General features: G+C 41.8%; 2 protein-coding genes and 1 pseudogene across 2 annotated transcripts; 2 read left to right on the top strand and 1 right to left on the bottom strand.

The window, feature by feature from the left end:
* The first annotated feature begins 102,883 nt into the window (after positions 1 to 102,883).
* Positions 102,884 to 182,576, top strand: POU2F1 (POU class 2 homeobox 1). The gene is made up of 16 exons (XM_068964561.1): positions 102,884 to 102,911; positions 106,038 to 106,103; positions 133,239 to 133,339; positions 136,962 to 137,015; positions 138,874 to 138,993; positions 141,796 to 141,984; positions 143,385 to 143,511; positions 144,650 to 144,744; positions 149,828 to 150,001; positions 156,654 to 156,795; positions 158,547 to 158,692; positions 159,159 to 159,338; positions 160,723 to 160,828; positions 179,196 to 179,541; positions 180,429 to 180,517; positions 182,266 to 182,576. The coding sequence occupies exons 1-16, from the start codon at positions 102,884 to 102,886 to the stop codon at positions 182,574 to 182,576; spliced, it is 2,274 nt and encodes a 757-aa protein (XP_068820662.1).
* LOC138073508 (large ribosomal subunit protein uL11-like) lies at positions 113,488 to 121,029 on the top strand (annotated as a pseudogene).
* A 14,359-nt stretch (positions 182,577 to 196,935) lies between the features above and the next one.
* On the bottom strand, positions 196,936 to 281,402 carry CD247 (CD247 molecule). Its single transcript, XM_068965783.1, has 8 exons — positions 281,345 to 281,402; positions 202,686 to 202,789; positions 201,537 to 201,593; positions 200,910 to 200,990; positions 200,327 to 200,362; positions 199,532 to 199,588; positions 197,915 to 197,956; positions 196,936 to 197,209 (listed from the first exon to the last, which is right to left on the bottom strand). Exons 1-8 carry the CDS (start codon positions 281,400 to 281,402, stop codon positions 197,144 to 197,146), a joined length of 501 nt encoding a protein of 166 aa, XP_068821884.1. The 3' UTR covers positions 196,936 to 197,143.
* Positions 281,403 to 288,358: the final 6,956 nt, after the last annotated feature.

Below are 288,358 nucleotides of genomic sequence, written 5' to 3'. Positions count from 1 at the left end.
ATAAGAGACAGGTTATAAGAACAGTCCGTTTGTTTTTCCCTTTTGGTCATTTTATCAAGTAATTTTTATGTTTTCTTTGTCAATTATGACTTTTGTTTTTACTGTTTTGAGTGATACCTGTGAAATAATATTTCTAAATATTATAAATTAACTTTATATTTACAATAAGTTCAAGTTTACACAACCATTTTTAACTACCATTGTTCTAATTTGCATAAATAAAAATCTAAAAAATTACTGGCGATATTCTCTGATCTTTCTTCTGCTCCCCTTCTTAATTTCCCTTTTCTGATTTCCCCAGTTAACTGAGCGTTGTCTGGTTTTTATTTTCTTAATCTGTGTCTCATACTCTTGAGATCCTTCTACTCCCTTTACTTCTCATGTGATTTTGTTTTCTCTTGCACTAAATTTAAAAAGAACATTTTCCATATGATGCATTCATTACTGCAAGCTTCCTCCATTTGTTGCTTTTTTGTTCACCCCAAAATTTAGGGTGGTTTGTAGAGGTTTATGAACTGTAGCAAGAAATGCAAAACAAAAATATAAAATAAAAATCTAATATTTGCTTTCACCGATATTTCTCTAAGCTTCATTGTAGATGGTGCAAAAAAAAAAAAAAAAAAAACCCAAACAAACTTTTGGTTTAAAAAAGTGGTTTCTGACACTTAAGATCAGAAGGAAGTTGCTCCTCACAGGCCTTGTAAACAGGACCCCATGTAATAAAATGAGCAGTGTCCTCACAGTAGTCCTACTGTGCACGCACCAAGAAACTTCACAAGGCCCCTCTATAGGCCAAGATGCATGATCGTTTGTGGTGGGCAGATGAAGATGATTCCAAACAGTGTGGCAGAGGTTTTATAATAATTAGAAGGATGGAAATGTTGCATATCCTTTAGGCAATCTTCCACAAGTATGCTTTCTCTCAGTTTTGTATAGAGTATAAGCTCTGTGAGGACAGGAGATCTGTTTTGTTCACATTAGTACAGTTATGGGCACAGTGTCGGTTATTGAGTCTTTTCAGAATACATATGCACTGAGTTTGAAATTGAAGGTAGAGTTTTGTTCAGGGAGACCTTGGCTGCTCAGGCAGCACCTCAAAGGTTAATACCATATGGCAGGCTCGTTGGAGGGCTGGTTCTCAGAAACGTGATTTCGTTACCATTCTTATGGGTAATTGAGTTCAAAACAACTGATTCTTGATGAGCAAATACAGGATAGACAGAAATAGAAGCAATGCCTGTTTGTGTTAACCTATGAACCTGTTAATGAGAAATACAATTGCAGAGTGTACCAGAACTCTTGATCATTCAGCAGTACATTGCCTAACTTTACCAGAAGCCAAGTTGCAGTCAGAAGAGAGTTGCCTAATGACTTTTTTTTTTGTCAAGGCTAAGAAAATAATTACGCTAATGGTTAGGACGTACTTTCTCTCCTGGTAAGGATGTATTTTGCCCTGAACAGTGCTGGGCACATCCTGAAAATTTTTGTTCTCTAGGCTTCCCATTCCTGTTTTTAATTGTTTGCCACTGATAGAAAGAGGCACTAGGTTAAATGGTCTATTTAAAAGCTGTTTTTAAATAAGGAAGAAAGTTGAAGTTTGATATTTGTATTGTTTGTGGATCTCAACTCCCTATGGTATTCTTGTTTACCATGCTGTTAAGGCATAGTTAACTCTCAGTTGCAATAAATGACGTTTATCTTACATAGTTTCCATTGCTTTGACCAAATAAACGCATGCATGTTCAGTCACTCAGTTTTGTCCCACTGTGTGACCTCACGGACGGTAGCCTGCCAGGCTCCTCTGTCCATGGACTTTTCCTGGCAGGAATACTGAAGTGGATTGGCATTTCCTCCTCCAGGGGGCCTTTCTCACCCAGGGACTGAACCCACATCTCCTGCATTGGTAGGCGGACTCTTTACCGCTGAGCCACCTGGGAAGCCAGACTAAACGAGATGATCTAATAAAGTGCCGTCCATAGACGGCAGTCCAGGTGTAACGTATGTGTGCAGTTGTGCATAGACAGAGAAGGGTGAGGTGCCTTTATGCCGATACATTGGTGTTGTAGTCACAGTTGAGACTCTCATCTCTGCATACCCCCTTGAATGCTCAAAGCAGAATACATAGCCCCTTGAACAACAATAAGCTTTGAAAAGTGATCACTTTAATGCAGATATGAAAGTTTCCTGCCAGTTTATTTAATTTTAGGCATGGAAAAGGTTTTTGACATGACACAACTCAGATGTCATACAAGGAAAAGATTGGTAAGTTTAACTATGTAAAATATTCTAAGTTTCTTCCTGCCAAAAGACTCTGTAAAAAGTTATGTTTACATAACTTAATATACAAATATTTGTAGCATATAGGAATGACAGTTGATTTTTCTTAATGTATTAAGTATTGTTGAAAAGTGAGAGTGAAAGTCACTCAGTCGTGTCCGACTCTGTGTGACCCCATGGACTGTACACTCCCTGGAATTCTCCAGGTCAGAATACTGGAGTGGGTAGCCGTTCCCTTCTCCAGGGGATCTTCCCAACCCAGGGATGGAACCCAGGTCTCCCGCACTGCAGGCGGATGCTTTACCAGCTGAGCCCCCAGGGAGACCCATTGAGTACTATTAGATGTCAACAATAAACGGCAGACATCAAACAGAAAAGCGGTCAAAGACTGAGAGCCGGCTGTTGGCTTGAGAATAAGAGTATAAACATATGAACCCTGATTAAGAGCCTCAGCTATAAAGACAGGACATTCCTCAAGGCGGAAATAGAAAGCATGGAAGGATGAATTAGAAAAGCTGTGCTTTAGGTAGAATAGTGGAGAAATTAATGTGTTAGGGAAAGGGGTCGAGTTGAATACTGGCCATCGTTTAGAAGAAACATAGGAGTGTTTGTATACATATATACTAAAGAGCTTCTTGATGAAGGTGAGAGAGGAGAGTGAAAAAACCGGCTTAAAATTCAACATTCAAAAAACTACACGCAGTCCCATCACTTCATGGCAAATAGATGGGGAGACAATGAAAACCGTAAGCAGATTTTATTTTTGGGGGCTCCAGAATCACTGCGGGCAACGACTGCAGCTGTGAAATAAAAAGACGCTTGCTCCTTGGAAGGAAAAATATGACAAACCTAGACAGTGTATTAAAAAGCAGAGACATCACTTAACCAACCAGGGTCCACATAGTCAAAGGTACGGTTTTTCCAGTAAATGTACAGATGTGAGAGTTGGACCAGAATTGATGCCTTCAAATTGGGGTGTGGTGAAGACTTTTGAGAGTCCCTGGGCTGCAAGGAAATCAAACCAATCAACCCTAAAAGAAAATCAACCCTGAATATTCTTTGAAACAACTGATGCTGAAGCTCCAATACTTTGGCCACCTGATGTGAAGAGCTGACTCACTGGAAAGACCCGGATGCTGACGAAGATTGAGGGCAGGAGGAGAAGGGGCAACAGGGTGAGATGGTTGGATGGCATCACTGATTCAGTGGATATGAGTCTGAGCAAACTTAGGGAGATTGCGAAGGACAGGGAACCGTGGTGTGCTGCGGTCTGTGGGGTTGTGAAGAGTCAGACACAACTTAGTGACTGAACAACAGAAACAGTACACACACACATATGTATATTGGGCTGACGGAAAAATTCATTCAGGTTTTTCATTACGTGGTTCGAAAAACCCAAATGATTTTTTTGGCCAACCCAATATGTATATATGCCATTTCCTCCTTAAAGCAATAAAATTACCAAATAGTCTATATTGGGTTGGCCAAAAAGTTTGTTTGGATTTTTGAAAACTGTAATAAAAACCCTGAATGAACTTTTTTTGTCAACCCAATATATATGTGTATGTGTGTATTGCTTCCAATATATATGCTATTTAGTAATTTTATTGCTTTAAAGGAGGAAGGGGCTTCTCTGGTAGCTCAGATGGTAAAGAATACACCTGCAGTGTGGGAGACCTGGGTTCGATCTCTGGGTTGGGAAGATCCGATGGAGGAGGGCACTGCCACCCACTCTTGTATTTTTCCCTGGAGAATCCCCATGGACAGAGAGAGGGTCCTAGTGGGCTACACTCCATGGGGCCGTAAAGAGGCGAGTACGACTGAGCGACTAAGCATACATCAAGGAGGAACATCTATTTAAAATCTGAACTAGTTAAGTAGAGGAGGGACTCCTGCCATTCCTGATTTAATACACAAGACAGCAGATCAATGATTTGTTTATGCCTCGCCTAAGCTTGTGTTCATGTGTGTGCATAGATGCTCAGCTGTGTCCAACTGTTTGCAACCCTATGAACTGTAGTGATTGTTAATTTGTTTCTAGATAAATGTCTCATAGATAATTGAAAGTCAACTATTAACTCACTTTTTCTTGTACTCCTGCACAAACATCTTTAATACATGCTCCCACCGTCCTGATGAAGGTCCTTTTTGCAACAGTTTGAAGCCCTTCCCCCAGAATTCTTCAGCTTTACGTTTATGGGAATATCCATTCTGATTCAGAACTCAACTTCTGGAACTTTTGCATTAGGGGTTCCTTGTTTTGTAATGAAATTGTCACCCAGGAGATAACAGTTAATCTCTCCTCCTCCTTTCCTGTTTTAATCATTTACCTTGTTGGCCACTGTAAAGCAATAACCTTAGCAGAACTGTCTCTTCCATTATAACTCACTTTTCTTATAGGTGTGTCTCCAAGTGCTCTACAGATGCCTCCTTCTAGTGCCAAGTGAAATAATTATTTTACTTTAAAAGAAGGAATCAGAAATCTAGCTACTGCTGGGTAGTACATATATTACTGCTGCTGCTGCAGCTGCTAAGTCACTTCAGTCGTGTCTGACTCTGCGACCCCATAGATGGCAGCCCACCAGGCTCCCCCATCCCTGGGATTCTCCAAGCAAGAACACAAGTGGGTTGCCAGTTCCTTCTCCAATGCATGAAAGTGAAAAGTGAAAGTGAAGTCGCTCAGTCGAGTCTGACTCTTAGCGACCCCGTGGACTGCAACCCACCAGGCTCCCCCGTCCCTGGGATTCTCCAGGCAAGAGACTGGAGTGGGTTGCCGTTTCCTTCTCCAGAGCATGCATGCATGCTAAGTTGCTTCAGTCGTGTCCAACTCTGTGCGACCCCATGGACAGCAGCCCACCAGGCTCCTCCGTCCACGGAATTCTCTAGGAAAGATTACTGGAGTGGGTTGCCGTAGTGAGGTCAGCAAAAAGTTACTTCAGCATATGAAGTGATGCTGTTACAAGAATTTGAAAGCATGGACAAATAAGTGGACAGCTAATTTTTTTGGTGTGAGCTGAAAAATTAATAGACAACCTCAGCTGTCAGTATTAGCTTAAGATGGAATGGTTCTGGGTAGTATAAAATAACAAGTTATCAAGTTTGTTTTTGGCCCATCTGCCAGGTACTATGCTAAGTGTTCTACATGAATTATCTCATTTAATCCTCATATCAGCTATGATACTATGATATAGATTCTGTTATACCTCTGTTTTGTAGATGTGGAAACGAAGGTATAAGAAAGTCATAATTTTCCAAAGTTAACACCTAGAAAGTGGTAGACATAGTTTATAATAATTTTAAGGTATTGATTCCAGTTTTTAGCTAACATTAGTTGACTTCTCTATTTGACTGATTAACGATGGTATTTTTTAGCAAAAATTCTTCATTGTCAGTCACTTTTTTTTTTCATGTTTTTACAAACAAGTTATCTGTTGGGTGGCAAAGTAACTTTAGAGATAATTACACGTTTAAGTGTTGCTTCTGTCGTACAGTATTATAGATATTAATTTTGGATCAATTGAGAAGCTTAGATTTAATGCTTTTTGAAGTTGAGGTATCAGTTTTGAGTTGTTCAGCCTTCTAGCAACAGTCAACATAAAGTCCATGGATGAAACTTCCAGCACTATGAACAGTGATACAAAAGAAAAATAGAATGTGGAGACCTTTGGAAGGTGTGTGTTTGTGTGTATGTCTGTCTGCCTGTCTGTGGCCAGTTTTCTGTCCTGGACTTCACAGAAGAGCTACTTGCCCTTTTGATGGTGCTGAAAGACTGCTAAAGCTGGTATTTGCAAAAGAGATGAAAAGTTGCTGGCTTAAGAACTCAAATCACAGAAGACTCCCAAGACCAGCTTTCTTACAATGGTGACATGTTGAAGCAGAAAATGAGCATGTCTCATAAGATGGTCTAGCTATAGAATTTGCTAGGTTTTGTCTTGAGAGAGAAGCAAATATATACTTTTTTCCATAGCTTAACTTTTACTTAGTTGTTTAGTTACCCTGTATGTAAAATCAACCCAAACCAGAAGCCACAACTTAATTTATATGGACCCAAGTTTTCATATTTGCAATTGTTACTTGTTTTTACTAGCAAAGTATTGGGTTGGCTAAAAAGTTTGTTTGAGGAGCTTCCCTAGTGGCTCAGTGGTAAAGAATCCACGTGCCAACGCAGGAGACACAGGTGTGATCGCTGATCTGGGAAGATGTCACGTGCCTCGGGGCAGCTGAGCCGTACGCCGTGACTGTGGAGCCTGTGCTGTGGAGGTGGAGAGTCAGAAGCACTGAGCCCCGTGCTGCGGCCCCTGCGGCCCGAGCACTTGGAGCCCAGGGTCCGCAGCCTCAACTAGGGAAAGCACTGAGCCCCGTGCTGCGGCCCCTGCGGCCCGAGCACTTGGAGCCCAGGGTCCGCAGCCTCAACTAGGGAAAGCACTGAGCCCCGTGCTGCGGCCCCTGCGGCCCGAGCACTTGGAGCCCAGGCTCTGCAGCAAGAGAAGCCGCCTCACCTAGGGAAGGCCCGTGCAACAGCAGAGACCCAGCACAGCCAACAGTAAACACAGTAACTAAAATTGCTTATTTTTATTTTTGAGTTTTTCTGTAAGATAAGTATGAAAAACTCGAACGAACTTTTTGGCCAATCCAGTAACAAAAAGTTCAAAACTTTTGGGAGTTTGTGCTAGCTGTAATTGTTTTGCTGTAAAACAGTACTTCACATGTAGTAATATATTTATGGTGCCTGCTTTTGCATAGGATAAATATTATATCTGTACATAATAGACAAGATTCAGAAAACTGTATCAATTACACATATTCATATGCAAACATATGAGCACATTCTCTTCTTTTCTCTTACTCCTTCATCTCTCAAAATGAATTCTATGTTTATTTGACTCAGAATTTTGAGGACGTGTCACTTAGTTGAAGCCGGATCTCTGCTCTTTAGTGCCGCTGTGTAACTGATGTTTACCTGTATCTATTTCCAGCTCTGTTTTACATTTTAACTGGATCGCTAGCACATGGTGATTAAGAATAGTAGCCCAGAAATCTGGCAAATTGGTCTGAATACATGACCAATAACTTTCTTCCTTCTGCAGATTTCATTGCTTAACTATATTCGAGGCATTGTTTTAGGCACTGAAGAAAACCTAGATTCTGAGAAATTATCTGTAAATATTCTTCCTTAAATAGCTGTGTTTAGAATTAAATGAGATAATGTACATAGACTGCTGAGCGCCTTGCCTGGAAAATGAAACCCATAGTTTTTTTTCTTATCTTGGAATCTGTAAAAATGTATATGTTATTTAAATCTTTTGATGACTTTGAACTCTCAGAGTAGAAAAGCAAGTATGAATGAGTGCTAACATTTTTAATGCGTCATGCAAAATTACAAATACAGAAAGCGAATTGATTATCCACATTTTAAGACTCCTTTAATTTTTGAAATATTGTCAGTAGATATGCCATAAATTGTGGAAGACTAATTTATTCATATTAAAGAAAACAGTAAAGTGAACATGATGTTCACTGTTACATGTAATTTTTATTCTTTGCAAAGTAGATTTTTGCTTAATTTTTCTCTTGGTAATCCTTAGACTGTGGGCTCCTTGAGGGTTTTGAAAGATTCCAAGTTTTGTTAATTTTAGTACCTCATTTTAGCACAGTATTTAGCTCATAGCAGACACTGAGTATATATTTATTGAAGTGTTTTTGTAAATTTAATTCAGAATTGGCAGTTTTCATTTTAATGTGTCCCATGTAATTAGCATCTTGCTCACTACCACAGGCATACTAGTAGGCCTAATAAAAGATAAAGATCTGAGCAGCTGTCATGTAGAAACATTTCTTCTTTTGCTCTCTGCTGTATCTGTCCTTAATAACTGATCCAGAGTAGAGTCTTTCTGTGTCTGCCCATGTTCTGCTCATCCTGGCTCTGAGAATCCTAAGCACTGGACACTGTGAGGCTTGCTGAATTGAAGAGCTGGGCCAGTGTGAGAATTTGGGCTCTGGAGATTTGGGATTGGGAACACATCTTAGGTTAGACGATAGCATGTAAAGGAAAAGGAAGAATTTTTGTGAATCAGAAATTTGAGTGTGGCTTAGCTGGATCCTCTGCTTCAGTCTCTCAAAAGGTCAAGGTTTTGGTCAGAGCTGTGATCTCATCTGAAGGCCCAGTGGGGGGATGAGCCGCTTCCAGGATCACACACAGGGCGGTTGGCTAGACTCAGGTCCTTACTGTCAGGCAGATGAGCCGAGGGCCTTGGTTCCTTCTAGGCTGGAGGCTCCCCTCAGTTGTTACCATGCGAGCTTCTCCGCTTGCTTCATCGGCTCAAAAACACAAGAAGGGCTAGAGTGCTAGCAGGACAGCAGCTGTTAGACAGAACTCACGGCCTTTGTGACCTAATCACAGAAGCAGTCTCATCCTTTTGTAATACTCTGTTTGTTACAAGCAAGTCACTTGGTTCAGCCCACATGCAAGAGGAGGAAGGAGTCTACATAGGCATGAATACCAAGAGTTGGGAATTCTTGGGGGCCATCTCAAAAGTGTGACCACAGGATCTTCAGTAGTTTTTAAGTATATAAAGGGGCCCTGAGACTTAAAAAAAAAAAGAGAAAACTCCTAATCTACACACCTGTTAAATCGGTGGCATAGGCGTGTGGGAAGTAATAGCATCCTTTGAAAAGGCTTTCTTTAGCGTAATACCTTGGGCCTGGGAAGTGAAAATGAAATGAGGAAGAGCTTCTCCTTTCTGTGGACCTCATTTTTTGAAGAGGGTCTTAATATTATTTATTACATAGCTGTTTGGGTTTTTTTAGCAACATCTTTTAGGAAGTAGCACAAACATGGTAGAATGAAACAGCAGATTTTAGAAAAATTAGAAAGTCTCTGGAGCATGTCATAGCTGTCGTGAGAGCACAGAGCATTGTCATGTCATGGTGATTGCAGCTCCGTGAGTAGAAAGAGAGAATGCACTCGGCATCAGATACATGGGGCACTTGCTCGACTGAGAGATGTAAGAGTTCAGTTCAGTCGCTCAGTCGTGTCCGACTCTTTGCGACCCCATGAATTGCAGCACACCAGGCCCCCCTGTCCATCAGCAACTCCCAGAGTTCACTCAGACTCGTGTCCATCGAGTCCGTGATGCCATCCAGCCATCTCATCCTCGGTCGTCCCCTTCTCCTTCTGCCCCCAATCCCTCCCAGCATCAGAGTCTTTTCCAATGAGTCAACTCTTCGCATGAGGTGGCCAACGTACTGGAGTTTCAGCTTCAGCATCATTCCTTCCAAAGAAATCCCAGGGTTGATCTCCTTCAGAATGGACTGGCTGGATCTGCTTGTACTCCAAAGGACTCTCAAGAGTCTTCTCCAACACCACAGTTCAAAAGCATCAATTCTTCGACGCTCAGCCTTCTTCACAGTCCAACTCTCCCATCTATACATGACCACAGGAAAAACCATAGCCTTGACTAGACGGACGTTAGTCGGCAAAGTAATGTCTCTGCTTTTGAATATTCTTTTTTTTTATTTTTTATTTTTTATTTTTTTTATTTTTTAATATATTTTTTATTTATTTATTTTTTTAATTCTTACATGTGTTCCCAAACATGAAACCCCCTCCCACCTCCCTCCCCATAACATCTCTGTGGGTCATCCCCATGCACCAGCCCCAAGCATGCTGTATCCTGCGTCAGACATGGACTGGTGATTCAATTCTTACATGATAGTATACATGATAGAATGCCATTCTCCCAAATCATCCCACCCTCTCCCTCTCTCTCTGAGTCCAAAAGTCCATTATACACCTCTGTGTCTTTTTTCCTGTCTTGCATACAGGGTCGTCATTGCCATCTTTCTAAATTCCATATATATGTGTTAGTATACTGTATTGGTGTTTTTCTTTCTGGCTTACTTCACTCTGTATAATCGGCTCCAGTTTCATCCATCTCATCAGAACTGATTCAAATGAATTCTTTTTAACGGCTGAGTAATACTCCATTGTGTACATGTACCAAAGCTTTCTTATCCATTCATCTGCTGATGGACATCTAGGTTGTTTCCATGTCCTGGCTATTATAAACAGTGCTGCGATGAACATTGGGGTACATGTGTCTCTTTCAATTCCGGTTTCCTCGGTGTGTATGCCCAGCAGTGGGATTGCTGGGTCATAAGGTAGTTCTATTTGCAATTTTTTAAGGAATCTCCACACTGTTCTCCATAGTGGCTGTACTAGTTTGCATTCCCACCAACAGTGTAGGAGGATTCCCTTTTCTCCACATCCTCTCCAGCATTTATTGCTTGCAGATTTTTGGATCGCAGCCATTCTGACTGGTGTGAAGTGGTACCTCATTGTGGTTTTGATTTGCATTTCTCTGATAATGAGTGATGTTGAGCATCTTTTCATGTGTTTGTTAGCCATCCGTATGTCTTCTTTGGAGAAATGTCTATTTAGTTCTTTGGCCCATTTTTTGATTGGGTCGTTTATTTTTCTGGAATTGAGCTGCATAAGTTGCTTGTATATTTTTGAGATTAGTTGTTTGTCAGTTGCTTCATTTGCTATTATTTTCTCCCATTCAGAAGGCTGTCTTTTCACCTTGCGTATATTTTCCTTTGTTGTGCAGAAGCTTTTAATTTTAATTAGATCCCATTTGTTTATTTTTGCTTTTATTTCCAGAATTCTGGGAGGTGGATCATAGAGGATCCTGCTGTGATTTATGTCGGAGAGTGTTTTGCCTATGTTCTCCTCTAGGAGTTTTATAGTTTCTGGTCTTACATTTAGATCTTTAATCCATTTTGAGTTTATTTTCGTGTGCGGTGTTAGAAAGTGATCTAGTTTCATTCTTTTACAAGTGGTTGACCAGTTTTCCCAGCACCACTTGTTAAAGAGATTGTCTTTACTCCATTGTATATTCTTGCCTCCTTTGTCAAAGATAAGGTGTCCATATGTGTGTGGATTTATCTCTGGGCTTTCTATTTTGTTCCATTGATCTATATGTCTGTCTTTGTGCCAGTACCATACTGTTTTGATGACTGTGGCTTTGTAGTAGAGCCTGAAGTCAGGCAAGTTGATTCCTCCCATTCCATTCTTCTTTCTCAAGATTGCTTTGGCTATTCGAGGTTTTTTGTATTTCCATACAAATCTTGAAATTATTTGTTCTAGTTCTGTGAAAAATATGGCTGGTAGCTTGATAGGGATTGCGTTGAATTTGTAAATTGCTTTGGGTAGTATACTCATTTTCACTATATTGATTCTTCCGACCCATGAACATGGTATATTTCTCCATCTATTAGTGTCCTCTTTGATTTCTTTCATCAGTGTTTTATAGTTTTCTATATATAGGTCTTTAGTTTCTTTGGGTAGATATATTCCTAAGTATTTTATTCTTTTCGTTGCAATGGTGAATGGAATTGTTTCCTTAATTTCTTTTTCTACTTTCTCATTATTAGTGTATAGGAATGCAAGGGATTTCTGTGTGTTGATTTTATATCCTGCAACTTTACTATATTCATTGATGAGCTCTAGTAATTTTCTGGTGGAGTCTTTAGGGTTTTCCATGTAGAGGATCATGTCATCTGCAAACAGTGAGAGTTTTACTTCTTTTCCAATTTGGATTCCTTTGATTTCTTTTTCTGCTCTGATTGCTGTGGCCAAAACTTCCAGAACTATGTTGAATAGTAGCAGTGAAAGTGGACACCCTTGTCTTGTTCCTGACTTTAGGGGAAATGCTTTCAATTTTTCACCATTGAGGATAATGTTTGCTGTGGGTTTGTCATATATAGCTTTTATTATGTTGAGGTATGTTCCTTCTATTCCTGCTTTCTGGAGAGTTTTTTATCATAAATGGATGTTGAATTTTGTCAAAGGCCTTCTCTGCATCTATTGAGATAACCATATGGTTTTTACTTTTCAATTTGTTAATGTGGTGAATTACATTGATTGATTTGCGGATATTGAAGAATCCTTGCATCCCTGGGATAAAGCCCACTTGGTCATGGTGTATGATCTTTTTAATGTGTTGTTGGATTCTGATTGCTAGAATTTTGTTGAGGATTTTTGCATCTATGTTCATCAGTGATATTGGCCTGTAGTTTTCTTTTTTTGTGACATCTTTGTCAGGTTTTGGTATTAGGGTGATGGTGGCCTCATAGAATGAGTTTGGAAGTTTACCTTCCTCTGCAATTTTCTGGAAGAGTTTGAGTAGGATAGGTGTTAGCTCTTCTCGAAATTTTTGGTAGAATTCAGCTGTGAAGCCGTCTGGACCTGGGCTTTTGTTTGCTGGAAGATTTCTGATTACAGTTTCAATTTCCGTGCTGGTGATAGGTCTGTTAAGATTTTCTATTTCTTCCTGGTTCAGTTTTGGAAAATTGTACTTTTCTAAGAATTTGTCCATTTCTTCCACATTGTCCATTTTATTGGCATACAACTGCTGATAGTAGTCTCTTATGATCCTTTGTATTTCTGTGTTGTCTGTTGTGATCTCTCCATTTTCATTTCTAATTTTATTGATTTGATTTTTCTCTCTTTGCTTCTTGATGAGTCTGGCTAGTGGTTTGTCAATTTTATTTATCCTTTCAAAGAACCAGCTTTTGGCCTTGTTGATTTTTGCTATGGTCTCTTTTGTTTCTTTAGCATTTATTTCTGCCCTAATTTTTAAGATTTCTTTCCTTCTAACTCTGGGGTTCTCCAATTCTTCCTTTTCTAGTTGCTTTAGTTGTAGAGTTAGGTTATTTATTTGACTTTTTTCTTGTTTCTTGAGGTATGCCTGTATTGCTATGAACTTTCCTCTTAGCACTGCTTTTATAGTGTCCCACAGGTTTTGGGTTGTTGTGTTTTCATTTTCATTAGTTTCTATGCATATTTTGATTTCTTTTTTGATTCCTTCTGTGATTTGTTGGTTATTCAGAAGTGTGTTGTTCAACCTCCATATATTGGAATTTTTAGTAGTTTTTCTCCTGTAATTGAGATCTAATCTTAATGCATTATGGTCAGAAAAGATGCTTGGAATGATTTCGATTTTTTTGAATTTGTCAAGTTTAGATTTATGGCCCAGGATGTGATCTATCCTGGAGAAGGTTCCATGAGCACTTGAAAAAAAGGTGAAATTCATTGTTTTGGGGTGAAATGTCCTATAGATATCAATTAGGTCTAATTGATCTAATGTATCATTTAAAGTTTGCGTTTCTTTGTTAATTTTCTGTTTAGTTGATCTGTCCATAGGTGTGAGTGGGGTATTAAAGTCTCCCACTATTATTGTGTTATTGTTGATTTCCCCTTTCATACTTGTTAGCATTTGTCTTACATATTGCGGTGCTCCTATATTGGGTGCATATATATTTATAATTGTTATATCTTCTTCTTGGATTGATCCTTTGATCATTATGTAGTGGCCTTCTTTGTCTCTTTTCACAGCCTTTGTTTTAAAGTCTATTTTATCAGATATGAGTATTGCCACTCCTGCTTTCTTTTGGTCTCTATTTGCGTGGTATATCTTTTTCCAGCCCTTCACTTTCAGTCTGTATGTGTCCCTTGTTTTGAGGTGGGTCTCTTGTAAGCAGCATATAGAGGGGTCTTGTTTTTGTATCCATTCGGCCAGTCTTTGCCTTTTGGTTGGGGCGTTCAACCCATTTACGTTTAAGGTAATTATTGATAAGTATGATCCCGTTACCATTTACTTTATTGTTTTGGGTTCGGGTTTATACACCCTTTTCGGTTTCCTGTCTAGAGAATATCCTTTAGAATTTGTTGGAGAGCTGGTTTGATGGTGCTGAATTCTCTCAGCTTTTGCTTGTCTGTAAAGCTTTTGATTTCTCCTTCGTATTTGAATGAGATCCTTGCTGGGTACAGTAATCTGGGCTGTAGGTTATTGTTTTTCATCACTTTAAGTATGTCTTGCCATTCCCTCCTGGCCTGAAGAGTTTCTATTGAAAGATCAGCTGTTATTCTTATGGGAATCCCCTTGTGTGTTATTTGTTGTTTTTCCCTTGCTGCTTTTAATATTTGTTCTTTGTGTTTGACCTTTGTTAATTTAATTAATATGTGTCTTGGGGTGTTTCGCCTTGGGTTTATCCTATTTGGATGCAGATGTCTGCGAATGAAATGGGACCCATATGTCAAACCACATAAAAATATATCTTCCCTCAACATACATATAACACAATCAGGCCTTCATATGCATCGATTCGCCAACTATCAACTCATACAAATATGGATGTAAAATATCACAATACATTCCAAAGTTGAAAAGTGATGGATATTGACTTTCGCCCGCTGGTGCTTCTTTTTATGTCATCTCCATTATATTAGCTATGACAATGAAGCATGTGCTGTGCTAAGTCACTTACGTTGTGTCCAACTCTTTGGGATCATATGGACTAGGCCCCACCAGGCTCCTCTCTCCATGAGATTCTCTAGGCAAGGATACTGGAGTGGGTTGCCATGCTCTCCCTCAGGAGATCTTCCTGCCCCAGGGACCGAATCCATATCTCCTATGTCTCCTGCATGGGTATGTTCTGCATGTTCTTTACCACTAGAACCACCTGGGAAGCCCCAAGACACATGAACATCAGTGGATTTGGGGATCCACGGGGCATATACAGAACCATTCTTCCAACAAAACTGAAGAATGACTTTAAAATCTCAAACAAAACATGAGTGTATGTGTTCACAAACTTCACGGAGCAAGGGTTTCTTCGATCTGAAAACTGGCATCGATGAAGGACTGTGTGAAGAATGCTTCCAAGTCTATTTGGCAAACACAGCGTAAGTTGGCTATATTTAGTCCTCAGATGAATGGAATGTCATGAGTACTGGTCGTTTCAAATAAGTAGCATGTGAAGCTGTTTACACTTATTGGGATGCGTGGTAGGCCACATTCACACATTTCAGTAGCATTGGTGCCAAAACGGTACATTTCTCAGGGGAAGCTTCTACATGGACTCTTGGGATCAGAGCTCTAACTCATACACACATGCTTTTCCTTTTAAAATGATCCTGCATGATACGCAAACAAAACACTGGATGAACACCTAGACGGTGAGCTCTGTACTAAATGATTTTAAAGCCAGTAGATGGAATGAGCTCATGAGGAAGACTACAAACGAGTCATCTTCTTCAACTTGGTCAAACTGCTCATAGTCATACAAGTGAATGAAAAGTTGAGCCTGTTGTCATTCAATCCAGACGAAGTTCAAGGGAAGCTGCGATGCTCACTGCCCTTGAAGGAGTCCACGTGGAATGAAGAAGTACTGTGGGAAGTCTATTAGCAACCACCATGTCTTGGGTCCTCTGGATGACCTCCCAGGATCCACTTCGCTGGAATCCATCTCGGCTGAGTGGTGGGTGTGCCCCCAAGAAGGATCCCAATTCAGAATGCCGATGCAGGGAACACGGGTTCAATCCCTGTGTAGAAGATTCCCCACGCCCACGGACAACGAAGCCTTTGAACAACTCTTGAAGTTTGCATGCTCCAGAGCCCAAGTTCTGTGGTCCACAGCCCTCCGCTCTGCTCGCTGGCTGCCGATCGACGGGGACCCAGGAGCCCACGAAACGAGCATTCCCAGCTGCGATGGCGAGCCCTGAGAGCACAACCGGGAACCCCTGGCCCCGACGCGCCGCCATGGTCATCCCGCCCCAGTGCTTTTGAATATTCTATCTAGGTTGATCATAACTTTTCTTCCAAGGAGTAAGCATCTTTTAATTTCATGGCTGCAGTCACCATCTGCAGTGATTTGGGAGCCCAAAAAATCCTGATGTTCAAGCTGGTTTTAGAAAAGGCAGAAGAACCAGAGATCAAATTGCCAACATCTGCTGGATCATGGAAAAAGCAAGAGAGTTCCAGAAAAACATCTATTTCTGCTTTATTGACTATGCCACAGCCTTTGACTGTGTGGATCACAATAAACTGTGGAAAATTCTGAGAGAGATGTAAGAGTAGCATCTGACTAAATATTTGCACTATTCTTTGTGATATGAGAAGCCAGGATGCTTGATTTCTTGGTGAGAATTTTGAAGTTTCCACTACACTTTTGCCACTGTCCACTTCTGTGATGTTACTCTTTTGGAGCTAAAATTTCTTCATCTGTAGAGTGGAGCCATGGATTAGGTGAAGATTCTATTTGTTTTCAGTTTTTTAAGATGGTCTGGGTTCGGGTGAGAAGAAAATGAATGACCAGATCTGTGATTAGTGATGACTTATAGGCAGAATTTCAGAAGTAAGTATATAAGGTTTCTTAATGTCTTTTCTTGAGGTTATTAACTTTACTACAGTATTTAGTTAAGCATTTTATATTGTAACATAGGATTATCAGATGTTGATCACAGGTCCTTGTGTCCAGATATCTTTAGCTTTAATGTTTATAGTTTAGAGAGGTCTGGGAAAGAAGAAAAATAGGAACATATTCTTACAAAGCAGAACTTTTCTTGGGGAATCTTTGTATATATGTTACCCTTTAGGAAGCTCTGAGAACTTGACTGTAAAAGTGAAAGAATTTGCAGTGATAATTTTGTTTTTAATGGTTGTTAAAATGTTTCAGATCAATTCCAGTATTTCTTAAAGGCCATTAAATGACCCAAATATTTTCTGAAGAAATGATGATTTTATTGTAAAATTGTTTATATCACATCGTTTGATCCGAACAAAAAGTTTTCTCTTTCAAACTCATTTAGGGAAAGACAAAATAATTTTTGTGAGTCTAATTTTATTTCTTCTTGCAAGTATAAAAGCATACAAGGTGACTGAGAAGAATGTTGATGTCAAATAAGCCATTATTGATATCAGAGTAGCCTGAATATTGTTACTATCCCAAGATTCATGTATAAGTATAAAGGAAGCTGAAAAATTGTAAATAAGCTTGTCTCAGTTTGGTCAAGCCTTCAGTGCTAGGAATTTGTCAAGATGAAAATGGATGGCTAGAAGAAGCAGGAATTGCAGATCCCAGGATAGTAGTAACTTGGGAAATGACTGTAATACTAAGTGTCATGTGCCAAAACTATGTTTAGTGAATTATTCTGTTTCCTTATATTTTTGAAATTTAAGGTAAGAAACACAATTGCAGCAAAGAAGTCCTTCTGTCAGATTTATTGTTGATGAGATTGTTGTCCTTCAGTCAATTTGTGTCCTTTTTATGAAGATCCATCTAAGAAATAACTTTTAGATATTAACTATTTGAAAAAGTTTTGCTTTTCTTGAGGAATTGAATGCTGCTGTCCCCTTGCCTCTACTCTCCCAAAGCAAAGTTCAGAACATTCTCTTCTTTGCTTTTAGCAGCTAGGAATTTTAGTGCCAAATTATTCCTCAGTTTAAGAACTTTATATATTTACATTCTAAATTTATGCTTGTTTTATTCTTTTCTTCTTAATTTCATTTTTTTCTGTGTCTTGTACTTTTTTCTTCCTCAGAAAAAACTTAGAGATTGTTCTTATAAAATTTTTAATAATAATAAACTGAAAAAATTCTCAGCTTTACTAGTTATCAAAGAAATGCAAATCATAGCAACATTGAGAAATATTTTAAATCAAACTATAAGAAATGAAAATATGGTTTTCAGTGCTGATTGACATTGTTGTTGAGTCATATCTGACTCTTTTGGGACCCACTAGGGTCCTCTGTGGATTTCCCAGGCAAGGATGCTGGAGTAGGTTGTCATTTCCTTCTCCAGGGGATCTTCCTGACCCAGGGATTGAACTCATGCCTCTTTAGTCTTCTGCATTGGAGAATTCTTTACCACTGTGCCACCTGGAAGCCCACAGATCGACATGGGTGCAGTGAATAGGGTATTATCATACCTATTCAGTTCAGTTCAGTGCAGCTCAGTCGTGTCTGACTCCTTGTAGCCCCGTTGTGTGCTACGGGGAGGCCTGCAGCACACCAGGCCTCCCTGTCCATCACCAACTCCCAGAGTTCACTCAAACTCAAGTCCATTGAGTCGGTGATGCCATCCAGCCATCTCATCCTCTGTTGTCCCCTTCTCCTCCTGCCCTCAATCTTTCACAGCATCAGGGTCTTTTCCAATGAGTCAGCTCTTTGCATCAGGTGGCCAAAGTGTTGGAGTTTCAGCTTCAACATCAGTCCTTCCAATGAACACCCAGGACCTATTTCCTTTAGGATGGACTGGTTGGATCTCCTTGCAGTCCAAGGGACTCTCAAGAGTCTTCTCCAACACCACAGTTCAAAAGCATCAATTCTTCCGCACTCAGCTTTCTTTATAGTCCAGCTCTTACATCCATATGTGACTGCTGGAAAAACCAAGCTTTGAGTAGATGGACCTTTGTTGGCAAAGTAATGTCTCTGCTTTTTAATATGCTATCTAGGTTGGTCATAACTTTTCTTCCAAGGAGCAGCATCTTTTTATTTCATGGCTGCAATCACCATCTGCAGTGATTTTAGAGCCCACAAAAATGCAGTCTGCTACTGTTTCCCCATCTGTTTGCTGTGAAGTGATGGGACCGGATACCATGACCTTAGTTTTCTGAATGTTGAATTTTAAGCCAACTTTTTCACTCTCTTCTTTCACTTTCATCAAGAGGCTTTTTAGTTCTTCTTCACTTTCTGCCATAAGTGTGGTGTCATCTGCATATCTGAGGTTATTGATATTTCTCCCAGCAATCTTGATTCCAGCTTGTGCTTCCTCCAGCCCAGCATTTCTCATGATGGACTCTGTTGGTGGAAGTATAAATCTATACTGCCTTTCTGGAGAGCCCTAAAACATCCATGTCTTTTGATCTAATGATTTAAGTTCTTGAATATCTCCTAAGGAAATTCCCTAAATTTGGAAAACGCTTAATGCCCAAGATGTTTATATCCCCTATTTTTAAAAAGGTAAAATTTAAAAACAACCTAAATAGGTTGTTTGAGTGAGCATGCAAACTGTTGTGTATCTGTCCATGTGATGGAAGGAGTGATAACATTTCTAAAAGTCTTCAACATAAAATAAAAATGTAGCTAGCTTTAATTGAATGTCTTACCTATGTGCCAGGACTGTACTAAGCGCTTTCTCTTTTAATCTTCACAACAACTTTTTGAGGGTAGATATGTGTATTAACTACTGCTTTATAGACAAGGAAACAGGCTTGGGGAGCTGAAATATCTTGTTGGAAATCGTCCAACTCCTAAGTAAGTGGTAGAGCCTGGGTACAAACCCTAGTCTGACTTTTGTAACCTGGCACTTAGAACCACTTCCTGTGCTACCTCTTTAATGAGAAAAGCTGTGGGGGAAACGTTGGAGTGCATGTGTCTTTTTGAATTATGGTTTGCTGAAAACGTAGAATGTGTGTGATGAACAGTGAAAGAAGCATAGAAGATAATTTCTATGATTGTTAAGATCTGGAAGGGATTTAAAATCCTGAGAGCCTCCTTCAATAACTTAAAGTGGAGTTAAGTTATTTGACCCAAGGTCTTACAATTGAAAAAAGACTCCATACTTTAGATTTCCAAGTAAATTGTGTTTGCTTTTGTATGGTGGTTTTTTAAAAATTAAAATGTAATGATATCTGTATCTCCTAGCAGTATATGGAACACAGGAAGACCATATCTTTAATTTTTCCTTTGCTTTTTTTGTTGGTAATTTCTTCTGTCAGTTTTTTTTCTGTTTCTCATAGGCTAATAAAAAGGTGTTATAGATTTAATTTAATTAGTTTATAGCTATATAAGGAAATGATGACTGTGTGAGCAAATGATACTTCAGTTTAATGCTAAATGTAATTTTGTAAGTAAATCAGGTTATGTACATTCAATTTTCATTTCTCCCAGTTCATTAAAAAAAATTTGTTGCAATTAAAAACGAATTACCGAGGTATAATTGACTTACAGAGTTGTGTCAGTTTCAGGTATACAACAGTGAATCTGTTGTGCACGTATCCTTGCTTTTTTAATGTCTTTTTTCATATAGGTCTTTACAGAGGACTGAGTAGAGTTCCCTGTGCTCTATAGTAGGTCCTTACTAGTTTCTTATATATGTGTCAATCCCAGTCTTCCAATTTATCTCCTTCCCTTACGTGCCGGTAACCATAAGTTTACTTTTTTACCATCTGTAACTCTATTTCTGTTTGGTAGATGAGTTAATTTATAGCCTTTGTTTTTAAGGTTCCACGTGTAAGCAATATCATGTGCTTGTCTCTTCTGTCTGACTCACTTCACTCAGTATGACAGTCTCTTGGCTCATTCATGTTGCTGCAAATGGCATTATAGTATTTTGGGGGCCAAGTAACATTCCATTGTGTATTTTTAGCATATCCTTACATGTTCTTCTGTTGATGGACGTTTAGGCTGCTTCCATGTCCTGGCTATTGTAAATAGTGCTACAGTGAACATTCGGGTGTATCATGTTGAATTATGGTTTTCTCCAGGTATATGCTCAGGAGTGGCATTTCTGGATCATATGGTGGCCCTATTTTCAGTTTTTTAAGGAACCTCCTTACTCTTCTCCGTAGTGCTGTACCGATCTACATTCCCATCAACAGTGTGGAAGGGTTCTCTCTTCTCCACATCCTCTCTAGCATTTGTTTGTAGATTTTTTTGATGATGGCCATTCTGGCCATAGTAAGGTGATATCTTTTTGTAGTTTTTGATTTGTATTTCTCTAATAATCAGTGATGTAGAGAACCTTTTCATGTGCTTTTTGCCATCTGTATGTTGCTGGAGAAATGTCTGTTTAGATCTCCCACCCATATTTTGATTGGGTTGTTTGTTTCTTTTTAATTGAGCTGTATGAGCTGTTTGTATTATTTTTGAGGTTAATCCCTTGTCAGTTTGCAGATGTTTTTTCCCATTCTGAGGGTTGTCTTCATTTTGTGTATGGTTTCTTTTAATTTTTCCCCAATTTTAAGACGAGTTTAAATTGGTAAAGGACTGTTAAAAACAGTGCATGTATTTTAATCTTTACCCAAATTTCCTCTCCGCCCCTCCCACCGCCAACTTTCCTCTCTACCAGATCTCTTCCTTTTTCCTTTTTGTTTAAAAATTTCTGAAAATCTTTCATCTCCAGTTGAATTTCAATTTTGAGCTATCTAATACATATTAGCTTATATCTTCTTAGCAGTTGGAACATTAAATTGTTTATAAGTTCTTTTTTTGGCTTTGATACATGTTTTATATACATATAGTTCAAAAGATGTGCTTCAGAAAGTTAACTTAAACAAAAAATACAGGTAGAATAATCACCAGTAAGGGGGAAGTATCAATTTCTGGTAATAGAATGACCTGTGGTTTATGGAAAGACCTGTAGTTGAGTCAACATATTTTGCTTTACAGAATATATAACAAACAATTTTACTTCTTTTAACCCATTATCAGGTTTCTTTTGGAAAGGCATAGTTGTATAATGTGTGCATATACTGAATTTAGAAAACATTGCAAGAAATTGTGTGTGATAATTTCTTTGCTGTGTGGTGATTCCTTTGTGTGCAGTGCTTTTTAAGAACTCAGGGTAGGGTAGTTAGGTTTTTTAACTTAAGTATTTAACTGCAGCAGGTTTATAAATGATAGGCTTTTAGTAGATGAACTTGTATGAAACAGTCATTGAAGGCTAATGTTAAATGTTATTTAACATTTATTCTCTCATATACATCAGGCACCATGTCTTATTGATTTACATATATCGCTTTTTCTTTACTCTGAACTTCAGTCAGGAAAGATAGCCACCCTCCTGCAAGAATTCACACTTCAGTGGAAGTTGTGGGGGGAGGGCAGTATGGGGATAGATGATGAATCCGTTGAAAATGGTAATATCCTGTGATAAATCTGTGAAGGATGTAAACCACCTGGTATGCAGTAGAGAAGAGATTCACTTAAACTCATTGTTTAGGGAGAGTGCGTGTGTGTTTGTCGCTCAGTCGTGTCCAGCTTTGCAACCCCATGAACTGTAGCCCACCAGGCTCCTCTGTCCAAGAAATTCTCCAGGCATGAATACTGGAATGGGTTGCCATTCCCTTCTCCAGGGGATCTTCCCAACCCAGGGATTGAACCCTGGTCTCTTGCATTGCAACAGATTCTTTACTGTCTGAGCCACCAGGGAGAGGGAGAGAAAGTCAGGGAAGACTACCAAAAGAAGACCAGAGCTGAAAGATAAGGAGTTAAGCTGAGGATATGGGGGTGGGCAAGGGGAGTCTAGCATGAACACAAGAGCATCTAAGTAGCATTTTAAGTTTTTAGCCAAAATAATAGCTGATATTTAGTACATGCTTGTATATGTGCCAGTCACTCCAAGAGCTTTGTGTATTCTGTGTATTAAGTCCTTTAATTCTCACACCCTATTATGTAGGTATTGTGATTATTCCCATTTTACAGATGAGGCACAGGAAGATGAAATAACTTACCTGGAAAATATCATAACTAGGAAGTGTAAGAGCTTGAATATAAACCCAAGCTGACTAACTTCAGAGTCTGGGCTTTTATTAGTACAAGAAGTTAAACTCTGGGTTGTTTTGAAGGTAAACCCTTTTAACATATCAGCCTTTTCTTTCACCTTGCCCCAAGCTTCTTTGAACATGATGTAAACTGCTGAACTCCCTTCCTTTGCTATGCACCTTTAACTCCCTCCTCAACCCATTGAAATCTGGGTTCTAAAGAGATACTCATAAGGAAACTTACTGGGTTGTGGAGGACTAGCCTGTAGGGTTGTGCCTCCTATGGCTTTTATTTTTCCAATAGTGCTTGGCAGCCCAGGGTGTATGAGTGGAGAAGGCAGTCAGATGTAATCCTCCAGGACTGGGGGCTTTGTGGGGATGTACAGTGGAGGAACAAGGAAGCAAGGCAGTGGAGAGTATTGACAAAAAAGTCAATAATGGAACCCATGGTCTCAGTGGAATTAAGAGAAGATAGAAGTGAATTGATGGCCTAGGGGAAAATGGACACAAGGGTCTGAATAAGGGGTCTGACAGAGTGCCTGAAGAACTATGGATGGAAGTTTGTGACTGCACAGGAGGCAGTGGTCAAGAAAATCCCCAAGAAAAAAAATGCAAAAAGGCAAAATGGTTGTCTGAGGAGGCCTTAAAATAGCTGCAAAAAGAAGAAAAGATAAAGGCAAAGGAGAAAAGGAAAGATATACCCATTTGAATGCAGTGTTCCAAAGAATAGCAAGAAGAGATAAGAAAGCCTTCCTCAGCGATCAATGCAGAGAAATAGAGGGAAACAATAGAACAGGAAAGACTAGAGATCTCTTCAAGAAAATTAGAGATACCAGGGGAACATTTCATGCAAAGATGGGCACAATAAAGGACAGAAATGGTATGGACCTAACAGAAGCAGAAGGTATTAAGAAGAGGTGGCAAGAATACACAGAAGACCTGTACAAAAAAAAAGACCTTCATGACCCAGATAACCATGATGGTGTGATCACTCACCTAGAGCCAGACATCCTGGAATGTGAAATCAAATGGGCCTTAGAAAGCATCACTACGATCAAAGCTAGTGGAGGTGATGGAATTCCAGTTGAGCTATTTCAAATCCTGAAAGATGATGCCGTGAAAGTGTGGCACTCAATATACTAGCAAAATTGGAAAACTCATCAGTGGCCACAGGACTGGAAAAGGTCAGATTTCATTCCAATCCCAAAGAAAGGCAATGCAAAAGAATGCTCAAATTACCGCACAATTGCACTCATCTCACATGCTAGCAAGGTTATATTCAAATCCTTCAAGCTAGGCTTCAACAGTACATGAACTGAGAACTTCCAGATGTACAAGCTGAATTTAGAAAAGGCTGAGGAACCAGAGATCAAGTTGTCAACGTCCGTTGGATCATCGAAAAAGCAAGAGCATTCAGAAAAACAACCCTTTTTGCTTTATTGACTATGCCAAAGCCTTTGACTGTGTGGATCACAACAAACTGTGGAAAATTCTTCATGAGATGGAAATACCAGACCACCTTACCTGTCTTCTGAGAAATCTGGATGCAGGTCAAGAAGCAATAGTTAGAACCGGACATGGAACAACAGACTGGTTCCAAATTGGGAAAGGAATGTGTCAAGGCTGTGTATTGTCATCTTGCTTATTTAACTTATATGCAGAGTACATCATGCAAAATGCCAGGCTGGATGAAGCACAAGCTGGGATCAAGATTGCCAGGAAAAATATCAATAACCTCAGATATGCAGATGACACCACCCTTATGGCAGAAAGTGAAGAACTAAAGAGCTTCTTGATGAAAGTGAAAGAGGAGAGTGAAAAACTTGGCTTAAAACTCAACATTTAGAAAATGAAGATCATGGCATCCAGTCCCATCAATTGATGGCAAATAGATGGGGAAATAATGAAAACAGTGAGAGACTTTATTTTGGGGGCTCCAAAATCACTGCAGATGATGAATGCAGCCATGAAATTAAAAGATGTCTGCTCCTTGGAAGAAAAGCTATGACCAACCTAGACAGCATAATAAAAAGCAAAGACATTATTTTGCTGACAGAGGTCCGTCTAGTCAAAGCTATGGTCTTTCCAGTGGTCACGTATGGATGTGGGAGTTGGACTATAAAGAAAGCTGAATGCAGAAAAATTGATGCTTTTGAACTGTGGTGTTGGAGAAGACTCCTGAGAGTCCCTTGAGATCCAATGCATCAATCCTAAAGGAAATCAACCTCGAATATTCATTGGAAGGACTGATGCTGAAGCAGAAACTCCAATAAATACTTTGTCAACCTGATGCGAAGAGCTGACTCTCTGGAAAAGACGCTGATGCTGGGAAAGACTGAAGGCAGGAGAATAAGGGGATGAGAGAGGACGAGATGGTGGAAGGCATCACCAACTTGATGGACATGAGTTTGAGCTAGCTCCGGGAGTTGGTGATGGACAGGGAGGCCTGGTGTGCTGCAGTCCATGAGGTTGCAAAAAGTCAGACAGGACTGAGCGACTGAATTGAACTAAAGGGATCTGAATGAGTTGGAGAAAATAGGTCTTTAATGAGAGTAAGGGAGTGAGCGAACCCGAAAGAGTGGGGTTGTGTTGAGAAAGTTTGAAATGTTAGAGGAGTCGTCGTTCTGGGTGATGATGGGATTCCAGATATGACCTTTGGTGTGAGCGACTGAAAAGCGAAAGTGTTAGTCTCTCAGTTGTGTCCAACTCTTTGCGACCCCATGGGCTATAGACCACCAGGCTCACTGAAATAAGGATCATTTTATTAATGTTGGGGAAGCCGATTAATCCAGGGTGAGGTATAATTGACTCAGGGTGAGGATGGGCCTGTGTATTCAGTGGAGCAATGTGGTGAGCTGTGAGACAGAATGAAAGCCTAATTTGTAAGGTGCTCTTTGTTATCGTCTTTTCCCCTCGCTGCCAAATATTCATTAAGCACTGGGAGGGTATGTTTACCCTTGTAATTGACTTATGATTCTTGTTTGCGTAGAATAATGCAAAGGCTTATGTGAAAAGAAGCATTGTTTGTATGATCAGATTCTTGTATGTGTCCTCTTTTTGTCCATTTGCAGATGAATGGATAAGGAAGCTATGGTACATACACACAGTGGAATAGTACTCAGTATTTTATTCTTGAAGCTGTTACCACAGGAACATAAGGGGAAGAAATGTCATGTAATCTTATTTGAGAGAATTAGTTTTTGTTGGCATTGCCCTGAGCAGATGCTTCTTTGGGGCTGAACATTGATGCATACAAATAACAAAGGTACAGTCTGCTGGTTTTCTATGAATTTAGATGTAGCTATTTACTTAGTGGACTCTGGAAGCCTTCTTTGTATCAACAGAGTGGCTCACTGACTCTAAAAATTGGTCTCCAGTAATCTCATCTATGTGCTTCCCAGGTGACCCAGTGGTAAAGAATCCGCCTGCCAGTGCAGGAGACACAAGAGACATGGGTTCGATACCTGGGTCAGGAAGATACCCTGGAGAAGGAAGCGATTCCAGTATTTTTGCCTGGGAAATCCCATGGATAGAGGGGTCTGGTGGGCTACAGCGCATGGGGTCGCAAGTAGTCTGACATGACTTTGCCAGTGAACAACAACAACAACAAATCTCATCAACAGGGGAAATTTAAGGGCCTAGATCTGTGTACTGCATCACTCAGTATTGTGGAATAGACAGTAGTGCAGTATTTTTAAAATGTGTCATAATATCACTGTGTCTTCATTGCAAGTTATTTTATTTCTTCAAATTTTCCTGATTATGTTCAGTTTAGGCTAGATTGAAAACGAATACACATACACAAACTTTATTTTGCTAAGGTTCTAAAAGCAAATTATTGTGTTATTTTAGTAATTTCCAGATTGTGGTCCTCAAGAAATCAGTGAAAATTTAACAACATTTCAGGTAATAATAAGTTTGTGTGTGTGCATATTTTAGAGGTATTATAAGAAAATCTCATGAGCAGACTATGAGGTTTTTAGTTTTAAAACTAATCTCGGTAAAAACAAAAAACTAATCTTGAGTTCATTTGTACCTAAGTAAATTGGGGCCAGTATTTATCAATATTTTGCTAAGTATGGAGAGAAATAGAGTTTGGAGACATAGTTTACAATATATTAGTAGAGAATTCTTGTTTTGATTTGCTTTCATGTTTTCTCTATATTGGATATTAGGAAAATGGTATTTTTCCACTGAAAGTTTGTACTTCTTGGAAATTCTCCTGGTTTGACATCCAGAGCTTATTGATCAAACCTTAGGGTATATTTCCTGCCTGACACAGTAGGTTTTGCAGGATGGATAAAAACACCACATAATTTTTATCCTTACTCAGTATATTGGTGTTGTAGACTTAACAGTGGATAATGTAAACAGTACCCAGCTGTGGATGTGACTGGTGATAGAAGCAAGATCCGATGCTGTAAAGAGCAATATTGCATAGGAACCTGGAATGTCAGGTCCATGAATCAAGGCAAATTGGAAGTGGTCAAACAAGAGATGGTAAGAGTGAATGTCAACATTCTAGGAGTCAGCGAACTAAAATGGACTGGAACGGGTGAATTTAACTCAGATGACCATTATATCTACTACTGCAGGCAGGAATCCGAAATGCAGAGTCCGAAATGCAGTCCTGGGATGCAATCTCAAAAACGACAGAATGATCTCTTTTCATCTCCAAGGCAAACCATTCAATATCACAGTTATCCAAGTCTATGCCCCAACCAGTAACGCTGAAGAAACTGAAGTTGAACGGTTTTATGAAGACCTACAAGACCTTTTAGAACTAACACTCCCAAAAGATGTTCTTTTCATTATAGGGGACTGGAATGCAAAAGTAGGAAGAAACACCTGGAGTAACAGGCAAAATTGGCCTTGGAATGCAGAATAAAGCAGGGCAAAGACTGATACAGTTTGCCAAAACAATGCACTGGTCATAGCAAACACCCTCTTCCAACAACACAAGAGAAGACTCTACACATGAACATCACCAGATGGTCAACACCGAAATCAGATTGATTATATTCTTTCCAGCCAAAGATAGAGAAGCTCTATACAGTCAGCAAAAACAAGACCAGGAGCTGACTGTGGCTCAGATCATGAACTCCTTATTACCAAATTCAGACTCAAATTGAAGACAGTAGGGAAAACCGATAGACCATTCAAGTATGACCTAAATCAAATCCCTTATGATTATACACTGGAAGTGAGAAATAGATTTAAGGGCCTAGATCTGATAGAGTACCTGAAGAACTATGGAATGAAGTTCGTGACATTGTACAGGAGACAGGGATCAAGACCATCCCCATGGAAAAGAAATGCAAAAAAGCAAAATGGCTGTCTGGGGAGGCCTTACAAGTAGCTGTGAAAAGAAGAGAGGTGAAAAACAAAGGAGAAAAGGAAAGATATAAGTATCTGAATGCAGAGTTCCAAAGAATAGCAAGAAGAGATAAGAAAGCCTTCCTCAGTGATCAATGCAAAGAAATAGAGGAAAAGAACAGAATGGGAAAGACTAGAGATCTCTTCAAGAAAATTAGAGATACCAAGGGAACATTTCATGCAAAGATGGGCTCGATAAAGAACAGAAATGGTCTGGACCTAACAGAAGCAGAAGATATTAAGAAGAGGTGGCAAGAATACACAGAAGAACTGTACAAAAAAGATCTTCACGACCCAGATAATCATGATGGTGTGATCACTAATCTAGAGCCAGACATCTTGGAATGTGAAGTCAAGTGGGCCTTGGGAAGCATCACTATGAACAAAGCTAGTGGAGGTGATGGAATTCCAGTTGAGCTATTTCAAATCCTGAAAGATGATGCTGTGAAAGTGCTGCACTCAATATGCCAGCACATTTGGAAAACTCAGCAGTGGCCACAGGACTGGAAAAGGTCAGTTTTCATTCCAATCCCAAAGAAAGGCAATGCTGAAGAATGCTCAAACTACCACACAATTGCACTCATCTCACACGCTAGTAAAGTAATGCTCAAAATTCTCCAAGCCAGGCTTCAGCAATACATGAACCATGAACTCCCTGATGTTCAAGCTGGTTTTAGAAAAGGCAGAGGAACCAGAGATCAAATTGCCAACATCCGCTGGATCATGGAAAAAAGCAAGAGAGTTCCAGAAAAACATCTATTTCTGCTTTATTGACTATGCCAAGGCCTTTGACTGTGTGGATCACAATAAACTGTGGAAAAGTTTGAGAGAGATGGGAATACCAGACCACCTAACCTTCCTCTTGAAAAATCTGTCAGGAAGCAACAGTTAGAACTGGACATGGAACAATACATCATGGGAAACGCTGGACTGGAAGAAACACAAGCTGGAATCAAGATTACCGGGAGAAATATCAATAACCTCAGATATGCAAATAACACCACCCTTATGGCAGAAAGTGAAGAGGAACTAAAAACCCTCTTGATGAAAGTGAAAGAGGAGAGTGAAAAAGTTGGCTTAAAGCTCAACATCCAGAAAACGAAGATCATGGCATCCGGTCCCATCACTTCATGGGAAATAGATGGGGAAACAGTGGAAACAGTGTCAGACTTTATTTTGGGGGCTCCAAAATCACTGCAGATGGTGACTGCAGCCATGAAATTAAAAGACGCTTACTCCTTGGAGGAAAGGTTATAATCAACCTAGATAGTATATTCAAAAGCATAGACATTACTTTGCCAACTAAGGTCCATCTAGTCAAGGCTATGGTTTTTCCAGTAGTCATGTATGGATGTGAGAGTTGGACTGTGAAGAAGGCTGAGCGCCGAAGAATTGATGCTTTTGAACTGTGGTGTTGGAGGAGACTCTTGAGAGTCCCTTGGACTGCAAGGAGATCCAAGCAGTCCATTCTGAAGGAGATCAGCCCTGGGATTTCTTTGGAGGGAATGATGCTGAAGCTGAAGCTCCAGTACTTTGGCCACCTCGTGCAAAGAGTTGACTCATTGGAAAAGACTCTGATGCTGGGAGGGATTGGGGGCAGGAGGAGAAGGGGACGACAGAGGACGAGATGGCTGGATGGCATCACGGACTCGATGGACATGAGTCTGAGTGAACTCCGGGAGCTGGTGATGGACAGGGAGGCCTGGCGTGCTGCGATTCATGGGGTCGCAGAGAGTCGGACACGCCTGAGCAACTGAACTGAACTGAATGTAAACTAAATTATCTATTTCATTAGGAATTATGAGAAAATAGACGTGGTATTTGTTATTCAGTCGCTTAGTCATGTCCGACTCTTTGGGACCCCATGCACTGCAGCATGCCAGGCTTCCCTGTCCTTTACCATCTCCTCGAGCTTGCTCAAACTCTTGCCCATTGAGTCACAGATGCCATCCAGCCATCTCATCCTCTGTCGTCCCCTTCTCCTCTTGCCCTCATTTTTTCCCATCATCAGGGTCTTTTCCAGTGAGTCAGCTCTTTGCATCAGGTTGACAAAGTATTGGAGCTTCAGTTTCAACAACAGTCCTTCCAATGAATATTCAGGGTTGGTTTCCTTTAGAATCAACTGGTTTGTTCTCATTGCTATCCAAGGGACTCGCTAGAGTCTTCTCCAGCACCACGGTTCGAAAGCATAAGTTCTTGGCGCTCAGCCTTCTTTATGGTTCAACTCTCACATCTGTACATGACTACTGGGAAAACCAAGGCTTTGAGTGTACAGACTTTTGTTGGCTAGGTTTGTCATAGCTTTTCTTTCAAGAAGCAAGTGTCTTTTATTTTCATAGCTACAGTCACCATCTGCAGTGATTTTGGAGCCTAATAAAATAAAGTGTGTCACTGTTTCCATTGTTTTTCCCTCTATTTGCCATGAAGTGTTGGGACAGGGTACCATGATCTTTGTTCTTTGAATGTTTGACCTTCATCAAGAGGCTTTTTAGTTCTTTCCTTTCTGCCATAAGGGTGGTGTCTCCTGCATATCTGAGGTTATTGATATTTTCCCCGGCAATCTTGATTCCAACTTGTGCTTCATCCACCCAGCGTTTCTCATGATGTACTCTGCATATAAGTTAAATAAGCAGGGTGACAACATACAGCCATGGTGTGCTCCTTTCCCAATTTGGAAGCAGTCTGTTGTTCCATGCCCAGTTCTAACTGTTGCTTCTTGACCTGCATACAGATTTCTCAGGAGGCAGGTCAGGTGGTCTGGTGTAGTCAAACAGAAGTAGATGTTTTTCTGAACTCTCTTGCTTTTTTGATGATCCAACAGATGTTGACAATCTGATCTCTAGTTCCTCTGCCTTTTCTAAATCCTTGTACATCTGGAAGTTCTTGTACATCTTGAAAATCGTTGTAAATTTTCTAACTCCAGCTTGTACACCTGGAAGTTCTCGGTTCACGTACTGTTGAAGCCTAGCTTGACAGATTTGAATATCACCTTGCTAGTGTGCGAAATGAGTGGAGTTGTGTGGTACTTTGAGCATTCTTTGGCATTGCCTTTCTTTGGGATTGGAATGAAAACTGACCTTTTCCAGTCCTGTGGCCACTGCTGAGTTTTCCAAATTTGCTGGCATATTGAGTGCAGCACTTTCACAGCATCATCTTTCAGGATTTGAAACAGCTCAACTGGAATTCCATCACCTCCACTAGCTTTGTTCGTAGTGATGCTTCCTAAGGCCCACTTGACTTCGCATTCCAGGATGTCTGGCTCTGGGTGAGAGATGATACCATCATGGTTGTCCAGGTCATTAAGACCTTTTTGTGTAGTTCTTCTGTGTATTCTTGCCATGTCTTCTTAATCTTTTCTTCTGTTAGGTCCATACCATTTCTGTCCTTTATTGAGCCCATCTTTGCATGAAATGTTCCCTTAATATCTCTAATTTTCTTGAGCAGATGTCTAGTCTTTCTCATTCTATCCTTTTTTCTGTTTCTTCTTTATGTGTTAATTATTTGAACCAAATTTATTTCTTTTCTTAGGGTTGGCAGTTTTCTCTGTGTTTTTGAACGCTTCCTTATCTTTCATCTCATAAGACATGATGCTTCTCCAAATGAACGCCATCCTATTTACTGTTAGGATGATCTGAAGAGATCTCTGTAGAGAGTATATTTAGAACCAACAATCTAGGGTTCATTTCCTATATCTTTGCAGATGAAACACAGATGTTTGCAGTTTCTTTGTCGACTACATCTGCTAAACAATATGCATACGTGTTCAGTTGCTAAGTCATGTCTGACTCTTTGCTGCCCCATGGACTGTAGCCTGCCAGCCCCCTTACATCCATGGGGTTTCCTGGGTGAGAATATGGGAGTGACTTGCCAGTACCCTTTCCAGAGAATCTTCCCCACCCAGGGGTCGAACTGGAGTCTCCTACATCGGAGGTGGATTCTTTACCCCTGAGCCAGCAGGGAAGCCCTGCAAATCAGCAGTCCTGACTGATCCCCCTGGAGAGACTTGTTTGGGGGATTCAAGTGTGCTTTTCTAAAGTGGTGTTTAAAGTTATTCCTGCATAGTCTTCTGTGTAGAAGCTCATGCAAGAATCACTAATATGAAGTGTTTAGGGGGCCATAAGTTTCCAAAGTCTGTTTTCAGTGTTGATTAATTTTTGCTGTGAAGGGAAATCAGCACCATAATGAAATCCATAGTTGATCATTTGAGAGGACAAACCAGATGATTATCTATATTCTGTATAATTGTGTAATTAAGTTACAGCTTTTATTAAATGTGGGTTTTTACTTTTTCACAAATTCCAAACCAAAAGATGTTCATAAGTGAGCCACAAGTGGCAAAATTAAAATATTTCTGCCTATTAGAAAAGCTTTTAAAAATTCTTTTAAAATATAACTATATTTGATAGTTTTGCTTATAGAAGAGTTAACTTGGATGATTAGTTTGTAGCTTTTCATGTGATACATTATGTATCTGTCAAGGATGTCATTTCTAATATTTCACAGCCCAAGACTGCTGGCTGGCATTTTGCTGGGATCTTTGGGTATTGGCTGATTTATGTATACATTTAATTCAAATTTTCATAATCTTTTTGAGCCTTTGGGTTAGTAAAAATGGCCTTGTTTTATTACAGTACAGTGTTCTTTACAATGCATATTTTAAAATAGGATGGCCCAAAGTGCATGTTATGATGAATTTATTAATAAAATACTTCTGAAACTTGAACAGACTCTGTTATCAAGGGACAAGTTCAGTTAATGAGGCCAAAAGAACTTCACTTCAAAGAAAAGCCCACAGTCCTTTAAGCCGTTTGAGTTACTGTTTTTCTTTTTTCAGCCCAAGAGGTTGTACTTAAAGGTCAGAAACAAAACTTTTACCCTCTGTGAATTCTATGATAATTTACTAACTCTGTTGTACAACAGGATGTCATTTTTTTCCATCATTATGTTTCATCTTTTATTTTTCTAGAGTTTCTTCTTAAGAGTGAAACTGGGAACTAGATTTGGTTAAGGGTTTTTTAAATTTTAAATAAATAGTGTTCTTTCTCTTAGATTTTTTTTTCTCCTTTTAAAGTTTGTGCTAGATTTGTCTGTCTGAGTGTGGAAAAGAATAGAAAATGTTCACTGAGGGAAAGTTTTTGTCTTTTCTGTATTATTTAATTTTTTCTGTTTGCTCCTTTTATAATACAAGTAAGAAAAAAAAAAGGCAACTTTAGTGACACTTATACTGTAGTTGGCATATAGTAAGTTTTATTAGTTTGAGTTTTGATGAGAATGAATGGACTCTGTTCTTGCTTGGTTGAGTCCTGTGGCAAAATATTTCAGATTCCTTTATAATATGATGAGTTAAATTGCTTCAGTGGGATTTCCAATTTTTTTTAACAAGCCTGTTCACACATTGTTCAGGTTTTGAACAGGAAACCTTTTTTATAATTCTGCACAAATCTAGAAGACGTCTTGGTATTCTTTTTGTAAAATCTTGTAAGAGTATTGGTCTGACTTTAAGGTTATGATGACATACAAATAAACATTTGGCAGCCTCAATTTTATTTACTGTGAATTTGAGCAATATTACTAATGTGCTTTCAGTGAGGTCAACCACTGTGCCTCCTTTTCACCTCACTAGTACAAATGAACTAGCAAGTGGCCCTGCAAGGAGGCAGAAAATATTTTGTAAGTGGGATTTGATGCACACGGGTAATTCTTTTTCTGTTGCCTAACTTTAATTCATACCAGAGCTATGTTCCACGTGTACATTGTTTCTTGCTGCATAGGAAGCTATGAAGAAGGCAGTATTAGTTTTATTCATTGTTAAAAAGCAGCAAGTACTAGCTAGAGGCTCACTTACAACCGTAGAGAACCTTGAACCTCATTTATCCTTTGATTCAGCAATTGAATGTATGGGATAATGTTTCATTCTTGATTATCAGAGAAGATGTTGGTTTGGGTAATATCTTCATCTGTTTCTTTCCCCATTCCCCCCCCTCCACCCCCCGTGTGTAAAACATTATTTAATTGGAATGCCCCGAAATGATACTATGATTAATTTTCTCCCATTGGGTGGTTTTTGGTGACTAATTCACAGCAAAGTATAAGACTAAACTTACATTCCATAGCATTTACTGCTTCCCTACTGCCAGCAATTTGAAGAACTGGATGTATTTAATAAGAATTGTTTTCCTTAAGCAGATTTTCAGCAGTCAGTGGCTTTTTTAACGCTAGAGGTAGGGGCAGGTAACATTACTCACCTTGAAGCTTTTTCACAGTATGCATGCCTGGGCCCTAATTTATTAATAGGTTTAGTAGGCTCAGGCATCTTTGTTTTTACAGTCTTTTAAAGGCTCCTAAGTCATGTTTGCTTTTAAAATGTATAAGGAATGAGACAAGTCTGTGAATAGGTAAGTGCAATGAAATGCTGTAGGTATTGTGAGAGAGACCTGCATTTGGTATGTTGAGGGCTCCAAGAAGTCCTAATGGGGACCTAAAAGAAAGGTTTTGTGCTAGAACAAACACCTCAGCTGAATCTTGTCCACCCAGGTTTTAGAGTAGGGAGACCACTTGAATCCATGGAGTAGCACCGGAAAATTCCAGCTGAGAGCGGCGTCAACAAGTGAGAGTCACTCAATCGAGTCCAACTCCTTGCAACCCCATGGACTATAGTCCAGGGAATTCTCTAGACCAGGGTACTGGAGTGGGTAGCCTTTCCCTTCTCCAGGGGATCTTCCCAGCCCAGGGATTGAACCCAGGTCTCCTGCATTGCAGGGGGATTCTTTACCAGCTGAGCCCCCAGGGAAGCCCAGTGTGAACAAAGGACAAATGAAAAACAGCTTACTAAATTTTGGAGATTGTAAGAGCGTGATTATGTGGTGAAGATGGTCAGAATTAAGATGGCTTTTATGCTGTAGGAAACAAGGAGATATTAAAAAGTATGATGAAAGAAAAATACGATTAGACTTGAACTTTAGAAAGATCATAGGTGACAGTATGGAATATGGATTGGAGTGGTATGAAACTGGACGCAGGGAGGCCAGTTGGATACAGTCTCAGTAATCCGGCAGGAGTGATGAAGAGGCCTAGACTAAGGGAGTTATACACAGCTGGGGAGGGAAGAGGATCAGGAAACAGCTAGGGAGGTGAAATCTTTGAGAACTGGTGACTGATTGGGTTTCGAAAATGAAGAAGAGAAAATGATACCTCGTTTGTATTAAGAGTTTGGATAATGTGCCAAACATCGCAGTAAAGGTTTTCAGGACATAATTTGGTTTTTGAAGAAGATAATGGGGGTGGAGGCTATAGCTGGTGGGAGAGGGAAATGGGAATGAGCCTCAGTGTAAGAATTTACTTTGGGTGAGAAGGAGTAAAGAACATCTGTGTTTTTCCTTGGGGGGCTCACTCCTTTGCCACTCTGAGTCCATGCGTAATGAGTGATTGCGCTGACATTCCCCAGGCAAGTGGTTTGTTCAAGGTGGGCAGTTTCTTGGGTGAAGCCAGTCGCAGCTTCTGCCTTAGAACTAGGAGGAATCCTCCTGCCACTTAAACCCAGGCTAATGAAATGCAGGAGTGGCTGCACTTCTTGGCCCATCAAGTGAAGCCTAAGAAGGATGTCTGAGAGAGACAGAGAAGAGAGAAAAGTCAGGGCTTGAAGATTTTGGTTAAGTGTCTGTAATGTGTTCTACTTCTGGCTATTCCAGTTATTTGAGCCTGTTAACTACACCCCCCACCACCACTTTTCTTTTAATTTATATCAATTTGTATTAGGTTTCCTGTCCCTCAGAATAGATATAGTCTTGAAAGGGAAATTTGAAAAAAAGAAAAAAAAACTTTTTTTTTTTTTTTGCTGAGTCAGTAGAACAGATGGCAGACAGAACATGAATTTTTAGATGAAGAATCGGTCAGGATATTCACCCAGATAACCTTGAGTTCCTTGTTGTTGTTGTCCAGTCACTAAGTCATGTCCAACTTTTTGCGACCCCGTAGACTGCAGTATGCCAGGCCCCCACGTCCTTCACAGTCTCCCAGAGTTTGCTCAGATTCATGTCCATTGAGTCAGTGATGCTATCTAACCATCTCATCCTCTGTTGCCCCATCTCCTTTTGCCTCAGTCTTTCCTAGCATCAGGATCTTTTCCAGTGAGTCAGGTCTTTGCATCAGGTGGCCAAAGTATTGGAGCTTTAACTTCAGCATCAGTCCTTCGAATGAATATTCAGGACTGATCTTTAGGGTGGACTGGTTGGATCTCCTTGCAGTCCAAGGGACTCTCAAGAGTCTTCTCCAGCACCACAGTTAGAAAGCACTAATTCTTTGCCACTCAGCCTTCTTTTTGGTCCAACTCTCACATCTGTACACGACTACTGGAAAAACCATAGCTTTGACTATATGGACCTTTTGGCAAAGTGATGTCTCTGGTGGCTCAAATGGTAAATAAAGCATCTGCCTACAGTGCTGGAGACCTCTGTTCCATCCCTGGGATGGGAAGATCCCCTGGAGAAGAAGATGGCAACCCATTCCAGATTCTTGCCTGAAGAATTCCATGGACAGAGGAGCCTGTGGGCTACAGTCCACGGGTCCCTAAGAGTTGAACACAACTGAGCAACTACCACACATAGCGAGGTCTGTCTTAGCTTTCCTTCCAAGGAGCAAGTGTCTTCTAATTTCATGGCTTCAGTCACTGTCCACAGTGGTTTTGGAGCCCACGAAAATAAAATCTGTCTCTGCTTCCACTTTTTCCTCTCCTGTTTGCCATACCATGATTGGACTGGATTCCATGTTCTTAGATTTTTGAATGTTGAGTTTTCAGTCAGCTTTTTCACACTCCTCTTTCACCCTCATCAAGAGGCTCTTTAGTTCCTCTTGACTTTTTGTCATTAAAATGGTATCATCTACATATCTGAAGTTGTTGGTATTTCTTTGGCAATCTTGATTCCACTTTGTAATTCATCCAGCCTAGCATTTCCGATGATGTACTCTGCATTGACTTCCTAACTAAGTTGAAAACAGCAGAATTAAGTGACTTACTGAAGGTGAGCATCTGATAAGTGAGAGCTGAGATTAAAATTTCGGTAGTGTACTTCTAGTTCAGTGCTTTTAATACCATATTATCTGACTTACGCAGACAGAAGAGAAATGGTGGTCTCTGGTTGACCTGTTGTTGTTTAGTCTTGCGATCCTATGGACTGCAGCTCGCCAGGCTCCTGTCTCCATGGGATTTCCCAGGCAAGAAGTAGATTGTTATTTACTTTTCCAGGGGATCTTCCTGACTCAGGAATCAAACCTATGTCTCTTGCATCTCCTGTATTGGCATATGGATTCTTTACCATTGAGCCACGAGGGAAACCCTCTTGGTTGAGCTGCCTGTGGATAAAAAGAAAGATGATTTTTATCTATCTTTTTGCTGTATTTGAAGAACTCTTTGGGATAGAACAGTACAGTGACTCTTTCCTGAAGACCCACAGTGAATATCTATTGATAAATAGAGTTTGGGTATCGCTGCAGATGGTGACTGCAGCCATGAAATTAAAAGATGCTTACTCCTTGGAAGAAATTTAGGACCAACCTAGATAGCATATTCAAAAGCAGAGACATTACTTTCCCGACTAAGGTCTGTCTAGTCAAGGCTATGGTTTTTCCTGTGGTCATGTATGGATGTGAGAGTTGGACTGTGAAGAAGGCTGAGTGCCGAAGAATTGATGCTTTTGAACTGTGGTGTTGGAGAAGACTCTTGAGAGTCCCTTGGACTGCAAGGAGATCGAAGCAGTCCATTCTGAAGGAGATCAGCCCTGGGATTTCTTTGGAGGGAATAATGCTGAAGCTGAAACTCCAGTACCTTGGCTACCTCATGCGAAAAGTTGACTCATTGGAAAAGACTCTGATGCTGAGAGGGATTGGGGGCAGGAGGAGAAGGGGACGACCGAGGATGAGATGGCCGGATGGCATCACTGACTCGATGGCCGCGAGTCTGAGTGAACTTCGGGAGATGGTGATGGACAGGGAGGCTTGGCATGCTGCGATTCATGGGGTTGCAAAGAGTCGGACACGACTGAGCGACTGAACTGACTGATGCTGGTTACGGCTACAGGACCTTTATTTGAAGGCAGTCGTAATTTTGAGTCCTTAAGGCAGAGAGATGCCTATTGAGCAGAAAAATCCTATTTGAATGTGTCAGTCCCTTTTCACTGTCTGGATGTGTGTGGCAGGAAGGGGGACCCCTTCCAGGGTCCGAAACTGGGCTCTTGTGTAAAACTCGGAAATGAATTGTCCAAGGAGATGCATATGCTGACAAAGCAAGAGGTTTTAGTGGGAAAGGGCACCTGGGTAGAGAACAGTAGGGTAAGGGAACCCAAGAGAACTTCTCTGCCATGTGGCTCACAGTCTTGGGTTTTATGGTGATGGGATTAGTTTCACCTAATGGGTTGTCTTTGGCCAGTCGTTCTGACCCAGGGATCGAACCCCAGTCTCCGGCACTGGCAGGCAGAGTCCTCCCCACTGCACCACCTGGAAGGCCGGCTGACTGCAGTGCAGGGGCTCACGCATGCTTCTTTCTTTCAGTGCTGCCTCAATGAGTAAGACCTGAGTAATAAGGACAAATTTTATATTCAACCTAAAATGTATGAGAGTATTTTATTCAGCAAAGTTTTTTTAAGTACAACCTTTGCTCAAAAGAATTACAGAAAACAAAACGTGAATCAGAAACAGTTCCTGCCCTCAAAAGGCTCTTAGAACAGTTTTTACGAATTATAAATACAGTTGTTTTTATGTGCAAATGTATCCATCTTAACTTCACAAAAGGAGGGGGTAGAAGTTGTTTATAATTTAATTGGGCAGATCAAACACACAAGGAGAAAGTCATCAAGATAGTATAGAGTAAGTTACAGAGCCCTGGAAGTATGGGTGGCTGTAGAAGTGGAGGAAAGAGTTTTGTACTCGAGGTATGCTGGGGACCTAGAGTGGTGCTAACGTGAGCTGGGTCCTGCACAAGGAAGGCAGGACTGAGACAGGTGGATTAGGAGCGGAGGGTGGAATTGCGTTTCAGAAAGACAGAACTATGTGAACCAAAATCTGGTGGAGACAGAAAAAAACTCGTGTTTGGAGCAAAAGTAGTTCAATTTGGCTAGAATACAGAGAAGTAAAAGTAAATAAGCTTGCCAGTTAGTGTAGGGTCTTAAATATCAGGCTAAGGTGTTTGAACTTAATTCAGTAGACAGTAAGGAGCCACTAAAGTTTTTTGAGTAATATGATCTAGGCCATGGTTTTGAAAGATTAATTGTGACTAATGAATGAATGGGGAAATGAAGGTATTTTCCATTGTTCGCTCACTTCTTTTTCCTTTCTATCTAAACATAACTAAAACCAAGCATGAGCTTAATTTAGTTATTAAATAATACTGCTAAGAATCTTTTGTAATACATATATTTGTGTTTTCATATTCAACTACCTTTTAAAACTAGTTGAGGCCTTATTCACCTGATGGATTCTAATTACATTTTTGCGTTTAGACTCTTCTTCAGGCAGTTACATACCACAGATAGATTAACCTTCCAATATATTGTTCTGATTGTACCATTGTACTCCTCAAGAAGCCTTCACCACTTGGCTGCTGAAGAGAGTCTGAAAGTCATAACCCAGTAATCAAGGCCCTCCCTCCTTTCTCTCTCCCACTCCCACCATTACCTGGCTGCTTCAGAAAAAGTGTTCTTACGACTACTTGTGATTTCCTGTTTCTTTGTCTCAGTTGCTCTAGTTTCTGTGATCTTCTTAGAGTCATAACATTAAGAAAGGGGAAAGGACATTGTGGTCCTGAGAACTGAAGTGACTAGATCATATCTGGCAGAGCTGGGATGAAAGCTCTATCATTTGTTCAAAAAGTATTCTTTGTCCTTGTCAGGTACCACGTATTGTGCCATACCCTGAGGATATGACGGGAAGTGGAACAAAAGTGGTTCCTACTCTTCATAGCCTGCAGTCTCAAGAGACAAACATTATTAGGTACAATTAAGCCGATATTATAATCACTGATTGAGGGGAGTCCTATCGAGGACAAGTTCTTTTTTGGGGTACTTTGAGAGAATATAATGAGGGAAGGCCATGAAGCTAATTCAGACTGGCATGTCAGGGAAGGTCTCTTTAAGGAAGTGAATTTTAAGCTAAGAACTGAAATGTGAGCGTGAGAGCGAAGAGCAAAGCAAAAGGTGAGAAGGGCGTTTCTTCCAAGCAGAGAGAACAGCCTGCCCCAATCTCCCACCCCCAGCGAGTGGAGAGGAATTTGGGGTCACAGAGGAGCTGAAAGGTCAGTGTGGCCAGGACATTTTGGTTGCTGAGGGGTAAGGTGAGGCCAGAGCTAGACCATATAGAGCCTTTGGGGCCATGCTTAGGATTTTTCATTTTATATCCAATACAGTGGGAAGAAAGTGGTCATTGAAAGGCTTTTGAAGATGGTACAATTCAGTTTTTGTTTTTACAAATCCCTGTAACTAATAATATATCCTAAATCTAGCCTCTTCTTTTCTCTACTTACCCTGCCCTGGTCTAAAACTCATATGAATTACCTGGTCTCTGCTTCCACTCTTGCAGTCCTACAGCCTATTCTTGACATAGTTGCTAGTGTTTTCCTCTAAAATGGTACAAGCATGGCTCTCCTCTGCTCCAGCTCGTCTAGTGTTTTCCTGTTTCATACGGAGTAAAAGGCAGAGGCCAGCTCCCACCTCAGAACCTTTATCTTTGTTCTCTTTGCCTGGGTACGTTTCCAGATATAGCCTTGTGGTTCACTTCCTAACCTTTAGGTCTTTGTACAGTTGGTGAATCCGTCCCTGGCTGCATATATTTAATACTAGACTGCACCCTGTCTGTCCTTTCCTACTTTCCTTTTCTCCAGAGCACTTAACTGCCTTCAGATGGGTTTTATTCAAGAATTTAAGTTTCTTAGATAAAGGATTTTGTAGGAGAGTTTTGTGCATGGTACTCAATACTCATTACTTAATCTGCCTGGCAGATAGCAGACATTTAGTAATTATTAGTTGAAGGATGAATGAATGGATAGAGATTGAATTGGAGGAGTCTAGAGTAGAAGCTGAGGGAACAGTTATCCTTGTCTAGATGAGAGATGATCTCGGCCTAGTTGAAGATTGTGGAAGATGCAAAAAATGATGGGTTTAAGATATGGTTTGGAAGAGACTTCCCTGGTGGTTCAGTGGCCATGACTCTCTGCTCCCAGGGCAGGGGGGCCTGGGTTCAGTCCTCGGTCAGGGAACTCCCTCACGCCACAGCTAAGACCCAGTGCAGCTGAATAAATTTTTTTTTTTTTTAAGCTATATCTTGGAGATAAAAATCAGCAGGATAGTTCACATGATTAAAAAAACTTAAGCCATTACCTTACAAATTTAATGTTTTTTTTTTCATTAAATCACCATGAAGCATAATTGTTAGCTAGTAATATGTTAGTAATTAGATTTTTTTAAAGTCTCTGTCTACTGATGCTGCCATAGTCACTGCTAGTAGCAGAGTGTGGTGAAGAGTAATTGAATTTTATAAGTATTTTAAATATTCAAAATATTAATTCTTAGTTATTTTAAATATTTTTAGACTTTCAAAATCAAACTGGTGGGACAATGCATGCAGAAGTGGTATATATGGGATAGTTCTTTTAGTTAGCCTAGGGTGGTGGTTCTTAACTTGGGATGATTTTGCTCTCCAGGGAACATTTGGCAGTGTCTGGAGACATTTTTGGTTGTAGGTGCCACTAGCAACTTGTAGGATATTGCTAGTAGCACTAGTTATTAGAGGCCAGGTTTTGCTGCAAAACTCTCTGCAGTACCCAAGTCAGCCCTCCTCCCCCGGTGAAATTTGGTCCAAGATGTCAGTAATGCTGGGGATGAGAAACCCTGCCTCAGGGATTGAAACTCAGATTTCACCTTATTTTAGTGGTCAGTCTACAGTTACGCTGTAACATCCACAGACCTGTATAATTTCTTGTCTATGCAAGGTGTGACTAGAGTGGTTCTTACTTTTAAACAGATATACAATAAGCAACATATATATATATGCTCAGGTACATGAATCCAGTTGAAAGCTCTATCTTCAAAGTAGTTCCGTTGAAAAGATTATTCGTTTATGTGATCCTGCCTTATTCGTTTATGTGATCCTGCCTTTTTTTACAGTTGCCTTTGAGCCTGCAGCAAATTCTTGAAATCTCCTTATTGGTACCACATTTTCTTCTGAGGGGAGTTAGGAAATATCCAGTGCTTTCTGAATGTACTGTGATGAGTAACGAGGTTGGGGAGTAGTTCTGTTGAAAGATGAAATTGAGATATGACTTATAAAGTAATAATTGGCTCTGAAGATAGTTTAAAAGAGTTATGCTTCTTATGCAGATATTTTCATCAGTAAATATTGGGAATAAATTACTGAATTCTCAACTTGAAGGAGCATGTTTATGTGTGAAAGTTCTAAAATGATTTAAAACAAATGCAGTGTTTCTCAGAATGTCAAAATATTAAAAAGATTGTTGTTGTCTAGGATCAGGGGAAATAGGCACTCTCAAACAATTTGGGGAAACTTTGGCACAACTTTTGGAGAGCAATTTCATAATATTAAAATTTTAAATATTTGAAATTCTACTTCTAGTCATTAATTTAGAGAGATATTTATACCGGTAAGCAAAGGCACATATAAATTCTCTATTTCATAGTCTGTATACATACAAGCTGTTTCTTAAAGCATGGTCTGTAAAGTGGAAAAAACGGAACAATCCAAATACCTATCAACAGCATCTCGGTCACTAATCTTTAGTACTTCTCTGTGGTGGATTATTGTACACCACCAAAAAGAATTGATATGTGGACTGAAAGGAGATATAAAATATATTAACTTGGAGAGGGAATTGCAAAAACAAAGCAAAACCCGAACAAGCACATATGGCGTACTATAGAAAATTATACGTGTAGGAGCTGGAAGAAAAAATACTAAATCTAACAATTGGGACTAGGTAAGTGAAAATCACTCAGTCATATCCAACTCTTTGTGACCCCATGGACTGTAACCTGCCAGGCTCCTCTGTCCATGGAATTCTCTGGGCAAGAATACTGAAGTGAGTAGCCGTTCTCTTCTCCAGGGGATCTCCCTAACCCAGGAATTGAACCCAGGTCTCCTGCATTGCAGGTGAATTCTTTACTGACTGAGCCAGCAGCGAAGCCCAAGAATACTGGAGTGGGTAACCTGTCCGTTCTCCGGGGGATCTTCCCGGCCCAGGAATCGAACTGGGATCTCCCGCATTGCAGGTGGATTCTTTACCAGCTGAGCCAGCAGGGAAGCCCTGCTCAGATAGCTTTCTGTATTTCAGACACGTTTGATAGTTTTATAATGAATATATGTTTTACAGTCGGAAAGAAGAATAGTAAATATTTTAAAGTGAAGAACAGTCATCGTACTTTATAGCCAGATGTTTTACTGTTTTGAAGTAGCCTTTTGTTTTGATATGAAACTTTTTAGTAGTTTTGTATTTATATTCACGAATACCTAAAATTGGCTAAAGGTTCATAAGGGTCTTGCTCTTCATCTGAAGTTATTCACTGCTTTTTAAAAATTTTTAAATTATTTACTTGAAAGTGAAAATGTCAGAGGATTAGTTATGGAATGGTTTGTTTTAAAAAATCTTAGGCCTTAAAATATATTATAGAAGTCTCATCTGTATTTATCCTGCAGGTGGCGCTGGTGGTTTTGTGTTCTTTCGTTGTGTTGATTACTTAAGTATAATTCACCTAAACTTCAAAATCGTTTAATTACTAGTCCTGTTTGAGGAATGCTGTCTTTCATGTAACTGTTGAAAATCAGATGTTTTTCAAACTATTATTTCAAGGAATACAGCATAGCAGAAGTTCTTTAGAAACTTCATTTTGTTCTGTATCCACTTTATTACTCATGACAGTCTCTGGGAAAATTGTTTATTTTAATGCCGGTGATACTCTCTAACACCTTTAAAGTTCCAAAACTTCATGAAAACTGGCAGTAGAACTAATTTTTTCAAATGAATTCTCTTTGAAGTCCTCCCTTTTCCCCCTCTCTTTGTGTGTCTGACTCCCCCTCTCTTTTCCCTTTCTTTCTCTCAGTCTGTCAAGTTCAAGAGCAGCTCAGATGCCATGAATTAAATGAAGCACAAAAGGGGGAAAGGAGACCCTTTTGAAGAACAAAGGCCTCCCATTAGGCTGCCATGTTCTTTTCTGACAAAACGTGCACCCTACACAGTCCCTATTGTTGTCCCCATGCCCCGCACATAAGGTAAATACAGGAGAGCCTCATTACCTCACGTTTCCTTCTCTTCCTCCAGTGCCACACGCAGCCAGTGAAGCTTTAGGTCTTTGAGGCCTTTAAGCATTCTTATACAGTTGCTTTATCTCCTTTTAAAAAACTACGTTGGTAGAAAAGGAAGTGGAGAGAGATGCACATCAAAACCCTGCAAGGGGAGAAGCTTGGCTGGTAAAGAAGCTGCAGCTCCAGAATCCAGGGCGGGTGGCAGGAGCGGAAGTCTCTGCTGCTTCCACTCCGTGCCTTTGCATGCCCTGCATTGTAAAAATAACTGTGATTCACATTCAGTATAGGCTGCTGAGCTAGTTTCTCCTCTCTTTGGCTAACATAACAAAACAGGCAAATAGGAATAAATTTAATTGCTGAGAACAGATCTTGTAGTACTGAGAAACTTACTAATTTGCTGCTGGTTTTCCTTAGATGTTTGCTTTTTGGTGTTGTGTAGATAGCTTAACCATAGGCTTGTTGTCTTCTATTACTTTTTGTAGAGATGGAACTGAGGAATGATGACAACAAACAGCTTACAGTGGCAAGTAATAAAGGGAATTACTTATGTACAAACAGACTTAAAATTTCAGAGGAAAAATATTGAAATTTCAAATTTTACACACTTGAAACTTAGCTTGAAATTTAGCTTGCTTTACTGTTGCTGACAAAGGTCCGTTGCTTTTGTAGAGGAATGTGTGATTAATTCAAGATATTTGCCTACTTGTTCATCATTGAGAAAAATACCAGATTAGCAAGTCTAGTGAAATAGCCAGAGACCTCCTTAGTTCACTGCAAAGATGCAATATCTGATAATTGGAGGTTTGAACTATGGTTTTATTTATTCTTTCAAAGAAATTGGCAAGTCACTCTGATTTGTGGTAGGGTTTGGGGACGTGGTGAAAGAGATGGAAGAAGGAAGAATCTGGTGGACAATTTGTGACTTGACATATAGAGAGTGAATCTACCCTTTTAGGTTTACAGAAGTCATTCAGTGGGGTTAAAAAGAACCTTTGTAAGAATTAAAGAAATGTATCCTTTGTAGGAACAGTAGTAACATGTTATTTTGAAAATTTCATTAGATTTTTAGTATTTCTATTTTTTCTCCCATACAACATTCAAATAAAAGTCCATAGTGTACCCCGCTTTTTGATCCTAAGCATTTCTTTTAATACTAAAACCTGGCTAGTGCACTTGAAGTAAAAAATACTAATAAATGTGTTAACTACGTGAGGAGGTGTTGTGACCTTTAGTGGACCCTTGTTATTGCTTTTCAGGAACCATATTGCTTGGTTTCTTGTTTTTTGGGGTTACAGGAGTTTGCAGGAAATCCTTTGGTTTATATATTTGGCAGCAAAAGAAAAGGCAAAGAGCTTGCTTTGTATTGTGTAGGAAATTACCATTTCGGTTGTCTGTGCAGGATGTTCTAAAGATGTAGCAAAGGAGTTGGTGGCGGGGAGGGGGAGGGAAGAGGCTTGCAGTTCTAATCTTTTCTTGCTTTTGCCTCTGGTCATACATTGGATTGTTTTTCTGCTTTGGTTCCTTGGGGTGGCATCTGTCTTCAGGAAAAATCACTTCACAGTCAAATACAAACTGCTGAACTGTGGCAATTTTTATTTCTACGTTGATGGAAACAGGGATAGGCATAAGGTTGGGCTTTCCTGGTGGCTCAGACGGTAAAGAATTCACCTGCAATGCGGGAGACCTGAGGTTGATCCTTGGGTTGGGAAGATCCCCTAGATGAGGGCATGGCAACCCACTCCAGTATTCTTGTCTGGAGAATCCCCATGGAGCCTGGCAGGCTACAGTCCATGGGGTCACGAAGAGTCGGACACGACTGAGCGACTAAGCACAGCACAGCACAGCACAGGTTGTCCTCTGGCCAAATCCAGCGTGCTTTCAGTTTTTGTATGGCCCATGGGCTAAGATTGGAGAAGGAAATGGCAATCCAGTACTCTTGCCTAGAAAACCCCATGGACGGAGGAGCCTGGTGTCCATGGGGTCGCAAAGAGTCGGACACGACTGAGCGACTTCACTTTGACTTTGACTTTGATGAGCTAAGATGAAATTTTTTATTTTTAAATAGAAAAACACTAAAAGCATAGTATTTCATGACACATGAAAATTAAATGGGAATTTCTGTATCCATAAAGAAAGTTCTGCTGGGACCCCACCACACCCATTTGTTCTTACATTATTTGTGTAGAATCTGTGGCTGCACTTGTGCTGCGGCAGTCAGTTGAGTGGCTGGGGCAGGACAGAATGGTTCATAAAGACGAAAATGTTTACCTTCTGGCCCTTCGCAGAACAAGTTTGTAATAAAGGGTTGCCTGCAGTTTGTTAGAATGAACAGTATAGAGTTTTTCTAAGACTAGACGTGTTTGCCATTAATATGTTTGTTTTCTGTGTTCTTGTATTTGTTCATCAGGAAGACTTTTTCCAGTCCTTTCTTGTCTTTCCTCCTCCTCCTCTTCTCTTTCTTTTGTTCGTTTGAGATTGCTCTTTTTAGGGGGTGGGGAAGGGCTGGGGGGAGATGCTCTTACTCTGGCTCCTTAAGTATATCTTCTACTCACTAAGATTTCGAAAAAATCAAACTGTATTCAGAACTCAGTCTAATTTCCAAGTCTGCTGAGAGCTGTGTTGCTTTTTCTTCTTTAAAGCATGGGAGATTACATTGCTTGACCATCAGAGAGCTGTATACTGTTGTTTAGGAAAATTTGAGAACTTAGATTCACACAGGCAAATATTGCCCCATTTTAGCCAGACATTGAAATGGGCAGTTAATCTTTCTTGAAAGCATTAGACTTTCCAGAATTTGTAAATCAGTCATTTTAAGCTGCATTAAGGATTGCATTTAGACTTGTTCTTTAAAACATTGATTTTTCTTTCTCTTGGCTTCCGGGTTGGTAGCTTCTGTCCTTCCCTTCTATCCGGTGAAGTGTGGCAGTTGTTGGCAAAGTAATTGGGAGCCCTCATAGGCTTTGTAGAAAAAGCTAGGGTGACCCATATTATAGTTTACTGGATGGAGATTTGCCTGGGTGGAGAATTTGAATTTGTAGACTGTATTCTGTGATTCTTCCTGTTTTTTTCTCTCCTGTCAGTCACATGCTTAGGACAGTAAAATTAGGGATTTAGAAATATCATCATAGAATAAATTGTTGGGTTTGACAAAGGTATAAAAGTCATAGTTAAAAATAGGTAGTTAATTTTTAGTCTTACTAACATCTCTTAACAGAATCAGAAGCAGATTGTTCATGACTTATCTCTGTATAAAATAAGGAAGGTAGTAATCATAAATCAAACTCCTGATTTATTCTGAATGACCACCAGCTGCAAACTAAGAATGATTTTTCACTCTGGCTAAGATTTCTTGTTCCTAGTCATAGCCAAGCAGTAATAAAGCTGATATTTTCCTTTATTTCATTATTCACATTATATTAGTCTATGCAGATTTCTTTTTCCCCAAGTCATTGCAGGCTTGTGGGATCTTAGTTCTCCAGCCAGATAAGGGATCTAACCTGGGCCCCCATAGTGAAAGTGCTGAGTTCTAACCACTGGACCACAAGGAAATTCCTCACTCAGGATTTTTTTAAATATGCTTGGGTGGAGAATGAAGCTATCAAAAATCCATGTGGCTGTAAAAATAATGGTAATACTCAGTTTGATTATTTTCGATGATTTCTTTGCTTAGTTTCTTTCCTTTCCATTTAGATCTTTGCATATTGCCTAAATTTCCCCTTTTTGGTTAATTTCTGTAGGAGTCGCAGGGATATTAAAGAAGCAGTTTTGATTTGAAATAAGAAGTTACCTGTTCCTGTTGTTTTGTTCAGTTCAGTTCAGTCTCTGAGTTGCGGCCAACTCTTTCCGTTTAGATACGTTGCTATTTGGTGCTATATGCTCGGCCTTAGAAACCATGTCTACCCACCGCTGCTGCCGCTCTGCCGCTCAGTTGCATCCAGCTGTTCGCAACTGCATGGACTGTAGCCTGCCAGGCTTCTTTGTCCATGGGATTTTCCAGGCAAGAACACTGGAGTGGTCTGTCATTTCCTACTCCAGGGGATCTTCCCAACCAGGGATCGAACCCACGTCTTTTGTGTCTCCTGCATTGGTAGGAGGATTCTTTACCACTGTGCCACCTGGGAAGCCCCATAACATAATTTAACATATTTGCTAATTAGTAGGCTTACTTCCGGAGAAGGCAATGGCACCCCACTCCGGTATTCTTGCCTGGAAAATCCCATGGACGGAGGAGCCTGGTAGGCTGCAGTGCATGGGGTCGCTAGGAGTTGGATACGACTGAGCAACTTCACTTTCACTTTTCACTTTCATGCATTGGAGAAGGAAATGGCAGCCCACTCCAGTGTTCTTGCCTGGAGAATCCCAGGGACGGGGGAGCCTGGTGGGCTGCCGTCTGTGGGGTCGCACAGAGTCGGACACGACTGAGCAACTTCACTTTCACTTTTCACTTCCATGCATTGGAGAAGGAAATGGCAGCCCACTCCAGTGTTCTTGCCTGGAGAATCCCAGGGACCAGGGAGCCTGGTGGGCTGCCGTCTCTGGGGTCGCACAGAGTCGGACACGACTGAAGCGACTTAGCAGCAGCAGCAGCAGGCTTACTTCTCTGTGGACTCAAATGTGTTACCAAAACAGTTAGGAAGTTAATTAGGTTCTTAATTGTTCATAAGTTCAGTTGTCTGTCTAAACTATGAATTTGGTAAAATTATGCTTTCTTATAAATTATTTTCTTGCAAGAAGTCATGTTCAGTCGCTCAGTCGTGTCTGACTCTTTGCAATCCCATGGACTACAGCATGCCAGGCCTCCCTGTCCATCACCAACTCCCGGAGTTTACTCAGACTCATGCCCTTTGAGTCAGTGATGCCATCCAACCATCTCGTCCTCTGTTGTCCCCTTCTCCTCCCACCTTCAGTCATTCCCAGCATCAGGGTCTTTTCAAACAAGTCAGTTCTTCACATCAGGGGGCCAAGTATTGGAGTTTCAGCTTCAGCATCAGTCCTTCCAATGAATACCCAGGATTGATCTCCTTTAGGATGGACTGGTTGGATCTCCTTGCAGTCCAAGAAACTCTAAAGAGTCTTCTCCAACACCACAGTTCAAAAGCATCAATTCTTCGGTACTCAGCTTTCTTTATAGTTCAACTCTCATATCCATACATGACTACTGGAAAAACTATAGCCTTGACTAGGTGGACCTTTGTTGGCAGAGTAATGTCCCTGAAGTCATATTACTTTTCATTAGTTGCTAGCATCTTCATCTAAGAAGAATATTAATAATCTTGTCACTTTCCTTTATAGTTCTTTCTTGTTTTCCATCTTTTTCTTTGCCTTTTAGAAGATACTGTTTTTCTGGAATATGCTGTTTTTAGTCCCGAGATTCCAGGGCTAACCTTAGCCGAAAGAATATAATGATTATTGATGGTGGAAGAATTGATGATGAGATCAATAGTGTGTTTTCCTTCCCCTCTCCTTCCCTGTCCCTCCCCTCCCCACTTCCCCCCCCGCTCCTTCCCTTTCCTCCCCTTCCCTCTCCTTTTCTTTTCTTGTACTTGTACATATTCTAAAAGGACAGTAAGTTAGGTGGAATCTACCTAACAGAGAGGTGAAATTATTTTTTTAGTGAGCACAGAGGGATGATTTAATGATATTTTATTTTGTCATTCTCTCGATTATTATCTTATTTTTTTCCCCACAAATTAGAGATTAAATTTTACTGTTTAGTAACTTTTCTTGATAATGTCTGTAATAGTTGGACAGCTTAAATCACACAAAAAATCTGGTCTCATTGTTTTAAAGCTTCTGTTTCTTCTAGTCTGATTAATTTTTCTCTTTAGCATTTATTTTTATGTGTATATAAAAAGCATTATGGTTTTCCCCATTGGAGTGTATGCTGCACAAGGGCGCAGATGTTGACTTGTTCTCTTTCTATCCCACCACCCGAGTAGTGAGCAGAGCACACAGCAGGTGCTCAGAAACTTGGTGAGTAAATGTTTCCACACATGCAACTGTGTGTACACGTCAGAAGCCATTGGGATTAGTTGTGCCTTTGTCTTGGACCTCATTTCAGATAATCACAAAAAGCTTCATCCAGAAATAAGTAGAATACACCCACATAAACTTGTAACTCCACTAAAGAATGTGTGTGTTCCACTGACACGCTCTTAACAGCAGATAGACATTATGAAAGAAGCAAAGGGGATAGGATATTGGACAAGTGAACTGTGTGAGGAAACATCATTAAATATTAGCCAGTAAAACTGAACCTGTAAATTGTGGTGCAGAGGAAACTGGCACATAGGGTGCATTAAGCTCAGGAAAACAGGGACTGGCCCCGTGAACAGTGTTCAGGTCGCGGGGAGAGGCCCCTGAGGAAGCCAGCGCCACAGCCGGACAGACAGTGGCCTGAGGGCCAGGCCCGCGGGGGAGTCTGCTTCGTGACCTTAGCATCCTAAACCCTGTTTGCCCTTGTGAAGACTGGATGAGATATTGTGGGTAGGGGTGTTATTATTGTTTTCATCAGCAGCCCCCAGCAACCTCAACTGCAGCTGTTCTTCCCTGGCAAGCAGGGAGCAGCTTGGTGAGGACAGATCATCTCTTACCAAGAGTGTTTTCTTACATCAGATACTTATTTTGCAGCTTATTTTGAAACTCTATCGTAGAAGTGAGGGTACATCATTCTGCCGTAATATTACAGTAGGCCATAGTGGCCATGAAATCTCTCTACTTATTCTTTCTAAAATTGGAAGATGGGACTAAATATTCTGATTCAGCTGTTCAGGTTCTCCATTCTCATTTTTTAAAGTGTTAGTATATGCTTGAGCTACCCTGGAGAAGGAAACGGCAACCCACTCCAATATTCCTGCCTGGGAAATCCCTTGGACAGAGGATTCTAGGGGACTACAGTCCACGGGGTCACAAAGAGTCAAACATGACTGAACACAGCCTAACTCTGCAGGCAGAGTTCCAGAATCTTTACATTTGAAGACTTCCTGGAAGAGTTTGGGTTAAGAAGCAAAGACGTTTTAAAATACGAGCTTAGTGGCACTCTGTCCTAGTAATGGTGAATTTTAGATTCTGTCATTCTTCATCCCCTCCTCCCCAACGGTGATGATTGATTGAACGATAAATGAAAACTGTGAAACCCTGGTAATGACTGATTGATGGTTCTATGAAATAGCATTTATGCCTTAACTACTTTCCGTTCAGAGTTCCTGTATAAGAATACCCTTGTGTCCTGGAAGTGTTCAGGAAAAATTACTTTATATGAATCCTACTTAATATTAATCATTTACTTATCTTAAAATTTTTAACAGAGATGGCGGTTTGACTACATTATGCCCCAAAATAAGTAATACAGGAGCAAAATATTTAACTTTCATTAGAAGATTATTCTTATATAGGAAGAACTCATTTCTTTTCTTTCTTTTACGAAATCTTTTCCTATTGAAGCTATTGATGGACCTTGTGAGAGAAATTGTTCTGAAAATTGTAATTAAAAGCAGCTAAGTTTTACCATCAGCCTCCCTGCCCACATGAGTCTGAACTGTGAAATGTTTTTTAAAAGGACAGGAAGAATAGAAAGTGTTCAGTTAAAAAATGAAATATTTTCAGTTCCATATTGTAATCAAGTGAAGGAGGGAACACAGTACAGAAAAACAAGAAATGAAAAAGAAAGCTATATTGATGGCAGGGAGACAGTACAAAGCAAGAAAGGATGGTTAGAAATAAGGAAGGGAAAACAAGAGAGGTTTTATTAAAGGGGTGAGCAGAAAATCTACTTGTCATGTTCTGCTGCTAAGAGCCTTGGAATAATTCACCAATCTTTGAAATATTCTTATTTGATCATCAATAATCTCTAGATTATGAAATCCAGTGGGCATTTTTTCAGACCATTTCTTAATTGAGCTCTCAACAGCATTTGACATTCTTGTCCACTGTCTCTCTCTAACCCCTCTGGAAGCTGTGAAATCATGTTATTTTGATTTTCCTCTCATTTCTCTAGGAGCTTCTGTTTTGTTACATTTTTGTCCTTAGACATTGAAGCTCATGAAGGCTCAGTCCTAGACACCTATATGTGTTTTCTGCAGCCTAGCAAATGTGTCCGTCCCTGTGGCTTCAGTCACCACTAACTAACGCTACCTGCCATTCTCTAGTGTCCGGCATATCAGTGAACAGCATTACCTTACTCATTTAGATGTCCAGGTCAGAGACTTAGGAGGCATTCCCGACACCCCTCCTCAGCCACACATCCCAAATCCCGAAACTACCATGGCCTGTTTTACGTTATTTAATGACTTCCAAGTCTGCCCGTTTCTCAGTCCATATTCTCAGCTGCCCTAGTCTTGCAGCCATCATAGTCTCCCATAATCTTCCTTTCATTTATTCTCTACACTGAAACTAAGATGGTCTTTTGAAAATACAAGTCCAGTCATATCATTCTGCTTAAAGTTCTTTCCCACTGCTTTTAGAATAAAGACTAGCATCCCACATGCCTGCTTCTCCAGCCTGTCCTCTCCCCTCCTCTTCGCAGGAGCCACCCAGCCCCTCAGTTCCGATTCTCTCAGGCATCAACCCCTGACCTTCCCCATTTCCCTTTGCCTGGTCGGTTCCAGTTCATTCTCCAGATAGCAGCACAAAGACAGTTTCCGTAGAAAATACGGTCTTACAGTAGTTTGTTCTTCTCTTTTCTAGCATTTGTCGTTAATTTGTCATTATGTGTCTCTGTGATGAGACAGAAAAATCCCAAGAGAGATGAAACCTTGTCTGTTTCTCTCACCGCTAAACACCCAGAATCCCCAGCACCTGGGGGTTACACACCTTGAGTCTCTCTTTTCTGTAGACTCAAGGTATGCATCACTGGTCCATACATTGTACTTTCAAGAAATCTTAGGACATTGTGTAATCTGTTTAGGACTCAAAGATGAGGATAATCGTGTTTTCTATAATGTTTATCTATTTTGTTTTCTATAGTGTTTATCATCCAACACAGTATGGAAATAAAAGATCCAGTAAAAATCAGTTGTTTTCTGAAATGGAAATGAGTCTTTTAAGATTGTCTGGAAACACCATTTTTACCTGTCCCTGAATATGTTTCTTCAAAGAAGACATGCTGACTTAGGGGTTTTGCTTTAATTCAGCAAACATTCGAGGGCATATAATATGCCAGACACTTTGTAGACTTTAATTGACTACTCCCCCCTGCATTTATCTTTCTGTGATCATGGAAGTTAAAGTAATTTTAAACCTAGATTTGCTTTCCGTGACCTCTGTTGCACATGGGTACATATTTGTGTCTTTGAGCCTTTCTTTAAACAAATCACTTTATAAATGAAGTGTTCACGTGAAAGACATCTTTTCAGTTGACTGTGATTAGTTAGGCAAACTCTAATTTTTACATAATTATGCCTGTTAAAGTTATTCAGATGCCACTGGAAATAGATTTGTTCCCCTAAGTTCTGTTTCTTCCTGACAATACCAGTAGAATACTTTCCCAGATATTTGGTAGAGGGTTGTGGTGTGTAGCAAATGTCGTTCATGGATGAGACTTAGGATGTTTAAAAAGAAATTCAGTTGTTTTAAAAATACAATACAATTAATTTCTGCCCCAGGATTTAGACCAAGAACTGTTATAATTTTCAAATTTAGGTTTATGCTGAGCCATTTTTTTCCCCCCTTAGAGATCTTTCCACCATGATAGACTGTGTATCAGAGTTAAGGGAGTAACTTGTGGCCTACCTTGCAAACCAGATATTGGTTTATTGGATTATTTGAAATAGAAATATTGTATTAAAGAGCTTAACAGGTAGGGGAGAAATGTGGTTCTTGGTAGAGGGAACTACAGCATGAATGTTCCTAAGGAGACAGATGTTGATGAGAGTCGGGGATGATGAATGGGATTAAGTGGAAGATTAGCTTGCAGGCTTACTTGTCTAGAGTGACGAAAAGGTGGTGATTAGTGGAAACTACGTTTGGAAGTATAAGCTAAGAATTTTGACTTGACAAGATGATTTGTATTTTAAAATATAGTATAAAAGTTTATAATGTGATAAAAAATAAAAGTTTGCTCTGGTATTGTGAAAGTAAAAGTAGATGGTATAGGTAGCAAAGATGATGGTGTCAGAGCTTGATTTTTTTTTTTAATGGCTTAATTTTGTTACTTACAGATGTTTTTTAAGTTTTCTAACTAGTCGTCATCCAGAGAATTTAGAAAAATAACTCTGAACACTTTCTGTTTAGCAGACATGTTGTTATGTTTCAAAACAGCTTCTCCTGTCAGCCATCTTTGTGCCAGTGTCAGCCCAAATTGCCTAAAGGTATGGACAGTACTATAACGGTCACTTTTAAACAAGCTAGTTGACATTAGGTTTTTACATGACCCTGTTTTAAACGTGAGGGTCAAGGTGGGCCACCAGCCAATTTTGCTTTTCTTTCAGGCTTTTGTGTTCCCTCTTCATTGAGATGGTTTCCTTTGCTTGTTCTTTCCAGTCCTAAATAAGCATGAAAGGGAAAATCTTTCTTCTTTCTAACCCTTTTCCAGAAATTAATTGTGCTAAAATATTAGCGTCTTAGATTTCGAGCAGTCCTCATGCCAAAGGCATGTGCTTGCTACAGTGGTAAGTGTTACAGTAATAAAATAGGAGCACATGGGACTGCCAGCTATTAAGTGCTTTTAGAGCGCCAGGTAACACTAATGCAAATCACACTATCGAAAGCATTCATATAAATAGTGTCCCTACTCCACCCTGCGAAGCTAAGTGCCGTAAATGCTTTAAGATAGCATCCCCAGAGGAGGAGGGTGAAGTGTCTAGTTTTCATTTGGGTCTGGTTTAGATGAAGAAATATAAATTATACAGTTCTCTGGAGGTCCACTGATAGACTGGTCTTATTCAAAATGTACATCAAGTGTTGTATTTGGGAGTGTTGTCCCGGTAGCAGAATGCCTAAGACTCTGATTGTCTACATAAAGAAAAGTGTACAAGTTTAAAATAATGTATTTGGGAGAAAATATTCCAGTTTATACATGTAGGATGGCAAGCTATTACTTTCAAGCTATTACTAGGAGAGAGAATTTTAAAATTACTGTTTTTTATTATTTGAAAATAGCAGACTGATGTGCTGCACCCAAAAGACTAGTTCTGACTTTTACAAGATGGATTGTTAAAAACATAGAAAATATTTTTCTACTCTTCTGCCAAAATATCTGTATATATTGTATATAGGTTTGGACATGTTGCTTTAGGAAAGAAGAAGGTTCCAGAAGAGGCACTTAAAAACCAAAAAGACAAAATAATCAGAGCACTTCAATCTGGGTTATTATAAAAATTTAGGCTGTTTTAGGCATCCATTCAATCAGGTGGTTACTGAGAAACCAGTATATTCTAGGCCATGTACTCGGCTCATAGAATGTTCTTTGATACTTCCGTGAGACTGGTCAGTGCAAACTGCATGTCTTTCTGGTTTGTTTTTCTTACTGCTCTAATAGGAAAAACAAAAGAACAAGAAATTAAAAAAAAAAAAACCTTGAGATTGTATACGATTTGAGATCATAAAACCTTGAATAGATAGAGTAGGTGCAGAGTTATTGATGAACATTTGGGAGGCCGGGCCTCAGGGGATGATGGTGGGGTTCTAAAGCCAGACTGCCTATGTTTGAGTCCCGGGCTGTTTTGAGGATAATGTATCAAAGTGGTTAGAACAGTATTTAGCCACAGTAAAGGTAACTATTAAGTTGAAGAATACTAGAACTTTGTAAAAACATAGAGAACTAGATATTGGACAAATGAAAAATATTAAAGCACCCTCACAATTGACCAGCCTGTCGTTAGGCAAATTCCTGGCAAACTAAAGATCAGATCCAGTGGAGAATGCCTTTTAGTAGCATGTAAATATTCATGCTTTTTAGAATTCTGGGACATAATTGTGCTTGAAGCTTATAAAAGGGGGATTTTAAGAGTTGTTTGAATAACAAAAGATTGGCCTGCTGAATGTGGAAGAGCATTCCAGGAATCAGGATTAGTTCCAGAGGACCGTTCACAAAAAAAGAGTGTTAAGTAAATGTGTGTGGGTCTAAAGCAGGTGTTCTCAAATGAGGGCGGTTTTGCCTCTCAGGAGGCATTTGACTGCGTCTGGGAGAAGGGTGCTACTGGCATCTTGTTAGAGACTTGGGACACTGCTAAACACCCCATAATGCACAGAATTACTCGATCCCAAACGTCAGTAGAGTTGGAGTTAAGAAACAAGGGTCTAGTGTGAGGTGTAGTAAAGTGCCACTGGGTAATAGAAGCCTGCATTTTTAATATTATCTCCACCCCAGCCCCCAAGAAACAAATATGAATACAGATTTAGCTCAGGTTAATCTAGCTCACCATAATGCATGCTGCTGCTGCTAAGTCGCTTCAGTCGTGTCCGACTCTGTGCGACCCCATAGACGGAAGCCCACCGGGCTCCCCCGTCCCCGGGATTTTCCAGGCAGGAACACTGGAGTGGGTCGCCATTTCCTTCTCCAATGCGTGAAAGTGAAAAGTGAAAGGGAAGTCACTCACTCATGTCCGATTCTTAGCGACCCCATGGACTGCAGCCTACCAGGCTCCTCCATCCATGGGATTTTCCAGGCAAGAGCGCTGGAGTGGGGTGCCACTGCCTTCTCCGACCATAATGCATACAAACATCTTTAACAGACCACACTGCTTGTGCAGTGTTACCTTGTACCGTGTGATCAGGAGCGTAAAATGATGCCCTCTTTACTGTAACATCCACACTGTACATCTTACTCCCCTTTCCTTTAGGGGACAAATGTGATGCATATTTGCTCAGATTAGAAATTGTGATGACAACTATTATCAAGAATCTTCTTTTCTAGGTGTCTTTCTTGTTGCCATCCTCCCGCCCCTGCAGGTGCACTTTTGTACACCAGGCAAGGTGATCGGTTAACAAAACACCAAATAAGGAAGATTTATTTTGCTGTTTGAATAAAGAAAAGTTGAAGCTTGAAGATGTGGAGATCCATGGCATTCGTCTGTAGGGCAGTTTCTGTCATCACTATGGGGTTTTATAGAATGTGATGTGGTTAAAAAGAGGGACAGCGGTGACGGTGTGTAAGTGGCATGGAGGGCTGCCTGGCGTGTGCCATCATTCTGGAGTGAGGCAGTGTGTTGAAGAATACTGTGATCTGGAAGAAGATAGGGACCTTTCCTTTTTGTTTCAGACCTATAAATTCAGCTCCTTGCTGAGCCTCTTGGATCCCATAGGCATGTCAGATTAAACGTACCCAAACTCATTCCCTCTTCACGCCCACATTGCCCCTTCTTGTACTCATCTTTTCCTCCTCCTTAATGCCATCACCTACATACTCAGTCACTCGGCCCAGAAGCTGGCAGTCATCCTGCTCGTCTCCTTCACTGAGCTGAGCGTGTAAACTGGTGCCAAGGCTGCCCCGTAGTGTTCACGCTGTGTCTTCTCCATTCTCAGCCGACCACTTTAGTTTTAACCCCATTCATGCCTTGCGTTCATGCAGTGGTTCAATTTTCAGACTCGACACCCTGTTAACTTGTAGTCATATAGCTTCCAAAAAACTATCCTAAAAAATAGTTTAAAAAAATAGTTATGTTACTCTTGCTTAAAATCCTTAAAACTTTAAGGTCAAAATTTAAGCTTTTAAGTTACTTTAAGTTGAAGCTGAAATTTAAATGCGAGGAACTTGACGTCCTTGCTTGCCTCTCTTGACTTTACCTCCCAGCACTTCCGTACCTCCTCACACATACCATTTGCTGTTTCCTGAACTTGTGACTGTCACACCACTTTCCCTTCTCATGTTCTCTTTTTTCTATACGTTTCCACCCCAGTACTCATCGTTTCACTTGGTCTACTCAGCAAACCCTGCTCTGACTTTCTTGTCTGATTTATAAGTTGTAGCTCTTCTTGGCCCCTTTAGTGTCTCAGGTAAGAATTAAAATGCAGGACTTGCTCCAGAGATAAACTAGATAGTAAACCTTAAGCTCCACTCTGCTGGCTAGGTCTCCTTGGGCAACGGTTAATGTCTTTATATCACTCAATTTTCTCATATGTTAAATGGGAGTAATAATAGAACTTACCTAATAGGCTTGCAATAGTCCTTGGCACATGTTAACACTTCCTGAGCATTAACCTGTTATTATGGTAATGTGCTCCTCATTCACAGCACATAGTATCGGGTACTGAATCACTACTTAACTCTCTCTTCCACTGTTTTTGCTTTCTGTTAGACCGTGTTGTATCTCTGGGTTTCCATTGTTATTTGACAGAATAATAATGGTCAGGATTTAAAATATGTTTCTTGTTTATTTTTCAGGTATTTGAAAATACCATGGTATACTCACTTTGCGATTCCCACTGTCCAAAACTTTAAAAACTTCTTCAGGAGACTGAGATCTTACACATTGTCCTGGAGGCAGTCCTTCCCTCTCCATATTCTGATTTGGAGGCAAAAGTGGGAACCCCTGCTCCTAAAGAACATTGCTTGTGAAGAAGAGCATCTGTCAATATGAGCTTATTTTTCTCTCTTAAAATAAACATTTTAATGAAAAAAATGGGAAATAACGTGATGTTTCATCTTTAGCATTAAGCTATAGAATCTTCTTCCATGCTACCATGAACTCTAATACATGCAATGATAGGCTCTAATGTTATTCTTAGCATATTACTTTCAGAATTTTGTTAATGCCTTTCACAATAAATAAATGGTTGTCAAATTGAATTGAGCCCACTGAGTAGATGAGTTGCTTTGTTTTGCTTTATTTAGAAGTGGAAATTAAATTCTAAATCGATTGGCATCTGTGATGTTGGTTTAAGGGCAGAAGGCTTAAACTTAAAGTTTGTGCCTTTATTCTGCCATTTTTATAGCATCTGAATTAGGACAGTTTGCTTAAATTTCCTTTTTCTCATCTATAAAATAAAGCAAAAAATAACTGCTTCAGAGAATTTTGTTAGGTTTAAATCAGATCACATTGAAGCCTACCTAACATGGTATCTGGTACAAGAAACCTGTTCAGTGAGTGTTCAACACACTGAAAGCAAATAGTGCCTCGGTGTGTCTTAAGGCTACTTTAATAGAGGCCTTGTAGAATCACAGAATCCTAAAAATTAGAGGGGAAATGAGAGTGCAAGCTCAGCCTCCCTTTAGGAATTTAGTATTTTGTCGAGCATCCCCATCAAGTATTCATTTCTCAGTGCCTACAGATAAGGCACTTGGCGGATTTTAAGAAAGTTCCGGAGTTGACGGAGGCACAGATGCCCTTCTCGGGAGGAGCAGGGAGTCCTGGCATGCCGCAGTCCATGGGGTCGCAGAGTTGGACACAGCTGGACTGAGCAGCAGCAGCTCTCTCCGCAGGAAGGCTGCTTATGGCGGCTCCGTTGAAGAGGAGCCAGTGGGGCTGGGTTGTGAAGCGTGAGTAGAATGTGGACACTCCCAGGCGCTTCTGACTGCAGGAGCACGTGGAACAAAGGAGAGAAAATACGGGGCTGTCTCAGGGAATCGGGAGTGTGAGTAGCTCCATTTTACTGGAGTTACGGAAAGGTAAAGGAATAGGTAAAGGTCAGGGTGGAAGAGGAAGTTAGAGCCAGACAGTAGGAGTCCAGGGTGCATTGCTGCAGTTGACTTCCTGGTACACATCAGGTGGAATATAATGAAAAAGTTCTACCTGTGAATGCTGCAGTTGGACTCATTCCTTTTTTTTTTTTAAGTATATAATAATTTTAAGATAGTTCTTAATATTAACTTGAAATATGTCTCCTTGTTGTAACTTTTATCTCTCTTGTAGTTCATTTTCTATAGCCTAATAGAGGCAGTCCCTTTCTTTTCCCTCACATCAAAACAGACACCTGTCAGTTTTACCCCTAAAAAACATGTTGAATTTATCCCTGTATTTTCTATCCGAGTTTAAGCTACCACCATCTAGATTACTGTGACACGTGGCTCAGAATCAGCCAATAAATTTCCATTCTTGCTGTCCGGTTAAGAGTATTCTTCAAAACCTTTCGCAGATCTCCATTCTTAAAAAATACAGATAGTATCTTGTAAACCATGTCGCTGTGCTTGACCCTTATCATCGTAGTGAAGCTAAGGAAGCAGTCTGCTGATTCTTCCTTTCCTGCTCTAGCCAAGGCAAGAATCACTCAGGTGATGTCATTGTTGAGGCGTTGCCTTAAGGTAGTGAGCACTAGGAATGTCTGGTAAAGTCCGGGCCCAGGAGGAGACCTTAAACCACCGCGACAGGAGTGTGGAGTAAAGGGAGGGCTGTGGTGGAGGACACGCTGTGCTGTGGCAACGCAAGGGCAGCAGTTGCTCTAAGCAAATCAGCGTGGAGCATTGTGTTTTGTGGGGTTTTTTCTAATTTAAATGTATTAATTTTTTGGCTGTGCTGGGGCTTCGTTGCTGCACACAGGCTTTCTCTAGTTGCAGCAAGTAGGGCTACTCCTCTTTGTGGCGGACTGGCTTTGGGGGGCTTCTCTTGTTGTGGAGCGCAGACTCTCGGCACACAGGCTGCGGTGGTTGCAGCTCGTGGACTCTGGAGCTCAGCCTCAGCAGTTGTGGCTCTTGGGCTTAGCTGCTCTGTGGCACGTGGCATTCTTGCCGGACCAGAAACCGAATCCGTGTCGCCCGCATTGGCAGGTGGAGTTCTTACCCACTGTACCACCAAGGACATCCTAGACCTTGTTTTTGAGGATTGAAATTGTTTATTTTAAAACTTATTCTCAAAGACTTCTGACACTATAATGGATTATTCAGAGAAATTCTACAAAAATCCTACAAATGCCTATAACATTCCTTTACATGTTTTCCGTGCAAGCCAAAGGATATGTGAGGGATTTCCACAGAATCCATGAAGAAGAAAATATATAGTCACCAAGCTCACCCTGGCGCTGCCTTAAGGGCCTTTGTCCAAACCATCCTCCAGACCCTTGTGATTTAATGTCTATTCTAGACAGAAGACTAGACTTTTCAGGGCGGAGAAATGGAGCTGAGATCCCTGCATAAAGCTTGGAACTCTTACGAAAGGCCTACAACCCTAAGCAACATTCAAACAACTAAGACCATGGCATCTGGTCCCATCTCTTCAGGGCAAATAGAAGGGGAAAGGTGGAGGCAGGGACAGACTTTATTTTCTGGGCTCCCAAATCACTGCAGACAGTGACGGTAGCCTTGAAATTAAAAGACGCTTGCTCCTGGGAAGGAAAGTTACGACAAACCTAGACAATGTATTAAAAAGCAGAGACCTTAATTTGCTGACAAAGGTCTGTATAGTCAAAGCTATGGTTTTCTCAGTACTCATGTACAGATGTGAGAATTGGATCATAAAACAGGCTGAGCACTAGAAAATCAATGCTTTCAAATTGTGGTGCTGGAGAAGATTCTTGAGAGTCCCTTGGACTGCATGGAAATCAAGCCAATCAGTCAGTCCTAAAGGAAATCAACCCTGAGTATTCATCGAAAGGTGAAGCTCCAATACTTTGGCCACCTGATGCGAAGAGCCAACTCATTGGAAAAGACCCTGATGCTGGGAAAGATTAAAGACAAAAGGAGAAGGGGATCGCAGAGAAGGAGATGGTTAGATCACATCACCGACTAAATGAATTTGAGTTTGAGCAAACTCTGGGAGATGGTGGAGGACAGAGGAGTCTGGCATGCTACAGTACATGAGGTCACAAAAGGTCAGACACAACTTAGCAACTGAACAGCAACAGCAGTAACAACCCATACATGGCAAAGGGTAGGCCAGGAAAAGTTCACCCACCAGCAGAGCCCTGCAGTGAAGGCTTGTCTCTCTTTACATCTATGTACAAATCTTCCTGAGAATTTATAACCTTAGCTCTTTTTAAATGCAAATTTGAAGTTCAAATTTATACTACCTGTGTGATCTGGGAAACCCAAAGCTGAGAAATAAAAGTGCTCCCAAGGTATAAATGCCTCAGGTTGGGCAGAAGCAAATGTATGACATTCCTGAGGGAACGTATGTTCAACCCATGCTTTCGAGACTTCTCCAGATTAGTTTTCTTAATATGAGTGTATACCCCAAAATCACAGAGCATAGGAAGAGACAAGGCAACGTCAGAGCTGAGGCAAAACAACCAGCAATAGAAGTAGATTCCCTGCTGCCTGCAACAGACTTGAAGGAAGTTGGCTGATTAAACTCAGGTTTCCTATTCAAATTAGTTTTTAAATGCTTAGTAATAAAAGGGGATTGAATCATGAGCAGGTAACCAGCTGTGAAAATCACTAAGCAGATTTGGCAAAGAGATAATCTCTAGAAAGAAAAAAATAAGAAATGCAGTGAACAAGTTAAATCGTAGATAAGGTACTTCTTGAAGAGTGAGTTAATGACAGATGTAAAGAAATTAAGCAGCTGAAGTAACGAAAGATATGAAAGAGAAGAGACGTGGAGGACAGAATGAGAAAGCTTAAATTGAATCGAATTGTAGTGAGGAAGCAACTCTTAGAACTGGACATGGAACAACAGGCTGGTTCCGAATAGGAAAAGGAGTACATCAAGGCTGTATATTGTCAGCCTGCTTATTTAACTTCTGTGCAGAGTACATCATGAGAAACGCTGGGCTGGAAGAAACACAAGCTGGAATCAAGATTGCCGGGAGAAATATCAATCACCTCAGGTATGCAGATGACACCACCGTTATGGCAGAAAGTGAAGAGGAACTAAAGAGCCTCTTGATGAAAGTGGAAGAGCAGAGTGAAAAAGTTGGCTTAAAGCTCAACATTCAGAAAACGAAGATCATGGCATCCGGTCCCATCACTTCATGGCAAATAAATGGGGAAACAGTGGCTGACGTTATTTTGGGGGGGCTCCAAACTCACTGTAGATGGTGATTGCAGGCATGAAATTAAGACGCTTACTCCTTGGAAGGAAAGTTAATGACCAGCCTGCTGCTGCCGCCGCCGCCACTAAGTCGCTTCAGTCGTGTCCGACTCTCTGCGACCCCGTAGCCGGCAGCCCACCAGGCTCCCCCATCCCTGAGATTCTCCAGGCAAGAACACGAGTGGATTGCCATTTCCTTCTCCAATGCATGAAAGTGAAGTCTCTCAGTTGTGTCCGACTTAGCAACCCCATGGACTGTAGCCCACCAGGCTCCTCCATCCACGGGATTTTCCAGGCAAGAGTACTGGAGATGACCAACCTAGACAGCATATTAAAAAGCAGAGACATTACTTTGTCAACAAAGATCCGTCTAGTCAAGGCTATGGTTTATCCAGTAGTCACATATGGATGTGGGAGTTGGACTGTAAGAAAGCTGAGCACTGAAGAATTGATGCTTTTGAACTGTGGCGTTGGAGAAAGACTCTTGAGAGTCCCTTGGACTGTAAGGAGATCCAACCAGTCCATCCTAAAGGACATCAGGCCTGGGTGTTCAATGGAAGGGCTCATGTTGATGCTGAAACTCCAATACTTTGGCCACCTGATGTGAAGAGCTGACTCATTGGAAAAGACTCTGATGCTGGGAAAGATTGAAGGTGTGAAGAGAAGGGGACGACAGAGGATGAGATGGTTGGATGGCATCACCGACTCAATGCACATGAGTTTGGGTAAACTCCAGAAGTGGTGATGGGCAGGGAGGCCTGGCGTGCTGCAGTCCATGGGGTCGCAGAGTCAGACATGACTGAGCGACTGAACTGAATTGAACTGAGTCTCCTCTATGGCCCTGACTTGTAAAAAGAAATATTTGGTGCTGTTGTATTTCAGATTTGCTATCAGGAGTATACTTTCAGTAGGGTTTTGTTAGGAGGGCTGCTTTTATTCAAAATCAGTAAATGACTTCTCTGAACACATATTTCTGTCTTTTTCGGAAATAATTTCTTTCAAGGAGTTTCCTTTATCATGGACTTACGCTGCTGTCCCTGATCTGATACATACTGACTTCCTCGTTTCCTTTCATTCACTTAAGAAATACTTCTGAGTAGCGTTCACACTCTACTATGCACTAAGGTTGCTGTTGTGAATAAGACAGACTGAAAAAATACCTGTGCCCAGAAAGCTTGCCTTTTTTGTTTTGTTCAGTTGCTCAGTTGTGTCCAATTCTTTGTCAACCCACGGACTGCAGCACGCCAAGCTTCCCTGTCCATCACTAACTCCCCAAACTTGCTCAAACTCATGTCCATTGAGTCGGTGATGCTATCTAACCATCTCATCATCTGTTGCCCCCTACTTTTGCTTTCAATCTTTCCCAGCATCGGGGTGTTTTGTGATGAATCAGCTCTTCACATCAGGTGGCCAAAGTATTGGAGCTTCAGCATCAGTCCTTTTGAAAGGACTATTCAGGGTTGATTTCTTTTAGGGTTGATTGATTTGATCTCCTTGCAGCCCAGTGGACTCTCAAGAGTCTTCACCAGCACCCTGATTTGAAAGCATCAATTCTTTACCACTCAGCCTTCTTTATGGTCCAACTCTCACATCTGTACATGACTACTGGAAAAACCATAGCTTTGATTATACTGACTTTTGTCAGCGAAGTGAGGTCTCTGCTTTTTAATACATTGTCTAGGTTTGTCATAGCTTTTCTTCCAAGGAGCAGGCATCTTTTAATTTCATTCTGGCAGGCACTGTCCACAGTGATTTTGAAACCCAGGAAAATAAAATCTGCCACTGTTTCCACTTCTCCATCCATTTGCCATGAAGTGATGGAACTGGACTCCATGATCTTCATTTTTTGAATGTTATTTTTTAAGCCAGCTTTTAGTTCCTCTTCACTCTATGCCATTAGAGTGGTATCATCTGCATATCTGAGGAATCTTGATTTCAGCTTTTGATTTATCCAGTCCACATTTCGCATGATGTGCTCTGCTTGTAAGTTAAATAAGCAGGGTGACAGTATGCAGCCTGGTTGTGCTCCTTTCCCGATTTGGAACCAGTCCGTTGTTCCATGCCCAGTTCTAACTGTTGCTTCCTGATCTGCATGCAAGTTTCCCAGGAGACAGATAAGGTGGTCTGGTATTCCCATCTCTTTAAGTATTTTCCACAGTTTGTTGTTATCCCTACAGTCAAAGGCTTTAGCATAGTCAGTGAAACAGAAGTAGACGTTTTTTTTGGAATTCCCTTGCTGTCTCTATGATCTAACGAATGTTGGCAGTTTGGTCTCTGGTTCCTCTCCCTTTTTTCAACCCAGCCTGTGCATCTGGAAGTTCTTGGTTCATGTATTCCTGAAGCCTAGCTGGAAGGATTTTGAGTATTACCTTTCTAGCATGTGAAATGAGTGCAATTGTACAGTAGTTTGCACATTCTTTGACATTGCCCTTCTTTGGAATGAAAACTGACCTTTTCCAGTCCTTTGGCGACTACTGAATTTGCCAAATTTGCTGGCATTCGAGTGCAGCACTTTAACAGCATCATCTTATTTTAGAATTTTAAATAGCTCATCTGGAATTCCATCACCCCCACCAGCTTGGTTCCTACTAATGCTTCCTAAGGCTTACTTGGCTTCACACTCCAGGATGTCTGCCTCTCCGGTGAGTGATCACACCATTGTGGTTATCCAGTTCATTAACACCTTTTTTTTTCGTTCTTCTGTGTATTCTTGCCATTTCTTCCTAATCACTTCTGTTTCTGTTAGGTCCTTTCCATTTCTGCCTTTTATTGTGGCCGTCTTTGCATGAAACATGCCCTTGTCTTTTAATGGAGTAAGTTAAAATTATGAGAACATAGAACAAAATGGCATGACATGATAGTCATGGATTGGTACAGAGAGGGAGAAATATTCTTTAGATTGCATGGTCAGGGAAGGCTTCTTTGAGGATATGACTTTCAGTCCAAGACTGGAATAGCAAAGAAAAAGAAGCTACCTGGGCAGAAGCATCCTATATTGAAGGAAAAGAAATCGCAAAGGCTGTAAGGCTGATGACCTTGATATGTATCCCTGTGGTGGTATGTGCACTTTTTTATTTTAATTTTTTTATAGCCATGACACATTGCAAGATCTTAATTCCTATCAGGGCTTGAACCTATGCTTTCGGTTGTGAAAGTGCCAAGTCCTAACCGTTAGACTGTCATGGGATTCCCAGTATATGCACTTCCTCAGTTATGAATGTGCCAAGTCCTAACCATGAGACTGTCATTGAATTCACGGTGCACACACTTCAGTTCAGTTCAGTCATTCAGCTGTGTCCAACTCTTTGTGACCCCATGGACTGCAGCACACCAGGCTTCCCTGTCCATCGCCAACTCCCAGAGCTTGCTCAAACTCATGTCCATCAAGTCAGTGATGCCATCCAACCATTTCATCCTCTGTCGTCCTCTTCTCCTCCTGCCCTCAATCTTTCCCAGCATCAGGGTCTTTTCCAATGGGTCAGTTCTTCGCATCAGATGGCCAGAGTATTGGAGTTTCAGCTTCAACATCAGTCCTTCCAGTGAACAGTCAGGACTGATTTCCTTTTCAATTGACTGGTTTGATCTTGCAGTCCCAAGGACTCTCAAGAGTCTTCTCCAACACCACAGTTCAAATGCATCAATTCTTCGGCACTCAGCTTTCTTTATAGTCCAACTCTCACATCCATACATGACTCCTGGAAAAACCATAGCTTTGACTAGACGGACCTTTGTAAGCAAAGTAATGTCTCTGCTTTTTAATAAGCTGTCCAGATTGGTCATAAGTTTTCTTTGAAGGAGCAAGCGTCTTTTAATTTCATGGCTGAGTCACTATCTTCAGTGATTTTGGAGCCCAAGAAAATAAAGTCCCTCACCGTTTCCATTGTTTCCTCATCTATTTACCATGAAGTGATGAGACCAGATGCCATGATCTTTGTTTTTTGAATGTTGAGTTTTACGGCAACTTTTTCTCTCTGCTCTTTCACTTTCATCAAGAGGCTCTTTAGTTCCTCTTCACTTTCTGCTCTTTAGTTCCTCTTCACTAAGGGTGGTATCATCTGCCTATCTGAGGTTATTGATACTTGTCCCGGCAGTCTTCAGTCCATCTTGTGCTTCATACAGCCAGGCAGTTCGCATGATGTACTCTTCATGTCAGTTAAATAAGTAGGGTGATGCTATACATCCTCGACATACTCCTTTCCCAGTTGGGAACCAGTCCGTTGTTCCATGTCTGGTTCTAACTGTTGCTTCTTGACCTGCATACAGATTTCTCAGGAGGCAAGTAAAGTGGTCTGCTAGTCCTATGTCTTGAAGAATTTTCCAGTTTGTTGTGATCTATATAGTCAAAGGCTTTGGCGTAGTCAATAAAGCAGAAGTAGATGCTTTTCTGGTATTCTCTTACTTTTTCTATGATCCACTGGATATTGGCAATTTGCTCTCTGGTTCCTCTGCCTTTTCTAAATCCAGCTTGAACATCTGGAAGTTCACAGTTCACATACTACTGAAGCTTGGAGGATTTTGAGCATTACTTTACTAGCATGTGAGATGAGTGCAATTGTGTGGTAGTTTGAGCATTCTTTGGCATTGCCTTTCTTTGGGATTGGAATGAAAACAGACCTTTTCCAGTCCTCTGGACGCTGCTGAGTTTTCCAAATTTGCTGACATATTGAGTGTAGCACTTCCACAGCATCATCTTTTAGGATTTGAAATAGCTCAACTGGAATTCCATCACCTCCAGTAGCTTTGTTCATAGTGATGCTTCCTAAGGCCTACTTGACTTTGCATTCCAGAATGTCTGGCTCTAGGTGAGTGATCACACCATCATGGTTATCTGGGTCATGAAGATCTTTTTTGTGTCGTTCTTCTGTGTATTCTTGCCACCTCTTAATAACTTCTGCTTCTGTTAGGTCCATACCATTCTGTCATTTATTGTGCCATCTTTGCATGAAATATTCCCTTAGTATCTCTATGATTTTCTTGAAGAGATCTCTAGTCTTTTCCATTCTGTTGTTTTCTTCTATTTCTTTGCACTGGTCACTGAGGAAGGCTTTCTTATCTCTCCTTACTATTCTTTAGAACTCTACATTCAAAGGGGTATTTCTTTCCTTTTCTCCTTTGCCTTTTGCTTCTCTCCTTTTCTCAAATATTTGTAAGGCCTACTCAGACAACCAGTTTGCCTATTTGCATTTCTTTTTCTTGGGGATGGTTTAGATCACTGCCTCCTGTATTATGTTACAAACCTCAGTCCATAGTTCTTCAGGCACTCTGTCTATCAGATCTAATCCCTTAAATCTGCTTGTCACTTCCACTGTATAATCATAAGGGGTTTGATTTAGGTTGTACCTGAATGGTCTAGTGGTTTTCCCTACTTTCTTCAATTTTAGTCTGAATTTGGCAATATGGAGTTCATGATCTGAGCCACAGTCAGCTTCTGGTCTTATTTTTGCTGACGTTATAGAGGTTCTGCATCTTTAGCTGCAAAGAATATAAACGGTCTGATTTAGGTATTGACCAACTGGTGATGTCCATATGTAGAGTAGTCTCTTGTGTTGTTGGAAAAGGGTATTTGCTATAACCAGTGCATTCTCTTGGCAAAACTCTGTTAGCCTAGTTCATTTTGTACTCCAACGCCAAACTTGCCTGTTACTCCAGGTAGCTCTTGACTTCCTACTTTTGCATTCCAGTCCCCTATGATGAAAAGACATCTTTTTTGGGTGTTAGTTCCTGAAAGTCTTGTAGGTCTTCATAGAGCCGTTCAACTTCAGCGTCTTCAGCTTTACTGGTTGGGGCATAGACATGGATTACTGTGATACTGAATGGTTTGCCTTGAAAACAAACAGAGATCATTCTGTCATTTTTGAGATTGCACCCAGGTACTGCATATCAGAGTGTTTTGTTGACTATGAGGGCTACTCCATTTCTTCTAAGAGATTCTTGCTCACAGTAGATACAATGGTCATTTGAATTAAATTCACTGATTCCAGTCCATTTTAGTTCACTGATTCCTAAAATATCGGTTTACTCTTGCCATCTCCTGTTTGACTCCTTCTGATCTAGCTTGATTCACGGACCTAACTTTCCAGGTTCCTGTACAGTATCGTCCTTTACAGCATCAGACTTCACTTCCATCACCAGTCACACCCACAGCTGGGTGTTGTGTTCGCTTTGGCTCTGTCTCTTCATTCTTTCTGGAATTATTTCTCCACTCTTCCCCAGTAGCATATTGGGCATCTACTGACCTGGAGAGTTCATCTTTCAGTGTCCTATCTTTTTGCCTTTTCATACTGTTCATGGGGTTCTCAAGGCAGGAATACTGAAGTATTACTGAAGAATACTGAGCCAGACCTACGTTTGAGTCTCCTGCGGAGATACGAGCGGCCTGCCACAGGGGCAGGGGCTCTGGGTGCAGTTCCCTGGTCACACAGCCTGTGGCATAAGCCCTGTTGGAGCAGGTCGCCATTAACCCCACCATAGAGCTGCCGAGCAGATGACCCACAAACTGCAGAGGCATGCATTTAGAGAGTATATTTATGTGGTGGCTTAACATGGCCTTACATTTTGTGGAAATTTATTTTAATGTTATGATGGTGTGAAAAGCACACCAGATTGTCATACTTAAGCTTCTTTCACTGACTTGAGTAAGGTAAATTACCCTGATTTTTGCCCTATCCGGTATTCAGCCTGTGAAACTGAAACATTGTTGACCTATGAAGCTAGATGTTTCATATAGGAGACAAGCAATTGGTGGTGGTGGTGGCGGCTCTGTCGCTCAGTTGTGTTCCACTCTTTGTGACCCCATGGACTACAGCATGCCCGCTTTCACTACCCTTCAACATCCCCTAGAGCTTGCTCAGACTCATGTCCGTTGAGTCAGGGATGCCATCCAACCGTTAAATCCTCTGTCGTCCCCTTCTCCTCCTGCCTTCTATCTTTCCCAGCATCAGGGTCTTTTGTAATGAGTAAGCTCTTCGCATCAGGTGGCCAAAGTAATGGAGTTTTAGCTTCATTGTCAGTCCTTCCGATGAATATTCAGGGTTGATTTCCTTTAGGATTGACTGGTCTCATCTCCTTGTAGTCCAGGGGACTCTCAAGAGTCTTCAATACCACAGTTGAGAAGCATCAATTGGTGCTCAACTTTCTTTGTAGTCCAGCTCTCACATTCATACATGACTACTGGAACAACCATAGCTTTGACTATATGGATCTTGGTTGGCAAAGTGATGTCTCTGCTTTTTAATACACTCTCTAGATTTGTCATAACTTTCCTTCCAAGGAGCAAGCGTCTTTTAATTTCATGGCTGCAGTCACCATCAGCAGTGATTTTGAAGCCCCAAAAAATAAAGCCTGACACTTTTTATGCTGTTTCTTCATCTGTTTGCCAAGAAGTGATGGGACCAGATGCCATTATCTTAGTTTTTTGAATGTTGAGTTTTAAGCCAGCTTTTTCACTTTCCACTTTCACCTTGAAGAGGCTTTTTAGTTCCTCTTTACTTTCTGCCATAAGGGTAGTGTCATCTGCATATCTGAGATATTGATATTTCTCCTGGCAATCTTGATTCCGGCTTGTGCTTCATCCAGCATGGGATTTCGCATAATGTACTCTGTATAAGTTAAATAAGCAGGAGGCAAGAGAAGATGGCAAAGGATCATAGTGTCTTAGATATGAAACCTGAAAGGTAGTATTAAGAACCCCAAATGATGTTACAGAATTTAAACATTTTATCTATTTTTTAGAATAAATGTTTTACATAAATATCTAGTTATTTATAAGTTTTCAACATTAGTAAAGAATCTTAAAATTTTATGAAAATTACCTTTTCTCTTTGTATTAAAATATGTGTTTGATCCCTTTTAAAAGTAAAAACATTTCTTAGCCTTTACTTAAATTATAGATTTCTAATGTCCTAGAATCCCAGGGACTGTGGAGCCTGATGGGCTGCCGTCTATGGGGTCGCACAGAGTCGGACATGACTGAAGCGACTTAGCGGCAGCAGCAGCTTTTCATTCAGATTGTTTTCAGTCTGGTAGCTTTTCATGTCTGATCTTTCTGGCTTCATGGAGCAGAGTACAGAAACCTGTACATAATGATCACTTTTTTTTATCATTATAGTTTTTGACTGTGCTGGGTTTTGTTGCTTTGCTCAGGCTTTTCTCTTGTTAGGCAAATGGAGGCTATTCTCTAGCTGTGTAGTGCAGACTTTGTCATTGTGATGGCTTGTCTTGTTCTGGAGTACAGGCTGTAGATTTGCAGGCTTCAGTACTTCCAGCACACAGGGTTGGTAGTTGAAGCGCCCTTGCTCAGTAAGGGAGGTGCACAGACTTAGTTACTCCGAGACTTGTGGAATCTTCCTGGACTAGGGGTCAAACCAGTGTTCCCTGCATTGGCAGATGGATTCTTATCCACTGCACCACCAAGGAAGTCCATAATTTCTTAGTTTTTTTTTTTTTTTTGAGTGGACAAATTAGATGAATATGTATAAACATTATTTTAAAGTGATCTTTAGAGAATAATGATCAGTAGCCAGTATACTTAAAATGATTAACATGATATTGATTACTTTTTAAAAAGTGATTTTGTAAAATTCTTGTTAGAAAATATTTTTGCATTTCTAAAAGAGAAGGTGGTCATTGTGAAGAACACTTATATGTACCAAAAATCAGAAAATGGATCTGAATTTCAGCTGTGCCATCATTCACAAGAGTATTCCAAAATAAATCATGCAGCCTTGCACACAGTTTCCTAGTATGTACAGTGAAGGCAGTAGACTGATTATTGTCAACGTTTCTCTTGTTCTGAAACTCTGCAGGTTTCATCCTTTGTTGTTTGTAAGAACCATGAGAGATAAAGGTTACCTTTATGTTAGATTCAATTCTATATCTAGTGATAGAGGATAGTAGTACTTTAACTATTCTTGTTAAATGATAAAGGAAAACCTTGAAAATGTTCAGTGGTAGTATGTACAAGCTGAATATGTTAAGATCAGTTGTGCCACTTTTATTTTCTTTAATGGCCTGTACTTTTTATATTCCTAATTTTTCTCTAAGTATTAAGATTTTACTACAAAAGAATGGTATGTTTATAAGGGGCTCAACCCAAATGGTGAAATGTTTGGAGGTTTATGGCCTCTTTAAGTGTAAGGAGATTTTATGAAGTGGTCTACAATATAATACTGTTTTTGTTTTGTTTTTTTCCAAGTTTCATTTTTTTCAGGGTGGGAGGAGGTGCTCAGGGCTTCTCTCTTTTACATGGAGCATATTCCATTGCATCTTAAGCTTATTATTGGGGAGTTTTTCCAAAGTAAAAAATGACATCTGTTTAATGGTAAATTCAAGCTTAGAATGGAGAGTTTTAATAGCCTCAATGTCACCCAGATGGTCTCGGATAGTAGAGGATTATCTGAGTGATATTACTTTAGGGGCTCTTGTCCCTTCACGTTGGGCAGAATGAAGCCCAGCCACCCTGTAGAAGTGCTGCTGGCCTGGAGCTCCTGAGCTGCGGCATGCCTTTTCCATAGTCCTGCTTGTTTTCTCTCACATTCATGTTAGAGAATCGTGTGTGTGTATACACACACCTGCACACACACATTCCCAAATATCTCGTGTGACTTGGCTCACATAATTAAGAGATCAGGTGCTTTAGAGAGAGTAGAACTGAACTCTGGGTTGCTGTGCCCTCAGGGGCTTTTATTTACGGTTGCAAAACAACTTCCAGCAGCAACCAGGAAAAAATGCTTTGTTGTTCGTGTCCAGAGAAAGGAGAGTCACCACTTACTGTCTATATTCGAAGTGAGAATAACTATCCCATAAAAGTTCAGGAGCTCTTTCCTTGATTTCGTCAGCCGTATTTGAGTAAAGTTCTTGTATACGTACAGTTCATTCCTGAACAAGTCATTAGCTTGGGGGATTAGTTAATCTTTCAGATCTTGCACTTATCCAAGTGGGAGAGTAGGAATGGCAACCAGCATGGACCATTAGTATGTAGCCTACTGTCAGACATCAAAGCCAATGAAACTGACATTACTGGATCAGCCCTGGCCCACTAGTGGCACTTTGGCAGTCCCTGGTACAGTCCACAGTGGACCAAGGATGGGCCCTAAGGAACACCAATGTTTAAGAGAGGAGAAGAGGAGCCTGTGAATCAGTTTCCTACTTACATTTATGCTGTATTGCTGCTTTGATGGAGAACTGTTTAAAAAATTTAAGATAATGATGACCTTAGGGGATGTTTTATTTATATTTCTTTTTCCAAGAGAATGGATTGCTGGAAATATGGTAAGCTTAGAAATTGAGATTTGAATTTATCCCTTAAGTAAAACTTTTCTCTTGAATATTTGAGTAAAAATGTTCTTATAATTCAAATGTTTCCTAATTTGAGAAACGAAAATAACAAGCAGGAGAAAACAAGTCAAATGTATATTCTTTTCTGCTTCCTGCCTTGTTTGTAAAGTCAAGAATCTGACCTTTGAGTAAATTACATCATGCTTCTTATCATAAAACAGATTATAAAATAATTCTTGGTGTAGGTAAACATTCTGCTTTGAATTGCCTAGGTTTTTTCTTTGTAAATTGAGACTGACCATCAACTCACTTAAAACATGATTTTAAAAGTACATTTTGCAGGTGTAATGCTGATAGTATTACAGCCCAGTACTGAAGGTATTTGGGGTTTCCCTGGTGGTCCAGTAGTTAAGAATCCTCACATAGTGTAGGAGACACTGGTTCAGTCCTTGGTCTGGGAAGCTCCCACATGCCTTGGAGCAGTTAAGCCAGTGTGCCACAGCCGCTGAGCCCACGTGCAGTGGCTCACGAAGCCGGCACGCCCATGCTGTGCAGCGAGAGAAGCCGCCACCATGAGAAGCCCCTGCTCTCCGCAACCAGAGAAAACGCACTCACAGCAGCAAGGGCCCGGCACAGCCAAAAATAAAGCTATTCCAAAAATACTCAAGGCATTTAGCAATTTATTTTAAATTATGACCTTCAGGAAACTTCAGCTGGCTTGAATTCATTGATTTTAATGGTATATGGCATATTTGATTTACCCAGTAGTTTTTTTTCCATTATATCTCTCTGGTTACTTTAAAAACTATCTGGGTTTTTTTGTTGTTGTTTTTTTTTTAGTGGTGTTTGTTGTCTTAAAGGAAATAGAGAAGGAATTACAAATACATATACAGAAGTTAATGGAAAATGAAAAGAATATTTGTAGTGTATAAACTAATGTGTTAGATACTAAGGAAGCACTGCACCCATGTATGTTTCTTTTTTCTTTTTTTTGGCTGTGCTGGGTCTTCTTTGCTGTGTGAGGACTTTCTCTAGTTGCAGCGAGTGGGGGCTACTCTCTTGCTGGACTTCTCATTGAGGTGGCTTGTCCCCTGTATTGGCAGGCAGATTCTGAACCACTGGATCACCAGTCGATACATAGCACCAGTGGATATATACATGGATATCTCTCCATGTATGTTTCTTAAAAAAAAATTCTTTTTTTCTTAAACAAGTACAGCCATCCCTTAGCACTGGGGAAATTGATTTCATGACCCTCGTGGATACCAAAACCCAAGGGTGCTGAAGTCCCTTGTATAGGATGGCATAGAATTTGTATATATCCCATATAGTACTTTAAATCACCTTTTGATTACTTATAATACCTAATACCTATTACTTATAATACCTAATATATAGGCTGCATAAATAGTTGTGAATATAATGCAGATGCCCTGTAAATAGCTGCCAGCGTGTGGCAAATTCAGGTTTTACCTTTTGAAACTTTCTTTTTTTTTTTTAAGTTATTTTTTATTTACATGGGTTGATTGAATCCTTGGATGCAGATCCCATAGATATGGAGGGCCAGTTTTAGTGAAGAATGTTAAAATTTATGACTCAAACTTTCATGGCCATCCCTACGTACATGATTGATGTATTGGAAAAACGATTATTCTCTCTTACTGTAAAGTAATAAATGGTTAGATTGTTGCCCTGTGTATCTGAAGACCTCAGTGGTTGGAAATGTGTTGTGAGACAGTGATCTACTAACCAACAGACTTAATACAGGAGGCAAGTGAGTTCTCCTTTGCATTTTATTTCATTACCTTGTCTTACTTAGTTCCATTGGGTCAAATAAAGTTTTGCAGTTTCTGTTTCATATTCAGCCTCCTCTGAAATTTGACACTATATATCAGTGGTTCTCAAACTTTAGCTTGCATCAGAATCTTCTGGAGGGTTTGTGAAAACATACGTTTGCTGGACTTTACCCCCAGAGTTTCTATTTCAGTAGGTCTGGGGTGGGGGACCAAGAATGTACATTTCCAATAATTTTCCTGAGGATGCTGATTTAGGTACTGCCCTTTGAGAATCACTGCTGTAAAAACATTTACTTTTAAGTAAAACCAATGAGGAGTCATACTGAATTTATTTAAGGGAAAGAAAGATATACACAGTATTTAATATTATTTAGATTAAACTTTATATTGTTTTTCTCTGGATGTTGGTTATTACATTAAGTGACATACTGGGAATACTCTCATAAACTATATTTCTTTAGCAAAAGAATGGTGGCCATTGGTAATTGTAACTTTTCACAGACACTTTTTTTTGGAGGGGTATTGGGTTTTTACTAAGTACTATAATTGTTATTTCACACAGTTCAGTTCAGTCGCTCAGTCGTGTCTAACTCTTTGCGACCCCATGAATCGCAGCACGCCAGGCCTCCCTGTCCATCACCAACTCCCGGAATTCACTCAGACTCGTGGCCATCGAGTCAGTGATGCCATCCAGCCATCTCATCCTCTGTCGTCCCCTTCTCCTCCTGCCCCCAATCCCTCCCAGCATCAGAGTCTTTTCCAGTGAGTCAGCTCTTCGCATGAGGTGGCCAAAGTACTGGAGTTTCAGCTTCAGCATCATTCCTTCCAAAGAATACCCAGGGCTGATCTCCTTCAGAATGGACTGGTTGGATCTCCTTGCAGTCCAAGGGACTCTCAAGAGTCTTCTCCAATACCACAGGTCAAAAGCATCAATTCTTCGGCATTCAGCTTTCTTCACAATCCAACTCTCACATCCATACATGACTACTGGAAAAACCATAGCCTTGACTAGACAGACCTTTTGAGTATTAAAACTTTAAGCTAGTTTGAGGCCAGTACACAACTTCTTTGCCATTGCCAACTGTGCACGTTTCTGTGGAAACTCAGTAGGGACTAGCAGGATCACTTTTGTTGGAATCACACCTGGCTTATTTGCATCCATTTTAAGTTGAGGAAATTTCAAACAAATAAGAGGTCTGTAGACAGGCCAGTGGACAGCAGTAAGAGCTCGTCATTTTGTAACCATCACACTGGTCTAAAAGAGGAAGGATGAGTAGGTTTTCCTTATTTGTTACAGTTTCTGCTCTAGATGATTTTGATGGGTGTGCTCAACCTAGAGAGCATATTCAAAAGCAGAGACATTACTTTGCCACCAAAGGTCTGTCTAGTCAAGGCAATGGTTTTTCCAGTAGTCATGTATGGATGTGAGAGTTGGACTGTGAAGAAAGCTGAGTGCCGAAGAATTGATGCTTTTGACCTGTGGTGTTGGAGAATACTCTTGAGAGTCCCTTGGACTGCAAGGAGATCCAACCAGTCCATCCTAAAGGAGATCAGTCCTGGGTGTTCCTTGGAAGGACTGATGCTGAAGCTGAAACTCCAGTACTTTGGCCACCTCATGTGAAGAGTTGACTCATTGGAAAAGACTCTGATGCTGGGAGGGATTGGGGGCAGGAGGAGAAGGGGACGACAGAGGATGAGATGGCTGGATGGCATCACTGACTCAATGGACGTGAGTTTGAGTGAACTCCGGGAGTTGGTGATGGACAAGGAGGCCTGGTGTGCTGCAATTCATGGGGTCACAAAGAGTTGGACACGACTGAGTGACTGAACTGGACTGAAAGGTCTATTTATTTTCTGTATTTAGTTTCTGTTTCGTATTAGTATGTTTCTGTTTCATTTTGCTCTTTGTTTTAGGTATATCCTCTTGCAACTTAACAGTTTGAAAAATATAGATACATAGTAAATATAGATCATACTTTTTAAGAGAGGGAAAAATTCAGGTGTTTTTTTTTCAGTTGTAAAACAATAGTAAAATGTCATAATAAATTTTTAATCATTATTGGAGAATTGTGACAATTTTAGTGATGATCTCTATTTTTAATAAGATGAGCCTCTTCTCTCACAAAAGTAACTCCTTTTTAAGATAGTTTGAACTGTTTACATACTTGATTTTGTTTGCACTTTGAACTTAGGCTCTTGGTTCAGTGTTTCCTGAGGTAGTTAAGAACATCATAGACTGTATAGAAAAAAATCTATTGTCTATCACATGAGCACTGAGCACAGTTATATAAAACTCAGACAATTCTCATTAATGTTGTCCTACTCAGTTGTACTAATTTATAACGATTGCACTAATTAGTCAGGTCATACTAATTCAGACAAAGCTACGAAGTAGAGGTATGTGGCAAATAAGAGTCAGTGTGTGTACCAGCTCTTCATCCATTAAGACTGCTTGAACCTACTGTTCAGGGTCCTGAGCCCTTGTGGCAAAGAATGTGATGGTCAGTCAGTGACAGTACATGTATACACCTGGGTGTACCAAATACTGACCTTTCTCATTTTCTGAAGACAAAATGCAACCTTGCTCCTTTTCCCAGAATTCATTGATAACAATGTATATTGATGTATGCCTGTCATCTATGTGAGTGTTTTCAGCCAGTTGAAGTAGATGCTTATAAATTTGGAAGGAGGTTAATGTCAGATTTGGGGGTCTTTTTTAAAGTTAATGAAATATACCCTTAAAATATGAAGTTGGCTATCAAGCTTCATGAAGGACCACCCCCTTATAATACTTAGTCCAAGAATTTTCTGATTTACCTCCATGTTTCTGAAGTAACTGCAGGTGCTAGTGTCCCTATTCTGTAGATGAGGAAGTGGGCACAAGAGAGATAGCTGTTTGCAATCACTTTATGTTTAGGCAGCTATCCATTCTAGTGTTGCCCACTGTTTTTAATCGTTCCCCCTTAAAGTCTTAGGTTATTTTATATATTACTCAGTCTTGCCTTTTTCTCTTTTTGTATTCATAGACTGGAAAAGTAAGAAGAGCTTTCCTGCCTTTATAATTACCAAACCACTCTCAGGTTTCAGTGAATCAGTTCAGAGAAAGAATGCAGTCTTTCTGTACCTGGTAAATATTTCATGCTAATAAGAGCTGTTACTTTAGTGGCCTCTGATAAATCCAGGTGTTATGATGATTACCTTCGAGTTTGTGGAATGATTATAAAAATGACTCAATATATTCATTATATATATGACTCAATAGTTCATTTTTAACTCTGAAATTTGTTTGATATTTATTGATACGATAGTTATGCTTAGAATGCCTGTGTCCTACCCAGCAATGGAAAACAGTTTAGGATTGGCCCTACTACTTAGATTTGGCTCCAATTTCTTTTGAAAAAGTTGTGAAATTAATGTAAATAAGGTACATGTTAAATCTCATTTTTATTGTGATAATATAACATTAGTAATAACCCCTATGTGGTAGTTTAATAGAAGTGCTTTGTAGTTTTATAAAATTAATCTAGTAATCAAAATATTAGAACCTGGATTTTACCAGTTTACAAATGACCTAAGTGAATATTAGATTGATGAAGTAACTTGTTTAAGGAAGTTCAGTTAGCCAGTGTAGAGCTACGATTAGAATCTAGACTCCTAGTCGAGTGCCTTTTAAAAATTCCTATTTTTTAAGTACCTTAAACATAAATTAACTTGCTTAAGGGAATAGAAAACCATAATGACATTTCATGTGGATTTCCCTTTTGTATAACTTAATATAGCAACAGAGAAGAAAAATAGTTTTATTTATTCTACATTAAGTATTTTGTCTATTAATAGCAATATTAGAACAATTAATTAACTACTAGGTGCCATTGAAGCTTTTAGATATGTTTTGTTCAAATCTGAGGAGAATCCTTGAGAGTATTATTGTACCTGTTTTACAGATGAGGGAACTAAGGCTTAGAAAGAGTCATAGTTTAGAATTTTACAGTTCTAGAACTGGAGTTTAAACACACTTTCCTCTACTTTCAAAGCCATTACTAAAGCCTGTTTATTTTTTAAATTAAAATTTAATCATAAATCCAACCCATTCCTTATTAACTGATACTGATTATGGAATTATTTCCTCTTAACTCATCCATCCCAAAATTTGACCAGTTTAAAGACATGTTGAAGTAGTGTGGAGAAACCATAAAATTGTATCTGTAGGCCTTATACCCCCTCAAAAACTATATAATGTGCTCAGTCTCTCGGTCATGTCCGACTCTTCGCCACCCCTTGGACTGTAGCCGGCCAGGCTCCTCTGCCAGTGGTGTTCTCCAGGCAGGAATACTGGAGTGGGTAGCCATTTCCTCCTCCAATTTATATAATATTTGTATGTTTAAACTAATTTGAGCAAGTCCATATGTATATTTAGTGTGATTGAAAGTTTGTCTCCATGTTTCTACTTATTATAGTTGATCATCAAGCAATGATTATTTTCCTAAAATATTTTTAAAGTGGACCTTTCAAAATTAGTTAAGAGGGGAACAAGATGGTGGAGGAGTAGGTGGACATGGAGTACGTCTCTCTCCATAGATACATCAGAATACACCTTCAGACACAGAAGTGCATGCAGGACACCAGCTGAGAGCAGGCAGGAGTACCTGAGCAGAGAAAAAGAATACATAGACCCCCGCAAAACTCAGTAGGACGAAGGAACTAGGGAGAAAAACAGGAGTGTTGGTAGGAGTGGACCTGCCCTCAGCGGGTGGGGGAACACGTTGGGCAGTTGTCTGAGTCAGAGGAGAAACAGTTAAGGCTGAGAGGGAAACAGCTAATCTGTGGCAGTGTGAATGGAATGAGAATCAGACAGTCGTTGCCGCAGCCATACGTGCCCCGGGCAGGAGCCGGCCCTCTGGAAGGCACAGTGGCTGGGAGCTGGAGTTTGGGGAGTGTGGAGCAATCCCAGGGCAAGGGCTGCTGTTGACTGCAGAGAGACGGATGGAGGGGATGTGAGGGAGGAGACTGTGGTGGGAAATGCCTATGGAGGAAAGCCAGGAAGCCATGGAAGCAAGGCGATACAGCTGAGTATCATAGCGGGTGGAGCTGTCACCCTAGCCTCTCTCCCCCCACGTGCCAGCATCTGCAGCTGAAGAATAGAGAGGCTGGCCCATCAAATGCCTGACACACTGAACTACAGATAGGACCCCACCCAGGGGGCCCCTTTAAGTGCCTGATGCTCCGATCTACAGAGTAGGACCCCAGGCAAGGGAGCCCTCTAAGTGCCTGAATGGGCGGAGCTACAGAGAAAGACTGGCCAAAGTGGCCTTCTGATTGCCAGCTACAACAGGCTCAGAAAAAAGACTCTGATAGGGCCATAACTCCTGCAGCAGAGGCAGTCTGTGTCCCTGCACACTTCGAGCTGCCAGGCACTAAGAAATCCAATTAAGCTTCTGAGGTTTTTTTTTCTTCCCCCTCAGTCACATTTTTTATTGTTGTCATATACCTCTGCCTCTACATTGGGCTTTCGCAGTTCAGTGGAGTTTTCCTCCTTTTTTTTTTGTTCTTCTTTTCTTTTTTTTTTTATTTTTTAAACCTATTATTTTTTTTTCTACACTTATTCCTATGTTTGCTTTTCCTACTGTTTTTTCCCCCTTGCAGTTATCTGTAATATATATAAATCTTTATCTACCTCTATTTAACTTTGCATATCTATTCTTTGTTTCTTTCTCTCCTTTCCTCTCAACATATTTGTTAGCTTTGTTTTCATTGTTTTATTCCCCACTTGGCACCTTGCTTCAGTTAGTTTTGTTCTTAACTGGTAAATATAATTTTTGATTTACTTAGTTTACCAGGTCAATCTACTGTACTTGATTTTTGTTAGACTGTTTTCACTTTGCTCATGTGTGTATATGTATATGTGTATATTCCATTATTTTAATTATTATTTGCCTCATTTTGTAACTGCCATTTTCTGGGGTTCATCTTTGGTTTCCCATTTTTGGATATTTGTTTTGATCTCACTTCATGCCATAACAAACCCACTTGTGGGTCAAGCCCTGAGCCTTTGGAGTGGGAGCACTGACTCCAAGACCCTAGGCTACCAGAGAACTAACCCTAGGGAGTATCAGATAGTGAGAACTCACACAAAGCAAACCACTTGAATACAAGACCCAGTATCACCAACCACCAGTAGCACCCTCTGCAGGATGCCTCACCTAAACAACAAACAAAATACAAATACAAACCCAGTCATCAGTAGACAGGATTAACACCTCACTCAGCCTTGCCCATCAGAGGAAAAACAACCAAAAACCAGCACAAATCTCATCCTATATGAAGCTCACACAAACCACTGGAGAATTCAACTTTCCTTGAAGCCTGGGAAAAGGAGACCTCAAACACAAAAACAGTTTAAAAAAAAATAATGAAAAGACAGAGAAATGCTAAACAAATGATGGAACAAACTAGAAACACAGAAGTTCAAATAAGTGAAGAGGAAATAGGCAAACTACCTGAAAAAGAATTCAGAATAATGATAGTAAAGATGATCAAAACCCTTGAAAATGGAGAAAATGCAAGAATCGATTAACAAAGACACAGAAGAATTAAAGAGTAAACATACAGAGACAACACAGTTACTGAAATTAAAGATACTCTAGAAGGACTCAGTAGCAGAATGTCTGAAGCAGAAGAATGAATCAGTGAGCTGGAAGATAAAATGGTGGAAATAACTGCTAAAGAGCAGGATAAAGTAAAAGGAATGAAAAGATCTGAGGACAGTCCCAGAGGTCTGTCAGAGGTGCCAACTTTTGAATTATAGGGGTCCTAGAAGAACAAGAGGAAAAGAAAGGGTATGAGAAAATTTTTGAAGAGATTAGAGTTGAAATTTTCCCCACCATGGAAAAGGAACTAGTCAATCAAGTCCAGGAGGCACAAAGAGTCCCATACAGGATAAACGCATGGAGAAACATGCCACAATACATACTAATCAAACTATTAAAGGCTAAACACAAAGAAAGAGCATTAAAAGCAGCAAGGGAGACGCAACAAGTAACATACAAGGGAAACTGCATACACTTAACGGCTGATCTTTCAACAGAAACTCTTCAGGCCAGAAGGGAATGGCAGGAAATACTTTAAGTACTGAAAAGTAAAAATCTACAATCAAGATGACTGTACCCAGCAAGGATCTCCTTCAAAATTGATGGAGAAATAAAAAGCTTTTCAGACAAGCAAAAGTTAAGAGAATTCAGTACCACAAAACCAGCTTCATGACAAATGTTAAAGGGACTTATATAGTCAAGAAATACAAGACAAGAAAAAAGTTCTACAAAATCAACCCCAAACAATTAAGAAAATGGCATTAGGAACATATATGCCAATAATTACTTAAATGTAAATGGATTAAATGGTGCAACCAAAAGACACAGACTGGCTGAATGGATACAAAAACAAGACCCATATATATGCTTTCTACAAGAAACCCACTTCGGACCTCAAGACACATATAAACTGAAAGTGAGAGGATGGAAAAATATATTCCATGCAAATGGGAAGCAAAAGAAAGCTGGAGTAGCAATCCTTGTATCAGACAAAATAGACCTTAACATAAAGAAGATAATAAGAGATAAGGAAGGACACTACATAATGATCAAGGGATCAATCCAAGAGGAAGACATAACAATTGTAAATATCTATGCACCCAACATAGGAGCACCTCAATACATAAGACAAACACTAACAGACATAAAAGGAGAAATTAACCTTAACACAGTAGTAGTAGGAGACTTTAACACCCCACTCACACCAGTGGACAGATCATCAAAACAGAAAATGAATAAAGAAACACAAGTCTTAAATGATACATTAGATGAGATGGATCTCATTGATACCTTCAGGACATGCCGTCCAAATGCAGAAGAATACACCTTCTTCTCAAGTGCACATGGAACATTCTTCAGGATAGGCCGCATCCTGAGTTACAAATCAAACTTCAGTAAATTTAAAAAAATTGAAATTATCTCTCGCATCTTCTCTGACCACAGTGCTATGAGACTAGATATCAATTACAAGGAAAAAAACTGTAAGAAACACAAACACATGGAGATTAAGCAACAAGTTTCTAAATAACCAGCAGGTTACTGAAGAAATCAAAAGGGAAATCAAAAAATTTCTAGAAACAAATGACAATGAAAACAAGACAACTCAAAACCTACGGGATGCAGCAAAAGCAGTTCCAAGAGGGAAGCTTATAGCAATACAATCCTACCTCAAGAAAGAAGAAAAACATCAAATAGACCACCTAACTTTACACCTGAAACAACTGGAAAAAGAACAACAACAACAACAAAAAAACAACCCACAATTAGTAGAAGGAAAGAAATCATAAAGATCCAAGCAGAAATAAATGAATAAGAAATGAAAGAAACAATAGTAAAGATCAATAAAACTAAAAGCTGCTTCTTTGAAAAGGTAAGCCAAACTGACAGGCCTTTAGCCAGACTCATCAAGAACAAAAGATAGAAGAATCAAACCAACAAATTAAAAAGGAGAGGTTACAACAGACAATGCAGAAATACAAATGTTTCTAAGAGACTATTATGAACAACTATATGACAATAAAATCTAAAATCTGGAAGAATTGGACAGATTCTTAGAAAAGTTCAATCTTCCAAGACTGAACCAGGAAGAAATAGAAATTATGAACAACCCATTTACAAGCACTGAAGTTGAAGCTGTGATCAAAAATCTCCCAAAAAACAAGAGCCCAGGACCAGATGGCTTCACAGGAGAATTCTGTCAAGCATTTAGAGAAGAGCTAATGCCTATCCTAAGAATCTTCAAAAAATTGCAGAGGAAGGAACACTTCTAAACTCATTCTACAAGGCCACCATCACCCTGATACCAAAACCAGACAAAGACAACGCAAAAAAAGAAAATGACAGGCCAATATCACTGATGAACATAGATGCAAAAATCCTCAGCAAAATTTTAGCAAACAGAGTTCAGCAACATATCAGAAAGCTCATAAACTATGATCAAGTTGGGTTTATTCCAGGGATGCAAGGATTCTTCAATATATGCAAATCAATCAATGTGATACACCATATTAACAAATCAAAAGATAAAAACCATATGATCTTCTCAATAGATGTGGGAAAAGCCTTTAACAAAATTCAGCACCTATTTATGATTAAAACTCTTCAAAAAATGGGCATAAAAGGAACCTACTTCAACATAGTAAAGGCCATATATGATAAGCCTATGGCAAACATTATCCTCAATGGTAAAAAACTGAAAGCATTCCCCCTAAGATCAGGAACAAGACAAGGGTGTCCACTTTCACCACTATTGTTCAACATAGTTCTGAAAAGTCCTACCTACAGCAATGAGAGAAGAAAAAGAAATGAAAAGAATCCAGATTGGAAAAGAAGAAGTAAGCTCTCACTGTTTGAAGATGACATGATACTGTTCATAGAAAATCCTAAAGATAGTATCAGAAAATTACTAGAGCTAATCAGTGAATTTAGCAAAGTTGCAGGATACAAAATCAATACACAGAAATCTCTTGCATTTCTATATATTAACAATGAAAAATCAGAGAAATTAAGGAATCAATCCCATTCACCATTGCAACAAAAAGTATCTAGGAATAAACTTACCTAAGGAGACAAAAGAACTGTACAGAGAAAATTACAAGACACTAATGAAAAAAATCAAAGATGACATAAACAGAAGGAGAGATATTCCATGTTCCTGGGTAGGAAGAATCAATATTGTGAAAATGACTATACTACCAAATGCAATCTACAGATTCAATGGGATCCCTATCAAATTACCAATGGCATTTTTCACAGAACTAGAACAAAAAATTTCACAGTTCTTCTGGAAAGTGAAAAGACCCCGAATAGCCAAAGCAGTCTTGAGAATGAAGAATGGAGCTGGAGGAATCAACCTTCCTGACTTCAGATTATAGTACAAAGCTACAGTCATCAAGACAGTATGGTACTGGCACAAAAACAGAAATATAGACCAATGGAACAAGATAGAAAGCCCAGAAATATACCCATGCACCTATGGGTACCTTATTTTTGATAAAGGAGGCAGGAATATACAGTTGGGCAAAGACAGCCTCTTCAATAAATGGTGCTGGGGAAAGTGGACAATTACATATAAAAGAATGAAATTAGAACACTTCCTAACAACATACACAAAGATAAACTCAAAATGGATTAAAGACCTAAATGTAAGACCAGAAACTATAAAACACTTAGAGAAAAACATAGGCAGAACACTTGATGACGTAAATCAAAGCAAGATCCTCTGTGACCCACCTGCTAGAGTAATGGAAATAAAAACAAAAGAAAACAAGTGGGACCTGATTAAACTTAAAGGCTTTTTCACAGCAAAGGAACCTATAAGCAAGGTGAAAAGACAACCCTCAGAATGGGAGAAAATAATAGCAAATGAAAAAACTGACAAAGGATTAATTCCCAACATATACAAGCAGCTCATACAACTCAATATCAGAAAAACAGACAACCCAATCAAAAAGTGGGAAAAAGAACTAAACAGACTTTTCACCAAAGAAGATATACAGATGGCTAACAAATACCTGAAAAGATCCTCAACATCTCTCATTATTAGAGAAATGCAAATCAAAACTACAATGAGGTATCACTTCACACCGGTCAGGATGGCCATCATCAAAAAGTGTACAAACAATAAATGCTGGAAAGGGTGTGGAGAAAAGGGAACGCTCTTGCATTGTTGGTGGGAATGTAAATTGATACAGCCACTATGGAAGACAGTATGGCGATTCCTTAAAAACCTAGGAATAAAACCACCATATAACACAGCAATCTCACTCCTAGGCATATACCTTGAAGAAACCAAAATTGTAAGAGACACATGTATCCCATTGTTCATTGCAGCACTATTTACAGTAGCTAGAGCATGGAAGCCACCTAGATGTCCATTGACAGATGAATGGATAAAGAAGTTTTGGTACATACACACAGTGGAATATTACTCAGCCATAAAGACAAACATCTTTGAGTCATTTCTAATCAGGCAGATGAACGTAGAACCTATTATACAGAGTGAAGTGAGTCAGAAAGAGAAAGATAAATACCGTATTCTGATGCCTATGTATGGAATCTAGAATAATGTTACTGAAGAATTTATTTACAGGGCAGCTATCGAGAAACAGACATAGAGAATAGACTTATAGAGGGTGAGCTGTATGGAAAGAGTAACATGGAAACTTATATTACCATATGTAAAATAGACAGCCAACGGGAATTTGCTATATGGCTCAGGAAACTCAAAGAGGGGCTCTGTATCAACCTAGAGGGGTGGAATGGGGTGGGAGATGGGAGGGAGGTTCAAAAGGGAGGGGATATATGTATACCTATGGCTGATTTCATGTTGAAGTTTGACAGAAAACAGAAAATTCTGTAAAGCAATTATCCTTCAATTAAAAAATAAATAGAATATTAACCTAAAAATAAAGCTAAGATACCATTAATGAAAAAATATCGATATTATAGCAGAGTATTAGTCAGAAATTGATATTTCAGGTGTCTGACTGGCTTTCAGTTCAGTTCAGTTGCTCAGTCGTGTCTGGCTCTTTGAGACCCCATGAATCGCAGCGTGCCAGGCCTCCCTGTCCATCACCATCTCCCAGAGTTCACTCAGACTCAGGTCCATCGAGTCAGTGATGCTATCCAGCCATCTCATCCTCGGTCGTCCCCTTCTCCTCCTGCCCACAATCCCTCCCAGCATCAGAGTCTTTTCCAATGAGTCAACTCTTCGCATGAGGTGGCCAAAGTACTGGAATTTCAGCTTTAGCATCATTCCTTCCAAAGAAATCACTGGCTTTGGAATAAACAAAAGCTTATAATCTTAAATGAAACTGTAATGATAAAAGTTTAAAGAAAATACTTCTTCTTTAGTAAAATACCTAGAATGCCTGAGTTTCTCAAACTGGGAGAGTCTTTGTCTTATCTTACCTGACTTATCCTTTGAAATTCACTTTTCCTCAGGAATCTTTCACGAAATTACTGCCACAACCTGCCTGGCCAGAAGAGAGTGGGGCTGCACAATGTCAACAATGAGATATAAAGAAATACTTTTTTTTTTTTTTAGTAGCCCATGTCACATAATTGGGGCTTCCCAGGTGGCTCAGTGGTAAAGAATTCACCTGCCGGTGCAGGAGATATGGGTTCTATCACTGGATCGGGAATATCCCCTGGAACGCAAAAGGGCAACCCATTCCAGTTTCTTGCCTGCAGAATTTCACGGACAGAGGAGGCTGGCGGGCTGCAGTCCATGGGGTCACAAAGAGTCAGACACAATGGAGTGACTGAGCACACAGGCACACATAACTGTTGCACTCCTGGTAGTGTGGAGATTTCATAGCATAGAATTGTAATTCATGTGCATTTTAATGTCTACTATTCAAAATGAGAAATGGCGTTAATTAAATTGGTACCTTTCTGTTCTAACTGGAACTTGTGAAGGTGGAAGAAATTTATTGATACAGTGACATTATGATGAGATTACAAAGTTATGTAACTACCCTAAGTATTACTTGCAGCTACTCATCATCACTGAGGAAAGGGAGAGGAGGTGAGGTAGGGCTGGGGCAGCTGACATTTATTAAATTCCTGCTCTGTTGGGCATGTGCTAGACACATCTACATGTATGCTTTCACTTATAAAGGAAGTAGAGCAAAGACAAGAAGCAGTATTTACAAATATATATTTTTTTTGTATAGATGGTCAGCTTTTTAAACTTTTTATATTCTTTTGTCATCCACTTTTGGCCAACCAAATCCTTTGATTGTTTCCAGCTCTCTGAGTCACAGCTACCTGGGATTGCTGTATAGTGCTTATGTGGCCAGACAGCCATTTAGTGGGTTTGGGTTTTTTTTGCGGGGAGGTGGGGGATGTGTTGGGAAATTAGATTTTAAGTTCTCAGACAATAGTTAACAGTAGTGTATTATTATATACTTTAAATTTTGCCATGAGGGTAGATCTTAGTTACATGCTCTTGCCACAAAAACGTTTTTAATTAAAAACGAAGTGGGGTGGGAGACACAAAAGGAAATGTGAATAAGTTATAGGTGATGAATAAGTTTATGGCTTTAATTGTCGTCTCACAGATGTATATTTATCTCCAAACTTACTGAGTTTGTATACCTTAAATATATACAGCCTTTTGTATGTCAATCATATCTCAATAAAGTGGTTTTTAAGAAACTTTTAAAAGGGAAAATTTATACTTTTAAGAAATGTTACTTAAAGATTAAAATAGAAAAAATCTTGAGTAGTATATATTGAATATTTATTAGAATATTAAAATAATCCTGTTATTTTTATAATTCCTGATTATTATCAAAATAACTAACATTCTCGTTTTAATTTTAAGAACAGCCTTGGGAGACAGCATGATTATTCCCATTTTTCAGATGAGACGATTAAGGTTCACATGTTGTGTTAAGTTTCCTAGGGATGCTATAACAAAGTACCATACATCAGGTGCCTCAAACAGGAGCAATTTATCTTCTCATAGTCTTGGAGGCTAAAAATTCAGGATTTAGGTTTTGCCACTGTTGGTTCCTTCTGAAGGTTGTGAGGGAGAATCTGTCCCATGCCTTCTTGTCTTCCCTTTGTGTGTGTCTGCCTCTGTATTTAAATTTTCCTCTTTTTTAAAGACAGCAATAGTATTGGACTGGAGCTCACCCTGATGACATCTTAACTTGATCATCTCCGAAGACCCTATTTCCACATAAGGTCACATTCACATATCCTGGGATTAGGCCTTTAGCATCTTTGGGGAAGACACAATTCAACCCATAAAGGATATGAAGTCATTTGATTAGAGTCTTTTAAGTAGGAAAAGTTGGACATAGTGCATTGTACAGCCACTGAAATAGTAATTTTAAAAGAATATGAAATATATCTATAATACCATGTTGAAAATTCAACTATACTTCAATTTTAATAAAGTAAAATTCACTTTATAATATTTTCTTATGCCTGGGTAGATTTTATTTAAAATTAACTGAGTTTCTAAAATATTTAATAGCATTTTTGGTTGTGCTGGGTTTCAAATTATTTTTCTTTCTTTGGATAATAAGTAAGTGATACAACACAAGCTATGGAAAGTTGTCCAATACTCTGTGCTTAGATCTGAGTTTAAATCCAAACTACCATTAATTCAGTGTAAAGCTTTAAAATGTCAACTCCGCCACCATATTTTGAGATGCCCATCAGAATACTGTTTAATTTATTTCAAGTGCACTCTGATACTAGATTATCTGTACATTTCATGCTCTGGAAGAATTATAGTTTAACCTGTGTTAATATACATCTTGTGATCAGAGATTTCTGAAGACTCGAGAGAGCAAGAGTCTACTCGGATAATGAAACAGTGTACGGTAGTTTGTTGATCTCTTCCTCTCCTCCCCCTCAAATCTTAGCTATATCTTCCTTTTTCTTGTAAAATGATTTTAGACTTACAGAAATGTTGAAAAATAGTACAGATAACTTTTCCCTGAACCTTTGGAGAGTAAGCTGCTGACCTGATGCTCTGTCACTCCCAGACACTTCAGTATATATAATTGCTGCAAATAGGGATGTTCTTCTGCATAGCTTTGATGCAAACATAAAACTCAGGAAATTCACAATAATTCATTGCTACCAACTAATCTGTAGACCATATTCAAATTTTTTTAGCTCTCTTAGATATGCTCTTCATAGCAAAAGAATTCAATCCAAGATCCATTTAGTTGTTACTTCTCTTCAGTATTCTTCCATCTGGACTGGTTCCTTAGTCTTTCCTTGATTTCTCAGCACGTGACACTTTAGAAGAATATGTTTGGTGGAATGTGCTTGAATTAGAGCCTGTGTGCTTGTTCCTCATGGTTAGATTCAGGCTCATGTGTCTATGGCAGGAATCTCGCAGGAGTGACGAGTTCTCACTTTTTGGAGGCTAGAGGCTTGATCTGTCCCTTGACTAGTGATCCTCCCTTTGATCGCTCAGTGACGGTGGTGTTTACCAAGCTTCCTTCCTGCAAGGCACACTTCTTCCCTTTGTAATTGGCACATATTTTGTGGGCTCTTAGCAGCCTCATGGACTGTAGCCCACCAGGTCCTCGTCCATGGGATTCCCCAGGCAAGAATACTGGAGTGGGTCGCCATGCCCTCCTGCAGGGGGTCTTCCCAACCCAGCGATCCAACCTGTCTCTTAAGTCTCTTGCATTGACGGGAAGGTTCCTTACCACTAGCGCTACCTGGGAAGTCTTATATTTTGTGTGCAAACTATAAATTTTTCTCATCAAATTTTCACCCATTAAATTTAGCATTGGTTGTTTCTTGACTGAATTTACTACTGTTAGGTTGGTGCAAGAGTAACTTTGGTTTTACATTGTTGAACTTTGCCATTTCATATTGGAATGCATTCTTACATAAATGAGATTATATTATACATTATTTTAATGCACATTTCCTGCTTTGTTTTTTTATTCCTATAACTTATTACTTGCTGTTTATTTTATATTTATTTTAGACTATAGAAATGATGTTAGACAAAAGGCAAATTTGAGTGATTTTTTAATTTGAGTTCAAAATGGGTCATAAAGCGATACAGAAAACTCACAACATCAACAATACATTTGGCTCAAGAACTGCTAACAAACATACAGTGCAATGGTTCTTCAAGAAGTTTTGCAAAGGAGACAAGAGCCTTGAAGATAGGGAGCATAGTGGCCGGGCATCAAAAGTGGACAATGGACAGCTGAGAGCAGTCATCGAAGCTGATCCTCTTATGACTATAGAAGCTGCCGAAGATTCCACGTCAACCATTTTATGGTCATTTGGTATTTCAAGCAAATTGGAAAGGTGAAAAAGTTTGATATCTCATGAGCTGACTGAAAATCCAAAAAAATTGTCATTTTGAAGTGTCTTCTCTTATTCTATGCAACAACAGCGAACCATTTCCCAATTGGATTGTGATGTGTGATGAAAAGTGGATTTTATACCAAATTGGTGACGGCCAGCTCAGTGGTTGGGCCAGGAAAAGCTCCAAAGCACTTCCCCAAACCGAACTTGCACCAAAAAAAGGTCAAGGTCACTGTTGGTCTTCCTGCCAGTGTGATCTTTCTGAATCCTGGTGAAACTATTACATCTGAGAAGTAGGCTCAGCAAATTGATGAGATGCACCAAAAACTGCAAGGCCTCCAGCCAGCATTGGTCAGCAGAATTGGTTACCAGTTCTTCTCCATGACAGCATCCTACCGCACATTGCACCAGCAACGCTTCCAAAGTTGAACAAATTGGACTATGAAATTTTGCCCCACCTGCTGCATTCATCTGACCTCTCACCAACCAACCTCGGCTTCTTCAAGCATCTCGACAACTTTTTGCAGGCAAAACACTTCCACAACCAGTAGGAGACAGAAAATGCTTGCCAAGAGTTCGAGAATCCTGAAGAAAGGATTTTTATGCTACAGGAGTAAACAGACTTATTTCTCATGGGCAAAAATGTGTCAGTTGAAATGGTTCCTATTTTGTTAATGAAGATGTGTTTGAGCCAAGTTTTAATGATTTAAAATTCACAGCCCTAAACTGCAATTGCTTTTGTATCAACCTAATATAATGGTTTCCAAATGTTGCTTTTCCTGACATTCTACTGTAAGGAAGAACTTTTTCTTCTCCCTGTTCATTTATTTTTATATAAATGAACTCATGGCTTTCTGTGAGTAGTGGTTATAATGCATCATTTTTTTCTTTTTTCACTTTGTCTAAATTGTCCAAAAGTTGGTCAATGGGAGACGTTTCAAGCTGGCTTCTATTTTTTTTTTACATGTTCCCATAATTTTTTATTCATGTCAATGTATGGCAAAACCAATACAGTATTGTAAAAAGTAAAAATTTAAAAAAAAAAATAAATAATAAAAAGTAAAGCATTTCCACTGGTAATTTCTTCACCAAAACAGTAAAAGAAGTAAAAAATAAAGGCTTAGTGAAAAAACAGAAAACCTCAATAAAGAAATAGTGAATATAAAGAGCTAAATGGAAGTTTCAGCATTGAAACCCATAATAACTGAAAGAAAAATCTCACTGGGTAGGTTGATAGTAGAATATGGAGGGGACAAAGGGACCCTGAAGATAAAGCAGTAGACATTAGCAGGACAGATAAATGAACAGAGCCTCAGGTACCTGTAGGATTATGACTGAAAAAGCCTCCAACGAGAGAAAGAGAAGAGTGGAAAGGATGCAGGGTTGAGAAGCAATTAAACAGTGGATGCAAACTTGCCATCCTGGGCAGAAGACGCAGCCTACACCTCCAAGAAACTGAGCAAACTCCAAACAAGATAGACCCAAATAAATGTGCAAGACACATCATAATAAAACTTACTTAAAATTAGAGACAGAGGAAAAATCTTGAAAATACAAGGAGACAAGTGGCAGCTTATGTATGGGGAGAAACAGTTCAAACAACAGTGGATTAATCATCAGAAACCGTGGAGGCTGCAAAGCATTTGCAAAATATTTTTCAAGTACAGAAAGAGCTCGAAAATTCTATATTCAGGAAGCATATCTTTCAGGAATGAAGGAAGAAATCAAGATATTCTTAGATGGAAGAAAACAAATAGAATTTGTTTCTAGCAGCGCTACCCAAAAAGAATATTTAAAGTCCAGCAGGACATATTCAGGACTTCTTTGCTGAAAACTTAAAAATACTAATGGGCGAAATTAAGGGAAATGGAGAGATGTGCTGTGTTCATGGATTAGAAGATTCAACATAGGAAAGACAAATTCTTCCCCAATTGATAAACAGGTTTAATGTAATTCCTATTAAAATTCCTTTAAGATTTTTTTTGTTTTTGCTCTTTTGTTGAAGCATGGTGGATTTACAGCGTTGTCAGCTTCTGATATGCAGCAAAGTGATACATGAAATCAGAGTCTTTTCCATCGCTGCTGCGCTGCTCAGTCCCTTCGTTGTGTGCAGCTGTTTGCGACCTCTGCCATGGGATTCTCCAGGCAAGAATAATGGAGCGGGTAGCCATTCCTTTATCCAGTGCATCTTCCTGAACCAGGGATCCAACCCTGACTTCCGCTTGACAGAAGGGTTCTTTACCACAGAGCCACTTGGGAAGCCCTCTTTTCCTTTATAGTTTATTATAAAATAGTATAATTCCTTGTGCTACTCAGTAGGTCCTTGTACTTACCTATTTTATATAGTAGTGTGTATCCATTAACTCTGTTAAGATTGTTAATAGGTATTGTTATCCTAAAATTAATACAGAAATGCAAAAGAATTAGAAAAGTTAATAAAGTTTTGAAAAGAAGAAAATGTGAAGAATCCATCTTTAATTTCAAGAGTTTTTAATAAGAATCAAGGCTCAATATTAGGGACATTGACACATTGATTAGTAGAATAGAATAGAAAACTCAGAAATATCTATACAGGTACAGCCAATGAATTTGTGACTAAAGTACAAAAACAGTGAAGGAAGTGTCTTTTCAACAAATGAGGGGGGGAAAAACTTTTACCCTAAACCTCACACTAGGATTAAAAACAGAAGAAAAATTTTAAGACATAGGCCTCAGTAAAAACTGCTTAATCATGACACCAAAAGCACATTCTGTAAAAGAAAAAAATTGATAAGCTGGACTTTATCAAAATTAAAAAGTTTTTCTGTGTGCAAAACTCTGTTAAATGGATAGAAAGTCAGACTCCACAGTAAGGAAGAATAGTGGCAAAACACATACCTGATAAAGGATTGTTATCGACAATGTATAAAGAATTCTCAGAACTGGACCAGAAAAAAACAAATCCTTAGAAAAAAGGAGATTTAGAGGGAATTTCCTGGTCGATGGTTAGAACTCCATGCTTTCATGGCCAAGGGTCCCCGTCCAATCCCTGGTCGGGGAACTAAGATCCCACAAGTTGTGGGAAATGGCCAAAAGAAGCAAAGCGACAGATTTTTGCATTTTTAGAAAAATTTAGGAAAAAAATGGACACATCACTGAAGGTGATATGAAGGCAAATAAGCACATTCCCTTCATAGATAAGCCCTTCATGGGCTTCCCTAGCGGCTCAGACAGTAAAGCCTCGGCCTGCAGTGTGGGAGACCCGGGTTTGATCGCTGGGTCGGGAAGATCCCCTGGAGAAGGAAATAGCAACCCACTCCAGTACTCTTGCCTGGAAAATCCCATGGACGGAGGAGCCTGGTAGGTTATGGTCCATGGGGCCGCAAAGAGTTGGACACGACTGAGCGACTTCACTTTCACTTTTTTTCACTTCATAGATCACCCTTCACATTGTTGTGATGAAGGGCTTACATAATGAAGCTATGAGCCATGCTATGCAGAGCCACCCAAGACAGACAGGACTGTGGGTCACAATAAACTATATGGATCACAGCAAAAATTGCTCAAAGAGATGGGAATACCAGACCTCCTTACCTGTCTCCTGAGAAGCTTTTATGCAGGTTAAGAGGCAGCAATTAGAGCTGGACATGGAACAACAGACTGGTTAAAAATTTGGAAAGGACCATGGCAAGGCTGTATATTGTCATCCTGCTTACTTAACTTTCATATTTAACTTAGCCATAGTGGGGTGGCAGTGGGGAAATTCTTTGTGATGAAATAGTTCTGTATTTTGATTGCAGTGGCGATTGCATGAATCTACACATGTGACAGTAAAATTGGTATAGAGCAAAATAACGAAGGAGCATGTCAAAGCTGTATATTGTCACCCTGCTTTTTTAACTTGCTTGCAGACTGCATGAGTGAGTCAGCTCTTCGCATCAGGTGGCCAAAGTATTGGAGCTTCTGCTTCAGTATCAGTCCTGCCAGAGAATACTCAGAGTTGATTTCCCTTAGGATTGCCTGGTTTAATCTCCTTGCTGTCCAGGGGACTTTCAAGAGTCTTCTCCAATACCACAGTTCGAAAGCATCAATTCTTCAGCGCTTAGCCTTCTTTATTATCCAACTCTCATGTCCATACATGACTACTGGAAAAACCATAGCTTTGACTAGATGGACCTTTGTTGGCGAAGTGATGTCTCTGCTTTTTAATATGCTATCTAGGTCTGTCTTGGCTCTTCTTCTAAGAAACAAGCATCTTTTAATTTCATGGCAGCAGTCACCATCTGCAGTGATTTTAGAGCCCAAAACATAAAGTCTCTCACTGTTTCCATTATTTCCCCATCTATTTGCCATGAAGTAATGGGACCAGCGGAGAAGGCAATGGCGCCCTACTCCAGTACTCTTGCCTGGAAAATCCCATGGGCAGAGGAGCCTGGTAGGCTGCAGTCCATGGGGTCGCGAAGAGTCGGACACGAGTGAAGTGGCTTAGCAGCAGCAATGGGACCAGATGCCATGATCTTTGTTTTTTGAATGTTGAATTTTAAGCCAGCCTTTTCACTCTCCTCTTTCACCTTCATCAGGAGCCACCTGGGAAGCCTAGTTCAAAGGATGGATGGGAATAACCAAAGCAGCACGTGGTTTTTAAATAGAATAAAGTCTGTTTTTCATGGATTTAAGAAATGTAATCAGAGAAAAAGTCACATTCCTGTTCTTAAGGTTGGAGACCTCTAAGATTAGCCAAGGATGAATGAATTACAAATGTGCCATGTTCTGTATTTAGATGGTTGTTTAATATTTTGTCTACTGTGGAATTGTAAGCATTCTGTGACTCAGCATTGTAGTCTCAATTCCTATTCTAGTGTCTGACAGCACTTAGTAAATACTTATTGAATGTGTTCATACATGAGATGAATGACTGCAAAACTGTTTAAAACAAAAGACAGTTATAGAAATAAAAACCAGGATGATAAAATAGAAAAGTTTGGTGTAATGGTAAAAGTTGAGTAGAACTACACAAGATTTAAGCTTTTACAGCTAAGCAATCCAGGGTTGGATTTTGTAATGATGCTATGTTTCCCGAAGAATGCCAGAGTGTTGGATTGAGCAGTAAATGAGCTGTGGCGTGGTTGTAGAAGGTAGCGCAGGTTAAGGAAGAGACCAAAGCATGAGCCTCTTAAATACTGGCTGTGTTCTAGTGTGGCAGCTTTCTCAACAAACCACCACCTAAATGACAGATCTGTTTAACTGATGCCCTCAGAATTCCTGCTTGAAACATCCTGATGATACCCTCAGCATGCTAAGTGCTTACTCCTTAGGATGCCAGTGCATAGCTGCTGCTGGTGCAGGAGGTGTATGGGTATCAGGGTTCATTTACTAGCTTGTGCTGTCAGGCCTTTTCATACTGGTTTATACTTCTTGTTTAATTAGACAATTTAAATAATTGTTAAATAAATCAAGGAAAAAGTTAAGTTTCTGGAAAAACTTAAGTTTCCTGTGAAAACCCAAGTTGAATGCTTTGTAAAGATTTGATAAAAGGTAATTACTAAAAATAAATACTGCTTGGTATTTGGTAATCTAAATTTTTAGTAAATGATAGACATTCCATTTGGGGTTTGGGGGTTTATTGTGTTTTTGTGTGTTTGTTTGTTTGTTTGTTCTTGTGTGTGTGTGTACTGAAATCCCTGTACTGCAACCTTAGGAGGCATCATTCACATATGCCAGTCAAAATGGCTATTGTTTATAGTCCACAAATAATAAATGCTGGAGAGGATGTGGAGAAAAAGGAACCCTCCTACACTGTTGGTGGCAATGTAAATTGTGCAGCCACTATGAAGAAAAGTAGGAAGATTCCTTTAAAAACTAAAAATAGGGTTACCATATGATCCTGCAATCCTGTTTCTGGGCATATATCTGAAAACTTAAACTCAAAAAGATACATGCACCTCAGTATTCATATCAGCACTGTTTACAATAGCCAGGACATGGAAGCAACCTAAGAAGCCAAGACAGACGAATAGATAAGATGTAACATACATACACACTCAGTGGAATGTTACTCAGCCATAGAAGAGTGAAATAACGCCATTTGCAGCAACGTGGATGGGCCTAGATATTACCATGTTTAAGAAAAATAAGTCAGAGAAAGACAAATAAGTGAAATTCTATAGATGAACTTATTTACAAAACAGAAATAGACTCACAGACATACAGTACAAACTTATGGTTACTAAGGGACATGATAAGGAAGAGATAAATTGGAAATTTGGGGTTAACATATACACACTAAAACTACTACTATATAAAGCAGATTACAACAGGGACCTACTATATAATACAGGGAACTATATTCAATATCTTTTAATAGCCTTTAATGGAAAACAGTTCATGTTCGTGATCTGAGCCACAATCTGCTCCCGGTCTTGTTTTTGCTGACTGTATAGAGTTTCTCCATCTTTGAGATATTTCAAACCCTAAAAGATGATGCTGTGAAAGTGCTGCACTCAATATGTCAGCAAATTTGGAAAGCTCAGCAGTGGCCACAGGACTGGAAAAGGTCAGTTTTCATTCCAATCCCAAAGAAAGGTAATGCCAAAGAATGCTCAAACTATCGCACAACTGCACTCATCTCACACGCTAGTAAGGTAATGCTCAAAATTCTCCAAGTTAGGTTTCAGCAATATGTGAACCATGAACTCCCTGATGTTCAAGCTGGTTTTAGAAAAGGCAGAGGAACTAGAGATCAAATTGCCAACATCTGCTAGATCATTGAAAAAGCAAGGGAGTTCCAGAAAAACATCTATTTCTGCTTTATTGGCTATGCCAAGGCCTTTGATTGTGTGGCTCACAGTAAACTCTGGAAAATTCTGAAAGAGATGGGAATACCAGACCACCTGACCTGCCTCTTGAGAAACCTGTATACAAGTCAGGAAGCAACAGTTAGAAATGGACATGGAACAACTGACTGGTTCCAAATAGGAAAAGGAGTACGTCAAGACTGTATATTGTCACCCTGCTTATTTAACACATGCAGAGTACATCATGAGAAATGCTGGGCTGGAGGAAGCACAAGCTGGAATCAAGACTGCTGGGAGAAATATCAATAACCTCAGATATGCAGATGACACCACCTTTATGGCAGAAAGTGAAGAAGAACTAAAGAGTCTCTTGATGAAAGTGAAAGAGGAGAGTGAAAAAAAGTTGGCTTAAAGCTCCACATTCAGGAAACAAAGATCATGGCATCCGGTCCCATCACTTCATGGCAAATAGATGGGAAAACAGGGGAAACTGGCTGACTTTATTTTGGGGGGCTCCAAAGTCACTGCAGATGGTGACTACGGCCATGAAATTAAAAGACGCTTACTCCCTAGACAGCATATTAAAAAGCAGAGACATTACTTTGTCAACAAAGGTCCGTCTAGTCAAGGCTATGGTTTTAACACTGATCATGTATAAATGTGAGAGTTGGACTGTGAAGAAGGCTGAGCGCTGAAGAATTGATGCTTTTGAACTGTGGTGTTGGAGGGGACTGTTGAGAGTCCCTTGGACTGCAAGGAGATCCAACCAGTCCATCCTAAAGGAGATCAGTCCTGGGTGTTCATTGGAGGGACTGATGCTGAAGCTGAAACTCCAATACTTTGGCCACCTGATGCGGAGAGCTGACTCATTTGAAAAGACCCTGATGCTAGGAAAGATTGAGGGCAAGAGAAGGGGACGACAGAGGATGAGACGGTTGGATGGGATCACCGACACAGTGGACAGGGTTTGGGTGGACGCCAAGAGTTGTTGATGGAGGCCTGGCATGCTGCGGTTCCTGGGGTTGCAAAGAGTCAGATGCGACTGAACTGAACTGAACTGAATGGAAAAGAATCTGAAGATATGTCTCTGAATTACTTTGCTGTACATCTGAATCACTATAAATCAACTATACTTAATAAAATTATTTATTTTAAAAGAGTATTTATTGACCTCTTCCAATGGAAACAATTGTTACCTTACTAATCAACTCCTAAACCATGTCTTGGTGGTGGTTTGGTCGAGAAGTTGTGTCCAACTCTTTGGGATACCATGGACTGCAGCCTGCTAGGCTCCTCTGTCCATGGGATTTTCCAGGCATGAATACTGGAGTGGGTTGCCATTTCCTTCTCCAGGGGAATCTTCTCAACTCACGAATCGAACCAGGTCTCCTTCATTGCGACAGATTCTTTACTGATTGAGCCACCAGGAGAGCCAAACTAGGTCTTAAAAGGAAAGCAGTTTATAATTGATTTAATTCATGCTGAAGTGTGAATAGCAATCCCACAAACCTCCCAGAAATGGTTCTTCTTTTTAAAAAGGATATTCTTTTTAGGGTAAGCCTTAATGTGCTATTACAGACAGAGGACCAAATGAACATTTGAAGTGGAAGTAGCTCAGTCGTGTCCAACTCTTTGTGACCCCATGGACTGTATAGAATACGGGAGTGGGTAGCCTTTCCCTTCTCCAGGGGATCTTCCCAACCTAGGGATCGAACCTAGGTCTCCCACATTGCAGATGGATTCTTTACCAGCTGAGCCACCAGGACCATTTGAGACTTTGTGGAAAAAGCTCTCTGTCTGTTCCCCTCTTTGATGTGTAAGTATTCCATGGTTAGGGGACTCTAATGGAGAAATGGTGGCCATCCCTCCCCCGATCCATCTATGAAAGGCTTGGCCAACCTTCCAATATTTAAGCCTTCCGTCTAGAATGCAGAGTACCTAGATCAAGAGTGACAGAAAGGGAGTTTTCTTCACCCTTACTGCTGTGACAGAGTCAGTAGCCTGGATAAGGTGAGGCTTCGTGTCATCCTGGATAGTTGCATCTCACGTTGCCTTCTCTCTCCCTCATCCTGGGGTGAAGATGGTGAGTTGTGCAGTAGAGGGGAAGGAGGTCTCACATTTCATAGTAGCCTATGTGAGTTAGAGGCTTCCCTGGTGGCTCAGAGGGTAAAGCGTCTATCTGCAGTGTGGGAGACCTGGGTTCGATCCTTGGCTCAGGAAGATCCCCTGGAGAAGGAAATGGCAACCCACTCCAGTATTCTTGCCTGGAGAATCCCATGGACAGAGGAGCCTGGTGCAGGTTACAGGCCATGGGGTCACAAAGAGTTGGACAGGACTGAGCGACTTCACTTATGTGAGTTGGTGAGGTATAGGCCTGCTGTGCAGAAAGACCCTGTGGAACTCTCTTGACCTGAGGGGGAGGAGGGTTGTTACACTGCCCTGCAGGTATCTTCCAGTAAACACTCCTTAGTTGCCTGTGATTGTCTCTCTGTAGCTATAAGTCATCCTTGGCTGATGTGTGAAAGACCTAGTTGGCATCAGAAATACAGTTGAGTGGTATTTACCGCATACGGTAGAAAAAGGTACATTGTGAGGTTCAAAGAGATTCCGTGATAAATGCAGGCAGTAAATGTAAAATTTTATGAAGGCAGAAGAAGGAAAAAAAGCATTTATTGACTGACATCCACTAAATTCTAATCACAGTCATCGCTACTTCTCATGTTTTCCTGCCAAATAGAAGTTGTACATTCTACTTTAAAAATTCACTTGTTTCATTTTCTGTTCCATAATATAGTGATTGTTTTAATACAAAGTATTGTGAACTATTATTGAATAAAATCGCTGTTCTTAGAAGATACACCGTGTTTGTCCTGTGTCTTCATGTCTTCTCTGGCACAGCAACCTCCTGCTCCAGTGCAGGGTCTAGTCTGAGAAGCACAGGTACATTTATCCTCACAGCAGCCTCATGAAAAAGATAGCATTTTACAGATGAGGAAAGGAAGGTTCACAGAGGGAAAGTCTCACAGGTACTACATGTCAGTGTTAAATTTCTCCCGCAAACTCCCTCTCTTACAGATTTTGTGGTTCTATAAAACAGAAAAACTAGCAATATAAATAGAGTGCTGCTCTAAAAGGTAAGAGAGCTTTTTGGTTCTGTTCCTAGCAAAGTTGTTGACTTGCAGGGAAATCTTTTGAACATCCCTTAGAGAAATCTTCTGTTTCATTTCCTCATATGCATATTGTTTCATTCCATCCTTACTGTTAGGAAAAGGTATATACATGCTTTTAAGAATCAGACACTTGGCATGCTTGAGGATAAGTTCTGAATAAAAGCAAGTGTTAATGAAATGATACCGTTAAGAGCTCTCAAGTCCAGTGCACTCTTCTGTGTGTCCACACTCACTTGACTGTTAAACGCAAAGTCACTGTCACCGATTGCTGGTTTCCTTACTGCGCTGAAAATAAACGGTTTCAGTCTGCTGCTTGGTTCAGCCCTCCACGTGTGCCGGTTCCCTAGATGTATAATTTGTACACAGGTATTGTAGTGGCCAGGTGCTCAAGTTTTAATGTCCACAAAATCTGGTTTTAAATCCTGACTCCAAGTCATTCGTGTAACAGTAGGTAAAATACTTCAGCTCTAAAGCTGTCCCTCAGTTTCCTCATTTTTAAAAAGGAGTAGTGATGCCTGTTTCATGGGATTTTAGAACTCTCTCAAACTGTCTGTCTAATGATTACATTAGAATGTTGTCATATGGTAATACCTAAAATTTTGGGATTGATGTTTTGCCTTGTAAATTCATTTTAAATTGAATAAATATATTTTTTGTATTTTAAGTTTATAGATTCATATCCATTAAGTGAAATTTACTGGAAAATACTAAGTAATTCCACAATTTAATGACCCATTTTTTGATGATTGATATTGTAAATAACAAATTGTCATACACTTTAGGTTGATTTTGATGGGGGTAGGATATTTTGTGATATGTGGCATTCAGGTAATCTATTTGGTTAATTTGATAGTATCAAAGAATTTGTAGCTAATGAGTTTTCATACTCTTGAAGATGATTTTGTAGATGCGGCATTGCTCCCAGACGTTTGTTGGTTCCTTGTTTTAAAGTAGGACTTTCCCCTGGCAGTGTATGTTAATATTTGGAAAATTCTCTATCAGTAGGCTAGCACCATCTTGACAGCCCTGTGTTCTGCTTCTACCTTGCTAATTGTTTCCTTGGGATTATTTGGATTGTGTCGAAAGCTTTTTGCAAATCCTCTTATTACTGAAGTCATTGTTGCCAGCAGGAATGAGATTAAAGGTGCTTAAGTCTGTAGAGTTGTTTCTAATTTGTACGTGTCATTTCAGTGGCATTTAACAGAGCACTGTCTCCTGTCCCTCCCCTCTCCCTCAGTACTATCTTAAGTTAGGTCCAAGAAGCCAGACCATTGGAAGAAATCTCATTTTATCCTCCTAATTATTATGCTGGCACTCAGGAGATAATTTTTCCCTTCATGCACTGCCAATTAATATGCAAATAGACTGATAAATATTTATGCAATGATTTAAATTATGCAGGGGGTGCTTTCAGTGTATTCTGTAAATGAATTGTTCGTGGACTTCAAAGTGCTGGCTGCTGTGCTAACGAGGAGAGATTTGCATAAGGCCCTAATCACGCGCATACTGATTAAGCTTCATTATGGAAACTGCCAGCTGCAATCTTTGTTTCTATTTTATTACAAAAAGGGGAACTTTTCATGCTTCAGTTGCCTTGACAATGTCAGTCCTGGCTGGTAAGAGAGACTAAAACTACTCTGAGCAACCGAAGTTTCCTTATTCAGTTGAAGATTGCTATGGTGTAACTGAAGTTGTATTTTGCTTCTCCCCCTAATCCACTTTCCACCTCCCACCCTTGTTCTGTAAAGAATATAGTGTAGATTTGTTAGAAATAGTAGTACCTTCTTTCTCCCACACCAAACCGCTACCTGTTTCTTCCTTGCTTTGGACTGTCTGAACCTCTAGAAGATTTCACAGCAATGCTGGACTGCAGTGACTATGTCCTAGGTGGGTACCAGCACAGTTCTTTCTTATAAGCTTTAATATGGAAATAGTGTAGGGTTGACTATGCATAAATACTTAATCGCATATGCAACCAACTTGTGGGAGGGGGGAGAAGTGGACTGAGCTGGGAAGGAGGAGAGCATTTGCAAAGCATAAGCCTGCTTGAATTTACAGTAAGTTCCTCCCTACCACTAGCTCTTCTGGTTCAGAGGGTATTTTCAATAAATAGTGTGGATTTAGAGTTCTGCTTGAATGGAGGACATTTTTGCTTTTTGGGAATTTCTGTTGAGAGCATTTCATATTGTTCTAAAAAAACAGTCTAAATCTGAAACAAGATATAAAGTGTACCTCGATAATATGTACATATTAGTAAAAATGTTTTGCATACTGAATATGAATATCTTATCTAAAAACCAAAAGCGCCTGGTGAAAAGTAAGATGGAGCCACAGTACATAGTTGTTGCCGTAAATCCTAATGCAGAAGGTAGTTGGGATGGTTAAGTGCAGTAGGACTGTTGATCAATTTCCAGATTTTAGAAACTGTTACCTGTTTTCAATTTTGATTAATACTAGCCTTTTTTATTTTTAAAAATCAACTCTCTTCTTCAGGAAACAATTTTTAAGTGCAGGAAAGCGTGTTTTTAGAGTTTTTTTCCTAAAGAACAATAAGATTTGGGGAGAGAAATGTGTGGCCTGAATATATAAACTGTCTTTGATTAAGGTTTAAAATAGACTGAGGCACTTAGGTTTTTAGATATGCTGTGACTATAGTGACCATATTTCGTGCTGAGTTTTTCCTGTTTATATGAAGAATTGTTGAAACCTCTTTGGGTTACTCTGGTCACATCTCCAAGTGATGTTATGAACCCTGGATTATTTTTTTTTCCTGTATGTAATTTTTCCCACTTGAAAAATGAAGGCTGTCCCCAACACCGTTGCAGTTGTTCATAATAAAATAATAGATCTGAAAATGTTTGAATTTTTAGGCAGAAGGCATGGTCTAAACCCAAGATAGTAGTAATACTTATACAACATGATAGAAACCACTATGAAAAAGGATGAATGACTAAAATAACAAACTGATGTCAAGAACTGAGTCCAAGAGCAACCTGTAGACTGTTTTAGACTCAACAGTCAGTTTATTGTGCCTAGAGAGAAAAAAAAAAGCTTCAAACATAAATAAAACTTCCTTGTATTTACTCTTTTATGTCTACTAAGTTGGGAACTCAAGAAAGGAAAGTACCTTTTTTAATATTTTTGGCATTATATTTTAGAATTAGAAATTCTGTTGTTTTCAGTTCACAGTTAATATCATTTAAACATTTTTCCATTCCATTCCAGTGTACAGCATTCATACTTGTACAGTTAGTCAGAATTTGATTTTATTTATTTTTGTGTATGTGTATTAAACTCTTGAGAGTTTAATAGAAAATGCATAGAGGATTCATATAGAATATCTGTGACATAATTATTAATTTATACATGTGGAAACCAAGATATGAATTATACAAGACCATGACTTGCTAAGAACTATGCCTACAGCTTTGTTTTTATGGTTTGTGGGAAAAAAATTGTTACCCTTCTGATGAATGTAAGCTAGTTCATCATTTTTTTCCCATTTTGTTTTAAAATGCATTATAAAGGAAGCATTGAGCAGCACGTATGCTTTATTAGTATATTCTGTTCGATTTATTGTGACTTTTGCTGACATTCATAAGATTTTGGTTAAGTCATTCAGAAAGCTGATATTTACTAAGCTGTACACCTGTTGCTTTCAAAACTTGGTATGCTTTCAGATGATATTTAAATTTTTCTGGATGGGTCTGGGAAGGAAGTTATAGAACTGCCTTCATTTATGACTGCAGACTGAACAAATTTGAACTCTCAACATGTGAAGAACAGAACAAAGATATGTTAGAACTGCTTAAGCCCATAAGGCAAGCATTTGTTGCAAAAACTCTTAGAAAAGCCATTGCACGGCTTCCAGATTGGATGAAATCTATGGGAGGTTTCTTGATTCTTAGAGTTATGCCTGTGGATGAAATAACTAGGGGCAACATGATTGGGACTACTAACGCTTATTTTGATTTTCTAGTTAAACATTTAAGCAGATGACAAAATGAGCTCTTGAGTCAAAAATCTGAATAAATTCAGTTTTAAGTATTATTCTTTACTAATGATTATAGTTAAATGGTTCTTAACCTGATGGGCAGAAAAGTTAGAACTTCCTTGACAGCAAACTTATTTGATTATAAATATGCTAAGTTTCAGCTCGCAAGAGAAATAGAATAAGATAAATAATATATAAAAGTATAGTTTAGAGGTAGAAATAAAGTGCACTTGTTCTTGTTTTCCCTCTTGCATATCTTCTAAGATAATTAATATTCTTGATGAAAATTATTACCATGAAAGTGTCCATTTAGGATATCAAGGCAGTATCATTTTTAAGTGCGTATGATTGTGACTTAGTTTTGTAATTATTAGATGTATCTGTTACGCCTTGTAGTCCAGCTTCTTGTACTAGTTCATAATTGTATGAATTTGGTATATTTTCACTTTGATGCATGTTTAGTTTGTTTTGGGGGGCATGCAGAGTAAATATGGAGTTATTTTTCTTAGACATGTTTTCTTTTTATTCTGTTGAGTTATTGTCCAGTCTGTTATCAAGATTACCAGTAGCTTATCTAGGTTATAATTAATGACTATCTTTACTTAGGAAAAAGAAGCTATTTGGGAATAGCATATTTCACACTGTGAGGTACGCTTCTCCCCCACCCACCCCAGTTTTGCTTCTGTAATGTACTCTATGCTTCATATTATAAATCATTTTCCTCTTTCTTATCTTATACTCATAGGTTTTCAGGTTAGATTCCTGTTATCTCTGTTGGAAGAATCTTATATTTCTTTGAAAGATGATTTATTTGTGGATCATTTCAGAGTTACGAAAATCTTAAATTTCTTTCAGATGAAATTTTATTATAGTTTGCAATGTTTTAGTTTTGACATCATCTCTCCTTGAACTTTAGGGCTGTAACATTAGTCAGTATTCTTAACCTTTTTGTTTGCCTCAATTTTTGCCTACCCAACCACATCCCCAAGTTTTAAGAAATCTCCTCTAATTTATTGCAGACTCAAGAATGAACAATCCATCAGAAACCGGTAAACCATCTATGGAGAGTGGAGATAGCAGCACAGGTAAGAGATGGTTCTCAGATCCAGCCTTTTAATTAAATGTAATAGGGCTAAAACAAAAAACTTCCCATTCAACTCATTTTCGGTGAATAAAAACCAATGTGAGTATTGAGTTTTCAAATATAAGTTAGTATTTGCAGGAACTGGGATTGTATTTACTTAAGATTATGCAACTTCTGCAGATTGTTTAATCTTTTTCAGAGAAACTGTAGAGTAGTTGAGAGAATAATCCTGAGTGTCAGTTAGTTCTGAGTGTGAAGTATTAGTAGCTTACTAGCTTTGTGACTTTAGGCAGGTTCCCCAGTCTTTTTGAGACTTAATTTGTTCGCCTATAAAATGGGGATAATGAATTTCACAGGCCATTGTGAGTAGTACAAGAAATGCATTAACCATTTTGTCACCTATACAGTAGCCGTTCAGTAAAAAGTGTTCCTGTCATGGGTATTAATCAAGATGGGAAATCTTATCCACATTTAGTATAAATTGTATTGAAGTAATATTATTAATATAAGTAGATAAAAATATATCCATTCTTAATACATCCTTTTAATTGGTAATTTTTTAGAAAATTATGCTTGATTAAACCCTTTATCAGGAAATAATTAATATCATAAAAATGAGGAAACTGAGACCCCCCCCTTGGGAGGAGGTGAGACTGTAAAGGATAGATTGTCTCCACAGCCCATACTCTTGACTCCTGATACCTGACTGTATATCTTTATCTGCCAGAGATGGTACAGGGACTTCCCCAGTTTCTAGTAAAGGCATGAATTATAAATATACAACCATTTAAGAAGGGATGCCCAGAAAGTAATAGTTTCACTAGGTTTTTTACTAGCAAAGAGGGCTGCCTCTTTGACTTGTCATTTTTAAAATGCCTAACTATTTTTTAAAAAGCCTAGCTATGGGAGGTAGTAGGACTTCCCAGGCGGCACTAGTGGTTAAGAAGTGGCGTGAAGCCACTCAGTCGTGTCCAACTCTGTGCGACCCCACGGACTGTAGCCTGCCAGGCTTCTTCATCCATGGGATTTTCCAGGCAAGAGTACTGCAGTGGGCTGCCATTTCTTTCTCCAGGGATCTTCCTGACCCAGGGATTGAACTGGGGTCTCCCGCATTGCAGGCAGACTCCTTAATGTCTGAGCCACCAGGGAAGTCCACTGCCTGCCAATGTAGGGGACTCAGGTTCAATCCCTAGATCAGGAAGATCCCCTGGAGGAGGGCATGACAACCCTCTCCAACATTTTTCCCTGGATAATCCCATGGACAGAGAAGCCTGGTGGGTCACAGAGTCGGACACGACTGAAGCAGCTTAGCACACACCCACACATAGGAGACAGCAAAAATGAGAGTCCCTCTTGGAAAGTGTCTTTGTTTTCCACCCCTTCTAGCTACAGCACCTTTTAATTTGAAGTAGATGAGTTGAACCAGTATAGGAGCTTCCTGCCTATATTTCTTTCATTTAAAATTTTTCTGTACCTGGAGATACTTGTTAATCTTTTAATCTTTAAAACATACCTGCTTCTTTGTATGAAACTGAGCAGTGAGGTTTCCTGTTGTATTGAATATGTTGCTCAAGTTACTCTGAGGCTAGCCAGATAGACTGCGGTAAATACATCCCGAGAAGGGAAGGGCATTCTGCTCTGTCTGAAGTGTCAACCAGTTTCCTTTATATCTCCTGTTTGGGTTCCATCTTGCCTTTTTTTTTTTTGTAGCTGCAGTCCCTCTGCCAGTATTTGGCCATCTCACTTAGGTGTGGGACTTGTTTGCAGAGAGAAATAAGGCAATTGATAGCATTAAGATGCTAGAAGAGAATGAGCAGGACACCTATGCCGAAAGAACAGATTCAAAGATGAGTCGTGTATTTCTTAAAGAAGGGAAACAGACCCAGAATGATTGGACAACCCCGTGAATGCTGACTGTATCGGATTCCTTGGGAATCCATCACTGTAATAGAAGTTACAGTAGCTACCATTTATTGAGTACCACACTCAATAAAACCCTGATGACATGTTTTTAGAAATCTTAAGTACTATATGCATTACCTGGTTTAACTTGAGTTCTTATGAGAGCCCTGCAAGTTAGGTATTATTTCAAGGGGTAGGAAATTGAGGCACAAAGCCAGCCAGGAAATAAAGGCAGGGTCAGGGTTTATACCTGACATATGTTTCATGCCCTACATATGGTTCCTCCCATAAAATAAAACTGAAAACTTAAGCAACACTTTGTGTGTATATTTCAGGTCTAAAACCATTTATAGAGCTGTGTAAGATAAATTCTAGCTGAAACATTCGCTGAAACAGTCTCATGAATTTCTTGCCCTGCTTTAAGATGGAGTGCTTGGCAGACTCATTCCTACCATAGAGCTGAGCGGTATGAATTTAGATATTTTGCTTTGTAATGTCTCTAAAACTGATTCTGTGCGTGGTGCTTTCTTAGACTTTTTTTTATTTCCATCACCAGCAATAATGGTTGATTTTACAAAATAGGGGAAATTTGTATTCTTTTTTCTCAAGAATTACTGCTAATGCAATAATAATAGAAGCTGGATCAAACATGAGACGGTCTTAACTCGGAAGCTTGATGACTCACGCTTTCTGTATGTGGACTGAAGCATTTGTCGCCTTTATAAAACTACAAATTACTTCCATGTTACAGTCTTTTGTATTCACTTGAGGGTAACCTTGAAAGTCAGTTTTTTAAATGGTAAAGGTCTGTCACTGTGTTGTTAGCGTCCCCCACTGATGTCAGGTGGTTAGCTCAGGAACATAAAAATACATTTGAGTTCCAGCTTGTGTAGTAAATTACCATGTCTGATCCATTGAGTGTAAAATTGCAGTTTATTGGTACTTCACTGATGGTCCAGTGGTTAAGACTGCTTGCTTTCACTGTAGAGCATGTGGGTTCAATCCCTGGTTGCGGAACTAAGATCCTACATGCTGTGTGGCACAGCCAAAAAGTAAAAAATAATAAAATAAAATTATAGTTTATTCCAATAATTACATGCTTATAAATTGATTTCTATCTAAAAATATAACAAACAAGCCTGGAGATTAATTGTAAAGAATATATGGATTCTTGGATTTTGTTAATTTGTGAATAACAAGTAAAATTTTCAGTGGAAGAGAACTCAGCATTATAATAAAACTGAAGTTTCACATTTTCTGGATTCAGAATACTTTTGTGTAGATTACTACAATTTTAAACATTTCAGGAAAAAATAATTTTTGATTTGTGACATTTTAAAAGAATGTATTATAAGAGTATTTAAGATTATGTTGAGATGGTACCTTTGCCTTTCTCCAGCCAGAGTGACTTACTTAGGTTGAGCAGCTAAGTCTGACAATGCACTTTTGTCAGATAGCCCTTACATGTTCACAGAAAATCTGTTGTTTAGGTTTATTAATTTACTATAAAGTATGTGCCTATCCTATATGTATAATAATAATAATATTATACTTGGTGTTATTAAAAGATGTTAGTACAAATAAATGAGAGCCCTTCAGCCTTTGAAGAGTTAGCAGTCCCTTAGAGATGAGGCGGATGTGCAGGTGACAGATTCAGGGTAGACTATGGTAATTCAAGAGGAGGTGTAGAAAGGTGCCGTGGTGATGTCTCATAGGCCAGGTGGAGTGAGCCGCCAGAGAGAAAGAAGTTAAAGAAAAACAGCTGAGAACTGAGGGAGGAGGAGGTGGGATCAGAAGTGCAGAATAGAGGGTTAACTTTGAAAGTAGAAAAAAGATTCACCCTCCTTTAATATTGAGGAGAAGAAGGTAAAATCAGACAGTGACAGAATATTGAGGTGGAAGGGAGATGGAAAATTAGGAATAATTTACATTAGATTTCTCCATTTTTCTCATTTTTCATCTGAGAGGATGAAAAAATTTCATTTTCATGTGAGAGGAAGACAGAGATAAGAGTAATAATAATGGCAGCATTTACCATTGGTTGAATTCTTACTATATGTGCATGGCTAGCTGCTTTATTGTATATACTTTATATCATAATTGATAAAAGTAAGTAGTATTATGCCTATTTTACAGATAAGGGAAATAAATTCAGAACTATTTAGTAATTTTTGATTGCAAAGATCTTGAGCCTTTTATTATCTCATACTGCCTCAAAGATTTTGAATGAGATAGATTTGAGGATTTAAGTCGAGTTAGTGAATTTTGACATAGTTACCTTTAAGAGATTGATTAAAATAAAAAAAATAATAATAAGCTTCTTGAGGTCAAATTAAAGAGAGTGGATGTATGGCTTAATCTAGCCAACAGGAGTATATGGCCTTTCCATAGCCTAGCTCAAGACGTCCAAGATCACAAGTGAAGAAAATGTAAGATTGTATTATTTTTCCAAATAATATCGTTGCAGTATAGTACCCATCTGGATAAGAGGGAGTAGTAATGATATTTCTTATAACGCAGCTTTCTGTACAAGGATGCTGGAAAGGATGCTTCCCCTAGGGGAAACAGTAACTCTGCTTCTCTCTCCAGGCCTTGGTCACCTCTAATCTGTTTTCTGTCTCTGAATTTGCCTATTCTAGATACTTTACTTAAGTGGAATTACGCAATATGTTCTTTTGTGTCTGATTTATTACAGTTAGCATATTTTCAAGTTCATCTGTGTTATACAGTATATAGCTGTATGTTTACATCACATTTTGTCTATCCATTCATCTGTTTATGGACACTTGGGTTGTTTCCATTGTGAATTGTGCACCAGTGTACATAGTTCTTTGGAATATATAACTAATTGTGAAATTGCTGGGTAAAACAGCACAGTTTTATTATGGCTTTGGAGGTCAGAAGCCCTAAGCTGCATTCCTTCCAGAAGCTCTGTGGAGAGAATTCGTTTCCTTCTCTCTTCTAGTAGCTTCTATAGGCTACCTGTGTTCCTTGGTTTATGGCCTCTTCCTCCATCTTCCAAGCCGGAAGTAAAGTGTCTTTAGGTCTGTCTGCCTGTCTTCCTCTCTCTCACGGCTGCTCCTCTTAGCACATCTTCTCTGACTCTCCTGCCTTCCTCTCAGTCTTACAAAGACCATTTTGTGGTTACACTGGGTCCACCCAGATAATCGAGCATAACACCCCCATCTAAAGACCCTTGACCTAATCCAATCTGCAAAATCTTTTTTACCATGTAAGGTAACTATTCACAGCTTCTGGGATTAAAATGTAGACATCTTTGAGTGGCCATTCTGCCTGCCAGAGTACTTTATCCTAAATTAAATCTGATTAACTGTATTTTAGATGACAGTTGGAGACCAGAAGTTGTATAACGTTTTATAAACTTCGGTAAGAAAAACCAAGGCATTTTCTTTAAAGTAAAAATTATTAGACAAATGTTAAGCCTTGCTCACTGTTTAATCAGAGAGCAGATTTCTTTCATCAGTATTCCTGACAAATGTTCATCTACCCTGAGCTTGGACTCATGCTTTGACAGAGAACAATTTTTAATGCATCCTGTTCTGCTGTTATGTAACTGTGTTATCTATACTCTTGAATTCTGCCCTTAGCAATAACGCAGATTAAAATGATTTTTCTTATTTTTCAAAAATGAAAGCTTTCCTAGAAGTCATTGCCCTAGTCTAAGTTTTCATCGTTTAACATTTATTATAAAGTGATTTATTATAAAGGGCTTCCCTCATAGCTCAGTTGGTAAAGAATCTGCCTGTAATGCAGGAGACCCCACTTGGATTCCTGGGTTGGGAAGATCCACTGGAGAAAGGATAGGCTACCCACTCCAGTATTCTGGCCTGGAGAATTCTAGGACTGTATAGTTGTTGTTTTTTTTAATTTATCTATTGTAAAGTATTTATTATGTTAGTACATATATTATAAAGTATATAGATTTATTATAAAGTATTATAAATATGATAATTTATTAGAAAGTAATATAACAGTGGCTGTCATTCATTAAGTATTACGCTCATTAAGTATGTTAAACACTTGTATAGATTACCTCATTTAATCCTTATAACAACCATATGAGGCATTATTTTTTCTTTCTGTAGATCAGGGATTGAGGCTTAGATGTTTAGTTACTTGACAGGAGTCAGGCGCATCAATAAACACGTGTCTGTAACAGTAAGCAGACAGCCTCCTATCTTCTGTACTGCATTCCTTTTGTTTTGTCTCCTGTGTGTAAGACTATACTGTACTCAGTAGAATCACTAAAATTGAATAAAATATTAATTTGTTCTCAAGAAATTTCTCGTATAGAGATCATATGTGAAAATGTAATAGAATAATCATAAGTATTACAAGAGTCCATGGGAATTCAGTGTAGGGAGATATCATTTCTAGCTGGGAAGATCAGGGAAGGCTTTGAAGAAAGTGGAGCTTAAACTGGGCCTTGAAGCTGGGTAGGATCTAAATGTGATGGTAATAGGCAGTGTGTGTTCAGTGTGGAGAAAGCGTGAAAGCTAAGATGGCAGGAAGAAATCTGCACTGAAGGTTTCTAAATTCTTTCACGTTTCCCCATCACGTCATGTGCTTTCTAAATCCTTTATCGTTTAGTCATCCTCAGAATTAGCATTAGAGTTCTGCAGACTTTAGTGCAGCCACTTCCATTACCATTGGCTTATTTTTATTATTTTTGAAAATTTATTGTTGGCTTTTTGTAACTTTTATAATTAATAAAGAAAAATGACATCAGATTAAATTTTTAAAATATAAGATATTATTTTTCTGATAATATTTAACTGTTTTCAAAGATTAAAAGTTATTTTATTTTAAAGCACCCAACTCATCTTTTAACCAGACAAGAGCTCAGTTTTAGGAGGATTTGGTTTTAACCTGTTGATTGACTGAGTTTGTGGTCAGTTTAACTATCTTCTTTTTCCCTGAATTATGTTCACTTGATTTTTTCATTCAGATGATTTTTCTCCAGGATAATAAATATCAAGATCTTTTTGGCAACGGAAAAAGCCAAATAAATTTATTAATTCAGCCTAGTCTACAGTTATGGAATGGCATTCCAAAAATACTATCAGAAATTCTTAGTGACAAATGTTTTTTATCTGTTCTGTGAGACTTATTCGTGCCATGGTTGGTATTAGAAAGTTATATTCTTAAGAGATTATGATCAGGCATCATTTTCTTTGAGATGAGGGCAAAAGATGTTGAAAGACCAGGGCACCAGTAAATATATCTGCTATTTTTGTAATAATTGAAGAATCTTGATGTCTTGAAACACAGTGCTAGTTTGGGAAAGCATTTCCAGGTGAACTACCAGTAGTTTTAGGAGAAGCCTCAGAAATTCACTGAGGGACAGGCTCACATAAAGTTATCATCAAAACATGGTGGAGCTTTCGGCTTGGAGGAAGCAAAGATGCACCTTTTTTCACTTGTCCCAAATGCAGGTTCATCTGACACCAGCCGACCTCACCATGCCACCTAACTTAGACCCCAGCGAGATCAAAGTTGTGTATCTGAGGTGCACCAGTGGGGAAGTAAGGTGCCACGTATGCCCTGGCTCCCAAGATCAGTCCTCTGGCTCTTGTCTCCAAAAAAGATTGGTGATGACATCACCAAGGCAGCTGGTGATAGGAAGGGCCTGAGGATGACAGTGAAACTGGCCGTTCAGAACAGATAGGTCCAGATTGAGGCTGTGCCTTCTCTTCTGCCCTGATCATCAGAGCCCTCAAGTACAAAGACAGAAGCAGAAAAACTTTGAGCGCAGTGGAAATAACACTTTTGATGAGCTTGTCAACATTGCCTGACAGATGTGGCATCAGTCTTTAATAGCTAGAGTATTCTCTGGAACCATTACAGAAATCCTGGAGACCGCCCAGTCTGTGGGCTGCAGTGTTGATGGCCACGACTTTCATGACATCAAACAACAGCGGTGCGGTGCAGTGCCCAGCTAGGTAGGAGCTGCAAAGGAAAAAGGAAAATAAAAGATTATTTGGCAACCAAAAAAAAATTAAAAATCGTGGAACAATTACACATTTCAGACTCCACAAGGCCATTTTCCTTTTGAACTTATGTTTATCATAGGATTATTACTAGCATTCTTATTGTTATTATTATTGTTGTTTTAAATTTATTATGTATTTTACTGTGTGGACTGCATTATGCACTGGCCAGAGTTCTTTTATAAGCATCAGAGTGGAAATACCAACACTGATACTGATTTTTCTTGGTCTTCCTTCATAGGATGTTTTAAATAGTTCCACAGGTCATTGAAACTGCCTGGAGCACTTCTAGAGCCTCAGGAGCATGGTAGAGGATATATTACTCTGTTCTTGGTGGTCTAGAAGCAAAAAGTCAAACACTTAGTAGGAAAGATGGCTTTCCTCTAGTGTTTGGTTTGACAGATGTCAAAGTACATAGCTTCTAAGAGATTCTGACTATTCCATATTGAGACACTTTTCCTGGCCCTGCCTTTTGGTGCCTGTGGGGAGTTTTAATTGCTGTCGTTTTGGTGTATGGGGCAGAGAACCATGCATGATTAGTGAGCCTGTGAGAATACTAAGTGACATTTGAATTAAAATTTCACTTCTGTTAAAAGAGTGAATGAGCAATTGATCTTTTCACCAAGTGGTAACCCAGTAACAAAAATTAAGATTTTTAAAGGCAGTATCCACTTTATTTTCATTCATTACAAATATAATTTAGAATATTAATATATTGTGTTTGTTTCTAAAAGGCTGCTTTAAACACAAATTATGAAATTGTAATTTTCTCCCTTCTTCCTGACAAGGCAGGTTAGTTTCTTATCGTGTCACTTTTTTGTGTTCTTTTTTTCTAACAAATATAAAAGATTTTCCCAGTTATCTTATATTCTACATCTTGCTTGAAGCAAAAAACTAGACTCCATTACTCTTTCAATTAAATCCACTATGTAGCATTTTTGGCTTAGAGCAGTGGCAGTAGGAGCCAGGGGTCAGATTTAATGAGCACTTGTGAGAGGTGGAGAGGAGAATGAGAAGGTGTTTTTTAGAAAAAAGGGAGGAAGAAAAGGGAATAATCTAAAATAAATAGCTGTGTTTGTCTTGGGACCACAATAGACATAGTACCGTTACCTGAGTAGGGACGGCCTGAGCTGGGAATAGACTGCCTGAGGTGATACATTCAGTTCTGAAGATGTTGCATTTGGGTGCCTTATAGTACTTGTAGGTGAAAAAGTGAGTAATTGAAGATAGAGATATGTTCTTGGTGGGGGGGCGGGGCAGGAATTGGCTGCTTATATAGGTGTGGAAGCACTTAGCAGGGAGATACTACTGAGAAGAGAATGGAATAAGCTGAGAAGAGGACCACAGGCAAAGTTCTTCTATAACATAAAAAGGGCGGATAGAGAAAGAGAAGCCCTGCCCTGTAGTAGGGTGGCCACAGACTGCACATCGCTGTTTAAATTAAATTAAATTTAAAATGCAGTCATGTTAGCTACCCTTCTGCTCAGTAGCCATATGTCATTAGTGGCTACTATCCACCATGTTAGTGAAACATTTCCATCATCACATAAATTTCTTTTCAGTTCAGTCCAGTTCAGTCGCTTAGTCGTGTCCAACTCTCTGCGACACCATGAATTGCAGCACGCCAGGCCTCCCTGTCCATCACCAGCTCCCGGAGTTCACTCAGACTCACGTCCATTGAGTCTGCCCCCAATCCTTCCCAGCATCAGGGTCTTTGCCAGTGAGTCAACTCTTCACATCAGGTGGCCAAAGTATTGGAGTTTCAGCTTCAGCATCAGTCCTTCCAATAAACACCCAGGACTGATCTCCTTTAGGATGGACTGGTTGGATCTCCTTGCAGTCCAAGGGACTCTCAAGAGTCTTCTCCAACAACACCGTTCAAAAGCATCAATTCTTCAGCGCTCAGCTTTCTTCACAGTCCAGCTCTCACATCCATACATGACCCCTGGAAAAACCGTAGCCTTGACTAAACGGACCTTTGTTGGCAAAGTAATGTCTCTGCTTTTGAATATGCTATCTAGGTTGGTCATAACTTTCCTTCCAAGGAGTAAGCATCTTTTAATTTCATGGCTACAGTCACCATCTGCAGTGATTTTGGAGCCCCCCAGAATAAAGTCTGACACTGTGCCCCTGTTTCCCCATCTATTTCCCATGAAGTGATGGGACCAGATGCCGCGATCTTCGTTTTCTGAATGTTGAGCTTTAAGCCAACTTTTTCACTCTCCTCTCACTTTGGACAGTGCTTTAAGTAGACTAAGAAAGAGCAACTGCAGAGATCAGAAGTGAACTGGACAGCAGATTTCATGGAGTTAGTATTCACTGTAATAAAGTCTTGCAAAGAGGTAGAGACATATAGGAATTTTAAAATGTGATCTTTGGGTTTGACAGTAGTTACTAGGGAATTTTTAAGAAATTTATCTTATTGAAGTATAGTTGATTTACAATGTTGTGTTAATTTCTGCTATACAACAAAGTGATTTAGTTATATGTATATATTTTTGTTTCATTATGGTTTATTACAAGATACTGAATATAGTTCCCTGTGCTATACAGTAATACCGTGTTTATTTATTCATATACTAGGGACTTAAAGATTTTAAGTAAGTGATATAAGGAAAGAAATTGCTATGGATAGAGTTGGCAGGGGAAGGATAAATGTAGGCAACTTTTTAAATAGAAGCTCTATAAGAAGGTGTGTGATTAAGAGCTTAGGCCCTGGAACCAGACCATCTGGATTCAGATCCTGGTTTCTTTTTCAGTTACGTTACTTTGGGCACATTATTTCCTTTTGTGCCACAGGGTTTTTTAGCTATAATATGGAGATAAATAATAATAAGCCATTGCATAAAATTTGATGTTGAAAGCAAATAGATGTATAATTCAGTAAAGGCTCTGTAACAGTAAACAGTGTTTGTTATGAGTATGAGCGTGATGACGGTGTGATATTAAATAAAAGGAAGGATGGATGGGAGAGGAGTTCAAGTCCATATATGTGCTAAGAGAGAACCAGTAGGAGGCGCGTGGTAAAGTTCCTAAGGGGAAGGTGGATGTCGGCTTTCAGAGCACTGATCAGTGCAGCAGCTTAGACAGAAGCCCTCTCCTCTTCCACCATCGCTTTTTTTTTTTTTTAATGTTAAAGAAATGGGAGCCTGAAGAAGTTAAAGATAAATTATAGATAATGGATATAGATAGTAAGTTTTCAGGTAGAAGGGAAGATAAGAAAGCACTCTAGATAGGATTAGGAACAGAGATAATTAGGAATGTCCTTGTGATATTGGGGAAAATGAGAGCAGGGCAGTAAGTCTGGGATAGGTAGTTCATCCAGATGAATAAACAGTATAAGAAGAATTGGTAGCAAAGAGTCATAATTCAAGCTAGGAACCCTGACATCAGATAAAATCAGGATAATAAGTTTTACTGCAGCTTTTCAGGGACCTTTTGTGTTTCCCAAGAAAGCAGAAAACTGCTGCCATTTACCTGGCTCGCTAAAGGGTGAATAAGGAGCATTTGACTAGATTATGAGGCAGAAGAAAGATGGAACAGAGCAAATGTTTGCAGATTTCTGTAAAAAAAAAAAAAGAAGAAGAAGAAGGGCTTTTTGGTTTTCTTGGTCTTCAGAGTATCCCTGTTATGTGATATTTGCAGAAGACTTGATCTCAGTATTAGGTAGCTCACAAGTCATTTTTCTACAATTAAGAAGAAAGCTAAAAAAAATTATTTTAATAGAACTTTCATCCTGATAGAGTTAATTCAACAAATGTCAACCATTTATAGAAATCTTATCATGTATCACTGATGTAAAGTTATCTACATAAAAACAACCAAAAAAAATAAAACATGTGCCATTTCTTGGTACATGAATATACAGTAGCAGTGGATATTTTTCAGTTCAGCTTAGTTCAGTCGTGTCCAACTCTTTGTGACCCCATGGACCACAGCACACCAGGCCTCCCTGTTCATCACCAACTCCCAGAGTTTACTCAAACTCATGTCCATTGAGTTGGTGATGCCATCCAACCATCTCACCCTCTGTCGTCCCCTTCTCCTCCTGTCGTCAATCTTTCCCAGCATCAGGGTCTTTTCAAATGAGTCAGCTCTTCGCATGAGGTGGCCAAAGTATTGGAGTTTCAGCTTCAGCAACAGTCCTTCCAATGAACACCCAGGACTAATCTCCTTTAGGATTGACTGGTTGGATCTCCTTGCAGTCCAAGGGACTCTCAAGAGTCTTCTCCAACACCACAGTTCAAAAGCATCAATTCTTCAGCGCTCAGTTTTCTTCACAGTCCAACTCTCACATCCATACATGACCATTGGAAAAACCATAGCCTTGACTAGATGGACCTTTGTTGGCAAAGTAATGTCTCTGCTTTTCAATATGCTATCTAGGCTGGTCATAACTTTAATTCCAAGGAGTAAGCGTCTTTTAATTTCATGGCTGCAATCACCATCTGCAGTGATTTTGGAGCCCCCCAGAATAAAGTCTGACACTGTGCCCCTGTTTCCTCATCTATTTGCCATGAAGTGATGGGACTGGATGCCATGATCTTAGTTTTCTGAATGTTGAGCTTTAAGCCAACTTTTTTTCACTCTCCTTTTTCACTTACATCAAGATGCTCTTTAGTTCTTCTTTGCTTTCTGCCATAAGGGTAGTGTCATCTGCATATCTGAGGTTATTGATATTTCTCCCAGCAATCTTGATTCCAGCTTGTGCTTCATCCAGCCCAGCATTTCTCATGATGTACTCTGCATATAAGTTAAATAAGCAGGATGACAATATATAGCCTCGATGTACTCCTTTTCCTATTTGGAACCAGTCTGTTGTTCCATGTCCAGTTCTAACTGTTGCTTCCTGACCTGCATACAGGTTTCTCAAGAGGCAGGTCAGGTGGTCTGGTATTCCCATCTCTTTCAGAATTTTCCACAGTTTGTTGTGATCCACACAGTCAAAGGCTTTGGCATAATCAATAAAGCAGAAATAGAAGTGTTTCTGAAACTCTTGTTTTTTTGATGATCCAGTGGATGTTGGCAGTTTGATCTCTGGGTCCTCTGCCTTTTCTAAAACGAGGTTAAACATCTGGAAGTTTACGTCTCACGTATTGTTGAAGCCTGGCTTGGAGAATTTTGAACATTACTAGCGTGTGAGATGAGTGCAACTGTGAGGTAGTTTAAGCATTCTTTGGCATTGCTGTTCTTTGGGATTGGAATGAAACCGACCTATTCCAGTCCTGTGGCCACTGCTGAGTTTTCCAAATTTGCTGGCATATTGAGTGCAGCACTTTCACAGCATCATCTTTGAGGATTTGAAATAGCTCAACTGGAATTCCATCACCTCCACTAGCTTTGTTCATAGTGGTGCTTCCTAAGGCCCACTTGACTTCACGTTCTACGATGTCTGGCTCTAGGTGGGTGATCATACCATCGTGATTATCTAGGTCATGAAGATCTTTTCTGTATAGTTTTTCTGTGTGTTCTTGCCACTTCTTCTTAATATCTTCTGCTTCTGTTAGGTCCATACCATTTCTGTCCTTAATTGTGCCTATCTTTACATGAAATGTTCCCTTGGTATCTCTGATATTCTTGAAGAGATCTCTATTTTTTCCCATTCTGTTGTTTTCCTCTATTTATTGTACTGATCGCTGAGGAAGGCTTTCTTATCTCTCCATGCTATTCTTTGGAACTCTGCATTCAAATGGGTATATCTTTCCTTTTCTCCTTTGCTTTTGGCTTCTCTTCTTTTCACAGCTATTTGTAAGGCCTCCTCAGACAGCCATTTTGCTTTTTGCATTTCTTTTTCCTGGGGATGTTCTTGATCCTGGGGAGGTTTCCTGTCTCCTGTACAATGTCACAAACCTCCAACCACAGTTCATCAGGCACTCTATCAGATCTAGTCCCTTAAGTCTATTTCTCACTAAAGTGTAATTGTAAGGGATTTGATTTAGGTCATACCTGAATGGTCTAGTGATTTTCCTCACTTTCTTCAATTTAAGTCTGACTTTGGCAATAAGGAGTCCATGATCTGAGCCACAATGAGCTCCCAGTCTTGTTTTTGTTGACTGTATAGAGCTTCTCCATCTTCGGCTTCAAAGAAAGTAATCAATCTGATTTCAAATTTTTAGCAGATGTGTTATAATCATCCATTCCGTGGATGAACTATAGCCTCAGTTCTGATTATGCATCTTGTTTTGTAATAACATAGCATGTTTTTATAGCCATAAGTGATGCTCTTTCTGGATTTCCATTATCCCAGGTTCCTCCCATTTTATGGTGACACACTTGGAAGAAACCACCTGTTCACATACACACACACACACACATGTAGAAGCAAGTTTTCATGAAGATCTTTTGGCTGTTTTTTGTATTAGATATGCCCCACAGTTGCCTGACTTTTTGTGGAGTTCATTTGGAATGTGTGCTGCTTATCAAGGTAATGAAGTGACAGGCACAGATATTATCATTATTTCTTGTAGGACATCTGAAATTTAACCATAATTTTGATTGCCTTAAATTTACTGAAATTAAATTTACTGCCTTAAATTAAAAATCTGAAGGAAAAAAAAACTTTTCCCTATTGTATAGGTTTAACTGAAGTAGTAGTATATAATGTGGCTGCTCGTTACAGATTAAAATATAGTAGCTATTATCCAGAATATAGCTGCTTAGTGATGAAAGATTGCTTTCACAAACCCCATGTTCCAGAATTTCTCATTCAAAAAAATTTTGTTTATTTTTGAACATACACAGTTCGACTAGAGGTTAACTCTCTTGTTACTTGCCTTGTAGCAGAATGTCAAGTGGCCAGTTAGAGAGGTGAGATTGGCTGCTATAGCCAGGGACGCTCATAGGCAAGTAAGATCCCTGCTGTCTGTTTTGTCCTACAGCTGAGAATTCATCTTTGCTTCTGTTTAATTGAGGTGCAGTGCATACGACGTAAAGTTAACCGTTGAAGGCGAGCAGTTCTGTGGCGTCGAGCACCTTCGCAGTGCTGCTGCAGCTGCTGCTTTTATCCGGCTCTAACGTTATTCCAAAGGGAGACCAGGAAAAGGTTGCTCTACTTTCCACCCGCCCCCAGCTCCTGGCAGTCATCAGTATGTGATCTGTCTGTGTTGGTTGAACCCTTCTGGAGATGTCATTTAAATGGAATCATACAGTATGTCTGTCTGACTTCCTCACTTAGCATGATGTTTTTGTGGTTCATCTAGGTTGTAGCAGTACTTCATTCTTTTTGTGCCCAAATAATATTCCATTGTGTGACTATACCACAGCTTGTGTTTCCAGTCACCTGTTAATGGACATTTGGGTTGTTTCTACTTTTTAGTTACTGTGAATAGTGCTACTGTGGACATTCATGTCCGAGGATTTGAGTATCTGTTTTCAATTCTTTGGGGTATATACCTACAGTGGAATTGATGGGTCATGTAGTTAACATTTTTGAAGATCCACTAAACTCTTCCACAGCAGCTCAATGATTTTCTATTTCCATAATCAGGGCCAAGGATCCCATTTTCTCCACATCCTTGTTGCACTTGTTATTATCCTTTTTTTTTCCCTCCTAGAGCCTGCTAATGGGTTGAATAATACACATTTAAAGTAACCTCTCTGCATTCATTTTTGTCAGGAAATAGTGTTAGAAACCAAATCTCTACTTTTTTTCGACACTGTCTTTGGTCATCTCCCTCTGCATTACAGTTAGAGGGACTTATGATACGAATAATGGGTTGTAATAAAGTATGTTTACATCTGAACCACTTGATTGTTGCTTTACTCACCTTGGTGGCTCAGCCTTCACTCTGTATCCCTAGTCCCTGTTTAAAATCTCCTCTCTCCCTCTCTGCCACACTAGAACTCTCAAAGCACTTTGTACCTTTCTTACTGCAGATACCATAGTCTGCCATGCTTGGCTTGAGGGCAGTGGCAGTTTTTCTTATTTATTTACTATCTCTTAAACCCATGCATTTAGAAGAAAAATCTGAGATCACTGAGATTAGAAAAAAAGAAAATTTGTTTTTAAGTATCATGGTTTCCTTTAGATATAACTAGATCCTGAAGAGATAATTAAATTGTAAGTTTTAATTTTGAGGCCTCAAAGGGTTGACCTGTTTGGAAAATATTAATATTATCTCTTAAATAAGGATTAAGTGTCTTTACTTAAAAGCTCAATTGTACTCTTTAGTGACCCGTATGGGAATAGAATCTAAAAACAAGTGGACATATATGTGTATACATAACTGATTGACTTTTCTGTACAGCAGAAACTAACACAACATTGTAAATCAACTATACTCCAGTAAAATTAATTTAAAAGTAGAAATAAAAGAAAGGTACATCTATTTTTTTAATTGATTTAATCATTATGGATTCAATATGTATGGGATTCATGTATACAAACTACTATACATAAGATGGGGCTTCCCGGCTGGCACTTGTGGTATAGAACCCGCCTGCCAGTGCAGGAGACATAGGAGCTATGGGGTCCATCCCTGGGTCGGGAAGACCCCCTGGAGGAGGGCGTGGTAACCCACTCCAGTGTTCTTGCCTGGAGAATCCCACGGACAAAGGAGCCTTGCGGGCTACAGTCCATGGAGTCATAGAAGAGTCGGACATGACTTAGCGACTAACACAACAAAAAAAGGACGTGGATATCTATTCTCATTCTTGGAGAAATGACAACAGGATTAGGATAATGAAAGACTGTCCTCCCTCTACCAAACAATAATAATAATAAAATAAAGGCACTCCTGGACAGAATTTTAAAAAGCAGAAGTCAGGTTTTTTTAAGAGACAAATCACAAGGAGTAAATAGAAGGTATAAACTATTGCTTGTGTGTTTGGAAGGTTGGATACATAAAGGAAGGCAGCACATGGTCTGGGCACTGAGAGGCATTGAAAAGCGTGAAACCTGTGCAAATCTCAGAAGTGTGAACTATTTATCAGGAGAGGAGACCTTTGCCTGTTCGGTCCTTGACTACTACCTATGAAGAAACAACTTCCTGGGAGATGACAACTTGCCAGTTCTTAGTGAAAGTCGCTCAGTCGTCTGACTCTTTGCAACCCCATACAGTCTTGAAATTCTCCAGGCCAGAACACTGGAGTGGGGATCTTGGGGGAATCTTCCGAACCCAGGGATCAAACCCAGGTCTCCCGCGTTGCAGGCGGATTCTTTACGAGCTGAGCCACTGGGGAAGCCAAAAATTCTTGAACTCCATGTAAGTTTCACCTCACTTTCAGCTGGGCCTTCACTGTAACTAGGGTCCTTGGACTCACCTCTAATGCACCTGCTTTTTTCTTTGCCTATTGCTGTCTAGATGTGTCCCCAAAAGTTTACTGCAACTCTGGTCATTGTTGATGTTTTTCTTTTACTGTTTTCATATAAAAGTGGTTACTGTAAAAACCTTTATGTAAACACATACGTGTGCTTTAAGCACTCATGTGCCTACCACTCTGGTCACAAAACAGTTATCCTGTTCCAGAAGGCCATGGTAGGTCCATTCTGATCCTGTGCTTCTACCAAAGAGGCAGCTATCAACCTGAACTTGGTGTTAGCGGCCACACTGCTTTTCTCTCCACATTTTTCCAGCTATGTATTAGTTGAATCATACTATATATATGTATTCTCTGTCTGGTTTCTTTTGCTGAACGTTATGTTTTAGGGATTCATCCAGGTCTGTAGATATATCTCTAATTCACTTTCACTGGATGTGTAATCCCAGTATATGAATGCATCACAATTTTTCTGTCCATTCTATTACTGATAGACGTTTCCATTATTTTTAGGCTTTTGCTATTGCAGACATTACTGCTATAATTTTGTGATCTCTTGATACCTGTGTGTGAACATCTCTAGAGTATTTAATAGTGTAACTGCTGAACCTGTTACAGTGTTACTCAGTAGTGTGGCCACAGCTAAAGTGGTAGTATTGAATAATACTGCTACCAACAACAGACGAGAATTGTACTCTTGCCAAAACTTCCTATTAACCGCCTTTGTAATTTTAGCCAATCTAGCGGGTGTAAAATGCTATCTCATTGGGACTTTATTGTATTTCCCTAGTTTCCAAGGAAGTTGAATATCCTTTCTTGTGTTTCTGGGCCATTATGTTTCCTCTTTTGTGAAATTCTTAATTCATTTGTTTTGCCAATCTAATTTTTCTTTTGGGCTTTTAAAGTTGATTCATGGGAGTTTTTTGTGTGTTCTGAATACTAATCCTTTCTTATTTATATGTATTGTAGTTATTTTCTTCTTTTCATTAATTATACATAGTCTTTTGATGAATGATGCTTGTAATTTTAAAGTAGTATGTATGTATGTGGTTAGTCGCTCAGTTGTGTCCGACTCTACGTGAACCCAGGGACTGTATCCCAACACGCTTCTCTGTCTATGGGGATTCTCCAGGCAAGAATACTGGAGTGGGTTGCCATGCCCTCCTCCAGGGGATCTTCCCAACCCAGGGATTGAACCCAGATCTTCCACATTGCAGGTGGATTCTTTACCATCTGAGCTACCAGGGAAGTCCAAGAATTCTGGAATGAGTAGCCTATCCATTCAGAAGATCTTCGCAACCCAGGAATCAAATGGGAATCTCCTGCATTACAGATGGATTCTTTATCAACTGACCTACCAAGGAAGCCCAGGTCATCTGTGTATAACAAAGGCAATTTTTAACAGATTTTGTGTGCTGCATCTTATTAAATTCTCTTATTCTGATCATTCTTATTTTGATTATTCACTTCATTTCAGTCGCTCAGTCCTGTCCAACTCTTTGTGACCCCATGGACTGCAGCACGCCAGGCTTCCTTGTCCATCACCAACTCCTGGAGCTTGCTCAAACTCATGCCCATCGCGTCGGTGATGCCATCCAATTATCTCATTCTCTGTTGTCCCCTTCTCCTCCTGCCTTCAGTCTTCCCCAGCATCAGGGTCTTTTCCAGTGAGTCAGTTCTTCACATCAGGTGGCCCAAGTTTCAGCTGCAGCATCAGTCCTTCCAGTGAATATTCAGAGCTGATTTCCTTTAGGATTGGCTGGTTGGATCTCCTTGCAGTCCAAGGGACTCTCAAGAATCTTCTCCAACACCACAGTTTAAAAGCATCAGTTCTTTGACAGTCAGCTTTATTTATGGTGCAATTCTCACATTCATACATGACTACCAAACAAAACATAGCTTTGACTAGATGGACCTTGTTGGCAAAGTAATGTCTCTGCTTTTTAATATGCTGTCTAGGTTGGAGAAGGAAATGGAAACCCACTGCAGTACTCTTGCCTGGAACATCCCATGGACGGAGGAGCCCTGGTAGGCCACAGTCCGTGGGGTCGCGAAGAGTCGGATTTCTCTGGCATAACTGTTCTGCAGTCGGTCGGTCGTCTGCTTGTCAGCTCTGTGGCAAGGCTCATGGCAACCTCTTCTTAAAGGGCGTATGCCACATGCCGTGTGACCCAAGTCTGCCACATGCAGAGCCGCTGCCCCCGCAGCAGCCCACTGCTGACCAGTGCCTCTGCAGGAGACACTCAAACACCCAGGGGCAGGTCTGGCTTAGTCTCTGTGGGACCTCCTGTTGCGCACAGGTTTTGCTTGAGCCCTCCAAGCATCTCTGGCGGTTATGGGTTTTGATTCTAATCGTGATTTCGCCCCTCCTACCTTCTGGTTGGAGCTTCTCCTTTGCCCTTTGATGTGGGATATCTTTTTTTGCTGGGATCCCACATTCTCCTGCCAATGGTTGTTTGACAGTGAGTTGTAATTTTGGAGTTCTCGCACGAGAAGATGAGCGCACATCCTTCTCCTCTGCCATCTTGCGTGTCTTTATAAACATCTTGTGTGTTACGCTCCTTAGGATATTCTGTATCCATAATCAGATTATCTAGGAGGAAGGTTTGTTTTCTTCACCCCAGCTTACTGTTTTCTTTCCTTATTTTGCTGACTAAGCCTTCCGATAGCTAGCACCCCTGTCTTGTTCTTAACCTTAAGTGAGTGCATCTAGTGTTACTCTTTCGCAAGTTAGAGAAGCTTCTTTCTTTTCCTACACCTAGAATTTTTATCATAAGTGGTTATTGAATTTTGTCTAAATGTTTTTCTCCATCTTTTGAGGTGATTGTATGATTTTACCCCCTTACATTATTTGAATTTCTTTTAGCCTGAAACCAACCTTGCATTCCTGGAATAAATCCATCTTAGTCACAATATTTTATCATACTGGATTATTTTTGTTATTATTTAGGGTATTTTCATATATTTATGATTTTTGTTTTTCATACTTTGTCAAGTTTTAGTATCAAGGTTATGCTGGCCTCATAAAATGAGTTATGAAGTATTTCCTTTTTTTTTAAACCACACTCTGATAACATTGTATAGGATTGGAATTATTTTTTCCTTGAATTTTTGCAAGCAGAATAATATAATCTAGACTTTTCATTTTCAGGAATATTTTTAATCTACTAATTCAATTTCTTCAAATGCTATGGACTCTTGGGTTGTTTGTTTTTTTTTTTTTTCCTTTCTTGAGTCAGTCTTGATAAAGTTTCTGGAGAGTTATCTGTCTCTAAGTTTTATTTATCAGTTCACAATATCTTCTTTTTAGTTTCTGTGACTTTTTTTATTTTGCTCATTTGGTTATCCTTAAATTATTTGCTCTTTTTATTTTATTTTACCAGAAGTTTGTTAGGTTATATGGTTCTTTTAAAGGAACCAAGTTGATATTTCTGTTACGTGTTTTCCCTCATTTCATTAATTCTTGATCCATTTCTTTCTTCTTTCTCAGTACTTAATCCTTATATTTTTCTGTACCATTTGATCATACTACCCTATCCTTGCAGCTTTCTCTTCTCTGGCTCCTGAGGATGTTAGTCTTGAGGGAGCTTTTTCCTACTTTTTTAACTGCTTCCTCTGACTCTTTGTCTTTACATCTCCTAATTAGGTCCCCTCTTATCTTCAACTTTTTCTCTATAGGCAGTCCCAGCCTATGATGGTGCAAAAACAATATGGACCCTGTAGAAACCATACTTTGAATCCATGGACTCTGTAGAAACCATACTTTAAATCTGAAATTTTGATCTTTTCCTAGGCTGGTGATGGATACTGTCTTGGGTGCTGGGCAGCAGCAGGAGGGAAAACAACTGATACACTTATAACCATTCAGCACCTATGCACCCATTCTGTTTTTCACTTGCATTACATTATTTATTAAGTTACATGCTGCTGCTGCTGAGTTGCATCAGTCATGTCCGACTCTGCGACCCCATAGACGGCAGCTTGCCAAGCTTCTCTGTCCCTGGGATTCTCCAGACAAGAATACTGGAGTGGGTTGCCATTTTCTCCTCCAATGCATGCATGCATGCTAAGTCGCTTCAGTTATGTCCGACTCTGTGTGACTCCATAGACGGCAGCTGGCCAAGCTTCTCTGTCCCTGGGATTCTCCAGGCAAGAACACGGGAGTGGGTTGCCATACTCCTTCTCCATTAAGTTACGTGAGATAGTCAATATTTTATCATAAAACAAGCTTTGCGTTAGATGATTTTACCCAGCTGCACCCTACTCCAGTACTCTTGCCTGGAAAATCCCATGGACAGAGGAGCATGGTAGGCTGCAGTCCATGGGGTCGCCAAGAGTCGGACACGACTAAGCGACTTCACTTTCACTTTTCACTTTGACTTTTCACTTTCATGCATTGGAGAAGGAAATGGCAACCCACTCCAATGTTCTTGCCTGGAGAATCCCAGGGACGGCGGAGCCTGGTAGGCTGCCATCTATGGGGACGCACAGAGTCGGACACGACTGAAGCGACTTAGCAGCAATAGCAGCAGCAGGCTAATAAAAATGTTCTGAGCATATTTAAGTTAAGTCAGGCCAAGCTATGATATTCTGTAGGTTAGGTGTATTAAATGCATTTTTGACTTAGGATATTTTCAATTTAGGAAGGGTTTTATCAGAACGTAACCCCATTGTTAATTAAAGAAGATCTATACGTTTATCCATTCTTAATTAATAGACTTTTTACTTTACTAATTTCAACTATCCTTTCTCTATGTGAGTTTATGCAGAGTCAGGAACCGATTCCTTGTCTCAGCCCTTCCACCAACTAGCTCAGACATCTTGAGCAATTCACTTAAGATTCCTTAATCTCTGTTTCTTCACCAATGAGATAAGGAGGTGCTGTATCCAAGACCTTTGAAGTTTACCTCAGTGATACTGTTCTAGTGATAACCTTACAAGTTCTTTAGCTCTGACCTGTCATTTCTAAACTCCTCAGGATCACTTGTCTTAGATGTTTTATTAGGGTTTCTGAAACTCTATGCTGTATCTTATGTTAATCTGCATATGTAATTCAGCCTGCTCCCCCAACCTTTTAGTTTCCCTGATTGCTCCTTTGAATGCTGCTATTTTCTCAGGCACACATTTGATTTTGGCTCCCAGCATCCCTATTTTTCCATGCTGTCTTCATACTGAAGTCTGATTAGGATATCCCTGTCTATGGCTGTGTATCTGTTCCCTTCTCCTTTCTTTAGCTCAGAATGTGTTTTACAAGAATGATTTCTATGCAGTATCTACTTTATTCTACCTCTCATATCCCAGTGGAGCCTCAGCACTTTAATTAAAAAAAAGAAATCTGTGCCTTTGCATCTCGAATCTCTGGTTGTCTGAGTTGTTATCTCAATGTTTTGATCATACCATGCTTTGGATACCATGACTTGATGCCACCCCTCTTTATCCCCAAGAGGAAGAGCAGAGTACTTAAATAGCGTTACGTGTAGGCCACGGGAATAGGCTTTTTACACCAGAAATCAGTCAAACTTGTGTTGTGTATTTCTTTGTGATTTACAAAAAGCTTGTTATTTTTATTTTTATGAGAACTCGAGAATGGATCCAGTGTGTGGAATTTTTATGGTCTCCATCAGTTCAGTTCAGTCACTCAGTGGTGTCCGACTCTTTGCGACCCCATGAATCGCAACATGCCAGGCCTCCCTGTCCATAACCAACTCCCGGAGTTCACTCAGACTCACGTCCATCGAGTCGGTGATGCCATCCAGCCATCTCATCCTCTGTCATTCCCTTCTCCTCCTGCCCCCAATCCCTCTCAGCATCAGAGTCTTTTCCAATGAGTCAACTCTTCACATGAGGTGGCCAGAGTACTGGAGTTTCAGCTTTAGCATCATTCCTTCCAAAGAAATCCCAGGGCTGATCTCCTTTAGGATGGACTGGTTGGATCTCCTTGCAGTCCAAGGGACTCTCAAGAGTCTTCTCCAGCACCACAGTTCAAAAGCATCAATTCTTCGGCACTCAGCTTTCTGCACGGTCCAACTCTCACATCCATACCTGACCCCTGGAAAAACAATAGCTTTGACTAGACGGACCTTAGTCGACAAAGTAATGTCTCTGCTTTTGAATATACTGTCTAGGTTGGTCATAACTTTTCTTCCAAGGAGTAAGTGTCTTTTAATTTCATGGCTGCAGTCACCATCTGCAGTGATTTTGGAGCCTAAAAAAATGAAGTCTGACACTGTTTCCCAATCTATTTCCCATGAAGTAATAGGACCAGATGCCATGATCTTCGTTTTCTGAATGTTGAGTTTTAAGCCAACTTTTTCGCTCTCCTCTTTCACTTTCATCAAGAGGCTTTTTAGTTCCTCTTCACTTTCTGCCATAAGGGTGGTGTCGTTTGCATATCTGAGGTTATTGATATTTCTCCCGGCAATCTTGATTCCAGCTTGTGTTTCTTCCAGCCCAGCATTTCTCATGATGTACTCTGCATAGAAGTTAAATAAGCAGGGTGACAATATACAGCCTTGATGTACTCCTTTTCCTATTTGGAACCAGTCTGGTGTTCCATGTCCAGTTCTAACTGTTGCTTCCTGACCTGCATACAGATTTCTCAAGAGGCAGGTCAGGTGGTCTGGTATTCCCATCTCTTTCAGAATTTTCCACAGTTTCTTGTGATCCACACAGTCAAAGGCTTTGGCATAGTCAATAAAGCAGAAATAGATGTTTTTCTGGAACTCTCTTGCTTTTTCCATGATCCAGCGGATGTTGGCAATTTGATCTCTGGTTCCTTTGCCTTTTCTAAAACCAGCTTGAACATCAGGGAGTTCACAGTTCACGTATTGCTGAAGCCTGGCTTGGAGAATTTTGAGCATTCCTTTACTAGCATGTGAGATGAGTGCAATTGTGTGGTAGTTTGAGCATTCTTTGGCATTGCCTTTCTTTGGGATTGGAATGAAAACTGACCTTTTCCAGTCCTGTGGCCACTGCTGAGTTTTCCAAATTTGCTGGCATATTGAGTGCAGCACTTTCACAGCATCATCTTTCAGGATTTGAAACAGCTCAACTGGAATTCCGTCACCTCCACTAGCTTTGTTCATAGTGATGCTTTCTAAGGCCCACTTGCCTTCACTTTGTCTGGCTCTAGATTAGTGATCACATCATCATGATTATCTGGGTCATGAAGATCTTTTTTGTACAGTTCTTCTGTGTATTCTTGCCACCTCTTCGTAATATCTTCTGCTTCTGTTAGGTCCATACCATTTCTGTCCTTTATCGAGCCCATCTTTGCATGAAATGTTCCCTTGGTATCTCTAATTTTCTTGAAGAGATCTCTAGTCTTTCCCATTCTGTTGTTTTCCTCTATTTCTTTGCATTGATCGCTGAAGAAGGCTTTCTTATCTCTTCTTGCTATTCTTTGGAACTCTGCATTTCAGATGCTTATATCTTTCCTTTGCTCCTTTGCTTTTCGCTTCTCTTCTTTTCACAGCTATTTGTAAGGCCTCCCCAGACAGCCATTTTGCTTTTTTGCATTTCTTTTCCATGGGGATGGTCTTGACCCCTGTCTCCTGTACAGTGTCACGAACCTCATTCCATAGTTCATCAGGCACTCTATCTATCAGCTCTAGGCCCTTAAATCTATTTCTCACTTCCACTGTATAATCATAAGGGATTTGATTTAGGTCATACCTGAATGGTCTAGTGGTTTTCCCTACTTTCTTCAATTTAAGTCTGAAGTCGGTAATAAGGAGTTCATGATCTGAGCCACAGTCAGCTCCTGGTCTTGTTTTTGTTGACTGTATAGAGCTTCTCCATCTTTGGCTGCACAGAATGTAATCAATCTGATTTTGGTGTTGACCATCTGGTGATGTCCATGTGTAGAGTCTTCTCTTGTGTTGTTGGAAGAGGGTGTTTGCTATGACCAGTGCATTTTCTTGGCAAAACTCTATTAGTCTTTGCCCTGCTTCATTCCGCATTCCAAGGCCAAATTTGCCTGTTACTCCAGGTGTTTCTTGACTTCCTACTTTTGCATTCCAGTCCCCTATAATGAAAAGGACATCTTTTTGGTGTTAGTTCTGAAAGGTCTTGTAGGTCTTCATAGAACCGTTCAACTTCAGCTTCTTCAGTGTTACTAGTTGGGGCATAGACTTGGATAACTGTGATATTGAATGGTTTGCCTTGGAGACGAACAGAGAGTGGTCTCATGGTCTCCATGAGACTGAAATATTTGTTTCTGAAAGACTTCTTCAACTGGTGATGTGTTAATCTCTTAAGTGCTTACCTCTGTTTTTCAAAATCTTATCTTCTTTTAGCCTTGTTGATTTATTTATATATATATTTATATTTATGTATCTTGAGGCTTCCTTGGTGGCTCAGATAGTAAACCATCTGTCTACAATGCGGGAGACCCGGGTTCGATCCCTGGGTCGGGAAGATCCCCTGGAGAAGGAAATGGCAACCCACTCCCGTACTATTGCCTGGAAAATCCCATGAACAGAGGAGCCTGGTAGGCTGCAGTCCGTGGGCTGGCAGAGTCGGACACGACTGAGCGACTTCACTTCAGTGTATCTTGAGCTCGTTTCTCTAATGGTACACAGTCTTATAGTCTTGACATAAGCAGTGATTTCCTGCATCAAGATGCAGATACAGCCATTGACAAAAATGTGCAACTTTAAATAGTGAACCTTCTGTATGTGGCTTATGGAAGTTAAAATAAATTTTATTTCCACTAGTGTCTCACACTACTTGATGCAAGCATGTACTCTTAGTTTCATTAATTACATATATGTAAGAAGTTCTATATTTCCTATCTATGAGAAACTTTAGGAAAAACCATACGAGAACAATGACTAAGATTTTTCAAGGAGGTGAAATACATGTGCACTTTTTAAATAGTTATCTCAAACCTTAAATAGTTCTTGTGAGTCATGTGATCTACCTAATTAATTCTATTAAAATGATGCATTTGCTCAGCTAGGATATATAATGGCAGAAGTTAGCCCCCTTTTAGAAATACCACCTGAAGTTTCTAGCTTGTTCTTTTCTAAGTGGTCTGTTCTGTCAGCATACACGAGGCTGAGGAAGAGACATTGAGATGCTCCGGTGGTAGGGAACGGAAACTCACTGCCATGTTCAAGTGACTCCATGGTTCTTGCAGGTCCCCATAGTCCATTATATTTTATGCCCTACAAAATATTCTGGTTATTCCTAAATAGTATCTAGACACAGTGATTTGGAAACAATGTAGTATACCTCTTAGAATGTATTTCTGGGTAGTGGGGGGGTATGTCTTTCCATAAATTAGTCTGATTCCCACATTAGATGCAGTGTAAGTGGTTAAAGGCACTGAGTGACCTAACAGATGGAGAACGATAGTGACAGCAGAGCCCCTGCTAACTGGGTATATGCAGCGACCTATACTTTAATGAAATCATTTTGTTTATCTAAGTGATTGCTTTTACTGTCATTCATTAAGGCATTTTAAGAGTAAATTCGTCTCAATCTTGGCAAAGTCACCTGTTAATTTCTTCTGTCCAAGCCATGTATCGAGAAAGGAGAGACTAGAAGACAGCCTTGGTACTCACATAAGAGCTCTGTCTCTACCACTCTTTACAACAGCATACTAATGAGAATCTTTTCCTCAAGCCACCTTAGGTTTCGTGCTTATTCTGATCCCAGTTGCTCTAATTGCTGCTTTCACTTTTGAACTAACATGATTTTATAATTTATTATTCATATTTTTGTTTCTTAAGCTTTATCGGCATTCATGTACGTGTCTTGCAGTCCTGTCTTTAGAAGAGAAATCATTTTACTGTATTTTCCTCATCCTTTTGAATCTCTTTTCCTCCTTGGAGGTACTTAGAAAAATGCTTGTACAAAATAGGTGCTTGTACAAAATAAATGCACCTGTTTAAGAACAGTCTGGTGCTTAGTTCAGTTTTTGTGTTTTCAATAGTTGTATTATTTTGCTTGCTTTCTAGGCACACAAACCAATGGTCTGGACTTTCAGAAGCAGCCTGTGCCCGTTGGAGGAGCCATCTCAACAGCCCAGGCCCAGGCTTTCCTTGGACATCTCCATCAGGTAGGTTGTTCTGCTCAGCTATGAGTGAGAGTGAAAAATGGAGACATGGAATGCCAGGGCTTAGTGAAGTTATTTCAGAATGCAGGGCTTTTAAAGTTGATTTAAACCTGGTGTTACCAGCATCTAACCGTGTTATTCTGAATGGTTACTAGGGAATCCTTTAGCTTAGTTGACTATATAGCTGTTGACCCCACAGCTGTATGAAAAAGAGTTCCTTGTTTGAACAGATACATTTACAACTGGGTTACTGTTTTGTGAGTGTGGTCTGTGGTGAATCACTGAAAGTACTGAATAGTAAATTACAAAGTCATCCAAAATGATTTAACACCCATTGCCTGAGACCTGCTGTGTAAGGCTTTGAGTTCACAGCTCGTATTCCTTCTTTAAAGCAATTTCAGACCATTTACATTTGGGCAACCACTTAGAGGTTTTGCTTGACTGTGAACATCCTGGTTTGGAGTTCAACTTTATTACTCTTATATTACATGAATTTCTTCTAAGTCTAAAGCAGGTTCTAAATCTATCATCCATATGTTATCATTAATGTAAACAGAAGAGGAATATAAAAACAAATATTGACTCTCCAGGAGTTGAGGGATATGGGAGCTGGTTGAAAATTGAAAGTAAATAAACAGTGAAAGCATTTGGGAGACAGATTAGGAATGTGTCTCAACTGCTTGATTTATGCTCACAGTTACGTGTTAAAGCTTCACTTTGTACAACTTATTGGTCTTTACCTCACATAAACCCTAGGACCAGTTTAGTGTACAAATTATGCAGGTCAGCAGTAGTGATTTCGGTAGTGCCAGATGGTACTAGTGGTGGAGGTTCAATGAAAAGCACATATGGATATAAAATAGTAGATGTTCAATAATTTGTTGAACAAATGAATGAATGGATGGCAAAACTTATGAGTACAGAGGAAGAAATGATTAGCTCATCTCACATATTTTAAGATTTTTTTCATAGGGTGCTTTTTAAGCCAAGTAGAATGTTGTTGTTTGGTCGCTAAGTCATGTCTGACTCTTTGTAACTCCAGGAACTATAGCACACCAGGCTTCCCTGTCCTTCACTATCTCCTAGAATTCGCTCAGACTCATGTCCATTGAGTCAGTGACATCATCTTCCCCAGCATCAGGGTCTTTTCCAGTGAGTCAGCTCTTCACCAAACTCTTTTTCCAGGTGGCCAAAATATTGGAGCTTCAGCATTCCAAGGAGCAAGCATCTTTTAATTTCATGGCTGCAGTCACCATTCACAGTGATTTTGGAGCCCCAGAAAATAAAGTCTGTCACTGTTAACACTTTTCCCCCATCTGTTTGCCATGACCTGATGGGGCTAGATGCCATGGTCTTCATTTTCTGAATGTTGAGTTTTAAGCCAAGTTTTTCACTCTCCTCTTTCACCTTCATCAGGAGGTTCTTTTTTAGTTCCTCTTTGCCTTCTGCCGTTAGAGTGCTGTCATCTGCATATCTGAGGTTGTTGATATTTCTCCCAGCAATCTTGATTCCATCTGTGCTTCATCCAGCCCGGCATTTTGCGTGATGTACTCTGCAGATAAGTTAAATAAGCAGGGTGACAGTATATAGCCTTAACATGCTCCTTTTCCTCTTTTGAACTAGTCCATTGTTCCATGTCTGTTCCAGGGGATCTTCTCAACCCAGGGAATGAACTCAGGTCTCCAGCATTTCAGGCAGTTACTTTACCATCTGAGCCACCAGGGAAGCCCAAAGGATATTGGGAGCTAGCTAAATGGAGTTGTAAAGGGATGCTCTCACTTTTTGTTTTCAACTTTCTATTTTGAAAACTTTAAAGTCTATGAAAAATTGAATAACAATAGAACAGTTTTCAGCCAAAAGCTCTTCATCTGGTATCACTAATTGTTACCAGCTAGCATATATGCTTTATGTGTTTGTGTTTGTGCACATACATTTTGTGTATGTATATACATGGCAACTTGGAGAAGGAAATGGCAACCCACTCCAGTGTTCTTGCCTAGAGAATCCTGTGGACGGAGGAGCCTGGTGGGCTGCTGTCCATAAGGTCGCATAGAGTCAGACACGACTGAAGCGACTTAGCAGGCATGCATGCACTGGAGAAGGAAGTGGCAACCCACTCCAGTGTTCTTGCCTGGAGAATCCCAGGGACAGAGGAGCCTGGTGGGCTGCTGTCTATGGGGTCGCACAGAGTCAGACACGACTGAAGCGACTTAGCAGCAGCAGCAGCATACATGTCAACTTGTCCCATTATTCTGTACTGAATTTGATCATTTGATTAAGGTACTGTCTCAAATTTGTCTACTATAAAGGTAATTTTCTTCCTCATAGTTAATAAGGAGATACTGTAAGACTTGTGTTCCTCAACAGATTTTTAACTGGAAACATCATGATTGAAATAAAATCACAAAGAAACTTTAAGTTCAGGAAGTCTTGATGCTGTGTGCTAAATCCAAAATGGAATTATCCTGTTAATGATAAATTTTTTTAGTCTTCCAAATTTGAACCCTGGAATAATCCATAACTTTTTTTTTTCCTTCATTTATATCCAGTCAGTTTCCAAAAGTGTAGTACTTTTGCGATACTTTTCATGTTTCCTACTTTTAATTCCCACTGCTGCCATTCTAGGGTAGGTTTCCATTTATTCAAACCTAGTTTATATAACAATCCAGTTGTTTTATATAGTGTTGGTCAATTTAGATTTGACTGATGTTTCATCACAATTAGAACTAGAGGCAAATACACTGCAAATAATATTGTACTCTTCTAAGTGCATCATAGTAGAAGGAACATGTATCATTACTGGTGGCTTTAACTGTGATCACTTGTCTTCCTGATTTTCCCACTATTTTAGCCTGTGTAATTAATAAATATCTATGGAGAGATAGGGAGAGAATGTGTAAATATCGTGTTGCTCCTTAAATTTCACCCATTAGTTAGAACATCCATTAGTGACGGTTGCCTGAATCGGTTATTATCATCATGGTTGCCACAGGATGACCCTTATTTTAATATAACCATGGTTTGAACTTTTTGAATGTGTGAAGTGTTAGTATTAACTGTTCTGACAGACTTTTATATGTGCTTTATAGGACAGATTCTTTATTTCAGCCAGGATTTTTGAATTATGACAATAAATATTTTAAGGACTTGACTATGTAGGTGTGTATGTGTGTGTATAAGATTTTTACTTTTATATACATGAAACTTTGAAATTAGAATGAGTAGATAATTCTGATTGTTTCTAAGGGTAAAGATAATGTCTATAAGTAGCCTGCTTCTATGTTCTTTAACACAATGTGGAAGACGAGTTAAGGGTTTAGAAACTCAGTATCCTGTGAGTACAAACAATGTAATGTAAGGAATGTCGAATACAAGTGTGGCATGCCTGCTGATGCAGGTTTAGTGTGGGAAAACATCTTCAGAAAAGAAATTTTAACAGCACTTTCTGCTGGGAGGTGGAGGTCCTGTGAGCTTTTCCATGAAGTTTCAGCTCCTTAAGGTAAACCTCTTCATGTGCCTGGCTCTAAACAGAGCACGCGTCTGTAGAGACTTGTTGGTGACAGGCTCTAGTGATGGATGCCAACAGCATGCGATCAGAATCTCCCCAGTTACTTTGCTTTTATAGGTCCAGCTCGCTGGGACAAGCTTACAGGCTGCCGCTCAGTCTCTAAGTGTACAGGTGAGCAGGAACGTGGGACTGTGGGTCAGTTTTTCTATTCATTTTTACCATATTTTTCTACTTTTCTGTAATGAATATGCAATAATTTTATAACGAAAATACTTAGAAGTATTACTTTTTTCTTACTGAATCTCATGGAAATTCAAATAATGATAATCATTGCCATTAATAAAAATCCATTTTATATTACATCACTGTGAATGTCCAAAGGTGAACAAGAAAAGTCTGCTTTCAAGGTTTTATTTGGAAGTTCAGTAAAAATGTTTCTAAGTTGTACAGCCATTTATGATTTTTCATATGTTAGGAAAACATTATATTAGAGGGAAGAATGATAAAATGAGAGACCTAAGTCTTAGATTTGAATTCCCATTCTGCCACTCACGAGCTGTGTGAATTTTGGCAAGTCACTTCCTCCTGGGGCTCATTTTTTCTTATACAGTCAGCCCTGCCCACCCCCGGTTCCACATCTGGGTACAGAGAGCTGGCTGTGAAGGACTTCAGCATCTGCAGAGTTTGGTGTCTGGGGCAGGGGGGTGGGGGGTGGGGGGTGGGGGTGGTCCTGGAACGTATTCTCTGTAGATACCAAGGGGCAATTGCATATATTTAAGTGGACGAGTTTAGAAGATTGACAAGGTTCTTCTCTGTTCTGCCATGTCATGAGTCTTAGAATTGCAATTAAGCCTACTTATAAACATTAATGAGCTTCATACAGTCAAATTTAAAAACAAAACTTAAATCTAGGTGCTTTGTTTCTATGAACCATTCAGCATAACATGCAAAGTTTACTATTTACGCATTACTCCATAATACTTCAGTCAACCTGCTGCTTCCTTTCATTATAGTGTTTAGGTAACTAACAGTCAAGAGAGAAAAAGAGTATTCTTGAAGGCTGATTTCAGGGTTGCTAATGACTAAAGACCTTGGACTGAGCATTCCCTGAAACCAAGTGAAATATGGACCTAGTAACACATGGAGACGAGAAGAGAAATGAAAAGGAGATAATGTGACCTTCCTTTTTGAGGGAGAGGAGGTGGAAAATTGCCTTGGTTGCCATGGTAAACTGTTATCCCTTAGAGAGATGTTGGCAAACAGGCTGTATCTCCACTGTGGAATGTTTACAGTCTTGCACTGTAATTATCTCTCAATGACTGGCAGAATTAATCAGAGCCTTTATGTTAATTAGCCTTGCTGCAGTCCCCAAAACAGGTGGTGGGAAATATGCAAATCTAGGCAGAATTTTAATGCTCTGCATAACCAGTTTTAATTACCATAAAATTTTCTCTCAGTGCCCCTTTCAGGATCATATTCTCTTTCCCTCTTGGCTGCAGCATTTCCCTCTAAGCTTGTGTGTTACTTGATGGGGGAATGCTAAATTTATAGTCTTTAAAACATTAGTGGAAAAGTTCCGTGGGTCAAATAATCAATTTCTGAGATGGTATATAGGGAGGTTTTACACTGACCACCAAAGACATGTCCAAATGTTGAGATAGAGGGTCTGTCTAGTGTAAACATAGGTTGAAAATATGTTCTTCCCTTACTCTTTATTTCCAGAGTTAAAGATTTGTGTTTATGAAAAATTCTGTCAACTAGTAGAAGACCAAATTACTTTTTCTTCTTAAAAATTAAGAATTATTGAAAATTTTTAAAATTAAGAAAAACTAAGCAGCTTTGCTAGTTTTAGAATAAGAAGTCTCAAAACTTAATACATAAAATTAGGAAAATACAAAGATATAAGAAAGGAAATGTGAAGTTGGAAAACTCATGATTAGATAAGTCTGTGTTGTAAATCTTAAAATATGAAATTAGTACTTTTAAAAAATCAATTATTAAATCTTTTTTCCTCCCCCCACCCCCTCAGTCTAAACCTAATGAAGAATCGGGGGATTCACAGCAGCCAAGCCAGCCTTCCCAGCAGCCTTCAGTGCAGGCAGCCATCCCCCAGACCCAGCTTATGCTGGCTGGAGGACAGATAACTGGGGTAAGTTTTCACTGAGAGATTTGTAATAAGCTTTCTCTGTGTCAAAACTGCCATTGGCCAGTATCTGACTAGATCTGTTGACTGTAGCAGACACATGGCTATGCCTGGCATATGTCTTTAAAGGAATTCTCTACGTTGTAAACAGCTCTGAAAAAAGAGCTATCCTTGTCACGAGTTTTCAGTGTATTTTTTCTTACTATGGCAGATAGGCTCTGGGTAAACTTAAGAACTTTTTTAAACCAGTGTTTCAACTGTTGCTTCATCATGCAGTGAAATCATGTTCCCGTGGTTGAAATAGTTACAGTGATGAAATTGTATCAGTGGTTGTCAGTTTGGAGTTATAACATCACTGTAGAGTAGAAGTTAAAAGTGGATTAGTACCTATAAAAGAAAAACATTTAAAATTACTGTGTAGTGTTCTAAGGGGCTTCCCAAGTGGCTCAGTGGTAAAGAATCCACCCACAAATGCAAGAGACACAGGTTTGATCTCTGGGTCAGGAAGATCCCCTAGAGTAGGAAATTGAAACTTGTTCTAGTATTCTTGCCTGGAAAATTCCATGGACAGAGGAGCCTGGCAGGCTGCAGTCCGTGGGGTCACAAAGAGTCGGGCACAACTGAGTGACCGAGCACACACACGCAGTGTTCTAAAATGAGCCCTTTGCAGTCATGTCCTGGCTCTTCAGTGTACTGTGCCTCATCTCTCTGCCTCAGGCTTCCTTCAGTTAAACAGAGATGTTAATAATACTTAGCTCACAGTATTGTTTTAGAGATTAAGAGTAGTGATGTAGGTGAAATTCATAGAACAGTGTCTGGCGTGTCATAGCGTTCAATAAATGTCATCTGGGTTTTTTTGATAGTAAAGTTTGTTTTTTTTTTAATTTTAATTGGAGGCTAATTACTTTACAATATTGTGGTGGTTTTTGACATACAGTCACATGAATCCACCACAGGTATACACATGTTCCCCATCCTGACCCTCCCTCCCACCTCCCTCTCCATCCCATCCCTTAGGGTCATCCCAGTGCACCAGCCCTGAGCACCCTGTCTCATGCGTCAAACCTGAACTGGAGATCTGTTTCACATATGATAATATACATGTTTCAATGCCATTCTCCCAAATCATCCACCCTCGTCTTCTCCCACAGAGTCCAAAAGACCTTTCTTTACATCTGTGTCACTTTTGCTGTCTCGCATACAGGGTCATCATTACCATCTTTCTAAATTCCATATATATGCGTTAATATACTGTATTGGTGCTTTTCTTTCTGACTTACTTCACTCTGTATAATAGGCTCCAGTTTCATCCACCTCATTAGAACTGATTCGAATGCATTCTTTTTAATAGCTGAGTAATATTCCATTGTGTTTAGGTACCACAGCTTTCTTATCCATTCGTCAGCCGACGGACATCTAGGTTGCTTTCATGTCCTGGCTATTGTAAACAGTGCTGCAGTGAACATTGGGGTACACGTGTCTCTTTCAATATTGGTAGTAAATTGACCTGTGCAAGTATATTAAGCTTTTAACTTTTCAGATGTCTTTTCTCTGAGGCCCCATTAAAAATATTTTCCAATGTTGAAAATTTGTGTATTAAATTATCTTTTGTGGGGGAGTCAAGAGGAGTGGTAAGGAAGAGTTGTTTGTTATTCAGTTCATATCACATCAACCTACAAAATATTTTATTTCCTTCATTTCAGTTAAGTGTGTTTTGGCAGCAGAAGGCTCTTTTAAGAATAGTTGCAGAATTGTTTTACAAAATCCCATCAATAGAAATTAATATATGTTTACATATTATATAAAATATTTATAAACATCTCTCTTGATGGCTATTGGGATTTTGAATGATGTAATTTTGATTCTGTCTCTAATACACAAATTGTACTGGACCTTTTTTGAAGAAGGATTATGCCACTAAATGACATACTTGCTCTTCGGAATATTCCTTCTTGATTTGATCAGAACATGTCACCAAAAAGAAGGTAGAACATACTTAACACTTTAAGTGTGTTTGAAAAAAGCTGCATTTTGAAAGCAAGTGTAAATCTTCAAATACATTTCCTGTTTTCTTGTTTGGGTTTCGTTTGAGTGCCTAGTGTTTACAATAGTAAGAGACACTTGGGAATCCAGGTTCATGTGGCTGGAGCTTCTGTCAAACTTGGGCATGGGGCTCCGTTTGCATCTAAAGAGAGTGGCTGTCACCACCTGTTTCACAGAGATAATATATTGGAAAGAGGATGTAAAGTTGCAGAGATGCCATGCTTTCAGTAACAGAAAAGATCGTTGGGGAGGAGGCTGTAGGGAGACTTGGAAAAGAAACAAATGGACCTCATATTCTTTAATCATATCTTAGAACATAATGAAAGTGATGGAATATGGCAGGGATTCATGCTAATTAGAAGAAGCTGGGCCTTATCAGTTCTTTCCTGGTCAGATCCAGCATCCTTGTTCCTTATTCATCTCACTAATCACTTGCTGTTCTGTTGGGTGTAAATTTCTTTTCATTTCCTGTCAGTATTGATTCTTTTCTTTGTTGCTTACTAGTTAATTACTTTTTTGCCTGAACCCTTGGGCCTGGACAAGCTTGAATGATTAAGTCCAGAGTGAGGACCACTATTTTAATGTAAATGGTCTGCAAGTAATGGTAGCTTGATCACTGATGACCATTTTAGCCTCATACTTGCCATATGAAGTTCGGTAGCTATGATTTAATACCACTTGAGTTACTTACTTCAAAGCAGTTGGCTTGCATTAGGGGCGCATCTCCTTTAACCCTTTCCAACTGCTTGTCCTGATCTTGTTCAGCTGACTCTGACCCCAGCCCAGCAGCAGCTACTACTACAGCAGGCACAGGCACAGGCGCAGCTGCTGGCGGCCGCCGTGCAGCAGCATTCCGCCAGCCAGCAGCACAGCGCTGCTGGGGCCACCATCTCCGCCTCCGCCGCCACACCCATGACGCAGATCCCCTTGTCTCAGCCCATACAGATCGCACAGGTGAGTGAGTGACTCCCATCGCTGGGGCGGGAAGGGAGGAACAGGATGGCAGAGTTTCTGTGGTCTTAAGTTCACTTCTGATTGTTAGTGTGGGCGCTTAAAGGCCTGAGAAGCTCTAAATCAGTGACATGAGTGATGAAGCCTTCTTTACTACTGAACTAGAAATAATACATTTGTTTGCTTATTTGAGTTGGTATTATAAACACATAACCGATTATTTGAATAACTGTTTATATTAGGTGGCAGCTCTTGAATAATTAGCTGGCGTATTTCTGGAGCAGAGGATCGCTATATTTAATTAGCTAATTACAGCAGGCACGCGTTCTTTCACATGCTCTGCAGTGGGTGTTGCCACCTGCGTGTAAGAGGAACTGGGAACCATCTCTCTGCTACAGAGTGATTGGCTTTGTGCGGAACTGCATTAGAGTGTTGTTTGGCTTTAATTTTTGCATTTTAGGGCAGAGTATCCAGAGATAATAAAAATTTATTTAGAGAGGCATAGACAGTTCTACCAAGGAGTAAAGTAAATGGAAACCTTTATCTCAAGGAGAGGAAAAAAGTAGTAGTCACATCAGTGAAATGATGAAGAGTTATTATGAGTCCAATGCAAATAATTGTTTTATACCCCCAGAGAAGACTCAGAAATGGGCTTAAATTATAGCTAGAATTTGACTAAACATTACAAAAGCCAATAAACTATAAGTACAGAATAGATGTCAGACTAATGTTTATGACTATTATGTAATAGTCATTGTTTTTATTTTGCCCATTTTTTTCATTACCAAATAAATGTTTTTCATGCCTAAGTTGTGAGACTCTATCTTGACATTATTCTAATAAGATAACATACATGCAAGGACATTAAAAATTATGAAATAATAAGCCAATATAAGCAAGTTTAATATGTTATAGATCAGATTTTTATGTGGATAGATTTTTTCAAAATTTATGCACTGTTTTCTCAGTTGAGTTAGGCTGGTGCCAAATTTCATAGGTCTTTTATTAATACAGGTTCAGACATAACACTTAATTTTTACTCTACAAGAGGAAATTCAGTCAGTCACTTAAAAAAGCAACATATTTTCTCACTTGATTTTTAAAGCTCATGTTGGTCCCTACATGTTAAAGATACCACCATAAGCATTTAACTATTGAAAATTAGATTTCACGTAAGTCATGACGCAATATATGCTCATAGAAACAGCATGTCCATGTCGCAGCTCCAGGTTCCTTTGCACGCTTTGGAACATATCCAGAGCACATCCTTGTTAGGAGTTTATAATAATGTCAAATATTGACTCTTTTTATTTGGATGACAGAACTCATCATCTGGGAAACTTAAGATTAAGCACACTTTTATTTCAGAATCTCCAATCCATGTTGTAATCCTACTTTTTTAGGATCTGCAACAACTGCAGCAACTTCAACAGCAGAATCTCAACCTGCAACAGTTTGTACTGGTCCATCCAACAACCAACCTGCAACCAGCGCAGTTTATCATCTCACAGACGCCCCAGGGCCAGCAGGGTGAGCACCTCCTTAGAACTTATTAGTGGCACACCAAGGCTGTCCACTTGTCCACACAGATGCTAACTATTGTATTTTGGCCCGGAAGCTGTCCATTAAAACAGTGGGGTTTTGGTTTTTTTTTTTTTTTAATTTAATTTAAGCTCAATATTCATGTTGAGAGAAACTTTGTCATGCATACCTCATTATTGAAGGTCATCATTCCCTGCCTTTCATATGCTTACTCAGTAAGGAGTACTGTGAGTTTGGCCAAAAGTCTCAGTTAAATTCTTCAGCTGCTGAACATATATTGGATAAGTTGCTTCTAATGTTTTGATAGTTTTTCATGGGAATGTGTTCAAAGAATGTGGGCTGAGGATTTGAGCATTGAAAATATATGCTTCTAACAATCATTGGTTTTCTTTTAAAGTTTAAGAAAAAGAGGGTATCATGTTAGAAACTGTAGAAATTTGGGGAGTTATAAAAAAAATCTTCAAGGCCTTTTAGTGCTAAATGTTGTTGTGTTATTTCTGTATAAAGTGCAGTCATGTTTGTTGGGCTGGTTAATGGAATCAGTATAGACAGTATTAGAGTATCAAGGCTTCAGCCCAAGGAATATTAGTGCATTACTGCTTCCTCATTATTTCTTTTTTAGCCTTTTTTCTTAATCATTCAAAAATCTTTTGTTGTACACATACCAATTCCAGTTTTAAACGATTAAGATAGCCTGCCCCTTTCATGAACTAGACAGTTCTCTGGTCTAGCATATACTAGCAGTTTCTAATTGCTTTTTGGTTAAGAAGTAGAGCTTTGTGGGTTTTGGGTTTTTTTTTTTTTTTTTTTTGGAGTTTCAAGCTGCTCCATTTAAAATACTTCTTTGCTTTCATGCATTCCTTCCTAAAATAAAACAATTGATCAACCAGAAAGGTTAGGTTACACCAAAGACATATACCAGTTTTACATTTTTCCATATCTTCTTGCCCAAATTGTATTTAATAAGACTGAATTGTATTTAATAAGACTGTAGGCAGATAAGACCTTAAGAGTTTTAAGACCAGTAGGACTATCAGGATATCAGTTGAAAATCTCACTTCATTTTCTTATGCCATATATTCAAGGTAATCTTTAACGTTGGACATAACATGTTTGTGTTTTGTAGGTCTCCTGCAAGCGCAAAATCTTCTAACACAACTACCTCAGCAAAGCCAAGCCAACCTCCTACAGTCTCAGCCAAGCATCGCCCTCACCTCCCAGGTCAGTTTTCTTCCATGAGAGTTGCTTTCTTTTATCCTGTTGTCTTGAGATACTTTGGGGCTCTGTCTAATTCAACTCCCTAATAAAAATAATTGGAATAGTTTTAAAATACTCACCAAAAATTTCAAAGCTAGGTTTATCAGCTTCGTAGAAGACAATGCTGCCAAATTGATGTAGTCTTTGAAAACCTTCAACGAGTCCCTATTTTCTTACATGTTCATAAAGAATAGCTCTGTTAGCACTGAATGAGTAATGCATTCTGGCTCTTTGCCCACCCTCCCCCCGAACATATGACAGTAGAGATTACCACTTGAACTAGTCACCTAGCGCCTCAGTTAAAACCGTCATTGTTCTTTGCTCTTTCTCAGGAACTGTGAAGAAACTCTTATCTCTGTGTTTTATTCCCTATCTCAACTTGCCTTTGCTGCTTTAGCTAATTTCTTCCAGAGGTTAACGATAGAAAAAGTGCAAGTCTAGGCATCTAGAGGTTAAGAGGTTAAGGCTTTAGACCTAGTTCTGTTTCTTTCCTAGCTGTGACTTTGAGCATATCATTTCTCCTTTCTGTACTTCCATTTCCTTATCTGTAAAGTAGGTAATTGAACTAGCTGATCCTCAATTCCCCTTCCATCTCTGATTCTCTTTGTTCATAACTATGGAAGCTATCACTTGATACTAACAAATTACTAGATTTGACCAAATTCAACAACTGTTTATGATTTAAAAAAAAAAAAAAACTCTTCTAAGAACAGAAAGTAACTTTCTCAACCTGCTAAAAGGCATCTACCAAAAAAAAACCATTATAAAGATTGAACAGTTATGCACTGTTACCACTTTTATTCAGCATTGTACTGAAGAGCCTAGCAATTCAGTAAGATAAGAAAATAAAGAACATGTAAGTTAGAAAGGAAGGGTCTCCTTTGGCAGACAACATGATTGTCTATGCAGAAAATTCAGAGGAATCTACAAAAATATTGCTGGAATTAGTAAATGAACTTAGCAAGTATGATACAAAGTTACTTAGTAACTTAGCAAGCAAGATACAAAGTCAATAGACAAAAATCTTTGGATTAATAAAAATCATTTGGAAATTGAAATTAAGAAAAATATTTGCAGTAATTAAGAGTAAATTTAACAAAATGTTTATAAGACCTATACATTGAAGACTACAAAATCTTGCTGAGTGAAATTGAAGAAGACCTAAGTAAATGGAGAGATGTAATGTGTTCATGAAGACTTCAATTGGTAAAATAAGATCTCTCCAAATTGATCTATAAATTCAATACAATGCCAATTAATATCTACAGCTTTCTTTGAAGAAATATGTATGGTGTTTCTAACATTTGTACAGAATTGAAGAGGTCATGGAATAGCCAAACAATTTTGAAAAGTGAGAAAGTTAAAGGATTACTCGTTGTCCAGAATTATTACACAACTATGGTAAGAAAGACAGTGTGATAATGGCATGTGAATAGAAATAGAGCAGAAGTCCAATAGACCTGCATTATCAAGAACCAACTGGCCATCCATCGGCAGAAAAAAAAAGAACCTCACTCCTTATTTCACAACGATATTATTGTTGTTGCTCAGTCACATTCGACTCTTTGGGAACCCATTGATGGCAGCACTCCAGGCCTCCCTGTCCCTCACTATCTCCCGAAGTTTGCCCAGGTTCACATCCACTGAAGCAGTAATGTCATCCCACCATCTCATCCTCTGTCACCCTCTTCTCCTTCACAGTGATATACAAAGATTAATTTGAAATGGGTTGCAGACCTAAATTTCTAGAAAAAAACTTAAGGGAAAATCTTTGTGTCCCTGGATAAGGTAATTTCTTGAGTGGGACACAAAAAGCACTAACCATAAAAGAAAAAAAAGTAATAAATTTAATTTCATAAAAATTAAAAGCTTCTGTTGAAAGAATGAAAAGCCACAGACTGGAAGAAAATATTTTTGAAACATATATATATATATATATATATATATATATATATATATATATATATATATACACACACACACACACTTATATATATATATAAAAGGCTTATATCCAGATTATATAAAGAACTCCTACAGCACAATAAGACAACCTGTTTTTTCAAGGGGGTGTGTGCAAAATATTTGAAGATATTTTACCAAAGAAGGCATGTTAAATACCCAATAAGTGTATGAAAAGATGCTCAAAATTATTAGTCATGAGGAAAATGCAAATGAAATATCACTACCCAGTAGAACGGGCAAAATTAAAGATTATGATAATACTAAGTGTTGATGAGAATATAAAGCAAACCCAGCTCTTAAACATTGCCACTGGGGTTGCAGATTGATGCAGGCCCTTTAGAGAAGAACTTGGTGGTTTCTTATCAAGTTAAATACACCTTATGACTCAGCAGCTGTACTCTCAGAAATGAGTGCATTTGCTCACACAAAGGCCTGCATATGAATGCTCATAGAGCTTTTATGAACAGCCTAAACATCCATCAACTGGTAAATAGATAACATAAATTTTGACATATCTATACGATGGATTGCTACTCAGCCATAGAAACAAATGTACTTACGATACATTCAACATCATATATGAATTTCTAAAGCATTATGCCAGGTGAAAGAAGACAAACATAAAAAACTGTGTACTGCATGATTCAATTAATATGGCATTTGACAACAAAGCTATAGGGACAGAAATCAAATCAGTGGTTGCCAGGGGATGGGGGCTAGGGGTGAGGATTGACCACAAAGGGCCCAGGAAACTTTTGAGGGTGATGGAAATTTTCTGCATCTCAATCGCTTATAAGAGTTTTATGACTAAATAGAGTTGTCAAAACCCATCCAACTGTACACTTTTAAATGGTGTGTTTAATTATGAATAAGCGGAATTATGAAAGTGAGGTTGAAAAGAAAACCTATACAGCAGTTCCTTTCTGACCTGTGAGCTTTGTGAACAGTGGCAGGGCTGACAGCTTCATCCTGACTCCTGCTCACTGAATTTTACTCTACTATTTCTAGATCTGGCCCAGTCCAGCCTGAGGTTTCTGGAGTTGGGGTAACTTATCTGTAACCACTCCACCAAAAGGTACCCAAGCTATTTTTAGTCCTTTATTATTTGAGAATGGGGCTACTTCAAGCCTGGAAATAAAGCAACTGTCTGATAGTTGAGACACAGCTCTAACCATCAACCAGTTTCACTGGGAAGTTGTAACCACATAGGACTCTAACTTGGTTGGTAAAGTTTTGGGTTCCTCCAGGTGGTCAGGTTAAAATTTTCTCAGTGTCAGCATGCCAGAGAGATTAATTTTGTTGTCTTCATTGAAGAGGGATGATAGAGAGGCGCTTACCCCAAGTGTAGGCATGCGCAATTCCTATTATGTAGTTTTCAGGGGCAGTTAGTTCAGTTGGAGAGAGCATATTACTAATGAGGTAAAATTTAGGGGTATACAATGCATTAAAATTATAAGGAAAAAAGTACACAACCAGAGACTCCATCTGTAATCCTGTCCTGTAATCTCTCACCTGGGCTTCTGTTCACAGAGAGGGTTAACTGATGCAGTTATGATGCAGTCAGGGCAGCACCCTCACTAGTGAGGACTCAGAAGGAGGGTTCTACTCGGAGCCTGTGAGTCAAAAAAGATAGATTATACCCTTATGTCCCCAAATAAACTTTAGATGGGTTTAAATAATTAAACATTTTTAAAGACATAAAAGAAGCAGGATATGTTTAGCTAGAAATAAGTCAAAGCTTTCTCAGATTTGAAGCAACAGCAGATACTGAGGAAGAGAAAATAGTTCACCCAAATGATAATTCAAAACTTACATACACTGAAAACTAAAAGGAGAAAAGCAGAGTGGGAAAAGCATTTGTATTAATACAATAGACAAAGGCTTAATCTAGAACATTTGATGAGCTCTTTGAGAATAAGGATACCATTAATATATAAATGGATTGTGGATGTAAAGTTAATTCACATGAAAGGAAGTACGGGTAATAATTAACACATGGGAAAATTTTGGCTTTAAGTAATAAGAAATAAGAGTTAAGGTGTTAGCAAAGTGCAGTTTATTCCTGAATTAGTAAAACATTTTTTAAAACTGCTAACACAAATCATGTGGAAAACATTGTATACTGAGAACCAGCATTATGATGTGTGCCAGAAGCCACGAAATTGTGTATGGTATACTCTTTATCCAGTTACAGAAAAATCCTTTGTGAATTTATCTCAAAGAACTAATTAGGTGGAAAAAATGACTGTATGCACAGTGTTTCTTTGTGGTATCATCTATGTTAGTAAAAACAAATGAAAAATATCTAACGATAAAGAAATGGTTAAATAAATTATTATGATTTTATTACCTTTCAGCCCAGCTTTGACAATTATGATGACTGAAACAACATAGTAGAAAACATTGAAACCTAGCGTTGAGAGAGAAGAGCAGAGCATAAAATTTTGTCACTATAATTACAGTTAAGGTTAACAATGGATCAGTAGATGTATGGGAGGAGGAAAACTTCGAGAGGTCATGGATAATTTAACAGCATAAAAATGAAGCTCTATGGAAGAAAACTTGAACAAATAGTCAGAAATGAAGCTATTAAGTTATTTAAACTATAGGTGATTTGTTTTTCCCCCTTAAAATAGTTTTTAATAATCTTATTTTTTATAATATTCTATTACAAGTAGGAGATATGATAGTGATAAGACAGGGATGGTTCCTGCTGTTGAAACTTACAGTTAAAGTGACATATTTGTGATACACGTTCTTAAAAATAAAGACTGATTTCTTAAATGACATGAGATGTGTGTATTCAGACCATTTGAAAACTCCAGGATAATGGACTTCATTTTTGCATATTCAGGCCTTTTCCGCAGATGTGCGTGTTTGACCCTGACTGTAACTGTAGTGTATCTAGCATCACACTCTGCTTTTCTCACTGGGGTTACGTTGTGCCTGCCACACTGTTACATGGTCTTCATAGTTCTTGAATATAGCTGTTCCTGTAAATTGTTTGCTTGCAGCATTCCAGATATGAACTTAAATTTCTTAGCGTACGTTTGTTCTTATGCTTCTGTTCCTTCTCTAACAGCCAGCAACCCCAACACGCACAATAGCAGCAACCCCAATTCAGACACTTCCACAGAGCCAGGCAACACCAAAGCGGATTGATACTCCCAGCTTGGAGGAGCCCAGTGACCTTGAGGAGCTTGAGCAGTTTGCCAAGACCTTCAAACAAAGACGAATCAAACTTGGATTCACTCAGGTAGGATGAACCTACCTTTAACTTAGGCTTCCTTCCTTGGCCAGGTCCAAATATTTGCATTCCATGTCCAAAGACCCTTCTAAGGAGCAGTATATTTCTCAGGTTTGTTTTTAATTTTGGACTGTAACTTTTTCTTAGCCATTTCCTACATTTATAAGTTTAGACTTTCATCATTTTTATTCATGTATAAATATATAATTTACTGTTATGCTAAAATTGTTAACATTTCTCTCAGAACACAGGCCTCTGAAATTAGAATTATACCAATAAATGGTGAGAATTTAAGAGATTATGTTGGGGAATGAAATAACTGTAATGTACTCAGGGCTGTGTGGTTTGAGAAACGTTTGGTTCTAGCCCTTCGTGTTGGATATAAGTAAGAATGAGAGGAATAAAGATTACTTTATTCCTTTTATAGTAGCTGAAAGGGGAAATATTTGAAAGACTTGTTTAAAATAGTTTGTGGGCAAAAGAAAGCATTAATGGAAACACATACACACACAAATACCCAGTAATACCAAGCTGAGGCTGATTAACTAAATAGGAATCTGTTGAAGATGAAAAATCCAAATTAATCAAAATCCAAAATAAATTTTTAAATGTCACCTAACAGAGGGTTTTTAAAGTGGAATGAATTTAATGGTTGAAACCTTTAAAGCTCTAGGTATATAGCTTGTTGTTCTAACCATTCCTGCTGACTTACTCTTAGATTAATGTGTCACAGATAAAGCAGGAAAATAATTAAACTGAATGACATTTATGTAAAGTGATGCAAGATTATTCAGTTCAGTCGCTCAGTCATGTCCAACTCTTTGGAACCCCATGAATCACAGCACACAGGCCTCCCTGTCCATCACCAACTTCCACAGTCCACTCAAAGCCGTGTCCATTGAGTCGATGATGCCATCCAACCATCTCATCCTCTCATCCCCTTCTCCTGCCCTCAATCTTTCCCAGCATCAGGGTCTTTTCCAAATAAGTCAGCTCTTCGCATCAGGTGGCCAAAGTATTGGAGTTTCAGCTTCAACATCAGTCCTACCAATGAACACCCAGGACTGATCTCCTTTAGGATGGACTGGTTGGATCTCCTTGCAGTCCAAGGGACTCTCAAGAGTCTTCTTCAACAACACAGTTCAAAAGCATCAATTCTTCAGTGCTCAGCTTTCTTCACAGTCCAACTCTCACATCCATACATGGCCACTGGAAAAACCATAGCCTTGAATAAACGGACCTTTGTTGGCAAAGTACTGTCTCTGCTTTTGAATATGCTTGTCTAGGTTGGTCATTACTTTCCTTCCAAGAAGTAAGCGTCTTTTAATTTCATGGCTGCAGTCACCATCTGCAGTGATTTTGGAGCCCAGAAAAATAAAGTCAGCCACTGTTTCTACTGTTTCCCCATCCATTTCCCATGAAGTGATGGGACCAGATGCCATGATCTTTGTTTTCTGAATGTTGAGCTTTGAGCCAACTTTTTCACTCTCCTCTTTCACTTTCATAAGAGGCTCTTTAGTTCTTCTTTACTTTCTGCCATAAAGGTGGTGTCATCTGCATATCTGAGGTTATTGATATTTCTCCCGGCAATCTTGATTCCAGCTTGTGCTTCCTCCAGCCCAGCGTTTCTCATGATGTACTCTGCATAGAAGTTAAATAAGCAGGGTGACAATATACAGCCTTGACGTACTCCTTTTCCTATTTGGAACCAGTCTGTTGTTCCCTGTCTAGTTCTAACTGTTGCTTCCTGACCTGCATACAGGTTTCTCAAGAGACAGTTCAGGTGGTCTGGTATTCCCATCTCTTTCAGAATTTTCCAGTTTATTGTGATCCATACAGTCAAAGGCTTTGGCATAGTCAATAAAGCAGAAATAGATGTTTTTCTGGAACTCTCTTGCTTTTTCGATGATCCAGCGGATGTTGGCAACTTGATCTCTGGTTCCTCTGCTTTTTCTAAAACCAGCTTGAACATCTGGAAGTTCACGTTTCACAAATTGCTGAAGCCCAGCTTGGAGAATTTTGAGCATTCCTTTACTAGCATGTGAGATGAGTGCAGTTGTGCGATAGTTTGAGCATTCTTTTGCAATGCCTTTCTTTGGAACTGGAATGAAAACGGACCTTTTCCAGTCCTGTGGCCATTGCTGAGTTTTCCAAATTTGCTGGCATATTGAGTGCAGCACTTTCACAGCATCATCATTTAGGATTTGAAATAGCTCAACTGGAATTCCATCACCTCCACTAGCTTTGTTCGTAGTGATACTTCCTAAGGCCCACTTGACTTCACATTCCAGGATGGCTGGCTCTAGGTGAGTGATCACATCATCCTGATTATTTGGGTCGTGAAGATCTTTTTTGTACAGTTCTTCTGTGTATTCTTGCCACCTCTTCTTAATATCTTCTGCTTCTGTTAGGGCCATACCATTTCTGTCCTTTATTGAGCCCATCTTTACATGAAATGTTCCCTTGGTATCTTTAATTTTCTTGAAGAGATCTCTATTCTTTCCCATTCTGTTGTTTTCCTCTATTTCTTTTCACTGATCACTGAGAAAGGCTTTCTTGGCTCTCCTTGCTATTCTTTGGAACTCTGCATTCAAATGGGTATATCTTTCCTTTTCCCCTTTGCTTTTCACTTCCCTTCTTTTCACAGCTATTTGTAAGGCCCCCTCAGATAGCCATTTTGCTTTTTTGCATTTCTTTTTCTTGTGGGCGGTCTTGATCCCTGTCTCCTGTACAGTGTCACAAATCTCCGTCCATGGCATCAGGCACTCTGTCTATCAGATCGAATCCCTTAAATCTATTTCTCACTTCCAGTGTAATGTCATAAGGGATTTGAATTAGGTCATACCTGAATGGTCTAGTAGTTTTCTCTACTTTCTTCAATTTAAATCTTTATTTGGCAATAAGGAGTTCATGATCTCAGCTACAGTCAGCTCCCAGTCTTGTTTTTGCTGACTGTATCGAGCTTCTTCATCTTTGGCTGCAAAGAATATAATCAATCTGATTTTTGTGTTGACCATCTGGTGATGTCCATGTGTAGAGTCTTCTCTTGTGTTGTTGGAATACAAAAGTAGGAAGTCAAGAAACACCTGGAGTAACAGGCAAATTTGGCCTTGGAGTACAGAACAGCAAAGGCTAATAGAGTTCGGCCAAGAGAACGCACTGGCCATAGCAAGATCATTAGTGAAATAAAATTACTGAAGTATAGATTAGATTGGGTATTTCAATAGAATCAGGAAAAGCCTGATGGTTTTTTCCCCAGAGAATATAATTACTGTTTGAAATTTAAGCCAGCACTAAAGTATTATCCAAATTATTTTATGTTGAAAGTGTTGTAACATACCACCTACTCTGGTAGATAAAAAATCAAGAATGACATCCCTGTTTTGTTCTTTATATTTCTTTGGTAATTTATTTTAGCTCAAAGAAACATTATATATTGAGAACATAAAATGTTTTTTAATAGATATAATAATTTTAGAGAAAATGCATATTTGTGAAGAGTCTCAGTTATGAGGAAACAAATTGTAATTCACAAAGTTTTTAGTACTTTGGAACTATCTAAACCATCTGACTGGCTTTTTAAAAGAAAGCTAAGATAATATAGAACTAGATTGGTAGAAATAAATTAATAAGCTTAAATAAGTATCAGGTTGGCAGGTTTAGCAGTGCTTCAGCTCTTGAGCTATCAGCATAGCATACTCTTCATTTCCTAGGAGATTGTTGTCCGAGTGATATGGCAAGACTGTTAAGGCTTTTAAAAACCTTTAACTTCTATACCAAATAGTGGTTCGCCCTTCTGTGGCATTTGACCCAACACACTGGCAGGGTTGCTTCTCTCTCTTTTTCTCTTTCTCTCTCTCTTGCTTTCTTTTTAGTATTTATGTATCTGGCTCTGTGGGGCCTTAACTGTGGCACACAGACTGTCGCCACCTCATGCAGGACCTTCCACAGGCGTGTGGGCTCTCACTGGGATGCACGGGCTCCGCTACTCCACAGCATATGGGCCCTCGTTGCCCAGTCAGGGATCACGCCCACATCCCCTGTATTCCAAGGCAGATTCTTAGCCACTGCACTAGCAGGAAAGCCCCTCTCTCTTGTTTTGATAAAGGAGCTTCCCTGTGATCTGCGTTCTGCTTGCAGTTTTATCCTGTTATTTGACACGTCACTTCCTTATTTTTCAAATGACTTTGACTTAGCAGTGGCAACATTTCACAGACCTTGACTGTGTGGATTAAGGCGCACATTACTGATGCAGGATGGGAAGATCAACGTGTTTTATGTCAGATACCTCAACTGTAGTTTTTTTAAACATTGCTTTGTATGCAGTTTATATACATTCATTCAGAGGGTAAGTTAGACATTCAAGTTATTAGTTGAAACAGACAAATTCCTGTTCTCTGAATAAATATACACGTTATTAGGTGTTTTAAACAGTATTTTCTAACTACATAATTTGTTATTAAAGGATTGCTATAGATGTTATTACATAATTAGAAGGCATGCCATATTCTAACACCATCCCTCACATGTGATACATTCATTATTTCCTAATCTCAGTCTTCATTCCTCTTTTTCTCTGCTTTTAAAATAAATCAAAGTGATATTATTTAGTTCAGATTATGTATGAGTTAACTGTTCAAACATTTACCCTGTGAGGGAGAACCCAAAGTGGTTATATATTACGGAAGCACTAAACCATCTGATATCAAATTAGTGAAAATTAGTATATTAACTCGGAGAAAGCAATGGCAACCCACTCCAGTGTTCTTGCCTGGAGAATCCCAGAGACAGTGGGCCCCCGTCTATGGGGTCGCACAGAGTCGGACACGACTGAAGCGATTTAGCAGTATATTAACTGAGGCATCTGCTGCTGTTTAGACAATGAAAGCCTTTACGTGTGATGGTCTACTTCTGCTCTGCTTCTGTGAGACGGTATATTCGGAGCTGTCAGTGAAGCCTTCTATGATTTTGTGTCTGTGCTGTCCAGTAGGATAGTCACTCTCCACACGTGCCTCCTGAGTACTTGAGAGGCAGCTAGCGGTGCTAAGGAATGACATTTCTAGTTTATCCGCTTTGAATTCATTTAAATTACACACGCAGCTGGTAGCTATTCTGTGGGAAAGATTAGAATATAGATCAGTTGGAGTTCAGTTCAGTCACTCAGTCGTGTCCGACTCTTTGCGACCCCATGAACCGCAGCATGCCAGGCCTCCCTGTCCATCACCAGCTCCCAGAGTTCACTCAGACTCACGTCCATCAAGTCAGTGATGCCATGCAGCCATCTCATCCTCTGTCATCCCCTTCTCCTCCTGCCCCCAGTTCAAGTATTCTCAAAGTCTCATTTTATCTTTATCCAACATTTCTCCTCTGTTAAACTTTTTGATACAGTTTGCTCACCAGTAAGAAAATGGGGTTTAAAAAGAAATATTCTTTCTTTTCACTGACTAACCCCTTATGTAAGTGCTAATAGACAATGTTCTATCCAAAAGGTGATTTATAGAGGAGATAAATCAAAGGAGTGATATATTCGTAATTCAAAATGAGTGTTGCCAAGATAGTTGGGAGTTGACTGTCTTAGTAGAATTAGCTATGTAGTATTTTGGACCAGAAATGTTGCCTTTCTGTCTTGTCACTAAACTATTTTAAATGAGAGTGTGAATTATTTCTACTATATAACTGGTGGCTCAGACAGTAAAGAATCCGCCTGTGATGCCGAAGACCCAAGTTCGATCCCTAGGTCAGAAAGATCCCATGAGAAGGGAATGGCTACCCGCTCCAGTGTTCTTGCCTGGAGAATCCAAAGGACAGAGGCTATAGTCCATGGGATCACAAAGAGTCAGACACAATTGAGCGACTGACACTTTGTATCACCTATATATATATACAATAAGAGAGGTTTCAGCTGGAGGAAAAGCCCTCCATACATTTCAAAGGCTTATAGAGAAAGATATTTTTTGCAGTATATTCAGGGGATCATTGTTCTATTGCTATAAGGTTACCAAGTTTCCAGTGCCCATAAAGGTTTTGACTAAATGGGTCAAAACTCTCTACTGTGAATTTCTATAATGGTTACAGAAGTAGTCTTTTTAGAATACCTGGTTTTTATAACAAACTTTGAAATCCAAACTAAGAGTGCAAAGATTTTTTTTTCACAGCTTCCAGAAATACTTTACAGGAAAAAAATTAAAGGACGAAGCATAATTTCTAAGATTTAAAGTGATTTATGTGAAGTTGGATTAGTTCAGAAATATCTAAGGTTATACAGACAGCTACATCTATTAACCCTGTAGGTGATACAAATTAACTGATTTCTAAAGATTACTTAGGTCACTTTGGTTGCATCAGTTACTTGGTAGAATATCAGCACTACCTTTTGAGAGTTAGCAGAAATACTTGATATTTCAATTATTAAGAAGAGATTCAATATGGAGAGAATATGGGACAGTTTTGAATGTTGTCACCATTGAGGCCTAATTAGCAGGAACCTTCACTGGAGTACTGTGCTCAGCTTAGGGATGGATGTTTTTGTGGAACCCGGTAAATGGAATGATTGTTGATTCTTTGTCTAGAACAGTTACTGGAGCAGCACCCTCGAGTGAAGACCATAAACATTACATGAATCTTCTCTCTCTCTCCTTTCCTATTCTGTGTTATTGTACAGGGCGATGTTGGGCTTGCTATGGGTAAACTGTATGGAAATGACTTCAGCCAAACTACCATCTCTCGTTTTGAAGCCTTGAACCTCAGCTTTAAGAACATGTGCAAATTAAAGCCACTTTTGGAGAAGTGGCTAAATGATGCAGGTGGGTATATATATAAAATATATATATATTTCCTTGTTGATCATTGAAATTTTACAGGAGGGATTGTTGTATAAATGGGGATTACATTTCTTACTACATTATTGATACTACAGAATCTTAAAGCTCACTAATCTTGGGAGAATCAACATAAATTATGACTATATAAATTAGAGAGCTAATTCATTTAAATAGTCTAGTAATTACAAGGTACATAATCAGCAATAGTTTTTAGCTTTGGAACATTTCTTGTATTTGAGCCCAGAATGAGAGACAGTTGAAGGAAGTTGAAGAGGCTAAGAAGCCCTATGTATTTAAATAAACTTGAAAAACAAGTGTATTGGTTCTTCCTCCATGGATTATTATAAACTTGTTCCTGATAGTATTTCTGCTTTGTCATTAAAAGTGACCACACATTGGTATGTCTATACAATGGACTATTACTCAACCACGAAAAAGAATGAAATGTTACCATTTACAACAGCATGGCTGGACCTAGAGAATATTCTATTTAGTAAATAAGTCAAACAAAGACAACTACTATATGATACCACTTATATGTGGAATCCAAAAAATAATACAAATCTGTATTCATGTAGAAACAATCACAGACATAGAAAAAAAAAATTATAGTTACCAAAAATGGTAGAGGGAGGGAGGGACATATTAGGAGTATGAGTTTAATAAATACAAAAAATACAAATTACTACTATACATAGGTAAGCAACAAAGACCTGCTGTATTGTACAGAGAATTATATTCAACATCTTGTAATACTCTATAGTAAAATACAATCTGAAAAAATGTATTTATAACTGAATCACTTTGCTATATACCTGAAACCAATAAAATATAGTAAATCAATTATACTTTGATTTTTTAAAAATGACCACCTTTTTATACATTAAAAAAATTGAGCTATTAGTTTTAACTTACATGCTTTTTGCTGCAGTTTCCCTTTGGAGATTTTGAATTTTGAGTCACAGAATCATAGACTGTTAGAGCTGTAAGGAATCATAGGGATCCCCTAGACTGTGGTTCTCATTGTAGGTGTGAACAAAATTCAGGTCTTTCGCAAAGACAAACCTATAACTCCCAGCTTTGAACAGTCTGATTTCGTTGTTCCACATATGGCCTCAGCATCTGTAATCTTACTGAGTTCCACAGGTGTGAACCTGTGGTCTGTTCCCTTCGTAGAACATAGAGTGGAAAGAAACTCAGAGATGTCTCTGACATGCTCAGGGTCATTAAACTATTAAATGGCCGAATCTTGTTTAAACTTTTAATAGTTTAAAAATGTTTCATTGTTTGGTTTGAGGGGAAGGAGAGAAATACCAGTGAAATAAAATGAGAGGTCATTTGTAAGATAAACGTTTAACAGTCAATAATTTCCAGGTTTTCTTCCTTTCATCCTTAGAGTTAATAAATGAAAGAGCAAGCAAAACCAGATCAGAAGAGCAGAACTCTCATGGAAGCTGAAGAGGTAGCGCTTAGAGTAAAGAGAGGAGCAGTAGACTGCTGTGTCAGAACAAGTCAGAGCACAGCAGGTGACCTAATGGCCGTCCTGAGGCAGGGGGCCAGCAAGAGCAGTGGGAAGGCCCATGGCAGCGAGCGCATTCTAATACAAGTTATAGTGACCTTCCATGCTTGCTGTTAGCCTGAAGTGTTTCGGTTGATTGTTGTTATTAATATGTAATTGTGTGCATGAATCATGCTCAGCTAATTTGATGTATGTGTTTTCTTCTTTCTTACAGAGAACCTCTCATCTGATTCAGCTCTCTCCAGCCCAAGTGCCCTGAATTCTCCAGGGATGGGGATTGAGGGCTTGAACCGTAGGAGGAAGAAACGCACCAGCATAGAGACCAACATTCGTGTGGCCTTAGAGAAGAGTTTCTTGGAGGTTAGTGAGGTTTTTACTTTTCATGTACATGGGATTGTCTGTGTAATACCAATGTTATGTACAGCGGAAACACAAGTAGTTTGGTTTGGCTAAATTCTAGTGTTTGGAACCAGAACTCTTGCCTTCCTCACATTGTCCAAATGAGATTACGTGTATGAAGCACTGGAAAAATTCTTAAATTTCCCACTAATAAATAAGGCATTAGTTTCATTCATGATTAATTGCCCTTAAAAATATATGTGTATATATATATTCAAGAATAGCATTCTAAGTTAATATGACTACATTTAATCAATGCATGTTTGTTAGAACATGGAAGTTTTTTGTTAGAAGTGGAGTAATACGGCCCTGTATAGCCCAGCTTCATTCTCTTGTTTCTCCTGTTCGCTTATTAATTTAGTGACGTGGTCATGCCTGTAGTTCAGAAAGTTTTTCCAACAGATGATTTTATTATTTTCCCCTTCAGAATCAAAAGCCTACCTCGGAAGAAATCACCATGATTGCTGATCAACTTAACATGGAAAAGGAGGTAATACGTGTTTGGTTTTGTAACCGCCGCCAGAAGGAAAAAAGAATCAACCCCCCCAGCAGTGGTGGGACCAGCAGCTCGCCTATCAAAGCAGTTTTCCCCAGCCCAGCCTCACTGGTAAGGATGGGATGCAAGGGTACGCGCTCAATAGCTAATGTTTACATTATGAATGACCTATCAAATGAATTTATATCCTTATAGGAATCTATTATATATATTCATGTTGAATAAAGGTATATAAATTTATATTTTAAATGTTACCAAAGTAATGAAATCTCTTGTTGTTAACCCAAGAACTTAACTGATCTTTCTTTTTTAAACAGTTTTAATCCTTACCTATTTCATTGCAGTTCCATTATTCTCTTCTCTGCTATAGTTTATTAGGTTACTCTCTAACTGGGAGTCAGTTTGCAGCTAATTTCAGTTATCTAAAAAATCTTTAGTTGCTCTTTATTCATTTTGGGTTCTAAGGCTCAGTTTATTAAACCTTTACTTACATGATTAAGTGACAGTAAATTCCCAGATAACCTTTAGCTCTGAGTTTGTATTGATGTGGGCCTTTTATTTATAACCATACTGAGTAACCTCTGCTGTTAACATTAAAATAGTATTGCTAGACTGAAGGGACATAGAGTTGTCAGGTGATTCACTTGATCTTTAGAACAATTGTGAATGTGATGCCATGTTTCCAACCAGGATTCCAAAGATGGGAATATTGTTGAGTTTGCATTTCTGATACTTCCTTGTTAATTTATTTCTAATTTAATATTACTCTATGCCAAGCAGACTTTTCATTGTTAACTGGTAGGCCTTTGATCATACAGTTCATGAGATAGTAGTTACGAACATGATAGTATTAGGCAGTCTTGTTTTATGTACATGACTTTTGTGCTTTGGATTTATTTGTACTAGAAGGAGGAAGGGAGGAAGGATAGGATAGAAGGAAGGCAATATTTGCTGCTTTAGTGTATCAATATGTAATTCCAAAAAAAGAAACTGTCCATATTAAAAAATTTGTTTTATATTCTTTCCATAATGAGATTTCACTAGAAACAAAATCAAGACAGTCTTGCCCCCACATAGCTGAAAATATAATATACAAGAACTCCAAATTCTATGATCCCCTTGAATAGTTTTCTTGTTTAGATCACTTATAATGATGTAGTATTTTTTAATGATTTAGAGTATATCTTATTCAACATAATTGAAATATGGGAATTTTAAAATTAATTTCTCATTAAAACTTGGGCAAAGCCATTTGTAATATTACTGAAAAACCATCTAGTAAAAGCAGCCTTTCAACATAAGCCAGTTTTCTCAATTCCAAGGTCAGAGAGTAATTAATAAAATCATTTCCTTTTGGACAGAATATATATAAATATATTCTGTTGTATCTGGAATTTTCAAAATGTTTGTAGGAAAAATAAACCTGCAGTGTGGAGTTAAATTTTTAAATTTTGGTTTTCAACTGCTTTTGCATGTTTTCACTTCCGACCTCTAGGTGGCAACCACACCAAGCCTTGTGACGAGCAGTGCAGCAACTACCCTCCCGGTCAATCCAGTCCTTCCTTTAACCAGCGCCGCGGTAACTAATCTCTCTGTTACAGGTAAGCAGCAACCAGGCTGTGCAGCTCTTAGGCAAATAGTAGGCCCATGATAAGTTTCTGTGAGAATCTGCCATTAAATTGTAAACTAAGGTTTTAACTAAAAATATATATTGCTTTTTTTAAAAAAAAGTTGTATGTGAAAACCTGAACTCTTAAAAAAAAGTATCAGGCATAATACATTTTTCCACGAAGAATGTTTTCACATAAAGATTTTACCTTTTTTTCTTCCCCCCTTACTTTGTCTTTTACATTGCTCCTCAGCGTTACCTTTTTTTTTCGGCCAAGCCACGCAGCAGATCCCATCTAGGAACTGAACCTGCAGTGGAAGCGCCGAGTCTTAACCACTGGGCCACCAGGGAAGGCCCAGAGTTACTTTTTTTCAAATTAACTTCTCCTCTCCTTAAAAATGTTTAAGAGCTTCAGCTTTTTGCATTCAGGAAAACATCCAAATTCACCATGAATTCATAAACTATTTACAGTCTGGACCTTATCTTCCACTCGTCTTTTCTCCATCCTATCCTCAAAACACAGGAAGGATCCTCCATACCTTTGTAAACATCCCCACAGTGTAAAATGTCCATCCCAGCCTTCACTTCTTTCTGTCAGTGATGAAACTACTCCAGCTTAGATATCATTTCTTCTTGGATATATACTGTTTAGCTTCTCCAGGAAATTATTTCCACCTGCCTATATTATAAACAATTTTTATACTTCTTTCTTTTCCAGTAGACTTTGTACATCTCAAAAGATCTACCATTTTTGAAATGTCAGTGCCTAGCTTAGTGTTTGACACATTCATGGTAAAAATGAATAAATATTTTCTGTTTAAATGGCACATTTTCCGGATACATCTAAAATAAATTAGTATTGTCATCAGAAGTTTTTTAGTGATACACATTGCAGAAGACATTCTCTAATTATTCACCAGGTTGATATATATGCTACTAATTCACTGGATAGATTTATGATCTTTCATAATCAAGCTTTAATTTAACCTGGAGTTGGGAAATTTGATTTTTTTTTCCACTTATATTTTGTTACTTAACCATGATGTAAAAATTGGATTAAATGGTTTTATGTAGTTATTAAATTTCTAAGTTAGAAAATTTCATAATATTGTTTATTCAGAGCAGTACCTTTGATAACTTTTGGGCCTTTGACCTCTTTGAAAATTTGGTGAGAGCTCTAAACTTTTCCTCTCACAAAATAGACATACTCAGTTTTTAGTAAAATACAAGGAGGTTTATAAATGACAGACCTCATCAGCTCTCACCTTACTAAGGCTTGCCATTTCTGGATGTCTTAAAGGTAAATTAAAAACTTCTGTTCCAGAGTGTATAGTATTCAGCACCTTAGCTTAATATGCACACTGTTGTGATTGGTTGCTATTGTGTTGGTCACCAGGAACATGAAATTCCTGCCTCTGCAGCAGTTACTGTCTACCCTAACTGCATTAACTGGTAAATTGTGTAGTTTATCTTCCAAACAAATTTTAAGTCATATGACATTAGGTTTAAGGATACCTCTCTTGTTAAAAAAAAACAACAACATAATAGTTCAGACATTAAGAACGAGTAGCTTTGCAGATTTCATAAAATGGTGCATTAAATGGCATCTCTTAAATGGCACAAATCTGAAGCAAAAGGTAATTTAAGAAGATATACATACTCAAAACTAGCTGGAAATTTAAAAAATTTTGGTGATCTTAACTGACTAATCAAATTCTCTTAAACTCAATTACTTGGCCCATTTATGTACATTTAATTATGACAATTTTCTGAAATGTTAGTAACTTTTGGAATGAAATTTTTCTTTAATCATTAAAATTTTTAACATGGGAAATTCAAATAGGAAAGACAAAGTCACCGTGAGTACTGTTTTTATGTCTTTTTTTTATGTGTACATAGATATACAATTCTAATAGTATTTACAGTGTCTCCTGGTTTTTTTTAACTTAATATCTTTTAACATCTTCCTCTGTTATTATAATCTTTACTTTTCTAATTTTGATTTGCCTTAATGTCAAATGATTGTACTGTAATTACATAAACATTTCTATATCCTGACATCATGGTTAAGTTCTACAGAAGGTAGCCAACTTTTCCAGTTTGAGCCTCCGAATATTGAATCCCAGGAAACTCCTCAAGGGTCTAAGCCACATAACCAGCCTTGCTTGTTCACTACTTTATTTCTCATGTCCAGCACACCACCTAGAGTGTAAGATGCCCAGTAATTATTAAATGAATGAAGTTTTCACTATTATGAATACTATAATGAACACCTTTGTGCCTACAGCTTTTTCTTTAATTTTTTTAACATCATTTCAGACGTATAGAAAAGTTATAAGAATCGTTTGAAGAAATCCCAAATCTCTTCCTTCAGTTCAGTTCAGTTCAGTTGCTCAGTCGTGTCCAACTCTTTGTGACCCCATGAACCGCAGCATGCCAGGCCTCCCTGTCCATCACCAACTCCCGGAGTTCACTCAGACTCAGGTCCATCGAGTCAGTGTTGCCATCCAGCCATCTCATCCTCTGTCGTCCCCTTCTCCTCCTGCCCCCAATCCCTCCCAGCATCAGAGTCTTTTCCAATGAGTCAACTCTTCGCATGAGGTGGCCAAAGTACTGGAGTTTCAGCTTTAGCATCATTCCTTCCAAAGAAATCCCAGGGCTGATCTCCTTCAGAATGGACTGCTTGGATCTTGCAGTCCAAGGGACTCTCAAGAGTCTTCTCCAGCACCACAGTTCAAAAGCATCAATTCTTCAGTGCTCAGCTTTCTTCATAGTCCAACTCTCACATCCATACCTGACCACTGGAAAAACCATAGCCTTGACTAGATGGACCTTAGTCGGCAAAGTAATGTCTCTGCTTTTGAATATGCTATCTAGGTTTCTTCCAAGGAGTAAGCGTCTTAATTTCATGACTGCAGTCACCACCCGCAGTGATTTGGAGCCCAAAAAAATAAAGTCTGACACTGTTTCCACTGTTTCCCCATCTATTTCCCATGAAGTGATGGGACCAGATGCCATGATCTTCGTTTTCTGAATGTTGAGCTTTAAGCCAACTTTTTCACTCTCCTCTTTCACTTTCATCAAGAGGCTTTTTAGTTCCTCTTCACTTTCTGCCTTTCACTTTTTAGTTTCCTCTTCATCTGCATATCTGAGGTTATTGATATTTCTCCCGACAATCTTGATTCCAGCTTGTGTTTCTTCCAGCCCAGCGTTTCTCATGATGTACTCTGCATAGAAGTTCAATAAGCTGGGTGACAATATACAGCCTTGACGTACTCCTTCTCCTATTTGGAACCAGTCTGTTGTTCCATGTCCAGTTCTAACTGTTGCTTCCTGACCTGCATACAGGTTTCTCAAGAGGCAGGTCAGGTGGTCTGGTATTCCCATCTCTTTCAGAATTTTCCACAGGTTATTGTGATCCACACAGTCAAAGGCTTTGGCATAGTCAATGAAACAGAAATAGATGTTTTTCTGGAACTCTCTTGCTTTTTCGATGATCCAATGGATGTTGGCAACTTGATCTCTTCCTTACATTTTCCAAATATTAAAATTTTACTATATTTGCTTCCTCTCTTCCTTTTCCCCGATCTGTGTGTTTCTCTTCCTGTGTTTGTGTATGTGGTTTTTTCTGAACTGTTTTTAATAGCAAATGACAGATATACCCCCTCTACCCCTAATACTTTACTATGCATTTTTAATAAGCAAGAAATTCTATATCTAACCAGAGTAGTTACAAAACATCAGGCTGTTAACATTGACTCAGTTACTATTATCTAGTAAGTAACTCACATTAAGGTTTTGCCAGTTGAGTCAGTAATGTTCCCACAGCAGAAGAAGATCCAAGATCATGTATTGCATTCAGTCACTGTGTCTCTAGTTCATTTAATTTGGGACAGTTTGAATCTTTGTGCTTTGTGGCATTGATATTTTTGAGGAGTATGGCTAGTTATTTTGTAGAATGTCCCTTAATTTGGGTTTACTTAAATGTTTTATCATGATTAGATTCAGATGATGTGCTTTGGGCAGGAACCCCACAGAAGTGGTGTTGAGTCCCTTTTGCGCCTTATGTGGAGACGTGTGCTGTTGGTTAGTCCCAATGGTTTTAACTTGGATAATTTCATTAAGGTGGTATCTGACAGATTTTTTCATTGTATAAGTTACTGCATGTTGTTAATGTAGTAACATTCTACATTCTAAGGGTAGTTATGTTACTTCTTACAGTTAGTATCTTGTGAGGAGTTTGAGACTGCAGATATCGTGCTCCTCAGATACTAGTGCCCATTGATGATTTTTGCCTGAATCTGTGTTATTCTGGCTCTCATATAATTTCATCATTTCTTTTACATTTACTAGTTGGCTTTCAACTTTAAGGATGAACTTTTCCTTTTCCCCTATTCATCTGTCTGTATCAGTGTGGACTCAGAAATTCTTTCTGTATTCAGTAGGTTACAGTCACTTTTTATTTTAATATTCAGGTCTTCCAGATTTAGCCAAAGGGAACTACTTCAAAGTGGCTTCTGTGCCCTTTTGACGTGTCCCTAGCATTCTTTGAGTACTTCCTGATTTTTCTGGCACACATGATGTTCAGCCTCATCTTAAAGTTTCTCTGCCTCTGGCCTAGAATCAGCCTCCTTAAAATTCCCAAGTTCATACTGAGATCTCCAGTTCCAATCCAGTATCCTCTCGTTCATTCTTTTCTGTCCTAATCTCTTTCCATATTTTAACTCCCTTCTCAGTGACAAGTAACCTGGCTCCCATTATCAACAATTATAAATTACTCAATTGCACAGTCCTATAGGGAAAAGAAGGGGATTTCAAAATTGCTAACCCATGCCTCTGAAAAGACCGACTAATTCAGTTCAGTTTAGAGTTCTTGTCTTAAGCCTAAAGACATGATGTTCAAATACTGTGTTCAAAAGTTATCTGGGTTAGTTCTTCTTATATACCCTTAAGTGTATTTACGTTATTCATTTGAAATTCCATTTAGTTTCTTTTTTGTTCATATTAAGTATTAGTGTTTTTCCTTCCATCCTTGTGATTTTTTTAAAGACTATGAGATATTAACTGTTTTATAAGTCAAGACTATACAAAAAGTTCTGCTTGGAAAAATGTCATTCCTTTCTATCATAACTCTCTGTATCCTTTCTATCCCATTCCCACTTGTGCCATTCCTGCATACTTAGGTGACCTTTTTTGGCTTAACAGATATTCTGAAAATCACTCCACATTAGTTCATGGAAATCTTCATTATTTTGTTTCATTGTTGTAGAGTACTCCGTTATGTGGATATATTACATTTTATTTTAACTCCCTTCGCATTGTATGGACATTGAATATGTTTCCAATATTTTTTAATTATTGACCATGCTGCAGGAGTAACCTTGTGGATAAGTATTTTTGTACTGTTGGAAGTGTGTCTTGAGGGTAATTTCAAAAAGTAGAATTGCTGAGTCAAAAGGTATCTATGTAGTTTTGTTGGGTATATCAATTGCCTTCCAAAAGGAGTGTACTTATTTTCATTCCCACTAATAGTACATGCGAAGAGTTGACTCATTGGAAAAGACCCTGATGCTGGAAGGGATTGGGGGCAGGAGGAGAAGGGGACGACCGAGGATGAGATGGCTGGATGGCATCACCGACTTGATGCACATGAGTTTGGGTGAACTCCAGGAGCTGGTGATGGACAGGGAGGCCTGGCATGGTGCGATTCATGGGGTTGCAGAGTCAGACACGACTGAGCGACTGAACTGAACTGAATAATACACGAGAGGGCCAGCTTCCCCACAGCCTATGCACTTTTTAATTTTTGCCAGTCTGACATGTGAGAAATTGTATCCACTGCACCTTTATGGTTTTTATTTTGGCTGTACTGAGTCTCCATTGCTGCACATGGGCTTTCTCTAGTTGCGGTATACAGACTTCTCACTGCAGCAAGGCACAGGCTAGAGCACACAGGCTCCAGTAGTTGCAGCTTTAGGGCTCAGCAGTTGCAGTTCAAGGATGTTGTGTTGCGCAGGCTCAGTAGTTGTGGTACAAGGATTTGGTTGCCCCTGTGGAATCTTCTCGGACCAGGGATAGAACCCACATCCACCACATTGGCAGGTGGATTCTTAACCGCTGACCACCAGGGAAGTCCTCTCAGAGTACTTTAAATTTCAGGTTTTGAACCATGTAAAGTTGAACATCGTTTCATATACTTGAGTCATTTTCATCTTTTATAACAGTGAAGTAGGTTTTGTGTCACACCAATTGATCAGTATTGCACAGACTAGAAATTCCAGTCGAGGGAAGTGGTAAGAGCAGACATGGCTGTCTTTCCAGCCATGTTAGTTTTATGTTGGTGCATAACAATTACTAAAACTTAGTGGCCTAAATCAATGCTCATTTACTATCCCACATATAGGTTGGAAGTGTAAGCATAGATCAGAGCAGGGATTTATCAGGCTGAAGTTAAGATGTTGGCTGGGGCTGTGACCTCATATGACAACCGAGATCTTTCAAGTTCATTAGTTTTCAGAATTCTATCCTTATGGTTATAGGACTGAAGTCCCCCACCCCGCCCTTTTTTTTTTTTTGCTGGCTGTCAGCTAAATCAGTCAGATCCCACAGGCTAACCCCGAGTCCTAGCTCCATGACCATAAACACGGCAGCTTCTTCAGAAGCAACATGAAAGTCTCTATCCAGTCAGCTGCTACAGAGGACCTTATAAATATAAGGTAATCAGTCCTCTCATCTTTGTCATATGATATAATCCAATTAAAGGAAGAGTTATTGCGTCTCCGATCGTATTCACAGATCTACCTGTACTTATGAGATGGGGATTATACATCAGGATTTTGATGTCTTCTTTTAAAGAGTTTTTGAGTTGGTTTTGGCAGGCAGATAGATTACTACAGATTAGCTTGTCTCTTTCAAGACTTATTTTTTAAGCTTTACTAGATTGGCCCTAAAGTAGCCTTCACTAGTTTCAGGGGTGACCCTTCTGGGGTCTCTAATGAATGCCCAACTCAATAGTGTCTCCTCTCTGTGTAGTTAGACAAGGAGTATCTCCTTGTCTTGCATGACTTCCAAGGATCGTTCGGTTTACAGCCGCCCTGCTTAGACTCACGGCGTTTCCCTGTGCATGTGTAATTTAGTATTAACTAAGGATTCTAGGAAACCCCGTTGCACATTTCTAGAGAGATTTCTCTATTTAGTGTCTTCCTTTCCACTACTGTCTCCTGCGAACTCCAGCCATTTGGGCATTCAGCCATAGTTTTCGTCTCCTTGAATCAGTGAAATTGCTGTGCTCTACTTAGTTTCCTCCCCCAGCCCTTCCAGGGACTTCCCTGGTGGCACAATGGTCACCAATCCACCTGCCAGTGCAGAGCAACTAAACCCATGTGCAGCGACTACTGAGCCTGCATTCTGCAACTCCTAAAGTCCTGGTGCCTAGAGCCTGAACTCACAGCAGAGAAACCATCACAATGAGAAGCCCCCGCTCCACAACCGAGAGGAGCCCCCACTCACAACTGGAGAAAGCCTGTGCGAAGCACTGAAGACCCGGTGCTGCCAAAAAGAAACAAATGGAAGCGCTCGCAAATAAAGGGCCCACATCATTTGTTTCTCTTTCTTCAGGGATCACAGCCCTGTGCTGCTTATCTTCTCATATTTAAAATGGTTTCTCTTATGTTTCTCTATTCTTACTATGGTGTAAGGGTAAGTTTGCTATCATTACTCTTATTGTCAAAGGCAAACTATTGAATGAACAATCAGCATTTATAACTCTAAAGTCTAAGGTGAGCCCCCACCATGGTGTCTGTCTCGTAGTGTTCATGCTTTTGTGACTGTCTTGTTAGCAGACTTACTTTAGAGACCCACCTCCCAAGTCAGGTAACTGGGGGTGACCTCTAACTTTGAGGTTGACCTTCAGTCAACAGCCAGAAAGAAGTTCAGCATTTAGTCTAGAGTAGCAAGCAAATTCTGCCAAATGATTTTTTCCAACAACCCAGGTGAGCTTTGCAACATACTCTTCCCCAGTTATGCCAACAGAATGGAACAGTTTGGCTGGTACTTTATTGTGGCCTTGCAGAGGACCAGCTAGACTGTGCTTGCACACCTGACCCACAGAAGCTGTAAGATAGTAACTGTGTGGTGTTTTATGTTGCCAAGTTTGTAGTACTTTGTTAAATAGCAATAGAAAGTGAGTATGATAGTATTGGGATGGTTTAGTCGCTCAGTCTTGTCTGCCTCTGCGACCCTATGGACTGTGTAGCCCACCAGGCACCTGTGTCCATGGGATTTCCCAGTTAAAAATTCCGGAATGGGTTGCCATTTCCTTTTCCAAGGGATCTTCTCGACCCAGGGATAGAACCTACCTCTACTGCATTGCAGGTGGATTCTTTACAACTGAGCCCGCAGGGAAGCCCACAATAGTATTAAATTTGCATAAATATTCTTCAAAGCCAGCCCATGATAGGGTAAAAAAATGTAATCTTACAGCACTTAAACCCTGCTCCTTGAAAGAGAAGATTAAAAGAGTCAGATGTCAAATGGATTTTGTTTTCTTCCTCTTGTTAGCTCAAAATCATGCCCCGTTTTAGTTTTATTCCTGCTTGGACCGTAACTTTATTATAGCCTCTTTTGCTCTGACATTTCTGTACAGCCTTTCTTTTTTTCTGTTGACAAAAGTAGCATATTCTTTCACTCATATTATTTCTGAAAGTCATTCAATATCTTATAGTTTATCTAATGCACTCTACTTTCTTTCTAAAGATTTTCTCCTTGGAGTCCTCATGATTGGTTAATTTAACTTCTCTTCATTGTGTTCCAGAGTTAAATTCAGTATTTCTGGTAAACTTTTCTAGAATGGAAAATGAATGATCATGACTGTACTGCTCCAGGAAAATACCTATTCTTATGTGTCTTAAGAACCTGGAAAAATTCCACAGCCCTTAAAAATCTCAACTAAACATGCTCTGCCTCAAATTCTTATTCCAAAATAATGCTTCATAATAAACCATGCACAGATCCGTAGCTCTTATCAGTCTCTCCCTGTTAACTCCTCCGGTACCCATGGCGGTTACTAGTCTGCTCCATCTCTGCGGATCTGCCTGTCTCAGACAAATGTAAATGGAGTCATATAATACATGGCCTTCTGCATCCTGCTTCTTCCATTTAGGCTATTTCCAAGGTTTATCCATGTTGCAGAGTAATATTGGAACTTCATTCCTTTTAATGATTCAGTGGTATTTCATTGTATGGATATACCATATTCTGTTTATTATGCAAGTTGATGGTCATTTGAGTTACTTACAGTTTGGGGCCATTTTCAGTGCTGTTGATATGAGTAATCATTTGCAAGTTTTCGTGGCTATATGTTTTCACTTCTCTAGGGTGTATTTTTAGGAGTAGAAGCGCTGCATTATGCAGCATACCACAATAGTATAAACCACTTATGCCCCCAAAATTAGGTGACTCAGGTGCAATGGACAAATTTTGAGGAAGACACGAATTACCAAAACTCATTCAACAAGAAATAGAAAACCTTTAAAAGACCTAAAACAAGTAAATGAACCAAAAAGAAATGCCTAAACTCAGGTGGCTGTAACAGTGAATTCTATCAGATATTTTAGCAAGAAGTAAGAGTTAATATTTAGCAGTCTCCTCCGGAAGATAGAGGTGGAACAACTCATTGTATGAAGCCAGTATTACCTTGATATTAAAGCCAAACAAAGATATCATAAGAAAAAGATTATAAACCCGTATCATTCATGAAAATGTACACAGAAGTCCTCAACAAAATCTTAACAAGTCAAATCTAGCAACATATAAAAAAGATTCAACATATAAAAAAGATTATACATGACCAAGGAGTTATCCCAGGAATAAAAAGTTGGCTTAATAATTGAACATAAATTAATGTAACACACCATAGTAATAGAAGACCAAATTCTCATGATCATCTTACCAGATACAGAAAAAGCATTTGACAAAATCCAGCACCCATTCATGATTTTAAAAATCTGGAATAGAAGAAGGCTTCCTAACCTGATAAAGAGCATCAACCTCAGGGAAAAACCTACAGCAAACAGCATACTAAATGGGAAGGACTGAATGCTTTCCCCCTGACATTGGGAACAAAGGAAGAATGTTTGCTCTAACAGATTTCTAATTAGTCTAGTTATAGCCAGCTTAACAATGGAAAAAAATTTTAAACATCCAGTTTGAAAGGGGAGAACTTAAAACTGTCTTTTTTTCTTCATCATCCTATATGTATAAAATTCCCAGGGAGTTCACTCAGCAAAAAAAAAAAAATTCCTAGAACACAGTAGTAAGGGACTATCTTTCCTGGTGCAGTGTATAAGAATCTGCCTGCCAGTGCAAGGGACATGGGTTTGACCCCTGGTCTAGAAGATCCCACATGCCCCAGAGCAACGAAGCCTGTGCGCCACAACTGCAGAGCCCTCACTCTTAACAGCCCAGGAGCCACAGCTCCTGAAGCCTGTGCACCTACAGCCTGGGCTCTGCAACAAGAGGCCACTGCAATAAGTCTGCTGAACTCAGCCACAGCTCCTGAAGCCTGTGCACCTACAGCCTGGGCTCTGCAACAAGAGGCCACTGCAATAAGCCTGCTGAACTCAGCCACAGCTCCTGAAGCCTGTGCACCTACAGCCTGGGCTCTGCAACAAGAGGCCACTGCAATAAGCCTGCTGAACTCATCCACAGCTACTGAAGCCTGTGCACCGCAAGGAACAGTAGCATCCACGTGCTGCAACTAGAGAAAGCCCACGCAAAGGAACAAACACTCAGTGCAGCCTACATAAATTTTTTAAACTCAATAATAAGAATATAAGCAACTTGGTTTTTTAAAGGGGCAAAAGATTTTAATATAATAATAACATTATATCTAATATAGATTATATTATATTTAATATACATTATAAAGGACAGACTTCCCTGGTGGCTCAGACGGTAAAGAGTCTGCCTACAATGCAGGAGACCCAGTTTCGATCCCTAGGTCGGGAAGATCCCCTGGAGAAGGAAATGGCAACCCACTCCAGTATTCTTGCCTGGAAAATCCCATGGACGGAGGAGCCTGGTTGGCTACTGTCCATGGGGTCGCAAAGAGTCGGACACGACTGAGTGACTTCACTATAAAGGACAGAAATGGTATGGACCTAACAGAAGCAGAAGATATTAAGAAGAGGTGGCAAGAATACACAGAAGAACTATACAAAAAAGATCTTTACGACCCATATAGCCACAATGGTGTGATTACTCACCTAGAACCAGACATCCGGAATGTGAAGTCACGTGGGCCTTAGGAAGCATCACCCTGAACAAAGTTGGTGGAGGGGATGGAATTCCAGTTGAGCTATTTCACATCCTAAAAGATGATGCTGTAAAAATGCTGTACTCCGTATGCCAGCAAATCTGGAAAACTCAGCAGTGGCCACAGGTCAGTTTTCATTCCAATCCCTAAGAAAGGTAATGCCAAAGAATGCTCAAACTACCGCAAAATTGCACTCATCTCACATGCTAGTAAAGTAATGCTCAAAATTCTCCAAGCCAGGCTTCAACAGTACATGAACCGTGAACTTCCAGATATTCAAGCTGGGCTTGAAAAAGGCAGAGGAACCAGAGATCAAATTGCCAACATCCGATGGATCATCAAAAAAGCAAGAGAGTTCCAGAAAAACATCTACTACTGCTTTACTGACTACACCAAAGCCTTTGACTGTGTGGATTACAACAAAGTGGAAAATTCTTCACGAGATGGGAATACCAGGCCACCTGACCTGCCTCCTGAGAAATCTGTATGCAGGTCAAGAAGCAAGAGTTAGAACTGGACATGGAACAACAGACTGGTTCCAAATCGGGAAGAGAGTACATCAAAGCTGTATATTGTCACCCTGCTTATTTAACTTCTATGCAGAGTACATCATGAGAAGTGCTAGACTGGATGAAGCACAAGCTGGAATCGAGATTGCTGGGAGAAATATCAGGAACCTCAGATATGCAGATGACACCACTTATGGCTTTAAGCAAAGAACTAAAGAGCCTCTTGATGAAAGTGAAAGAGGAGAGTGAAAAAGTAAGCTTAAAACTCAGTATTCAGAAAACGAAGATCATGGCATCTGGTCCCATCACTTCATGGCAAATAGATGGGGAAACAGTGGTAACAGTGACAGATTTTATTTTGGGGGGCTCCAAAATCACTGCAGATGGTGACTGCAACCATGAAATTAAAAGACGCTTGCTCCTTGGAATAAAAGTTGTGACCAACCTAGACAGCTTATTAAAAAGCAGAGACATTACTTTGTCAACAAAGGTCCGTCTAGTCAAAGCTGTGGTTTTTTCAGTAGTCATGTATGAGTGTGAGAACTGGACTATAAAGAAAGCTGAGGGGGCCGGCCTCTGCCCGGAACCTCCTGTGGGCCCCCGTGGGGCCCGCGGGCCCGCCTGTGCCGCCCACGCCCTCGCGGCCCTTCCGGGCACCACCTGCCGAGCCCCCCGCGGCCCCCGAGGTGGTGTGCAAGCGGAAGGGGGCCGGGGCCCCCGCCTGCACCCCCTGTAAGCAGCCCTGCGCTCCCCCGCCGCCCGGGGAGGGGCCCCCGCGGAGGCCGGCAGGGACGCGGTCTGAGCAGGGGGCGCCTCCCCTTCGGCCGCCAGGCAGCCGCAGCACGAGTGCGGCGACGCCGACTGTCCGGAGGGCCCCGAGCCGCCTCCGAAGCCCCGGACATCAGCCAGCTGCCGCCCTCCATCCTGCTCAAGATATTTTCCAGTTTATCTTTGGATGAACGTTGCCTTTCTGCATCATTGGTTTGCAAGTACTGGCGTGACCTTTGTTTAGATTTCCAGTTTTGGAAGCAGCTGGATCTTAGTAGTCGTCAACAGGTCACTGATGAATTATTGGAAAAAATTGCATCAAGAAATCAAAATATAATTGAAGTCAACATTTCTAATTGTCGCAGCATGTCTGATACTGGCGTATGTGTTCTAGCATTTAAATGTCCTGGACTTCTTAGGTATACAGCTTACAGGTGTAAACAGCTTTCTGACACCTCTGTTATTGCAGTTGCCTCTCACTGTCCTTTACTTCAGAAAGCTCATATAGACAACCAGGACAAACTGACTGATGAAGGACTCAAAACAGCTGGGGTCGAAATGCAGAGAACTCAAGAGATACTCATTTTGGCCAGTGTTACAAGATCTCAGATGAAGCCATGATCATCATAGCTAAGGGCTGTCTGAAATTACGAAGAATATACATGCAGGAAAACAAATTAATTCTCCACTGACATTTTATCATATTACCGTGTTCCACACTATTTAGTTCTCCTGGATCCTTCTGAATTTCACATGCACTGCTTCAGTCAGCTCCTGGAGAGCGGATAACATACCTAGGGACCCAGGTCTTACTGGACAAGCAGCCACTCATGAACAGGGGCAGACTTGGCCTTAAATTTTAATTCTTATATTTTTTTGCATTTCAAAGTATAGATATTCATTTTATCTATTAAAAAGTAAAACCCACTAAGTGTACTATAGGGAATGTTTATCTTACAAAGGAAGGATTATGTAGAAATGAGCCCACCTGCTGGTTTTACTTTCCTTTTCCAGTAATGTTTATATTGTAACTTAAACATTTTATGGCTCTAAAAATTAGATATGTCTTTATTTTCTAGTGCATATTTCTGTTATGTAAACCTGCTTGTATACATATGAAGAAAACCAATTGGAAACATTTCTGTTTATGCACAAAGTATACCATAATGGTATCTTGGACAGAGGGTAAGAACCTCACCTTTACAAGGGAAGTAGAAATGGTGGATTTGCTTCTGGAGCTTTAAATTATGCAGCTGTAAATTGGGAATTTAGTCTGTATGTCAGAAAGATACAGCCAATTCTGCCATCAGCTTAAAAGAAAAATAAGATTTTGGTGAAATCTTGTCTAAGTGGCTTTAACACTATTAGAGAATTTTAAAAACTGTTACAATAAATCAGACTGTTTTAGAATACCAACATAAAGTTGGGGTTACTGTTTCAGATGTATATTCATGTAAAAATTAGGTTTCAGTATTGGCACTTAGGTAACGAAGGAAAATATGGTATATTTGTATTTTAATGAAATACTGGCACTATATAAAATATTTTTAAATCAGTGAGCCAGAATTTCAGTGTAGATATGGAAAAAGATTGTCATTTTATAAACTGCAAGAATAAATATATGTGTTTTAAATACTGAAGTATTCAGTTTAAAATTTTTCTTTCATTTTAAAAACATGTAAGAACTAAATTAGACTTTTAATTAGTGGTTAATAGCAGTAAATAAATAAACCTGTCTAAAAATTAAAAAGAAAAGAAAGCTGAGCACTGAAGAATTGATGCTTTTGAACTGTGGCGTTGGAAAAGACTCTTGAGAGTCCTTTGGATGGCAAGGAGATCCAATCAGTCAATCCTAAAGGATATCACTCCTGAATATACATTAGAAGGACTAATGTTGAAGCTGAAACTCCAATACTTTGGCCACCTGATGTGAAGAACTGACTCCTTGGAAAAGACCCTGATACTGGGAAAAATTGAAGGTGGGAAGAGGATGAGATGGTTGGATGGCATCACCAACTTGGACATGAGTTTGAGTAAGCTCCAAGAATTGGTGATAGACAGGGAAGCCTTTGCAAGTCCATGGGCTCACAAAGAGTTGGATAGGACTGAGCAACTGAACTGAACTGACACATTATATCAAAGATATAGGAATGACTAATAAGCACATAAAAGATGTTCAGCATTACTACTCAGAGAAATGCTAGTTTAAAATCATAATGAGATACTTCTTAATACTAGAATGGCTATAATCAGAAAGACCAAAAATAATAGGTCTTGGAGATGTGGAGAAACTGGAATCTTCATGCATTGTTGGTGGAAATGTAAAATGATATGGCCACTTTGGAAGATACTTTGGCAGTGTCTTTAAAAGTTAATCATAAAATTGACCATCCTACCCAAGAGTTCCCCCAAGAAAACAGCAGACATTTCCACAACAACTTTTACACAATGATCATAGCAGCATTATTTGTAATAATCAAAAACTGGAAACAAGCCATTATCCACCAACTGGTGAATGAATTAAACATCATGTGGTCTATCCATGCAGTGGAATACTTTTAAGACAAAAGGAAGTATTGATTCCTACTACAACATGGATAAACCTTGAAAACAGCTTGCTAACTGAAGGAAGCTAGATGCAAAAGACTACAAATCAAATGATTCATTTATATGATGTGTCTGGGAAAGGTAAATCTACAGAGCAAAAAGCAGATGACTGGAGGCTGTAGGCGGGAACCAGCGTGACTGCACATAGGCAACTAGGGATCTTCTTCAGTCAAAAACTAGATGGGGTGATGGCTGTACCACTCTGTCAATATATTAAAAACCGTTGAATTTTATACTTAAATTGGGTGAATTTTATGGCATATAAATTGTATCTCTCTAAATCTATATTTTTTTAAAGATGAGATGGGTGCTCACGTTGGCAGCACATGTACTAAAATTATAACAATACAGAGATAGGGATTAACAGATACTAACTACTATATATAAAATCAGTAAACAACAAGGATTTACTGTATAGCTCAGGGAACTATATTCAGTATCCGATAATAACCTGCAGTGGAAAAGAATGGAGGAGAATATATGTATAGATACAGACATGTGTATAACTGAATTACTTTGCTGTACACCTGAGCAATATTTAAACCAACTGCAATCATGTATAAAAATTTTTTTTAATTAAAAAAGATGAGATGGGAAGTAAGAGGTTATGCCAAATGCTATGTATTCTTGCAGATAACTTTCTACTAACCTTGTGAGGTAGATGATGACATCTTATTTTGTTGTTGAGGCCATTCAGTTCAGTTCAGTTCAGTTCAGTCGCTCAGTCATGTCTGACTCTTTGTGACCCCATGAATTGCAGCACACCAGGCCTCCCTGTCCATCACCAACTCCCGGAGTTCACTCAGACTCAGGTCCATCGAGTCCGTGATGCCATCCAGCCATCTCATCCTCGGTTGTCCCCTTCTCCTCCCACCCCCAATCCCTCCCAGCATCAGAGTCTTTTCCAATGAGTCAACTCTTCGCATGAGATGGCCAAAGTACTGGAATTTCAGCTTTAGCATCATTCCTTCCAAAGAAATCCCAGGGCTGATCTCCTTCAGAATGGACTGGTTGGATCACCTTGCAGTCCAAGGGACTCTCAAGGGTCTTCTCCAACACCACAGTTCAAAAGCATCAATTCTTCAGCACTCAGCCTTCTTCACAGTCCAACTCTCACATCCATACGTGACCACAGGAAAAACCATAGCCTTGACTAGACGGACCTTAGTCGGCAGAGCGTTGAGGACATTGAAGCTCAGCAAACATAAATTCCCTGATCAAAATTGCCCAAGTAATTGAGTTGCTAAAAATATAGATAAAAGATATATGTTGATTAAAATGTGATTTACTGACTGGGAGAAATAATTTGAAGATCTTACTAAGTTATGGTACTCTAGTGCTCATGGGACATTCGTGTTGAAGACACTTAGAATGTGACTGGAGGACACGTGAGTGTGTGGTTAGCTGCTTGGTTGTCTGGCTCTTTGATACCCTGTGGACTGTAGCCCATCTTTGTCCATGGAATTTCCCAAGCAAGAACACTGGAGTACGTTGTAGTTTCCTCCTCCGGGGGATCTTCTCAACCCAGGAATCAAACCTGAGTCCCATATGTCTCATTGGAGATTGGCATTCTTGGATTGTGTCTCTTTGGCAGGCACCTTTTTTACCATTGTGCCACCTGAGAAGTGGTTGGAAGATAAAACCAGAAAAAACTACTTTGAGTGGTTTCTGGAGTCATTGTCTCTTGTCTCTTAGCTTATCTTAGATTCACTGATGAAATTATTGGGATTTTCTTTGTATACATGTGGGATTTTAAGAAAGTGATGCCGAGTAGTCTAAAAATGGCCGTGGAGAGTGAAGAAAGAGTGAAGTAAACATCACTTTAAGCTTTTGACCTCAAGATGTGGGCTATTTCATCTCAGAACTTTGAAAAGAAAGTAGTGCCCATAAGTGAAATCAAGTTAGATAAGGTGAGAAATTGTTCAAGAAAAGATTGAAATTTACTAGCAGCAGAAGAGAAATGAGAAAAGACGTTTACCTTCTTATAGAACAGTGTGCACGTCTTAGGAGAAAAGCGTCAGACAGTGAAAAAGTGTATGAATCTGCCAAACATACGAGCCAACATAGCATCAATAGCCCAGCGACGTAAACTGATTCGATAGGTTTAGAACTGAATGATGGTACTGTGATTAATAATATCCACAAAGGTGTAATTTGTACTTATGGACAGCAAGAGTGAAGAGGGAATCATCTTTTATTTTTGGGAAGGGCGGAAAGACGAGTAAGTAAATCCTCCCTTTTCAGTTAACAGTAAGAAAGGTATGTTTACCTGAATCATTCAGAGACTACATAGCACTTTCGTGTAGCATGATAGGAAATGGGGACAGTAGAGTCAGTACTGAAACAGATGGGGTCTGATTTCCTCCTAGCTCTGTGATATGTGAAAGAAACGTTTCTTCACAGTAAAACGATGAGAGCTGAATTCTAGGTGTTCCTAGTATAGGTCAGAAAAAGGCTTCAACATAGGTTTTAAAAGAACAAAACTGACTGAATTTTTAATACAGCTGTTAATAGAGAAGAGAGTCTTCTACAGCTTAGTGACAGATTCTATCACAGAGAAAGTTTTTATATAGATCTTTTATCCAATATGTTTATGGGTTTGAAATATTATTTTGATTGGTCTAGTTCTTATATCATTTCTGAAGCCTCTTATACTTCTAGACATATGCGTTTAGTTATTTTTGTGCTACTTCTGTGAATGTTATTAATATTTACTTTAGAAAAATATGCATCTTTTTCTTGATTTCATTAATTTGTTTTGATTTTTCTAAAGAGACTAAGGAGATTTCTAAATGAAAATGCTTTTCAGAAGCTTGGATTTTTTTTTTTTACTTATACATATCTTCTCCAGAGCAGTTGTGTTCTATAGTTAGAGTTTCTGTGATTTTTTTTTTTAATAGGAAATTGGAATTGGAAAGCCATGTTCTCTGTTTCATGGTTACTTTATTACTCTTGCCTCTTAAAGTAGGATTCATCGCTTTGGTTCTTAAAACGTTTGGTTTTGTGGTTAATTTCCATAGAAACACTGAACTCGTTTAATAGAAAAGGACATGTTACTGGACTGTAGAAAATACAGTTGATTCTAGAGTATGGCTGAATAAAGCAACCATCCTTCCAAAAACTTTTCCGGAAGGTCACTGTCAGGTGTGATTCTCTTTCAGGCACTACAGATACCACCTCCAACAACACTGCAACCGTGATCTCCACGGCGCCTCCGGCCTCCTCGGCGGTCACCTCCCCCGCTCTGAGCCCCTCCCCTTCCGCCTCAGCCTCCACCTCCGAGGCGTCCAGCGCCAGTGAGACCAGCACCACGCAGACCACCTCCGCTCCTCTGTCCTCTCCTCTTGGGGCCAGCCAGGTGATGGTGACCGCGTCAGGGCTGCAAACAGCAGCAGCTGCCGCCCTCCAGGGAGCTGCCCAGTTGCCAGCAAATGCCAGTCTCGCTGCCATGGCTGCTGCTGCAGGCCTAAACCCAGGCCTGATGGCGCCCTCACAGTTTGCAGCTGGGTGAGGTGCTTTCTTACCTGTTTACATCTGAGAAACAACTCGGAGGGCATCCCTAGAGTTACTCACAGGGACTACTTTTCAACACTATCTTAGATGCAAAAGCAGAGAACCTTTAAAGCCATCATCTCTCTGAAATAGGTTGCTCTGTAGTAGCACAGAGACTTTGATTGTGGTCGGACTAGTTTCTTAACACCCTGCTGCTGCTGCGGCTGTTGCGAAGTCGCGTCAGTCTCGTGCAACTCTGTGCGACCCCATAGACTGCAGCCCAGCAGGCTTGCAGGAACACTGGAGTGGGGTGCCATTTCCTTCTCCCTGGAAGGGCACGAATCACACTTTTATTTCTAAATGAAGATACAGAACACCAGGCCACTGATGATACCTGAGTGATGAGGCCAGGAAAAAAGCATAGAATTCCTGACTGGTATTCTTACACTTTTTCCATTATTCTCTCAACTGTCTGCTTTCTAATTCTTAAACATAAATAAGAGATATATAGTAATAGGATTCCAAATTTTATAATATCATCAAAAAAAATAAGAATTAGTTTGTAAATATATTCTGTTCTCTGTCATTTTTTTCTCTTGCTTTGGGAAAAAGAGGACAAAGTAACTCAAAGAGTCAAAATGACTGTAAGGTTTACACTTTGTGTGGACCGTAACGGTGCTTTGCTTTGTGTAAGTGAGCATCAAGGGAAGCAGTGACTTGGAAGCGCCATGTGAAGGGTAGAGAGAGAATGGCACGCATTCCCCTATGCTTCCCACCCGTACTTTCGTTTCTCTTGTCTCTTTGGGTGTGTTGTCAGATGGACACATGTGTCTTTGGGTGTGTTGTCAGATGGACACGTGTGTCTACGCTGTAATGGTGTGTCTGTTCTTCTGGTCTTTCAGAGGTGCCTTACTCAGCCTCAATCCGGGAACCCTAGGTGGTGCTCTCAGCCCAGCTCTGATGAGCAACAGTACACTGGCAACTATTCAAGGTCAGTAGGATTTTTTTTCCCTTACTTCAGCTTTCTCTTTTTTTCTTAAGTGGAGGAAGTCTGCTTTGCTAGAGGTGAAAGTGACATGAGGAGATAGTTGAATTGATAATGCTGACAACCCTGAGGACCAGGAATGTGTTCCTATAAAAAGCTTTGTAAGAAAAATATAGGTGTCAGTTTGTAAGAACAGGAAATATGCTTAGTGTGGTGTATTAAGAAACCAGGATGTTACTTGCCTGGCAACCCAGGAAATAAAACTGCGCTTCCACCACAGGGGACGCGGGTTCCATCCCTGGTCAGGGAACTAACATCCTGCCGGCTGCACAGTGTGGCCAGAACACCAGAGAAAGAACTCTCATGCTAATATTTATCTTCTTATGATATAGGCTTGAAGGTATTTCTTCCTAAATTTATCTAAATAGTCATCCAAGAACCATCCCCAGGCAAGTTTGAGCAAGTAAAACTCCCCAGTCCCCATCCCTGCCCTCAAGAGCGGTATACTGGAAGGCTCTGTAACAAATTAACATCGGAGGACCACATGCAGCCTGCAGGGGTACTTTTAGTTCTTGTTAGGTTCTGCTGTCTATATATCCTCACCATTATAGAGCTTAGGTTTTCTTGGATTTTAGCATCTCTTTCCCAAGCCCAGATGGGTCCCTTTTGGCCTTAGCATGCTATCCAGTCTAAAATGAATCTAAGTCCACTCATTCTAGATATTGAAGAGGCTGCTTTGTTTAGTATTTGAGCTTCATGTTTGAAGATGCTTGCTGTCATGTGACTCGGGAAACACTTGGAGGCATCATTATACTAATCTCAGAATTTTTTCTTAAAATAATTCATGCTTAAATGAGAGTTCTTGGAGCCAAAAACAGTTTTTAAACTGCTAAACTTCATTTAGGATTAGTGTTTCATGGATGATATCTCTACAGTATACTGTAGGCAGTTCCAAACAAATCCAAAATGTCACCTAGATTACCTTACATTGTATTGACTTTCTCATTGACTAAATCATATGTGAAACTGCTTCCTGGTTAGATCTATAAAGCTTTTATTATAAAATGATTTCTTTTTGAAGTAAGACTTGTGATAAATCACTTTTTCTCTTGCATTACAACGTGTCTCTGGTCTGTGGTCATGCTAAAAAGACACAGCTGAGTACTAGAACTGGACTGTGCCTCTAAGCCGAGAGTCTCAGAGAATGTCAGGCTGCAGCAGGACTCACTGTGTGATCGTGTCCAAAGTCAGGGACATTCCCTCAGTTCCTCTTGCTTTTTTTAATTATGTGAGAAATCAATTTTTAATGCCACTAGGAAAAACCCTCAAATATACATGTGAGGGTGTGATTATATGGGTGAGGGGATTGTTGGGGGTTTTCAGGTACAGGAAAAGATAGTCTTTTGAATGGAGTTACTTTTTCATTAAATCAAAATTATTGTATTTAACAAATATTTCTGGGTAGATGAAATAAGTTGAGATTTCAAGATAGAGATATAACTCTTGATTCTCTTCTCCCCTATCCTGTTCATGCTCATTAGAGTTTTCAGTCCTCTAGGCTCTTTTAAAATTATAAATAAACTTTGGTTGGTAAATTATAGCACTGTGATTAAGGGGAAAAAATTCAGTTAAGGGATAAACTTTTTTCATCGGGGTTGTAGGAAAACTTAGGATATTTGATGTGCTCTTTGTCTTCTCCAAAGCAGACACTAACGTTCTCCTTCCTACCTGTTTTCTGTGGGGTTTGTCTGTAGCTCTTGCTTCTGGTGGCTCTCTTCCAATAACGTCACTGGATGCAACTGGGAACCTGGTATTTGCCAATGCAGGAGGAGCCCCCAACATCGTGACTGCCCCTCTGTTCCTGACCCCTCAGAACCTCTCTCTGCTCACCAGCAATCCAGTTAGCTTGGTCTCTGCCGCTGCAACCTCTGCAGGGAATTCTGGACCTGTAGCCAGCCTTCATGCCACCTCCACCTCAGCTGAGCCTATCCAGAACTCTTTCCTCACTGTGGCCTCTGCCAGCGGGGCTGCCTCCACCACCACCACCGCCTCCAAGGCACAGTGAGCTGGGCCGAGCGGCGCTGCTGGCAGAGACTGAAACACGTGGTGGACTTCCTGTTGCCATGTTGCAAGGGCAAGGGAGAGGAGGGAGAGAAGAGAAAGAACACACGGCGGAAAAAAAAGATGGAGATGGGACAGCAAAATTGCCTAATTTTTTAATAAAACACTGTCTTTTCAGGATTGCTTCATGGATTGGAGAACTTTCTAACCAAAAATTAAAAAAAAAAAAAAAAGGCAGAAACAAAAAATCAAAAACAAAAAAAATAAGTGAAAGGACTACTTATCATTTCCAGCAGTCATGATGACGAGTTAAGGTGGGTTACCAATTCCGACATAGGAAGGGGATTTCTTGTTTGTCTAAATTTCTTTTTCTTTTAAAAAAATCATTTTATCGGTCTGTTGTACAGGCCATTAAGTCATAACAAGGTGTTTATAATCATATCAATTGTGTTGGGGGTTCCTTTCTTAACTGGTACAATTTAGGCAGGCCTGTATTACTGTATCTCTATTGTTATTGTTGTTATTGTTTTATATATATATATATATATATATATATAGTTTGGACATGTTTATCTCTCGCTCCTGGATCCTGTTTCAGTGAGCTCCCACACTGTGGGGTGGGAGGGCTTTAGGGTGAGGGGGAACTTACGCTCTTAACTGCGGGGAATGTTCTTGCCGGTTTCCTTATCCTTGATGACTCTTACAGAGGTGCTAGAAAATTATTTTCTTTTGCCACTTATGCAAGAGGCTTGGTGCAGAAGCTGAAGGCAGTGTGTGCAAACACTCCCACTCCACACACGCCCCCTCCCCCCATCAGGTGGTGCCTTTGGAGCACTTTTGTGTAGGAAGGAATTCCTGCTGAACTGTAGCTCTCACTCACCCCAAACCATTGACCTGAGGCCCAGATCCTGTGGTGCAACAGTGCTGCTTTCTGCTACTTTCAATGGAAATGGCTGTACATGTTGCAGGGCAGGATTTGGTTCCAAAGAGCAAAGACTACTGCAGACACCTGACTTGGTGGTTCTCCTGATTTCTTGTCTCCTGAAATGCTCCTACTGTTGGTGTGTGTGTTTGTTTGTTCCACTTTGTGGAAGTTTTTCATCCAAACTTCCTTTAACTTTCTTGGCAAAGAACAAAATGACTTACTGAAACTGGGAAGCTTTTCCCTTCTTTTGTTTATTGAAGGAGCTCTACTAGACTGTTTTTCATTGGTTATGGATCACCCAGAGAGGTGTGATGAGAAGAGTGTGAGGTTACCACGTTTTCCGCTAGCCACAGACTTCCTTTTCAGTAGATGGCTCATCAGTTCCTCTAGGCCTGATACTCTCCTTGGTTCTCTGACTGGAGAAGGCACTAATTAGCGAGATACGGGATCTGTAGAACCTTTGAAAGACTTTGAGCAGGAACTTTGTACACACCTCACGTGTCTCCTTGGTTTGTTAGTGATGCTCCTGCTAGGTAGGTCTAAATGGCAATACACATCTCTCTATTCAATGTAGAAAGCAATTAGCTTCTGTAATTGTTTTCCCGGTATTTCTAGACGATGTCAATGAGCCCATGAAAAGGAAATGTTTATGGAAGATGAATAGGAATGAAGGTTTCCCTTCTCCAGGAAGGGTAACCTGGAGATTAGATTTCCCTTTTTGTCAGTGTTCAGTTATTATAGTATCTGTATCCAAAAAAATTCCCAAAGACTGGATTGCTGCAATGCAGCTCATTTGAGCTCCCTTCTTATTGGAATTAAAGGTTCCCACCTGGCATCTGTGGGTGCTTGTGTACATCTCCAGTGGTTCCATGACTGCACTTTTTCCCCCTTCCAAGCTTGGGGCTGAGAGAGAGCTTACAGGTGATTTTTCTTCTTCTTGCTCTGCTTGTGTCCACGAGGGAGCTTGAATTCTGTGCATTTGTCTCAGTGTTGGGAAAGGCAGTGATACAGACACAGTGTGTGTTTTTGTTTGCGATCATTCACGTTGGAGACAGGCATATTAATATTAAAAGGCCAGAAGCGTTTTAGTTCCCTTGTTAATTTCTCTCCTGTTTCTTTCGTCTTCCCATTTTATTTCACAAAGTACCCTTCACCTTCCTAAAATCCCTCTGAAATCAGTGAACTGCAAGCAGGGAAACGATAACAAATGTCCGTCCACCGTTTTTATGTGTGGTATGTTTTTTTAATGTTGTTTTTTTTTTTAACTAAGCTTGAACCAAAGTCAATTTTTAGCAAGCTGCTGTACTAATGGACTAGTTTATATCGTGCAGTTCAGACACATTGAGGAGATAGATGCTACTGACAATTTCTTTTTTTCATTTGTCTTTATTAATTTTATATAAAAGTTGCTGCTTGTTTTAATCTTTTATGTTGGTAAATTGTAATATCCTCTGGGTAGACGTTAACTTGAGTCTTTAAGTAGTTTGTTTAGGTTGGTATGTAAATAGAATGGCAGTGTCAGTTACTAATTTTTCTCCTCTTCATCTCTCCGTTTCTCTGATGTAGTTGAATTTAACCTTTTATCCTGATTTGACATCTCTAATTTTAGTCTGTGCAGATGATTTTAGGGCTGTCAGTTATACTGTAGCCGCCCATAGGGATGGGTCCCTCCCTTGGGAATGGTAGGTTAGGAGGAAGGATTCAGGGAAGAAGATGCTGATACCCACCAGACTGGGTTGGAGGTTATAGCATTCATTTCCCAAATTGCTACCAAAGGAAATGTGGAGTCCCAAGGGACTCAAGCCCAGTGGATTAAGAGGAGAAGCAAGGAAAGGCCGTGTTTGTTTGTTTCCCTATGTGGCTCAAAAATACTCCCTTCTCCTAAAGAAGATCACCAATAGACTTTCATATTAAAAAAAAAGATACTAAGCTTTCAATGTCAGTACAGGGTCTTCTATTCCCTGCCCTGCCTGTAGTCTCTAATCAGTTTCGGATAAAGGGATTCTGCCTTTGTGTGGGTATGAGTGTGGATCACTTTGTGAGGATAAACTTTAAACCAGCATGAAAACCTGTGTTCGAAAGAAAAAATATATCCTTTAGACAAAGGTAACTCTTAGAATTTTTCTTTTATTCTCTTATTTAAGAAACAAGTTGTGAAATGCATACACAAAACACTAAAACAGCTTGTTGATGGGTGTTTACCTGAAAATTGAATCCCCATCATCATCCCTAGATCGTCTACTGACCATATTGCTTCATGACTCAGCCTTTAGTCCTTTTTTACCTTGTATCATCTTTTTTATCATCTCAAGAAATGCTTTGAATCTCCTAAGCTAAGATACTCAGACTTAACTTTTAGCCACCTTATATGGGAGAGTCTGGAAATTAAGGGGTCCATTTGGCCAAAAAGAAATACTTGGTAGAGTTTCTGCGCTTCTAAGAGAAAAGACCAGGTAGGTCATCACAGTTCATTGTGGTCCTTCTTTGTTTCCCCCTTAATCTTTATCCAGATTTTATTTTATCCCTGAATTTGGTTAACACATATTAAGCCAAAGACTAATTCCAAATGCATTTATAGTGATACTATATTTGCCCATGGGAATGGGCCCTGCCTGGGGAGTGATGAATGTAATTGTTTGAATCCTGCTTATCACAGGCAAGGCAGTTTGGTTATAAACTTTATTTGTACCCTGTATAAATCTAAAGGACAGAGGAGAAAGACCTAGAAAAGGGCTTCTCAGAAGAACAATATTATTGTTCTTGAGTTAAGAAATATGTTGAGTGCTATGTTAGTTTAAATGTTTCTGAAGTTATATAGGCAGTCATTTAGAATTAAAAAAAAAAAATGTTCCTAGCCATTCATGACTTGATATAAAACACACTTTCTTTTATTTATTTGTTAAGAAAGATCAATACCATCCCAGTTGGCTCAGCTTATTACTAGAGAAATGGAACCAAAGGCATCCAACTTTCATTTTGTTTAGGGCCATGCTGATTTGTACTTCATGGTAGCATTATTAGAAATTAGCATTTTTTTAAAGGGAAAATAAGATTAATTAAAAGATTTTTAGTGAGATTATCTTGCCAATTTATTCTACACAGTTCATCCATCGTTGGGAAGAAAAGCACAGTTATACCTCTTTCTTGCGTTATTTTGCTCTATTATCCCTCATTTATTTGGTGGGAGAGAAGGTGGGAGAAAACCGTGTCTATATATTATACAGAAGCACAGATACTTGCTTGACACAATATTTAAATTCAGCCCAATCTTTAACGTTAAATTTTCTATTTAAATTGCTGGGAAAGCTGGATACGTTTGCAAATACAGGAAATTAATGTAGATTTTTAAACTTGTAGATCCTAATAGTAAACATTGCAATTAGTATATAATAAACACTTGGCTTATAAAACAAACTCTTTGTAGTTCATAGTCTAAAGTTGTTCCCAAACCATATCACCCTCACAAAACTTTGTTTACCAAGAGAAAAGTGAAATCATTACAATAGGAAGAAACTAGAGAGAATGGACAGGGAGCTGACTCAGATGGGCAAGAATTTATGAATTCGTTTAATCATAACCATTGTGAGTTCCTCTTTGTATGTGTGTGTGAAAAGCATTTAGTTTAATCACAGCCCTGGCCATCTATGCACACAGTACAAGTGTGAACTTGGACAAAAATAGAATAAATAAATTGCTTTCATCATTAAAGACTGATACTAATCCTGTTCTACCATATTCTTTTCTTAATCTAAAGAAATTAAATGGGACACCCCTGAAATTTTCAGTAAGATATTTGAAAGGATCCAGCCAGAGGGCAGGGAATATGTCTTTGCTCAGTTTTCCAGTTTATACCCAGATTTCCATATGATTTATGAAGTTGCTTTCTTCTGAGCATCCTTATTCATGAAGCATTTCCACGTGTAGGCTCTTCTACCCTTAGCCTTTGCCTAAAGTAGTGAACATTAGTGGATTTTGTGTTATTCTGTTCTCTGGATCTCCTTTCCTCTCTTCCTTTTCACTTTGAATGGTGATACCTTAATCCGTGAGGATAATGCTTGTGGGTAACAGCTAGCTTCTGGCACCTTCAGAAAATACCTCAGCATAGCTTAGCATTGTTACAGAGCTGGTTTAAACTAAAAACCAAATAAATAAAAAGGAAAAACTTTATAAATAGTGGAAATAATTCTAGCTGTAGCATTTAGTTGAACTAATGTTTATTATGATTGATAAACATGACTGATGCTATATGTATTTGGGATCCTGTTTATAGGTTACAGTTTATAGGGTTAGGGAGGGGTGGGGGGAAGAGAAGAAGATGATTATGTTAGAAGGAAAACATTGCGTGTGTGTGTGTGTGTGTGTGTGTGTGTGTGTGTGTGTGTGTTTCCTTATCTCTGTCTTGCCAAAGGAAACTTGATCATCCCTGTGTTTGGGTTTGGGGGTTTTTGGCCTCTCTAAGGTCTGGGCTGCAGCGCAGTGTGTGGTGGCATGCAGGTTACACATTTGTTATCCAGTTCAGGGTCCTCAAGGCATTTACATCCCTTCCTATGGCCGCCTGGGCCCCCCAGACCCTGCCAGGCTCTTCCGATGATTCATTACCTCTCATGTAGCAAGAGCTTAAGAGAAGGATTAATGTGTGAATGTTGGAGTATATAGTTGAGAAATAGAGACAGAATTAGACAAGCACCCTTTAATTTGGAGAGGAAAAGAGAAATGAGTGATTGATGCATCTTAATCTTAGGAAATTAAAACATTTTTTGGTCATCCTCTGTCACGTTATTGAATGTTGTGCAGTAGCACAGCAGTTTAAAACCTCACTTCCTTTTCTCACATCAAGGCTAATTCTGTCTTGACCAAAAATGCAAACAGAAGGAAACCAGATCAAGAAGTTGAAAGCCAACCAGCTCGCCCCACACGTGTGATGGTGTGACCTTTAGAGACTGGTTAGTGAGACTGACGAAAGTATTGTTCTTGGTGGGCTGTCTTGAATGAGAAATGATGCTGGTTTAGAAACAGTTAGGAGCCCTTTCTGGCCAGACTGTGGGACAGACTTTCTTGGCTTCCCAAGTTCAGATGTAGACTGTGTGTCCAGAAAGGCTATTTTTCAATAGGTGACCCTTCTCAGAACCTAAGTGGGGTTCCGTTTGGATACCAAAGACACTGCATCGTTTATTCTTATGTTTTCCACACAAGCAGCAGAAGTAAGAACAAACAGCTGAAATGTGGAAAAAGCTTTACATTTGTCTCTTTACTTTTCCTCTCCTCTCTCTTCTTCTGCCTATATAATCTCCACTTTTTGAAGGAAGTCTTGTTGGTCATCCTAGCTTTGGAAAAGAGATTAACTTAGTTTCACTCTGCTGGTTCTGTAAAAATGCATAGAGTTGCTCAGTGTGGCAGTGATATTCTTGGCATTGCTGGGAAATGTAGAGGGAGTGTGGCAAAAGATGGGAGTAGGATTCTTTTATTTCCCTTTATCCAGCACTTACAGTGAGAACAAGCACAACCAGTGTGAGTTCAGATGCTATTTAGTTGTTCTGTCACTTGTAAAGGATAAGCATTTTTAAGAGCAAGATTACATGAAGACCCAAAAAGAAGACCCTTCTTTTATTCTTCCATAGAGCTGTATTGTTACAGAATGTTTCTACGTATGGGCTCTGGAGACTTGAGTAGTTCATTGTTTTGGTTTACTGTTGATAAGACGCAGAAAATGGGAGAGGGAAAAGAAATTTATTGTTCTAGATATTCTATCAAAAACTGATCAGGTTGCAGAACTTCATGACAGCTTTACCAGTAATCCTGTTCTGGCGTTATATAAAAGTGATAATATTATGTGACTTTTCAAAGTACTAGTTAGGTCAGGAAGCAGGTAACAGGACTATTAAAGATAACAGCGCTGAAAACAGTTGTGGGAAGACAGACCATACATGACGGACCGCCACTGTCGCGGAAGCAAAGCTCCGAGGGTGGGCAGGGCAGGGCCGGTCCCTTAATGATTCTTTCTAACCCTGAATCAGCCCATTCTGCACAGGACCGTGCCACCCAGGGTCACCTTCTAGTTCACACCCAGGACACTGTCAGAAAGTTCAGACCCCAAAACTAATTTACTATAAAAAAGCAAGCAAAGCATTGAAGTCTGATGCAAAGTTCCCCCGAGGTTGGTTGGTTGGTTTGCTCATCATTGTTTTGAGCCAGCCACAACCTCACAGAAGCAGCTTAAGGCTCTTTCATGACCTGGCAGGGACGCTGAGCTCTCTCACGTGATAAAAGAAGCCTGCAGGCAGACAGTTGGGCACAGTGTGGTTTCCAGAACGAGACATTCAAACACTTCTTTAAAATGGGGATCTCCTTCAAATGGACAAGGGCAGAGCCAAGGGGAGAGAAGACTCTGTGGTTCTACCTGGTCCCACGGGGTCTCTAAGTCTGAACAGTAGCACAGGAAGGGAAAGCACTTTCAGAAGCAGAATGACAGTCCTGTTAGGAAAGGCTGTGGTTGTAGGCAGCTGGAGGTGCCAGATCTTTGGTTCTGAGCCTACACAGTTCTCCGTAAGGCATAGACTTTCTGAGAGTAGAGTGGACCAGCCTGGTTGTGTTTAAAACTGCAAACTGTTCCGAGTGGGGGAAGGAGAGAGCCTAAGACGTGGTTATAACATTGGCTTTTGACAGCGTTAAATAGTATGTCTCCCCTGAGTGCAGGTAAAAGGGAGAGACCGACTTCTTCCAGCTTCTTACCTTTGCTTGAGGGGGCCTGTGTGCATTGCTCAGTCCACAGGAGGTTTCATTCCAAGGAAATGCCCTCCCCTACATTAGACCATAGTTCAGTCCCTGCAGCTGTGGTGATAGCAGAAAGGAGGTGAGTAAGTGTGGGGGGTTTCCGCCCACCACAAATCCACGAGCTATTGTATACCTCATTTCTAACTCGTGACTGAGTAACATGCTTTAACTTTCTCTAACCCCTACAGAGTTGCCAAGTCTGCCCTCCCTCTTTTGAGTAATGTTGAACTCTGGCCTATAGCATCATGGGACCTGTAGCCTAGGGTGGGACTTCCCAAAGCCTCTGAATGTTGCTGCTTTAAAAGCTACTGCAAGCTGAGGGCAAATTGCAATCTCCTCTTTCTTTTTGTTGCAAGGGGTCTTCACAGGACTCTTTAACATCTGTTCCCCGCCACCCTGCCCTTATGGGCTGGCCAGCCCTCCCCACACCCCCAGCCCACACCACATCTCTGACTGCTGGCCACACATCACCTCCTGTACTTGCCTTCTCCCTGGTAGGGAGAGGTCATCCCCTTCCCCTGTGAGGCCTCAGGGTTCTGCTTATTTTCAGGACTTTGGGTGGAAGGGAAAACACACCAAAGGCTCCTTTAACCTGACTGCTGCATATACATTTCACTTTTTTCCTTTGACATGACCAAAAAAAAAAATCCAAATATTTAAGTTTTTATTATTATTAATATTATTATTATTATTTGACAATCTTATATCCATTGGGCTGTCTAGAAGCTGCATCTCCAGCCCTTCACCTTTTCTTTGAATGTAGTTCCCAACCTTCAATTCCCACCCCCGATGTTGGAAAAAAAAGCTTTGCCAGGTCTTACTACTGCTGCTATAAGCCAGGGGAGGGGGTTTCTTTGTGTTGTTTTGCTTCATTTTTAAAATTTCCAGCCAAAACCAAAGATTTTTTAATGATTGTATAAACTCAAAACAAACAAAAAAACCAAAGAAAAGGGAAGTCTTCAGCATCAATCCAGTCTGTGGCGTCCTGGCATTAAGCGGAGGGGGCCGGGGCGGGGAGGTGGGGCCTCTGACAGTGTTGGAAGGGCAGGGGGTCTGTTTTCCACGTTCCAGGTTTGCAGAGGCAGATGCTCAGTAGCCTTGACTCTTGCCAGCTTGTGAACATGCCATGGAATAAACTGGCATTTCAGATTGTCCAAAACAGTGGACTGAAGCCCATGGCCATGATATCACACCTACAGTTACCGCGGTGATCCACCCTCCAGCAGCCGTGGTCAACCCAGGGCTTAGCAGAGGGACGGGATGGTCGGGGGTGCTGCTGGGCACCCGTGGACTCCACAGAGTGGGGGAGATTGAAGACACTGGCGCAGGATTGGCTGCTCTGCTGGGTGCTTTAACCTCTGGGGCGGTGCTGGCGGGTAAACACACGCCAAGTTGCCCTTCTGAGCCTTTTCTCTCTTTTCCTTTACTGGAACTGCTTGGAAGTGGCTGTCCTGTTCGTGAGAAAACATGCAGAACGATTATCGAGCTTTCCATTTCTCCTCATTGTAACTTGTTTCCTTTTGCAGCACCACTGTGCGACTATGCAGTGTATTTCACAACCTTTTGTGCTAGGTAGATGCCTGTGACTTTTTAACTTGGGGGGTGGGGGGTTGCAAATGAAGGAACTTTTTACATGGATCTTTTTAATCTCAGTTGATTGGGGAAGGGGGGGGATTTGGTTTTAGGGTCATACAAGCTCTATCCCAAAGCAAAATCCAAATGTTAATAATATTAGCCTGATGCAGATACCAAAGATAATTTCTTTCCTGCAGAACCTTAGACTTGTGTATTAAGTACGATTACCCAGCACTTGCATTAGTCTAACCTCAGTAATTCCAAAGCTTAGATGTATATTTTGGTATATTTCTGGGATATTAAAAAAAAAAGTCATTTCTTGTTTCAGTGTAATGCTCTTAAAGTCATAGCATGAAAATAACTGTCCTATTCTTAGTAGTTTGAATAATAGTATTTTTGTATGTTTGGGGTGTGTCTCTGTATGTATTAACATAACAGTTTTCACTGCCTAGGTGTTCATAATAAAAAAGAAAACAAAAAAGTTCTGAGTGTACATAATATTCAGTAATAAACTTCCACTGGGTTCAATTTGGATTGAATATTTGCTGATTACCAATCCCAACTGGGATTCCATTTTGTTTTAAAGAGACAGTGATCGTGTTTTTCTAAAGCTGTTTTCTTTCTCTCTGTCTTTAAATATCTTAACTTTACCACCTTTCCCTTTTCTTGCCTTTTTTTTTTTTAAATATTGATTCAGGGGTGTTTTTCCACTGTTGTCAAGGGAGGAACGCAAGGGGAAATTGACTCCTTGGTCTCCCCAAACTTTTTGTTTTATGTACTTAACTTTAAAATGTGAGTTTGAGTTCTCTTTTGTGGAAACTTAAGATGTGGTGTAAATGATTTTTTTCCAAAATTGTCCAGCAACTTTAATGAGGCAGTGACAATTCATAAGTAGTTTATTGGGAGTCCTTTTACATTTCTGCTTAGATAACTACAGTCTGGGTGGCTATTGTATAGCCTCACTGTCCCAGCATACCTAGTTAGCCATTTCCCCTCTGATAGGAATATTTCATAAGAATCAACTGATAACTTGGAGTTCAGGACCTCATTATCTGGGCCCTCGGGAAACACTTTTTCTTGGTTTTGAAAACCCGAAACACAAGCAACTTCACATTTGGGGGAATTAGCTGGTACCTCCTGAGGCCTGAGGAGGAGGTGGGGAATATGAGCGGTGCTGTCTCTTTAAAAGTGCCCTTTATAGGATCCCCTTCCTGAGGCTGCCTGCAGGGGCTCTATAGGCTTGGGAAAGGTTGTGTAGGTGACAGTGAATCTGAAGAAATGGTAGATTTTGTGTAGATGCATTTGTCTGCTGTAATTTTTTATATATATTAAACTTACTGTAACTGTACAGTTCATTTCTGTTGTAAAACATCATTAAACCATTTTCCAAGTGTTTCCATATTGTTTGAGTTTCTCTAAAGTTGTCCTGTTGGTGTTCTGGATGCTTCACATATTCCCACACTACTCCCTAAGCCTTCCAACTTAATTTTTTCCAGCAGGTGCTCTCAGGAGCCCCAGGGTCCCTGTAAGCACGCTGGCCCTCCCCCACCCCCACCCGACCCCTGCACACTTCCCCTTCTGCTCCATGGGGCCCTGTGGCCACCACCGCGCTCCCTCCCCAGGCCCTAGTGGTTTTCTGGGACCCTGAGTCTGGAGGCAGTGGTCTCCTTCAGGCCTGAGGACTTTGTGTGATCAAACACACAAGCCCTTGATTGACCTGTGAGAGAAATCTTCAAAACTCCCCTCTCACTGTGTATTTGACTTCAGAACTGGCATTGAACTTGACTTCTTCCAAATTGATTGTTTAAACTGCCACGTGCCTCTAGCATTTCTTGCCGGGTCCTGAACACTCATTTCTCTGGTGTCTTCTGAAGGGCGGTAATCCTGAATTTGCCCTCTCCTTCTCCTGTCTGATGGTTCACAACTTAGCTCCCTCTGGCTTCTTATAGCCAACATTTAGTGTCTTAATGCAATTAGTTGACTGCATAAAAAGGAAAATTGGAATCTCAAAGTGAATTTCCTGGAGAGAGGGAACTTCAGCCTGCTAACAAGCTTTGGGAGGTGTCCACTTTAACTAGTGTATATGAACTGAATCTGTGCATCCCCTTAAATGAGGAGTCAGAGATTGAAATAGAGCTCACACTATGGCCTCAGGGTATGCTTGCTGTCCCGAAAGGGGCCCAAAATGGAAGACAAATACTGGCTTCTCTTCTCCCCACTTCTTATGTTAAAGAATGCCTCACTCTTTCCCAGTCTACCCTGTCTCATATTTATACCTTGCTTTTCAGTTTGTAAAGTTATTTTCTTAAAACAATTTTAATATGAGTCAGCTATTTGGTAGAGACAGCAGCAGGCTCACAAGCATGAGAAGGATTTCAGAAAGTAAAACCCATTTGTCACATGCAGATCTGAGGATAAGCACTAATTTTCACCTGTTTCCCTGTAGTTCTTTGTGAAAAGGTTATATTCTAACCCACTCCAGGGGTATCTGCCAAGCAAGCAAATTCCTCATGAAAGGATGTGAGTTCTCTTACTGCAGCCTTTTCTCTCTCCGACGACTAGGGCCACTCTCAGCTTGATCTGGAGCTTTGTTCTGCTAGTACGTCCACTCCATCCTCTCCAAATGGCCTTCTCCATGTGGTTGTCTTGCACAAAGTCCAGTGAGTCCTATCCCCCAGCCACCCTGGGCAAGCTCCTGCACCCACAGCTTACAGCCAGCTTTCCTCCTCCTTCTTGAGTCAAAATCTTGACAGAATTAGGTCAAATTCTTATTTTCAGGCCAGCCATATGGGTCATACACAGCCTATATGAAACTTAGCTGACCTTAAAACTAGGTATGAGGTTGAGGCTTATTCATGTTGACTAACAGAAGGAAGCTAACTTCAGTTTTTAAGATGCCGGATAAGATGATAAAGCAGCAGCAGCCAAAAAAGAGCTGTCACTTGTCTTTATGAACTGCAGTCAGTGGAAGAGCAGCTGAAACAACATGGTGTAATTTGCCCCATGACCAGGTTACAGAATTAGGGTTGAGTTTTCAACCATTCTGTGCCATCTCAGAGATCTTTTCCTTCCACAAACCCTTCCACAGCTCTGTACCTTGGTGAGCTCTGTCTACACGCTTTCATCAGCGGCCACTCATCCCTGCTTCTGCCTGAGGGTCCCGTGTGGATCACAGCACTGCAGTGTGATGCAGAGTTCTTTACATGGTGTGGACGAAATCCAGTGACAAAATTTTAAGTCCCTAAGTCTGTGATGATGCTTCTCTAGCCTTCTTGGTAGCTTGCAAAGTGCTAGGTACGGAAGAGGAAGGTGCTAGTTAATACTTGGTGGGTGGAACTCAATTCCTCTGAAACCAGGGTACAGACCGAACGCGTTTGTGAGGCATCCTGTCTCTGAGTTGCCTGGCAGAGAGGCACATCACTTCTGTTGGAATCCCAAATGCTCAGGGGCTTTTAATAGCCATGGCCTTGCATTTCAATGTCATTTTTGAAAATCTACCCAATATTAATTGGTGGCTTCCTGAGTTCTTTTAGTTGCTATGTCATGTCCAGCTCTTGAGACCCCATGGACTACGGCGCACCAGGCTCCTCTGGCCATGGAATTTCCCAGGCAGGAACACTGGATGGAGTGGGGTGCCCTTTTATTCTCCACAGCATCTTCCAATGTCTCCTGCACTGTCAGGCAGATGCCCACTGAGCCACCTGGGAAGGCTTATTGAGTTAGGGCCTTATGAACAGCCACTCCAGTTATGACAAAATACTGCTGGGGACAGGGTCACTTCTGGGGGCAGAATCTGACCCCCAAAATGTTTTTTTGTCCCTTCCCCATACCTTATAGACAGGTTTCGTGCTGTGGCATTGGCAGCTGTTCCTAACCCCCAACACCCTCTCTCTTCCCGACACCTGGATCCTCGGCTGGCCTCTCTCCTGTTCTCCCACCTGCACACCGCAAGCTGCTCCATGCTGTGAGCCCTGCACCCAAGGCTCTCTCCTGTCACCTCCCACAGAAGGCCGTGCCCATCCTGACACCGTGTTGCCCCAGGCACAGCCCGGGCTGGGCCGCTGGATGCATCCTGCTCTCCAGCATGTTCTGGGGAACCATCCTGTTCTCTCCCAAGAATCAGCAGTTCTGCCCCCACTGCAGGGGCAGCAGGCTGATTCCTTGATGACTAAATGACCATTACAGGCTTGACTGTCTAAATGAAGCTCACAGTAAAGCATTTTCACCAAAGTTATTTATTATGCAAAAGAGTAAGGCTCTAGCAAACCAGTATAAATTAAGACCGAGCAGAGTGGGTTTCCATCCATCGCCATGTGCCCTTGTATTACACAGCCCTGTTCCAACAAGTCAGCTGAGGCTCTTTTTGTGATGCCACTGTCCTTTGGGATCTTTCTAGGTTCGAGCTATACCAAGTCGTCCTTCAAGGCCTTCCCCAGGATGGGTTTGTCTCATTCCATGAGGTGAACAAGTGGCTGCAAAGAATGTGGTCTTGCTTCTCTCGCTGCCTGCTCACCTTGTTCACCATCTGCAATGACACCGCTGTGTTCTTCCATCCGACTCTTCACAGCTCGCTTGGCTCCTTGAGGGCAACGCTAGGCTTATTCATCTCTCGGTCCCAAAAAAGGGACAGCATGGCCTTGCATACAAGTTCTATCATGGGGAATGTACACTTGATTGCAGGAGGGCTCCGTCATGCCCCTCCCCAGGCCTCTGGCTCCCCTGCTCCCTTCCCTGATATACCAGTACCAACCGCTACCTACTCCCACCTTCCCCTGTGCCGGCTTCCTGGCCCAATCACCAGTTACCTTGAAATTAGGGGGTACGGTAACAACTGAAGCCAAATTTACAGCCGGAGCAAAGCTACTCAAAACCTGACAGAACAATACAGACTATTAGGACATGCACTAACAGCTGCGGTTTCTCTGGGGACTTTACAAAACACACCCTGAATTCAGCTGTGTTTGAGAAGGAGGAGGCCCGACTCCCAGGTAAGAGCCTGGAGCTGCAGGAAGTAGGGCCTGCCTAGTCCCCAGGAAACCTCAGAACATGCTGCGTTCACAGTGGACTCTTCAGGAAGCGCGTGGGGATGCACTCTCTCCCGGCATCCAAGGACAAAATTCTGTGTGAGTTTGGGACTGGGTATGACCAAATGTTACAACTTGAAGCATCCCATTCATAAAGAGAAATACTTGGGTGGTGGAGAAATATGAGTGAACTAGGTTGTAAATGCTTTATCCTGTATCTTTAACAATCTGGGCATCTACAGGTCTGGCCTGTGAGTGCTGAAACTCCAGGAGCTGTTAGCGAGGGGGCAGGGCTTGCATGTGGAGGGCATCATAGGTGTCCTTGGTGGCCGTGCTGAGTCCCTGGGAAAAACATGGGAAAAGAAGAGGAGGTCAGAAGCCCTGTGTGGGTGTGGGCCGGCCGGAGGCCAGCAGACGTCTGCTGCAACCTGGCCTGCGCCGCCCCCTCCCCCACCGCCCCCACCAGCTCGGCAGCCTGGGAGCTGTCCCGCTACAGCTTCGGGCTCTGTGTTTAGAGAAGCTGGCTGTGCTCAGCGTGCACAGTTCACACTGATTCGCAAAAACTAAGCGCCCGACTACAACAACACTTTCTTTTTAAAGTTATTTTTCTTGATTTGTTTACTTTAGTCTTCTCACCCACCCTATTAGGTGTGAGAATGAGGCAGAGCAAGGCTTCTGCAAGGGCCCAGAGCAGTGGAGAAAGAGGCAGGAAATGGCTTGTCCGGTGTCCTTTACTCAAGACCACACAGCCTCTGGGCAACTGCCACTTGTCTGCTTTGCCCTGTTCTCCTAGCGCTCCCACTGCTTCTTCCTTAGACTCAAGTGACGTGCTTGAAAGGCTGAATCCCAACCCCGCCTCCGGGACTGACTGGCAGAGCAGTCACTACAGGCCTGAAGGGGCGCCCTTGGCTTGCCACGTTCAGCTGCTGAAGAGCTGGCACTGCCAACAAGAAACACAAGGGAGCCTGACCGCGGCCTGGTTAGATGGTGCCATCCTGGGAAGCAGGGCCAGCAGTGCAGACCAGAGGCACCGCCAGCTGCACTTACCTGGTAAACACCATCATGCCCCTTGCCTCTTCGCCGCTGGTTCTGTGGGAATGAGACAAGAAAAGGCTAGAAAGTCAGACAGTTGGCAGCAGCCTTCCTGCTCAAGGGTCCGACTCGGAGGGCCCCAGATAGTCAGAGCTGACCATCTCCTGGCCAGCAGCCCTGCCCAGGGAGAAAAAGGCCCTCAGGTCACTGGTTAGACCTTGGCCTCCGCAGAGTACGGTGAAGCCGGGCTCTGGTGAGGCCCAGGTTTGCTCTGCCCGGTGCAGAACCTCATCAGATCTCGGATCTGGGCTGCACAGATGCTGGCCACACTGCCCACTGCTTGGAATAATCGGGCATCTCTGCAGCTCTCAAAATTCTTGGCTAACTAAGAAAATCACTATGGAGGTTCCTCAAAAAACTAAAAGTAGGATTACCATACGATCTTAGAAAACTACAATTCAAAAGGGTACATGCACCCCAGTGTTCACTGTGGCACTGTTCACAGCAGGCCAAACGGGAGCAACCTAAACAATCATCAAAAGATGAATGGATAAAGAAGACGTGGCACATATATATGGCAGAATATTACTTGGCCGTAAAAAAAAGAAAGAATGCCATTTGCAGCAAATGGATGGACCCAGAGATTATCATACTAAGTAAGCCAAAGGCAAAAACCATAAGATATTACTTACATATGGAATCTAAAAAGATTATACAAATGAATTTATTTACAAAAACAGACTCACAGACACAGAGCAGACTTATGGTTGCCAAGAGGATAGGGAGAGAACAGACTGGGAGTTTAGGATTAGCAGATGCAAACTATGATTGATAAAGTGGATAAATTATAAGGTCCTACTATATAGTACAGGGAAATAGATTCAATATCCTGTGATAAACCGTAATGGAAAAGAATATGAAAAAGAATGTATATAATCACCAAGTCACTCTAATTAACACAACACTGTAAATCAACTATATGTCAATGAAATAAATTTTTAAAAAATTCGCATCTAGTCATTTATACTCTGGGAACGGCAACTATGTCATGGGTACAAGCTCCAGCTGTAGAGTCTGTTCAAATTCTGGCTCCCCATCAGCAGCTACGTGACCCTGGGTCAGTTACTGAACCTCTTGTGCCTGGAAGGGCACACATGTCTCATCAGGTTATTGTGGGAGTTAAATGAGACCGTCTGCCTGGTAAAGCACGAGCCAGGCCAGCTCTGTGGGTAAGCTACATATGCAGTTACAAAGGGACCAAACTTCGCAGGTTCAGTGCTCTGCGCTCACCATCTGGAAATTCTTAATCACTTACGAACAGGGGCCCTACCATCCCAAGTGCTAAACATATTTTGACACACATTAATCACATGATTATTATTAATGGGGACAGATTTTACCTTTTTTTTGCAAAGCATAGGCCATTTTATAATTTAACTTGGTTTTTAATCCTAAAGATTAAAACCTTAAGGCCTTTCTGAGTACCTTATCAAGAGATGACACAGCTGGATTAACCTTTGCCTCTGGCGGCCAACCCATGGGCTTTTGTGGGTGCCAGGAGGAAGGGATGGGACTCTTGGAACATTCCCCACACCACCCAAGCCTGGGGAACAAAGAAAGGGCAACACTCACGTCACTCTTCATCCCGATCTCACTGTAGGCCTCCGCCATCTTGTCTTTTCTTAGCTCCTGAAGAAGAGGGCACGAGATACTGGTTTACCAACCAATGCAGAAAACTGTGGACTCCCCTGCAAAAGGAAACCTCTAGATTCCCAAGTTGGGGGGGGGGGGGCGGGGTTCTATATTCAAGGCTCCAACAATCAGCTCCAAGCCCACCCTCTTCCTCAGCCCTTTGGAAACCTCTGAGCTGCCAGCCCTTTGCATTGAGCTGAGAAGCTCAGCTTAGAACCTGAGATAAGACGTGGAGTCCTAGCCAAAGGTTGCACATGTTGGACAATGCAAGAGCTCACTCGAAGGCCCCAAGATTATTTATTTAAGCAAGTTGTCTCTTTACATAGCCAACGCCATAGGAAGAAGTAGCTCTCTTTACAGCAGGTTACCCCCTGCAGTAGTCCCCCACACACTGATCAACACCCAGGATGGTGAGGTTTTCAACAAGAGGCGAAACTCAGGGACTACTCTGGCTCCTAGGAACAGGAGTCCCTCCCAGGGGCTTGCCCAGCTCGACCTCCCTGTCCCTGCTAGGTCCCAACCAGGCTCATCTGAGAACTCCAGCAGCAGGCTGAGGGGCCTTCCTACAACCAGCCACTTGCAGGCAGCAAGCAGGTGAGGCGGAATTCGGCCCGCGAAGTGAGAGTCAAGTCAGGCCAAGACTGCAGAGCGAGGAGCCAAAACCTTTGTCCAGAGCCCTTCTCCAGCCCTACCCCCCAAATTTCCAAGGAAAAATATGCCACCTCCTCTACTCACATTATACACGACTTCGTGGGGGTTCTTCTTCCTCTGCTGGGAGAGAGAAGGGGAAGAAGTTAGCAAGGGAGAAACAGGAATCCAGGCCAGGAGAGCTGAGGCACCCTCCCGCTGCCCCTTCCGCCCAGCTGTGGGCTCCCCCTCAGCCCGCGTCCTCCCTGCGCTCCTGCAGCCAGCTTAGCCGCCCCGGGCCTTCATGGCCTCCTGCTGCCTGAGGCATACAGACGTGCTCTCACACCCAAGCTGAGCTCTGCTCTTAAGACCCCACCTCGGGCCTCCTCCAGCTGCGCCCTTTCCCACAGGGTGTGGCGTCAACAGCTGAAAAGGCAGAGCTGCTGAGAGTCTGGTATTAGCCTTGCCCCACTCATGCTGTGAAGGCCCGGGTGCCCCAGGAAGGAGCCCCGGGCGGCGGCGGAGGACGGGGTGATGGCCAGCGGTCCGCCTAGCGAGGCCTCTCTCACACCTCAAGGTCCAGCATGGTGAAGAGCGCGCTGCCCCCAAGGAGCTCTCTTCCAACTGCCTGGCTGAGCCCGCACACACACTCACACTCACACACACACATGCAAACACAAAAAGGCCCTACCGGTTTCCCCCCCATCTCAGGGTCGAAGCCCCCTCTCCGATCCAGGACTGCATACTCCTCTCTTCGGCCGACATTCAGCTCCTAGAAGAGGCAGAAATGAGTCAGAGGTGAGAAAGGAAAGCTCAGGAGGATGGGGCCGGTAGGCCGGGGCGTTCTTTAAGAGTGGTGGCTCACAAAGGAGCAGGGATCATCTCAGAAAGCCTCTCAGAGAACATATTACTGGGGGGGGCGGGGTGCATGATCTATTCGATCAAAGTCCCATTGCACGGAGGGAGTGAACTCGCTTCTCCACCGCAGGGAAGTGCTCTTTCCTTCTCCACCCCCATCCCTCTGGTCCGTGAAACCGCTGCCGGGCGGGGGCTCGCTTGGAGCAGGCACTGCACCGAGTGGGCGCTTGCCGCGCAGCACACCGCCAGGGAGCGGCATCCTCCCAGCACCTCCACGAAGCAGGCATGGTGACTATCCCCGTTTTACGAGTTAGGAAACTGAGTCCCAGAGAGGTTTTTAACCCGCAGGGCTGAGAGCCGCGGACCAGACCCACAGCCGAGCCCCTGGCGGCTGTTTCCCCCACGTCCCAGGAGAGGCGAGCACCTTCTAGGCTAGGCTCTCCGGGAGAGGCGGACTTACGTTGTAGACCGGGTTCTGGCCATGCTGGTAGGCGGGGGCGTCGGCACTCGTGCTGAACTGGATGGGGAAGAGGAGAGAAAGCGCTTTACTTTCTGCACTCCGCTTCTGCACTGCAAACGGCGTGAGCCCTGTCTGCTGGGGCTGGGCCCCTGCGGGCCCCCGTGGCGTGAAAGCTTCATTTCTGAGCCCAACTGTCCTTCCCCCTCGCAGGGGTCAAGCTCAGTCACCGCAGGTGCCCCAGCACCCGCCCTGGTTTCCGCTCCCGAGCCCGTGCCCTCGCGCATGCGCAGAAGCGCCGGCCTCGCGGGCCGCACCCACTGCGCTCCGGGCTTTTCTCCTGGCCGCTTCCTCCCAGGGATTCGGAGGACTAGTTGAGAGGTCCCATCTCCATCGTGACCCCTGCACCCGGGTGCACTGTGTCCGTGTGGCACTGTGTCCTGAGGACCTGGCCCAGGCACATGGCCTCGCTCTGTTTTCAGTTCATGCCCCTCAGCTGAAACTGCAGGTCTTGCCGATTCAGAACATTGGGAAACACCTGGCAGATGATCTAGGGCAGCGTTCCTCAAACTTAAGTAAGACATTGTTTCTTATAATAAAATGTTTTGCTAAAGTCCAAAATCCAAAAAAAAAAAAAAAAAAGGTTAAGGCACGAAAGTCCTATGGCCACCCCCAGCCCCAGCCCCTCCAAATACTGCAGGGCCTGCAGGGCCCTAGGTGAAAACCAGTGCTCTGGGTTAATCTTCCCACGTACAGATGAAAAACGGGTTTGAAGAGAAAAGGCTGGCCAAGCCTGGGTTTGCAGTTGGACAGCAGGGTCTGGAAAGAGACTGCAGGCCCCCACCTCTCTGCTCTTCACTGAAGCATAACCGCTTTTCCTAGCAGAACCGCTGCCTTGAGACGCCTAAAGGTTCACACATCTGTATGACTCTTCAGTACAATCAATTGAACACTCATCCTCCCACTCTTGTGTGGCTAAGCAAAACATTACCCCCCACCTCTCCAGCCCACCCAGTGTGCACACTTGGTTGGTCTCTGTTTTGCCCGTGGATACCAACCACTCATGCTTGAGACTTTCCAAGACCAAGGCCCTCTAAACATCCACTGAGTTGGGGAGCCCATGCCCTCCCCGCAGAGGCCAGTGGCACCAACCTTTGCTCTCAGAAACAGGGCAGTGACAATAACGCCGTAGATGAAGAGGATCCCATCCAGCAGGTAGCAGAGTTTAGGATCGAGCAGGCCGAAGCTCTGTGCCGCTGTGTCGAGAGATGAGATTGATTAGCCAGGTCCAGGTGAAGGAACATGTCTGCCTGCGCGGGGCAGGTACCGTGACAGGTCAAGGAAATCATGATGAAGGCTGGCTGCATTCTCCATACCCCATTTGACCACAACCTCTCTCCCACCTTGGACCGGCCTCTGGGGAAACCTAGCCTGCCCCAGCAGTGGACCTGGCACCTGGCAGGGCCACAAAGCCTGGAAGACAGGAAGGAGGCAAAAACTAAGTGGGGGAGGTGAGATTGTCCGTTGTGCGCATTGTGCAGGGGAACATCTTGGGCTGCTGCCTCCCAGCCCGGGAGCCCAGATGGGTGCGAGCCCCGTGTGAAGCGCGTCATCTGGAAGCCACCCCAAATTGCCAAGGGGCCCCTCACAGTATGCACTACGCAAACTAAAGTACAGTGGGGTTGGGGAAGGAGGTACAGTAAACATTCTGGTTAAACAAGAAAAGCATTTTTTGAAAGCTCACTGCACTGTGAGAGAGGAGACACGGATTTAGCCTAGACTGTTCTTCCTGCCAGGTATGTGTGCAGCAACTCAAGTGTAAAATGGGGTGTAGTAGGCGTCTAACTCCACCCCTGCCTGGTATCACGGAAGCCACAGTCCCGCGGCCGCAACCTCTCCCTGGCCGAGGGCGCCCTCTAATGGCCGCCTGAAGGACTACCTCGAGACTAAGGCAGCGGACAACATGTGCGCTTGAAGGCCTCCTCCTTATTAGTTCTGTGACTTGGGGCAAGTTATTTACCCTAGTTCAGCTGCCTCTTCTGTTGACCAGGGTGAAAACTATAACATTTCTTTAGTGTTTACTTCGTGCTCGACACCGATTTGATGTAATAACTTGTCAGTTTCTCCCAACAGCGCCCCGTGGACACAGGCAGGGAGAACTTCAGATTTAGCCAGGAGCCCTCAGCAAGTAAGAGGCAGGCCAGGAGAGCCCAGGTGGCGTATCTCCCCTCCTCCCCCCCGTCCCCGACCTCCTGGGCCCAGCCCTGCCCTCCCTCTTGCAGGAGCAACGTTTTGGCCTCTGCCACAAGCCGTGGGAGCAGGTGAGTCAAGGCTGCACCCTAGTCCCCACCCCCAGCCCTCTTGAATTCTTCTGTTCTCAACCCTTTGACTCCTTCCCTAACTCAGGACGCTCCACCCCCACCCAGGCACTGATTTCTTTGTAAACATTCCTAGTCTTTGCTCAGAAACCGTTTTGTCTGTCTGAGTAAAGTCTGAAGTAGGGGATCTGAAGGCTACTCCAGTATTCTTGCCTGGAAAATCCCACGGACAGAGGAACCTGGCCAGCTACAGTCCATGGGGTCGCACAGATTCAGACACAACTGATCACACACACACACACACCACACACACTGAAGGCCTATAAGGAGACAAGCCAGCCCCCAGCAAAGGCCATGTCTGGTGGCCACTCCACCCTAGCTGGGGTAATTTGTTTTTCCTTTTAGGACTGGAGGGGTGTCAGCGGAGATTTATTTGGGTGGTTGAGATTCAGAAAAAGGGTTGGGAGAAAATCGCTTAGTTGCTTGTCACATAAAATGAGAACAGAAAAATTACTGGACAGTAAATTTAGAACAAATAAGGAGAAATATTTCTTGGTGTTGTGCAGAGCCGGTGCAGTGGCGGAGAGGATTTGGCCCCTCCCCAGAAATAAGTAATAGGACCACATTTCGTTTTTTTTTCTTTCTTTTTGAACAGCAGCATGATTTTATGACCAAAGACAAATGTGCTATGTGTGGTTTGGTCAAAAAAAGGATATTAATCACCACACATACCCCAGGATAGGAAACGTCCCTCTGCCGAGTCCAACTGTTACCAGGCTAGCAGAATGGGACTGAGGAAGGCAGTGATAATCCAGAAAGTTCCTTGAAGGGACCCAGGGCCTAATTCAGTTGTGTGGTTAATTAAATATTTATTGGACATCTGCTTGATGTCAGAGGATATTGAAATAGAAAGAACCCTGGATTGGGTATCAGGTGGGTTCTATCAATAGTCCTTCGTCTGCCACTAAGTAGCTATGTGGTTTTGGGCAAGTCACCTCACCTCTCTGGGCCTCAGTTTCTCCATCTGTAAAATAGTGGGTCATCCTGTCTACCTTAAGGGTGTGGTGAGACTCAAATGAGAGAATGTACTGGTAGGTGTTTTTGTAAATTTCCTCCATAAGGATAACATGTCTAGCGTTTGAGTCCCTGCTCTTTCAGGGCTTATGTCTTAGCTCTTGAGGCCACACCCAGGTTGGAGGGGCTTCCCTTGAACAGCAGGCAGCTTTCCAAGATGACAACTCAAATTCAGGAGCCATGGACACGCCTAGGTTCTGGCTCCTTCCCTGCCTCCCCATCCCCAAAGGAGAGACCCGTTTTCCTCCTTCCCTGAGCATCTCGTTTCTGTCCCCACCACATTCAGTCCCTAAGAGAGGTATTTAATGGGATTATATGGTGGCTGTTTTCCTAAACAACAGAAGAACCTGTTTTATTTCACGCTTCCCATCCTCTGCCCCAGATCCACAGCACCCAAGAGAACCCCAGAATTTGCACAAGTACCCAGATACTGATTAAGGATTCTCATTCTCAATCTTGGTTGCACATTAGAATCGGCCTGGGGTCCACTCTGACCCCAGGTTCTCATTTAACTGTCCGGGGAGGGGACCAGGCGTGAGCATGGGCCAGCGCACAGCAGAGCCGAGTTTCAGAGCTGCCGTGTCCCTCAGGCACAGCTTTTCTCAGCAATACATCTGTGCCCTACCACAAGTATAAATTTCACTGCCAGTAGAGACAAAAAAACAAAAGCAAAGCCTCAGTCTTCTATATGCACCGCAATTTCTGTGTGCTTCTCAACTGTGTGTTATTGAACTTCTCCAAGCCCCAGTTTCCTCATCCATAAAGCAGGATAATAATATTAACTGTCTCATTAGGTAATGGTGAGGCTTAACTATCTCAATAAAATAATGAATGCCTGGCATGTATTAATAATAAGTGCTCCATATATCAGCTATTGTTATCACCATGATTTTTTTTTTCCCAAATCACCACCAATATATTTGTTTGAGGGAGAAAGGGTCAAATCATGTCAAGAACTTTTAAGCCAGATAGGATTAGGGACAGTGATCTGCCTGACTTCCGGGTGTTCACAGCTGCACAGGTGACTAGAGCGTGTAAGGCGACACCAATTAAGCCAGAGAGCACTTGCTGGGAGGATGCATTCTGAGCAGTCATGTGATTTCCCATTCGGAAGGTGCTGCCTTCATATCAGAAAAGCAGTGCTGAGGAAAATGACAGGGCCTCCTGGAAGCCAGCATCCTCCTCGCACAGGCCAGGATATTAGAGTGGCCGGTGAAGAAGAGTCTCACCCTATTTGCAGAGCAAAAGAGCAGTGTTCCCAGCTGAGCTGCAGAGTGAAACCTGGGGGTGGAATCTGACCCCATGATCCTTTCCCCTCCAATCTGGGCCTCCACAAACCACTCTGATCCCCTGCACAAGGCAGACTCAGCAGATCTGGGAAGTTAGGAGGATTCTTCCCAGTTCCCCAACCCCATTCCACTGTATCCAGGTCCCAAGGCACAGAGCCAGCCTCTCTGGACCCCCACTTCTGGACGGACACATGGCAAACATGGGACAGAAGCCCAGCTGGGCCGGGACCCGTCTGAGTGCTGCTAGGCTGCCGTTGTCCTGTAGGCACTCCAGGATCAGGCCTCACCCGAGGTGGTCAGGCCAAGACAGAGCAGTTATTTAGGTCATTCCAGTTGCTCCAGGGCAAAACACAACCTGGCGAAAAAGAAGGCTGGAGCTTCAGAAGGGCTGACCCTGCACATTCAAGTACTTCCTGCAGTGGATCCGGGATTAGAAGACAGGGAGCAAAGGGGAGCCAGTCTGTGACCTGCGGTTGTCCACCACCGTGAGATTGCCTGCCCACAGGCTCACTCCAGTCTCCGTTACTAACTTGGTGTCGGTCCGGATGGTCAGGGTCCGCCTGAACTGGGAGCCTGGATGCTAGGTGTTCCCCGGCCTCCCTTTGTCGTTACACTGTCATCCATCCGGTAGGCACTGGAGAAGTGGGCCAACAGCATGATAAACTGGAGCCTTCCTGCCAGGTAGCACGCGTGAAATGAAAATAAAAATTGCATGAGCGTTGCTAAAAGAGCTCTCTAAAACTGAGCCAGGAGACCATTAAGAAAGTATGACTTATGAACATCTCAGCCTGGATGGAATCTGATTTTTTGACCCAGTGATGTCACCCAGAACACCTGCCAGAAATTCAAGATCCTTACTAGACCCTTACCTTAAAATAACTCATGATGATCTATCTCCTTATGGAACCCACGCTGTAAAACAACTTGTGATTCCTGAAGGACAAATATTTTCCACCTCATGTTAGAGCCAACCAGTTATCCTCAGGCAACTCTTAACAGCTCGGTGGCTTTTTGTCTTCATAAACCGCAGATGCTTTCTCTTCCTTGGAACACTCTTCCAGGGTTACCCGAATCTGTGTCTCCTGACCTGCAGTACTCAAGACCCCAACCAACAATGACAACAAAATAAAGACTGCAGATAAACTCTTTGCCTATTTGTAGGCTCCTGCATGATCGGATGCCTGGAACAGGCCCTGTGGGACACCCAGAGGAGGCTCCAGGGGGAACCAGGCCTTGTTGGGGAGGGAGACACAATGTGAAATGTTCACAAGCTGCTGTGACAAAGTGTCAAGAGCCAGCAGACAGTAAGAGCTGTGACTTCAGAGCGAGGCAAAAGCTCCGTGTCCTGCAACCAAAGGTGAGGCGCACCTAAGGCAGAGAGGCGTGTCTCTCCACATGTTGCGTCTAAAAATGGTAGGAGTCTTATTAGCGAAAGTGAGCTCGGCATCTCTGTACACCCTTTTGCCATCTTCATAAAGGCCCGGAGCGTGGAAGTTTCATGGCACTGACCATTAGCAGAAAGATTCTGGGTCCCCAAAGGCAGCCTGGAGGCACTAGAGTCTGGTTTTTCTGGATGGGATGTATTTGAATTGTGCTGTTTGTCTGTCTCCCAGGCAGACTATGAGCTTTCATAAACAGACCGAACAGGACTTATCAACCTGGTCCTGCTGTAGCCCAAATCTATGGACACACACTGATGCCCATCTCCCCCTCCAGCAAATCCTTTTCAGGAGCAGGGCACCTGTCAAACTCCATCACATCCAATTAGTAAGGATACTTCCCATTTGAATCCCAACATGTTCTTTTGAAATGACTTCTGTACCGGATCAAGTTTGATTCTCATGAGAGCCCAGAAGGTGAGCAAGGGGCGATTACTAGATCCAATTCACTGACTGGTAAACTGAGACCAGAGAAGTAGAGTACTTTTCCTGAGTACACCTGCAGGTTAGGGACGAGCTGGATGGGACACTGCGTCCCCGAGTCCAGGTACTTGTCTAACCTCTCTGCTTTAGGTGCACCCCACCTTTGGTTGCAGGACATAGAACTTTCACCTAGCTCTGAATTCACAGCTGTTCCTGTTTGCTGCCTTTTGACACTTAGTCACAGCAGCTTGTGAACTTTTCACATTGTGTCTCCCTCCCCAACAAGGCCTGGAAAGCACAGATGATGCATTTTGATTTCACTCGCTTGTTTCCCCTCCTCACCGAGCACATATGAGGCCACTTAAGAGGAAAGAACGTGAGCCTTAGAGCCAGGAAACCTAAGATTTAAATTCTAAATCTGCTTCTTACTAGCTTTGTGGTTTGGGACAGCTTTCTTAACCACGCTGAGCTTCAATTCCTCTATCTGCCAAAGGGGTTTATTAAGACTGACTTCACAGGAGGTTATGCAAATGAAATGAGATGCCAGTGTGTGGGGAAGTGCCCTGTCTGGTGGCACGGTCTCAGGTCAACTTCTCCACCATGATAAAGGCTCTGAAGGTACAAGCAGCCGCAGGAGAGACCAGGGCTTTCACTCCTTCATGCCGAGGTTGGGGACTAAACCTGGGCAGTTTCTCCAGCTCAAGATGGAGCGACCCCTCCTTCAGTGTATATGAGAATAAAGCCAGACACTGCATATACAGAAAATGGCTGGTGTACAGCAGGAGCTCAATAGTGGGTGGACAGCCTGAGAACTCCCGGCTTCACCAAATGGTGACAAGCTGACATCTGCACTGTGTTCAGCATAGAGAACTCTTTGCCCTTGAGTTATCCGGTTTAATCCTCAGAACAACTCTGTATGATACGGGAAGAATGATGCCACCTCTATTCAGATGAGGAAATTGAGTCTCAGAAAGATCACTCAGCTAAAGAGTTCCCAAGTTTTATCTGATACAAAGTCTCTCCACTCTAGTTGGATGCTTCTGGAGTTTCTCTCTTCTAGAGAGCTTCCCACCTTTTATAAGAATTTCTTCTAAAAAAAAAAAAAAAAAGAAAGACTTTCTTCTCTGATACCCCCAGACTCTGCTTGAATATCTCAGGTGACAGAAAGCTCAGCTCAGTTCATTTCAGTTCAGTTGCTCATTCGTGTCCGACTCTTTGCGACCCCATGAATCGCAGCATGCCAGGCCTCCCTGTCCATCAACAACTCCCAGAGTTCACTCAGACTCACATCCATCGAGTCAGTGATGCCATCCAGCCATCTCATCCTCTGTCGTCCCCTTCTCCTCATGTCCCCAATCCCTCCCAGCATCAGAGTCTTTTAGAGTGAGTCAACTCTTCGCATGAGGTGGCCAAAGTACTGGAGTTTCAGCTTCAGCATCATTCCTTTCAAAGAAATCCCAGGGCTGATCTTCAGAATGGACTGGTTGGATCTCCTTGCAGTCCAGGGGACTCTCAAGAGTCTCCTCGAACACCACAGTTCAAAAGCATCAATTCTTCAGCGCTCAGCTTTCTTCACAGTCCAACTCTCACATCCATACATGACCACTGGAAAAACCATAGCCTTGACTAGACTGACCTTTGTTGGCAAAGTCACGTCTCTGCTTTTCAATATGCTGTCTAGGTTGGTCATAACTTTTCTTCCAAGGAGTAAGCGTCTTTTAATTTCATGGCTGCAGTCACCATCTGCAGTGATTTTGGAGCCCCCAAAAATAAAGTCTGACACTGTTTCCCCATCTATTTCCCATGAAGTGATGGGACCAGATGCCATGATCTTTGTTTTCTGAATGTTGAGCTTGAAGCCAACTTTTTCACTCTCCACTTTCACTTTCATCAAGAAGCTTTTGAGTTGCTCTTCACTTTCTGCCATAAGGGTGGTGTCATCTGCATATCTGAGGTTATTGATATTTCTCCCGGCAATCTTGATTCCAGCTTGTGCTTCTTCCAGCCCAGCATTTCTCATGATGTACTCTGCATATAAGTTAAATAAGCAGGGTGACAATATACAGCCTTGATGTGCTCCTTTTCCTATTTGGAACCACTCACCACCCATCAATTACTTGTGGAGAGCTCAAATTTTCAGAGCTTTAAAAAAAATAGCTTTGGTCCTAGATCTACTTCCAAAAGCACAAAGAACACAAATTCTCCCACATCTATAGAGACTGTAAAATCCCACCCATGTCCAGCTTGTCTCCCCCTTAATAAGGAGCACTTTAACATCACAGCAAGAACAAACCCTCTGAAGGCAGGCAACTTGATTTCGAATCCTGGCTCTGCTGTTTAACTAGCTGTATGAATATGGGATAATCATAGCTACCTCCCAGGGTGTGTGAGGTAAGTGGGATGGGCTGGTGAGCTCTCAGTACGTAGGACCTCATGGTATTGATTCTAATAGCCTACAATTCAGGTAGGAGCAGACAGCTTCCAAGCCTCCTGAACTCCTTTTGCCACTCCAACCTTGAGCTCAAGGTCTGGCTGCTGCCCAGCTGCGCCTCCAGACTCAGATGCAACTGGTGATGGCATTGCAGGCTAAGAATTTAGAAAACAGGAAGTTATGTGTGCTCAGGAAGGCAGTGGCAGCAGTGATGGGCTGCCTGTGCTGGGTGTGATGCCCAGCCCGTCCACCACAGCACCTTCGGCATCCAGACCTCCCCCTCCGGGGAGTGGCTGTTTCATTGAGCAACTAACTTTCACTGCAGCAGGGGAAATCTAGGCTAGACTCACAGGATGATAGTTATAACCACTTTTGTGCTAGGAAGCACGTGTGAGTTTTCCCATTTGATCCTTACAGCAACTATGACTTTACAGCTGGGGAAACTGAGACTCAGAGATGTTTAATAAGTTGCCTGCGGTCTAGAGCCAGGGTTAAACCTGGATCTATCTGAATCCATAATCCAGACACCGTGTGGTCCAGAGTCCTAACCACCAGTTGGTATTGCCCTTGGACGACTTACTGGTCTTCAGGGATGGGGAGAAAGGATCCTCACCAGGCTTTGGAGACCTTCTTTTTCAGAGGATCCAGTAGGTGATATCCTAACTTCACAAATGGCCTCCTTTCTTTGAGAAGGCAGAGGGCTGAAAGGCCTACAGGGTTAACAGCTATAGCTGGCCTACTATCAAATGTGAGACCCACACTGGCCAGTGCCTCGAGAGGCTGATCCATTTGGGAACATCCTAATCAACTTGACTACATCACTTATTAGTACCAGATAATTTTAAAGTTTTACTTTCTATTGGAGTATAGTTGATCAATAATGCCGGGCTAGTTTCAGGTAGTACCATGTAATTTTTTTAATGGTATTTGCTTTTTTGTTGCTGGCAGTGCTGGCTCTCCGGCACCCTGTGGGCTTTCTCTGGTGGTGAGCGGCGGCTAGCTGCGGCATGCAGGCTTCTCGTTGCAGTGGCTTCTCTCGCTGCGGAGCACAGGCTCCAGCAGACGGGGCACCTGGGCTCAGCGGTGGCGGTGCTCGGGCTTGGTTGTCATGCAGCACATGGAATCTTCCGAAACCAGAGATTGAAATAATGTCCCCTGCGTTGGCAGGTGGATTCTTAACCGTCAGACCAACTTTATTTCTGTTAAGGGCTGAATTCAGTTCAGTTCAGTTGCTCAGTCGTGTCCGACTCTTTGCGACCCCATGAACCGCAGCACGCCAGGCCTCCCTGTCCATCACCAACTCCCGGAGTTCACTCAGACTCCTGTCCATCGAGTCGGTGATGACATCCAACCATCTCACCCTCTGTCGTCCCCTTCTCCTCCTGCCCCCAATCTTTCCCAGAATCGGGGTCGTTTCAAATGAGTCAGCTCTTCACATCAGGTGGCCAAAGTATTGGAGCTTCAGCTTCAACATCAGTCTTTCCAATGAACACCCTCAAAATTCACATGTCCTAACTCCCAGTACCTCAGAATGTGAGTGTATCAGATGTCGGCAGCTGGCATAATTTCTGACTTCTGAGAAATTGTAACGAGGGAGCATATTGCACGTAAGCAAGAACCTAGCTCAGTGCCTGACACATAGTAGGTACTCAAAACACCACGATAGGCCATTGTTATTAGGAGATGCAGGCATGGTGCTAGGCAGTGAGGAGCGAGCAAAAACACAAATAAATGGCTTCACCGTTGAGCAGGGAGGTGAGCAAGGGAACAGATCTTCCCACCAAGAGAGACGCACAGGACACTGAGGACAGCCAAGGGAGATGGCGCCTGTGCTCATCAGTGCTCTGGAAGGAGAGCAATGACAGATCATGGCCTCCGCTGGTAAGCAGAATCCACATTTCAGCTCTTTCCCTTTATTACACCTTCCCAGTGGCCCCTCAAGGCCAGCAGACAAATGTCTCATTTTAGTGGACAGCAGTTACTCTGTGCCAGGCAGTTATAAACAAGTTATATACATGTATATATATATATATATATATACACACACACAGAAAGTGCAGTATCTATGTATATGTGTATATATATCTACATATTTTATTGCTATTGTTTACTCGCTAAGTCATATCCGACCCTTTTGCAACCCCATGAATTGTAAGCTGGACAGATCTTACTTGCTCCACTTTGCAGATAAAGAGTCTGAAGGTCAGGGAGATGAAGTGACTCCTGAGGTCCCGTACACCACGGGACCATGGCATGTCGCAGAGCCAGGAGGAAGCCTGGAGGAGAGGCCAGGTCTTGCCAGGCCTTTGTTCTTTCACACACAGCCCACAGTATGCTCTTGAACATTAGCACCATTTAAAAGAAATCCGCTCTAGAACAAAACCCTCATGTAAAAATTCCAGGCGGGATTTTGCCATTTCTTTGAGACTTCCATTTATTGTTAGTCTGCAGATAAACCCTCACAGTGTGCAGAGATATAAGCACATTTTTACATTTATTGATATTTATTACATCATTATCTGCAGGAGCAAAACAAAAAGAGGCAGAAGAAGACAAACAATGTAAATGTCCACCAGCTGGAAACCAGATAAATAAATCTCAGAGTATTTATGTAAAGCAGTTCAAATAAACACAACAGACAGTTCTGTATGTGCTGCTATGGAAAGATCTTCGAGATACTCAGATTAAAAAGCAAGCTCTGGAGTGATGTATACAATATTTGTGTATGAACAAGAAAAGGCGTATTACATAGCCTGCGCATGTGTGTGCATGACCAGTCGCTCAGGCATGTCCGACTCTGCAAACCCCTGCACTGTAGCCCGCCAGACTTCTCTGTCCACGAGATTCTCCAGGCAAGAATACTGGAGTGGGTTGTCATTTCCTTCTCTAGGGGATCTTCCCGAGCCAGGGATCTATCCCTCAGCCCCTGCGTTTCCTGCATTGGTAAGCAGATTCTTTATCGGTGAGCCACTTTGGAAGCCCAGCTTGCCCATGTATGCTGCTGCTGCTGCTAAGTCGCTTTAGTCATGTCCGACTCTGTGCGACCCCATAGACGGCAGCCCACCAGGCTCCCCCGTCCCTGAGATTCTCCAGGCAAGAACACTGGAGTGGGTTGCCATTTCCTTCTCCAATGCATGAAAGGGAAAAGTGAAAGTGAAGTCGCTCAGTCATGTCCAGCTCTGTGCTACCCCATGGATTGCAGCCTACCTGGCTCCTCCATCCATGGGATTTTCCAGGCAAGAGTACTGGAGTGGGGTGCCATTGCCTTCTTCACATGTATACTTATACATAAAAATGTATCTGGATGGTTTATGTTTGGGATGATGAACAAGTTCTGGAAACATTCGTGATTATGATAATTCTCTCCATTTAGGACGCTTTAGCTTCTGTAAATACGGCTTATCCTTTTTGGTGTACAAGTTTTGTACACAATTTGTTAAGTATACTCTCTTTGTTTGAGAAGAAACCACTGACCAGGAGAAAATATTTTTGAATCACACGTATAAAAGAGGATTGAGTCCTGAATATATAAAACTTTAATATACATATGGGAGTTGGGGAGGGAAATTGCTCCGTATCATGTTTGTGATCATGGTTACGTGAATCTATCCAAATCTTACAGCTCATAGAGCTACCCACCAAAAACAGTGTATTGTTAATTATTTTACTGTTAAGATGCAATTTTAAAAAATTAAAAATTTATGATAGTTAAAAAAAAATTTTAAAAACAGATAGTGGTGATAGTTAGACAACATTATGAATGTACTTCATACCACTGAATCGTGCTCTTAAAAAATGGTTAAATGGTAACTTTATATGAAAATTTACCACAATAAAAAAGTATCTATATCTATCTATCTACCTACCTACCTGCCTATATATTTGGATTGCTGCATACAAAAAATACATTATTCACAGTAACTCTGTAGAGGAAGGAGTTGAGGGAGAGTTTGGGAAAATTTTACTTTGCACCCTTTTGGGTTCTTTGAAACTTTGTGATAATATATTACATTTACAATGTTAACCCAACAAAAACAAATGACATGAACCCTTAAATAAGTCCATGTTTGCGCAGCACAGTTCTAGGCAAGCAGAAAGTGGAGGGAGAGATACAGACTTGTCCATCTAGCAAAGCACCTTGAAGTTGACTGTGGTGCAATACATTTCTGGTGATGACTTACTGGGGTTTGGAAGTAATTCAAATATACAGAAATATTCACTCGAATGATATTTTGGGAAGTTTTCATATTTTTATGCATAAACATAAAAACAATTACTCCTGATGCATAGCACAATCATAAGTGAAAGTGAAATCTCTCAGCCGTGTCCAGACTCTCTTTGCGACCCCATAGACTATAGCCTCCCAGTCTCCTCCATCCACGGGATTTTCCAGGCAAGAGAACTGGAGTAGGGTGCCATTGCCTTCTCCAGGGGATCTTTCTGACCCGGGGATCAAACCTGGGTCTCTCACATTGCAGGCAGACACCTAACCCTAACCCTCTAAACTACCAGGGAAGTCCACAGCACAATCATAGTTGCTGTCATTGTTATCAGTGCTGCAGAAAAGGGATACCTCCATACTCAAGTTCCTCCTTGCCCCACCCTTGACACGAGCACCAGCCCAGCAGGTGAAAGCAGCTCTGGCCTACTGCCTCAGCCCACTCATGCCACTGCCCCCGGGAGTCAGGCACCTAGGAAGCCAAGCAGACTTCGAGGCATCAGGAGCTGCGCTACCGGAATAACCCAAGGGAGGCCATCAGACCGAAGGGAGCCAGGGGGGCCGTCTTTGAAGCCCTCATCTGCCCTCTGGGAAGGCTCCTACTGACTCCAGGCAACTGAGGCTAACTTTTCCCGGCTTGCACAGCACCCATAGCAAAAACCTATATACCTATCTGCTTGACTGATAGCCCCTCCAGCCAAGGAGCTCCCTGAGCCTGGGGCCATGCTCGGTCCCCTGCGGTAGGCCCTGTGCTCGTCTCCTTTGGCTACACGGTGGTAGGTTGGGGGGCAAGTCGCAGGGTGAGGCTGGCCTACCAAGCTTAGCTTCTCCCAGACTGGTGGGAGGAAATGCTATTTTGATTTGAAATTATATATACTTTACGGGGCAGGGTAAATTCTCTGCAATTTTAGAGGCAAGCCTGAGCCCTCATGAGGCCAAGCTCACTGTCCCCTATCTGGGGTCCCTCCCGGAAAGGAGATGGAAAAAAGCAGTGGCAGGCTTCTGGGGCTTCTCCTGAGGTGGTCGTGCTCACTTACCCCTGAGCCCTGGCCACCCAGCAGTGCCAGGGGTGGGCCCTGCCCTCCGCTGTCACAGCCCACCAAGTGCGTTCAGAGGCTGGGCTCTTCCCTCCAGCCACACACACCCAAAGCCCAGGTGTGCAGGACCCCAGCCTAAGGTTACCAACCTAATTCATGAAGAATAGCCCTGCCCCAGCGGAAGAGTTCTGGACTCTGTGTGTGTGTGTGTGTGTGTGCGCGCGCGCGCGTGCAGGGGACCTTAAGGTCCTTCCCCCGGAGGCCAGGGTGGGCTCTGGGCTCTCACCGCCTCTCCCTGCGGTTACTGGGAGCAGCAGCTCCACCCCTGGGCCCACAGCTGTCTCCTAGCTCGAGGTTTCCTGTCGAGCTCAGCCATCCAGGGCCTGGGTTATCACCGGAGATCTCCCTTCTGAACTTGAACTGCTCACACACTCTCAGGCACCCGCCCCCACTTGCGGTCCCTTCCCCCCCGAACCGCACCGCCCCCGGCCTCTGCGGGGAAGTCGGCCGGGCTGGGAACGCTCGGGGTGGGGGTGGGGGGGCAACTGGATCCGCTCTGGACCTGGGGGCCGGGGCCGCAGGGAGAACTGGCCGGGCCGAGGGTCACCCTGAGAAGCAGGGACTCTCCAGGCCCTGCGGGGTGAGGAGGTGGGGAGCGCACGCACAGATCAGGAGGCCTGGCTCCGGTCTCCGAGAGCGTTGAGCGCGTGTGTCCACAGCCCTACGGCACTGAGGACCGGCCGGGGCCTTCCGGAAGGCCCAGGAGACAGAAAGGCCCTTTGGAGACAAGCCTCCCCCACGAAGAGCCTCCAGCCTACAAGGTCTGCCCGTCCCCCCTTTTCGGAGATCCAGGAGGAAGCGCAGTGGTCTCTGTCTCGGTTCTCACAGTGAGGGGTACTCCAGATGTCGTCAAAAGCCACGGCTGGGAGAGCCCGCAGCTGCTTTCCCTTTGGAGCCCTGACACAGGCTAAGCAGCCAGTGCTGGACTTTATCTGCCCCTCTGCTGGGGCAGCTCTGTGTGGAGCTCCGGGACTCCACAGGTGGACTGCCCCTGCTGGGGTATGTTCTCTCCCACCCAGCCGAGGAGTGAGGGGCCATGCCGGGAGGGGAGGGCCCCAGGAGGTAGCCCTTGTCAGCTTCTACTGGTTTTCTCCGACATAAGCTAACCAGGTTGCAGGACAGGGTGTTATTCTGACTGAGGACAGAAAAAGTCACTGAGCTAGCTCCTAGGTGAAGAGGGGTTGTTTTACTGCTCTTGACTGGCATCGGAGCCGAAGCTCTCAGCAGTGCTTGCCAGTTTGGTCTGGAGCCTGTGTCAGAATCACTCAGAGTGGCTGAATTAGTCTCTAAAGGAAGATCCAGGGATCTGCATTGTAACATGATGCCCCGTGTTCTCTTCTGGGCTTCACTTCAGGCTCTACTGCCTTCTGGGTTGATTGGGTCTGGAAGATTCTTAGGAATGCATCCAGCCCTATCTGAGCATTTGTGGACAGGCTGCTTCTTGAAGGAAGGCAACCCCAAGGCTCTCTGTCGTAGACACAGAGCAACCCTACCAGGACCAGGACCCCCACACTCTGTCGCTGTTATCAGAGAAACCCATCTTAGGTTAACTTCGGTGCATTTCATTCCTCATATTTCGTTGTACCGGCGTGTGATCTTACGTGCACATCATGCTGTCCCTGACATGGCTGCCTGGAGTTCTGCTTAGTTTAAAATAGACTAACGAGGACAGTCCTGAAATTTCTTTTTATCCTTCCGCTGCTGCTGCGGCTAAGTAGCATCAGTCGTGTCTGACTCTGTGCGACCCCAGAGATGGCAGCCCAGCAGGCTCCTCTGTCCCTGGGATTCTCCAGGCAAGAATAGTGGAGTGGGTTGCCATTTGCTTCTCCAATGCATGCAAGCATGCTAAAGTCGCTTCAGTTGTGTCCAACTCTATGCGACCCTATGGACAGCAGCCCAGCAGGCTCCTCTGTCCATGGGATTCTCTAGGAAAGAACACTGGAGTGGGCTGCCATTTCCTTCTCCCTTTATCCTTTTAGGTCCAGTTTTTCCACATCCAGTCATTTGCTGAGGACCAGCTTGCTGGCTGCTGGGACCTGCCTGGGTAGCTCTCATATCCACCTGTGTCTTGGGAGATTTTGAACAGCTGGCATGAGATGCCATCCTGGGTGGCGCCAGGAGCTGGGCTGGGCCCCTCACACTGCCCAGCACTGTCTTAGTGTGGGCCTCTGCTCTGGGCACCAGAGTCACAGCTCCTCTGAGCAGTTTAGGGGCCCGGCTGGTTTGCTCAGGGCTGTGTGGAAATAGGACGGGGAGCCTGGGCACCCTGAAGCCTGCTTTCATCAGGATTAGTTGGTGAGAGAGAACAAGCCCAATTTTCCAGGACAGACCAGGACAATCCGCACAGGAGGAGTAATGTGGCAGCCGAAATGGAGCTGGCGTCTCACGCTTGAACATTGCCCCTGATTTCTCCTGTGTGGACAAAGGGCGAAAATCACCCACCAACCCTGGACGAGGAGAAGTGCTGTGAGTTGGAGCAGGGAGCCTGGGAATGTAGGAGTAAGTGCCATCTTGTATGCAAACAGGCACTCAAGAGTTTTCCAAGATGCTGCCCACAGCTCTCCACCCAGATCCTGCCTTTCCCCTTCCCTCTAGTAACCCTTTTCATGCCCTTCTCAGCTCTCTTGTTCCTCTCAGGCTCCCTTTCCAAAAAGCTCCAGCCCACACCAGCTTCCACTGCAGTCATTATTTTTTGAGTACAAAGAGCACTTTGTTACTCTCACTGTGTCTAAAGGATTCTTTTCTGCTCAGCTAATGCATGTTACTCAGGGGTAAAGAAAGAGCGGGGCTTCGAGTTCTTTTGATTCTACCATGTAGAAAGCCCAGTGGTAGGCATCACCAAGACTCAGCTGTTACATAACTGCTTGGATGATTAAGAGGCTGATTGATTGACTGATTACTATTAATGCATAAGGATGAGATGGTTGGATAACATCACCGATTCAATGGACATGAGTTTGAGCAAATTCCAGGAGACAGTGAAGGACAGGGTAGCCTTGCATGCTGCAGTCCACGCAGTCACAAAGAGTCGGACACAGCTGAGCTACCGAACAACAGTGACGCATAAGACACGTGAATTTTGCCCCCAAGAACCTGTGAGTTGGAAGAAGCCTGAGAGACTGTCTTTTTGGGAGTCTGGGCTAACACCATTACCTAAGGTGGGTGACCTTATGGAAACTATTTCACCCTTGGTTTCTTCACCTCCAAAATAAGGCTGTTCATAGAACAATCACTATGGTTCCCTCCAGCTGTGATCCGTGTTCAAGCTAGTCATTAGGAAAAACACTACTCAAGATTTCTTAATGAGCAAATGTCACAAAGTGTCAGATTTCTTCGTTCTCTGGCGTCCCAGCATGAGCATGACTAAGCAGGATGAAATGCGCTAGCCCCTGAGCCTGCAAAGGAGAGAGACTGGCAGGCATTTTTTTAATGAATGGCTTCCAGGCTGTGAACGGCCCCAGGCCCTGCCATGCAGGACTGCCACCCAGGGCAGCGTCCTCAGCATCCTACTGGCAGCTGAGCAAAGAGCAGGCTGAGTCTCACCCAGAAAGGATGAGCCTTCTGGGAGGACCAGTCAGTGGCTTCCAAGAAGACTACTCAGCCCATCCTTCCATTAAACTGTCCAACTAAAAACTTTTACTCACTTTTCCAGACTCAGATCAAATGTTACCTCCCCTGGGAAAACTGTGCTTCCTTCAGGCAGAACTAATCTCCCTTCAACGGTCACCTGTTTCTATTCTACGGGGTGCTGGAAAAATCAGGAATCGTGAGTTAAACTCATTGTTAAACAGAATTTTAGTTACATTTTTCAAAAAGATAGATTTAATATGTTTTCCTTCAACTTTCAGATACCTGTTCAGGTAAAGCACTTCTAAACTGAAGAAATGGATCCATTTGTTAATTTTGTTTTTAAAAGATACAAGCAATACAAGAGTGTTTTGGACACTCTGTAGTGTATTTCTTGTGCTTTTTTTTTTCAACATTGACAACTGCGCTCATTGCTTTAAACTTAGGAGGATTTCCTGATAAGTTGTTGGGAGGTTGAAGTAAATCATATTGAGCGCATTGTTTGAAAATGTCGTTACCATTCTGTTTAAAAATAAGTTTATGATAATATTTCTGACTTATCAAACATTGTAGCTTTTGATACATGTTCACTAAAGATTTGTGGAGAAGGCAATGGCGCCCCACTCCAGTACTCTTACCTGGAGAATCCCATGGACAGAGGAGCCTGGTAGGCTGCAGTCCACGGGATCGACCTAGCGGCTTCACTTTCACTTTTCACTTTCATGCACTGGAGGAGGAAATGGCAGCCCACTCCAGTGTTCTTGCCTGGAGAATCCCAGGGACGGAGGAGCTTGGTGGGCTGCCGTCTATGGGGTTGCACAGAGTCGGACACGACTGAAGTGACTTAGCAGCAGCAGCACTAAAGATTTGATGACAGGTCTGTCTTAAAAATTAAACTCCACAAGAATATATTTTATTCTTCTTTATATTTCTTTCTCTGCAATCCCTAGCTAATGCCTGCACAAAGTAAGTGATCCTAAGCGTGTAATGAAGAAATAAATGATAAATTCCACCTGGATTCACCCCTACCCTTGCTCTCAAGCTGAGCCCAGAGTGGGCTGCCTCTCTCAATTCTGTGTTTTCAACTTTCTCTCCCTAATCTCCGAAAGCTTGACAAGAAGAAATAAGATTATTTTATGTCTTTATGTCTCAGATGTTCAAAAGAAATGTGAGTGGGTGTGTAGCAGTGTGCAGGAAAAGCCCAGCTTCTTAACTCGGGGAGAGTTATTTCTGAGTTCCTGAGGTTGGGAACTGGGTGGGCGCTGGGGTCACCCGAGGGAAGGGCAGGTGCATTCGCAAGCCTTTTATGCAGGCTCTGTATGAGGAGTTGTGGACGGGGGAGCTGACTGACTGAAGCCCAGCCAGAGCTGGAAGGCTTTCCTGGAGGTGTGTTTGTCAGTTTGGCAACCCTTGTGCGCCGAGCCCACGCCCCGTGAGCACTCGCCTGTGACGTACTTCATTCTCATGGATCAAAGGCCCTGCAAAGCCTGATGCCCCTGCAGCTGCTGGGGACGTGGGCGATTGTGGGCTGAGAGTCAGCCTGCCGGCCTGCCACCTCTGATCACAGCTCTCTCCCATGAGAGGGAATTCACCCCACGGCTTCCAAACCAGCCTCCACCCTCCCTCTTCTCTGGTGGAGGCAACATGGGACAGGGGGAGCCTGGCATGTCACCTCCTCTCTTGCTATCTCAATTACCCCATAATTTGGGTTCTCAGGATGTCTCACCAGGACAACCAGAAATCAATGAGGTCTTCTACCAGAGCCTGGGACACTTGCAGCACTCTGTGACCACTCATATTTAATTCTCAGTCTAGATTTATAAGCAGGCTTCCTGAATGACTCAGATGGTAAAGAATCCGCTTGCAGTGTGGGAGATCAGGGTTCATTCCCTGATTCAGGAAAATCCCTTGGAGAGAGAAATGGCTACCCACTGCTGTATCTTGCATGGAGAATCCTATGGAGAGAGGAGCCTGGGGTTGCGAGAGTCAGACAGGACTGAGACCACACTAGATTTATAAGCATATACACAGAGGTGCAGATATCACTATAGAGAAGTAAAGGAAGAAAATTCATAAAAGTGTTCGCAGTGCTTTCATTTCTGGTTTTTGAAGTTATAGATGATTTAAATCTTTTTTATGCTTTTTCCAAGTTCTACAGTACATTATACAAGAATATAGAGTTTTTCAATAAGAAAGAAAGTGAAAGGGAAGTCGCTCAGTCGTGCCCGACTCTTTGCGACCCCACGGATAGTAGCCTGCCCCAAGCTCCTCCATCCATGGGATTTTCAAAGCAAGAGTACTGGAGTGGGTTGCCATTTCCTTCTCCAGGGAATCTTCCCAACCCAGGGATCAAACCCAGGTCTCTCACATTGTAGACAGACGCTTTACCATATGAGCCAATAAGAGAAGACAGTAAAATACGTTTTTAATGTCTTTTGTTAGCCTTCTCCACTCCTTGGATGTGCTTTAGATCAATGAATGTCTAAATTACTCTGCATTTGTCACATACATGTGTAGACAGGAGGTAGGTAGCTGATGGGATGCTGGAGTGAAAGGCTGGTTCCAGTCAATTCACAGAGTAGTAGAAACCCGCAGTAGAAGTCATGGGACATTTAGCATGGTGTAGCTCACACAGGACTTGCTGCCGTCACAGGCCCGTCCGTACTGACCACAGTCTTCTCCCCGCCCGGCTCTCTTCAAGCCCAGGAGGCAGATGGAAACTGTCTGCTAGTGCTATTCAGGGGCTGGCATTCCCCTCTCACATCCCAGGACAAGGACCAGGCTGGGGTTTTGGGTTGCTCTTGGGTCACAGGTCAACTTTCCTGGAATCCCTCCCAAACACAGCTCACAAGAGGCCCTGAGTCTGGCCGTGCAGCTGGACTGGTGTGGTTTAGGGAACAAAACCTGAGCGATGGGGCGGGAAGCTGGAAAAAATGATGTCCCTTGGGTATCCGAACAGGCAGATGGTTCGAGCTGGATCAGGACCTAGGAGTGTCTGCATGTATGAATGCCTGTGTCCACACACATAAGAGCCCATGAGAGAGGGTATGCCCCGTGTCTCAGAAGTGTCTAAACCAGGAGAGGTGGTTAAGTATTCCTTTGGGCCGGAGGCAATGCCTGGCAGGAGGGTTTGACAGAACACTCTAGGCTCATTTACAGAGAAGAGGCATGCGGGCTGTTCCCAAGCATGGCTTCTTTCTGTGGGAAGAATGTGACAGCAAGGAGAAGGCGGCCAGACCAAGCCTGTCACTCCTGGAAAGGGCCCTCCTTGTTTAGGGACTGCAGCGCCGCCGGCCTTGCTCCTGTTCCCCCTCCCGCGCCAGCTGTCTTCAGGCTGGCGGGCTCCTGCCTCTGGGTTTCCTCTCGAGGGTCTCCTCCCAGCGCTCCCCGCAGGTCCCCCCTTCAGTTTTCTGCGCGCACCTCTACTCCGCCTCTCGTCTGTCACCAGATGGCCCCTTCCTGAGGCGGCCTCAGTCCCTGTCACCTCACACAGACTTGGGTGACACGCTGCCAGCAGCCCTAGCCCTAAGAACTTGGGGGCGCTCCTGTGGGTTGATCCAGCTTTCCGGAGGATTGATGACCCTTCCTCGCCTCTGTATGTGGCTTTCCTGTGTGAGCGCTGAGCATGACCTGCTCTGGGCTGGGTAGCATAGAAGTCACACTGTCCACTCTGGTACAGGAAGCATCCAGGGAATTGCAGTCAAGACTGCAGTGTATCCTATGACCAGGGGCAGCAAACCCTTCTTAATCTCCAGAAAGGCCAGGTACAGACGGCAAACTCAGAAACCCACAGTCCTAACGGCTGTCCTTTGTATTAGCACACCAGGATGCGCCCAATTAGTACTGCTCGTCCCTGCCTCCCATCTGACTTCACATGTCCAAAACCCTGGAAGCAGAGACCGGAAAAAGTCATCTTTTTTTTTTTTTTAAGGAGAAGAGGGAAGGGAGGGTAGCACACATTCACTTATTCACACATACAAAAATAAAAGGTCTTTCATGGAGATAGTCTGCTGGGATATTTAGAATCTAGGATTGTAACTTGGCATCACTTTTCTCTTGATCCTGCATTTTAGCCTCCAATTTAGTGGGATCTTGAAATTGCACTAATCATTGGTGAACATTAAGTTCAAAAAGTCATTATTTTTTGGGAACATCAGACATTTAAACTTAAAATTATTGACCCCATTGAAGTGAGTGCTTGAAATTTGATCTGAATCTGCATCAATTTATTTCCTAAAATTATTAAATTAAGGAGAATGTCACCCTATTGCCTGAATTTAAACCAGTGATTCATTTCAGCTGAAGAAGTTTCTTTTTCCAGGAATGCCATGTCCTATAAATTGAAGGGGGATGGTCAGAGAAATGGTGAAGAAGAAAACGTTCGTTTGCTTATTTGTTTGTTTGTAACATTTTGGTTCCTGACTTAAGAAAACCACCCTGGAGATGACCTTCTCATTCCATCACCCCTAGAACAACAAAACACCCCCAGAAATCCCGATACTGCTAATAAGTCACATTTCTTTTATGACTGCCTTCCAAAGAATCCCCTGTAGCTGACTAGTTGTGTGTTTGGTTGTGCACTTTCTCCAGAGAGTGTCAATTGTAGCTGATAGCAATTGTCTTTCCACTGGGCAGTAATAAAACTGCTTTCACATTCTTTTCCTTTGAGAAGCTTAATTTATAAATGGAAATAACAAGAAGTTTATAGTCATTCCCCCCAGCGGGAGCCAGTCTCCTTGAACAAAACCACCCCGAGATTGCAACCACACAGGATGAAGTCAGTTTTTCTGAATTCCCAATTTATGCATTCTCAGAAGGCAGCTAATTTATTTCCCCAGCGTGTATTTGGGCTTTTCACAAACACTTAGCACCAAATACAGAAGCTGCCTCCCTGCTGCATGGAGTGTAGGGGATTCCTAAGTACCCCTGTTTTTCTTCAGCTGAGGAGGAATTTAGCTCCAGATCTTAACAACTCTAGGGCTGGCTTTCCCTAAGAATAGCTCAGAAGTAGTCCTGTTAGTAAACTCCCTGGGAGAAGTGGCTGTTAGGACCAGCTGCCTCCTGCTACAGGCAAGGGTGCTGTCTCCTGAAGCAGGGCCCAAATACCTTGAACTCCCCAAAGCTGATTTTCTCAGCCCCTCGTCCCTTTTCTGAAAGCAGAAAGCTGGGCAAGCAGGAAGCTGGGTGAGTGAAGAAGATGGAGAAGAAAGGGAAGAATTGTGCTTGCAGTTTTCTACCTTCAAATCACTGGAAATGGAAGGTGACAACCGCTGACCCAAAACTTTCATTATCTTTGTTTTAAAAGCAAACATTTTAAAATTAATGTAAGAATAAAGCAAAAAGAAAGATTAAGAGAAATACAGTTACTGGAAAAGTTCAAAGATTGCAATATTTATCTGCAGTGTGTGTTCTGTTGACAAAAAATGATGCCTATTATTTTAGAGCTACATTGTATCAATTTCTGGAGAAGGAAATGGCAACCCACTCCTGTATTCTGGCCTGAAGAATCCCATGGACAGAGGAGCCTGGCTGGCTACAGTCCATAGGATCACAAAGAGTCAGACACGACTGAAGCGACTTAGCACAGCACAGCAGAGCCCAGTGTTAATCCATTTTTCTTTTCTCTCTCTCCCTCTGTCCTTCTCTCCCTCTTGCTCTCTCTCTCCCTTTTACTTCCTTTTTAAATTAATATCACTGTCTCTTGCTTTTCTCTTTTCTCCTCTTCTACCTCCCACCTTCAGTCTCCCTTTCCATATATTTCCCCTCCTCCCTCGCTCCCTCCATCCCTCCCTTCCTCCTGTCCTTCCTTCCTCCCTTCCCCCCTTCCCTTCCAAAGACCTGTCCCGAGGTGGAACGTGTTTGCAAGCCTCATATACAGAGTTCCTGTACGACTCCCCACTCCATCTACCACACCAACCTCCTTGGGCTGACCAGCCCCTCCTAACCCAGCAGGTACTGAGGCTGAAATCAACCAGCAGGCAGACTCCTCTGCTCTTCCTTTCCCCTCCCGGTAGTGTCTCTCCAGCTCGTTATAGGTGAGCAACGGGGAAGTGATAGCATTGGTTTCCCTGAAAAATTTCAGGGAACATTTTATTTCACAGCAGGAATTATTTATCTAGCCCAGACTGCCAGAAAATTCTGAGCATCTAGTCATGTGGAGGTCATTGATGACTGGTCATGCCCTATCCATATTTCTCTGGCTACAGTTGAAGCAGTTCTTTGAGCAGTCAACTGGGTAATATTAACTCCCTTTCCTTCTTCTCTGCTAATTTGAGTTCAGATGATACATAGCCAGGCACAAACACACTCCTGACAGCAGTCGCCAGGGAATATTGCTTTTTTGGACTTTGACACCAGCTCCAACTCTGAGTGGAATTTAAGTGATATTTACTGCATAGAAATTCCTCTTTGGAGCCCAACTCTTCTGGCTTAGCCTGCTGACAACACATTAGATTTATTCTAGCTTCAACCAGCCCAAGGCTCAAACTTAATTAACTTCACTGGGGGCTCAGGTTGCAGCTTTGGGGTTTGTGGCTCAGCACAGATCTCATGATTGGTACCAATCATGGAATTTAGAGAACCTCAAATCAAACAAATTCACAAAGAAAAGAACCCGCCTTCTTCACACTTTTCTGACCATTTGCCAGGTTACCTTCGACCTCCTTTAGGGGAAAAAAATCAGTTTGTCTTTGGACTGATACAAAGTGCTACGTGATTTTGTGCATTAAAATCCATCTGTATGTTGTACTACTTTAGACTTGTTTTAATGTTAGTATTTGGATCTAAAGGTTGGGGGAAATTTTTCATTTAGTGATGACCTGCAAAATAATTATTCCTCTGCTCTGCTTTTTCCCTGCATTTTCAGTCCCAACTTTCCCCCCTGAGTTTTAAGGGTCACCTGTGTGCTTAGTCGCTCAGTCGTGTCTGACTCATTGTGACCCCATGGACTGAAGCCTGCTAGGCTCCTCTGTCCATGGGGATTCTCCAGGCGAGAATTCTAGAGTGTGCCATGCCCTCCTCCAGGAGATCTTCCCAACCCAGGGATCAAACCCCGGTCTCCTGCACCGCAGGCAGGTTCTTTACCGTCTGAGCCACCAGGGAAGCCCAAGGGTCACCTAAATACTGAAAATAAAGTGTAATTCAGTTTCATTTATGAGAGAAAACAGATGTGTATGCATATTTGTACATACATATATATACACACATAGGTACATACACGTATGCTGAGCAGCAGTTTCTGGAGTGGGGACTGTCAAGTGAGTGGTCACTGGGTAGCATGAGCCTGATAGGCTGGAACACCTTGATTAGCTAGTTAGCATATCAATACAAAGGCATCATAAGACCTGGCTCTTGTCCCAAAATTCCAAAATTACTTTATCCAAAAGGATAGCATCCAGGCCAGAACCCAGAGGTGACTGAAGGGTTATGATGAACGCTCATCATTGTGGTGCATGCTCACTTTTTAAAATTTACTGTGGGCTCCAAGCTTGTTAACAAAGTTTTGCCATTTGCTCCTGGCTAATTCTGAGGTGAACATTATCTGATTTTCAGCATCCCTTCATGCAAACACAAAGTCATGAAGTCCCCGGCAGAGGGCCCCAGCCACGAATCACCTATTTTCCACCTTTGTTTACCACCTGAAAACTCCCACATCCCATTTGGAATGGTCAAAGGACATGAAATCTATAGGGGAATTTTCCTTTCAAATAATTCTGTTGCATTGGATTATTAGTGCCTTCCCGCCTACTTCTCTGCCTTAGTGACTCAGAAGATAGCACTTGGCAGATAAATAGGAAATGCAATAAATGTTTACATTCCTTCCCCAGGGACCCTGGAGCTGGTTGGCGCTTGCTCTAAATGTCACAAGGAGTAAAGAACCCAGACCTGCATGTTGGGGGCTGGCTGTTGTGACCAGCCTCTCTGTGGGCTTGCCCGGTTTTCAGTCACAGTTTGGGCCTGTCTTGAGGTTCTGCTTTATTCTTATATTTAAGGGGCTGCCTGTGGAAAAGGAAATGGCAACCCACTCCAGTATTCTTGCCAGGAGAACCCCATAGACAGCAGAGCCTAGCGGGCTACACCCCCCGGGGTTGCAGAGAGTCAGACTTGACTTAGTGATTGAACAAGTGTCTGCCTGTACACCTCCTCAGCACCCTCTGTTCCCACCTCCTAACCCAACTAGATGAAACCCAGCAGAGTTGCTATATCCCAGTGACCTAAGGCCTCGGTCTGCTCGGTTTAATATCCATATGGTACCTCTGTGGGCTATTTCCCACCCTGTACACTTCCTCATTTCAGACATTTGGTAACAAATCGAAATTGCAGGGGCCGTATTACATGACACAGTTCTCCAATCCCCTTAATCAATTCATAATTGACTTTTAAATCACTTAGGTGCAAAAGCAAATAATAATATCCCTACTGTTCAGTAGCTAATAAATTCTAACTCATGAAAACTGAGGGAGAAGGCTTAGACCATAAACATTAAATATTTATATAGATATCATACCCGCATAGACATATGAAAGCGCATACACATTTTAGGCATCACTATTCATTTTTAACTTCTTAGGTGATATCCAATAAGGAAAGACTTCCAGCAAGGAAAAAAACAGTGAAAGGAAGATTTGTTGCTTTGAAATAATTATAAGAAAATATCCCTGTGATATCTATCCTCCTTTCCCAGTAAAAGAAAAAAGAGAATTCAAAAATACTGAATTGACAAAATTATTTTTTCTCTATTGTGTGAAAGGTAAGTTAATATCCACAAAGAACTTAAGAGTTCCCACACTTGAAGGATGCTCTATAAATACAAAACATCATTATTACTTTTTATTAATAAATGAACAGAGTCAATTTTTTCATGTGAACCATTTTTCAAACCTCTCACAGTACAGGCCCATCTGATGGGAGCTCTGACATGAAGCCAAAACTCCTCTCACAGACACAGAGAGATTATCAATCAGTTTAATGTAAAGGTTCCTCCAAGTCAGCCTCTTAGAAACCCAGCAGGGCTGTCTCAGATCTGCTTTCCTGCAATTAAGTCAAGCGAATTACACAGTGCTGGGCTCACACAAGGGAAATGGCTGATCTTTCCACCCTCGCTACCCTGCTCCCAAGCAGGAAAAAACGAGGCTAGGGAGCCCTCCTCTCTTCCCACAGCAACCCATTTGGCACAATAGTAAAGCATTTGTCTGCAATACAGGAAATCTGTGTTCACTCCCTAGGTTGGGAAGAAGGGAATGGCCACTCACTCCAGTATTCTTGCCTGGAGAATTCTATGGACAGAGGAGCCTGGTAGGCTACAGTCTGTGGGGTCACAAGGAGCAACCATCACTTCACTTCCAACTCCTTCTCACCTCCCACCTCCCCTGCAGCCCTGACCTGACAGTTGTGTCCACCTTTTGCAATCCTGTGGATTGTAGCCTTCCAGGTTCCTCTGTTCATGGAATTTTCCAGGCAAGAATACTGGAGTGGGTTGCCATTTCCTACTTCAGGAGATCTTCCCAATCTGAGGATCAAACTCATGTATCATGTGTCTCCTGCATTAGCAGGCAGATTCTTTACCATTGCACCACCTGGGAAGCCCTGCGTTCTGCTTATTGTAACCACCAAATCTGTAGCAGCTGATACCCCTACTCCTGGTCAACTGGTCTCTCCTAGACAGAGCTCCTTCACTTCACTGATCCATTGTGGATGAAGGGGATTAAAAATAATATATTCTCTTTTCTTCCAAGCAGTGGAAGGAAGCTGCTCTCTCAAGCACATAAAGGAAGTAAACTGCACTCAAAAACGGAAGTTTCTAAAACTAGCAATAAGTGATCTGCTTTTTTAATAAATCTCTTTTTAAAATTTTGGCAAGCAGGATTTATCCATTTGCAGAGTTAAACCCACTTGAATAATCCACATGTACTGGCTCTAAACAAAGGCCCATTGGACTAATCAGTTTAATTGGAAAATGGAGACATACGATTTTCAGTTGTACAATTCAGTTGCACATTTACTCAAGAGGATTCACTGAAGAAGGGGATCGACTCTCGGCCTGGCCTCCAGTACTGGCTGACTTCCCAGTGTGCTGAAGTGGCTACTGTTGATGTTGATACAGTTAAGATGGTCCTGATGGGCTGCCGTCTACGGGGTCGCACAGAGTCGGACACAACTGAAGCGACTTAGCAGCAGCACCAAGCATTGTATCAGCGTTTTTTAATCTGGCATTTTTTAACAAACATAATTTTATTCTCAAGAATGATGCCACTACTGGAGAACTGGGCCTGAAAAATGAGGGAGATGAAGGAAAGGGTACAGGCAAATGATCTGAGGTTTTAGAATAAATCAGTCCCTGGAGTTCATTTGTTTGCTCCTAGTCGTTGCAGAAATGTCTCTAAGAGCCTGCTGTGGGCTCCGTGGTGGTCACAGGGGCACTCTTGCTTTTGCTGATGCCCCCCAGATGTCTTGGAGAGAATAAGGGTCTTCTCTAATCTGCTTAAACTCACTCCTTTTGTGATCTCATCATTCATTCATTCTCAGAGCATTAAAATCCCACCCATGTGCTGTTGACTCGAGCATTTGTATTTGTAACACTGACTCTCCCCTGAAATCCAGACTTGAACATCCATTTGGAAATCTAATAGCTAGTTCAGCTCTAATAGGACCTCCTGCCCCAAATCTGCTCTTTCTCTGGTAATTCAGTAAATGTTAAGATGAATTTGATTTTTCAATTCAAAAGTGAAATATTTATTTTTATATTCTTTATAACTTTTCTGGTAACAGGAGTAGAAATGTTAAGTATAGGAAAATTAGAAAATATAGAATAGGTTGAAAAACAAAATAAAAATTACCCATAATTCTATCACTCAAACATAATTACTCTTAACATATTGCAATATTTTAAAATGCTTATTCTAATGTATTTTTTCAAAACCTTAGGGGTTTTGTTTGATTCTACTTAAGATTATGTTTTTCTTTTTTTTTTTTTTTACTATTTTTGCTATATACAATTATTTAGCCACTCTGCCTATTATTAGAAATTAAGTTATTGTTGATATGTATTATAAATAGTGTTGTAATACACATCCTTAAACATAGATGATAAATAAATAAATAAAAATTCCTCTGATTACGTCTTAAGAAATAAGACACAGGAAAATGCAGCCAACAAGAATAAATTTTTTGGAGCTCTTAAAACTTAGGATTGAATTACTTTTCAGAAAGATGGTGTCAGTTTACCCTGAACAGTTTTTGGAAGGCTCCAATTTATTGTAGTCTCACCGACACTGGGTATTATCATTAAACAAACAAAAACCGAAACAGCCTACCGGTAAGGAAAAAACAGACTCTAATTTTACATTTTGCATTTCTTTGATTATTAGTAATGTTGAATATTTTTTCATGCATTTTCTTTGTGTGTCTCTCATTTTACGACTTGTGAGATGAAGACTTTTGCTTGCTTGCTTTTGTTTTTTGTTTTTTTTCTATGTGCTTTCTTTAGCGTTAGCCGCTCAGTCGTGTCCGACTCTCTGCAACCCCATGGACTGTAGCCTGCCAGGCTTCTCTGTCCATGCCATTCTCCAGGCAAGAATACTAGAGTGGGTTGCCATTCCCTTCCCCAGGGGGTTCTTCCCAACCAAGGGACTGAATTCAGGTCTCCCACATTGTAGGCAGATTCTTTATCATCTTAGCTGGTGGGGTTTCTTGATTTATTTCAAAAAATATGTTACATACTGGAGATATTCACAGTTTTCCCATTATACTTATTGCAAATGTTTTTCCACTTTGTCATCTACTTTTCATTCTGTGTCTTTCACACATATAAATCGCAATTTAAATCACCAATTTTTTTGCTTTTAGTCATATGCTTAGAAAATGTTTGCTCATTTTGAGATCAAATATATTTTCACTTATATTTTCCTGAAAGTACTATTTTCAATGTTATTCTGAGAAACACTCACAATAAAAAACTTAGGAAGTGTTCTATGCAGCAGCTCAGGTTGGCAGAATTATACCCCTTACTAAGTGTGGCTGTACACACTATACACACAGTGTGTATACAAGGCGAAAAGCAAGTCTAACAAAACTGACTTTATCTGTTGAGATGCAGCAAAATTAAGGAAAAACTGAGGACTTACGTCAAGGAGGCAGTAACAATAGAGCCAAGATCACTGTTTTACAGCCGGATTAGAAAAGATGTAACTGTACTTCTTTCTACTAGGATTTTGCTGCCATTAAAATTGGATCCTCACAATTTTACTTTTATTAACTCCAAATTAACTTTCATATTTAATTCATCATTTTTTTAATTAAAATAAAATCAAAGGAGGCAGAGGTGTGTGTAGGAAATGTTTTAAATACATATTCGTAAATGAGGCTGCTGCCCATCTCGCGTCTCATCATGCCCCTCCCATATACTATGGCTGCTAGACAGGCTTGGGTGGCCCCCTAGCCTAAAACTTCCCTGTCCTATTGGCCTGGTTCACGCCCTGTGCAGCCTGGCACGCAAGGTCGTGGACACATATTAATACTTACAAACCCTCCTCTCTGGACCCTGCTGTCTGGCCTCCCTGGCAAGTCTGCCTGTGGGGCCTTTACCCTACAGCCCAAATATTTTATAGATCAAGGCTGGAAAGTTGGACTCCTCAGGTGTCTGCTACCATTTGTTTTCTTAAGTTGCACACACGTACACACACACCCACATTCTTACAGAGAAATCAATTCTGAGACCTCTACTTGAAACACAATATTTCCATATCAGACTCGCTAATAGAGTCTCTGGGTAGTCCTGTCCTCTGAAATGACCAGCTTCCCCTGGAGCCTCCACCCACTACCCCCAGGAGCAAGCCTGGCTCCTTCCTCCGTAGGCTAGCCACTCTGGGTCTTTCTATCATGCAACTTCTATCTGAGAGCAGTTTCAACCTGGATATTGTTTTGAAAACAAATGCAGTTGCTTCCTGTCTAGTTTCGGTTTCCCAGCAGATGTGAGGATCATTCTGTCGTACCTCCAGGGATTCCCAGAGTTTCTCAGCTTACTTCTCCTTTAACCCCCCTTGAGGATGAGGAATGACTATTATCCCCACTGTGTAAAAAGTTGGGGGGGGGGGGGGAAACTGTCCAAGTTCACACAGTTGGTGTGTCCACTGTGAGCCCTGGGTCTTTCTTTCCTCGGCCACAAGCAACTCCATGTTCTCCCTTTGGGTATGGACTCAGCCATCAGACAGAACCCCCTAAACATTCCTGGCTGGAGACCTTCTAGGCCTTTTGGGACTCTCATTGGGAACTCTCCCTGCTCCATGTGGCGTTCTGTCACTGGGTGGTTCTGCTCGCCACCAGCCTCCTCATCACACCGACCCACAAGGTCTGGTTCTGCCCTTGGAGGTTCACCCGTATGTGCTGTCTTCTACTTGGTGGCACCTTGCATATCTGAAGGCCTACCCTGGTCAATTCCCCTTTAGTGTTCTGTGCCCTTTTCACGTTACACTTGTCTCTGGAGGGCTCTGCCTGCTCTACACAGCCCCTGCCACCCACCCTTGGCAGATTAGATAAAGCTATGTAAACCGGAGGTACCCCACCACCTCCTCCCTAAATGTTCTTCTCTGATTTACTTTCAAGATAAATCTGCCTAAATATAGATAGATAAATAGAGATACTGAACACTCTCACTGCCCGCCTTTCCTTCTCCCTGGTTCTGAGTCTGGGGGTGGGGCAAATGCTGGGGAGGGGGAGCCAGCCTCAAGCAAGTTACTGCCTGGGCCTTTAAAGTCAGATTTTAATCTCTTTTCCCCTCCACCCACCCACCAGCACAATCAACGCATCACCGAGACACCTGCTTGGGTGGGGGTGGGGGTGCAGCGGCAAGAGGGGTAGAGGGTGGCAGAGTCACACTTGCTTGTTGTATAGAGGAAAATTCTGTTCCTGGCTACAGAGTCCAAAAGAGACATCTCTTGGTTACAGTGGATAGGCACAAGAAAAGACTCTTAGGGAAAGACAGAGCCCTACCGTGGAAATACGTCCCAGGTCTGGGTAGGAGACCAACGCAAATAGGGCTCACAACATCAGTATTGCGGATGATGTCAGACTTGAGTCAAAAAGAACTTTGGAGCCAACCTGAAGAAGTTCCCCTGGCCAACAACAGAACCACTTAAACATTCATAAGAAAATGACCACAATGGATTAGAACTCTTAAATATGTTTAAGTCCATGCAGTCATCACGACGCTAGAAAAACCAACACGTCCAGTGCTTTCCTTTGCAGGGTGCTTGGGCACCAGGGCTTTACTTAATATTTTTTACTTAAAAACTCCATACTTGTGGTTACAAAATGTCTCAAACATATATGAAAATAGAGTAGTGGGATGAGCCTCTGTACACCTATCATTTGACCAAAAATGCTCAGCCCATGGCTCTTCTTTTCTATATGCTTACCTACTCTCCCCTCCTGGGATTATTCTGAATTCAATCACAAAATTTTGTATCCATCATTTTATGCAAAGATAATAACTCAGTTAAAATAAGCATTTATTCTGGGCATTTATCAGGGTAACCAAATAGTGAGGACTTTATAGAAATGTTCCACTAAATAGATGAAAAAAGAGCTAACTCCTAGTGAAATAGCAGTCCTAAAACTAAGCAGTGATCGTCAATGCCTTCTCCTGTCACCAAAAGGGACACCATGAGTCTCCTGATGAAATACACCAAAGCACCTTGAAGTATACGTGCTACAACACCAAACCTGAATCCCATCAAGCCGCCAAATCCAGCTGCCAGTTTATATAGTACGTGAGGCAGGAACACGCCACCACCAGGATGGAGTCAGCGAAATCCATACTGTGGGAAACTATGGGATAAACAGCCAGCTTCCTCAACAAGAAAGTTCAAGGAAATAAAGAGGGTTGGGAGGACGGCGGGGTGTGGGGAAGGAAAGTACAGATAAACTAGAGATGAAGCAGCGTATAAGCAGCTAGGTTCTCATTCAAACACACTGTGATGTTGAAAAAGGAAAAAAAGCAGATTGGAAAAATGTAAACCCTGACCATATATTTGACGATTTTAAGGAATTGATAGTAAATTGTGTAGGTGGGATAATGGCATTGTAGTTACCTTTTTAGAAAGTCCCTAACTTTTAGAGATACATACTGAAATATGTACATACAGTTTATTACATTATTTTCTCTATGTTTATGTGTGTTTGGAACGGAAAGAGCAACCCTCGTTTCCCCCTTCAGAAGTCAGGGATCTGGTTAGAAGTAAAGCTTCAGAGGTAAGTATAACATAATGGGTTGAAATGGCGTGTCTCCCAGGTTGCTGGACTTTGAGATTCTGGTGAGCTTTCCAAGGTGGGCTCTGATTCTGGAGCTTCTCCATGCCTTCAGGGTGCCAGGCCCATGGCTAGGCCTTTGAACACCCGGAACCCCTGCTAAGCAGGGGGAAAAAGCAACTCTCCCAGAGAGTATTTGGCTCTGCTCCACTCTACTTAACTGCATACCTAACCCCTCGATTTCCTTCCTTTACCTCTAAGATCAGAGCAAAATAATTTCAGAGGGTTGTGATAAGGATAAAATGGCATAATAACTGTGAAGCTGCTGTATAATCAAATTAATAACTCACAGTAATATAAGAACTACATATATTGAAGGCTAACTATGTTCCAGCTTGAATTCTAAGAGCTTTACATGCATCATCTCATCCAGTCCTCAGCAAGTCCTGCCAGGGGTGTGCTGTTACTATCCTCATCTCACAGATGGGAAATCGAAGCACAAGGATGTAAAGGATCAGTGCCAGATTTCCGTGTTTGTTCTTAATGTGCAAAGAGGAAGAGGCTGCTGGCCACCCAGATATAATTTGAGGGACAGCAGTAAGTCCCCTCTTGGAAAGTATCTCAGATGAAGGCTTGTGGGTCTCTGAAAGGTCTCTGTTCGGTGGAAGTGACCTGAGAGAAGTAACGCAGTAAGCTTCCGTGCACTATGAATGCCTTACTATGAAACCGTTCATCGTGTTACTCTCCCTCCTCTTTCGGGACCCTGAGTGAAATCAAATCAGGGGACATCCAGAGGGCGTTAAGGACAAGGACTAAGGTGTTAAGGACAAAGTCCATGGTCTTGGGGAGTTTTACCTGGAACCTCAAGTGGTCATGCCAGGTGATAGGCAAACAAAGCTGCCCTGCTTGTTCTCAGACAGACCCGGGGAATGGGTGCAGGGGGCTACTACACGTGCCACCTGTGCCGTGGCAGTGCTCAGCCAGAATGACCCTTCCGTGCTGCCCCGCACCCATGCAGACTCTTACAGACTGGCTCTTGTGACCACTGGTGCCTTCTTGGGAAATCACAGTAAAACCGGGAAGCCACCTGGAGACCGCAGATGCCGCGGGGACAGCCGCCAGCCCTGCTGCCACAGCCGGCCTCCCCTCCCACCTCACGGAGCCAGGCCAGCCAGACCCTGATCCAGGCTGTCCTGGAAGTTCTCAGTCCAGCCGCACGAAGGCCCCTGGAAATTCCTAAACACCTTTCTTCCGGGCTGTGCTCTGCAGGACCAGGCAAAGAATCAGAAGGCTTGACCAGCCAGGCTATGGCGGTGTGAGGGGCCTGTTGAAGTTCAGCTGTTACATGAAAAAGCCGCTGAGTTTCTGGCTACACTGGCAGGCGTGCCGGGTCCAGCACACAACGGGCAGAGAGGCTGCTGCGACTGGCCCTGAGCAGGTCGCCCCACGCCAGGCTTTGGTTTCCATCTGTCCGAAGGGACGCAGAGAAGCTCGGCTCTGCCTGAGTGAAAGGCCGCCCGGTGAAGGGCCTTGGAGCCAAGAAGAATGGCTGAGATGAAGCTGTTAAGCCTGGCGAAGGCAAGACATGGGGACCTCAGAGATGTTTGCAATATTTGAAGGTTTGTCTCATGGAAAAGAGCTTCAGCGTGCGAGCGTGTGTGTACTTCAGGTTGTAAAAAAAGCTTCACTGAGAACTGGTGGGAGAGGCCACAGGGTGGGTAGCAATGCTGGTTCTGGCGTCAGAACGTCCACCTTCAAATCCCACCTTCCGTGCCTCAGTTGTCTTGTCTGTGAAGTGGGAACGAAAAATAGTACTGGTCTTGAAGAGCCGTTGGGAAGATTAGAATGAGTGAGTTTATGTCAAATGCCCGGGATGGTCTGCTGCCTGCTCAGTAGTCACAAGTGTGAGGTTAACATGATGTTAACAACTGTCAAAAGCGGAAACTTGTATGATATGGTAAATGAAGACAGTGGGATTAAAAGTGTATGTGATGTGATTCCAAGTTTGTTTTTAAGATGCACATTATTTTGAAAGAAAACTAGAAAAAAATACCACAATATATCAACAACAGATTAGGTGATTTCTGGACAATAGGATTATGAATGGTTTAAGTTTTTACACTCCTAAGTTTTGCAGATCTTCCAGGTAAGCATGTTCAGTTCAGTTCAGTCGCTCAGTCGTGTCCGACTCATTGTGGCCCCATGAATCCCAGCACGCCAGGCCTCCCTGTCCATCACCAACTCCTGGAGTTCACTCAGACTCACGTCCATTGAGTCGGTGATGCCAACCAGCCATCTCATCCTCTGTCGTCCCCTTCTCCTCCTGCCCCCAAACCCCTCCCAGCATCAGAGTCTTTTCCAATGAGTCAACTCTTCTGCATGAGGTGGCCAAAGTACTGGAGTTTCAGCTTTAGCATCATTCTTTCCAAGGAACACCCAGGGCTGATCTCCTTTAGAATGGACTGGTTGGATCTCCTTGCATGTAATACTTCATAAATAAAAAAGCATTTTTAAAGCCATCTATATTTTCAAAAGGTCCAGTGTGCTTAAAGATGTAATGAGGTCCTGGTCATTAAAAGGGTTTAAAACACACTGTCACTAAAAATATTCAAACCCACATGACTAATGGACAATTGTGGTATTTATACTATTCAGTGTCAAGCACGGAAGAAAGCCAGTGCATAAAAACAAAGATTGGAGAGAAATCAGTGGCACAAGTAACAGAGTTACTCTACAGAGATGAATGATAACTAGGGTTTGGTTGTTTCTTTACTCTTCTCTGTACTTTAAACATTTTCTAAATAAAATGTGTATGACTTTGAAAATGGTGGGGGAGGGACAGTAACTGGAATGAAAACTAAACCAGAAAGAAATCAAAAGAAAAGGCGGTCAGTCTCAGTAAGCTCAAAGGCTCCCCTAGACCTGCTGATCTAGTTTCCATGACCATGATTCTGTGACCACAAGATGGTGGCAATTACATGACATGACACGTCCGCCTTGATCTACCACACACTGCAGCCCAGGGATGGTCATGCCCCCCCTCCCTCCCCCTTCCCCTTTAAAAACCACCTAGAAGTTCCGGTTTGCTTTTGCATCACATTGCAAACCTCCCCTCCCACCATGTGGCTTCAGGGTCTCATACTTCGGTCACTTAACTTTCCACCTGTGTCCCCTGCCCATGTCACTCCCACCAAAGGTCTGCCTTTCTGGGGCCTCACTAACCCCAGCCCTCTCTGTGCCTGGACCACAGCTGATCCCTCACCTGGGACCCCTCCTGCTGTCAATACAAGCATCCAGGCTCTACCCATCAGTCAAGGTTGCCTGCGTTCCTCCTGCAAATGCCCATTTTTATTTCCTACACCAACCAATTTATCATGGCTATTTTCTTTATTGCTCTTGACCCTGTGTCTCATTTGTGCATTTGGGTGTGAGCTTCTTGACTATGGAGCCACACTTTCTAATCCTCTGTTGTCTCCCAGGCCCCAAAACAAAACACGTAGCTCCATGCTGAGCTAGGGTTACTCAGAGTCCAAAAACCAAACTGGCTGAACCATTTTATCAATGGCCTCTGCCCCATGGTCTGCCACCCCAGTCCCACTCCAGGCCAAGATCTAAATAGGCAGACATCCAATGGATCTGAAAAGAGAACACACCTGGGCCAGGTACAGATGATTTGTCAGAGTAGCCCTGTGGTTAAGACACAATCCTGCCCTGGAGTAAAAGAAACATAATTCTCACTATTCTCTGAACATTCGGTACTTGGGGTTTAGAACTTCTCAACATGTGCCAAATGGAGAAAAGCTGGAGAAGCTTTGGTAGGGTCAGGACAGTGAGAAACAGCTTAGAAAGTGGAATAAAAAGTAAAGAAAATAGTGTTAATTCAGCTGGAGAAAGAGTTGACATGGCCCCATGCTTATTGCCAAATTCAGACTTAAAATGAAGAAAGTAGGGAAAACCACTAGACCATTCAGGCATGACCTGAATCAAATCCCTTACGATAATACAGTGGAAGTGATAAATAGATTCAATGGATTAGCTCTGATAGACAGTGCCTGAAGAACTATGGAGGGAGGTTCATGACATTGTACAAGAGGCAGTGATCAGGACCATCCCCAAGCAAAGAAATGCAAAAAAGCAAAATGGTTGTCTGATGAGGCCTTACAAATAGCTGAGAAAAGAAGAGAATCTAAAGGCAAAGGAGAAAAGGAAAGATATACCCATTTGAATGCAGAGTCCCAAAGAATAGCAAGGAAAGATAAGAAAGCCTTCCTCAGCGATCAATGCAAAGAAATAGAGGAAAACAATAAAATGGGAAAGACTAGAGATCTCTGCAAGAAAATTAGAGATACCAAGGGAACATTTCATGCAAAGATGAGCACAATAAAGGACAGAAATGGTATGGACCTAACAGAAGCAGAAGATATTAAGAAGAGGTGGCAAGAATACACAGAAGAACTATACAAAAAAGATCTTCATAACCACGATGGTATGATCACTCACTTAGAGCCAGACATCCTGGAATGCAAAGTCAAGTGGGCCTTAGGAAGCATCACTACAAACAAAGCTACTGGAGGTGATGGAATTCCAGTTGAGCTATTTCAGATTCTAAAAGATGATGCTGTGAAAGTGCTGGACTCAGTATGCCAGAAATCTGGAAAACTCAGCAGTGGCCATAGGACTGGAAAAGGTCAGTTTTCATTCCAATCCCAAAGAAAGGCAATCCCAAAGAATGTTCAAACTACCACACAATTGCCCTCATCTCACACCCTAGCAAAGTAATGCTGAAAATTCTCCAAGCCAGGCTTCAACAGTACATGAACCGTGAACTTCCAGATGTTCTAGTTGGATTTAGAAAAGGCAGAGGAACCAGAGATCAAATTGCCAGTATCTGCTGGATCATCGAAAAAGCAAGAGTTCCAGAAAAACATCTATTCTGCTTTACTGACTACACCAAAGCCTTTGACTGTGTGGATCACAACAAACTGTGGAAAATTCTTCACGAGATGGGAATACCAGGCCACCTGACCTGCCTCTTGAGAAATCTGTATGCAGGTCAAGAAGCAAGAGTTACAAATGGACATGGAACAACAGACTGGTTCCAAATTGGGAAAGGAGTACATCAAGTCTGTATATTGTCACCCTGCTTATTTAACTTCTATGCAGAGTACATCATGAGAAACACTGGGCTGGATGAAGCACAAGCTGGAATCAAGATTGCCGGGAGAAATAACAATAACCTCAGATAATGCAAATGACACCACCCTTATGGCAGAAAGCCGAGAATAACTAAAGAGCCTCTTGATTAAAGTTCAGTTCAGTTCAGTTCAGTCACTCAGTCGTGTCCGACTCTTTGCGACCCCATGAATCACAGCACGCCAGGCCTCCCTGTCCATCACCAACTCCCAGAGTTCACTCAGACTCACGTCCATCGAGTCCATGATGCCATCCAGCCATCTCATCCTCTGTCGTCCCCTTCTCCTCCTGCCCCCAATCCCTCCCAGCATCAGTCTTTTCCAATGAGTCAACTCTTCTGCATGAGGTGGCCAAAGTACTGGAGTTTCAGCTTCAGCATCATTCCTTCCAAAGAAATCCCAGGGCTGAGGAAAGTAAAAAAGTTAGTTTAAAGCTCAACATTCAGAAAACTAAGATCATGGCATCTGATCCCACCACTTTACGGCAAATAGACGGGGAAATGATGGAAATAGAGAGAGTTTATTTTGGGAGGCTCCAAAGTCACCACAGATGGTGACTACAGCCATGGAATTAAAAGATGCTTACTCCTTGGAAGAAAAGCTATGACTAACCTAGTCAGCATATTTAAAAGCAGGGACATTGCTTTACCAACAAAAGTCCATCTAGTCAAGGCTATAGTTCTCCAGTGGTCATATATGGATGTGAGAGTTGGACTGTGAAGAAGGCTGAGCGCCAAAGAATTGGTGCTTTTGAACTGTGGTGTTGGAGAAGACTCTTGCGAGTCCCTTGGACTGCAAGGAGATCCAACCAGTCCATCCTAAAGGAGATCAGTCCTGGGTGTTCACTGGAAGGATTGATGCTGAAGCTGAAACTCCAGTACTTTGGCCACCTGATGCAAAGAGTTGACTCATTTGAAAAGACCCTGATGCTGGGAAAGATTGAAGGCAGGAAGAGAAGGGGACGACAGAGAATGAAATGGTTGGATGGCATCACCGACTCAATGAACACGAGTTTGAGCAAGCTCCAGGAGTTGGTGATGGACAAGGAAGCCTGGCGTGCTGCAGTCCATAGTGGTCGCAAAGAGCTGGACACCACTGAGCAACTGAACTGAACTGAACATGCTAGTCTTTACCAGACAAAGAAAACCATAGCAACTGCCTACGCTATAGTGATATTTCACCTCTCAGAGACAGCTACCCTCCCCAGTCAAGCCCCCAGCACAGCTGGAGGGCTCTTCCCACTCAGCCAGCCCATGAGCCACCTCGAGATCTCTCCCAGCTACTAAAGTTTAGCCTGGAACCTCTTAAACATGAGACAGTAGGATCTGAAGGATGTAAACAAGGGTGACTGTGGAATACTCTTCTCAGTTGACTTTAGAGAAAATAGAGATATTTTAAAGAATGGTTGAAACAGGATTTTTGAAACTTTTTAACTCTTCCATCCACTGTCTTTCAAATCAAACATGAAGATGCATGTGTTCCCCATAAAAATAGTAATTATTTTGTTAGAAAAAGATTATAAAATATTTTTATAATCTTGTTTTTAAAATTACTTAGTTACAAATAATTTATTTGATTTGTGACTGGCTACAATTTCTCGACTTTTATCATGCAATCTTGGGAATTTTTATAATGTGAAAGAACTTCAATGTACAGCTTGTTTTCACATGTAAGATTATGTGAATATTAAGTCAACAATAAGACTGATATAAAGCACAGTTATAGTATTGCCTGAGACTCAGTGCCTAGTGTATTGTTTTTTGATCATTATCCATTAAGAGGTGTTATAAGAAAATTGTTATGTATGCTGCTGCTGCTGCTAAGTCGCTTCAGTCGTGTCCGACTCTGTGCAACCCCATAGGCGGCAGCCCACCAAGCTCCCTCATCCCTGGCAAGAACACTGGAGTGGGTTGCCATTTCCTTCTCCAAGGGATCTTCCTGACCCAGGGATTGAACCCGGGTCTCCTGCATTGCAGACAGACGCTTTACCCTCCGAGCCATCAGGGGCTTAAGAAATAGCTTATTGAATTGACTAATACTTAGTACTCCAGATGGAGACACATTGAAAATTGCACCATTGTCCCAAGTGTCTCCAGAGGAGAATCGCAAGATCATCAACATTTAGCCCCAAGAAACTCATAAAGATATCTTGCTCACCCATTTCACACGGGGCCCTGAGACACAGGGCAGGTAGAGAAAAAGCCTATGCTGGGTGCTGAGAAGGGCCCGAGGCCTGCACTGAAATTGATTTTGGCCTTTGGCAAAAATCACTGGATGTGAATCTTGACTAAGCAACCTGCCCTACTCCGCCTCTGCTCTGGGGTCCTGCTCTATTCACCCTCTGGACCACTCTTGGAAGGCGGCTTAGGCCCTGAAGAGGTTGTCCCCTGAAAAGTCCTCTGACCTGAGGATGGTCTCAAACCCCCACCCTGCCCCACTAGGGACAGCACTGTCCCCCACCATTCTGGGATGGAGGAGTCAAAATGACATCTCCTCTCCCTCTTGACCTTTCAGAATCCAAAGCCCCATATGGGGGTCCCCACTGCTCATGAAATGTTGAGCTCCTGCAGGTACTGGTGATAAAGAAAGCAAGCAGGTGGGTCTACCCCACCAACACTTGACCCCATCCAGACACTGACTTTCCAGTTTTACCTAGATTTTGTTGTGAAGCTCTGCTCACTGCTGTGGGCCAGGTGGAGTGAGCCTCTTTTCTCTGTGAGTGTGCAATGGGCTGGCACCCAAACTGTGGGTTGGCGTTCCCTTCCTGCCCTCCTCTGCCCACATCCCTCTCCCATCTGTTGCCCTCCCCAGAAGCAAAGCCCCTGCAGACTGGGGCCAGGTGCTGACCTTTAAGAGCACGGAGGGCTGACAGACGACAGAGGAAACCCAGCTGCTACGGAAGCAGCAGGGCGACCCAGGCCTCAGGCCTCCCAGCACCGCGGAGGACTGGAGCGACTTTAAGGGATCTTTCTGGACTTGCGCCTCTTGTACGGGGAAGGACCCTGGGAGGGGCAGTAGGGTGGCGGGGGTGGGGGGGCTGCTCAGACACAGGCTGCCACAGTCTTTTAGGCCTGAGTCTAAGTTTGCCTCAAGGTAGGTGAGCAGCTAAAGTGGCAGGAGGGAGAGGCCTGGGCTGGGCCCTGGGCTGGGCCCTTTCTGAGCTGCCCGCTCTGATCTAATATCCACCCCCCAGCCCACCTCCCATGCTGATGGCTGTGCTCACAGAGCAGCTAACCAACACTCCAATACCTTTAGCTTGTCCATTACAGTGTCTATTGAAGAAGATCCAGCCCTGCTCAGGGATTTGCTGTCCAGACCCTGTGATTCGTTACCCTCTGCCTCCTACCATGCTTTCCCACAAACCTTTGATGTCTGCGTGCCCTTTCCAGCATTCATGCTAGTTTTCCCCCACCAGGGTGTCTATTACTATTTCCTATGTTCCCCACACTGGTTATAAAGTGTATCTCATTTAATCCTCAGAGCCTGCCGAGGGAGACGGAGCATAATCTCCCCATCTTACAAAGAGGAGGCAGACGCTCAGGGTCATTATGTTATCCGCCCAAAGTCACACAGCGATCGGGGGAGGAACGCGTTATTCTGTGAGGGGCGAGGCCCACATTACCCACAGTGTGGCACCTGCTTCTGGAGGCCAGCCGGGGGCACGGTGCACCAGGCCCCCAGTCTTGGCGATGATAACGACACTGAAGGCATTTTGCACTTGCCCAGCACTTTTCAGCAGTGCACCTTGGCTCAGACTTTGGGGCATGAACTGTCTGAGAAGAGGTGCCGGTCCCCTTTCCTCCTCCAGCCCAGAGGTGACCTCAGCCACTTCCTGAGGGATGTGAGAAATGGTTTGCCCACTGGGCTGGTTGAAGCAACGATCAGAGGTCTCTCAAACAGAGGCAGCCAGTGTCCCTCTGCCCTAGATCGCCCACACCGAGTGTGAGCAGGGCTGGGGGTGAAGGACCACAGGCCCCGCTCTGCCTGAGGGCAGGGAGGTCAGGACTGCAAGGAGGAGTGGGACAGAGGCAGGGACACTCCGGTCAGCGTGCTGCAGGCACGGCCCTCCCTGCCACCATTCCTCAGGCTCCGGCACAGAAGCCAGGGACCCACCTTAATTTTTTTCCTGTTTCTCTGAGATTAACTCGGTCTTCGGGAGTCTCACTCTTTTACCTGTGATCATCATTCAGACACCACCTGCCCACCCTTCCCTTTCTCCTCCCACTGACTTCTCCCTTCCCCAAGTGCTGCCTATGGACATGCGGATTCCTTAAGGCTCCACTTCTGTCTCAAGGGTGGGCAGGCCTCCTGGCTCTCAGCAGCCCCATCCTTGTCCCTCCCCCTCAGGAATCCCAGCAGCTAGGGTGGAGGTCCTGGAGGAGGGGGTGCCAGCTGGAGCCCTCTGGCCAGAGCAACTGAAGGCCTGTCCTACATTTAACTCCTACCTTGCCACTTTGGGAAAACAGAGGAGAGGACATCCCTGCCTGAGCAGATCTGTAGACGGCCTGGGGCACAGGACAGTGGAGGTCAGGAGCCCCGGGCGGATATTCATGGCCCTGCCCCTTCCTGCCTGCCACTCCTCACCAGATGTTTCAGAGTAGAAACCCCACAGCTAGTAGGCTGATTAACAGCTCAGCAGCTGTTCAATTGCACAAGCTCAGCCTTAGATTATTGGAGACTCAAGAAAATGATCTCCTGTGAGCACCCCCAAATCAAGGCCCCTGTTTTACTCCTGAAGCGCTGGCAGGCAGAGGGGTCCGAGTGCCAGGCTCTTGTGGGGGAGGATTCTCAGCCTAGCGCATTGCCCTTGGAGGTTGAAACCGCGGCAGGCGGGGGAAGTGTGACGGGCAGAGCTCAGGACAGACCTTCTTTCTGTCTGTCCTCAAGAAAGGACAGATCTCCTTTCTGTCCTGCCTCCGGCCCCAAATCCCCACATATACTCTGGGTAGGGTTTAACTATTCCTCACCAAGAACCACATGAGCTTTGCTCTTTTCATCCCTCTGGCTGAGCCCCAGGGGAGACCAGTATGGCTGTAGGGTGGGCATGGGGGAAAGAAGCCACACACTGACAACGAGGTTGAACACCAGGACTTTAGCCAAAAAGAAAATGATGGGGGTGCTGGAGTTGCAGTTGGATTTGCAGTTGGCCACCTTCCAAGAGCCTCCTTCCCCTTGCCTCCCTGTGCACGCTGACCCCCAGACCCCTTCAAGGACACACCACCATGCTCTGAGGAGCAGATAACCTCAGCTCAGCTGCTCCCAAGAGATAACAAGAGAAGAAGCATTTGTCGGCCGAAGAAATGAGCAACATGGAAAAGTCAGTGGAAAGAAAACATGTTTTGATCACAGCAAGATCAAGAAACTGGTTTGATTCTTGCCTCAACCCCCTCATTTTTCATATGAGAAAGCAAATTCAGAAGGGACACAGGACTTGCCTGAATCACCGCAGCTCTTGAGAGACAACTCAGGGAGGTGGCAAGTGCCCTAGCCTTGGGGACCCAAGTGCTGTGGACAACGAGCAAGTCACTGAACCTCTGTGAGCATCAGGGGCCAACTCCACAGGGTTGCAGTGGGGCTCAGCAGAGATCGCTTATGTGAAAATACTGTGTCAACTGAAGCATAAAACAAAACAGACAGGGATCCGTGGCAGACCTGGGACCAGAACTCTGGTCTCCTCAGGCCCCCCCGCCCAGCGCCTCACTTCAGCCCAGGGCAGAGCATGCTGTCTGGCGGGCACACCAGCATGGGCAGGCAGGTCTGTTTCTCACGCTGCAGAGGCCAGTCTCTGCTACCACATCCTTCCCTCTGGCTTGTGGGATCTGCTGCCTGCGGATCAGAACAGAAACACCCCCTCCCACCCTGTGAGGGAGCTCTGACCACTGACACTGGGCCACGGCCAGCTATTCATACACCTGTGCATGAGTTAGGAAGAGGCGTCTTTGTGGAGGCTGGGCTCGACAATCAACACCCCTCCTCCAGGCAGGTGCTCCTGGGCCCCCACTGTGAGGAGGCTCGGGCATACTCCAGGACCACCGGCAGCCTCAGCCCAGTGCCCAAACTGATAATACTTGACAGTTCCAATCAGAGGGGTCACTAGCCTCACACTGAGAGCCGGACCCACTATCCTTCCAGCAGCGCTTTGTCCGGTGGTTTGTGTGTGTGTGTGTGACAGACACCAGAGCCAAAGGGAAAGAGCACCCGAGGGCATTAGAAGACGCGGTCCTTGTCCCACATCATTGCTTCCCAGCTGCCTTTCCTTGAGGAACTCAGTTAGCCACCCAGAACCTCAGTCCCCCGTCTGTCAAATGGGAACGCCAGTTCCTCTCTCAAAGTGTTTGTAATGCGGCACAACCCAGATGATACTGAGAGGGCCTTGTAAAGTGAAAATCAGGATACGGTTCTAAGATGTTGCTAGCATGTGTTCTAACAAAAATTTTTTAATAATTTTATTGTTAAGATGACATAATGCTTATCTTGAGACTTTTTTTTAAAGAAGAAAAAAGACTTTCTCTGATGGAACAAAACCAATATTCCCCTTTCTATATGTGCACCCACGCTTTTAATGCCAGTTATGGAAGCATATTCTTGTAGTTAAAACAGTTATAAGCTCAGGGCAGTGAGTACATGGCAGGCACAGGGAGGAGGCCTGTCCTGAGAGTCTCTGAAGAATGGGACTGGCTTTGGGCGCAGTCTCCTCTACGAGTGTGAAGGCAGCTGCTTCTCCTCCATCTTATTAGTCCACACCTCATGGAGGAGGCAACTCGAAAAGCAAGGTTGAGAGACACATAATGGATTTTGTGAGGCCTATTCGAGACTAATAAAATCCAGGGCAGGATTTTCCCAAAAGGGATGTGTCCCTGCAGAATAAAAATGGACAAGAGAAAGAAGTGTTCCTGGAAGGATTCCCCCCACCCTCTGTTCTATAGGTCCAGGGTTTGTGTTCTTGTATGACAGTTTAGGACTTTCCAGGTAGCACAGGGGTAAGGATCCACCTGCAATGCAAGAGACGCGGGTTTTATCCCTGGGTTGGGAAGATCCCCTGGAGAAGGGAACGGCAACCCACTCCAGTGCTCTTGCCTGGAGAATTCCATGGACAGGGGAGCCTAGTGGGGTTGCAATCCATGGGGTTGCAAAGAGTCAGACACAACTGAGCGAGAGGGCACACACATACCCATGGCAGTTTAAAACGTGCATGGTGTGAATTAGCACTCCAATAACAAAGACAACAGGGCTCCCACATCACCTTCTTTGAAAATATGTATTCAAATATAAAATGTTATCACAGGATTTTGTGTCTGGAAAAAGGGTTAATTAAAGATTTCCCGCCTGCCTTATGAATAGGTGACACTCCCATTGAGACACCAGCCATGCTGTGTCTGTTTAGTCGGCTCTGTTCATTTCCTTCCTATTCATCTGGCTTGGTCATGGAACTCCATGGAAGTGTGACCCAGTTCAGGGACCAAGCACCTTGGAGACTGGGACTGAGGACAGGGACTTGGGTCCTCTCTCCTGAGATCCGTAAACTGTGATGTGACTGGCCTGTCGGAACCAGGCGGACAGGTTCCTGGCTGATCCGTTTGCAAAGGGCAAGAGCGGCAGCTTTGTTGGACCAGGGCAGCCCCTCCCAGAGTTCTCCCCTCCTCCCCCTTTCTCACAGGCACTTTCCCTGAAATGAAAGAACCGAGATGACTTCATCCCTTCAGAAGCGGCTTTAAAAGTACATGAAACGCAAAGCTGAATGCCACCCAGCCCTACTTCTGACCTGTGTCTGCACTGAGGTGCTGGGAGTGGCAGGCCTTGGAGGAAGCTGGCCTTTCTGCCCAGGAATGCCCCTCATTCCACCCCCTTTTTCTGAACTTCTGGCCAAGAGTAAGGAACAGTGGCTGGCTCATCTTTGTGTCCCTCCCAACACAGAGAACCACAGCAGAAAGCAATCCATGTCCCTGAAGCCAAGACATACAGGCGGGAGGGCTGATGTACATCCAGAGGGCCCGTGGACTTCTGATTCCAAAAACATCATTCCAGACTGCCCTCAAGCCCTTCCACTTTTTCACCTCATCTTGCCCCCATTTTACTTAATTTTTCTTCTCCCGTTCTATTTCCCCCCTCCTTCTCTCTTTTCTCCTCTGACATCTCAGAAGGAACCTACATAAGCAGCAATTTTATTTGTATGTGTGTTAAACTCATTATTTGTTAAATTAAATAGTCACTTTTTGGTATATTTTATTCTGTATTTATAAATTTTGAAATCCTAGTTTTGACGTCTCTTCCTTTTAAAAACACCATCTCATATCTATTAAAGGGGCGATTACTGGGCTTCCCAGGTAGTCCAGCGGTTAAGGCTGCACACTTCCACTGGGGGGCAGGGGTTGAACTGCTGGTCAGGGAACTAAGATCCCACATGCCATGTGGCATGGCCAAAAATTTTTTTAAAAATAAGATGACTACTATCAAAAATAGAAAATAGTGAGTACTAAGGAGAATGTGGGGAAATCAGAACACTGCACCACCGACAGGAATGGAAAGAGGCGCAGCCACTGTGGAGAACAGTGTAGTGGTCCCTTCCTTAGAAAATTAAAAATAGAACCACCACAGAACCCAGCAGTACCACTCCTGGGGATGTACCCAAAAGAACTCAAAGCAGAGCCTGGAAGAAATTATTTCTACACCCATGTTCTAACAACATTATTCACACTAGCCAAAAGGTGGAAACAACACAAATGTTTATCAACAGATAAATGGATAAATAGCATGTGTATACACACAATGGAAACGAGCCCAGTCTCTAAAAAGGCAGGAAGTGATACAGGCTACGACACGGGCAACTTTTGAGGATGTTATTCTAAGTAAAATAAGCCAGATACAGTAGAAGAACTACAGTATGATTCCATTTATACAAAGTACCTGGAGCAATCAAATTCACAGAGACAGAGTAGGATGGCGGCGGCTGGAGCCGGGGGGAGGCGTGCAGGAAGAGTTGTTGTTTACTAGGTAGAGAGTTTCAGTTTTGCAAGATGAAAAGACTTCTGTAGATGGATGGTGGTGGTGGTTGCACAACCATATAAATATACTCAATCCCATTAAGTGCTCACTTAAGAATGGTTACGGTGGTAAATTTTATGTGTATTTTACCGCAATAAAAAACGCGGGGGGGGGGGGGGGCGGGGTGTGAAGAATCTAGAAGCACGTTCTGTTAAAATTGTCTCAGGCATTACGACTGTCGCATTCCACATGTGGGGGAGGAGGAGGAGGAAGAGGAGAGCAGGTTGGGCGCCGTGGTGGGTACACTGCTTGTCCACAGAGAGGCCTGACCTCGGAGCACCAAGGAAAGCAGGAGGCCTTGCCTCTGTCCGTCCATCCACTATTCCCTGGTTCACCATCACTTACTTTCCTGAGTCCAACATGTTTCAGTGCTTCTAGAGATGAAGCTAGGCAACAGCTTGTAAAATTTAAGAGCCAATGTGCACAAAGGAAAAACAAAACAAAACAAAAACACCAAGAGAACAACGGGCTGGTGAGCTCTGTGAAGCCGCTCTCTAGCAGGGAGGGGAATTTTCCTCTCCCTTCTCATAGGCTGCTCTCTTAGCTTCAAATCATCAACAAACTCCCCGGCTAGGGTTAGCCCCAGCTAGGGGACACCCCATCCCCTGAAACCTCCTTCCTGAACTGACAGTTCAGTTAGCCCCAGATGGGGGTGGGGAACCACTCGACTCCATCTCAAAGGGACCCCTCCGTGGGTGGGTAGAGGGAAGGAGGCTGAAACGGCAGTCTTGTCCACAGATGGGACCCCAGTGGGGGTCCACAGTCTTGTCCACGGTGTGGTGTCAGCCTGGAGGAACAGGCCCCGCAGCTACAGAAAGCTTCGTTCCCAGGATACCATGGGGTCTGCTGGGGGCAGAGAGGAAGGCAATGGGGAGTGGGAGGCGGGGGAAGGGTTTTGGACTTCAGACATAGTCCACTTTTAGGCAGGCAGAAATTATTTCACTGCCACCTCAAAACTTTCCTGCCCACCATCCACCACTGCCATTTACTTAATTTTCCTTCTCTTTTCTTTCCGTCTTCCCCTTTCCTTCTCTAACTTTCCCCTTTCTGCTTCACAGAGACAGCTGTTGCAACATAAAGATCAGACGTGTGGTTGCCAAGGAGAGGAAGGGAGGAAGAAGGATGGACAGGAAATTTGCAAATTCTCTTCCCTCCTCTTTCTCCCATTCCGCTTCCATGTCTTTCTCTTACCCTTCCTTTTCCTAACACAGTAGATCTGTGGATAATGGTGTCAGCAGGGAATGGAGGAGAAATCTGACTGATAAGAAGAAGAAGGAGGGAGCCAGGCTCAAGCTCCACTCATGATATTAACGTAGATTTATTTTCTGCCTGTCTTTTCCCAAATGTCTGAGTTCCCGTGCTAGAAGGAAACTTGCTAATCACCAATGTCCAAATCTTCCATAACGTACAAAAAGAATAGGATCAGATACATCAAGTGATGTTCCTAAGGCCACGTTGCTAGCTAGCGGCAGAGCTCAGACCCAGAAGCTGGCCACCTAATTCCATGATTTTCCTGTTCTATAGGCCTTCTCTATGGGTGGATGCTCAGGAAGCATTTGCCAAAAACGTACCCTGGTCAGGCATGGCATTAAACCCCACCAGAGACCTAGGACACCTGGTATGCTCTTACTTTTGCTGAATCTGTGTCTACAGGTGCAGTCTGGGGGACCCTGGACCTTCTTCCTGGGGCCCTGCTGCTGCTGCTGCTGCTGCTGTCACTTCAGTCATGTCCGACTGTGCGACCCCATAGACAGCAGCCCGATTGTGAAATGAGAACATGATCTAACAGGGTGCTCTCATGGGGTGATCTAGGCTGAGTCTTTCCAAAGTTATTAGTGGGGCAGGACGAGTATGGGAATACAACTGGTCCAAGGTGACTTGTGGGGGTGGAAAAGGTTGGAGGTGGAGATGGCTGATAAATAAAGCCTGCTTTCTGGGAGCGCTTTGCTGGCTGTGTTAATTGTGAGCAGCCGAGGTCAAGGGCCAGTTCAGCAAAGCCTCTGCCCAAGAATTAGAGACAAGCTTCAGTCCTGTCTGAAAGTCTCAGATAATTTCCTTTCACATGGAACGTGGCCAGGTACTTGGGGTATTCCAGAGACTGTACTGGGTTGACTTGAGGATTCAGAGTTTAATCAACACGGTGGCCCCTCACACTAGAGAGGGCAGGACTTTGTTGCAGTTTGCCCTTCTGTGACATGGAAATAAGTGCCTCACCATCAGCCTCTTCGCTCTGCTGTGAGGGTCAGATGAGGAAAGAGGTGTGAACGTGGTCACTAGGGTGGTAACTAGCACTAAGGCAAGAGTGGTCTTGTGGTTGCATTGTCGGATTTTAATTTTGTGCTGTGGCTTTCCACAATCTGCATCATTGGGTTGTTTTAAGGATCACGTAAGAGCATGAATGGTGTGTTCCTCAGAGAGAAGGAGCTTTGCCTCGTATTCTGTACCCCTTCTAGGGCCTGGATACAGAGAAATCTTTATTAATGCAATTGAGTTTAGTGGAATGTTGAGTGTGACATTTTGTCAAAAATCACCAGTGTGGGAGAAGGCGATGATTACATCAGACTTTAAAATCCAATGTACTAATTGGATTTCATAGTTGAAATGAGGGCTAGAGACCTATTGCGGGGCCTTATCCTAGAGAACTAAGTTCCTTCTCCATTTGGTTCTTGTCCCCAGAGCAGTTCTGCTGCTGCTGCTGCTGCTAAGTCACATCAGGCGTGTCTGACTCTGTGCGACCCCATAGACTGCAGCCCACCAGGCTCCCCCGTCCCTGGGATTCTCCAGGCAAGAACACTGGAGTGGGTTGCCATTTCCTTCTCCAATGCATGAAAGTGAAAAGCGAAAGTGAAGTCGCTCAGTCATGTCTGACTCTTCGTGACCCCGTGGACTGCAGCCCACCAGGCTCCTCCGTCCATGGGATTTTCCAGGCAGTTCAGGGACCTCCATTCAGACACAGCGAGGAGGACAGATCTGGAGGAGAGGAGGCCTGGTGGCCCAGATGGCCACCTGAAAGATTTCAGCGGACTTCTCATGCTATCTTAGGAGTACTTTCAAAATCCATTATGGGAAAAAGTTTCCAACAATGACATAGCAATTAGGATCATGGCTTTGGTATGAGACAGTCCTGGGTTTTAAATCCAGGTCGCTGACAAAGGTCCATCTAGTCAAAGCTATGGTTTTTCCAGTAGTCATGTATGGATGTGAGAGTTGGACTATAAAAAAGCTGAGCACCACAGAAATGATTTTTTTGAATTGTGGTGTTGGAGAAGACTCTTGAGAGCCGATTGGACTGCAAGGAGATCCAACCAGTCAATCCTAAAGGAAATCAATCCTGACTATTCATTGGAAGGATTGATACTGAAGCTGAAACTCCAATACTTTGGCCACCTGATGCGAAGAACTGACTCATTGGAAAAGACCCTGACGCTGGGAAAGATTGAAGGCAGGAGGAGAAGGGGACGACAGAGGATGAAATGGTTAGGTGGCAGCACCAGCTTGATGAACATGAGTTTGAGCAAGCTCCAGGAGTTGCTGATGGACAGGGAATCCTGTTGTGCTGCAGTCCATGGGGTCGCAAAGAGTCAGACACAATTGAGCAACTGAACTGAACTGAACTAGCTACTTATTAGCTATGTGGTCTGGGATATCTTATATAACCTCTCTGAGCCTGTTTCTTCTATAAAGATCTGTAAAATCTGGATATTATGGCATTGTTACAAATGCTTGAGAGGAATAATTGCAATAATGGATGGTGTGTGATCAGCCCCTAGCTTGGTACTGGTAAGTATATATTAAATGCTGGAGGTGGGGGGCAGTCGTGCCCCAAAGAGTTAACAGAAGCTGATACTAGTAGAAATTCTTGGACTTGTCTTATAGAACAATAGATTATGGAACAGCTTATTAAAACCCCTTTGCTTTTTAAACTGCCTTCATTGATTAAATCTGCTTTAGGGGTTTGTTTTTCTTTTTTCCTCTCTTTAATTGCGTACCTTCCCAGACTCATGCATTGCAGTTGTTTTACAGGAACTTGGAGTCAGCTCTTGCCCAGTGTGAACCAGCTGGGGCTGGTTGGGGTCCCTGATCCTAAAACTGGGCCTGCATGGGTGTCTAATGAATGGCATTTTGGTGTCAGAGAGCTGACAGAGGCTTCTCTTACAACTGTCAAAGTCTGGAAAACTCGAGCCTCAGATTGTGCTAAGCGTCCCCATGTTCAACATGCATCCAGAAACATGTGAATGAGACGCACCTTTGCAGAACCCTGATGGCCGCACCTTTTCCCTACCTCCAATCACCTTTCCCCATGCCTGCGACCACCCTGTTTATTCCATAAATATCCTAAACCCCACCCAGCGGAGGATCTGACTCTCTGCACAGAGTAGAGCAGGCAGTAGGAAGAAGAAACTCAAGGAAGAAGCAGTTGGATGTCAGAGGTGCTAGGCTGAGAGAGAAATTAGCAATACCAGCTGATGAGCAGGACTTCATGGGTAGGGCTGAGAGGTGGACGTAGGGTAGGAGGAAGAAAGACCACAACCAGGGAGACAGTAAGGCAAGACAATATCTAACCGGGACTGAGTTGGTTAGAAGTTTGAGATTTGGGGACTCTCCCTACCTGGCCTCCCTCCATTTCCTGAGAGATTTCTTTGGATGAATGTGTCCTCTGTGGTCCTCTCTCACCATCATAAATGTCTGAAGGGAATGATAGAAGAAACCCTTCTTGGTCTTGATCACCATGGTTACAAACGGCTGCCAGTTCTGCCCCTTGAAGAGCAGGCCAGGAGAGGTGTGATGTGCACCCTGTCTCACAGGAGATCGCCAACAGATGGAGACAGGCCTGGAGTTTAGGAAGCTTCATGAGAAAGGTGGGTGATGCCAAGTTTGGGCCCAGGAAGGCACCAGAAACAGGCCCCAGGAAGTAGGGACCCTGAGGGGAGGGGAAACCTAGAAAGTCTACTGCCATGAACTTATTCCAAGGAAATAACCCCAAATGTGGATCTGATATACGCATAGAAATGTCTACAGCAGCACTGTTCATAATGCGCCAAATTGTGAAGCCATTTAAATTTCTGACAATAAGCAGTGGTAGAATAAATTATAGTACTCTAAAAGACGCTTACTCCTTGGAAAAAAAGTTATGACCAACCTAGATAGCATATTCAAAAGCAGAGACATTACTTTGCCGACTAAGGTCCGTCTAGTCAAGGCTATGGTTTTTCCTGTGGTCATGTATGGATGTGAGAGTTGGACTGTGAAGAAGGTTGAGCGCCGAAGAATTGATGCATTTGAACTGTGGTGTTGGAGAAGACTCTTGAGAGTCCCTTGGACTGCAAGGAGATCCAACCAGTCCATTCTGAAGGAGATCAACCCTGGGATTTCATTGGAAGGAATGATGCTAAAGCTGAAACTCCAGTACTTTGGCCACCTCATGCGAAGAGTTGACTCGTTGGAAAAGACTTTGCTGCTGGGAGGGATTGGGGGCAGGAGGAGAAGGGGACGACAGAGGATGAGATGGCTAGATGGCATCACTGACTCGCTGGACGTGAGTCTGAGTGAACTCCGGGAGTTGGTGATGGACAGGGAGGCCTGGCGTGCTGCGATTCATGGGGTCGCAAAGAGTCGGACACAACTGAGTGACTGAACTGAACTGATGGGCACTAAAACTGATATAAAGAAATATTTAACAAGAAGGAAAAATGGCCATGATATATTGTTAAACGAAAAAACAAAACAGTTACAAAACTAAATGCCCATATTCAAACCTCGAAGGATGATCACCAACATCCTAATGAGTTTTTGTAGCAAATATTTTTGAATGATTTTTTGTTTTCTCTTTGTTCTTTTCCATAATCAGTATGCTTTGACCTCGTAATCATTAAAATATGAAAAATGTTGTGTTTAATGTGTGCATTGTTGGTTCTAAAAACAGGTAATAAAATCCACCCAATTTTAAATAAGATGCCGTAGAGTTACTGAGTTCCAGGCCGTGTTTGTTTATCCCTCATTTTCTTTAGTATTCTAGGGCAAGAGAACCTTTGCATTTTTAGGGGCAGCATCAAGTAAATAAAGACATAAAGATTGTAAAGGTTGTTTGATTTGGAAACAGTACTGATTTCCTTGGATACCTATTATCCTAGAATTTAAAATAAGACACAGGATTAAGAGGAAGGAACCTGGTAGTGCGGAAAGAGTACTTGTCTGGGAGTCCATCCTGGGCTGTAGATCTAGAATCACAAACTGTTAACTGAAACAAACTTAGAACTCCCTATCAAAGGAACACTGAATCCCATTTGTGACCGAAATTCCACCTCCAACATCTTTCTAGCTCACCCTCCAGCTTTTCAATTCTGCCACCTCCTTTCTCGGGGCAGTGAACCTAAAGTGATGGGGACAAAAGGGATCCCCTAGCGTTTTTACCAAACAAAAATTCCATGATCAGAGGGAAGAGAGGTGGCCCCAAAGAAGCCACCTTCACCGTTTTCCCCGGGGCTGTCCTGGCGAAGCATGCTTTTGCGGGTCTTTTCCCTTTCTTCTTGGTGCCTAGTATAGACCCTGATGCAAATGTGATGGGTGCTAGTGGCTGGGCCTTGGGATCCAGGCCTGTGGCAGCTCTCTGCCACCCTTCCCACCTTTCAGCCTATCCTCCAGCTCTGGCCAAGGCAGCAGCTCCGGTGCTGCTTTATCAAGAACTGCCTTCCCATCCACCCATCTGTTCACATTTCTATCCCTCTGTGCCTTAGTGACTTTGGTTGTTTTTCACACCCCAAATCAACAATGCTTTGGCATATTTCTACATGAACTGACACCTTTCCAACCTTTCCTTCTAGAACATGCAGGTCCCTCAAGAGTCAGAGAAGCAGGGACACTGAAGTGAGAACAGGTTGAGAGGGCCTCCAGGGAGCTGAAGACAGGCAAACGCTTCAGGGATCGTCAGAAAATCCTAGATACCAGCCCAGAAGGACCTGGTCACTGCCCGACACTCCTTTTGACATTTCTACTTTATCCATTCAGCTGTTCATTCTTTTTTTTATTATTATTTATAGCTAGCCCTCTTGCCTGGAAAATCCCACGGACGGAGGAGCCTGGTGGGCTGTGGTCCACGGGGTCGCTAAGAGTCGGACACGACTGAATGACTTCACTTTCACTTTTCACTTTCATGCATTGGAGAAGGAAATGGCAACCCACTCCAGGGTTCTTGCCTGGAGAATCCCAGGGATGGGGGAGCCTGGTGGGCTGTCGTCTATGGGGTCGCACGGAGTTGGACACGACTGAAGCTACTTAGCAACAGCAGCAGCATAGATACAGAAAACATTTATTACAGGCTTACCATGTGCCTCACTCCATCTAGGCCCTTGACACACATTATCTTTAATTCTCAAGTTTTTTAAGGTAGGCAATCTTCGTTTCATAAAGGAGCAGACAGTGTTAGGACTTTCCTTGTGGCACAGTGGATAAGAGTCCACCTGACAATGCAGGGGATGCAGATTCAATCTCTGATCTGGAAAGATTCCACATGCCACAGAGTAACTAAAACCCACGCACCCCAAGTACTGAGCCTGCGTGCTGCGACTACTGAAGCCTGTGCACCTAGAGCCTGGGATCCGCAAGAAGCAGCCCGCGCGCAGCAGCGAAGAGTAGCCGCCACTCACCACCGCTGGAGAAAGCCCGCGCAGCAGCAAAGAGTAGCCCCCACTCACCACCGCTGGAGAAAGCCCGCGCAGCAGCAAAGAGTAGCCGCCACTCACCACCGCTGGAGAAAGCCCGCGCGCAGCAATGAAGACCCAGAGCAACCAATAATTAATTCATTAAAATTTTAAAAAGGAGCAGTTTCAGAGAGGTCTAGTCACTTGCCCAACGTCACATAGCTAGGTAAAGCCAGAGTTTCAATTAAAGTCTGGCTGCCTCATAAATCTAGGCTCTTTCCACTTCCTGTTGAAATCGACCTCCCTCAATCCCACCATCTAGATGGAAATAAGAAAAGAAAACAGAAGAAGGAATTTGCCAATTTGAAGACACAGTGCCAAGTGGCTGCCTTCCATGAGTTATAGCTGCCACTCTTGGGAAGAGCCATCTAAAAGCCAGTCTCACAGGGCAGCCCTGAGGCTGCCTCACTTCAACTGATGTTGGGAAAGTGCTTAGCCTCCTGTACTGGGCAACTTAATGACCAAAATGAAGTCAGACTAGATTGTCCATCAGGCCTACTGAGTGACTGACCAACGAAAATGATGGCTTTAATCCACTAGTTCTCAACCAGGGGCAGACCTTGCCTCCTAGGATTTGGGCAACATCTAAAGACTTTCTGGATTATCACAACTTGGAGATGCTGTGGATAAGAATCCACCTGCCAATGCATCTAGGGGTTGGAGGGCAGGGATGATGCTAAACATCCTACAAAGCACAGGACAGTCTCCCACAGCAAAGAATTATCCAGCCCCAAATGTAACAGTGTAGAGGTTGAAAAGCCCTGCTCTGAGCACTCAATCAAAAGCTATTTGATGCAGCCGGAGACCAAATATCTAAAAGAGTAGATATTTTGTTTCCTGTACAATTGTCGCTAGAGTTAAATTGTACAGAGTTAGTAGTAAAAATAAAGTCAAAACAGATTAAAGACCTAAATTATGGATGGCCACTTAAACCTCTTAGAGGAAAACATAGGTAGAACACTTCTTGACATAGATCGCAGCAAGACCCTTTTTGACCCACTGCCTACAGTAATGAAAATACAAACAAAAATAAACAAAAGTGGGACCTAATTAAACTTAAAAGCTTTTGCACAGCAAAGGAAATCATAAACAAAACAAAAAGACAACCCTTGAAATGGAAGAAAGTATTTGCAAATGAAGCAAGTGACAAGGGATTAATCTCCAAAATATACAACCAGCTCATGTAGCTCATTATTTTTTTTTAAAAAGTGAATAAATGAGCAGAAGCCCTAAGTAGACTTTTCTCCAAAGAAGACATACAGATGGCCGAGAAGCTCAAGATCACTAATTATTAGAGAAATGCAAATTAAAACTACAATGAGATATCACCCCACACTGGTCAGAATGGCCACTATCAAAAAATCTAAAACCAGGACTTCCCTGGTGGTACAGTGGATGAGAATCTGCCTAGCAACGCAGGAGACACAGGTTAGCTCTCTGGTCTGGGAAGATTCTGCATGCTGCAGGGCAACTAAGCCCTGCACCACAACTCCTGAGCCCGTGCCCCTGGAGCCCGTGCTCCACAAGGGAAGGCACCACCGTGAGAAGCCCGAGCACTGCAACAGAGTAGCCTCCATTCACGGCAACTAGAGAAAACCCCGTGCACAGCGACGAAGGCCCAGCACAGTCAAAAATAAATAACTTTAAAACATCTACAAACAATAAGTGTTGGAGAGAATGTGGAGGAAAGGGAACCCTCCTACGCTATGTGGGAATGTAAATTGGTACAGCCAATTTTCCTTAAAAAACTAAAAATACAATTACCTTATGGTCCAGCAATCTCCCTCTTGGGCATCTACCTGCAGAAAACCATAATTCAAAAGCGCGTGCACACCAATGTTCAGTGCAGCACTATTTACAATAGCCAGGACACAGAAAGCACCTACATGTTCATCAGTAGAGGAATGGATTAAAAATGTGATACCTATATACAGCGCAGCATTACTCCGCTTGAAAACAGAACAAACTACTGCCCCTTGCAGAGACACGGTTGGACCTATAGACTGGCGTATAGAGTGAACTGAGACAGAAAGAGAAAAAAAATCATATATTAACACATACATGTGGAATCTGGAAAAATGGTACAGATGAACCTGTTTGCAAAGCAGAAATAGAGACACAGATGTAAAGAACAAATGTGTGGACATCAAGAAGGGGGAAGGTGGGTGGGATGAAATAGGAGGCTGAGATGGACATCCATATGCTGCTGTGTATGAAACAAATAACCAGTGAGGATCCACTGTATAGCACAGGGAGCTCAAGGTTCTGTGGTGGCCTAAATGGGAAGGGAATCTTAAAAAGAGGGGATATATATACATATAACTGATTCACTTGGCTGTACAGCAGAAATAACGCAATATTGTAAAGCAACTACACCCTAATAAAAATTAATTTAAAAATAAAATATGGCAAAATGTATCCTTCCAAGTAAGAGAGAATAAAATGCTAAACATTAAAAATAAAAAAGAGTCCACATCCTGTTAGGCTATTAGTTGGCATTGTATATTTTTTCCAGTTTGCCTTCTTCAAGAGTGGCCCATAAAATATAATTAGCTCTTCTTTGGGTTAAAATCAGAAATGGAAATTTTAACCTCTAAGGGGAAACATAACATGAAAAATATGTGTAACAATGAAGTTCATGTGCAAATTTTAGTCGAGTGCATTCTGTTTTGTAAGGTTGTACACCTCTTTGGATGCCACCCTTCCAGGCCACAGATACACACATAACCTGTGCACAGGTAACTGTGTAGGAGAAAAGCTTGGATTTGGATCCAAAAGAATGAAATTCAATGTCCAACTCTACCAATGAATAATCTGGAGCAAATCACCTATCTTCTTTAAACTTTAGCTTCTCCACCAATAAAAGGGAGCTAACCTATACATTTCAAAGTGATATAAATTTTTCATACAGTAATTTACAGTAAAGCACTTGGCGAAACTATGAAGTGTGATTGAACCACTCACAAGATGACGATCACACACACAGAGGGCTTCTCCACGGGGCATGTGGGTTTTCTCTCATTATATTTTCCCATTTTATCACTGCCTGCGTAAGCTTCTCCTAGGTGACATTCTATTTCTTATGCTGCACTGGAGAAATACTCATTATATTATGAAAATAAACCGAATTTAATTTATTTTACTCATGTCCCAAAGGAGATTATGACTTCTCCTTAATAAGATGTATTATTATTAGAAAATAACGGATCCTGTTACAATGAGAAAGCTTAGGATGATCAGGCAGACATTTATGATGTAGCGTCCCATTTTCCCAATGATGAGATCTTGACATCACCCAATACTTTCATGTCCTACTATAACTCTTACCACGTTGAGCCAGACTCTAAATGCTCTATAATTCTCACCTGTGTTTGAGTTTCCTTAACATGATGTTGTATTTTTACTTTCAAAATCAACACAATTTCAAGGATTATAAGAAAGTTGAAAATAGAATGTCATCCTTTCATTATAACCTGAGCTTCTGGTAAGATTAGAGAGGGGGTCTGTACACATGCTTTGTTAATTAACTCTGATGCTCTTGAAGCACTGGTAACAATCCTAACACACATGATTTCTCATAATTGCCTTCCACCCCTTGCTGTAAAGGCTTGTTATGTAGAACTGAATTATTTTGTGGGTGAATAAGATGTGTGTCATGGTGTGCTGTGAGTTCCTAAGAATAGAAACTTCTATGACTAACTCCCCATGAACACAGCAAATTAGAGAAAATAACAAATGCTTTTATCCCTCAGGCCAGCCAAATCACTTTGTGTTTCCATGTCACTTTAGTGAGAAAGTTACTGACCTTGAAGACGCTCCCCCAGCAAATGTATACCATTTTTGTTTTAAGTTCCACACCTGTGCTATCTGCTCACTGAAGTCAACCACCCACTTCAGCTGTGCAGCTGCCTGAGGAGGACACCTCAGGTGTCTCCCTGGTGCCATGGACTGGCATCAGGCAGAGAAAGGCACACACTTACTGATGGGGCCTTCTTTCAAACACAAAGCTGGAAAACTGGGCATATTAAGTGGTGGATGTAGATTTGGACCCAAGTATCCTGTTTCCATTGCTGTTAACCAGGGGTGGCAGAGTATGGCCTACAGCCCAAATCTGGGCAGTTACCAGCTTGTAAACAAAGTTTTTTGGAACATTGCCATGCTTACTGGTTTCCATACTGTCTGTGGTTGTTTTTGTGTTACTCTCTGAGAGCTCAGTTGGTAATGAATCTGCCTGCAATGCAGGAGACCCCAGTTTGATTCCTGGGTCAGAAAGATCCACTGGAGAAAGGATAGGCCACCCACTCCAGTGTTCCTGGGCTTCCTCTGTGGCTCAGCTGGTAAAGAATCTGCCTGCAATGAGGGAGACCTGGATTTTATCCCTGGGTTGGGAAGATCCCCTGGAGAAGGAAAAGGCTACCCACTCTAGTATTCTGGCCTGGAGAATTCCGTGGACTGTACAGTCACAGAGTCATAAAGAGTCGGACACAACGGAGGGACTTTCAGCAGAGCTGAGTAGTTGTGAAAAAGACCTACGGCTCATAAGCCTAAAATGTTTACTACCTGGTCCTTTGGAGAAAAGGTTTGCTCTGTTTGACCACTGGGGTTCATTCAAGACAGTCCAGTGGTAAATGCTCTAGGCATGAAAAAAACAGCAGTGTCAGGGACGTTGCCTCTAGCATCTTTCCGTTGGAAAAATGAAGTGTGACCACATAGAAAGTTCATTAATAATACAAGAGTTGGATGATGACGAGTCAGCAATCAACAACAGCCCAGGGCACTGATCTTATGAACTGGCGTATATCAAGGCCCATGGGCTGGGCACCAAGCCCAGTGCTTTGCAGCATTAAGGAGTTTACTTCTCACAAAACCCCTCTGAGATAGGCATCATTATCCACATTAAACAGACGAAGAGCCCCAGATCCAGAAAGCCTTTATTTGATCCTAAGGACACACAGCTGGAAAGTCCTGAAGGTAGGCTTTGAACCCAGTCAGTGTGACTCCAGAACCCATGTTCTTCATCGTCCATTGAGAGGGACAGATGGTGAAAACCTGAGGAGTTCGGTGAAGGGAGGGGTGATTGCTGGCTGTGTGGGCTGCAACGGCTTCGAACCAGAGATGGGGTCTGAGCAATGCCAAGAAGGATGGAGAAGAGTCTGAGAAACAATTCTCCCCACGTAAGGGAAGACCACATTTTACATTAGTCAAGACCAGCTAACCCTAGGGAGGGGACTTGGCCAGAGGACGGGTCTTTCCTAGGACTAACTGCTCCCGGACCCATTCTGAACCTCCAGTGTTTGCTAGCAGCTCTCAGTCAATTGCAGCCAGCCCTGTCACCACGCATCAGTGAGTGAGCAGGTGGTGCTGGCAAGAGGTGTGTGCGCAGGTGTCTGGCAGTTGTCCCTGTGCCCCTGGGAGAGCGCCTGAGACAGGTCTGTCTCAGAGCCATGGAGAGAAGTGTGGTCAGCGGCACCTGAGTCACCCAAAGAGAGATTCAGGTCTGGTCTCAGCATCCCACACCACAGCCCCTCCTCTGACGGCACCTCTTCCTGCAGCTGTATTCATGGTGGAGCTCAGCACAGTGAGGAGCCCAGCAATGGCAGGCATACGACCTAGGCTGCACCACTTACTAGTGACAAGTCCCGAGACAAACCTCTCAAGTCACTTAGAGCTTCGGTTTTCTCATCCATAAAATGGAGAGCCAATGCTAACTTCAAGGGCTTGCCATAAGATTGAAAGGGCTAAGAGATGGGACCCTACGTGGAAACACCAGGTGTGCATAGGCACTTGACAAACATCAGTGGAGGTGGAAGTTAAAGGTAAACAGCAAGCTGGCAACAAGGGAAGGAATCTGAAATAAATGAAGACTGTCCTACTTCAGAAAGTGGTTCCTTTCTCCCAAATCAGCTGAGCAAGAGGGATTCCTTCATGCTCAGGAAGAACCTCACAGAGGGGCCTTCTCTGGCAGAGGAGGGGCCGTTTGCCAGCACGAGAATGAAAGGAGTGTTGCTTTTATTCTAGTCAGCTGCTTCTGGTCAACACGCTCTCCTCTCACAACCTCCCACACCCACATCCCAGAGCTCTCTTGAGGTGCTGGTTGCTAACAAGAAGAGAAAGAAATCCTAGAAATTAACTATTTGCCATGAATGTCCTTTTAATACATCTTCCTGTCCCTTTCCTTCCTCCTAATTCTCTGTCTCTCTCTTGTCTCTCTTGACCTCCGTCTGTGTCTGTCACACACACACACAATCTTCTTGTAATACTAGAGAAATTCAAGTCACTCTTAGTCCTGGCCTATTCAGTGTAGTGGAGGAAACAAGCATGTCTCACTAGAATCAAAATCTATTCATAATTAAAACACACTCACACAGCCATTCCTTGTAATCAGGGCCCTAATCCTGTTTCTGAAAAGCTCATGGACTGCAGAAAGCTCTAGAGAGAAATGGCCAATTCCTGGTGACTCTTCGCAATAACCTGTTTAAAGCATTTCTTAACTCAAAACTAAACTGGAACCACCCTGCCTCACAGCTGGGGCCCCAGCCCTGGAAACACTTTGTTCTTTCACCAGCCAAGGAGACCACACAGAAGGCAGGAGGGGGCAGCCGCCACTGCCACCCTGGCCCTTTCTCCTGTCAGAGTCCCTTTGCCATCCAGGCCACTGTTGTGTGGAATCTAGATGGAGATTGGAAACAGAGGACCTGGAGCAGGGTCTGGAACTGTCTAAAATCCAGAATAAGCCCTGCTGCTTGAATTACCATTCAGATTCATTTCGAGATTGCAGAATGTGCTGGTGATGTTTTTCTAAAGGGCAACCCCGGTGCTCCCGAGATGGGAGGCACCCTCCCCTCTGACATGTTTATTCCATCCTTCAGAGGAAGGGAGGGGCCAGAGCTGGCTCAGCAACCCCGCAGTCTACATCCACGCCGGTTACTTCAGTGGGAGCTTCACAGTCAGCCAGGCTGGAAATGAACACTTATGCGCTGGGCTGAAAGTGTCCTTCCCTTAGCGATGCCTGATGCCAAAGACCCCTGTGCATTTGACATGCCTCTTTTCTTTCCTTACTGAACCACATCATCGTGAAAAACAACCAGTGTTCAAAACAAATAAACTGAGCCATCATAGAAACAGCCCTTCCAGATAGTCTTAGGAAAGGTTGAGAAACATATTCTAGTGTTTAGGTAAGAAACTAAAATGCTGACTCAAACCATAATTTCAGCAAAGAACATGGTGCTTGGAAAGTTTCACAATCTCTCTGTATCCCTGAGGTACCACTTTTAAGAAGGGTGTCTTAGTTCCAATTCTTCCAGAAGCAGACCCTGAGATGAAGTTTGGAGTACAGGTACTTTATTTGGGAGATATTCCCAGGAAGCACTGGTGGGTATTATGGATTGAATCATGCCCTGTAAAAGATTGTTGAAGTCCTAACCCCTCCCCCACCCAGTACCTATGAATGCGACCTTATTTGGAAATAATGTGTTGGCAGATGCTCAAGTTAAGATCAAGTCACTGGAATGGGTTCTGACCCAATAGGTCTGTGTCCTTACAAAAAGGGAAAGTTTAAATACAGAGACAGACTTCCACATAGGGCAGAGGCCACGTGGAGTTGGGGGCAGAAATCAGGGTGTTGCATGTACAACCCAAGGGATGCCAAAAACTACCAGAAAGCCACCAGAAGCTAGGAGAGAGTGTAAACCAGAGCCTCAGAGAAGGAACCAACACCCCACTGATTCCTTGATTTTGGACGTCTAACCTTCAGGACTGTGAGAAGACCACTAACTGGTTTTCAAGCTATGGTGCTTCAGCAGCCCTAGGAAACAGATATTGTACATATGTGGGGGAGTCTGGCAGGAGCAGAAAGTGAAGTGAAGTCCCTCAGTCGTGTCCGACTCTCTGTGACCCCATGGACTGCCGCCTACCAGGCTCCTCTGTCCACGGGATTTTCCAGGCAAGAGTACTGGAGTGGGGTGCCATTTCAGCTAGTCACCACTCTTAACAACAGGGCTTCATGAGGCTGGCAAATTTGTGGAAATAGGTGGTGCAGGGTTAGCATATGCGACGGCAAGGCTATTTGGGTCTGAATTCAGTCCCTGGCCCAGAGCTGCCCCTACAGGGCGTTGGACCTCCTACACTGCCAGGGCCTTCTGCACCGCTGCCTGCATGGCCAGGTGCACAGAATGCCAGAGCGAGGCTGCAGGCTGAGAGGTGCAGCTGGAGGCAGCTGGAAGGCAGGCCAGGCACTGAGGGGGAGGCCAGTGTGGTATGAACATGCATCATCCACTACAGAAGACATGCTAAACCTTGCCCAGGCTGTTGGGAGTTTCCGTTGCAGAGTTTAGCACCTAGGTTATTTAAGAAGGGTAAAATATCACTGATCTCTCTTTTCACTGGAACAATTCTCCCAATCAGTGTCCCTAAATTATGTCCCCCTAATCATTCACCTGTCCTGATTGCCATGGGGATATGAGTAGGAAATGAGAGCTGCTCAAAAGGAATGGAGCGTCTAAGTCATACTGCTGTCCTGCCTTGGATACATTCCTCCCATTCCTGGGGTGTCTTCCTCTCCCCTCTTTGAATTGAGTCCTACCCGTTCAAATCTGTGACCCCAATGTGTATCCCTTTGCTCCTCCAGCATAGCTTTCTGAAAGCCCTTACATTTGAACTACTTGATACTGTTCTCCATTGAACTTTTTTTGAACGATTCTGCAGACCATTTAATAGCAGTTCTCTGAAAAAATAAATGCCAAATTGGGTCAAATCAATTCATACACTATTACATACTGTTTCTCCCTCTCTTCCTCTTGGGGATGTGTAAGGCACATTTGCAGAGAGAAGGTTCTGACAAGTCCTGCATTGTAATAACAACAAAAGAAACCTTCCTTAAGTTTGCTCAAACTAGGGTTTCCAGTACGTCTATCCCTTCTTGCTGTGGTACAGCAGTCCTATCTTGCAGAATACAGTTTGGGAAACAATGCCTTTGTTATAGACTTCAGTGAACAAGACCTTTAGGAGTCAGCTCCTTTGGACGAGGAGGGCTGGCTCATGTGAGCAGCTGGCCCCACGGAGGGAAGTCAGTACTGGGCCTTGAGTGGGAGTGGGCTATACACCACAGTCCCAAGCGCCATGAATGTGAGGTCCCCCAGGCTCTTCATCCCAGAACCATTCAGAGGGTGGGAAATGAGTTTCCAGGGACGGGCAGGGGGCTACTAAGAGCCCTTCCTGAGGTAAGACATTCTGTTCCTAACACCAGATCTGCCCTTTCCCAACTTTTTGTGGCAAGCAAACCTCAACTCCTACCACAAAGTTCATAACAAATGTAAGCTATTATCTCCCAGGGGCAATATAGTTCATAGTGGGGGCCAGGCTGCCTGGGGTCAAAGCCCAGCCCTAGCTCATGTAGCCATAGGCCAGTGTCCCCCAGCCCCTACCTGCATTACGGGGACACCAGCAAAAGTGCCAGAGGGCCATCTGGCCTAATGCACTTAAACGACACAGAAAACAAGCTCCTCTCAACAACAGCTCATGCCACTTCACCAGACCAGTCAGATATCTCTGTCGTGTCTTGAAACTATGAGTTCTCTGAGCATAGCAACTGGGACTCACCACGGTGCAGTCGCTGACGTGTGACAGTGCTTCCTCAGAACACATATTCAGGATGAGTTAAAGGATGGCTATGCTCTGTACTTTATTTCTACCTCTGCTATTATTTCCAACAATGAAATGTTTTGTTATAACATACCCTCTTCACTAATAGGAAGGTAACTCGATTTTCTCTCATTGTAGTCTTTTCTCTCCAGTTAGAGAGGACCTCTCATGACTAGATGGCTGCCAGGGCCTTTGATCAGTGGGTCACTGTCCTTGTGGTCGCCATGGCCCCGGGCAGTCACAGCAGAAATGTTTAAGATGCCATAACATATCTGTCTGTCTTAGTCATGAATGGGGTGCCGAGAAGGGAGGTGCTATACCCAGGTAGAATCACATCACAGAAAGCTCTTAAAAGGAAATTCTTCCAAGTCCAAAGGGTCAATCTTGCTCATCCTAGGAAGGTCATCCGCTGGTAAACAACTGATGAGAAAATCTGGACACATCTCTCCTTTAAGAAAGTTGAACATGTCTGTCTATGCTATGAGCGGGCTTCCCCAGAGGCTCAGCAGTACAGAGTCTGCCGGCAATGCAGGAGAAGCAGGTTGGATCCCTGGGTCAGGAAGATCCCCTGGAGGAGGGCATGGCCATCCACTACAGTACTCTTGCCTGGAGAATCCCATGGACAAAGGAGCCTGGCGGGCTACAGTCCACTGGGTTGCACAGAGTCAGACATAACTGAAGCTACTTAGCGTGCACACACGTATGCTACGAAAATCCACTAAGTGAAAATTCACACTCATGGAAACAGTTGAATTAGAAAATAAATTCTTCCATTACTAAATAATTTGATAACACTCTCCCAAGTAAGTGTTGTTATAATATTCTCTTCCACCAAACTTTCAAAGAGCCTCATCTAGTCGGGGGAAGGTCCTTTTGTATGCGGCTAATATTTTTTTTTGTTTTAAAAATCAGTTTTGTTGAGTCATCATTTACATATATTAGGCATTTTCTGCACCTAGATATAGTAATAATATAAGGAATTTGGATCACTTGTTTGTTCATTAAACTTTTATTTTATATAGACAAAAAGTACTCTCCCTCCACTCAAGCTTCTATACACCAAGTTCTCACTGTTCTTCAGATTTTTGTCCATTAATGCTGCAGGCCCTGACCTACAGGGCAGCAGGCTGCAGGACGGCCTTGCTTTACAGCACCTGCTCTCCTGTAGCCCCTGAGACAAGATCAGATCAGCACTCCTCCCAGAATCCTGTCAGGAGCAAGACAGACAGGGGATAGGCAGAAAGAAAGCTAAACACACACATACACAGGTAAATCAAGCCAGAGTGCTTTCTGTCTCTTGGACCACCATTTCTGCTCTGGTAAGATCCAGAAGTAGAACTTAAGGGTATCTATCTTTTTCAGCTCAAATATTCTGTGATTCTGTCATATCAGGGAAGCCCCACTTAGGTCACAGAAAATCTTTCCAGAGAGGCTCCGTTCTTATCACTGAAAGTCAAATTCACTGACGGCATTCCCCATACCCACAGCAGCTAATCATGATATTACCAAAGCCACTTTTGATTACAAAGTACTTGCTGCTAAGTCGCTTCAGTTGTGTCCGACTCTGTGCAGCCCCAGAGATGGCAGCCTACCAGGCTCTTCTGTGCCTGGGATTCTCCAGGCAAGAACACTGGAGTGGGTTGCCATTTCCTTCTCCAATGCATGAGGAGTGAAAAGTGAAAGTTAAGTTGCTCAGTCGTGGCCGACTCTTCGCGACCCCGTGGACTGCAGCCCACCAGGCTCCTCCATCCATGGGATTTTCCAAGCAAGAATACTGGAGTGGAGTGCTATTGCCTTCTCCATACAAAGTAGTTACACTATATGAAAGGTGCATTCCTGATGATTTTCCAAAATTCTAGTTAATTTCTCACAGGAATAAATGCAAAATTAGAGCCACATTATTATAAATAGTGCACATAAATTGAGACCTTATTAATTTTTTGTATTGCATTATTTTTCACTTGCATAATTCAAAATCCCATTAAATGTGATTTTTATATTCCCTTGGAAAAGATTTTTTTAAAACCTTCAGAGAAAAGGAATGAAGGTGATGGAAGAGAAAGATAAAGTCCCATGGTCATACCTGTTGGAGAAAGACTGTGGTTTTGAAGGAATTCTATGGGGAAAGCATCCAGGAAAATAGAGAGGACTCCCTAGAGAGGACTCATTACAGGGACAGCACCTAGGCCCATAGAGAGGACTCCCTCGAGAGGACCAAGCAGCATAGTCCTTGGGTAATCATTCTGCACTGAATCTAAAATGATTGGCCAATTTGGAGGTTAGATGCCTTTTTTTAAAAAAAATTAAAGTTACTCCAGGCTTCATGGGAAATAGATGGAGAAACAGTGAAAGCAGTGTCAGACTTTATTTTTGGGGGCTCCAAAATCACTGCAGATGGTGACTGCAGCCATGAAATTAAAAGATGCTTACTCCTTGGAAGAAAAGTTATGACCAACCTAGATAGTATATTCAAAAGCAGAGACATTACTTTGCCAACAAAGGTCCGTCTAGTCAAGGCTATGGTTTTCCCAGTGGTCATGTATGGATGTGAGAGCTGGACTGTGAAGAAAGCTGAGCGCCGAAGAATTGATGCTTTTGACCTGTGGTGTTGGAGAAGACTCTTGAGAGTCCCTTGGACTGCAAGGAGATCCAATCAGTCCATTCTGAAGGAGATCAACCCTGGGATTTCTTTGGAAGGAATGATGCTGAAGCTGAAACACCAGTACTTTGGCCACCTCATGTGAAGTGTTGACTCATTGGAAAAGACTCTGATGCTGGGAGGGATTGAGGGCAGGAGGAGAAGGGGATGAACGAGGATGAGATGGCTGGATGGCATCACTGACTCAATGGACATGAGTCTGAGTGAACTCCGGGAGTTGGTGATGAACAGGGAGGCCTGGCGTGCTGCGATTCATGGGGTCACAAAGAGTCGGACACGACTGAGTGACTGATCTGAACTGAACTCCAGGCTTGCATGCTACTATGAAATATTCAACCCCAAATTTAAAAATCCCTAAACAGCCAAATCCTCTCTTTATCCCTTGGCACAGAGGAGCCATTTTGAGCTCTTAAAAATGCTGACAGGAATTTTCTGAGTAAGCTATGGTCGGAAACCAAACCAGAAATTAGATTGACTTCAAATCTGAAGTTTGAGTTTAGAGCCATAGCTAGAAATTGATGTGTTTTTTTCCTAATGAAAAAAAATCAAGAAATTATCATGAAGATCAAAAACTGCTCTCCAAACCTTCCCTTTCACATCCTCCCCCCAGGCGACTTTGGATTGCAAGAGTTCGTGATTATAACTTTATTCACAATCCATTTTTGGTTTCCAAGTAGCTCCCTCTCCAAGATGAAATTACAAAGCTTTGAAAATTAGAAGCACCCTTCTGCTCACACCAAAGAGCTATTCCTGATGAGAAGCTCTGTTGAAATGGAAGGAATTTGCTTTACAGCAGCCTCCCTTGTGGAATTCTGGATAGGAACGTTTAACAATACAGCATTTGCAATGGGCAGGTGAGAGCTGACCAAGTTTTTAAAGGAGATTTCACAGGCCAGTTCAGCAGGGAGATGGATGGGTGAGCTGCGGTAGATACAATTATTTGACTTTCTGAGCTGTTCCTTTGAAGCCTCTACACTTAACACAAAGAAATAGAAAAATCCTCTTTGCCAACCTTTTGTAACTCAATCTTTATTGTTCCCACTGCAATCGAAAGAAAACAGACAAGATTCATTTTGTCCGTAAAGCATGTGTGTATTTTATATAGGTCTGGGTTTTGAAGTGTTGATAGTGAAGCAGAAGAAAAGACAAAGTTTCCTCTCTAATCTGAAGAAATCAAAGGGAAAATTTCTGAAGCTCTCAAGCCTAACTGGGTGGTATCTCCTGATATATGCCTCTTTTGCTATTAAACTCAGCATGGAAATTAGCACAGGCTCACAAAATGACGGAAATTAGACTAGACCATAGAGAAGCAAGCCTGTAGGGAAATTAAGACTTTTTTGTAAAACCTGAGAACATGACCTATAGAACTAGGGAAGCTTTCTCTTAAAGAAAGTTCTTCTTTCTTTTCAGCATCCATCTCTCAAAGACTGATGGGCTGGTTGGGTCAACCATCTACAGGATTGTTTGTTTGCCTTGGGGTATATGACAGGTGCTTGGTAAATACTCACTCACTGATAAGCCAATCGGTTTACCAAACAGTTTGTTTTAAGTGAAAAATTTTGTTCTCATTTTAAGTTAAAAATTTCTTAATTTTTTATTCCTGGTATCAATCCCACAATTTACAGGACAATATACCTGATTTACTGAAAAGAAAAAGACCAAGTTTGAAGTGATAAAAGACGTCAGGAATGTACATCTAACTGATACTACATTGCATTAATCAGTAGCTACACTTTTTGCAAACTGTGGCTCTGACAGTCCGAAGGTTTTCTGTTTAAGCTGCAATAACTTTCCTGACTGTGGTCATCGTTCCTTCTGTAGCACATTTTTACAGCCCCTTCAGTGCGTTTTGGAGGACTGCCTCAAAGTAATCTGCGGCTTTCCGAATGACTCCTAACTCTCTCCTGCTAAGAACTCTAGCCCTTTCCTGCTGCGTTGTGGAACCTTCTGATACCATATTCACCCCTCCACTACCAGATCTATGACCACCAACATAGGGACCCGAGCTTCTTCCACCAAAACTGTCCCACTTCATAGGCCCATAATTTGATTGCTGTTATTCACTATAATTTCCAAATCATTATAGTATCCCCCACTACCATAGTTACTACTGCAAAAATGTCCTCCTTCATTGTAACCGTTATCCTCTGCTACTATCAGCATTTCTGTTACCGTGGTTTCCATACTCTGGCCCACCGCCACAATAGCCTTCTCTAATGCAAGACCCAGGACCATCGTGATAGTTGCCGCCCTCACCTCCAAAGTTACTATGTCCCCTATTATCTCCTGCTGCCTCCACCTCTATGATTCCATGACTTCTATGACACCTCTTCCATCAGAGTTTCCACCGTGGCCAAAGTTTCCTCCATAGCCTGTAACATTGCCGCAAAAGTGGTCTTTCAAAGTATATTCTTCTGTGTCTCTAATGCCACCAACAGAAATTTTCTTCACTGTTAGATGAGAGCTTCCCTGGTGGCTCAGATGGTAAAGAATCTGCCTGCAACGTGGGAGACTCAGGTTCTATCACTGGGTCGGGGAGATCCCCTGGAGAAGAGAATGGCAACCCACTCCAGCACCCTTGCCTGGAGAACTTCATGGACAGAGGAGCCTGGTGGGCTACAGTCCATGGGGTCGCAAACAGTTGGACACGACTGAGCGACTAACACTCCCCTCCACTTTCTTTAGGAAGAGCCCTCGTTGACTTCACTACACATCCATCACCCTTGTGTGGTCCAACACATATTGCCCCATCCGCCTCTTGTGAATCCAAAAGTAAGTCACGAAACTAAAGACTCCGGGACATTTTGTTTGGAGGTTTCTCGTGACCACACAGTCTATGAGTGTGGCCCATTTCTTAAAGTGCTCGATTAAACTATCATCTGCACTTTCAACCCTCAGAGCACCAAAAAACAGTTTTCTCAAACTGCTCTGGTTCCTTTGGATCAAAGCAGTAGCACAAAGACACATAAAATTCTGAGTATTTTAGCAAGAATGGCAGATTTTGCTTTAAAGCAGCAAACTTTTTAAAAAATATCCTATTTTCAGCTGAGTGCTTCAAAGAAAACACAGGGCAAAGAATTAAATTCTTGTCACCTTAGAAAGGTCTGTAAGGCCTAAAAATGCGCTGGCAGAAGTTTCAGCAAAAATGAGGCCATTTGTAGCATTTTCTGCTGGGCATCTCCTCCCTCTCCCTTCCAATCCCGTGCCCTCTTCCCCAGCTACGGAGTGAGGAGGCCACTGAAAGCCATTGTGCTACCCAGATGGTTTGAATAACCAGATATTGAAAATAACTATCACACATAAAAACAACAACATAAAAAAACTCTTGGTCTGGCAATACCAACTCTCGACAGCCAAAGTAGGTTACCTTATCGAATTGCTTATCAATCTGTTTTGAGGGCAGAAAGAAAGAAAAGCATCAAATGTATTTTGACTATTTTAGTCAAAACTCATAGGATGACCACTGTGGGAAGAACTGGTGAGAACTGGGGAACTAGTGGCGTTTTCTGCTCATTGGTATGTGTTCCTGAAACTCTGTGTGCTGGGCCTCCACCCTGAGAAGGGCTCACCATAGGGAACGTTTGTGTTGGACTTTTAACTATGAGTTATGAGAACAACAATTTTCCACCTTCCTTTGTCACCTTAATGCTGCTAATAATGTCAACAGAGAGTCCAGGAGGTCCTCACATGTCTGGACTTGATTATAAGAGGCAGACAGGGTTTCCATGGGGGGCCAGGGTAGGGTCAGCATTCTAGGCAGAGGGAACCGAGAGGAAGGTGGAAAGAAAAAGAGCAGGCTTGGGAAAAGGGAGAATTAGGAGGGGAGTTCTTAGGGCAACTGAGTCACCTGAGAAGTCTCTGTATCAACATGGGCAGACCTAGAGATTGTCCTACTGAGTGAAGTAACTCAGACAGAGAAGATACATTGTACAACATTTCTTATACATGGAATCTAAAAAGAAATGATATATATGAATTTATTTACAAGACTGAAACGGATTCACAGATTTAGAGAACAAACTTATGGCATCAGAGGAGGAAGAAGGCGGATGTGGGGAGGGGATAGTTCGGGAGTTTGGGATGGACATGTGCACACTGCTGTGTTTAAGGTGGATAATCAACAAAGACCTACTGTATAATACAAGAAACTCTGCTCAATGTTTTGTGGCAGCCTGGATGGGAGGGCAAACTGGGGGAGAATGGATACATGCGTATGTATGGCTGAGTCCCTTCACTGTTCACCTGAAATTGTCACCACATTGATAATCAACTATACTCCAAATAAAATAAAAAGTTTGAAAAAGAGAGAAAGAAAAGGGTCTCTATGAAGGAGTTGCTCACACCTCTCCATAATCCTAGAGATTCTAGTTTGGACAGAAGTTGTCTTCACTCCCTTCTGCAGAGAATGCCTGGAATGGGTTCAGTGACATCTCAGCTCCGCCATTCTCCTGCCTAGATTGCCAGCTCTAAGCTCAAGCAATGTTTGCCCTTCTTTCTACAGAGCTGTCCTGCTGCCGCCAGCTTCCTCTTAAATGCGCAGAAAACCACTCAGTGGTGCACATGGAGAGACATACCAGCAAATGCAAGACACATATATTTGCACGCAGACAAGCACACACATATGGCAAGCGTGCCAATGAACTCACATGCTGGGACACGCCAGAACATATGCACAAACACACAGCCTCACACACACCTCCACACGTACCCTGGGGCCCAGACACTTTTACCCCCAGCAGAGCACACAGGCAAACACACCAGCGCACGTGTGTGCTGCACCCACCCTGAGCCGGCCCCTTGCTGGAGTCCCCGGTTCGCTTGCCTTCCCCCGGCTTCTCTGGCCAGCCTGCCTCCCAGGGCCGCAGACTGCAATCTCCACCTCCACCCCACCAGGCTATCTTTTCTACTCTTCTCCCTGTAATGGCTCCTCACTCCAAGTCTCCCAGCCCATAAGATGAAAAAGCAGTTCTAACTCAGGGCTGACGTTCACATTGTGGTTTAGAATCAGAACAACATCGCATGGTGGGGAACTGGTGAAATGTAGGAACACACAACTGACTTTCCAGTACCTACAGCAATACAGAAAAGCGGGGATTTGTTTAATCTTATATGGTGGCGTTGGTTCTAAGCCATTCTCCCCAGTTCCGGGGTTTGGTGAAAGCCACGCACCTATAGCCAGCAGCCCTACGGACACCCGGAGAACCTCCCGGAGACTTCTCTTTTCCCAGTCTTCCTGCCGGGCATCTTGGGGAGCAGCCCCACTAAGATTCACTGACGTTCAGAATCTGGCAATTTTATGCTTCTGCTCTGAACATCAGATTTCTTATCTGTTTGCTTTGCCCCAGCCAACAGCAAAAGGCTTTGCACTCTCAGAGCTCAACCCAGGCAGATGTAAGTGGACTAAGGCTAAAATCTGACATAAATAATTAATAATTGATTGCAGACATTTGTTATTTAAAGATAATTCTCCCACTCCTTTGGGATTTATATAAAAAAACAAATCTCAACTCAAAGTCTGTGTGTAATATTAATAGTACTCTATTCTTTTAGAAAAACTCACCCCACAAAATCTTACACACTTAATGAAGATACATTGTTACCAAACAGATCGATTAAAGGCTATTATTTAGGATCAAATCTTCTCAAATACAATTTAATTTATATTTTGATCTCCACCTATGCATAATGTGGTAGGGGCAAGGAGGGGTGCCCTTCTGCATACACAGAAGCTGGTTGAATTGCAAACTGAGGTTGGTCCCTCTCAAGAAATGCTCCCAAATATGTGTTTTTATTAAGAGGAAAACAGGAAAGATGGATTTTACCATTTGGGGTGAACATGAGTTCAGAATTATAGTAATAGGCCAGAGGAAAACACAATCCTATATTAACAACCAAATATTTAATACTCAGGAGAAAATATATTAATGAGGATACTCAGTATCAAAACAGTTATTTCTTACTTCAGAAATTGAAAGGAAAATCACAATACATGCTTACTAAGGGGAATACCTTCAAAGGTCTGCTTCAGAATTCAGTCATCGCATGTATAAGATTGCAAGTTGACAAAAAGCCTGGTGGAGAGGCTGCATAGAACATTCGAGAGCACACACCTTGAACAAGGGATCAGAAAAATTGTGTTTGGGGCCTGGTTCTACTCAGGCAAGTCCCCAAACCTCTGATCCTCGTTTCTCTTTCTATAAAAAGAGAATCTTACTACTTTTTCGGCTGACTTGCCATAGGAGAGTTATGAGTGAAGGTATTGGAAAGCATTTTGTAAATATAAAGGGGTAACTGCACTAAGAGAATGTTGGTCTGGACCAGTGAGGATCCTGCCTGTCTTTGTTCAAATGCTTTCTATTTATTTTTTTCCCCTTGAGCCTGAAAATTAGTTGCTGAGTATCACAAATCATAACCGGCAAGCAAAGCGGACGGTGAAAGCTCCTAACATTTCCACCACTGCAATTTGACTGCTTCAGACAGCAGTTTGCTTTCTGTCAATTCTCACCAACAAAGTCCTTGTGTGGCCATAAATCTACGATCGATGCACAAGCGTAAGGGACAAGCCAGAAAATGCTGGACTCTGTCCTTGGATTTTTTACAGTGGGAGCTTCTGCTTAGAGAGTTAAAAATATGTGATAAGGTAGAAGTTTGGACTTTTTTTTATAAGCATGTGTTTTATTTGTTTATTGGAGCTTCAGGGAAGAGTAAGATTTAGGTTCCTAATTCTATGAGCCAATACCAGTGAGATGGTAGGCAACTTAAACGTTCTTAAAATTCTGGTAATTTTATAAGACCATGCAATTCATTTTGTAGCTGAAAGGGGTGTTCAGCTCTCTTCTCATCTTACAGATGCAAAAACTAAAGAGATTTCTGCCCAAGTTTACACTGCAATTTAGTGACAGAGGAAGAAAAAGAAAGCATGTTAATACCAAGGTTTCTACTTTCTTCTACCAGAAAAATGATATCCTTTCTATTTTGTAGGTTGGGAAACTGAGGCACATAGCATAATGATTACTGCTTTTGCAGCGCTTCTGTGTACAGGCACTTCTAAGTAGTATTTCCAGCCCACACTGCTCTCCATGAGGCAAGACATCGCAACCGCCATCTCGCAGAAGAACGGGGCTCTGAAGGCAAGCAACAGGCCACAGGGAAAGGATGGTGAGGAAGCAGCACTCACATCTACATCTTTTTGGTTCCATGGCCACCTCTGTCCCTCCACCCTATTGCCTGCTTCAGAAAAGATGAGAAACACTTGCAGATGGTCAGTTAGGGAAAGAATAATCTTCCCTTGATGGAAAAACTGTTCAGACTTCAATAGAAGTCTTAAGTATCCTAGGAAATGTTTTGTTACTTTAACCTATTATTTTAATTATCAACCCTAGAGAAATTAGCCCAAGGAAGTAAGTCAGGAAAAAAAGTTGTAAGCTATATATGTTAAGATTTTCTTGCAGGATTAGCTATAATAACAAAAATCAGAAATAGCACCAATGTCCAACAATAAGTAAGAAAATATGATGCATAAACTATGGAAGTTAACATAACAATTAAAAATAATCATGAAAGCTAAGCATAAAAAAGATACTCAGAATAAAATATTAAGGAAAAAAACCACATGAAATTGTTTTTGTAATAACAACTGTAATAAGCGCCAATACTTTGGCCACCTGATGCAAAGAGCCGACTTCAGGATCAGAAGAGAGCCTGATGCTGGAAAAGACTGAAGGCAGGAGGAGAGGGGGACGACAGAGGATGAGATGGCTGGACAGCATCACCAACTCAGTGGACATGAGTTTGAGCAAGTTCCAGGAGATGGTGAAGGACAGGGAAGCCTGGTGTGCTGCAGTCCATGGGGTTGCAAAGAGTCGGACACGACTCAGCAATTGAACAACAAATAGCAGCTATATAAAGATATGCAGACACCTGGGAAAATATTGGAATGGAATATTTTTCAAATTTATAACTTCCTCTGATTTTATGATATTTTTTGTAAAATATCTCAAATGAAGACAGAGAGAAAAAAATGATAGCTCGTTGAGATATTTACTTAGTAACTGAGACCATATTGGACTATAATGATTAGATATCCTGCTTTTTTTTTCTTTCTATATTTTGAAACAGTTAGACAATTTAATAATGTGATTTATGCTTTAATCCACAAATTTTTATTTTTCTCCTTGTTGCCTTTCATTAATTTACTAGTCCATTAGCTAATCTCCAACAGTGGTAGCCTTCTTTATTTTCTGCTTTTCCTTAATGTTAAAGCCAGATGAGAAAAATGAATATTTTTCTTCGTCTACTTTTCAAGATATAGTATTAGTTGAATCATACGAAATTATCATTTTTGTAGGTCTCAAATAAATGAATATCGAAAATTTCTTATGGTCCAATCAGAAAATTTTAACAATGGTAGGATTTTATCTTAGACCATCCTTATTAATAATTTTAATCAGTCTGTTTACTCAAACTGCCTTGTTCCCTCCACCAGTTTAATTTTTAAAGTACTGTGTTTTACGCTAAGTTCTCTAGAAGAAAGGTCTAAATAAGGCCCCTCCATAAACCATTACAGTGAATTTAATCACACAGAAAGGTCTAGACTTCATTCTTTCACTCACCCTTTTAATTCACCCAACAAATATTTACTGTGTGTGAGCTCTGCTTCAAACACTGTGCTAAGTGCTGGGGTATCTCTGAGCAAGATTAAAGCATCTTTTCCCTCAGAAAACACAGATTGTGTTTTAGATTGGAAGGAGTATCTGTGCATGTGCAGTGACTAAACAGATCATTTTGTTTCAATTAACAGATCAAATGACTAGTTTGATTGTTTTTAACCAAATGGACTTTATGTTTTCTCAAAATGATTAAATCTACAGTCACTTTAGTGTTGATAAGAACTAACCTTGGCCCAAACAGAAGAAATTTATTTCGAACTATTGCTGCTATTTATTTAATCAAGTAGCTGTGAGTGAAAGTCGCTCAGTCATGTCCGATTCTTTGCAATATACAGTCCGTGGAATTCTCCAGGCCAGAATACTGGAGTGGGTAGCCTTTCCCTTCTCCAGGGGATCTTCCCAACCCAGGGATCAAACCCAGGTCTCCCATATTGCGGCGGATTCTTTACCAGCTGAGCCAGCAGGGAAGCCCCTATAGGTAAATAAGGCTCAGGAGAAAAAGGATTACAGAGTATGTTTGGACAATTCTAAAGCAAGACAGTTCCCTAGTGGTGCCTGAACTCTTTGAAATAAAACAGAAAACACCATATTCAGGGATTCTAGAAAATAAACGTGCATATCCAATTTAAAAAATAATTTTTTTAAAGACAAAGGAAAAAATAAAATGATTTTTTTAAAAAATATTCAGCAGTGGTTATTCACTTAAGCAACAGTTTTGCAGCTCTTTTTCTGGGGAATGTTTTGCAGCAGCAGATGTGTAAATAGGCTAGCAAATCTGAAAAAGGCCATGGTAGAAAATGAAGCAGATCATGTGGATAAGCAGAGCCAGAGGACCAGAAATCAAAATAAACCACTGGCAAAAGTGCCGTCCATGAAAAACTTCCTGGCGTCCTGGCGTCACTCAAAAGCTCCCCTCAAGCACAGCCCCAAGCAGTTTAAGCAAAGATCTGATTGCAAAGAGTGTTCAGTTAAATGCCCTGGGCACTGTGCATCCACACCGACCATTTGGCTGAAATTCGGGTTGGCCACCCTGACCAGTGATGACCAGGCAAACTGTGTTCTAATTTGCTCCCCCTAACTGCTTATATCTATTAGCCATATTTTCACTTTGAGGGAGTATCTCCTAGAGGATGAGTATCTCTGAAAAATAAAAATGGTTCCTGTAACACTCATCCTGTGACCCAGCGAAGGTTTGACACTTGTTCACAATTGGGCCTACCAGTGGCAGGGATCACCACTGTGTTCCTGAGCTGTTACGGGTATGCTCAAAAACCAAAAGGAGGGTGAACTGGATCTCAACAGATGGAGAAAACATCCAGTGCTGCTCTACAACACAATCAAAAGCAGGTTAAGAATCCTAACCATGGGTTTCCATTTCCTGTCACTGGGTAATGAAAACAAGAAAACAGTCCAGGGTGTAATAGTAATAAAAATTAATACAACTTTTACGTATTGACGGTTTAGTATGTATCAGGCATGCAACATTTACTTCTCATTTTCACAACTCTGCAATGAAGGTTATTCTTACTTTAAAGGTGAAAAAACTGAGGACCAGAGGGGTTAAGTGACTTGCCTAAGGTTGCACAGCTGAGAAATTGGCAGCACTGTAATTGGCCTGACTCTTCCCACGTCACCTTTTCCTGAGCCTGTGTGTCCAAGCTGCACCTCCTTACAAAGGAAGGACCAAGGCCACATTGACCACTGTGAGGTAGTGACCACCTTGGTGTTAAAGGCACTGTAGAGTTGAGGGCTCTACAGACAAAACTCTGCCCATAGCATTGGGCACTCCATCTTAAACTCTTTCAGCTTCAAGTGACTGTCTTAGCAGACTCACCCAGGAAGACTTCCTCAGGTAGACAGACTGGGGCATTATTTGCTGTGATCTTAATGATCTGGGCAATTGCAAGAAAACAAATAGAAAAGTCTTAGTAAAAAGACGTCTTAAAAGGGTTTGGGGAGTAAGTAACTTAATTGAGCGAGAAAAGAAGGAAGATCGCAACTCAAATTTCATCAGCAGCCTTTCCTCCAAAGGAAATCATAAAGCGTAAGTCTTCTCAGCCAACATGAGTGCCTTTTGTGGCCCTTTGTGTTAAAGGCCCCTCTAAGCCTCCTTTGCCCTCCTTCAATGAGGCTAGGAAGCTCACCTAAAAAGAGCTGAAATTTCAATCTCCAAACTGGCAAAGCAAGTGGCTTTGAAAGATGAATCTAAACCTTTTCTTCCTGTACACTGCTTGTGGAAATGGGCATGGCCCCCATCTTGTCTTCTGGGTGGGGTTTTGTTTACCACTCCTGCAGCTACTACGACTCAAGCAGCTTTATTTTCTTTTCTAATTCTATTGCCCCTGCCTTAGCCCCAAGGCTCAAAACAAATCGACCCCTGAGGAAACTTCAGATGGTGAAATTATCTCCCGAGTACAGTCCCCCAAACTTGAAGCCCAGGGTCTGAACCTGTTGCTGTCATCTGTTCCCTCTGAAGTCATTGAATTCATAGGCCCTCATGGCGTCATGGGTCCTGCACACAAGGATGGGCTGCTCTGGGCTCGCCCTGGTGTCCTTACCCCACAGTACCACGTGACTCATACCCAGCAAGGCCTTTTCTGAGAAGAGAGCTGTGATGTTACAGAAAACCCCATGATTACTTAGTCCTCGACGCCCCCAAGGCCCGAGGCTGGGGCTGTGCCACGTTCTCCGGTAGGAGCAAAAGCACCAGTGGCCTCTCCAGCTCTCCCACCATTGTTGCCAAACACCCTCCCACGCTGAGGTGAGCTGTAAAGTGGAGAAAAGGCGTTGGCTTTCGACCACTCTCCCCATTTTTTAGATTCAAATACAGCCTGTCCCATTTCTTGTCAAAATGCCAAGATGCCAAACCCCAGACAGAATCCATTTTGTCTTCTTTTCACTTCTTATTATTCTTATCTGAGCAGGAAAACACAGTGGGAATGAAAGGATTGTAGAAAAGCTAGTCTCCAGGGCCTGAAATGAAGTGAGGAGTGAGTTCTCTTGTCGGTTGGTTGTTCCTCGTGGTGGTGACCTAACAAGTCACATCCTCTCATCTCTCCCCTACGTTCTGTCAGCGTCTCTGGCTTTTTGGCCTCAGACAGAGAGCTGCCTAAAGCAAGGGGCAGTGGGTGAGTCACGGAGCCCGGGGTGGGTGTGTCATCAAGCAGCCGTCGGCTGTGGGGTGCAGGGGCAGCCATGTCAGAGCTGAGCCTAGATGTGGGCCTTGAAGCAGGCCGCTTCCCTCCTTCGTTAACCCAGTCAGTGCCTGGCTTATGGAGACGCTTCAGGTAAGTCACAGCCATGACCCTCTCTGCCCGACGGCACATGAAACACTCTTTGTTGGCGAAGCAGGAAGGCGGCTGAGTGAGGGAGCCAGCAAGGCAGTAAGGGAAGAGCACACAAAGACTCGGAAAATGCTCCAGCACAAAATGTGGCCCGGGTGAGGCTTTCTGGTCCCTCCCAGCTTCTGGTAAGTTCTCCCTCTCCTCTTGTCCACACAAATCCTGCCGCAGTTCCTCCTCATCCTTCCCCCGTCTCAGACTTCTCTCTCTTTTTATCACTGGAAAAATCCATACTTCACGCAGGTCTGTTTTCAAGCAGCTGACTCTAAGCTAATTTCCAACTTGGCCATATTGAAGCAGATGTCTCTATAGAAACAGACCCTTCCCTGTTCAGCTGTCCATTGCTTTGGGGAGGGCAAGATTTAAAGAAGACATTGGCTCCTCTCCACACCTCTGCTCTCTCCCTCCACCCCACACACATATGTACAAAGAGTTCCTCAAAGCTCATTTCCATCGATACATCCAGCCTTACCTGTAACTGGGAACTGCGCCTGCAGGATGGCCACAATGACAAGTGCTGTCCACTTCATCTTGTCCTTTCCCAGGATGGTGCAGGAGGCAGAGGCTGAGGCAGCTGTGACGGGATGGAGAAGAGGAAGGGAGTCTCTGCTGGCTTTGTTCTGCTGCTGCCTCCTCAGGAAGTGGAGGACGATGGGCCTTTGAGAAGGCACCTGCCAACCAGGCCAAGAAACTCACACTCCCCCTTTCGGTTCACAGGCAGGAAGCTCTGGAGGTTTGAGGGTTTGGGGTGTGTGCATGTGTCTTTCTGTCTGAATTTTTGCTATATATATATATTTTTTTTTTTTTGGTCTCCTTTAACCATTGTTTTATTTTCCTTCTTTCTAATTTTTGTCTGAGTGATAGTTGCCCAGTCAGGCCTCACTCTTTGCAACCCCGTGGACTGTAGCCTGCCAGGCTCCTCTGTCCATGGAATTCTCCAGGCAAGATTAGTGGAGTGGGTTGCCATTTCCTTCTTTTTGTCTAATTTTTGTCTAATTCTTTTTGTCTAATTTTTATCTAATTCCTATCTTGATTGGTATAGTCAGCCCCTAAGCAAATACAAGTTCCCAGTGCATTTAAGAATGTTTGCGGCTCTCCTAGATTCATGTATTTTACGGTGGTTGGTGAGATGACAGAGCTCTAGATTCAGAGTCAGGTAAAATGTGGAGATAGAATACTTGGGTCTTAGTGCCATCTCTGCTATCTGCTTCCTGTGCGGCCTTGAGTAAGTCACTCAGCATCGCTAGACCTCAGCGTCCCTACCTATAAAGCAAATTGTTGAGGAGGCGGATCTGAACTTGGCTTGAATTTGGACCATAGGAAATAGAAGAATTCACATAATACTTCAAACACTTTTGTTATTTGACAGCATTTAAACACTGAACCAACTTACAATAATGAAAAAGATTAATACTCATAAATAAACTGTATTATTTATGCAGTGTAATAAAGTGTAAGATCTATGTGAAACAAACTTTCAAAGAACTTGGGTAAATGGAAGGATGTATCTTGGTCTTTGATAGAAAACTTCCTTTTAAGAAGTCCATGATTCTTTCTAAATTAATCAACCCATACTTCTACAAATACCAACAGAAGTTTTAGCACAAGATAATCTTGGTTGAAAGTTTGCATGAAAAATTAATGTACAAAAAATACTGACGACTCAAAAAAAACACAAGCAATCAAAGAAAAAAATAGGTAAACTGGACTTCACCAAAATTTAAAACTTTTGTGCATAAAGGACACTATCAAGAAAGTAGAGACAATCCATAGAAAAAATAGTTGTAAATTAAATATTGATAAGGGTACAGTATTCAGAATATAACTCAACTAGAAGAAAAAAGTAAAAATCGGCCAAAGATCTGAATACATGTTTCTCCAACAAGCACATGAAAAGATGATCAATATATTTGGTCACTAGGGAAATGAAAATCAAAACTACAGTGAACTATAACTTCGCATATACTAGGACGGCTAAAATTTAAAAACACAAAGTGCTGGTAAGGATGTTAAGAAGTTGGAACTCTTATACATTACTGGTGGAAACGTGGGAAATTTCCCTATGGAAAATGTGTGACATATCCTCAAAATTTTAAATAGAATTATCACACAACCCAGCAATTCTACGCATAGGCATATACTCAGGTGAATTGAAACCATGTGCACATTAAAACTTGTACATGAATGTTTATAGCAGCATTATTCAAAATAGCCCCAAACTGGAAACAACCCAAATGTCCACGAACTGAGGAATAGATAAACAAATTGTACGTCTAAACAATGAAATATTATACTTGCAACATGGTCGAAACTTGAAAACAGTATGCTAAATGAAACAAGCCAAACACAAAAAGACCAAATATTGTACGATCGCATTAATACAAAATGGCTATAATAAGTCATAGAGACAGAAAGTAGATCAGTAGTTTTCAGAGGACAAGGAAAGGGGGAAATTGGGACTAATTCTTAACAGGTTTGAAGTTTCTTTTGAGAATGATCAAAATGTTCTAGAACTAGATTGTTGTGATGATGTATGACACAGTGAATATACTAAAAGCCTCTGAGTTGTACACTTTAAAATGGTAGACTCGTGTGAATTACATCTCAGTACAAAAACAATGCTAAATAAGCAAAAGAACAGCCAGGAAAACTCTGTAAAAGAGGAGCAACGAGTGTGAAATAACCCTGCAAAACATTAAGCAGAGAGACATGGTTGCCATAGAGCAGTTGTGATCGTACAGGCTCAAACACACGTGGTCAATTGGTTTCTTATAACGGGACTAGGAAAACTCAATGGAGAAACAACCAACCAATAAACAGTATCTCCATGGTGAAAAAAAGAGCCCTTATTTTCTACTATATGCAAAAATTAACTGAAATAGTCCATAGGTGTAGATGTGGAACATAAAACCATAAAACTTCTGGAAAAAAATAGAAAAATGTTTATGTTAACACATTTGAAGCACAAACTATAAGAGAAATATAATTGGTAAATTTGACTTCATCAAAATTAAAACCTTTGTTCAGTGGAAAACACCATTAAGAAACTGGAGAAGCAAGCCATTGACTCAGAGAAATTATTTGCAAATACATATATCAGACAGAGGACTTATACCAGAATATATAAAGAATGCCTTCATATTAATAATATAATTAAATCAACAAGAAAATGGATAAACTATTTGAATAGAAAATTCCTCAAAGAAGATAAATGATCAGTAAGCACATAAAAAAGATGCTGAACATTACTAATAATTAAGGAAACACAAATTAAAATACAATGAGATACCACTACACACTGACTAATATAGCTAAAATTAAATAATTGACCATATCAAGTGTTGACAAGGATATGGAGGAACTGGAACTTTCATACATTTGATGATAAGAATGTAACATGACACAATTTTGGAAAAAGTTTGGCAGTTTATGAGGGAGTTAAACATACATCTAATATATGATTCGGCCAATTCACTCTTAGGTATCTACCCAACAGTAAAGGAAACACATTTCCGTACAAAGATCTCTATATGAATATTCATAGCAACTTTATGTTTGTGATAGCCAAAAACTGGAAACCACCCAGATATCCATCCCCAAATATATGGATGAATTATGATATATCCACAATGAAATAATGCTCAATAATAAAAAGGAATAGCTGTTAGTAACAAAACAACATAGCTGAATCTGAAAATCACACTGAGTGAAAGAAGCCAGGCAAAGAGTAAGTAAATATTGAGTGATTCCGTACACAATTCTAGCTCTGTCATAAGGGCTGAGTACCTTTACACATAATAAGTACCCAAATGTTGTTCAATTACAACAAGCACTATTTTTTTAATTTTTATTTATTTATTTTTGGCTGCACTGGGTCTTCATTGCTGCACGCAGGGGCTCCTCCCTAGCTGTTGTACTCAGGCTTCTCAACGTGGTGGCTTCTCTTGTTTCAGAGCATAGGCGCTAGGGTGCACAGGAGGCTTCAGTAGTTGCGCTGCAACATGTGGAAACTTCCTGGACCAGGGAGCAAACCTCTGCATTGGCAGGCAGACTCCTAACCACTGGACAGCCAAGGAAGTCCACAACAAATACTTTTTGAGTGCCTACAATGTGCCAAGCCCTGTACTATAATGCTGAAGATATGACTGAGTAAAACAAAGAATCTTCACCCTCATGAAATTTTCAGGCTTGTAAGGGTCTAAAAACATATTAGAAAATGAGTAACAGAAAATTCATAGAAAATGAAGTAGCAAATGGCTTTTTAAAATGTTTGTTTGTATGTTTCTTTATTTATGGTTGTGCTGGGTCTTCGTTGCCGTGCACGGGCTTCTCGTCGCAGTGTCTTCTCTTGTTGCAGAGCAAGTCTGCTCTAGGGGTGCAGACTTCAGTAACTGTGGCACACGGGCTTAGCTGCCAGCATGCCCCCTGCATTGGCAGGCATATGGAATGTCACTGGAATGCCAGGGAAGTCCTGGCTTTTAAATGAATGAAAAATCCTCAATATCATTCAAAATGAGATAAATCAAAATTATAACTGCAGTGAACATACATTCTTACCTATTATATTGGTATCACCCCCTCTGCTGGGTTCCATTTTTTCTTGCCTCTCAAGGACCTTATTCCAGAAATTTTCTCTGCTCTCTCCTTATCTCTTCTTATCAATATACAAGCATGTTATTTCTCCCATCTTTAAAAAATCCCTCAAATATTTGAGAAACCTTTGCACATTGGAACTTGCACCAATGGCAACTCTTGGTGGTTATGGCACCAAGAGTTATCCAGGCTTCTCCATATGAAGTAGGCTGGATTAGCCTGCTGGGAACACAACTCAGCTGACTGCCAGGGAACTGAGTAGTCATCTTAGGTCACCCAGCCACAGCAGAGTCACCAGGGAACCGCAGTCACATGAGTGATGCCCGCTGACGCCAGAGTACTGCCAATCTGACCCCAGCCTAAGCTGCTGACCCACAGAATCATAAATACCAAAAACAGGTTTGTTCTAAGTTACTAAATTTGGGATAGCTGTTACACTGCTAGATAACAGAAACACTCAAAATCCTCATATCAATCTCAGCAAATGACCTAATTGGCCCAGGCTGTCTTATGCTCACCTCTTGGATCAACCATTGTTTCCAGTGGGAACAAGACAAGCCTAGAGATGAGACATTATGATTAACAACCCTAGAGAATCATTTATCATGAAAGGCAGAAATGGAAAGGTATTGTATGAAACAATAGCTGTCCAGTAGTGCCAGCCTTGTTCTGGTGAGTGCAGTGGGATGGGGCTGGGACCTACAGGAGGGTACAGGCAGTGTCAGGAGCTGAGAGAAAGTCTTAGGCTGAAAAGAAGTGGGAGGCCAGTGCTTGCTGTTTCCTGAGAGGTCTCCATTGGAACAGAAACCGCTGCCAATCCCTGCAGAACCTCACCCAAACACCTCCACGGGGCCTCATCTTTGCCACCTCACCTTGCTGTACCTGGAGAAGGAAATGGCAACCCACTCCAGTATTCTTGCCTGGAGAATCCCATGGACGGAGGAGCTTGGTGGGCTACAGTCCACGGGTTGCAAAGAGTCAGACACGACTGAGCAACTTCACTTTCACTATGCTGGGCCCAAAATTTATTTCTCATATGTTTGTACCCTTTGACCAAAATCTCCCTATTTCTCCCACCCCCTACCCCTTGGTAACTGCCATTCTGCTCTGTTTCTATAAGTTCACCTTTTTTAGATTCTATATTTAAGCGATATCAGATAACATTTGTCTTTCTCTATGTGACTTATTTCACTTAGCATAATGCCCTCAAGTTCCATCCATGTCATAGCAAATGGCATATTTCCTTGTTTTGCATGGTTGAATAATATTCCATTGTATATATATACATACATTCTCTTTATCCGTTCACCTGTTGGCAGATGCTTGGGGGTTTTTTCTGTCTTGGCTATTGTGAATAATGCTTCAGTGAACATGGGATATTTCTTCAAGATCCTGAGTTCGTTTCTTTCAGATGTATAACCAGAACTGTGATTGCTAAATTAGGTGGTAGCTCTATTTCTATGCTTTGAGGGACCTCCATACTGTTTTCCATAGCGGCTGCATCAGTTTATATTTCCACCGACAGTGCAGGAAGGTGTCTTTTTCTCCACACCTTCTTCATTTGTTATTTGTAGGCTTATTGATGATAGCCATTCTGACTGGGGATGTGCAGGCAAGACTCCCCCAGCAGTTCATGGACTAGCTTCTTGATGGAGCCCACAGTGCACTCAGTAGACTCTGCATCCCTTTAGTGGCCCTAGGACTCCTATCTCTTCCTGCCCCTACTCGTATAAATCTTGATTCCGTGCTCTGGATGTAATGAGAGAGACATTAGCCCTTTGAGGAGCACCTCACACAGCTAAGGAGCATCACTCACATGCTCTCACTTTGCCCTGTAGAAGAAATCACAGGCCTCAGAAGATGCTCTTTGTTCCCTAGCTATGCCACCTCAGGGGAGGGATGATGCAAGTCAAAGCTGTTCCTCTTACCCACGCCAATACATCCAAAAGCATATATTTTTTGTTCCAACAGAGTGCTAGAATTTCTTCTCTGGAACCTGGACTTCCACAAGGGTCTCTTGTCTGTGGATTATTGTCTGAGATAGTGTTTTCCAGGGGCTCCCATACCACGGATGAGAGCGGCTGGAGCCAGTTCATGGGCCACTGTAAGATCCACAGCCAGGACCAAGGTCTGTATGTACATTACCCAACAAGTCAGCAAGGCAAGATCCTTTCTGAATCCTTTGCTATATGGTGCTGGATCCCACAGCTCCCACAAAGGCACTTGTGTCCATTGATGGATGTCAAATTGTTGTTCCGGAGAGTGGATTATACATGAGGTATGTCTTACCCAGCCATGTTGCTGATGTCACTCTGTGAAATTTTGGTTTAAAAAGCCAACTATTCCCCTCTGGTCACAATGTTGGTGTAACCTGTCATGTAAAGCCAATCACCTTCTTTCTCCCTGAAATCTAAATCTCGAGAAAGTGAAAGAAGACCGAGAACATTCTTCATTCATTTTTTTCTGCTTGGATTCATCCATCCCAGGAGATGTTCACGTTCTGTGGCTCTATGAACACTGTTCCAGTAAATTTCTTTTTTTGCTCAGGTTACCTACAGTTGGTTTTTATTGCTTACAACCAAAAGATCCTAACTCATACATTGGAATGTTCAGAAATTGTGTTAGCTTTCTATTGCTGGATGACAGAGTATCACAAATGAAGTGACTTAAATCAACACAAATTTATTATCTCATAGTAATGTAGGTCAGTCCAAGCACAGTGGAAGAGGGTTCTCTGCTTAGGTGCTTACGAGGGTGAAATCAAGGTGTTGGCTGGGGCTGCAGTTCTCATCTGAAGCTCAGGGTGTTCTTCCAAGGTCACTGGCTATTGACAAAATTTATTTCCAAACAAATATAGAGCTAGGTCTCTATTTTCCTGCTAATGATTATCTAG

This window comes from Capricornis sumatraensis, chromosome 2, assembly GCF_032405125.1.
Source record: "Capricornis sumatraensis isolate serow.1 chromosome 2, serow.2, whole genome shotgun sequence".
Taxonomy (NCBI): Eukaryota; Metazoa; Chordata; class Mammalia; order Artiodactyla; family Bovidae; genus Capricornis; species Capricornis sumatraensis.
The sequence above is the reverse complement of the archived record's forward strand: the minus strand, read 5'-3'. Positions and strand labels throughout refer to the sequence as shown.

What these genes read in the sequence shown, in the direction of transcription:
- POU2F1 (XM_068964561.1), top strand. Translation starts at nt 102,884, where the DNA reads ATGCTGGACTGCAGTGACTATGTCCTAG. An exon ending in GAAGTGGCTAAATGATGCAG is followed by an intron (nt 156,796 to 158,546) that starts GTGGGTATATAT and finishes TCTTTCTTACAG; the next exon opens with AGAACCTCTCATCTGATTCA. An exon ending in CCCTCACAGTTTGCAGCTGG is followed by an intron (nt 179,542 to 180,428) that starts GTGAGGTGCTTT and finishes CTGGTCTTTCAG; the next exon opens with AGGTGCCTTACTCAGCCTCA.
- CD247 (XM_068965783.1), bottom strand. Translation starts at nt 281,402, where the DNA reads ATGAAGTGGACAGCACTTGTCATTGTGGCCATCCTGCAGGCGCAGTTC. An exon ending in GCCAGAACCCGGTCTACAAC is followed by an intron (nt 200,991 to 201,536) that starts GTAAGTCCGCCT and finishes TGCCTCTTCTAG; the next exon opens with GAGCTGAATGTCGGCCGAAG. An exon ending in CTGAGATGGGGGGGAAACCG is followed by an intron (nt 200,363 to 200,909) that starts GTAGGGCCTTTT and finishes TCTCTCTCCCAG; the next exon opens with CAGAGGAAGAAGAACCCCCA.